Genomic DNA, 288,358 nt, shown 5'->3' on the forward strand with positions numbered 1-288,358 from the left:
ACCCAAGTTGTTATCAGCGCTCAGTTCAGAAGCCCGCATCTCTGATGGTATGGGGTTGCATGAGTGCGTGTGGCATGGGCAGCTTACACATCTGGAAAGGCACCATCAATGCTGAAAGGTATATCCAAGTTCTAGAACAACATATGCTCCCATCCAGACGTCGTCTCTTTCAGGGAAGACCTTGCATTTTCCAACATGACAATGCCAGACCACATACTGCATCAATTACAAAATCATGGCTGCGTAGAAGAAGGCGTAGAAATGGCTTTCACCCATAGAAAACATTTGGTGCATCATAAAGAGGAAGATGCGACAAAGAAGACTTAAGACAGTTGAGCAACTAGAAGCCTGTATTAGACAAGAATGGGACAACATTCCTATTCCTAAACTTGAGCAACTTGTTTCCTCAGTCCCCAGATGTTTGCAGACTCTTATAAAAAGAAGAGGGGATGCCACACAGTGGTAAACATGGCCTTGTCCCAACTTTTTTTGATGCCATGCAATTTAAAATCAACTTATTTTTCCCTTAAAATGATACATTTTCTCAGTTTAAACATTTGATATGTCATCTATGTTGTATTCTGAATAAAATATTGAAATTTGAAACTTCCACATCATTGCATTCTGTTTTTATTCACAATTTGTACAGTGTCCCAACTTTTTTGGAATCGGGTTTGTAGATTTGTGATGCAAAGCAGATTTTTATTAGCATCATTACACATTAAAGAAACATTTTGTATGAATATTCGTATGATTTCATATCAATGTTGAAAACAGTTGTGCTGCTTTTTTTTGTGGAAACCATGATACATTTTTTTTTCCAGGATTCTTTGATTAACAAAATAAAAAAAAGCATTTATTTGAAATGGAAATCTTTTGAACTAGAAATCTTAGAAATGTATTTACTGTCACTTTTGATCAGTTTAATGCATGTTTGCTGAATAAAAGTAACAATTTCTTTCTTTTTTTTTTAATCGACTTAAATCACAAACAAGACTCATTAACAATAACACCCTGGCAAGAGGATATTCTGCTCATGAAGAAAGGCAGGAGAACAATTAGCAATGAAAACTAAATACAATAAATTTAAATTTATATTCTAAACACAGTTAAGATTAATTAAAAATAATCTAGCTGGGTAAATGATATTACTTAGTATAAAAGTATGTTAGTAAAACAATATCTGAAGTTGAATTAACTATGATAGAGTTGTTTTGAAAATAATCTTTGCTTAAAGATAATCGGATAATTTAAAATGGCAGTGATCATCTGCTGTTTCTCATCTCTGGATGACATGACCTTGCCTTCCAGCCGATTGGCTCATTTCTGAAATAGACATTAGCACTAAATTACAAAGTGGAGACTTGTCACTGATTGCTAAAATGTGCCATCTCATCTCCGCTCTGTGTGTCTGTGAGGGTGTGCAGGACATAATTGCCCAGACAGCTGCGAGAGTGAAGAGATCCATGAGCCCCGCATGAGTTATGGACACACTCTACTCCACAGACTTCTCAAAAAAGAACGTCACCGGCTCCAGCTATCCACATTACAAATGATACCATTAGTGCACAGAGGAACGATACATAAAATAAACAGCTCTGCAGAGTGGAAGGCCTTTGAGAGAGCAGATTTAAAACCAGCAGATTATATTGGACAATTGAGGAACAGTTTCATGACCAGTAAAGCAACTATAACACTATAACACCCTAAAGAAACACATTTTGTTATCATATAAATTATCGAATTAATAAAGACGCTGAAACTGCGGCTAAAATCGGTCACTTGTTCACACATTTACTATTTTCACATAGTGCACTATATAGGGGACAGGGAATGATTCAGACAGTGTAAATATGCTTTCCATTGAGGCGAATGAAGTCTGGTTTCACGTTAGTATCATGCGAACTGCCACAGCGCACACACACAGTCTGCTCCGGTCCAGAGACACGACAGCACAGAGGATCACATGCGCGAGTCGGCGCAGACCACAAAACACATCGGTTGAATGCTGTATTTTAAAGCAATAATGGATGAGATTAGGAGGAGAAACGGTTAGAGATTAGGAGGAAACTGTGGCTTTACCAAGCTCAACGGCTCTGGCCAAGCTGTGATATAAACCAAACGCTATTGACTATTTAAAAAAAGGGGAGGAGCTGTTCAATATGTCCCGCCCTGTCTTCCTGTTTCAGTGGAAATGATGTCAACACATTGAATAATGCTGTGCATTTCAATGCACTTCAGTGAGCCTTTAAGAAGAGTAGTTTTGCATCTCTCTGATAACGCTGTTCATCAATACTTTTTCTCCATCATGTCAACTACACGTCCTGATTTTGCCAAGTTAGACTTTGACTTTGCCAAGTTAGACAAGTTCCTGGGTCAACATATTTTGATGATCCTGTAACATTCCTGTCCGAAAATGTAATCCCTACCCCTAAACCCAACCCTACCCATAACTTATCCCTAAAATCATAGGGAAATGGTAGGTGAACAACACTGATGTAGAAGCACCAAACCCTAACCCTAAACTTGACATAAACTGTAAACTTGTCCCTCAAATCTGATTGGTTGATTGGAATGTTGTTCCAGGATCAACAAATATGTTGCACTTGGTGAAATCAGGTTCTGTGGTGTCGTCTCATTTCTCAGACCACCCACTGTCTGTTCACGATCTGTTGTACATTGCATCCAAAAATAGAAATAGCTGGATAAAAATAGCCTGTTCCAATCCGACTGGATAGCTTTAGTCAAACTGTGAAAGCCATTTTTTAATCAATCTACATGGAAACAGAAGTATGGACGCTGAGGTAATGTTTTCACAATTTCAAGTTTGTATCTCACAATTCTGACTTTTTCCTCAGAATTGTGAGATATAAACTCGCAATTGCGATTTATAAAGTAAGAATTGAGCTGAGTTTTCTAATAATTGCGAGTTTATATCTTGCAATTGCAAGTTTATATCACAATTCTGAGAAAAAAAGTCAGAATTTCAAGGAAAAAATATGAAATCTTGCTGACCCCAAACTTTTGAACTGTAGTGTATCTATGATACCAGAAATATATGGTTTACCAATTCATTATAGATCTTTTAGAGCATCAGCATTTTCTTTTTGTTCCTTGATACTTTCTTACAACAGATGCAGGTTCACTAACAGGGAAGTGACCGAAACAGCCTCCATGTCACAGGAAGAGAAAGTGGGACCTCATTCCAGGAACAGATCTCTAGGCTTCCCACCGTTCCTCTTTCCAGACAAGTCCCATCCTGGTCCTCACGGCACAGACTCGAAAGGGGCCCCGGCCTCATCATCTGGCAGTTATCAAAGCAAATTAGAAGAACATATGCTCACAGGCACTGCACTCTGTGTGTAGCCCCTGTTCTCACAACAGCAGAACAAAGCCAGGCCATGGCAGGAAGCTTAAGAAGCACTTATAGGGGGCGCTAGGACTTTGGCCCTCAGAAGGACCTCTTTACCCCCTGGGGGGACAATGAGGCTGTGAAGGCTGGAGATGGAGATTTCCTTCAGAGCTGCCATTCCATCACACACATCTTTATTTCTTTTGACCCAGGAACGCGCATGAAAAACATAACTGACCCAGCAGGCGGAAAAGAACGCTGCAACGCGAGTAAAAATCCTTGAAAGTACTCCACATCCATTAAACATATGGGTCAAATGAGCCATTATGAGGGAAAAGGCTGTCTAACTGAAATAAGCAAGTTGAGCCGTGATCATGGTGGAATCTCATGATAAACATGTTCTTAATGGTGACGTGACATCATCAGCCAAAGGGCTTTTGGAATCAACACCAGAGCTAATTATTCTCAAGTGTTCTGTTAACTAAAAAAGCACATGCTAGCTTAATTTGCTTACTGATTCAAGTCATTATTACAACAGACATGAACCTTTTTATTGCAGGTCAACGAGAATAAAGAGTGTTTTGATGATTTCCTAAATCATTTTAGCTTGGATGGATAAAACAATCTCTGAGCAAAGGTAATGCAAGGCCACATTCTCATTAGATTAAGTCCACATTAAAATGCCATAGTGGTTTTATTGGACAGGTCATAAAAAAAAACTTTAGTAATAGCTATTTTTAGGAGCTCTGGCCTTCCCTTTATAGTTTGTAGGATATTACACTCAGACCATCTAATGCTCATTTTAAGGATTTATTTAATGTCCAGTGATGTGCACGTTGGCGGTGGCTGTTCATCACCATCAGTTGGTGTGTGACAGTTTTATGTACTGTGGGATTGGCCGTGCCATTGCCTTGCCTCCGGTAAGCAGAGAAGGCTATAAACCCCCGCCCACTGGTGACCCAACATCCATATCCTCTCTGATCCCACTGTCTTTTAACTGACACAAAATGAGGGGAGGACTTTGATTGACAGTTAAATGCGGTGATAAAAGAGTTTTCTTTTTAAATTGAGCTTTATTGATTCAACAGCATTTGCAGCGGCACAATCAATAGCATAATATTGATTACCACTAGAAATAATTTCAACTTGTTCCTTCAGCTAACAACCCAGAATTTTTATAATTTTCCCAGAAAAAATAGGTACAGTTTCTATTGTCAATTAACATAGGAATGTATAAATCAGTTCATACAGAAGTCTCTTTGAACCCATGCAGCCTTTTGTTGGTCAGAGTGGCAAATTCGCTTGACCAACTTGAACATGAGCAAAATCTGCATGGGAACTTTTTCAATCTCATGCGAAACTTCCAATCAGATCTACACTATCGCCTCCAGACTGTGCTGTACACGGTGAGGAATTAACTTCTTAAAGCCGAGGTCAACACAGGTCATCAACACAGGTCATTATTCTGACCAAATTCTCGTATGCGGGGCAAAGGGAGGCAGTAGGGAAACCATATTTTGTTCGAAAATAGACAAACAATTATGGAGATTTCCACACTCACACAAAAAAAGCAGCTTTCTGAAGACAAAGAAGCAGGCTATGTTTAATGAGGGTGCTCTTTTATTAACATGCTGGCACACCCAGTGACATCATATGACTGCCGTGGCCAATAAGATTGGCATAATTTCACACATGCTTCAGACACCGGTTTCGCTAAAGCGTTCCCATAGCATCAACAAAATAACGCAGCGGTAAGTTCCCCTCGAAAGGGAACCGGTTTCTATTAGTCAAACACGCACAAATAACTAATAAGTTTAGTTCATAATAAAACGTTTTATTAATGATATACATTGGGTCTAATTTGCTAATTACATGGATTATTTTGAATTTGTACGTACAGGAGAACTTCTCACAAAAATGTCTACCTAATTCTTAAAATATGAGTTTGTTCTTAATCTCGCTCTAATGTTAATTCATTTAAAATATTCTAAATGAGCGACCATGTGCCCAAGGTTAGTAATTTGAATTTTAACACACCCAAACCATCTCTATTTAAGGGCTTCCTTTACAGCCTTTTCGTCACTCTCAGCCAACAGGCTTTCTAAAGATGCTCTCTTGCCTAAAAGTATGCTGAGCAAGTGTGCCATCCTCAAGACCAGCTCAAATACAATCAACACCTTTTATACAGACCCATCAAACACTCTCTGTATATATGCATATCTACATTTTTATACACACAAACCTCACTCAATCTACATCGCACCTTTTCTTGTGTGTACACACGCTAAATGAATGGGGCCCATTCATGACAGTAATATTTTAAACTGTTACCACTTTTTGCATTCTTTGTTACCAAATCTATTTTCCTTAAAAGTACTAAAACAATCATTAATGGAACAGAATCATTCAGAGTTATCAAACCACCAACAGCAGAAACCGGTCACAACTTACCATGATTTAGAAAACTGAGGGATGCGTCAAAATGACATTCTATAGTACTTAATTATCCCACAAATGCTGTCAATTGAGCTCAAATCACACTAAACCTTGAAGTAGTGCCTGGTGGTGGGACTTGTGTTGGAGGAAAGAGACACAGGAAGTGAAAATGGGGATGAGACAGAGAGCTGGAGACATGAGACGCACAGCAGGTGTGACATGAAAGAGACAAGAGAAAGAGATCGGAAGAGAGAGTGAGAACGATGCATTGCAAAAGGAAGACGCTTTCATTACATCCCCTATCATGTGTCCTGATCACTTTCCCAGTCCAACTATCTCTCCCCTAACACAACAAACATATCCCTCTCACTCTCTCTCCTGATTCCCAAACCTGCAAAGCCCATCAGGGCAAGAGGGGAGGGAGCATCCCGCGTTTCTCTCCCCAACTCCCTGTGGCGGAAAAAAGGCTCAACCTCAACAAAAGACAGACAGCTGGTTTTTGGGAGAAGGAGCCGCTTTTTAGATTGGACTGTCTCACCATAAAGATTGGCCGGTAATGAGAACGTCTCTTCATAAAGCCCAGCATATCGTCCCCTGTTGGTTTGTGAATTACTTCCTTTTTTGAGTAATACCTCAACCTGACAGCTAATTATCGCAGGGCATATACCTTACCCTGGTTTTGTGGACCATATCAAGAATTTCACAAGGCACCCAAACCACAGACTTTTTGGAGCCAAATTAGAATGAAAGTATAGTATCATAAATGTCCAGGTTAAAGAAAAGGAAATACATGTGCCAAATACATGTGCCAAGTTCTTAGAAATGAACTCATGTTAGTTTTATGTGCTCTTAAACTTGTACAAATTTTAAGAAGTTTCAATTTATTTTAATAAAAATGTAATTTGGTGAAACATTAAGTAAAAGTAATAACATTTTCTTTACACCTTGAATACATCTGATGCAGGATTTTTTGTTTGGTTTTTTTGTGCTTTTTTTTTTTAAGAAAGTAATGCTTTTATTCAGCAGGGATGCATAAAATTTGCATTCAAAAGTGACAGTAAAGATATTTATAAGCTAACAAAAGATTTCTATTTTAAATAAATGCTGTGGCTATAATGCTGTAAATGAAAAAGTTATTTTAAATTGTGATTATATTTCACAATATAACTGTATTTACTGCATTTTAGATCAAATAAATTAAGGTGAGCAAAAGAGACTTAAAAAAAAACCACAAAAAAAAAACCTGCCAACCACAAACTTTTGAACTGCAATATAGCAGGCTCTCTGTGACATCATATGACATCATCACCTGTGGGATTTCTTCTGCATGTTTCTGAATCTGACTAAATCGCATAACTTTGTTGGATAAAAGTTTTTCAAATATTAATTCATATTTAGTGAAACCTTTTTATGATATAATAATATCATAAAAGGGGTGTATTCTTCCTGGAATCTAATTTTTTTTAAAAAAGAGAGAGAATAAGTCAAAGTATTTAAAGGAATAGTTCACCCATAAATGAAAATGTTGTCATCACTTACTCACCCTCAAGTTGTTCCAAACCTGTATGAGTTTCTTTCTTCTGCTGAACACAAAATAAGATATTTTAAAGCATGTTGGTAACCAAACAGTTGATGGTAGCCATTGACTTCCATAGTAGGAACAAGATTATATGGAAGTCAATGAGGCCCATCAACTGTTTGGTTACCAACATGCTTTAAAATATCTTATTTTGTATTCAACAGAAGAAAGAAACTCATACAGGTTTGGAACAACTTGAGGGTGAATAAGCGATGACAACATTTTCATTTATGGGTGAACTATTCATACAATGACAGGCTTTCTACATCTTCAGAGCTTTCTGTGAGTTCTATGCACACAGATCCTGTGTCAGTCTCCTAACTTCAGTTCCTTCTCACTGATGCAAACCGTCGTAAACAGACACTGTTAATAAGCAGGGTTCCTTTTCCACACAAATCCTATACGCAGTCTGCTTTTCTACTTTGTTTTTAAAAACATCACAAGAATGCTGCTCCGCCCCACAGTGGGATATGTGAGAAAAGGCACCCTGCGCATGTCCCGGTGGGCTTGAATGGGTTCTAGTTCTCTCAGAGAGACTGCTGATGCCTTTTTCAGACGAGGACTTGAGAAACAACATGAGAGGATGCAGCAGAGTGTTTTATCTGCCCCGTCTGCTCTGCTCTGCTCTATCGATACTCAACTCAAGTCATGCAGAAATGCTGCTGGAATCTGTAGAAGAAAATTTATGATTACAACGTGATTTAGAGCTTAATCAGAAACACTAAAAGGACACATGCGTCTAGAGACCGAAACCGCAATGAATTATTTTGTGTGGTGACCGAATGCTATAGTACTGTCCTTACTGTTACCCATCCTGAGCTAAATTTAGATGCAGATGTTCTGCTTTTCAAAGTTCAGTTGGTTTCATATGATAGTGATAAATGTCCCCTGTGATCATGCTCAAATATTGATTCCATCCGTTGTTGCAGAGGAACAGACATTCAATTCTAAGGCTGGATTTGGCTTCCTCTGTTCCTCAGGAGGACAGATCAATCATGTGACCGGTCAAGTGATGTCAGCAGCCTCTGACACTCCTTAACCTTTTTTAGAGAGTTCAGTCATTTAGTAAAATTTTTAATGGTCCCACTTTGAAAGAATGAGCTTTTAATTTTAGGAATGAACACTTAATAAATAAATAAAATGATTAGGTTGGTAAGATGTTTCAAAGAAGTTTCTTATACTCACCAAGGCTGCATTTATTTATTAAAAATACAGTACAAATGGTAATATTGTGATATATTATTATAATTTAAAATAACTGTTTTAAGGTGATAGTTATACGTTACTACATGTACTTACTATAGTAATAACAGTAAATTATGCATAATTGCAAGTAAGACTATGTTTTAGTAACATAATTACATAATTAGGTAAGTAAGACATAATTACAAGTGAAGACATGAAGTGAAAAACTTGTGCTGAAAAGGCTTGGACAGGGTTATTTTTGCGGCTGACCTTATTGCATATGCATTTGTAGGAGCTTCCATTTCAGACGCAAAATTTATGGGAGGTTATTAGTTATGAGAAAATTTAAATGAGTATTTCAATGAATCATGCAAGGTGATTTACTAAGGTTTGCGCTAGTCAATTTACTGGTATTTGCGCCATTATTTACTGCCCCCCCCCAAAAAAAATTCTTAAACCAGACGCTAATTTGCACTGGTCTTGGTAGATTGCGTTGGTCATTATGAAAATGATTCCACTCCCATCGGCGCTTTTTTGAAAATTGTGCTCTCATGTAATTTTGCACTGTTTAGTAAATCTGGCCCTAAATAATTAAGTTTGTGAGGCATAAAAACAAGATCAATAAACGTACGTTTTTAGAGGCAGTTTCATCAAGTGGCCACTCTCTCACACTCACCCCAGGTCAGCAGGATACCCTTATTGTTAAGTCATGTGATTTTTCATGAGGCATTTACGGCTCATGTGATTGGCTCAAAACGTTCTGTGACTATGAGCAAAGATGGTAGATTATAAATCGCATACTTCACCGGCCAATTGAGAAACCGCCATTGAGTAATAGGGATTGTTAAAGGACAGCACTTTTCCTTCAGGGTCAAACCCAAAGCACACCATGATCTGTTTTTTGAAAATGCAGTTAATGAGCTTTGCCAGTATGTTGGGATAATTGTGTGGTTTACCCAAAACTTAAAATCACGAGGTGGCTTTTGTTTGAAGAGTCCTTCATGTCACCTCATTTAAGATAAATACTGATTGCCGGGAGTGTGTTGCTATGATTGTCATCAGCTGTGGGACGTACGCTGCCCTGTTTCTAACAGTTAAAAAAGCCTAGAGGATGACTTGGAGTGTGTCCATCGGTTATTTAGGAGATCACAGGAGAGAGCAGTATGCTTAAGCATTAAATAGTCTACTTTTGAGGAAAAGTGAAAACAGCTGGCAGGCTCTGGATGTCAGCACAAGTAATATGGATGATAGATAAGCCCAAGCTTTAGTGAATAGAGAATACATTTACTCACAGAAGCAGACATGCCGCTCCGTTTGCCCAGTGGGCGAATGGTTTTATGGAGATCATTTGTTATTTCATTAGTATTTTAAAATGACAGTTTAATGACAAAGGTATTGCCGTAATAATCTGCACAGGAAGTGTTATTACCTAAGAGCATTTACATTTCATATCCATTCTGCACGTTCTGCTATCAACTCATGCTATTCTCACCTCTTATATTTAGTTCAATGATGTGATGATATTTTCCTCCCAGATCTACTCAAAGCTACACTAAAAATGCAATTCAAACAGCCAATGATTTGAATACACATCTTACATGATGAACATGATTTCTATTTCTGAATAAAAAATTTTATTGATAATTTTTTATAGGGCTTAATATCAGAAATGTTTAGGCGGTGTAACTGTCCAGAATTGTTATCATAAAGAAAAAAAATATATATATATTTAAAAAGGTTGAAATGCTTGAAAACTAATATTTTGTCATGTTATTGGCATTATTTATTATTTACAGATAAGCAGAGAAGCGTTTTTCAAATATGACTAACATTTGAAATTCACACAGGTGATAGGGACCCTGTGTATCTTTCTCCTGGTGTTTAGTCAGTATCTTTAAATGTCATAAGTTATTGTAACTGTGACTTTAATTGTCTACCGCTTGTAAACCGTTAATGTCTTAAGGACTGTTCCAGGTGCATGTGCAATAATTGTTTATGGTTGAGTATGAAAAACAGTGTTTAAATCTTTTCTAATATAGATCTGTAAAGCTTATTTGGATTTTACAAAATTATCTTTAAAATACAGTATCTTGAAAAGGGGCTGTTTCGATCGATCGATCGATCGATCGATCGATCGATCGATCGATAGATCGATAGATCGATAGATCGATAGATAGATAGATAGACATCCAGAACAGTAATCCCCTAAATGTAAGACCATCCCTTTTGAGTAAGTGTCTCGCTTTATTTACTTTTGTCTCTTTCAAGCAACGACTTTGAGTCCATTGAAAGCAGTGGCCACATGTGTGGTCTGTGTTGTTTCTTTTGTTTCTCAAAATATGCCAGTCACACCGAAGTAAAAAGGAGCAATGTTATGACAGGGTTTGACAGGGGTGGCAGCATCCTGGACTGGGATTGTGCTCTGACTGTTAATAATAGTACAGCCTTCTTTAAAAGCTTGTGTCAGAGTGTTCGGGAAACAATGTGGATGTGTTTAGATACCCAGCAGACAAGCTCCACACAAAAACTCCCATCTCCAAAATGGACTGACCTACCACGTCTATCATAACAACATCAATTTATACGCATGGGAACACAAATTCTGTCTTTTTTCTCTGAAGACGTGAAGTATTTGCAAATTCCTTTTCAGTGTGACCCAAGGACTAGCTCATGACAGGTTTCATCATCAAGTTCTCCTCTAGACTATACAAAGCACCTCACTGGTCCTCAGTGGCATGTTTTCAGCAGGTATCATGAAAGTCAAAAGAAACCGTTATGTGAAAACTCTGAAGTGTGTTAGTAAGTGTGTCTCCAAATGTGCAGTCTCCATGTGTGACGGGACCAGTGACCTTGAAATAGCAGCTTCTGCGATTTCAGTAAGAAAAGCCTGGAGTGGATTTGAATCGGAGTGGATTTGAATCGGAGTGATTATGGAACACTTTATCTGAGTCCCAATTCAGAGGCTGTATCCTTTGAGGGCTGGCATTCGAAGGATGTGGTGCGAAGAAGGCTGACCCAATTGGAAGGTTCTTTCATTTGGTGCCTAAAAATGTGTCCGCCTTTCCCTGGGCTGTGAAGGATATAACTAGTGGATCCTTCGCAGCCTAGCCTATCCCAAGATTCATTGCACACCAGTGACAACAGAGAAAATGCCAGATTACACCCAAATTTAAAAATTGGGTTTCATCTAATTAAACTTTAAAGCAGTTCACATGTTGACTTGCATCTTACCAAGATGCGATGCTATTGACAGTTTATCCTCTTTATTATGTACATAAATGAACCAAGGTGAACACATTTTGTTTTCATACAGTTGAATATAACCTTCAAAAAAGTCCAGTACAATCCTTACTGAAAGACAATAAAAAATAAAATAAAATTGGTGCTACCTGACTAGAGAAAACATAGGAAAAAAGCTGTTGTCTTCCCTTGTGTCAAATAGGTAGGAAAACTTCACGGCCCATAATGAAACTGGGTATGCTGCCGTTCAAGTCCACTCCCACCAGTCTGCTATGGATGCGCTTACCAGAGTCAAATACCGCCCTGCTTCAGTAGGAAATACTTTTTAGCAAACTTTTAGCCATAATGGTGTCGACTTGTATTGTTCCTGGCTGCAAGAATTCAAAGAGTAAACATTTAGCGGGAGTGTGTTACTTTCGGTTTCCAGTGAAGGATCCAGAGCCTTGTAGGCAGTGGCTAAAGGCTGCAAAGAATCGTAAATACGGAGTGAACGGCGCAAAGGAAAATCTGAAAAACCTAAAGTATAATCTGTAGTTTGCATCAAAGCCCTCGAGCTATCAAAAGTCCCCCAGATGACGCATTTTGGGGAACTTTTGCTGAATAGTCCAGCTAACATGGAGAACGAGAAAACATTGTTCATTTAGGACTACATATACTGTACTACTGACACTGTAGCTATACAAAGTGGGTTGAAAATCGGCAAAGTTACACTTAAACAACACTTGGTTTGACCTTTGCAGTCTTGATGCAACCTCTGAATGGGGACACAGCTTTTGAGCAAAGAGGGTAAATCTGTCACGCCGCTCCACTCACATATGCTGGCTTTCAGTCTGTGTTGCTTTGGCTCCTGTTGGAACTATTTTTCTATTGCTATAGAAGAAATAAGCCAATTTTTATGGCCAAATTATGTAGGCTATACCTATTATATACCTCTAGAGGGAGATTTAGAACTTCAAATTAAATAAGACAAAAAAAATTGTGTCTAGAAGAAGCAGACATCGCTAACCTGATCCCCGTACCAGACCCACCCTAGACCAACTCTAATGTTTCCATGTTTATGCACGAGCACATCTGCTTCTCAAAGAACTCTACAGTCAGCCTTTCAAATGTGCAGATGTGAGCTGTGCTCATGAAAGAAAAAGAGAGTTTGGATTAAAGTGTTTTATGTGGAAGTGTGGTCAGTCTCTAGCCCTTCGCGGTGTAAACCTGTCCTTGGCTCTCACGGGTACCTGTGGCTAGAGGAAGAAGGTCAGACTTCAAAAGAGCCTTACAGTTCTGAGCCTTCACCCACTGCTGAGTTTACTGTCCACTCAAATAAATATGTAAAACCTGCATAAATTACTATTTTGCTTTCTTCCAAAAAGACTTTAATGACAGTTCACCCAAACATTAATGTTAAAGCTGCTCTACAGGGCTGTCAATCTCTTTATAATTATATTTTATGATTCATGTCAATTAAATCAAATTAGCTATAGGGTCTGAAGACGTATGCCAATGTGATATTATACATTTCATATATTCAAAAACTTCACTAGTCAATGATTTCAGATATTTCATAATGGTTGCACTGCACATTATACAATGGTAATGACCAGCTATTTCAACCAACATGTTTCTAGAGTGTACCTCCTTTAAAATAGATGGCTAGCAGAATTAATTTCATTCTTAAAAGCTCTTTGATTCTGCCAAGTACAACTTTTGAACTTTGAGTTTCTGCTATTAATCACTACATTTCTATGGCTGAACAAAACCTGAACAAGTTCATTCTAAAACAAAGGACAAACAGGAAGTCTCTCGGAATTTCTCACACTAAATTATACGGCACTCAATACAGCACTTAAGAAGTGCGGATTACATGTTGCTGTCCGCACCGAACTGGACACTTGAAGCGGGCGGTGGGCAGGTGATTTATGGCAGGTAGCTCAGACCTCCCCCTCAAACCTGCTGACGTCTGTTATTACAATGTGATTCATTCTCCCTCCAACAAGCCGACCTGATGATTTTAACAGCCACACTGGGGCAGCCGTCTGAATTGAGGAGCTGAGGGAGGAGGATGGAGATCTGGGATGGGGAGAAGGAGGCGCCCAGAGAAAGGGTCCAGCGTTGGTGATAGGGTGAGACCAAAATAAGTAGTGTGCACTGTAAACGTACATATTATTACCCTCAGCAGACTGCTAGATGACAGTAATCTGAATGATGGTGCCTTAGTACTGTCGTTATATCTTTTTTATTGCGTTAAAGGTGAAGGGTATCATTTTTTTTCAGTTAAAGTACTTTCTTCTACTCAGTATAAAGTGCAGAGACTACAAGTAAACCATTAGTTGATTTACCTAAAAAGCTAAACAAAATGAAAAGGTGAAGATGAAGAAAAATGGGCATTTACTTTTAAATTGTAACAGGACTTTTAAAGGAACCGTATGTAAGATTGTGGCCAAAACTGGTACTGCAATCACTTTCAAATGACTGTAGAGCGGTGTATCCCCTCCCCCTCCCCCCTGACTCGAGGTTGCCAGTTAGGCTGCAGGATCCAGCAGGAACGTCGGCTGATACAAGGAGCTTCCAATGGCAAGTGACGAGTCCTACACAGTACGTTTTTTTTTCGGACTTTGTCACGACGTATTTCGCATTCATAACGAGGGCTTTTAGGTTTCGTAACGTTAGACATTTTTTATCCGACACGTTTGTAGCTGCAGCTGTGGTAACTAGAGCAGAGCTGGCAACCCGGATGCCGAAACACTACTGACTTCGTGATTGGTAGATAGGTGGAGGGTGGAGCTTCAGGCCAAAACACAACATGACAACATCAACATCAGTTGAGGGCTGCAACTTCACTTTTAAATGACAATATCCTGGCCGGACTACTGTTGTCAGTGATATAAGTATTTGAAATGAACATGATTTCTTAATGTCTAGTGACATATCAGGGCCATTTTATGATTAATTGAAATACATTTCTTACATACGGTTCCTTTAACATAACATGTAAGATATAAGTTTAGCATGTGCAGTATGATGATGCATTAATTGTGTGTCAAATGTGTTAAAGCTAGGGTAGACAATGTAGACCAATTTTTGTTATACTGGTTGAAACTCTCTTCACATCCTGATAGCAATCAATAAGAAAAGTGTTCTAAATATATAAAAAAAAATTTTTTTACATAAATCTTCTGTGGAAGTCTCAGGACCAAAACATGTGCGTCCAATCATTGCATTCAGTCCGAATGCAATGATTGGATGTCCTACTGGCCTGTCAACATGTATTTGCATACCTCCACGCACCCTGGTCATGCTGACATCACGTCATCAGCGTGTTCGAGGCTATGCAGAGTTGTAGACAGACAGTCACCGAGTGCCACAAACAAAAAGCCGCCAGCTTTTACAGTTCCTTCTGAACCAAAACAATGAGCTTATGCTGCGCTCACACCATGTCATAACCATAATTACGAGATGGCAACCCGTGACGTTCTACTCTGAGCTGTCAATGCTGAAATGAATTTGCTGTCAGCTGGTAAAAGTAAGAGCTTGTTTACGTTCGATAGTATTGTAATGTTATGTGCTACAAGACATATTAGGTGGCATCATACCGCATTGTACCCTACTTTTATTCAGTAAGGATGCATTCAATTGATTACATGTGGAAGTAAAGACATTTATAATGTTACAAAAGATTCAACTGTTTCAACAAATGGATTTGGCTTCATATTCTTATCAAACTCAAGTGGACCTAGCATGACAGCCTTTCAGTATTTATTCATATCATACACAAGGTGACTTTTTTAAATACACTTCTGGTCCATATATAACTCCCAGTATCTATAGGGAATGACTTATTTTGCTTTCCATTACATGGCAGTATGCCCACAGAGGTTCAACGGGAAACACTTGTCCAGAAGGTGGACAGACAACACAAACATCCTTTTCCGAGGGGGATAGGACAGCCCTTTGGAGTGCTAGAGCTGTGTAATTGATAGTTCCCAGGCATCTGGGAGTATTATGCCTGCAGCTGAACATGCCCTAAAGATAGACGCGGGCCCACTTTTATGCCATTCATGTTTCCACGCATCCACAGAGCAGTGAAAGAGCGCGTCACTGTGTCCCTCTAGCCAGCTCATTACCAGACTACACTTCACATGCTGATATATTAGCTCTTCTTGTACAGCATGCAATCTTACGCTTTCTGTTTAAAATGTACGCTAAAGTGCTAAAAATCTCATCTGAAAGAACAAAAAGTCTTTATGTTAGTACAGTTAAAAGTCATCTAAATAAATAAATAGTTAAAAAGTAAAATATCTTAATGAAATAATATACAATGATATTCTTTTTTTTTTTTGGACAACCTAGAAATCATTGCTGCACATCTGCAACATTACTTATGATGCATATTTTCCTGTGCTGGTCTGCTATTACTCACCTTTAAACGTGAGCCAAATTCATCTAATGAACTTTCATTGCCTTCAGAATGACAAACAAGGAACTAAATAAATCACTCTCTTCAAAACACTGAAAACTAATTCTCATTCAGATTAATATATGACACATATAGCATGTAACAGAACACAGGTGCTATAAATGCTTCAATATTTTTAGATCCAGGATATGGTATTTGATTTCGGGAGCCAAGTTCTCTCTATCTTTGCTCCATGTCTGCATTTGGACTTTTTCTCTCGAAGCACTCATCATCATGCAGTTTTGCAGGAATTAAGCCTAATGGGTTTTCTAGGGGCTGTAAAATAAAAATGCAAGCATATTCTAGCAAAACCACGATTAAATTAGGAACAGATTCATGTTTTTTAGGTTATAGTGCAGGAGAAGTGCACTAATTATGACTCATTATGAGTAAGTAAGTGATTAAACAGCAACTGGGTAAAATAAGTTCTAATTTTGGTATTTTCCACAGCTACTTTGTGTCTTGTATGAGAACAGAAGTGCATATGAATACTGTATGTTATTCTGCCTAATTGACAAAAAAGTTGTCAATCAAACCCTAAAAGTCCATTTCAAATATGCAGCAAGCAAAGCAACATGATAAACAGTCTGTAAAATGTTCAAGCTGTGCAAGAGAAAGAAAAGAAACAGCGGACATTTCTTTTGGTCAAGGTTTGGTGTCGTATAGAGATGACACTGTAGGGCTGAGCATCCGTTTCCCATCTCTTCATCGCTACAGTTATTCACACCTTCCTCAAGGACTTGTCTTCAATGTGTGGCATGAGAGACATGAGAACCTTCAAAGCACAGGGGCGGAGCTAAATGTTCTACTCATTTCCAATGGACACTTTTCAGCCATGCAAGCTCAGCGTCTCATTGGCTGATTCACTCGGATATAATCTTACATAGTGCGTTCCTATAAGACGCTGCCAGCCCATTAAATACCTGCATAACTCTGCTGCTTTTTTAGTGCTTAAATGTTTTGCATAACTTTCTGCAACACATTTTAAACTTGCGGTTTATTTGAAGCATATTAATGAATTATGGCCTGTTATGATTTTTTTTTTATCAAAACTTTCCTCACCTATACATAAAGTTATGTAGGATTTTAAAAAGTCTGCAGCTCATTGGATATTTGAGGTTAAACCTAAAAAATATATATATATATATATATATATACATTTTTTTTTTTTACATATTTATATAAAAATATATTAATATATATATAAAAACAAATATATATATATATATATATATTTTTTTTTTTATATATATATTTTTTTTTTATATATATATATTATATTATATTATATTATATTATATTATATTATATTATATTATATTATATTATATTATATTATATTATATGTTGAACCAAGTAAAATATATCTTTCTAAAGCTACTTTTTTTTTAATATCTATTTGATGGTTTTCTCATTTAACACAATAATGACATTAAATGATCTTTTGGGGGTAATTTCTCAGCCAAATTTGATATGTGATTAATTCAATTAATTAATCAGCACATCATGTAATTAATTAGATTTTTTTTTTAAATGTAATCTCTTGACAGCCTTAATTTCAATTTTAGTTAAAGTTTTCTATCCAATACTTCTATTTTATATTATTTCTGATTTATTTCAATTAACTAAAATGTCTATAGTCTTAAGAATAACAACACTGCTAGCAAATAATAACAATTTCTCAAATTCATGTACACTTTGCTAATAATATAACGTGTACTTGAATTTTTTTATTAAATTCCGAAAATAATGCAAAATAGAATTTTCACTGATGGTCTAAGGTACCGCTGTATATAAGCTACAACTAATTATGACCAATTAAAACAGCACAATGTAGCTCTTCACAAAAAAAGCTCTTGTTGTTGGTGGTATTACAATAACTATGGCTTACCAAGAAAATGTCTTAATGTCATTAAATACTTAATGCTATAAATCAAGATGGATCCAGCTAGTCTAACTAGAACTAGTTTCCCCTGCACACAGTGGTCAGGATCAGGGTGATATCACTGGTCTTCTGTGGTCAGAACTCGTCTCTGACAGAGTCCCATTCTTGGCCGGGACCTTTCATCTCCCTCTTAGTTCTGAGGGTCGCAGGACAGGCCGTATATCATTTCAAAAAGAACAGAAAAGCTTTCAAGTGAGCACGTCCCTGAAAGGCTAGCCAGACTGTAATTATAGTGTGGTGAGGATTTGAGCTTTGAGCTGCACTGAAGATAACTGTGTGACGCGGACGAGTGCCGCTCTGCATCTCTTAAGAGAGAACGAAGAGAGGGAAAACTCATGGGGAACAAATCTCCAGAGGACATAATGGGTTTTGAGGTTAAACCACATAGTACCTCATAGTAAACCACCACAGAGACCATAGAAATAGTGAAGATATGGTAGAAAGCCTCAGAGAAGATCCAAAAGTCTCACACCACCCTGAAAAACAAAAAACAAAAAAACATTTAAACTTGCCACTAGGCCACTAATCAAATTTGAGAGACTGATCATGTGACTTCTTTATGCAAAAGGTCAGCTGTTCTTACTTGGCTGCAGTTCAATTTGTTTTTCACCATTGTTGTGGTGGATTGATGTCTCAAAAGCTGTACAGTCACAAGATTATTTAAAGATCTTCCTTTTTTTCACATCGGGTTATCTTTCATACACTGGCTCTTCTAAAACCGTTTTAACATCTGTCCAACCAGCATGCTGTTTTTAGTGGGAACACCATTTCCAGAATCCGTATATCTGCCTTGGACATTTCAAGGAGGAACACACAAAACGAATCAAATAAACCTGATGCAAACCATATGTTTGGGTTGGGTGATCAGATCACACTCACATCTTTTCCCTATTCAATACACATCATTGCCAATATATACTGAAGTCTTAGGCACGTTAGTATTTTCACCCAAATAAATATGGTTTTAAGCCAGTTATTTATATCTTTTGCAAAGGTTTGTCAGTAGGAAATATCAGTTTACATTTCCAAACATTCTTTTTGCCATTAATTGTAATAATCCAGTGAGATTTGTGCATGCACAAGGAGTCTGACAACAGTTCAGCACAGAGATCTGATCTCTCCATCATCAAGTCTGTCTGTGATTACATGAAGAAACAGAAAAAACTGAGACAGACTAAATCCAGAAGGACTCTTGACGAAACCTACCTGCAAAAGTACAGTTCTGTGAAAAGTATTAGGTAAAAATGCTGTAAAGGGAAGATGCTTTCAAAAATATTTATAACCAAAAACTTTTCACAGAACTGTACTTTTGCAGGTAGGTTTCTTCAAGAGTTCTTCTGGATTTAGTCTGTCACAGTTTTTTCTGTTTCTTCATGTAATCACAGATGGACTCGATGATGGTGAGATCAGATCTCCGTGTGGATCATTGCACTAAAATATCAATTTTAGTAAACAGTTAGTTTTAAACTTGAGTACAAAAATATTGGATCCAAAAATGGGTAACCCTTGATTTTTATGATCCATTTTAAACATTCTGGTGACTATAAGTAACTTTGCAACTACATGTCAACTAACTCTCATTAGAGTATTAGTAGACTGTCTGCTTAATATCTGATAACTCTTTGTTGTGATGGTCCTCCAACAGAAATTCTACAGAAATAGAAATACTACAACTACAACAGAAATACTAACTATAAGTAACTTTGCAAGTATATGTCAACTTATTCAAACACTACCAGTCTACTAATACTCTACTAAAGAGTTAGTAGACATGTACTGTAGGTGCCATGCAATTTGTTACTTATAGTCAACAGAATGTGTTAAAGGGACCATCAAAATAAAGAGAAACCCAAAAATGAAAAGATTCAGATTTGTGCTGAAGATAAGACAGATTAGCTTGAGATAAAGTCAAAGGCTGGTTTTGGTTTAGCATTTTCAGCACACAGAGAAAAGTCCTTGAATTCAGGTCAGTGTAAGCAGTGACCACCTGGAAATGTCACATGTCGTGCGCCGTGCAATGAGGTTGTGGATCTCGTCCTCTACATCTTTAGGTATGCAAAGGCTGCAGAGCTACTTTGGGCCTCCTACAGGGTCGCTGTAGCATAACCCTTCCCTTAACATCCACAAATCACCCTCTTTCTCAAGGACCTGTCATCCACACAGCGCTGAGATAGTCCAACACCAGTTAGTCTTGAGATTGCGTTTGTTTCATTTGGCAGCTTTGTTGGTCGTATACTGTGGATATCCATAACATGTTCTATTGTCTGCATATGAAAGTGCTGCGAGTTATAGTGCAGGAGAACATTACAGCAATTTTCTAAATTACAAAACAGTGGGATCTGAAAGCTTGAGGCCACTGGAAAAATGCTTCTATTTTGCATTCTTCCAAAGTTGAACTGAAGAAATTAACACAAATTAAAAAATGTCTTAGTATTTGCTATGACAGTAGAACTTGAGCTGCATGAGCTCCACAAGTTTATGTAAAACGATGATGATGATGATGATGTTCTCAGCATGATTTGATGGAAGCAAGAAAATCTTACATAGTCTGTACAAAGACTCACATGATTAGTTAGCGATCTAGAAATAGTGCAGAATCTTAAATATGTTGCTTTTTAATTTTATCACAGTAAGTCTTTGTTTCTTTTTAGGATATATATATATATATATATATATCCTAAATCTTTTTTGTTTTTGAACCCCACTGTATATTTTAGGGAAGGTCAGAGGTGCAGGTGAGTCAGTGTCACTCCTGCCGTCACAGGGCTGGAGGAACAAGGCCGCGCTGAAGAGGTCTGTCATTGAGACATGCCCTGTGTTGACCTCTGGGGCACGCAGGGTGACATTCTTGCTCAGGTTAGCACGCTGTGTCAGATTGCAGGACGGTCTGGTGATGGAGGAGTGGACAGGTGTCTTTCTTCCGCAGCTATATTCATAAATCATATCGGGATTGTGCATCATATCAGGAAAAAACATCTGAAAATGATGGAGCCCCGCACATGAAATGCAGACTAATATATATAGAGAGAATAAGAATTCATTCCCTCGTTTTAGTAAATCATGGCCATGTTGAAGTTATTTGTTTCCTCATTTTGATTTAACTAAAAACAAAGGGACAAATTATTAAAACGTGGCCACTTTTGGGAAAACGAGGAAACAAATTATAATATTGTGCACACAATTTACTTAAAACGAGGAACAAATAAGTCAAACGTGCTGATGTACAGTATTAGTAAGTCGTGGGGACAAAAATTAAAGACCAGATACATTTGAACGAAGGTGCTATCAATGTTACTGGAAGAATGTTTGCTCGTAACCTTAAGAAACCTGTTGACTAGATACCAGCTTCACTCCTGTGATCAGCAATTATTTGCCGGGATTACATTTGATCTGATGAACTGATCAGAGATGGAGCTGGTACACCTCTTTTGCCCTTCTCCATCATTATGTGTTCATGGTACAACAAAGCAACAGGTGTGTCGTTTCCATATTCATTTATCTATATATTTAGATAGCCTCCACTGGCTGAATTAAACACACATGGCTTGTGGTGAAGTTCTTCATAGCCATTAAAGGCAACGAGGTGATGCATACCTGAAAGCCTGAGCCACACGGGCCGTCGCCAAGGGTCAAGGATTTGTTTCGGGTTGCTCTGCCAACAGGTCACCACCCCATTATGAGTGTGGCTCCAGAGGTCACTGAACCTGCTTTGCAAACGTGTGCCTGGCCAAAAAAAAAAAAAAAAAAAAAAGTGGAGACGCAATGAATGGAGCTCATGTCACAGCCTTTGTTTCCGTGTCCAGCTCAGATGTAAGAATGCCCCCTGCTGGGTCACAATCAATGACTGTCAGGGGTATTTATCCTGATATTTACATCCACAAACTCCAGTGATAAATGTATCAAAATACTTACATCATCATAACTATTATGAAATAATACATTTACACTACAGAAACACATTTAATACATTATGCTAATAGTGAAAGTCTTGTATACTAACTACGTCTTGACAACTCTGAAACGTCCTGTTTAGGCCCCTTGTTTATTGGCTCGTCACTTTGAAGGACAGTTACCGCAACAACATCACATAACAGTGTTGAATTTCAAAGACATGGCGGCATGCAGGCTGCTCATGTGTGCATCCCTTTGAAGCCCAACACTAGTATCCCATACAAACAATACTGGATAAATATAGAGGCAGGACCATTAGGTATTACGTGGAAAAGCAGAGCGGAACCTCACTACCTTTCACATATAAAACCCACATATAAAAGAACACTGTTCTTTTGAAGTTTCTATTCATCAAAGAATCTTAAAATAATGTATCACCGTTTTCACAAAAATATTTGTAGCTTTTTCTATTCATGGGTTTCATCAGGTCCCTTTCCACAGGTGTATAAAATCAAGCACCTAGATTATGAATGCAGACTGCATTGTGCTTGATTACTACACCTGTGGAAAGGGACCGGATGAAATCCATGAATTGGACATATTGATAATAAATAAGTAGATTCAGCAAGGATGCATTAAATCCATCACAAGTGACATTAAAGACTGTTCTTTTGAACTTTCTATCCATCAAAGAATCCTGAAAAACATGGTTTCCACAAAAATATTAAGCAACTCTGCAGAAGAAAAAAGAAGAAAAATTTAATTGGGGAAAAAAAAAGTAGACATGTACTATGGTAATACTATGGTATTGTTTGTAACTCAAGATGTATTAATATTTGCATATATAAGCCTAAGAATAGGATGAAAGCATCTTGTACAACCTCCCCATGTTACATCTGCTTAATTTGGCTTTTATATAAATGTAGAAACCTGCATTTTCTTTAAAGCTGCTTTGACACGATATATGTATTATGATATATGTATTATGCGCTATACAAATAAATGTGAATTGAATTATCAAATGACAGATAAATTTGCGCCAAAATACTGTAGTCACCTAGTGTTGTTCTTTTTTGAACTTTGTATTCCTCAAAGAATCCTGAAAAAAATGTCTAATGGTTTCTACAGAAATATTAAGTAGCACAACCCTTTCCAAAACTGATAAAAGAAGAAATGTTTCTTGAGCAGCAAATCAGCAAGGATCATGTGACACTGAAGACTAGCATAATGATGATGAAAATTCAACTTTGCCATCACAGGAATAAATTACATTTGACAATATATTTCATATTAATTAAGTCTTGGTGGGCATAAGAAACTCTTCCACAAAGATTAATTGCAGATTCATTTAACACAATCAAACCTCTGCTTCCCTGTCAGTGCTCAGATTCGAATGTTCTACTTCACTTCACTTCTCTCTCATTTCACACAACATAGCAGTGTTTATCTTGGGTAAGCGCTTGGTGTGCAGGGGTACACAGAAAAGGTGAACTAAGCGATTCAGCAGATGGTGAACGCTGTTGCTGGGAAAGGAGTTGCTGCACTTCCAGAAACATCTGTATTTGTGAAGGCAATTCTATATGTTGCTGTCGTAACTTTTCTCTTTTTTCATGATAGACCCCCATTTCGGTTGCGGGTCCTGTTGCCAGCCTGTGATAGCATATCTCTCCGGATCCTCTGATTTATGGGCCAGACTTGTTTTCCAGATGGATGCAAAGCTAGGACGCTGGCCAGATCCAAAGTCTTCTCCAGGTCTGACATATGCTGCATGACACACTCCTCCAGGTACCGAGTGAGTGTTAGAGAAGGGCCTGCACCTCTATGTGTCAAACCACTAAGACAGAAAAGGGACAGTTCACTGTAACTTCTGTCATCATTCACTCACTCGTATGTCTTTCTAAGCCTGTATGACTTTCTTTCTTCGGTGAATCACAAAAGTAGTAACATTAAATGCTTTATATATAATGCATTAAAAAAGCATTTTAATGCATTAATTATTCCTTGAAAAGCACCATATAATGCATTGTACGGTCTCATGAATTATTGTAACCACATTATAATACGTTACGCCTTTAGAACGTATAATGCATTAAAGCACATGAAAAACAACCATTTTTAGATGTAACAAGTGATCTGCAAATAGTATAATGCTCTTAAAGTTTGCAATTTATTTATGAAATATATAATGCATTGTAATGTACATTATGGATACCTTTATAATGCATTATACATAAAGGCTTTAAGTAGTGTTATTCAGAAAAAAAAATTGTGCTTATACAATTTTTAAAAAGTCAGCAGGGTCCTGTTTTGGGCCCCTTTGAATTTCATTGTTTGGACAAAAACAGTTAAAACTTTCTCCTAAATATCTTCTTTTGTGTTCCACAAATAAAAGAAAGTTATCAGCTTTTGCAATGGAGTAAATGTTTTGGCAAATATTTATCTTTATATTGAGAACATTTCTCATAGTAATGACATAACAATGAGAAACTTTCTTATGGCTTAGTAACTCTTTGTAACAGGATGTTAATGGAATGTACAAATATATCCATTTTTGTAACAGTAGGCCATTCAGATGTGATGTTATTAACTGCTGAAATTTGATTGGCTGCTGGTGGCCATGTTGGCCATGTTTTTTTTAAGTATCCGATTTATATTAGATATGTAAGGATGTCCACCACAGAAGATGCATACCAATTTTCAACTTAATGAATCATACAGTCGTGGAGTCAAAATGTTTTTTTAGGTATAGCGCCCCCTATTGGCTGAAACCCCCTACTGAAACTTGATGTGCATCCTCAGATTGTCCTGTGTGTCAAGTTTTGCTACCTTTGGACATTGCATTATAGGCCAAATCATAAAAATGGTTATTGTCTGGCCAATTAACTTTTATCTTTGCAATGGTTTGACAAATCAGAAGTCTCTAGCTGCTGTCTGCCTATTTCAATGAAGATCGGACCAAACGGCCTAAGAGGGGTTAGAAAAAGTATGTTTTGAAGAAAATCCAAAAATTGTATAGGTGGACATGAAATTGGAGATATACGTTTTGTAGGGCCTGACTCATGGATTGGGGGGACTGTTTCTAGCCCTTAGGGTCTCAAAATTACAATCCAAAATGCAAATTGCCTTATTATAGTGCCACCTAGTGTCGCACAGGAGTGTATCTGTGCGCCTGAAAAACGGCGCACAATTGGGACCATCCTGCCGAGTTTGGGGTCTCTACAATTTATGGGGTCTTACCCCTAAATATTGTTACAATACACAGGTACTTTTGAATGTCTGTCAAGGAGACATAATTATTATTATTTTTTTATTTTTTTGGCTACCAAAATGGTGTAGTTATGGCATCTACCAGCAGGGGCTAATTGGATCATGCTAACCCACCAAACCTTGACCACTTGTCTGATATTCTGGTCTGTAATGCATATTTGTCACAATCTAATCCACTCCTGATGAATAAAATCAAGACCTACAAGCTGTTTCACTTATACAAACATTGAAAGACGTCAAATGGTTTGCATCTCACACAGGGGTTGCTAACTGCAAATTGCGCTCAACTTTTGCTGTTACTATATTAAACGGCACATCAGGTGGTACACGAGGAAAGGATTTGTTTCTAGTGTTATAATTCCAAAATAGAAGCTAAATTGGTATGTGTATAATGGTGTGTGACACTTTAGTCGGTCATTAAAATTCATATTTCAGTAAGATAAAATGCATTTAACCACCTAATTCATATTTTCATTAAGTCATACAATTAGTAAATTGTCATCTGCCACCAATTGTTTACTGAAATAGTATTAAAAAAAAATTTAATTTATTATATTATATTGCTGTTGGCAAACCTAGTCATACGATGACAAACTCAAACTTTTCAACCTTATTCTGTAAGTGTGAGGTCATGGAAAAGACCATCTTGAGTATAGATTTTACGCTTTGGAAACAATAAAATAATTTATGCATGGATTTTACTTATAACATCAAGGATGAGTACAATAAAACTCTCAGTTTGTCAGAGGATCATAAACTCAGATCCGACAATGCCAGTTCCGTTCAGCCTTTCGTCGCCAATTAGCCCATGTCACGGAAAACACTATCTTTAGGAAACATGCTGTCATCACCATCCTGTCTATCCCAGCTCCAACAAAAAAGCAGGCACTTATTCAAGCATCTGTGACACTAGAGCTGATTTCACTACCGCTGCCCTTGTTAACAGGGAAGCTGTCTTGTTCATTTCACACACTTCCAATGATCTATGTCTCCCTGTGGGCAGAGTCAAGGGTATTCTTTTAATGCAGAGCAAACATTAAGTGTCAGATAAGTGACAGCTTGCTCTCCACAGAGCAGATACAAACAGAGATGGCTCAAATCCAGTGCTTTATGAGGGGAAATAATGGGACTACATGAAATCCTAATGCAATGTTCACGTCTCCTTCAAAACACATGAACACACACAGCCAGAGCAGAGTCTGCAAAGCGTCATGAGAGACGGCGTTAAATGACCTCATGTCTCAAAGCACATTACATTACAATAATAATGAACGTAGACAACTTAGAGCTCGGACATGTACCGCCTGACTGCTGCAGATTCATTTAGGCGTCTATAATGTTACCAAAGAAACTCATAATTCAGAGTTCGAGGACGTGAACAGCACCGAGTAGAACGTCACGGGTTGTCAACGATAATTATGAGCATAAGCTTGTTGTTTTGGTTCAGGAGGAACTGTAAAAGGTGGCGGCTGTTTGTTTGTGGCACTCGGTGACTGTCTGTCTACAACTCTGCATAGCCTCGAACACACTAATGACGCCAAGTCAAGTCAAGTCAAGTCACCTTTTTTATATAGCGCTTTTTACAATGCAGATTGCATCAAAGCAGCTTGACAGTGATAACATGAAAATAATACAACAAAGTTTGTTTCTAGAAGAAAATTGTGTCATCGTCCACCCTAAGGCAGATCAATAATATTGTTGAATATTAAATGTCCCCAACTAAGCAAGCCAAAAGCCAAGGCAACAGTGGCAAGGAACCAAAACGCCATCAGGTGACAGAATGGAGAAAAAAACCTTGGGAGAACCCAGGCTCAGTCGGGGGGACAGTTCTCCTCTGGCCAACGAGCGAACAGTGTATGATTATGATCCAGGCAGCGTTACAGGTCAGAAGTCAGGTCGTGTCGATGAGGCCTTCACAGGGCTGGTGAGGCTGGTACTTCAGGGATGCGTCATGGATGGGTCCAGGTGCAGGTCCACCATCTGATCTGGATACGGCCGGGATCCAGCTGACTTCAGTAAACTGGGAGGGACTATCATGACTACATTTACATTTACATTTATTCATTTAGCTGACGCTTCTATCCAAAGCGACTTACAATTGCTATATATGTCAGAGGTTGCACGCCTCTGGAGCAACTAGGGGTTAAGTGTCTTGCTCAGGGACACATTGGTGTCTCACAGTGGATTCGAACCCGGGTCTCTCACACCAAAGGCATGTGTCTTATCCATTGCGCCACTACCACCCCACTCCATGACTACGTGATGTCATTGCGAGCAAGGTGCGCGAAGGTATGCAAATACATAGGTTGAACGGCCGGTAGGACATCCTATAATTGCATTCGGATTGAATGCAATGATTGGAGGAAAATATTTTGGCCCTGAGACTCCACAGAAGATATATGTACATTTGTTAATATTTAGAACACTTCTCGATTGCCATCAGGATGTGAAGAGAGTTTCAACCAGTATAACCAGTATAAGTGTTTATGAAAAACATTGCCTTTAACTAACAAAGTTGGACACATGACGTGTTGGTCATTCTGCCCCCATCCACATAAACAGTGATCAGAGCAACCGCTCACAGCCTTTTCACAGATCTGCATCAGTGTGTGTACGTCACCTTAGTTTCGGTTGGAGGACCACAATTAATCACTTTCAATAATGAACAATGCTCTATTGTGTGCTGGTCTGTAAATGAAACTGAAAGAATTATAAAACCGAGGTAAAACATCTATTTTTAGACAGGCCCTGTCAGGGTGGGCGTTTTTGTTGCAGACCTCCCTCTTTTACAGGAACAGGAAATACTGCAGATTGCCTGGGAGTTGATACTCTGCCAACTTTAAATGCCACCTCTAAAAATATCCGGCAGGAATGTTCGGCTTGGCAAAGGGGTAAGGTCGGTGGCCCATGGTTTGTCGCCACTCTGAAGGCCTATTTTGACACGACAGCCCCCTTTGAGTGTAATCTGAAACCCTTCCTCTGTTACCCTCTCTATCTTTCTCTCTCTCTCTTTAAAGCTCTTTCTGCAATGACACTAGACCTTAGAAGGACGGGTTAAACAGAACAGAGCCTATTCACAGCATCCCCAAGGGTGTTCTCGTTTTGTGGATTCTGGTCTGGGAGACGCACCATCGCCTACTTGTCTGAGGCCTAAAAATACCTGTCAAAGGTAGCCATGCTGGAGCTGCGTGATGGGGGTTATTTTGCTGCTGGGTTTTTTAATCGTGCCACTGGCAGGACAGCTTGTTCCTGTTAAGGACTCCTCACAAACAACTTGTGCACTTGTTTTGATATATAAAGTCTTGACGACATCATAAAAAGACTGTGGCCACATATCAACATTAGTCAAGAAAATATTCATAATAAGGTGAACCAAAACTCAAATCAATACAGGCATATGCCTACTGTCTTTATAAAAACCAGAATAATGTCTTAAGCCAGGGACACGCTTAAGGGGGCCGCACACCGGACGCGCAGCTCAGCGCCGTGCCGCGCCACGTCTAGGACAACTCTCACCTGAAAATCCGATAACATCAGCAATTTTCTGATTTCTGTAAATAAATATAAAACTAAATGTATATTGCAGCACAGGGTGAAGTCCGTATATACATTAACAACGATTTGAGACACATAAATGTAAATTTAATATAAAACTATGTAAATGGCGCTCTGTGGCGCGCCAGGATTTTGAACACGGTCCAGAGCCGTTGCTGGGCGCCGCGGACAGACACCGAAAGGCGCCGCCGGTGTGTGTACTCTCATAGAGAATAATGTGTTCGAATTTAAAAGACGTGGCGCTGCGCGGCGCTGAGCTGCGCGTCCGGTGTGCGACCCCCTTTAACAACTGTAAGGCCGATTATGAATGGAATTTAATAAGACTGATCATGCCCAAACGCACCGAGTCAGAGACAATTGAATTCAGTCGGTGTTCACAGTCGGTTTACAATCTGCTCGAGTCGTTGAAAACAGTCTGTAAGTGTGTTCAGTTCAGTCTTAGAATGTTTCAGCTAGTCGTCAAGTGTGTCACCGGCTTTAAACTGGTCACAGTAATCAGGGTTACGCTTCTTACATAATCAGAATATGTCCCAATTCTGATTCAAATCTGAATATTCACAGGTGATCTTTCTAATCTCTATATCAATGTAAAATGTTCTGCATAAATGTACAACTAACAGAGACTTACAAGACCAGGTAAAACTTGACAAAACATCTCAACAACTAAGACAACAAGCTAGCATCAATGGAAACCCAAATGTATGAAACTGAAGCCTCAAGTCTTCCATTTAAAATGTAATCTAAAGAATAAATGTATAATGGGCAATACATTAAAAATAAATAAATTGACAGGTTACCATAATAACTTCTAGAGAGAATAACAAGGTATATATACATAAATCAGTGGCGTATTACTTGGAATAGTGCTAAAATAAGCAAGTAGGGGAAATTAATTCACAATCAAGACACCAAACAGCTATAAGAAAACACAGATGGAAATCATACAAAAATAGCTTTATTTTGCATGGAACACATGCAGGTTGGGTTTTTATGCTCTACCCCACATGTATATTTTGAGAAATCAGATTTCATCACAAATAAACATACTGTCATAACATACTATTGACATTCAGTTTGTAGTATTAAAAGAAAAGAAAATGATTTTCAGCACAATCACATCATTTTGGTCCCTTAAGTAGACAGCATTTTTCAAAAAATCACATTTAATTGAGCATATGCCATACTTCTATGTGAGCGCAATATCATAGAGATGCTGGAGCCGAGGGCCCCTGTAGACCAGGACCAGTCATCACAAGCTCTGTGTTTAGATTGCTGGAACCAGGTGTTTAGACAATTCAGTCTGGCTAAGAGCACGCATGTCACTCTTCCCAGCATACTCCTGGGCCCGTTCAACAGGCAAGGCTTGCTTTATCTCTGAAAATGCCCAAAAAGAGCATGCAGGGCTGTGGAAATGATTTTCAATGTCTCACTGTGGTAACTTAAGGAATCTGCTGCACAATGGGTATTGCAGACTCTTTCTATCCACAGAACAGTGTCCTACAATGGCAGTGGCTGGGCTTTATTAATGAATCAGAACTAGATTTGGCTGTTTTTGCTGTCAAAAACCATCTGCTGTTTTTGCTGTTTTACCATCTAACATTTAACACATACAAAATACATTTCTGGTATAGGCTAGTATGTATTTGTTCATAAGCACGTTCACACAAAATCCTGTAGTTCTCTTTTAAAGAAGCACGTCTGTAAAATGATTGAAAATCAATTACAATAAGTAATCAAATATATGCATGTAAAATGGTGGGCAAGAAAATATTCATGCTAAAAATATAGGCTAGTGGAATATCCTTTTTACCTACAGAGCATCAGAGGTGCACTTATCTTTTAACAATTCACAAAACTCAAACAATAAAATAAATAAATGCATTCACAAGCTCGAACATAACTGTAGAGTATTCTTTTGTTTAAAATTGCTCCTTTTCACTGGAACAAAAAAAAGAGTGTAGCGCTTCTTCTTAGCGAAAGGTTTGGTTAGATCAGCCAAGAGTTCGGAGTTTATATACGATAAGTAATTTTTCAACCCCAAAATGAAAATTCTGTCATCATTTATCTTCGGAACACAAATGAAGATATTTTTTATGAAATCTGAGCGATTTCTGTCTCTCCATTTACAGCTACGCAACTACCACTTTGACGCTTCAAAAAGTTCATAAAAAGATTGTATAACTAATCCATATAAATTGAATGGTTTAGTCCAAAGTTTCTGAAGAAACTCGATCACATTTGATCAGATTGAATTTAGGCTTTTATTCACATGTAAACATTTTGGGTATTTTGGGGATATTTTGGGTGAAAACATAAAATTATTAAATGGCAATTAAATATTAAACTCAGTCTTGCCACGTGTAACTTGTTATTTTTAACACGCTAATTAACACGTATTTTAAACAATGCATATGCTTTAAATGTACATTCAAATACATAAAATATTTTAATATATATTCGTCCCCGAGCAATGCCTGTCCTTGTCAGAGAAAATATAATACAATTCCGCCCCCCACCGGACCACAACAACCAAACAAGTATATTTTAACTCTGATCTAATACTGCCCTCTGTGGAACCAGTTCAGTCTAGCACAGATTTCACAGACACTAAACGCAATTGAAACAGGCCATTATTCGTGTCTGCGGAAGGTTCGTTTTTAAAAAGTGCATATCAGATCGAGTTCATCAGGCGTCAGGAGAGAGTCTATTCATGTGAAAACGAATGAAGATCACCACTCACTCGAGTAGGGACCAGGTGAAGAGACAGATTTATTTTTTTACAGTAAGCATCAATCACCCAGACACCTGCAGCTGTCTGTGACGAATTATTTTTGCATGCTGCTCTCAACTACCTCTTAGATGAGAAATGATGGCTTGATAATGCATTATATCCACATAATGTCCCTTATTTGCCTGTATGCATTTTGCATGGACTGCATAGGGTGCGTTACTGTATTTGATATCTTGGATGTAATGTTTTTTTTTAAATGAGAAGCAGCAGCAGTAGCCTAAAGCCTGCCTCCATCGACAGTACGGTGGTACTGGCTGCTGTAGTTTTTCGCGGTCTCTCTCCGTCTCAAATTTTTTTTTTAAGGAACAGCAGAGAGGCTCGGCGCACAAGGACAGGGAATAGGAATACCAGGAACTCCTTATTTGCGCCTGTCAGAGGACAGATATATTTCGTACATGACGCATTTGTAGAGAACAAACAGGTAAATATTGGCACGATGTATTGTGTTGATAAGCGCGCGATGCGATGCATGCGAATACAGCTCGAGCTCACTGTACACGACGCGCGCGACGATACAACATATAAAAACGAAGCTGAACGCAGCTCGCTTGCAGATGCGATGATAATAACAACGCTTCAGTCGCGTCGCGTCGAAACGCATCACTCGCTTGCGATGTAGATTGGGTGTTTAATCTACATAAATGCAACGAGGTAAAAACAAAATGGGGGTTAGTTAATGTGGGAGGAGCAGGGTTAAAAACCAAGAATATGTATTTGTGCACGACCTAATGTGGTTTGAAAAGAAACATGTCCGGATTTGCATGTGCTTTTGATAGAAAAACAGTGAAGCGATGGCGAGGCCTTTGATAATACGCTTTGAATCGCGGATTCGGCGACGGCCTCTCGATCACGTACCGCATCCCGGATGAATATAATGGTGTTAACGTGCTGTTGCTGGCAGGAGGCGGGTCTTTCATTACATATATTTGTGGCGAAACTTTTCATAGCGGGGAGGAATCGCGCTCTATATTTATAAATCTTCGCTGTTTATCTTAAAACATGCGCTGCGCCTTTAATTTGGGATGGCAGTGCGTGGTCGCTGCAGGCTGTGCCGAGAGAAGAGCCCTTGTCTGTCGACGCCGTAGTTCACAGTCTGCCATTCACAGACCCCGGGTCACATTTAAAAAAAAAAAAAAAAAAGGGTCTAATTTTCGTGCTTTATGATAGATAGAGAGATAGATAGATACTTACCAAATAAATATGACATGAAATATTGATTAGTCTTGAAAATCTGCCTAGCAGCAAGACAAACAGCAATGGTAAAAATTGAATTATTAATATTATTATTATTATTCATCAGGAATCCAAGTTACAGTGTATATGGAGTAGTTAGCTAAACAATTAATAGGGCTGCACAATATTGAAGAAAAATGCGATTTGCGATAGCCTAACCCATTAACTAATGCAATATTCGATATGCTATATGATAAGGCTTAAAGTGTGTAACTTAAATTATATTTAAAATTATCTAACCTACATACTTTTCACTTTTTTTTTTTTTGTCAGAAGAAAGCATCCCTACAACTTCTGGAAGTGAACAGCAGTGTTTTACTGTAGCATAAGTAGTAAGTGTCATTTTAACATCAGTGTAAACCAGGGGGTTTAGGTTTCTGGCTGTCCTGCATTAGGTTTAACAACAGAAACTGAATAATCAAATGTAAACATAAAACACTGTATGAATTAAATATACACTGATTCTTATTAAAGCTACAGAAGTTATTCAGTCAAGAGCAGCGAGTGATTTTCTCTGTCTTTTGTTCATGACCCCAAGTTATTGCAAGCTGCTGCGATTTGCATATCGCATGTACATTTGTGATGTTTCGATATATTGCGCATCCCTAATAATGTACTAATTACTAATGTAACATGTCTTTATTTAATTTAAGCAATGCATGTAATAAGTATTTGTATTTCTTACCTGTTCTTTGCTGTTTTTAACTGTTGGCTTGTGTCCTTTTAGCCTTTCAAGATTTTATTATAATAATAACAAAGTGTTGCACAAAGTATACTTAATTTTTTTAACATGCATAATAAGGTACGTATACAGATGTGAATTTCATCATCAGCATGGTACGTTTTCTAAAGCCCAAAGAGTAAATTTGGGTCTACGTACAGTGCGCGTGATCATCAACATAATATGTGTTTTGTACACATGCAGTCATATTTTCCTACCTGTGCATACTCACGTTTAGCTTACAAATAAACCTTGAATGTTTTTGCTCTAATTCATTTGTTCACAAGGTGGTCACACAGTCCGGGACGTTGTTTCAAAGACGAAAAACAAACAGATGAGATGAAAACAACTAACTAATATAGTTGCAACATCTATAGACGTGCGTGTTTAAACAAGTACAAAGACTGGAGAGAAACAGTGCAGACACTGAACAAGAATGAAACTTTCCACTGTGCATTCGACGATAACCTGTGTTTGTGTACGCAATTAAATAAATACACTTTGAAAGGCAATGTGTTTGGCTGTAGGCATACGCTATATGTTTGCGTCAAAACTGTATACTTTGGCCTTAAATATTCATACCTGTTTTTATTCGCAAAATGTTACCAATTACCCTTTTACTAAAGTCCCACCTTAGTTTCCAACTAAACTTTGAGAATTTGATTTTCTTCGGATATGGCAATGAACAGGATATGATGTCACCCTAAGGCTTCAGGTGAAAGAAACCCAAGCTGTAACTTTTTAACGTGTGTTTGTATTAGATTTATTCTTGTTCTAGTTTAGTCATTAACATGGAAAAGAGAGTGTTTGTGATCATTATCTGTTGAAGCAGATGGAGACTGTCGGGTTCAGTCACATTCAGGATGTTAACGAATGAATCATTTTGTCTTGATTTATCTGTAGGTACTCCATCCAGTGGCACTGTGAGTCAAGAGGAGGTGGGTCTGCTCTGTCACTCACATGATTGATGTTTTGATTACATGTTGCTGAATGGATTGTTTACTTGATCAAAAATGATTATTGAAGAAATGTTTTCATTTTTTCACCACAGCAAAGGCAGGATGTCAGCCAGAGGAGGAAAGAAAAAGATCACCAAGCTGTCTCGGTCTGCCCGAGCAGGAGTCATTTTTCCTGTCGGGAGGATGATGCGTTACTTGCGCACAGGAACCCATAAGTATCGCATTGGCATGGGCGCCCCCGTCTACATGGCAGCTGTCATTGAGTACTTAGCAGGTGGGAATCAAGAAAGCAAGCAGATGCTTTTCTTTCCACCAAAAATATTTTCATTATGAAAAATGTAATTACACTGGCCGTCAAAAGATTGAAAATGGTTCTTATTGCTCTGATGTTTTTGTAGCTGAGATTTTGGAGTTGGCTGGAAATGCAGCAAGAGACAACAAGAAGGGGAGAATCACTCCACGACACATCAAGCTGGCAGTGGCCAATGACGAAGAACTCAACCAGGTAATGAGTTACATGTTAAAATAGACTGAGGGTGGTTAGGGTTAATATTTAGCACAGTCTTGTCCAAAAACAACTCACTTTATCGCTGTAGTCTACCATGGAGGTAGAGCATTAAAAGCAATGAATTTGCCACCTTTGTTTAAAATAGCCCACTTCTATCCCATGTAGGCTAATTAACCGTATACAGCGAAGCAAAATGTTTAAGAGCTGGTTTTGTTCTAATATTTCTAATAATAATAATAGCAATGCCATTATTTTGATGTATTATTGAATAGTTGCTCAGAGGGGTGACTATATCAAATGGTGGAGTTCTGCCTCGCATCCATCCTGAGCTGCTCTCCAAGAAGAGAGGCGGCAAGGTGAAGGTGGAGACTCAGGTGACCGTTCCGGAGAAGAGGGCGAACAGGAAACCCATCAAGAAACCCAGCAAAAAGAGCAAAGGAAAACCAGGCCGCAAACCCAAAGTAAGTGCAGGACATGCATGCGTTGCTCTGGTACCATGTTTGACTCTGAGAATACAACAAATGTTTATTTTTGCAGAAAAGCACAGAGAATGACAAAGAGGCAGATGCCAACACAACCGTGGAAGACGGACCAGGAGAGGGATTTACTATTCTCTCTGCGAAAAGCTTGTTCCTTGGACAAAAGGTGAAAATAGCTTTGCTTATCACACATTATCAAGAATGTCATTTTAAGTTATTTTAACACTTATAGAGCACATTATAAACTCTGTATATGCAAGGTACATTTATGAATATAACTATATAATTAGCATATATAACTTAATTTTTCATGGGCCAATATAAAGCTATTATATGTGATGTCATGCTATCTAAAGATAGTAAATATTTACAAAAAATTATTAGAAATGAATCATTTCAAAATCACTTAATTGGAACAAACTCGACCACCAATCTTAACGGCCAAAGAAAAGGCACCTTAAAATCATCACAATATTTTTTATTCATTTTATATTGGCAGTAAAATCATGCATTGTGAATACATTTCTGCAGAAATTGATGGTAGCAAAGCTAATACCCTGGCGATTTATGGCATAAGGAGTTAACTCTGGTTTCTTTATCAGCTGTCCCTTACAGAGAGTGAAATCAGCAAAATCGGAACGATCAAAGTGGAGGGAATCATCAATCCCACAAACGCAGAGATTGATCTGAAAGAGGGAATCGGTCAGTACACTACAAGATTATTAATATTAGCTATGTTTCCATTCAAAGTTGCGAAATTAACCATTTCCAATACCATGGTGTTCAAGAGAACAAAATCGTCACTTCCTGGGAAATTGGCACAAAATATCTGTAATAAAAATGGAAGTGGCTGCAATCGGGGAAGCCACTGTGGCTCTATTTTCCTACATCATAAATGACTTGCGTCTCAGAGCGCGCTGACGAAATGCAATGAACGCCGTAATGTGATCTTGCCTGATGATTGGGAATGCAGTCATGTGAGATGCTTCGTGGAGGGAATTAAATCAAATCATTCTGATGACAGACTTTGGCTCGGGCATTTCAGAATGATCAAACCAACATTTGAGATTCTGTGCGATTTGATTGGTCCGCTGGGTTAGTCCAGTTATCAAATCACATCCTCTGTTGAGGCAAAGTCACGTGAGCTTTTTTGTTGCGCATTGAGAGATCTATTCAGTAAATGTGTTTCCATTGTAGTTAATGTGCATATGTTTTTAGTGGATACAATTTTTTACCACCTCAATTGAGCGCATACGTTTTTTTTGTTTATCTCGGCGTTTCAGTTCAGCGTTTTTTAATGCGATATCCCAAAATGTGCATAAAAATGAGTGGATGGAAGCAGAGCTATTGAAGTTAGCTAATACAAAAGTGTCAAAGAGGCCTATTTTTGAAATGTGTCAAAAGCTATTAAGTTTTCCTTTGATACAGGTAACGCTCTGGAGAAAGCAGGAGGAAAAGATTTCTTAGAGACCGTCAAGGAGCTGAGAAAAAGCCAGGGTCCTTTGGAGGTTGCATCAGGTTAAACACACACACACACACACACACACACACACACAGCTTGACACAAGCAGACAGAAAGCAGACTCAAATTAGTGTGTGCTCTAGAAATGTTCAAAGGGGCAGGAAATGACCTTGTTAAATATTTTAATACAGAAAAAAGTACAGCTGTCATGGAAAACCTGGAAATATCAGGAATAATACAATGATCATTTACAGGCCTGGAAAAGTCATGGAAATGAGCAGAATCTAAAAAAGTCTACTGAATGTAGTTCTGTAGTACTGAAATATTTAATCAGCTAGATAGGCTTGTTAGTGCTTGTGTAAAGTAAAACTTGTTAACGAGTCAACGTGCAACATTGGATTGTGTGTTGGGGGTCTTTTTGAAGTACTACCTTAATAAGTATCATACAAAGATGAAAAATCAGCCCAAACTGTTTTTGGTCAAAATGTGTTTAAAGGGGTCATGAACTGGCTTTTTATTTATTTTTATAATGTTGTCTGAGGTCAACTTATGACGTTCGCTTGGTTTCTACGTTCAAAAACATCAAAATGAATAAGTAAAAGGCTATTTTCTACCCTGGTTTTGAGCCTAGCTCCTGAAACACTCGGTTTTTATGGGCGAGAAGACTTGGAAGTAAACGCCCACTGCTATGATTTGATAACAGTTTTGTATAATATAATGAGTTTCATGTAATGTGCGAATCGGTGGACGGGGCTAAAGGCCAATTTATACTTCTGCGTCGGGTGCGCGTAGAAGGTACGGCGTAGCATACGCATTGACGTGTACCATACGTCGTACCCTTCGCCGTACCCTGACGCGCACCTCCTCAAAAATGTAACTACGCGTCGCGGCGACGCGGACCGCAAGATCTGTGATTGGTCGGCTGGATAGCATCGCGTTTCCTCCTACGCATTTCCGGAATGATCTTCTGCACTCTGCACCGGCCGCCCGCCATTTTTAAATTCCGAAGATCAGTGAAGAGCCATGGAAATAGACCAAGTGACCGAGAGATTGCTTGAAGAAGTGCGGAAATACAGCCATCTGTATGACTCCTTCAGTCGCCGTTGCTCGTAGAAACCTAAACTCAAAATAGCTGCGAGAAATGTAAACACAGTGGAACTGGAACATTAAAACCCACCCGCGCCAACTAGCGTTTCGGCGGTGTAACTGCAGAGCAACACAGACATTCGCAGAAGTATAAATGCTCACGACGGCGTCGCCTACATGCGTAGCCTACGACGTACACTACGGCGTACACTCGACGCAGAAGTATAAATTGGCCTTAAACAGGCAGTGTTGAAGTAGGCGTTGATCTTCTTCTGCGGAGGCGGTGTTTGATACCCTTTCACGTCATAGATCCCCACTTTGAAAAACCTGTCGTTCGCTGTGCCTGGTGTCAATAAAAGCTTTTATTGGACTAACAAGGAAGTTTTCAGTTCTGAAACTTATAGGATATTCTTATAGTATGATGATGACCTCTTATATGTCAAAAGCTCAAGGAAAATTTTGTTTCTCAGTTCATCACCCCTTTAAAAGTAAAACAAGAAAGAGAGAAAAAAAAAGAGAAAAAAAACCTTTCTGTGTTGTTGTTGTGACTGGAGTATTTCTTATTTCCTCTGCTTTGCAGTGGCTGTGAGTCAAGCCAATGGGATGGCAGCACGTTTCATCATCCATTGTCACGTCCCTCAGTGGGGTTCAGAGAAGTGCGAAGATCAGCTCGAGAAAACGGTCAAGAACTGTTTGTCTGCTGCCGAGGAGAAAAAGCTCAAATCGGTGGCCTTCCCTTCACTACCCGCTGGACGGTGAGCATCAGAATCATGGGGCTTAAAATTACCTTTTCAAAATCAAATGCGTCTACAAGTCATTGAAGATAGTTGCGACTGCGAGTACGCACAGGCTTACAGATCAGTAGTTAACCGAGTTTCGATACGGTTATGACCAGAAATAGTTCCCAGAAAATTTAAATCATCTCACTTTTTTAATTTTTGTTCCCGCAGAAATGGTTTCCCAAAGCAGACAGCAGCCCAGCTAATACTGAAGGCCATTTCAAACCATTTTGTCTCAGCAACCACATCCTCTCTGAAGAACATTTACTTTGTTCTGTTTGACAGCGAGAGCATTGGGATATACCTGCAGGAGATGGCCAAGATGGACACCAAGTGATGTTCGGTCGGGGGTTTGATTTCTTTGAAAGTGTAACAGCCTCGATGCAGCTCTGTTTTTAGCTTTGCTTTGACTGGTTTTGTCGGCCTCGACATTGAGGGAAGGTAAAATGAGTTGAACATGAGCTTTAGCAGAGAGTGCATCCAGGCTAGTAAGAGCGTTCTAAGTGGAGTGTAGTGCAGCTTGGTGAAAGATGTTGTAGGTATATGTTTTTGACAGCAGATTATTTGAAGGTGTTTAAACAAGGATATTTGTGAGTGATGTACTGTACACATTTATGTTTCACTGTTCTCCTTTTAAAGAAAATACATTCATTTAGACTAGATCAACTTAATCTTCATTGTTTGCCATTTTTATCCTTAGACTGAACTTGTTTTTACATTCCATGTTCAGAGATGAACTTTTGAGCGTTGTTTTTGGCTAGATATCAAGTGTGGTTTCTGACAGTTTTGGTTTATCAAAAAAAAAAAGTGTTTCTTGTTCAGCTTTGAAATAAAAAAAAATGTTTTACACCACAGGATGAGCTTCCATTTATATCCAAATAAATGCAATAGTTTGCTCAACATTTACTCAGACAAAACAAGTGTTGGGGGGTAGTAACACATTACAAGTAACGTAATCGGATTACTTTTTTCCAAAGTAACTTGTAAAGTAACGCATTACTTTTAAATTTACAACAAAATATCTGAGTTACTTTTCCCAAAAATAATCGCGTTACCTTGTTTTTCCATTTATTGACTGACAGCTCTCCTGTCCCCATGTTGAGAGACATCGTAAGTGCAGAAGCATTGTGTGCGCTGTGTAAACATGATTATTACTGTTACTCATCTCACAGAAACAGATTCAGTATTCTTCAAAATGAATAAAAACAAACTTAGAATATGATGCAAACCTACAATAATTAAAAATGTTGAATAACACAAATATACTTTATGTATTTAAACTCGCTTCAGTCCAGTGCTTATTCATTGCACTTTTGGTGTGAAAGGGCCTTAAAAAAAAGAAGAAGAGCAAAGGGTAAGGAAAAGTAACTCAAAAGTAATGCAACACATTACTTTCCATTAAAGGTAACTAAGTTACACAATTAGTTACTTTTTGAGGGAGTAATGCAATATCGTAACACACATTACTTTCAAAAGTAACTTTCCCCAACACTGACCTTCCAAATCCAAACCCATAATTTCTTTCTTCAATGAAACACAAAAGATAAACAGCACATCCAAGCAGCAGTTTTGCACAGAACTAATGTGGATGGTGATTTATACAATCAAAATCATAGGAATAGAATGAAGCAAATTGTGAATTGCTGGAAAAAAAACCTTCCCTTTACTGGAACTCTCAAATCTCATTTTCTCTAATGTCTCTCATAAGATCAGATGCACCAGGTGTGACAGTCAACGCCAATAACAATTAGTTCTTGCACATTATGTGAGATGGACTACTTTTGAAAAAAAAGTATTTTCTTTATAGGAGCTTGAATGTATAAATCAACATAAACTTTTATCGAATGGGAAATATTCTGCCAAATATATTTTTTTATTTCATGGACGCTGAAACATAAGGTTAAAGGTCCCATGACATGCTACTTTTTGTAGGCTTTAATATAGTCCTTAGTGGTCCTTAGTACTATCTTAGTGTATCTGAAATCTCTTTCCAAAAATTCAGCCTGGGTGCAGAATTATAGCCACTACAAGCCAGTCCCAGAATGAGCTTCCTTCAGACGGGCCGTTTCGGTGTCTGTAGCTTTAAATACAAATGAGGAGGAGAAAGGCGGCGCAAGGTGGAGGGTGGGTGTGGCCTTGACCATCTTGCGCAACGGTACCATGCATGTTTGTTTATGTTGGATATATTGCAATGGCACGAAGACACGCAGTCGTTCAAGCATTTCAGTTTGACCCAGAATCTGATCCAGATGGAGAAGCAACGGATGAAGAAGTTGCAACTCAACGGCTCCAGCAGGACGTTTCCGAATGGTTAGTTTAAAATATTATGCCTGGACACGGTACTTTATTCGGATAGTTTACAGTCATCATCATGTAACTAACGCGAACCTACTGTTGCCTTTTCATGAGAGATCTGTAACGTCTGTAATTTATCTTATTACAATAACATCAAGCTCTGCGATCTTGAAATGCGGATATCGCGCGCGCCATATAACCAACAGGAAAACGGTTATCAAATAACAAAGAAATGTACAACACTCGCGTTACAGTATGTGTAACTTGATGCTGTATACCTTCACATTAGCGCAAGTAACTGCATAGCAGCCACATTCTACGTGTAAGAAGCTAGGTAACCATAAACAGTAAAGCAACACATTTATATATAATTTGTTGACTTACTTGTCCGACGTTCAGCAAGCCCAGCTCTGTATTGACCATTCGATGTTCATTTGTACATCCAATTATTCAGCAATTATTATGCTTCGCTCGCTCAAAAGCCATAATATCTCTCGTGGACAAACTAAAATCGCGCGCGCGCGTTCTACTTCCTAGCTCATTTTCTCATGGGCGAGAAATATTCTCTGGGCGGGCAAAGCAGAGAAAGGGGAGGTAACATTTATCCTTATAACGTCATAAGGAGGAGATTCAAGATCAGCCCGGTTGAGCTTCCATTTTCTCAAAGGCAGAGAAAAATAGCAAAAGCTCGATAATTTACACCGATTAAATTTTTTAGAAACTTGGGGACCATATACTAGGGGAACTCATATTAATGTTAAAAAACCTCAGAAAGTGGAAATTTCATGTCATGGGACCTTTAAATAAATAATTGGCACACAATAAAAATACTGCCATCACACAATGTAATTCCAAACAGTTTTGTAGACTTTAAATTGATAAAACAAAAGATATTTTTATGTTCCACAAACGACATTTATCAATTATCTGTTCATTCATTTTGGGTGAACTATCTAAAGTGTAACTTTTTCAGCTCGCTTTGTATTATTGTTTGTATGACTTTTGACAGCTCCAGGATTTCGTGAAAACTACAGAAATGTACACACGGATAGTGGGGTCGACAGAGGGTTATTAACAGAACAGTTTTTGTAAGGGTAGGTTTATTACTGAAAATCGTTTTATGTCTAGCATTATGGGAAAAAAATTAACAGTATAGCAAGCAACAGCTTTTTCTTACCTGTACGCAGTGGATTGGGTGGAACTGACAGAACGCCAGTTTCCCCCTCCTTTTGGCCAAAAACACTGTGTTTGTTGTCATCCAGTTTGAAATGTTGATTACAAATACATTGGTTTTTCATATTTTTCCACTGCAGTGTTCTCTGGAAACTTCAATAATACGAATAATTCACTCCTGCTAAACTTTTACTCTTTGATTCTTGCACCCGGGATTGGAACAATACAAATTGACACCATTGTATTACTAAAAGTTTGCTAAAAAGTATTTCTTACTAAATAAGCGCGGATGGACTAGGCTAACGTTACTTGCACTGAGCTTTCCTGACGCACTACCGTTTTGAAATAGAACAACTAATTTATTTCCGGTTATGAATATTTTCCATGTGCTACTCATAGGTGCTACTTACCTAGTTGACTAAACGCAACCTAAAATTGGTGCTAAAAAAAAAAAAAAAAAAAATATATATATATAATAATCTGGACGTTTTCAGAGACAGGAAAAGAGATATTCTGATGATTAGGCTACTGTGTAAAGAATTTTCCAAACTCAACTGAACATTAAGCAGCTGCTGGTAAACGTAAATATACCAGATAGCCTACCTGATGAATACGAACCTTTATTTATTTGCATTAAATTGTGTGTCATTTTTCACTGTCAATAATTTTACTGGATGTAATTTACATGTTTATGGCCAAAATTCTTAATTAATATTCAAAGTAGTTTACTGTCATTCTACTGTATGGTGTGTGTGTGTGTGATACGGCTTAAGAGTAATTAAATATTTAAAGCTGCAGTGCGTAGCTTTTTTGGGTTAAAAATGAAATAAATTTTTGAGCAAGTACATTACCAGCCAGTGTTCAAAACTATCTGCTTGCCTTAGCTCGATTCAAAATGGTAAGCTTGTAATAATGTGTTTAATTCCAGTGGTACTGGTGGATTTCCGCAGGAAATTCGAGCAAGTCTTACTCTTCGCGTCATTACGTCACATCTGTACACATAAAGAAGGTGTCTCGGCTAGTATAGAGCTAGCCGAGCTATATAGAGCTGGTAAGTCCCGCCCCTTCCGCTAATCCCACTGGACCTCTAGGTTGAAAAATCGTCAATGCAAGTGAATGTGAGAAAATAATTATTTTCTGGTCCCGTTTGAATTTTGCCATGAATGTGAACATATGTTGTCTGTGAATTTTTTATATAATTTTTCGTGTGAAGAATGCTACAATTTAGCGGGTAGAAGTTTGATACGGTTAGACTTTGTGTGAGAGCACTTTGTGGACTACAACTCTTCGCTGCTTTCGACGCGTTTCAGACGGGAATCTGAATAAAGAACAGCCCATTTGGTTTGAATGGTGACATTTGGGTACAAAACACACAGGCATCTCGATCTGTCTCCATAGATTATCGCAGCATTAGCACCGTGATTTGACCTTAGACAGTATAAGAAGTGGACAGAGCCATCTCATTGGAACTCAATTGAGACAAGTGAAGCCCATTTTTAGCGATTTTTTAGCACTTCCGTTCCTGACGCGCAGACTCAAACCGTCTCAAACTAAGCTTGATGACGTGAGCAACCTGTCTGACAGATGTAAATCTTCTAGTAGCTGTGCGTGCAAACTGCCAACGTTAATCTTGCAGAGACGGCGAGCTTGAGCAAAGAGTTATTTGGCGTGAGTGAGCAGGAGTAAGTATTCTGATTAATTATTTTGTATAGTATTTATTTTAAAATGTAACGCCAGTACGTCCCCCCGATTGCCCGCGAGCTTCTCCTCCTGTCTGTACGGTAATTTCTCTACGGTGCAACAGAGAGTCGAGTGGTTATGACGCAATCCCTAGCCTATTTTTACAAAAACTGTTTCTACGGGGCCATAATGTAACATAGAAGGTAATGGAGCCCTTTATACATTGTCATGTTTCTTTAGAAATAAATAATGGACAAATGGAGTCTTTAAACGCCTCAGATGTAAAGTTATTCGCTGTCAAAGTGACGCCAAAATGAATGGGAGTCAATGGAATGCTAACGCAAGTGAAGTTCTGCTACAAGATGGCGGCACGCGGCCGGCTTCAACTTCCGGTCGATGGATTACCCGCCTGGATTTGACAAGTGGAGGGAAAATGTGTTATGGGGTGACGTCACATAGGCGACATGTAGTCTTTCTCGTTATGTCTTTTCCACAACTGCTAGCCAAAGAATCATACAATATACTGTCAAACTCGTAACATGAAAAATTATATAAAAAATTCACAGACAACATATGTTCACATTCATGGCACAATTCAAACGGGACCAGAAAATAATTATTTTCTCACGTTCACTTGCATTGACGATTTTTCAACCTAGAGGTCCAGTGGGGTTTTACGGATGGGCGGGACTTATCATCTCTATTGCGTGAGGATGTTGGAGGTGGAGATTTATTGCCTTTTCTCACAGCACTTGATATAATTAAACGTATCAATTTTATGGCGGACCAGAAAGGTTCAAACGGCAATCATCAGTGACAACTGGAGATTCACCCGTTGTAAAATGCAAAAGACTTCGGAGAAAAAAAGAGACTGCAACTGGCCCATGAGAAAACAAGGATAAATACCAGAAGGGCATTAAATGTAGTCACGCAATGCTGATGTTGTTAACATGAACAATTTGAGAACAAAGTATAATTTGCACGGTTTGACGTGATCGTTAGATTTAATCAGCGCGATTTACTGCAATGCTTTTTTCCCCTTAGTTGGACAGAACAAAAGTGGATGTTACTTGTTCAGACAACATTTTCCGGTGAAAATTCTTATGTTGGTCATACTTCCAAAAAGTAGAATGAGAATCTGTGATTGCGAATGACAGTATCCACACCGGCACGGTGATTGACAGACTTGGATTCATCCGCGCCGTGCCGTGCCGAGGTACAACCCACGTAAAGTTGATAATTCCGCAAATAACTGCAATTGCAGATTTCAAACAGAGATGGCGACAAAGAGGAAAAACGGCGGACTGCAGCTTTAAAGGGACTGTAAGAATTTCTCCCATCTAGTGGTGATAATGTATTTTGCATTCCAAAAAAATAGTGCTCTTCAGCGCCTCGCTTTTTCAAATGCGTGTTGCATCTACGGTAGCCATTATGTACCAAAAAGCTATGACAGGATGTTCATCGTCAAATTTATTTAAAGGTCCAATATGTAACAATTTTGTAATAAAATTTCCGGAAATAACTTGCACAGTGTGATATATTTCCTCCAGTTGTGTACTTACAATATCTCAAAAGTCTCCAAAGATTTTTTATTTCAGAGAAATTCCGATTTTAAATAACTGTCTGTCCCGGAAAAGAAATGTCGCCTCTCAGTGACGCAATGTCCGCACTATCCTTTTTTTCCGGTGTGGACCATGTAATATTCCACCACACCGGAATATCACTTGGTCAAATGCGGAAGTGGTGGTTATAGCGTTATAGCAGAGAATGTCTAATAGGAAGAGAATTGGCACTCTCTGGTTACTTCCGGTTTCTGGACTGGCTGCAGTAACGCGTCTCTGTCCATGCGGGGGCGCTCGCAGGCGAGTGCAGAATGAATGGAGGTCTATGGCGCTATATCCATCAAAATCCACTTTTCTCAGGATATAATTTTTTGTCTAGTAATTTGAATGTTGTATTCGAAAGGAGATGCAAAGAAATTACACATTGCTGGGTGTTAGATTTTTTAGAGTCACTTATTTGCTTTAAAAAGTCTTTTAAAGTGTCAATGACGTCACACACATCGTACGACCAGAGATACTGCTTTACGGCAATCCTTCAGTCACTTTGGTGCGTTCGCGCTCTGCACTTTCTTTTCTCTCGAGGCATCGACAACACAGCTGACACAGGTAAACACACGTGCTAGAAGAGTTTTTGTTTTGTTTGTTTCTGGTCCCGCTTCGGATGACACGATGCCATCAAGCGGCATCTCTGGTCGTAATCAGTCCTTCACTGACCAATCAGCGTTCATTAGCAGAATGCTAGCGTGTTATGGGCAACAACAACTCAACTTGTAAGAAATCGAAAGGACATAAGTACTCTTTCATTTCAATTCTTTCAATTTTCGACCTATAACCCATGTTGAACCTGCAAAACCTACAATAAAATCTGAGATTTCTCAACGGCAATCGGGTGAAAGAGACAAATTTAGCCGTATAGCCCCATTAACTCCCATTCAGTCTGCACTCGCCCGCGATCACCTCCAGTGGAATTCTAATGGAACTGCAACCAACCATCTATACAATGGGGCTAATAGGAAGTGCCAAGGCTCTCCGTAGACGGGCTCTGGTTATAGCCAGAGCCATAGAGAGAGAGAGTTGCGACACTCCCATAGACCTCCGTTGTAAATAATGGCGGCGCTTTTAACCGCCTACTTCCGGGATATGAAGATCGGAATAGTTCCAAACACTGTCATTTGGGCGTTGGACACCATTCACTTACATTGCTGCGCGTCGAGTTGTTCCAGAGTTAAGTTGCCGAAATATCGACCTCTTTTGAATTGTCAACTGTCTATATTGTATCAGAGGCCCTTTGCGATGCTTATACTGGTCTTCATTTGTACATGCACAGCGTAATTATTTATATTTTATGTTGGTTGTTTCAACCAATTTTCAAGCACTGCCTGCTAGCTAACGTTAGTTAGCTAGCGCGACTTCGTCAGCTAAGAGTTCGGTAATGAATCGCTACCACCTTTATAGCAACTTTTATTTAATTTAATTTTTTGGGATATACTAACTTTTCATTATGTTATTATTGTCTTGAGTGAAGCGGCTTGTGAGAACAATGCTGGACCTTTAGGATTGTTATGGCCATCACCAGTCCTGTCTGTTTCATGGATCACCTGCCCCTGGTTTTTGTTTTTCTTGTTCACACACACAAGCACACATTTTTGTTGTCTGTCATTGTTTAATAAAAAATATTTTATTTGAAAACCTTCATTTGTATCAGCCATGCTTAAATTCGTTTTTAATCTGTTATAGTTTTGATAATGTGTATGGCCTTAATCTTAAAATAATATTCTTAGTCTTAACATGATTATGTTTCACGTTGTGGTCCTGGGGATGGCCACTTTCATCAGAAGAAGTGAGCTAGCTTCTAAGCGAATTCTGAACGGACCGCCACGGCAGACCTCTTTGCGTGATCACGAAGGTAGGCTAATGGCTGAATCAAAATTTATAAGCAAAATCACGGGAATCAATAGCCTAATACAGCCCAGTTGTGCTAAAATAAATATCATGAGACGTCCATCATCAGATGAATGATATGGAAAAGTTAAGTTAGAGCCGCTAAAGCCAGTGCTACTACCCATGCGAACATGAACACTAAGCTTTTCCCTCCAAAAATATAGCTTAAAACTTATCTCCAAATGCAAAACTGACATTAACAAAATGCAATAATGCAATAACAGCTGAAAAAGTACTTGGGTGTGTGTTTTATTTTATATTTACCGTTCAATAATGCAATCGCTGCTGTCTGTCCCATAGAAGAACATGACAGCCAGCGTACGTTTTGGAACTATTGGGGCTTACATGAACCACGTGACAGCCATAGCGGCGACATCAAAGAGTGTCGCAACTCTCTCTCTCTATGGCTCTGGTTATAGCCATAGACGAGCGGAGTGGAAAGAATATATTGCCAGATATTGCACGAAAAACATTCAAAAACAAAACAAAAAATAATAATCCGAAATAAGTTCAAACCTTGTGTTTTTTTGAAGAAAATGTATATATCACTAGCCTAGCCCTAACATTCAACTTCCCACTTTATTAACTTCCTAAAGTGTCACAATAAATTGAAACACGAGTCCAAAAAGACGTATAATATGTGGATCTGGCAACACGGAGGCTGCACCCGCGCCCTCACTCACAACACGCTCTCAAGCCCCGTTCACTGTTCTAGCTTCTGGCAGCGACATGAATCTTTCTGTCTTTCTTTAACTTTGCTTATTAACAACTTATAAAATCGTCCATCATATGGAGTTGCACAGGCGGAAATCGCGAGGGGGTCGGTAAAAATATCATTAAAAGCATGTGTACAATTTATTACATACTTTATATAGGCCTACATGTTTGTGAAAGTACTAGTAAAACAATACAAATGCAAAATATGATTAGAAACATTTTGAGTCCCCCTCCGTGTGACAAATGGAGGAATAAAACCCGGATAAATATCGGCCAGGGTGTTTTCGAGATGGAGAGAGCTGCGCGACAATCTTGGACTTGAGAGAGAGGTAAGCAAATCAAAAAAATGTTTATTGTACAAGTAACGTAATAGTTACAGTAAAGATGATTTTAATAGATATGAATTACACCACATGCCTGTAATAATATAGCATAACATTTCCCGTTCCTTGCAGTTCATTAATTATGATGCCATAAAATAATACGATCAGACATACAGGTAATACAAAAACGAATAAATTACCTCATCCGTGATCATGATTCATTAATTCCATTTAGATACATCGCTAGATAGTGAAAACGCATTAAAAACGACATCTCCCATCGTCACCTCCTTCATAGCGTCATCAAGCTTCGCCTTTGTTATTGTTGGAAACTGCGCCCGCTTGTGGTGAAAAAAAATATTACATATTGGAGCTTTAAGGCATGTACCGTGCATTTATTTTATTCAAATATTTTAAAAGACTGGACTAAGAGCACCAGCACACAAGCAATTCGTTTTATCAGTCAAATTCATTTATAAATGTAAACTCAACAGATATGAAATATAAGTTAGAGAAAACATGGATAATAAGACGAGCACTGGACTGCTGCAGGTTATGGGGAAATATATTGATTTATTATTCAGAATGCACAGCTGGAAAGAAAATATATTTATATGAACATTTAGGCAAGTTAAAGATAATTCATGTTAACGCAGAGAACATGATTCATTGTTTTAATCAATTGACAGCCATAAAACATAATAATCTGCGTTCTCATGTTTGTAGGTGTGCTGAACGCTGTTACCAGAAACTCCAGAGTTGTAATAAGAAGAAAGCGGAAGCAGTTGTGCAAGCAATACATTTGACCCTGGCAAAGACCTTATATTTGACTTCATTGCAGATTGGTGGAAGTGGCCTTTGACGCAACATGCCCAGTGCATTATGGGTTGAAGTTTCCCCATCTAGTTGGCAAAGAGAAGACAATAGCTTTCTCTCTAGTCAGGTACAGTATCAGCGATTTCAAAAACTATTTCGCCTTTCTACCATATAGGCTGCCAAGTTTTATTGAAAGTGTCACTAAGTAAATGACTGGGTCTCAGCTTGTTAAAAGACTTAAATTAAAAGAAAGCAATGAAATAAAATTGACATGGAAGAGGAACACAGTAACACATGATTAGGATATTTACCATATATTTATTACATTGTAAAAAGTACATTAACTTTTATTCATATATACAGATTATTTTCATTGAGTTACCTGTTGACTACAGAATTAGTTCCTGATGTATCTAAGAATGCAGTACAACAAGTGCACATACAAAAGAAAAGAAAATGTCCGTCTGTCCACAGCCGCCTCTTAGGTTTGTGTTGGTTTCATTGATCTTCTGTCACTGAAGTACAGCAGTGACAATCTACATTAAATTACAGTACAATTCCTTAAAGCACCTACAGTTTCTGTACTGCTCCAAACATACATGCTGAGAGGAGAAACCACGAGTGTCAGGTCATACACTGATCTCTAGATGAACTTGAGCTGTTCTCGGGAGCTCTTGGCTGATGCAAGCGCAGGTGCGGGTCTGAGAACGATTATATTTTTATATTAGTGAATTTAACAGCTCTCTTCTGGCATCAACTTTTTATGAAGCATTCATTAATTCATACAAAACTAAAAGTGGTTGCTAAACTTCCAGAGTCGAGATCACCACAGTAAAGGGATATGGTTGATAGAAAGAATAGCAGAAACGTGTATTTGAAAGAACTGATCAATATCATCATGATCATGGCCAGGAGAAATTCTCGAAAAGGGAAACTTTTAAAGAGCAGAAGTGCCACAGCGATACAGCATAAACCTGAGCAACAAAACTCTCTCTTTAAGACGACTTGCGAATAAAATATACCCATCCAAATAAAATAAAACCTGACATTCAGAGTTCACCTGGTTCATTTAGTTGAAAACATTAGTGACGCGTCTGGAATGTTGTAGAGGTGCACGGTAATGAATTATGTGGCGTCATCAAAACAAGTCTAGTGGGAACAAGCCATATTTTATTGTTATCAAGCAAAATAACTTCTGTAGACTTAAAGGGAAATTTCATCCAAAAATGAACATTCTGTCATCATTTACTCGCCCTCATGTCAAATCAAATCTGTATGACTGACTCTCTTCTGTGGAACAAAAAATACACTTTGAAAAATACAATGGTCCATACAATGGAAAGTCTAAATTTTTTTGTGTTCTGCAGAAGAAAGTAAGTCATACAGGTGTGGAACGTCACAAGGGTGAGTAAATTATGACAGAATGTTCATTTTTGGGTGAATTAACCCTTTAATTTCCCCACTAAGGAACCATGTATGGCAAAAAATAAGTGGCTACTTCTCTGTGACCGTGTTTTCTGGACCGATTTACGGCAAAGCAATGTAAATAAAGTGTAAAAGCCACAATAAGAAACAATATGAATTGTCAAAATAAATTAAGTTTTCTTCATCATACTGTACAGGTTCAATTAGCTTGAGCAGTGTAGTTATTATGGTATCATTAGCTGGACCCAGTGTGCGATACCTCTACCAATCAGCCATTCTGTCATCACTGACTAAATCTCACGAGTAACAACTGAGCACTAGTACATTAAAACCTGCTCTGACAGGTGCAGCTAACCTACCAGACCCCCCTGACTGAAATATATGTAGTCTCATCAATAATGGACTGTCCTCCATGGTGACACCTTCCTGTTTTGAATAAATATGATCATCTATGTAACATCTCTTTACTGAAGGACATTCGAGACCGAGCAGTTTGGGAGTTGCTTTGATGTTTGAAACGAAAGAGAGGCAACCATGCATGTCAATGTCCTCTCATGCGCTCTTCTTCCAGGTCCTGCTGTTACATAATCGAATAGTGTGGGCTACAGATGTGGAGAGTGTTTGCCTGCAGGAGAACAGTGAAATCAGACGCTTCTTCCACTGTGTTTCTCCTTCAAACGGCTTCCGTTTGACGGGCGGGTCAGTCAGCGGAGGGGCGGGGGAGCAGGGGCACAGGTGAGGTAGCCTCTATGAGAGCCGGGTTCAGAATGATTGGCAGGGACATCGGGGGAACGCCCACTTGCAGCGGAGAGGCGAGGGGCTGCAGGATGAGTGGAGACTGGCCGAGAGGGGGCGGGGACACTGGAGGACTCATCTTTGTTGGAGTGGGCATCGGAGGTGTTGAGGGAGGAACTGGAGATGATCTATCTGTTCCTGCACACAGAAAAAGGAAGTTGTGCTTTGAAAATTATCCACACTTTGACCAAGATAAAAAGAAATTAATGCTTTTATTCAGCAAGGATGCATTAAATTGCTTTTAATCAATATTAACTGTAAAGACATTTATAAAGAAACATTATAAATAAAATATTTATAAATAAATAGTGATCTTTTGAACTTTCTATTCATTAAAGTATCATATATTCATTACAGTTTCCACATACACTACCAGAAAAAGCTTGGAATTAAGATTATTTTTTTAATCTTTTTGAAAAGATGTCTCTTCTGCTCACCAAGGCTGCAGTTATTTGGTTAAAAAAAGTAATATTGCAAATAAATTAAAGATCACAACTTTTCTACTTCAGCATATAACCAATAACGCTTACGATCACCGTTGGCACTAGGTGTCTGCATATCCCGAGGCGACGAGGGTCTGCTGGGAATATTTGGCTCTGCAGGGGCAGCTGGCACTGGTGAGGGGACTGGCACAGGGGGAGAGGCTGGAGTAACAGCAACAGGCTGTGGGACGGGCTCCACGGGAACATTACACACTGGTTCTGTACAAAAACCAAAAGGTATCAGTTAACGTGTTATGTGGTTGAACTCAATTAAATGGTAAATGGATATTTGAGTGATCATTGCCTGGGATGACAGCCTGTTTGAAGAGCTCTTCCTTTAGCCGGGGCAGGAAACAGTCAATTCTTTCCCAGGTTATTTCCCACAGGTCAGAGTAGCCTGTACGAGAGTCTGCACTGTGAAAGATCCCTGCTGTGTCCATCACCAACAGCATGTTCTTCAGAGACTCAGGGATCGCCTCCAGCTGTGCACCAAAAGTCAGACACACTCATCAGCGTTCAGGATTTAAGAACTTTTCTGCTGTAAATCTTGTACACCTGAACTAGGGGTGGGCGAAATAGCAAAAATAACATGCCACATTTGTTTCAGGCAGGATCACAATCCACGATCATATCTCAATTATTTTTCATTTTGGTTTTTAAGATTATTTTGCAAGTTACTGAGCAGTACAGCCAAACTAATTTCCTTACTTTTAAATATATAGCCGTACAAGATAACAAAACATAAGGTAATGACGCAAATTACTAACAATAGGACAAATGCAATATAAGATACAAATTAAATAAACTGCTTTAATTTTTTCAGCTACAGTAGGTCTATTTAACTGTAGCATTCAAGCAAAAAAAATGGCTAAATCAAATGTAAAAAATAAAACACTGCATAGTCTTCACTGTACGAATTAAATATACATTGATTCTTATTAAAGCTACAAAAGTTCTTCAGTCAAGAACAGCGATTGATTTTCTCTTGTTCTTGTGTTGTTTGTTTAACATTAAACGTGCTGTAAGCAATCTCTGAAATAAGCTGTTGAAAGTGGAACGGACCAGGAACCACAACACACTTGTAGCCAATCGGCAGTAGGGGGTATACACTCATGATGGGGGAGGAGAGAGAGAGAGCAAGAGGGAGATGGCTGAGAGACATTACAACAGAAGGATTATGATTTTGCTGTTTCAGAGAATCAAGATATGCTGTTGTTGAATTTTAGCTTTAGTAACAGGACAGTCGAGCATCATTGTCTGGAGCTGCTTTTATATATTTGCTTTGTTATACTCTTGTGTACAGTGTTCTATTTCGTTAATCCTTGTTTTTTTGTGCATCATCTTCGCTTTATTTTTTGCGAAGCATTATATTGCTTTGCTTCAGCTATGATAGAGACATCCACTCTTGCATTGCGTGTTTTATGCATTTTGAGTGTGGAGCAATGAAGGGAGGAGTGTGTTTGTTTGGGTTGATTTCAAATATCAACAGTGTTTCTCAGAAATCACTTACTGCACCTTTAGGACACAGACAGCAGCAGGAATATTAGGCTGCTGTAACTTTAAGACAGACAATGTGCAGATCCAATATATTGATACTAGTGGTCGACTTTTTGTAGCTTGTACAATCGAATCCAGCTGTGATATCTTGTGAAGTGTGCATTACTGTCTGCAAGTGACGGTCGGTCCGTGCGAAGTGAGTGAATGCGAACAGAAGATCAGCTTCACAGGAGACGTGATCGAAAAACTTTAAATCCTTCATTTTAAAATAAGCTGATATATAACCAGTTGCCAACTGTGTCATATTCATATCTGTGATATATCCAGTTGCCAACTGTGTCATATTCATATCGTTTTCACTGTGCTGTATGTAAAATTAGCGTTACCTTGTCTTTATTTGAAAAAATATGATTATTTCTCACGAAATTACCAGATTACTGAGTGCCCTGTTAGTGTTTAACTTCTTTTTATTCACATATTCATATATTTCTAAACAATTACTTTGTGAAAAATACTGTAATAGGATTGCAGATTCAAGAAGTTGCCATCTAAAGTATAAAAGCATGTTTATTTTAAAGATTTGTTTTCTAATTTATTTCTAATTTATTAAATATTGATTAAAATAAATATATATATAAATATCGGCCACCCTGCTCTCTAAGATATCGGCATCGGCAATCAAAAAACCAATATCGGTCGACCACTAATTGATACCTATTTTTACTTCGTTAAAACAACCGATTGTGTTTCTGAACCTTGTGTGTATTTGACAGTTTAAGCACAGTAAGATATGAAAGAGATCTTAGTTTAGTACTCACACACTGGCTTTCTGTGCATGCTTTGGTAATGTGCACTCAGAAAAATCTGAACAGAACAGCATGCGTGTAAAATCGTTTGAACTGCCGAGGCTTTAAAATGCATGCAAATAAACTTCCGTGATGACAATGAAATGCAATGTCACATGAGCGTAACCACAATAGAGATAAAAAAACAAAACAGGCTTTGAACTGCATATGATAGAATGCATACTGTGGCACGATATTACCCATCTCTCTGCAAAGGCAGATTGTGGAGATGTTTTAATAATTCCCATCAATATCAGACACCCTTAACCTGAACAAGGAATCATTCACACATAAACGGCCATTATTTATAAAAAAAAAAAAAAATTATTATATTAAATCCCATGTGATGCATTTCTTTCAAGTCAGTACAGGTGATTCTTATGCTCATCTGAGCTCTCACCAGAAGGTCGCTGGAGCCAGCATGCATGTACTTGTCCATGAAGTCTAGAATGGTGAGCCAGAGGGCAGCAAAAGTGGGCAGAGAGAGCAGAGGAGAGAGATGCTGCAGGAACACCTGAGGAGACCAAAAACACTTATCAGAATCACTTCAACAAATGAAAATCAGTATAATCTCCTTTCAATTCATTCAGGTTTAAGTTGGGATTAATGAGCGAAGAAATCCTAGGCCAGACCTTAGAAAGCAGTGTGCAGGCCCTCATCCTGGTCTCTTCCATGCCGCCCACATCAGCTGGACTGATGTTGTCTAGGAGTTTTGTCAGCAGAGGAAACAGGACCTGAATAAAGACAAACATCACCATCTTTTCTCAGTTCTTTTTAGTGAAGGAATTGTTTTCCAAAAATGAAAATGCATGTTAAACTCCTCAACTACAGATACAAACAGAGCTAGTTCACCTTGTTGAAGCAGGACTCCCACTCCACCGCGTCCAGAGTTTGTAGATCGTGCACAAGAAGTGCTCTCTGTAGGTAGGTGAGAGCTTGCATGCGGACTTGTCTCCGTGCATCACAGCACAACCAAGCCATTCCTACAAGGCCAAAATGCATAGGTTATAGCACATCTCTGAACATCCAGTTTCTTTTATACATTCAATAATATTACATCAGATATTACAAGTGAGAGGTTTTACTTATTTTACAACAAAACCGAAATATTGTAAGCATATGTATGAATTTTGATTGACACTGAGGCTTGCAAATATGCTGTTGACCAGTCTCTGACCTTGAAGGAGTGGACACCAGCAGCTGGACCACAGTGTTTGAGAGTCCGCCTCGATCTTTCTGCCAGCATCCTCTAGATGGCGCTGTTCCTCTGCCCAAGAGCTGTAGATGCCGGCTGCTCGCGTGTGCAGTGTATGCATCAGGTCTAACAACTATATGGACAAACAGGTTTTAATAATCACTAAACACTCAGGGAATGTCTGGTCTATTAAATGAATATTTGCTTTCCTTACAGACTCACATTCATCTTATTAATGGGGACAAAATTAATTATTGTTATACAGACATATGGCAGGTAAACACGTGGAAGGAAAATGACAACATGATATTGTTTTTGATGTGCACCATTCAGGTTATGAAGATGGGGAAAGCATGCTGCCCTGGGTAAATATCACAAATAAATGTCTGGGTCATATTTCCATGCAAATATGAGGACAAAAAACAATCTACATTTTGTTTTAAATAAATAAATAAAATAAATATGACTTTTTAAAATGATAATTAAGAGCCTGTTACTATCAATATTTAATCATTTAAAAAACGATCTGTCGTTACTGTGAAAATCAACCTGGTCAGATAATTATTTTTTTTAAACAGTAGTACAACTAATACTACTATGATAATTGGATTTTACAAACGTACTTTATAGATTTAAATAATTCACAATATTTCATGAAAATAATATAAAATAGGCTTGAGTTTCTTTAAGCAAAATATGGAAATATATAATAAATAAAATGCAGTAACAGTAAAAGTAGTGTATATACTTAATTTTTTTATTTTTTTGTTCAATACTTTTAAAGTTTTATTTGAAACTACAGTTCATAATTTTGTCTTTTTTGTATTTTGTCTGAATTTATTACAATTTATTTTTTACTAATGCAATGTGCACTTAATGTAAATCATTATTATTTAACTTTCTAACTAAAGCTGTGCTTAGCATTTTTATTTTAGTTTTTGTGGTATCAAAACTTATTTCAGGAAATGCGAAATTTTACTGGTATTAGTATTATTATTGACAGCTTAATTTTTCTATATTGTAAAAGTTCTGAATCAGAAATGAGGTCAGAAACTAAACAAACCTGAAAGCAAACCATAAATATTTCTAAGTTTAAAATGTGAAATCACATGCCTGTCCTTCACCAAACAAATCTGCAAACATGATGATGGACAGATTTAGGAATTAGGGAAAGGGCTGTTGTACTTACGTCCAGACTAACCTGAAAAGACACCGTGTGGTAACTAGCCGGCACGCCCTCATCTTCTTCATCGTCGCTATGGGAACGGGCGAGCCGCTGACTGGACGGTTTGGCTCTCCGCGATGCGCCATCCTTCTCGCGTGGCTTCTTTCGGAGCCGGCTGGATTTGGAGTCGTATTTGTGGCTCTTTTTCTTCTCGTGGGTGCGGTACCCTGCGGAGGGCGTGGAAACAATCAACAGAGTGACTAACAAGAGAAATCGAATTATGCTTTCAAGCGCACGCCGCCCCATTCTCACGTCCGTCAAGCACGGTAAAAGCCTGTGCCGTTTGATTATGACTGCAAACAAAGCTATGGGAATGAATCACAGGTGCTATTTTCTAGTGAGCTTTTCTCCCATCTTCACACCCTTTTATTTGCTGGTTAGAAGAACCTGTCTCAGACATATCTCGGTCAATTTTGGGATTGCATCGAAAATATTGTGAAATGAAAAGAGAACACAGCAGATATCTACCATATCATTATCACATTGCTTTGCCTATTAGATGTTCAAAACTTAAAACTTTGATCTGCCGCCCTCAAAGTGAGCATGTAAGCCCCTGATGACAGCAGGTATCTTCCCAAATAAACAGAGGACTATAGCTCATGAAAATAACATGCTGATTGGCAGAGCTATAAAGTGCTGAATGAGTCTTGACTAAGCCTACTGTAGATCACAGACCACCCTGGATAGAGGAACTGAGAGGCAGAGTGAAGGATAAATGGAGAGGGCACACAAGACAGTTGAATTGCCCCCGAGTTAAATGACTCACCGGAGGAGCACAGCTCAAGATACAGCACTAAAGAGATTACAGGCACTGACACATCCAATTACAAAGCCACGGAAGTGAAGCAGACATTCTAATCCCTCAAGGAGTCAAACTTCCAAGATGAAGTTTGAATAAAAAGCCCTCCAAAAGGTTTGTTTGGAATGAAACCAATCATAAAATAAAATGTAAATTGTATCGTGGCAGCATTGAATATTTTGTTATTGAGGCAGCATGCAAACTAGAGCAATGGCTATGTGTCATGTGGTTGTGTAAAGATGAGACATCATTTGTTTGTTTTACACAACAAGGGCAGGTTTCAGTGTTGAAGATCGCACAGCATATTCAATAATGAAAGCATGCAAGAAATGCCTTTCACATCACACACATAAGCATTTTTACCCTTTAAAAGGGCAATTACTTCTAACCTTATTAAATGTTTGTCATCTTTTGTCAAATTACAGTTCATAAACTGAACAATGACTTTCTTCTAGAGCTGCTGTACAGCCAAAACAATCTTTGTTGCATTAATTTCCTATCATCAATGTAAAGCTGAAGATGCATTTACACAGACCGTTTGATGCAGCTCAGAGGTGGCAAATTAATTTTCACTGGACTTACAATTGCATAAATAATGCTATGAGATTCACGTTCTAAACATTACATTTCGAATATAAAAAATATGAAATGATGGGTGGGAAATGGATAAATAAATCTGACAGAAGGTGGCAATAAGCCTTAATGAGTGAGTCTTTAAATCATTCTTTCAAAAAATTCATTCAAAATGGCTGATTCATTCAGGAATTAAGCAAGGAACTGTTTTTTATGAATGGTTCATTGAATTATTCACTCAATCCATTTGTTCAAAAACACATTCACAAACATGGACATATATTGGAAAAACAGATCAAATCATATGTTATAAATATAACAAACAAGAACTCAAACGGGCACTTTTTTGCTAGTACCATATTTAGAATTTTGTGGGATTTTTATTAATTTAGGTGGCAACCCCGTTCATTTCCGATCCTGGTTCTTTGCTGTATAAGAGATGCGTACCTCCATTAAGGCTAGCCTCCACAAAGACTCGTATGGCTTTAACACAAAGCTCAAAGTTTTCTGGAGTGACGTGGGCAGCATCGCGGACGATGAAGGACAGCGAATCCACGCACTTGATGAGGGACTTGGTGTCATGGAGACCCACGTCCTGCCCGAGAGTTAAACTGTACTGGTTAATGAGAGGATTGGTCAGGGGCTTTGAAGTTGGGATCACTGTGGCCTTAGATCCATCCAAGTCATCTTTACCAACCTGCCCAAAACAGAAAGAAGTTATATAAGGGGACACGTCTATTCAAAGCAACATTCCTAATTATGTTACATTGACATTAGTGACGGTGGATTTGTCTCAAACAGGCTTCCTGTCTGGGGTATGGTGTGAACACTCACCACTAGCCAGCCCACATCCACATCGGTAGCTGAACGGGGTATTCTGGATTTGCCATGCTCTGTGTAAACCTCAGAGTCAGACGTGTATCCTCGGTCAAGACTAACTTCAGTCTGATGATATGAGCTCAGTTCACTATCTGACTGAGCACCTGGAACAAAAGGATTACACAAGATAAGCCAATCTGGAAATGGACTTCACTCCACTCTCGACTGTGTCTTGAGGTATGTTAACAGATAAAATTGTTGAAAAGGTGGGAATGACTGAATCACCTGTGTCATTGTCTAGGTTGGTGCTGGTGACCTGCATGGCAGCAGGAGGTTTGACCCCAGCCCCGATACACTCCAGAAGGGAAAATAGTGTGTACCAGTCATCAGTGCAGTGGATGTTTGCAGCGTTGGTTTTAAGCAGCTCGTGCAAGCCGTATGCCACCTCTCGACTGACTCTGGACAGGACGTGAGGCTTCATCATCAACAGTAAGCGAAGAGAGAGGAGAACCTATCCAGAGAGAGGGAGGAAACTTGTAATCTACTTTTCAGTTCTGTTAATCAGTGTTGTAACAGCTAACACAACAACAGTTTGTACTTTACGTGTGTGTACCTGTGAGCCAATGTCCTCTCTGCGTAATAAGCGTATAGCAAGTCTGAGCAATCCCACCACTGATCTCTCAACCAAGAAGCAGCTCTCATTAGCATGGACGCACAACTGGTACAGGTGATCCCGTACCGTTTGCCATACACATGATACTCGGTCCCTGCAAACACACAGGCATCTCTCTATAAAAACCTTTTCAACTAGTAATTCTCAATGCGATAATGCAGCGTGATCATACATGCAGTACCTGTTTTCAAGAATAATACGTAGCAGCATTTCTAAACAAAAAGCAGCATCTTCTTCATCATACGTTTCCTCATCAGGGGTCACCGAGATGAGAGCCTGGAAACATTAAAAAATACATAATGAACAAACCCAAGTAATACTGTGAGAAACACACCAAAGAAAATGGTTTCTGTATACACACAGTCTGTAAATGTGGACCTCACCTTCATGAGCTCCTGTAAAGACTCCAACTGCAGAAACTTGCTCTCTGTAATCAGCTTCTCTGGGTCACAGTGCTGACATGAATGTGAAGAAAATTGAAGAAATGTGAGAAAATTCTTTGATTCACGTGTGATAGCATTTTATACATGGAGCAATGAGTCAGACTGACTTCTCCTGCAATGTCTTTTGTAAGCAAAATGTGTTGGCTGTACCTTTATGCAGAGCAGGGCAGCTTGTTTGGCCTCCTGGTTCTCAGTGGATGGGCCTCTGAGCCCAGACTGTTCACTCAATGTTAACCAGCTGACAAAACTCAATACAGCGGACTCACCCCTGACAGAAGTACAGTGGCAGAAAGGAATAGATTAAATTATTGTTGACAAACAAACACTTCCAAGATTTTAACACACCACAAATCATGATATTTCATGGATCACAGTCAATATTATTGCTCTAATAAGAGCTGAATGACCCCCAGCTGGTGTCAATCAATTTGTATTTCACTACGGCATCACACGAAAGTAAGAACGACAGATTTTCACTGACAACACTGTGATAAATATAAAGCTAAATACACGAATATCAAATATTTAACATATCCCAATCGCTGCAGCATCATGGTAGAAACCAGTCTGGTCAAAAGTTACTGTAACAAAACCATGCAATACAGATAATATACATCTTTACATTTATTATGAATGTTTTAGTACCTTGTAGAATCAAATGTTTTACTTGGGTGGTCAAATGTGCATTTAAAAAGTATTCAAATAAACAGTTTTACTTATGTCACATTTCACAAAACAAATGTGCGGATGTTTTCAACAGCAAGCCTGACAAATACTCTGAAGTTCCAAAAAGTGCCTTTATTACTGCACTAGAAGCCAGAGGTACAATAACTAAGTAAACTATATAATAATGATGTAATAACAAACAATACATTATATAATGTAACTGATCATTAGAGTTGACTAAAGTCAATCACTAAAAGCAGCTTGTTTCAACCTGGAAGCGTATATAATAAAACATTAAAAAAAAAAAGCTTAAGTACTTCCAAATATTATCTATAATAATATACCTGTTTGATGGTGTCTCTTCACGCTGTAAGGATATCTTCTCATTAGGGTCTAGAAAGTCCTCAACCTTTTAACAAGAATTAAATATTTTGTCAAATTTACATTCATTCATATAACAAATCTATACAGATCTTCCTTTGAGACAGTAGGTGGCACTATTGCCTGATCTAATAAATATCTAGGAGCAATGTGCCTGCTATATGCAGTTGGTTTCTTCTAAGCAAGAAGTGTTTGTTAGGGAATTTCTAGTGATATGTTGGCAATCCCGTCTTACCTCAACCATGGACTTGGGTAAGAGCTCAGCCCTGAAAAGCTGCAACATTGAGTCCATAATGTTCTTCCATCCTTCTCGTAAAATGTCACCATGATTATGGGACAGGCTGAACACAGTCTTGGCAGCGACTTGAGCCTTCCTGTTACTGCCAAATACGGTGGGCAGGTTCTCTACAGACTAAAGGCACACAAATCCCAATCAGATCTTTTCACTAATGACATAAAGCTGCTGCAGGAATCTGTATGCATCTGGTCAGGGGTGCTTCAAGTCTTACCTCAGAGCTGAGAGTAGTAAACTTGCAGAGCGAAATGATTAAGTTATCAAAGACGTCACTGAAGCCGTAGTGTGCAGAGATCATGGCACATTTCCTGAAAGGAAAAAGGAGAGAGGCATCATAATCAAAATCTAAATTTTTTGCAGAAACACAAACTACTTAGCAATGAGTGCTCTAATAAATTTGAATGATTCAAAGGCTGTGTCCGAAACCTGTCTACCAATCTGCGGGTCTTACCTGAACCCAGTGATGGCCTTCTGAATGATAGTGTCATCCAGGCTCTTGTCAAAAACGTAGGAAAGCGCGGCAATAGTCGGTCCCCAGGTCATAGTGAAGAGGTCGCGGTCGTAACTGCTGCCAGGCACATGCAGGAAAATCCCTTCAGAAGAGGCTCCTCTGTGCAGCAGAACACTCCACACATAGTTCTCCTTCACCAGCCCCGTCTGCTCGTCGGGCATCACAATCTCCTCATTCCTGCAGGACCACATACGTTTATCTCAGCTTATCCCATCTGAGCCATTGTATACATCATTAGCAAGAGCTATTATATCCACACACTTAAAGACCAGAGACATTAGGTTTATAACAGAGATAATAAACATCAGAGCTCAACAATGACCTTTTCAGCTATTTAGCGGTTTCGATTTGTACTTATTTGTGTATGTATATATACACATACATAACATATTTTCACACACACACACACACTCCAAAAGTTACATCGTAAAAAAATCTAAAACAAAATCAAATGAATGCTGTACTTTTGAACCTTCTATTTATCAATGAAAAATCATTGTTTACACAAATTAAGGAGCACAACGGTTTTAAACTGAAAATAATGTTTCTTGAGCACCAAATCACATGCCCTGAAAGTAAGTAGCAGCAAATTAATTATTATTAGTATTATTGGAAATTATACAGCTATAATGTGGCAGCTATAAATTCAAACTGATAAATACACTTTTGCTGGTAAACAATGGCATACTAGGATGTATAATTTTTAACTGATGCGTCTTATTGAAAGTCATTCTCACAAAGTCAGCAATCTCATATACAGTACTGTATGTCAGCCAGACTGATAACTTTACATTAGAGTCAACTTTATATCAGAATTTGCATCAGATAAATGTAATACATAACTGAAAATCAAATGTATAAGTTTGTGAGCCATTTGTCCATTACCGACAAATGTAAGATGTAGTGACTGGATATAAATAGCCTGATATAACAAGTGACTGTTGCGTCCACAGGCCCAAAACTCTCTCACACTGGCTCTGGGTAAGTGGGCCATCCTTAATTTTAAATGTGGTTTTATTTACAAGTTACCAATGAAAACGTATTGTGTAAACGTTTCACCATTTTATATATTTTATATAATTATATTAAAACTGTTCAACAAGTAAAAGGTAATGAAAACTATACATAATCACTAACTTGATGGCATTGTAGATGTCTTCCAGCATGTCTTGATCAAAGTCATTTCCTCCATTCACACCTTTGAGATTCTTCTTGAATTGCTAGACAAATAAAATAAAACAACAAACAGAAGGAGGAAACTGATTAAAATGCCTTCATTCCATCCAATTACAGCGACATCCTCCAACTATCACCTTTCAAATCCAATAATTGGTCTCGGTTTATTACTGCTGGTGTCACTTAATAGGTGTTAGTGTTAAGCAGGCTGGTCTAAGGCCAACCTCAGCTCAAATAAACACACAGACGTCCGCTGCTGAGTGATGGCGTTAGGCCACTGTTTTACTGCATACTTTCTTAATGGCAGGTAAAGCAAGGGAAACCTGAGCTCCCCCCCCGAGAGAGAGAGATGAACAGAAGGAGAAATAAACAGAGGAGTAAACAGAGGGACGGAGGGTCTTTCCAGGACTTCATTTTCCATGGCTGGAGAGTAGACGCACACACGCTAGCTGACACAGAGACAAGACAGCTGGACACGCCGTCTGCCAAAAGCCCAGTCCTGCCTCGTCTCGTGCTGCTCGACTTTCACTCCTCGGCCGTTTATCCCCTCTGTGCTCAGGCTGAATACCTGCTGATTACCATTCCCACTGCTCCTGTATTCCTATACAACACCAGTGCTTTTAGCAGGAAGGTTTGTGTGATCATCTGTTTAATTGGATCTGGTGCTAATGCATGGAAAACTCAAGGTGTCAGTGGTTGCTGAAGTAAAGATGCTACCAGCTGCAGCCACTTATCTTACCAGGGCACATTTCCCGCCAAAAAATAAAAATAAAAATATGAAGAAAGAAATTGTGCAATAAAGAAAGCCTATGTTTTACAAAAAAAATTTTGGACCATGAAAACGTTCGGTACTTATTTCAATACCTACAATGCTACAAATATTCTGCGATTAAAATACACACACAAATATTACCACAACCGTTTAAAAGTTTGGGGCCAAAAGTAAAATTGGTCAAAAGTGACGGTAAAGACATTTATAATAGAATTGAAAGATTTCTGTTAATAAAATAAATGTTCTATATAACTTTCTTTTTAATCATTTATAAAAAATTAAAAAAAAGTTTCCTGAGCAGAAAATCAGCATATTAGAATGATTGCTGCAGGATCATGTGACACTGAAGACATGATGCTAAAAATTCAGCTTTGTAATATTTCACAATATTAGTGTCTTTACTGTATGTCTCATCAAATAAACGTAGCTTTAGTGAGCCTTCTTTCAAAAACAAAAACAGAGAAATCTTACCGACCGCAAACTTTTAAATTGATTTTCAGAATTTTCAGATTTATTTATTTATTTATTTTGCATTATGGTAATGACAATGGGATTTACAACAATGAGTGCAATTGTTTTTTGCATTATGGTAATGATGGGATTTTTTGAATCCATAAATGGAATTAGAGGATATCAGTTTTGGTAGAGCACGACAGATTAAAACGTGGGTTAGAGTGATATACAGTACGACATAAAGTAAAATTTTTACATCCATGCTTCACCTTTAGATACATTCAAGTGTTCTTTCTTCAAATGATGCAAGTAAAGTCATTAACTCTTTCCCCGCCACTTTTTTAAAATCATTTTCACAAAATTTCCATGGCCCTCACAATATTTTGTTGTATGAATATATGAACATGCAATATAATCAAAAGAAAGAACAGAGTGTCTGCTTTAAAAACAAAACAAACAAAAAAAAGTTTTTTTCTAGCTTGATGCATTCTTTATCAACGTAAAAAACAACATTTCATTCTGTAACATTAGGCAGTTTTGATTTATATGATGTTTAATGTTGATGATTGTGTTATTTTACATGTGCATCTGCTTACATATGCTATCGCTTGTTTCTGCCTCTTCTTAGCCTGTTTTGATCAGGAGATTCAGTACTCTTTTAGAATATGTGTATTAGTGCACCCTACCTTACTACAGTGAAAACACGGAAAGCCGTGTCCGTCAATGGTGGGGAAAGAGTTAATATGTACATGTGTGACTGCTGTGGCTTGACATTTGCATTTCATTTGACCTCAAAGCCCCACTAAATTGAGGCCAGTTGTCTGAAGCACATAAAAGTGAGGCATGGCTGCATAACAGTAATCTGCATGTGTGGCAAATCTAGACAGATGGTTTTATAACACACTTACACGCATAACATGTAATACACTTATCTTATACTGTTAAGTCAAAGAGCTGAAACTGATCTCTCAGAGAGAGATTTGCGTGTGTGGCCCTGAACATGTGAATGACTTCTGGATATTCCCATTGGTAACAGGAACATGTGTCGCTCACCTCCAACGTCATGGGGATGTTCTGCTTTCGAACGTTATGGTTGTGCTGATCGGTGTTTAGCATGATGACGGCATAAGCCAGGGCGAAGCCAGCGTCGTTTGTCAGGAAGGGATTACCGTTCACTTTCTGCACACAAGAGAACAAGGCCATTCAATTGACTGCGAGAATAGCATCGTCAACTCACCTAATATGTACGCTCATCTTTACAGGCGCGTTTTGAAGGATCAATCACCACAAGAAAAAATATAAAAGGGCACAGTAATTCTTCCGGGATCTCCTGCCAGTGTAAATGTCAGACACTGACTCCATTCCCGTTTCGATACATTGCTGCATCGGGGAGGGCACAACCCCCATGTCTGTGTGGCATAATCACATGAGCTCATTCGTAGTGATTGAGAATGGTGACTAAGAAAAGAAATTACTACGAATACTTTCCAGGTGACACACAGAGAGCTGCCTTTTACATGCACGTAAGTGAGCGTGTTCGAAATGTTCTCGGATCGCCGAGCTGCTTACTGCAGGGCAGATGGATGTGTCTCACTTCCCAGTGCAACATTTTCCTCTTCCCCGATTACCTGCGTGACTAATGACCCCGTCCTTGATCCCGAGTGAACTGCTGTTCCACTGTCCCTAATTACCTGATGATGGGGCCAGTTGGTGGCCAGGATTGCCTTGGAGTGTGGTAATGGAAGAACTGTAAGAATGCTTGTGTCTGTGACTGCAGCGAACCTACAGCCTATTTAAAGAATATATATATGCGCGTGTAAATATATTCATGTCAGTCCGTGCTTGTGTGTGTGTGGCAGCTGACTTACATGCCAGTTGTCAGTGAAGGTTTCCAAGAGCCGATGAATGACAGGCGCTTCTCCAGGAAGACGGAATGCCTCCAGATACAAGCGGAGCGCCTCGTCTATGCGCAGGCCCTGGAAGCCGAACGTGCTGAGGAAGAGATAGAGATGGCCTTAAAATAACTTTAAGGTATAATTATCTCAGCCTCCATACTGAGTCACTTTGAGCCTGATAGTAACCATTAGTAAGAAGAAAATCTAAAGCTAGAAGACCACATCGGATTTCCAGGCGTTAAGACTTGATTACATGAGTGTCTGAAAAACAAAAAGTTGGTGTCGATGAACGTTAACAGAACAACCAACTCAACTTCTTGAGTTAAGACACTACCAACTCTCTTTAAGACACCAATAACTCTTTTACTTAGAACCATGAAAACATTTTCATGTGAAGTATGCATACTTTTACCTAGTTTTTTACTGCATTTCCCATATTGTCATAATTCTATTATTACAGTACTCTAATACTTTCCTTAGTAAGATTTTTTGTTGTTGTTGTAAGAAATTAATACTTTTTTTAAAATCAAGGATGTATTAAATTGGTCAGAAGTAACAGTAAAGACATTTACATAAATCTGTTTATCATATAAAGTGATCATGTCTCTTCAGAAGACTTGGATTAAATCGCTTGATTCAAATGGATTAATTTTAAGATGTCTTTATGCTTATGATAGTTTTCATAAAATTCAACTAATAACATCCCCAACCGATGTTTTGAGTTGGCAATATGCAGCTAGCCTAACCCTTGCACCAAAAAAGTGCTAAAAAGAAAAGGTTTACTTGACAAAACTGTCCAGCAGGTCGGTGTTCCTGCGGTCGCTGATAAACTCTCCGATCATCTTCTTGTCCAGGCGGGGGTTATCTCTCAGCCACTGGGCCACCTCATTATTATCCATGGGGCTGCTGAGCAGGCCTTTCTCCTGCAGGATCTGAATGCCCTTCTTGGGTTTCTGATTAAATTGCTCTGTACCCGTGATCAGAAGCTATGAAGCAGACACACAAAAAAAAATTCTAAGGTTTTAATATTCACAAATATAAAGAGCAAAGAACTGCAGATGAAAGTATGGTCACCTTCTTCTTGTTCTTGATCTCCAAAAGTTCCTGAGAATTTGGAAGACAGCTGGTGAAACGCTGAGGCTTCTTCGAGTTTTTCTTCTCCGCTGGATTAAGACAAATAAGATTACTCTAAATCATCAAATGTTTACTGCAAATCAATGAGTATGTTGTCCAAGTTGTTTGTTGCATTTCATAGGCAAAACATCAGTTAAGTACCTGTGTCCATCTCCTCCTGGTCCTGTCTGCCAAATCTCATCTTCTCTGCCATCAGATGTCCGCTGGTGGGAGGACAGGCAGCCCTCGTCTCTGACACCACAGCATTCTGCCCATTACAACCTGGTACAGATTTGCCAGCCTCTGTAAGTAGCAAACAAAAGAAGATTTTGCAATTATGAGAAACAATTAAACTCCTTCGTTAACTGCAGTTTACTTAGTTCTCTTCATTTACTACAGCACTTCTGTTAGTGCCCATCCTGGGACTCTTGATTCTGCCCACCTATTGTTGAATCTGTGATTGTATTGACTGAACTGTCTCCTTCTACTGTTGAGGATTCTGATTGGTCCAGCTGTGAAGCACTGTTGAGCACTTTGGCCTGACAATGAGCCTCTGTGCTGTCAATCACTGTCAGCAGGGCTTCAAGTGAGAGGAGATGCGTAGTGTAGAGCTGCCCAGACACTGGAAAGGCATTCTGCAAATATAACACAACATATAATAAACATAACTTCATAATTATTAATGTGAGAAACTATCAGGAATTTCTATTAGAGGTGAATCATCTCCTGTAAAAAATTTAATTAAAAAAAAATAATACTAATAATAAATATAAATAAAAAATACCATGTTGTGCATTTTGCAGAAGAATGTGGTTTAATGCTTGTGAAACATGAGCTTAAAAGTTTTTTGGGAAAAACAAAAATTGTCAACCCAATCATCAATTGATTAGTTAAAATATCAGTATCTGCCTCAAATTATAACTGTTTAACCACTCATAAGAATGTAGCTATAACCTGTGACCACAGAACCATAATACAAACTGAATCATGAAAAAATTAACTGTTACTCTGCTAATTTTCAGATTATTCAAATTTTATTTATTTTTTATAGACTGTTGCAATTAACATTTTGTCAGAACCACTGACTAGTAAATTACATGTTACTTTGATTAGTTGTCTATTCAGAATCGTGGGAAAATTGTGATCTTTTAAACAAAACAAAAACTGTGATTTTCAATTATCCAGAGTCATTCAACTCTAGTAGATTGTGAAATATTAATTTAAGGGTGACAAATACATTTTTGCATATCTAGAGGCATCAAATATTACCCAAGGACTGTTTTCAAACTTTAAATCAATTTCTTTCTCATAAGTTCCTGCTAGAGGGATGTCTAGAGTTAGAGTGCCTCACCTTAGAGAGCAGTTTGGTGAGGTCCTCAAACAGGTTGGAGCTGTAAAAGTCACAGTCATAATTTATATAGAGCTCTGTGACAAAGCTGGGAATTCTCCAGATCTGTACAATGGCCTCCAGGGCCATCTCCTTCATCTCATAGGGCATTTTAGGGTTCTCAGAGGTAATGATGTCCATTAGCTTCTTCAGGTACATCTGTGGAGGCATATAAAGAGTGACACCCTGCATCTGAGATGGCATATATCTCACCACAGAAAGATCATCATTCAGTCACATACCTCAAGCTGGAACTTGAGATGTTCTCGCATGCTTTCAAAGAGAAGAAAGCATACACGTATGGAGGCGGCATACAGATTCATTCGGTCAATACTTAACAACTAGAAAGAGACACATGTAGAACATTTAGTACAGGTGAAAATATCGGAAGAGCTTGTCGTTCTAAACCCCACTTTTAAACCCCGGTGAACGTTTCACACCTGTAATTACAAAGCACTGTGCTTTACCAGCGGTTAATCCAGAGCAGGGATAGCACCACTTTTGCTGTGTTAACCCCATATTGTGGTACATGTGTCCAAACGTGTACAGTGTGAAACAGTGTTAGAATGTAATGGCTAGATGCTTAGAAATACACAGCAAATCATATGCGTGTTGTATAAACAGTAGTCTATGTTTCAGAGTTGGAGGGGGGAAATATAGAAGCTTGTTTCCACCACAGAATTAAACATTTAAAAAATATAATTGTGACTTCTCACAATTGCGAGTTTACAGAATTGCAAGATATAGTCAGAACTGCGTGATATAAAGTTACAATTGCGCGTTATAAGGTCAGAATTGCGTATTCTATAATTGCGTCAGAATATCTCTCATTTCCTACTTTATAACACGCAATTGTGAGTTTATATCTCGCAATTCTGACATCTTTTCTCAGAAATGTGACATATAAACTCGCAAAAAGAATTGACAGCACAGTCAGCAAAATATAATATGAGGATGTGCAATATTAGAGCCTTTATGTAAACGGGTCACATGCTGTGTTCGACTAATCAATGCCAAAGACACTGCAAACATGCAAATAAGAACGTTAACACAGGGTTTTGGAATGTACAGTGTGAAACGACAGCTTATGAATACCCAGGATTCATTGTCAAAAGAGTAAATTGTGAGCAATGTGAAACGTGAAGCAAGATTACCCGGGATTCCATTTACCCAGGATATAGAATGATCCAAGGTTAACTATTTCAAGTGTGAAAAACCCAAGAGAAACCCACAAGTTAGGTTAGAGAAGAACCAAGTTTTACCTGTATGAGGTGTCTACAGAGCTCATCTTTGACCAGACAGAGCAACGACTGGTAGGGGGCGATGTGTGCGGCTTCTAGGGCCACGTTCAACAGCTGGAGGCCCATGTGCATCATCACATCAGAGTTATGGCGGTCATGTGGGTTGGTGAGAGAGATGAGGAACCGGAAGAGCTCTCTCAGACACGGGAGACCATACGGGATTAAAGCAGCACCTGGACAAACATAATGGGACTCCAATCTCACTTCAGGAAGCTTGAGTGTAAAGGCTAGGGCTGGGGGAAAAAATTATTTCACATATGAATCGCGATTCTATCTTCTGCCGATAGGCATTACTTCACAAATTTAAAAAATCGATATTTTAAAGTGTTACATTTCTTAAACTTTGCGGTACTTCTTAAAGTTATTGATATGTTAGAGATATGTTAAAGAGTGCTATTAATCACAATATGCCACTGTGCAAACACACAGCTGAAGCACAAATGCCGCCTATCAGATGCATGCAATCCTGAATTCAGTTCTCTCTCACAGCTTATTGCACTAGAATAGTCAAATACACACACAATTATGTCAAAATGCACATAGTGTGGAGTATTCACGTAAACACAGTCGGTTAGGTCCTACGGGAACATAAGTTGGGAGCAAATGTGTAACAGTATATTAGATCTGTGCATTAGTTCTTAAAGGGACAGCAACCTAATAAACTGTTGCCATCCGTTTCATTTATGTTAATAAAAAAAAAGAAAATAATTTTAAATCACTCACTGTTTTTGGCAATCACTTTTGTATCTTTATTATGAATCAATTTATGTTTAATTCATACAGTGAAGACTATAAAGTGTTTTATTTTTATATTTAATATTCTGTATACTCCTATATTTCTGTAGTATTTCTTAGGGCATGATAAATAAAACTAGGCTGCTATACCTGAAAAACATTTCATTTGTATATTTTTTCTATTGTATTTGTCCTATTGTTAATTTATTTTCCTTTTATTTACCAGTTTTGTATTTGAAAAAGTTTAGATTTTTTGTATCAAGGAATTTTACTTATGTACTAGGTAGTTTTTGGTACTAATTTGTTGCTGCCTTGCTTTATTTACAGAAGACAGCCAGTCATGTTTATAATGATTTCAGTTTTTTGTTGCTTTAAAGCAATCTATTGTATAAAGTGGTATATAAATAAACATGACATGACGTGACTTGACTTGAGCTGGTGCAAACATATCCATAACGCTACGATAAGATGCTTTCTTATCTGTAGTTTTCTCACCTTTGTCATTTTCGTTGTGTTTATTTTGTTATTGAAAAGAAAGCCCACAGCACATTAAAATTCATCTAAACGCTTCTCTCAGTAGCATGGATGGCATAGGGATGTGGGCTAACAGTTCTTTTTACATCCAAATGAAGAACGGGAAAAAAACTTCACCGCGAGGCGCAAGTATATCAGGGCCTTAAAGTAATGAATTTTGGGAAAACTTTCTCTTACCCTCTCTCTGGGTGGACTGCGTGAAGCGCACTCCCCTGGGGTTCACGTAGTCCATGTCGTGAACCGATGCCGAATCAGACTGGTCAGCCAGCAAGTCTCTGTCTTCCAGGACTTCAGGAATGGACTCCACTGAGGCTGACTGGGAACGTTCCACTTCCCTGCCCTCATACTGATGACACCACACACCATACCATACCATCAAGCTCAGAACATATGTACTTGGATAGTTTATTGATGGTTTGAGGGTTACCTGTGATTCTAGTCTGCCTGGCTCTGCGGAGGGTGTCATGGGAGTGGTGGCCGTTGAGCTGCTCTGCTCCAGGTCTGTGAGATCTTCCTTTGAGGTGGTTTTAGAGCCGGCGTCTAAGCCACTGTCAGTGGTGGGGCTGGAGATGGAGGAAGCTGCACTGTCTGAACCAGGAAGGATAGAAGAGCCTCCACTGTGCTGCTCTATGAAGGGAACTCCACCTGAAATAGACATGAAGACAGAGTGACCACACATGATTCTTAACATCAAAGTCATGGCCTAATGGTTAGAGATCCAAAGGGGTTTGATTCTCAATTTCATGACCCTTAAACATTTTGAATCTAATTGGCTTGAAAAAAATATCAATTACAGTTTCAAGCCATTTTAGAGCAATTGATACTTTATAGATTGTCAAATGCAATTTAAAGACTGAAAAATATCAAGAAAATTAAGCTATATATGCTCCGCTCACTTTAACATGTCGGTATACCTGAAAGGTTGTTGGTGAGGGTACTGGACTGGGCTGGATCCATCTGTCCTGAGGGACTGCGCACCATGTGACGAGGGGGGCGGGGAGAACGCTTCTGTTTCTTCCACTTGGACGACTCGCTTATTCCCCCGGCTCTCATCTTCAGCTTCAAAACAAACATGGTCTTGTTAAATCAAGCCAAATGCTCCAGATCACCGCAAAAAGAACAACGCAGGAGGAAAAGACAAAAACAAAATCTCATGATACCTCAAATTATCATTCAAAAATGCCAACACATCAAAAGATGCATAAACACTCATATACAGGGATGTCATTTTTTTAGAAAACCTTCTGGGTCTGTATGTATGCTGAGGTGATTGTGTGTATTGGTATATACATTTACAAAGACAGCAATATTAATCCAATTTACTTGATTCTTATATTTTATTATCTCTATAGGGATGCTTGGGAAGTGAAAGAAATGAAACCATCCTTGTTCCAGTAACAACTGTATTAACATTTATTTGACTATTTTTAACCTAACTTTGACTTTACAGTCACCCAACTTCCACACTCCAAGTAACACAACTGATTTCAACTGAGCGCAGAAAAAGGTTTTTATAGTAAACTAGAACGTTTGCGACTAAATGTCACCATGGTGAACAAAAGTACCATTTTGTATTATTAGCCTGCAGGGTCTTTATCCAGAATTTTTTTTTCCTTCCATTTTTCCATTTCCATTATTTTGAATTGGTAACAAGCAGATGTCAAGAGTTCAAATCCCCCAATCAGAGCTTTTATCTTAAATTAATCTTTTATCTTAAATATTTTCTGCCCAGTGTTTTACTTAATCTTCTCATCCTGGCAACCATGCTCATGTCTGCACTGCAAATAAATAAATAAAAATAAAAATACAAACAGGGGGGGCTGAAACCATGCAAGTTTGAGTTTAACAATCTCTATAACCATATTTTGCTCAAACGAAAGTGTAATACAGCCAGTTTGTGTTCCTTCACGAGGCCGTTTGTGCTATTTGTCTCTAAATAATAATAGTGAACTGTGATAAATCCAAACACAAATCTTTGTGATTGTGGTTGCTGAATAAATGCACTTACATGGTATAGGGAGTCTGACTATTACGTCGATTTCAGTGCAGAATGGGAGTGGGCAGGCACTTAAAAGTTTGCTCACCAGTCACGATTCTCTGATTGATGAGTTCTTTGCCGAATCAAGGGTAATAAAACGATTATTTAAAAATAAGTTGACAATGCACTGATAGCTTCAACAAAACATCAATGGAACCAAACTTCTAGAAAATAATTTACAATTTCCCAACTCTACTTAGAACGGCAGTTCTAGGTGTATTACGAGGCTGCAGCTCGTCTTGTCTTCAACGAGCCCAAGAGGGCCCACGTCACTCCTCTGTTCATCTCTCTGCACTGGCTACCTCTAGCTGCTCGCATCAAGTTCAAGGCACTGACGCTTGCTTACAGAACTATCACAGGCTCAGCTCCCTCCTACTTTCACTCACTCCTACGAGTCTACATCCCTACCAGACACCTACGATCGGTCAACGAGCGACGTCTCGTGGTTCCATCACAGAAAGCCACAAAATCACTTTCCAGAACATTCTCATTCACAGTTCCATGCTGGTGGAACGCTCTCCCCACCCTCATCCGGAATGCAGAATCCCTGACAACATTCAAAAAACAGCTGAAAACCCATCTCTTCCGTGAGCACTTAACCTTATAAAAAAAAAAAAAAAAAAAAAAATCCTTTCCCTTTGAAACATCACTTATCAGGCTTATGCTACTCTGAATAATACCTGAACTTCGTATTTTGAGCACTTCCTGCGTTGTTGTTGCTTTTGCCTCTTTATGATGACTCGCTGAATTTAGTCCTAATTTGTAAGTCGCTTTGGATAAAGGCGTCTGCTAAATGACTAAATGTAAATGTAAATTAAAGGTATAGCGGAGGATCTTTCCAAATTTTAGATAAGACCCGCCCTCTCCACTTTTTGAAAAGTTTGATTGATTCACTAGAATGATTGACAATTAGGAGGACCAATAGTTTAGACTACCCACCAGGAAGTAAAACATCCTCTGCTATACCTTTAATTGCATTAAAATGTATCACAGTGTAACCAGCTAATACTTGTCTCAGCTGGTTCTACTGCCTTAAACGTCCTTCAAAAAAAAAAAAAAAACGTATTCAATGAATTATAACATTAAACCTGGAAGTGTAATACTGTCAAAACATTATCATAGGTTAAATACATGGGGGTTGTACAAGGTTAAAGTGAGTCTGATCGGTGATGATCTCTTCTTCCTTACCTGCACTCGTTTGTTTTTCCATAAGATATTGTAAGCCTCAGGAGAAAAGGGGCAGGCCCCGGGATTAGTGATGGACATGTCTCAAACTCAGAGAGACACACATGACATGGGAGCACATATACAACTACATGCATGGGGTATATGTGGGAGAAACCAACACGCATACCAGTACAACATTCATGCACACACACACTCATTATCAGTAACTCAACAACACCCATTCAGCGACAGTAACCCAATGCATCTCTGAGAGGAAACGGGGGGAGTAGCACCTCAGCATACATTACAAATAAACATGTGTTACTTGAGGAGACTAACCGAGGATAAAGATAATGGGTGCAATGAACAGATCAGGAACACACAGAGCATGCAAAATGGCAGTCAAATAGGATTTCTGGTCTTTAAAGAATTGACAAAAAAGACCCATTCGAATGAATATACATTCAAATATAGAAAGTAACATTCAAATGAAACTATGGAACCAAAATGAAAATATGAAAATAAAGGTCCTGATGTGGTTTCACCTCAGCTCAACTCATTTGCATAAAGTATAAAGCTAGACCTAAACTATGTTACATTGTTTACCCATGACTGTTCATCTAATACTCTGCCTTTAGACTGAGACATCTCTTTAATTTCACTTTCACACACTTGATTGAAGTTTTATTCACAAACCCGATTATTTCCATATTTACAATACACGAGAATCATTATTAACAGGTTTGGCTAAGAATAGATAGAAATAGCTACTTCCTTTTTTGAATGGATGTTTTGGGTTTAGCACAAGTTAAGCTCTGTTGACCGCATCTGTGGCACAATGTTAATTAATCACAGACAATCATTTAGATCAAATTATATAAGTTCTTACAATCATATAAGGTTTACTGCATGTAATAGACTTATAATGGATGCTTATTTGGTCTTGAATAAACATTGCACATAGATTCAAAAGTATAAACTGTTCACTATTCTTGTCTGTGACTAGTAATAGTAAAGTTTTGTTTAGTTTTACAAGCACTTTTGTTTTCAGCTCAGATACTTTTTTGTCTAGAAAAATTAACAGAAGCATTTTAGCTAGTCTCTAGAATGCTTTGCAATATTGTAGATTATTATTACAATTTAAAGTAACTATTTTCTAATTGAATATATTTTAAAATGTAATTTTCAGCTTTGCCATCTTTTACATTTCAAAAGATATTTAAATGGAAAACATTTCTCTGAAAGTGCAACAATATTTTGCAATCTTCCCGTTTTAACTATGTTTTATCAAATAAATCCAATCTTGTTCAATCACATTAAATGCAAATAAATGCAATCAATGTGATTGAACTGATGGAACATGACAAAATGACATGCTGCAGACTTTGTCAAAATAGCTTAAATTGTATTGGACCTGGAATATACATTTAAATCCCTTTAAAAAGACATCATGTTTTGTTGCTATGACAAATGGTCGCTTTAATTCATTAGCGAATCTCCCCACCATGCATTCAAACATAAAGCCATGCGTCCCGGCGTATTTAAATGCACTAGCTACAACTCAATAAAACTGCTGTTTTAATGCATGTAAATGTGCTATACCCTCTCTAAGCCCGTCTGATTGGTGTTTCTAGTCTGCTCTGCATAAATAAAATCCTGTGTGTCCAGAATACAGCCTGGGATCTGCGAGTTGGAACAGGTAAACGGGCAAAAGATGAACTCAACAACAATCAGGTATGAAAAGACAGGAGAAGAGAGTGTCTATGATCCCTGAATAATTGCAATGAACAGGAGCAGAGTTTTTTTTAAATACAGAACCAACTGTGGCTAAAAAACAGTTTACTCTCACTAGATACTATTTTCCATCTCCTGACCTGATGGAAGACACACATACACAGGTATAATAATTATGCAACAGCAACTGACCTCAATTATGGGTATGGAGACATCTACGTAACAAAGCTCAAAGTAAATGAGAAATGAAGGAGGCAGATGGGAAACGGGTGTAAAGGGTCTGGATGGAGAATGGAGATCTGGGGGGATTTTATATTTACCTTCTTCATGTTTGTGCCGACATAACTCTTGGCCTCCTCTTTGAACTGTGGCAATCTGCCCAAAAAACAAATATAAAGGTTTGAGAGTTATTTCCATCCATGCATTTATGGCGACATTTTTATATCAATATTTTGCAGGTGAAGTCTGAACTACTAGTGGCACCAAAACAGAAACGCAGTGGCCCAAGTGGGTGTGACATAATATGGAACCAACAGTAGGAGTTTGGGCCAAGACTACCGAATGACCAATGACAGTTAGCACTTACTTTCACAAATTCGTTTGGTGCAACTAGCTGTGCAGAAATAACACCATTCAGCTTCAAAGCTCAATGCCTTTCTAAAACGCACATGTGTACAAGTCAGGGATTTTCAAACTCCAGGCACACTTAAACTTTGGACCATGAAGTGGTTTCATAATTGATGAATTTTTCAAGATTTTTTTTCAATGACAATTATTTTTGTTTATTGCTGTTAATCTGCTTTGAAAGAAACCATATAGTATAAAGTGCTATATAAATAAAAATGACGAATTAGGGGGATGAAAGGGGGTGCTAAAGGTAAGAGTGTTAAAAAATAGGAAATATATTAAATGTGTTTCAATTTGCTTTCTAATGGATGGAAGATGCTATATGGCAATCATGAGGTTAATCAAAAATAATTATTTTATTTAAAATATTTACAGTATAAATGGGTCATTATTAATGAAATGATATAGATGCCATTATGTTTTAGAAAAGGGGTTACTCGCAAGGGTTTTGTCATGAGCTGCTTTTCCACTTGCGCTTGGTACGGCACAGCACATTTACAAACTGTTCTCGGCCCAGAATTCTCAGCATAGTTGGCTAACCGCGATGAACTGTGCTCGTAAAATGCGTGTATAGTGGCTACCAGTTTCTCGGTCGCTGGCTAAGCTCGAAATTTGAGCGAACTAAACACAAAAATGTTAAGAAATATCTGATCATCTTCCATACCGCAGTCAATATTTACATCTCATATCATCTGCAAACTCTTGAGTTAACAAGGCAACGACTTGTTCTTAGGAGTCACATCTAGTTCCCCAAACTGCAATTTAATTAACACATTTGGAATGATCATTCTGAGAAACCTCTCTAAAACCAAAACAGAGGAGAGGCAATATGTCCGAAGAGTCAGCATTTTTGTTCCCAGGGCGTGACTTTCGACCCCCTGTGCCGATTCATTAGCTGAATTAGATGGATGATGTTCTCGGCCCGAACGCATTGTCTGCATGTGTGCGTGTTGTGTGGACACTGCGGCTTTTCCTCGAGTGAGATGTCAGCGCTCGCACAGGCAGGCTGGGAGAAACGGCTCCTGATGTTAACTCTGCTCCGCGTTAATGGAGTGTTGTCTTGCCGGCTTGATTATGGGATGATCTGTGAGTCCAACAGATTAACATCCCTAATGCTTTCAGCAGGCTGCTTAAGCCTCCTTCTGAGCACTCAATAAGATCCGCTGTTCATTACTCTGGCTCTCTCGACCACACACACACACACACTACATTCACTGCTTATTACCCTTAGGCACACACACTCATTATTAAGGCCTTTCACACCCTCATTGTGAAAGCGACGTGGACAAGAGGGTCTGGGCAATAAGAACGTGCACAATGGGAACAGCAAACTCGGGTTGTGAGATTTTGACAGAGTGTGTGTGTGTGTGCGTGCATCTAAGATTAAAAGGTGTTATCAGCTATAATTAAAAATCAGTAATGAATGCTATACTCATCTGAAGGACGTTTACAGTGCATGAAATTATAAAAACAAACAGAGGATGTTTACATGGTTTTGAAAACCAGATCAAAATGCTGTAATATTATTCATATTTCTCTTTTATGCAAAACATTATCTGTTCCTCTTTGATTGAGATTTTCATGAGACCAAATTTTGTCATTATGTCTTTGTTCCACGTACATACGTATGTGTGTGTGTCCCTAATCTATATGCAGATGGGTAGAGTGAGATGTGCTCTGCGGTCTCATCCTCTCGTCTGTGAGAGATGTGACTGGAAGTCTAATGTGAGTGGATATGCACCTCTGATAAATGCCACCATATAATCATGTTATTGCATTAGAGCAGCAGTGAACTATGACCTGCACAAGACGACTACGGGCTTCCGCTCACAATTGCGCCACAATCATATAACTGCGTGTTAGATATGAACTAGTCAAAACTAAAATTTTAAAGTGCATATTTCTAAATTGCGCATCATACAATGTCCATGTCACAATATGTGCCATTTCAAGTAAATAATGATGTCCGTGAACTATATCTGCACTTAATATTCTTATTATACTTAACATTTTTGACCAAGAACTTTTTGAGTTTTGAAAAACACTTTGGACTTGAATAGTCTTAATACTCTCAATACTTAATAATAATAAATCTGTAGTTTTTTCTATTGATGTATAAATAAATAAATAAAAAATTTAAAGGGGTCAGTAAGATTTTTTTTTGTGTGTGTGTGTGTGTGTGTGTGTGTGTGTGTGTGTGTGTGTGTGTGTGTGTGTGTGTGTGTGTGTGTGTGTGTGTGTGTGTGTGTGAGAGAGTGACAGTAAAGACTTTCACATTATTTACAAAAATATATATTTCCAAAAACGTTCCATCCATCAAAGAATCCTTGAAGTCTGTGTGAACTGGAAGTTGCGAGTGAAACGGAATTACTGAATGGGAAAAAGAAGGATGCGGCTTGTTTTTTTTCCCACTGGGAACTAATTGGATCTAGAAAAGTAGGTGTTCCATTCAGCTCACTGTCAAAGTTCAGAGCAGACTGAGAGTTGGATGGGATATTCTACCCAAGCCGTCAAACTGACGTCATCAGAGAAGGCAGGCCATTCCAGAAGGGAAGTAATTTTCTAATTTTCATTAAAGATTACAAATGATTTTTTTTTTTTTTGTGGATTTTTTACTAGTACCACAAGACTAGTAATGTGTGCTAACAAAGTAAATAGGGTCAATTTTGAACTTATCAAATGGGAAAGGGTTCCCACAAAAAAATTAAGCAGCACAACTTGTCATCATTGATATATTGACAACAAATCAGCATATTAGAATGATTTCTGAAGGATCATGTGACACTGAAGACTGGAATAATGATGCTGAAATTTCAGTGTTGCATCACAGGAAGAAATTACATTTTAAAATATATTAAAATAGAAAATTGTTATTTTAAATTGTAATATTACAGATTTTTCTGTATTTTTGATCAAATAAATGCTAGTGAGCGACTTTTAAGAATATGAAAGAAATCTATTTGGCGCTAAAATTTTGAACCGTTGTGTAAAGAAATAATCACTGAAACGCAGGTACGCATTTCTTTCCCCTTTGCATTCATTGAGGTCCAGAAAGAAGGCACTGCAGCAGCAGATTCTGTGTGGGCCTGGTAATTAGCCATGCTTTACATTGTCAGAGACTGATGCTTTCACCTGTCCCTGTCTGCGTGCGAGGGGGAAGTCGGAAACCCTCCGGAGGTAATTGAGAGAGGCCTGAGAGTGAAATCGGAGCCCGTTACGGAGACAGACCCAGTTCCTGTTGTGTTTGGTCTCAGGTTTGGTTTGATTATGTGAACAGCAAGAACACGACTCAGTTCCTAATCCCCATCTCTACATCGCCTCTTCCATTCTCTCTCTAGTTACCTGGAGAAGAGCAGCTGCACCATGTCCACCAGCGTGTGCTCAGCTGACTTTCTCAGCAGCTCTGTGATGAGAAAAGAGCAAAACCAGAAAAAAACAATAGAGAGAAAGAAAAGGAAATGTTAGTCCAGAGGACAAGAGCAGCACCTCTGGGGCTCAGAGTCCAGACTCTGTTTGGTCAGGATTAGAGCAGGGTTTATCAGTCCTGAGAGCGCAGGAGGCAGATTCACATATTGAGCATTTCAAGAGTTAGGATATACAACAAAATGTAGATTTACAGAAAATGCTTTTATCAAAGCGATTGACAGTGCACCAGTGTTCGGGAAAGTTACTTTTAAAAGTAATGCGTTACAATATTGTGTTAAAAAGGTAAATAATTGAGTTACTTAATTACTTTTTTTGGAAAATTATGCATTACGTTACTTTTGTGTTGTACTTTTCTTCACCTGGGCTGGGCTTATTTGTTTGTTTTTTAATAAAAGAAAGATTTTGGCAAATGTAAAGGCAATTTTACACCAAATGGTTGATTGAATCGGATCATCTAAGGTCAGCAGCAAATACACTGGTTAATAAAGTGAGATTACACACAAAGAATATTTGTATTATTTAATTGCATGTTTGTGTAATATGCATTTGCATTTAAATTTTTATCCATTTTGAGGAATACTGAATCTGTTTTTGTGCAAGTGAGATGAGTAAATGCATGCTCACATTTAGTCAAGAACTACAGAAACAATCATGTTTACACAGCACACACAATGCTTCTGCACTTGATTTCTCACAACATGGGGACATGAGAGGTGTCAGTCAATAAATAAAATAAATAATAAAATAAATAAAATAAATAATTGGGAAAACAAAGTAAATTATTTGGAAAAAGTAACTATTTTGTTAATTTAAATGTAATGCATTACTTTAAAAAAAAAAATGAACCACCAACACCACAGTGCACTTAAAGTATACATTTCTCCCTGGAAATTTCACTTAATTTCACTTACCACTTAATCTCATTTCAAAGCATATTCGGAAACAGGACTGCATGATCTCACAAACGGACTCATTGGTAAGATGGGCTCCAACTGGAGTAAGCAGCAAACTCCTTAAAACCTGGAAAGAATATTAATAAAGACCAAATCTTCTACTGAACATATCTGGATGCATTTTAGACAATTATTTATTATACACTCCTGGATAAAAGTCTGGGGTCAGTAAAAATTTTATTTTTCAAAGAAAGTAATACTTTTATCCAGCAAGGATGCAATAAATGTATCAAATGTGACAGTAAAAACATTTACAATAATAAATAAAACAACAGTTTAATTAAAATGTATTTCTAATTGTAAAAATATTTGTATTAAATTAGCCATTTGTAAACGGCACCAGTTTGTGTGATTGAGAATGTGTTACCTGGAGGATTTTCATCAGTACAACCTCATCACTAGCGGGGTCGGTGCCCACGAATCTCGCATGTGTGACGGCGTCGGCCATGTTCTCGATGCCCTCTGCTGCCCCTTCATGATTGGCATCTGTGGAGGACAGGGACGGCGAAATTTAAAACAAACTAAAAATATCCTAATATATTCCCCCTCACTCTCTCATTAATGCTCCTGATTCTCAGCCAGATAAGTTGTACGTGGGTCATAATGACATGACCATGGTTACATGATTAATCTTACACAATTAACCTGGTCACCAGTTCAGCCCCCACATCGCTATCAACTAACCACGCTCCATGTGAAGAGCGGCAAACAGCCATCCGACATCTAATCACCAGATGTGTGCGCTTTTGTGGACGGCCTGGTAAATTGGCTGTCTAGGCAACGATGTTTTGAAACCCAAGCAGGGCCAGATAGCAGGCTGGAGCCAGGCTGCTTTTCCTTTCCCATCGCCTTTAAAGAGCATTTCATTAACTAATAAGCGCAGGCTGCCTGGGGAGGAAGCCGGGGCTGTGACTGCAGGTAAAGCCTTGACACAAGAGTGCATTCCACTTATTAGCAGGCAAATAACACACAGAGAGAGGGAGAGAGAGACTGAGACACAGGACAGCCTTTACTCTGAACTCTGAGTGAGCACCAGCATGGTTATTAAGGTCTAGAGAAGGGCTTCAAATCGCCAAACTCTTTAATAATAACCCAGTTATTGAATAGACGAGCAATATACTGGTCGAAGAAGAAATCTAAGGATCATCTCTATCCCCATTACGCTAAATGTTGTCACATAGTTGGACATTTATTCCAATCATTTTAACGCTTTACCACCATGTGATATTCAGAAGAAAGATGGAGGAAGAGCTTGTGCGATGCTGAGGCTCCACCAAACCCCGCCTTCTTGTTACTGATACTAATGCTTTCCTATGAAAACCTGTTTCACCACTGCCAAACACAGAGAGAGAAACAACTGGATTAAATGGATTAACTTAGGAACTAATTATAGAACAATGTGCACTTATATTTAATTAAATATACATAAACCACAAATAGGTAGGTGTGTGTGTGTGTGTGTGTGTGTGTGTGTGTGTGTGTGTGTGTGTGTGTGTGTGTGTGTGTGTGTGTGTGTGTGTGTGTGTGTGTGTGTGTGTGTGTGTGTGTGTGTGTGTGTGTGTGTGTGTGAGAGAGAGAGAGACAGATATTCCAATACAAAAAAAAGTTTAATATATTGTTTTCAAATAACTGTTTTCAATTTGATAATTGATAAGTAATGTTTCTTGAGCACCAAACCAGCATATCAGAAAGATTTCTGACATGAAATCACTGACTCATGAAATCAGGATCATGTGAGTGAGACTGGCGTAATAATGCTGAAAATTAAATACGTTTTAAAATATATTCAAATAGAAATAAAAGTAGGTTGTTTTTTTTCCAATTGTAATATTTCACAATATTACTGTTTTTAATGTATTTTGATCAAATGAATGCAGGCTTGCTGTGAATTTTTAATATACATACATAAATTAAAATATTAAAATTTTAACTATATTCACAATAGCGCATGACCTCCTGTAATGTACCTTATTGCTTAATTTGAACACCAGGTATGTGTTACATGACAATTAAAGAGCTCTTTAAAATCAAAGCATTCAAATGCTTTTAAATTAAAAAATGTTCCCAGATTTACATCAAGATCCTTTTATACAAATGACTGTTCAAAGAGTTGGATAACTTGCTGACGTGGCACAATGACTGAGCAACTAAATTTCGAGTGAAAATCTGCGAGTGAACTGAACAGCAATGAAGAGGCAAGCCCATAATAAACAGGACCCCCTTCCAAACAGCCCATCTCCACGGAAACAAGAGCCATAGTCTATTCAGCACAACATCAGAAGTCATCTAAAATACTAATCCTCACTTGGCAAGGTCTACACAGCCGAGCGGGAGAGTCATTGTTGAAATAACTGAAGTCTGGGTGGGGCTGGAGGGTCTTTGTGCATGTGTATGAGAGTATCAAAGAGGTTCAAACAGCTGTCGTGTACTAAAAGGTTAAGTAAAAGTACATTCAGACACCAGGGTGTCCCTTAAGTGAAAGAACTGCTCATTGCAGAAAAGGGTGCGTGCGTTAACCCTGAAACCAGGCGTGCATGGGCGCCGATCTGGCTCTTTCAGCCAAAAAAAAAAAACTGAATAGAATAGAATAGAATAGAATAGAATAGAATAGAATAGAATAGAATAGAATAGAATAGAATAGAATATGTCTACTCCATCTGCACGAAATCCATTTTAGATTGTATCGCATCACATATTGTAACTTGTTTTTAAATGAGTGCCAACTTTTTAACTTAAAACAAGGTACGATCTGAAATGCACATTTCCAAACACTCCACGTACATGGGTTTGTGTGTGCTGGCTGTCATAGCTTTCAGAGGGATAAGTGGCTGTGTAAGTGAGCCTTTGGTTTGAGTACCGGCCTGGGAAAAAGAAGAGTGGGAAAGGGAGAGTGGGAAAAGTGGGATCTGGATATCTGTCAATACGTCCGTCCCCCCGAGCCCACCGACCTCAGGCCTGAGATTGAGGGGAATTAGCCCTCACCAAACAAATTCACAGTGTGTGTGTGAGTGTGTGTGTGTGTGTGTGTGTGTGTGTGTGTGTGTGTGTGTGTGTGTGTGTGTGTGTGTGTGTGTGTGTGTGTGTGTGTGTGGTTACAGGGAGACCCCCCAGTGTGCCGTAAGGACTCAGGTCTCACTGTACACCAATAGAAGTCCTGGTGCATTTGACTGATAAAAATCACATGTTGTGACTCTTGGTGAGCAAAGCTAAAGTGCTCCTCTGCTTAAAAAAACTAAAAGAAAGAAAGAAAAGAAAAAAGTGTTTGGTGTGATCGGTTAGCCTAAAACAAAATTACAAGCAGCAGAGATTGTCCCAACTTCACTGTACTGACATAGGACAGGTGAACGACTAAGAATTCCCTATGGGGATCAAAATAAAGTGTACCAAAGATCACTGCATTTCTGTTTCTGGCCAATAGATGTCAGTATTCTGTCTCTGTACTGAAACGGCAGTGAGTTAAACAGTCACTCTCCAAAAGACCAATAATATTTCTGGGACCAGCATACTCTCTTCTGCCTATTTGTAAAGTTGAACCTTATAAAAAAAAAATATGTCCACTGAAGAGGACATTTGGGTTTTCAAGACTATACAAGAAGACATACTAGGCTTTTCAGACATAACTATTTTGATTGGTTTATTAAAAAAATATATATGTGGTTGGTATATGATGATTTTCAAATTTTGGCTTGAAAATTCACATCTGAAGAATGATTCAAAGCTGCAGAGCAAACAATACAGGTTAAAAGGGGTAAAAACAAAATAATAATATTCCTATGAGATATTCCGTGTGAGTTACTAGTATCATTATTAGGGCCCGAGCACCGATGGTGTGAGGACCCTCTTGGAATTGCTCTGTTTATTATTATTATTCTTCTCCGCATTTAATCACATTTTTGAGGGCCTAAACATGCTCGAAAACTCACGAAACTTTGCACACGCGTCAGAACTGGCGAAAATTTACATCTGATATAGGTTTCAGAATTGGGCGTGGCAAAATGGCTCGATAGCGCCACCTATAAAAGTTCAACGGAGTGCGCCTCCCGCTATGTTCCACGTACGTTTACGAAATTCGGTACATACATGTAAGGACCTAATACCTACAAAAAAGTCTCTTGGAGCGTAGCCCTAAACACAACAGGAAGTCAGCCATTTTCAACTTCCTCTCAGATTTTTGTGCAGTTTTTGCCATTTTCATGCCTCGTACTTTAACGAACTCCTCCTACAGTTTTAATCTGATCATCTTCAAATTTGGTGAGTGTAATCTTAAGGCCTTTGCGACGTTAAATTGCGAAGATCTTGAGTTTTCGTCGAAGGGCGGGTCCTCGGCGGCCTGACAAATTTCGATGTTTCGCCATGAAACAGGAAGTTGCTGAAACTCAGGCATGGAATGTCCAATCTGCGCCAAACTTCACACGTTTGATAAGCGTTCTGTCCTGAACACATGACCATGCTCATATTCAGTTACAGTCATAGCGCCACCTGCTGGCAACAGGAAGTGACATGTTTAACACTGTTGTGAACTCCTGATAACATATAAAAAAGTGCCAGCAAGTGCTAAGCATGCTAACAACATACTAGACACATGCTAAAACATGCTAGCAAACACTTAGCTAATTGCTAAAGCATGCTATTACTGCAATTAAATAGGAATTTGCTGTAACTCAGGCACGGAATGTCCAATCTGCCCCAAACGTCACACGTTTGATAAGAGTCATGGCCTGAACACATCTACATGAGAATATTCAGTTATAGTAATAGCGCCACCTACTGGTAACAGGAAGTGTCATGTTTAACACGTTGATGCCGTTCTAGCAACATGTTAAAAATGCCATTGACTTCTAAACATGCTAGAAACATGTTAAAACATGCTAGCAAAACTTAGCTAAGTGCTAAAGCATGTTAATTCAATGAAACAGGATGTTGTTGTTATTCAAGAAGGCAATGTCCAATCTGCGCCAAACTTCACACTTTTGATAAGCGTTCTGTCCTGAACACATGACCATGCTCATATTCAGTTACAGTCATAGCGCCACCTGCTGGCAACAGGAAGTGACTTGTTAAACACTGTTGTGGACTCCTAATAACATATAAAAAAGTTCCAGCATGTGCTAAACATGCTAACAACATACTAGAAACATGTTAAAACATGCTAGAAAACACTTAGCTTAGTGCTAAAGCATGCTAATACTGCAATTAAATAGGAATTTGCTGAAACACAGGCACGGAATGTCCAGTCTGCCCCAAACGTCACACGTTTGATAAGAGTCATGGCCTGAACACATCTACATGAGAATATTCAGTTATAGTAATAGCGACACCTACTGGTAACAGGAAGTGTCATGTTTAACACGTTGATGCCGTTCTAGCAACATGTTAAAAATGCCATTGACTTCTAAACATGCTAGAAACATGTTAAAACATGCTAGCAAAACTTAGCTAAGTGCTAAAGCATGTTAATTCAATGAAACAGGATGTTGTTGTTACTCAAGAAGGCAATGTCCAATCTGCGCCAAACTTCACTCTTTTGATAAGCGTTCTGTCCTGAACACATGACCATGCTCATATTCAGTTACAGTCATAGCACCACCTGCTGGCAACAGGAAGTGACATGTTAAACACTGTTGTGGACTCCTAATAACATATAAAAAAGTTCCAGCATGTGCTAAACATGCTAACAACATACTAGAAACATGTTAAAACATGCTAGCAAACACTTAGCTTAGTGCTAAAGCATGCTAATACTGCAATTAAATAGGAATTTGCTGTAACACAGGCACGGAATGTCCAGTCTGCCCCAAACTTCACACGTTTGATAAGAGTCATGGCCTGAACACATCTACATGAGAATATTCAGTTATAGTAATAGCGCCACCTACTGGTAACAGGAAGTGTCATGTTTAACACGTTGATGCCGTTCTAGCAACATGTTAAAAATACCATTGACTTCTAAACATGCTAGAAACATGTTAAAACATGCTAGTAATACTAAGCTAAGTGCTAAAGCATGCTAATATAATGAAACAGGATGTTGTTGTTACTCAAGAAGGCAATGTCCAATCTGCGCCAAACTTCACACTTTTGATAAGCGTTCTGTCTTGAACACATGACAATGCTCATATTCAGTTACAGTCAAAGCGCCACCTGCTGGCAACAGGAAGTGACATGTTAAACACTGTTGTGGACTCCTAATAACATATAAAAAAAATGCCAGTAGGTGCTTAACATCCTACCAACATACTAGAAACATGCTAAAACATACTAGTAAACACTATAAGTACTAAACCATACTATTACTACAATTAAATATGAATTTGCTGTAACTCAAACATACAATATCCAATCTGCCCCAAACTTCACATACTTGATAAAAGTCCTGCACTGAACACATCTACAAAGCAATATTCAGATATATAACCCCACCTACTGCCAACAGAAACTGAACTGGTTAACACAGTAATGCAGTACTAACCACATACCTATTGTGTACTAAGCATGCTAAAAACATACTAAACATGCTAGCAACTACTATATACTGTATACCTCCTTAAATGCACATTGCCCAACCATGCTCTGTCTTCCTAAAGCCAACGAGTGACGATGGCACGGGTGCGAGGGCCCTTTCATCGCTGCTTGCAGCTTTAATTGTTTTTTGTTGTGGCATTTACAAGTTTCCTCAAACTCATCAATACAATATTGTAATAATAAATATAATATGTGAATGACAACACACATTGTGCCCATATACAAATATATTAGCAAGAAAATATTATATGTGAACAAACATAAATATTCTGTAATGTCTTTGAGAACATATGTGCATAATTTGCCAGGATTCTGAGCAGAACCAGAAAATCGGAAACATAACACACCTGTCCAAGTCTTTACACTGGCTTCCGGTTACATTTAGAATTGACTTTAAAGCACTATTACTTGTTTATAAATCCCTCAATGGACTAGGACCTCAATAGATTGCCGATATAAACCCAACAGATCACTCAGATCATTAGTAGAAATCAGTTAGAAATACCAAGGGTTCACTCAAAGCACGATGAGTCCGCTTTTAGCCATTACGCCACCCGTAGCTGGAACCAGCTTCCAGAAGAGATCAGATGTGCTCCAACAGTAGACGCATTCAAATCCAGACTCAAAACACATCTGTTTACCAAATAAGCACTGTGCTACTGACATCCAACTTTAGTTTATCCGTGTCCCCTTTTCATTCTTTCTGTTTTAATACACTTTAAATACATTTTAATCAAAGTTCTTATTCTTTGTTTTTATTGTCATTCTTATTTTCTATGCACTTCTATGCACTCAAAAAAAAAAATCCTTTTTATGTAAAGCACTTTGAATTACCATTGTGTATGAAATGTGCTTTATAAACTTGTGCAACTGTTCTGATGCAACTTCACAAGATCAAAAAGGTGCGTGGAAGAAAAGCAACGGAATTTCGGGACAATACCAGCAACACCTGCGAAATGGAGAGATCAAAATAGTCAGCTTGTCTAAAACTAGCCTTGCCTTGCCTAGTTTGGTTCATGTATATTGATTTGAAGTTGAGGAGAAAACATGTATTTCCAACATTTATGATATTAGGTTCACAAAGATATACTAATCAGACAGAAATTGTGACTTAAGTCCCAATGTCCTCTATAGGTGACACTAAAAAACAATTTAAACTAAATAAATAAATAAGTATTAGTCCACACTCCACATTTTTTTTAAATGTGTGTTCTCAGGTGTATGGTTAGACTTCAGCTTCTCACCCATACAAACCATACTATAAAACCATATCTGACATATATGAAGAGTCAGTGATCAATTATAGTCTATTACCAAAATCCAAAGTTAATACCCCTGCATCACAGTGAGTTGGGAATCAATCAGAGCTGTTAATGTAAGACCTATAATGTGTGGCTGTACTGTATGTCTACGGAATGCTAATTGGGAGTAATGATAATGTCACTCTTCATGGCAGATTAGAGCAGTCTGAATGAGCATAACCCATCAGTCAGCACACAGCCTCTCACATACCTAAAGGTCATTTAATCACACACTCATACGAGTGCATTAATATGTCACGCTCGTCAGGAGTGCTCACCTGGGATTAGCACAGCTCTGTGTGTGTGAGAGAGAAAGAGTGTTGAAGCTCTACTGAGAAAGAAAAGAGTTCATTCTGTATGTTACTCAGGAAAAAATTAAGTAAAAAAAAAAGAAAAGAACAAAAACAGACAGCCGAATACATGCTGCAGTGCATTGTATTTTAATTTATACAGTATTCGCTTAACTTAAATAAATATTAGGCCAATAACATAAAAAAAAAAAAAAGAATTAGCATACTAAATTGCTTAAAAAAAAAAAAAAAGACACATATGCAGCCAGGTGTGCTGCTGCTAGTACTGTTAGACAAACTTAAGTATTTTGTACTCCAGGAAAATATGCATGTGCGACTACTAACCCTTATCCTACAAGTAAAGGGGGCCGAGCTTTGGAGATCTACAGCGCAGGTTGCCATAGCAACCATTCCTGATGAGATGCTGGCATCATGGGGGATTGGGAACAAGGGTGCATCTGGGGTGACAGCAGCTCGCAGGGTGTCCAGAATTAGTTTAGTTGATCTGTGTGTCTGTGTCTATTGCATTCCAATAGTGAATGTACTTCTGTTTTTATATACACACATTCAAGTGTGCATTGTTTTTCTAATAACTCAATGGCCAATTATTCCGCTTATACTACGGTTACCACACCTCAAAACATTGTTCAGATGATGCATTTCAAGACATTTGTCAAGTTTTTGTCCTTCACATACACTTGTGTGTAGGACTCCGTTACCTCTGTCGCCTCTAAACGGTGTTCGGCAGCAGCGTCTCTACTAATCTGCTTCAAGAACAGCGCCTTTATTACCTCGCTAGTGAGAAATCCATGTAGCCTTTAAGTTGCTAAACTATTTTACTGATCAAATCGTCAGAGCAAGCGCTGACAACATGTTTCTGTGTGAGAGTGTGTCCATACTGTATATATGTGCGTTTGAGCGGGAGAAAGAGTATGTGCTTTCCGTACATATAAAATGTAATTTTGTGGCAAAAACACGGAAATAATTTGTCATTTTTATCCTATTGTTTTCTATATTTATTTGCTTGGTCAGTGTCGTTGTGGGTTTTGGTTCTTGTTGTTGTAGTCTGTAAGGACCTTTGAAGTATCTGAAATCATTTGGTGAAGTGATATGGAACTGTAATGCGGTCAAGACCTTCCTGGAACCTAGACCTAGCCGTGCGTTTCTGCACACCTTGCACGTCAACCAATCAGATTCAAGCATTCAACAGCCCCGTAGTATGTATGTGTGTGCGTGTGTGTGTGTGCGCGTGTGTGTGTGTGTGTGTGTGTGTGTGTGTGTGTGTGTGTTATATTTAGTGAACTAAAGAATATTATAGAATCTTGATCTTAAAATTGATTTTAAGGCATAATTTTACTTTTGTTTTAGATTTTTTAAAATGCTGAAACTTTGTTTATTTCCAGGTTTAAATTTGATTTTTATTCCTAGAATTAATGTGTAATGTAGAAAATAAATACATACAAAAGATTTACTTCCCAGATATCCACTCAGTACTGTATCATGTTATGGCTTAGAGCACCTGTAACATCAGTAAAACCATCCTTCAGTTTTGCAAACCATGCCGCTGCTTGACAAGTGCTCTCATAGTCGTTTTTTCAAACAACTGACTAGTTATAGGAGAGGGGAGAAAAACTAGAGACGGCTTGTATCTTGAACAGGGTGCTGGTTTCACACTTTGAACCGGCACTAGCAGCATCTGGCCATATTTCCCTAAGGAAAGGACAGTCTGTGCCGATCACAACTTCTGAAAAACAAGCTCTCCTGTGTCAATGAAAAAATAAACTCCATCCATCAAGACTTCTGCTGAGAAGTGCATTCAAAGATGACACTGACCAATTGGGCTGAGATGCAGAACATTAAAAACTACCCTTCAAAAGTTTTGGGTCAGTAAGAATTTTTTTTTTTGAATAAATAAAATAAATCAATACTTTTATTCATCACGGATGAGTTAAATTGATCAAAAGTTACAGTAAAGACATTTATAATGTTAGAAAATATTCTGTTTGAAATAAATGCTGTTCTTTTGAACTTTCTATTCATCAAAGAATTCTGGAAAAAAGTGTACACAACTGTTTTCAACATTTTCAACAAGTTTTTTGAGCAGCAAATCAGCATATTAGAATGATTTCTGAAGAATCATGTGACACTGAAGACTGGAGTAATTTAAATTGTAATAATATTTCACAATTTTACAGTTTTTTTATCAAATAAATGCAGCCTTGGTGAGCAGAAGAGACTTCTTTTAAAAACATTAAAAATCTTTCCGATCTAAAACTTTTGACCGAGAGAGAGAGAGAGAGAGAGAGAGAGATCCATCAAGACTTCTGCTGAGAAGTGCATTCAAAGATGCAACAAAAAAACAAAAAGACCATTAAAGAGATAATTCCACCAAAAATGTATACTTCATCCTCTCACCCTCATGTTGTTCTAAACCAAATATGTTATGAATTTTTTTTTTTTTTTTTTTTTTAATGATGCACATTTTTATGATTAAGTTACAACACATAAATAATAATAATTGTCATTTCTGGTGCTTGACAGCCCTTGGTCACCATTCACTTTCATTGTATGAAGCAGCTGCTGCACTTCTCTTTAGTGTTTCACAGATGAAAGAACATTAGACGGGTTTAGAAGGACAAATTTAAAGACTGCATTTTTATATTCAATTTAATTAAAAACTATTAATTTAAAATGATCAATGTTTGTGTTAATATTTATTGAGGACAAAATACACTACTATTCAAAAGTTTGGGGTCAGTAAGGTTTTTGAAAAAAAGTCTCATGTACTTCACACGAAATGCGTGAATTTTTATTGTAGGCTCACAATATAGGCCTACAATTCGTTCCCATGACTTACTAATTCATTCCCTCGTTTCACTAGATCACCACGTAGATATAATTTGTTCCCTTGTTTTAGTTAGTAAATGAATTCGTTAAATGTGGCCACAATTTACTAAAAACGAGGGGACGAATTAAGTTGTGGAAACGAATTCTTAATTCATGGCCACAATATATTTCTCTGCATGTCATGTGTGGGGCTCCATACTTGTGCTCACCAAGACTGCATTTATTTGATCAAAAATACAGTAAAAACAGTAATATTGTAAATTACTCAAATTTAAAAAAACTGAAACATTTCTTAGAATTAATGTTGAAAATGGCTATGCTGCGAAACATTAAAAATGTATTTACGGTAAATTTAATATATTTCTGCTGAATAAAAATCATACGTAAAAAAAAAAAAATCGTACTGACCCCAAATGTAAGCATTAGTGTATTTATATTAAATGCATTCATATTTCTACATTAACACTTGGATAACCTAAAGAATATGGAAAACATGCTTAATTACATTTGATTTAGCATCTAATATTCTGGAGCAAGAAAAAAAAAAAAAAAGCATAAAAGAGTCGTCTTCTTTTTTTCTCAGGCACAATAAAAACTTACCTATAAGGCCATATGACAAGAACTTGTTGACCGATGTGAGAGCCAGGCCTGTGATCGGTCCAGTTGTGTCCTCTGAGCGGATCACCTCCAGGAAAGGTCTAAGAAACACATTGGGTTCCACATCGGAAAGATCTAGAATTACAAAAGATAAGTCATTAGGTCAGAGGAGAGCAATTCAACCTACTGACAAACACATGATGAATAAGATACTAGTCAGTTACTATTTTCAGCTAGTAGAACAAATTGTTCAATTGCTAAAAATAATTACGTTCTTTATAAATCATTGGCATATACATGACTGAAATTACAAACCTGTGTTGCATACATGTAAAAAAGATGCAACAGGGCAGAAAGGTACAACCAGGGAGCGGGTTAAGAGAGGGCTGTTTCTTATTCACCTTGGCAGAGTGGAGTATCTTATTACAACTCTGTTTCCAAAAGCTCTTGTTTAAAGCAGCTGTGTAGGATGTAGGATTTAGCATTAATGAAAATGACTGAACTCGTTGTGGTGGGAGGACTCTGCTGCTAGCCTGCTGAAGTAACAGCTGCTGGGAAAATTAAAGCCTCTCTCTCATCATTAGGGATGATACCGCTTTTTAGAAACGGAGTAAGAGTAGTACTTTTTTTTTTTTTTCTGTATTTCCCAGTATCGATACATATATTTTTTAGCAATGCTACAATTTTTAGGTAAAGTCAAATTGATGATTTGAGGGTAGAATGCTTAATATTTTCATGAATCAACTCTCACATTAGAGATTTGTTCTGGGTCACCATTACCAAGGATGAACAATGGATGGTGCAGTACATGCAAATACTAAAATGCAAAATAAATACTTTTTCAAATGGGATGAAAAAAAAAACAGGATCTTATGTTGTTGAGAACTTAGATTTAGTTGGTTATCCATGCATCATATTTTTTGAAAACTCGTTAAATTTAAGTATCAAATATCAGGCTTTTGATTAACATTTATTTCTGCATATCTCAAATCACCATTGTATCACATTGCATTACATATTTTTCCCCCACAATAAAAAACTACATTGAAAATGCTTACTTTATTGAGTTTTGAATATAAAGGTATACCATCTTACAAATAAATATTATTGGGAGATATAGAGTGACAACTGTCATAAATATGAGCAACTGCACCAAATTGCATATTTTTGCTCAGTTTGGACCTCTGAATAATTGGACCTATCCTCAAGTATAAGCTCCAATTTTATCCTATATTATTCTATATGAGACATAAAAGCTAGATGCATCAAATGTGAACAAAAAAATGTGAACAAAAAAATGTAAAAAAAAAAAAAAATGTATGCAAACTTTAAGATTAGGTTCAATAAACCATTCAATTTGTACAAACAAATAGACAAGAGAAAGAGCCATTTGGAAAACAAAAACTCACATTACAAACTTCATCATGGTAATATTAATATATGACCATTAATAATGCATTCGTATGTATGCTGCATTGTATTGGTTTTAGCACAAAAACATTACCCCAGTCAAATCCATTACAGATACTACCAGATTATATAGTTGTGCAGACCTCCCGATGCTATACTAAAAGAGCATACAATTTGCTTATATTAAAGTTGAAAAATCAGATGCATTCTACACAGTACGAGTGCGTCCCATACAAAAATTCCTGATGAGAACAGCAGAGGCCAAGAAATAAACGGCCAGTTGCATGATACAAATTTAGGCCTGCAGCTCTGAGTTTATTGATGAGCTTTTATAAGAAATAAGCACCACACATAAAGCCTTAATCTAACAGAGCCAACAAAACACAGCTGCAGCCGAGGATGCAACATACTTCATTATCTTCGCCGAGCTCTTTATTTGTGGATGGGAAAGCACCTCGGGCCAATCCACCCGAGCGCGGGGAACAGCCCCTCTGAGAACGCCGGCGAGAGGGGGGCGAGGGTTACAAAATACAAACCAGGTAAAACAACAATGGAAAAATTAGTGGAGTCACGAAAACCTGCTGCGAGTGTCGAGTCGAGGCGCAGCTTGCCATAGCAATACTGGGCGGATTAGGGTTCCCCCGAACAGCTACTTTGACGCAAAAAAACAACTCGTGACTTCAAAGCCCGAGTCGAGCCTCAGCCAATTTTACAGAGCGCACATATGACTGCTGAGTATTAGCTTGTGATATCTAATACGCCTGCGGCTTGTTTGGAGATAAAATATTAAATCATTTGAAAATTTCCACACTTTGTCTTATCCGCAGCCAGGTTGCTTCTAGACTCTCTTCCAAAAGCAAATCTTCTGTTGCGCAGTTTCTTTGGGGAACTTGATGTTTTCTTTGTATTCTCGTGGGGGAAAAGCTCAGTAATGCTCCATTCCTACAGTGAAAACTCTTTGACGGTGCTGCAGTATCTGATAACAAGGGTCTCAAGTGCTTACCACTTAACCCAAGTTCACGAAAAGCCAAAGAAATTGTGGACGGCAGAAGAATAACAAAAATTACTTTGAAATCAAGTCGAAGAAACAGTCGCGAAGCTTCGAAAACACAGGACCAAACAAACTCTGCCGTTAACGCGTTTCTTCAAACCCAGAAACTTTTAAAGGTGGGCTTAGACTATATTACTTTACAGTGGAAGAGAGAGTCTGGAGTGAGGTGGTGGCGATGAAGGGAGAGGGATCTCAAATGAATCTGTCAATAGAAGCTAATAAAGTCTTCATCAGAAGCTATCACCCCATAAGTGCCACCTTCACTGCAGCTAGTCTCTCAGATTGGAGAACTCAATTGTGTTGTATTGATCCAGCCGGCCATCGGCGGCCCGTCGTACTGCCTCCCCCCACGTGCGCCAATCTTCTTAAATAAAGGCTAAATATGACTCGGTACTTCAGTGCAATCTCCGGGGCCACGCAGGGAAATAAAGAAATTGAGGCGTTGGACCATGATGGTGAGACAATCACACAGTAACCAGGGTGACCTCTGTGTGACATTGGCCAAAATAAAAAAGGGATTAAAGTCGGTCACCCATCCATGTATGCCACGGCTAAGGGTTTTGAGTCTCCAAGTATGTGCGTGTCCTTGGAGAACAAGCTCAGAAAATTGAGAAACGGTACGGCACGGCTCCTAACAATCTCCCTTAAGATTCAATTGTGCCTGTACATAACTAGCAGAGGAGCTGTTAGCAAAAACTGAGGCTATGGCTCATCTCCATGATATTTTACTGCTTCATAATGCACAAATACAGCATTTTCACTGTATTTTAAGTTTTGCAAAATATCCAGTTTTCCCACCGCATTGTAAACTGCACAATGGTCTGTTCTGTTGTAGGTCTAAACTCTGATGAGTGGACCGAGTCTGGTTTAACAGCCGCCTGTGCAGTCGAGTGTGACTGGTACCTCCGCAAATATCCCCGGACCCTGGGGCCCCTGGGAGCACCTAGAGGAGATGCCGCTGCCACACATTACACATGCACATCAATTGGCACTGGTGCAGAAAGAGCTTAAAACAGAGCACAGTTTAAGCGGTTGAGGGTCTGAGCTATAAATGTACATAACAGCAGAGCAATGTCGAGAGCAGTATTAAGAAAGCACATTAAAACTGTGTTACACTGATCCAAATGCATCCTGACGAGCACCAAAGGCAGGTTTTCGAACAGAATTCAGATTCAAAAATATATTTGAAGAAATTACAATTAACCCTATTTTCTAAATGCATGTTATAGATCTAATTAATTCATGTATGTGTTCCTGTTTTTAAAAAGAAAATGTAACTTGTAATGTTTATTCAAAACGTTGCCATTTCCATTTCACTGCAATTTCGTCCTTTGTTTTATGCCGCCCTTTGCTTTTCAGACCCATAATACTATACATAATGAATAAAAGCAAATAAAAATAACTTATCAAACTCTTTGAACTGTTACTGAGGAGAATAAGAGTTTACAGAGTATACAGTTCAGTCAGTGTTTCCTACAAGGCGTTACATTATGTGAATCTGTTTTGAAACACACCAGACTTTTTTTTGGATTTATGCATTTGGCAGACGTGAATAATAGCTAAATATAAGATATTAAAATTGTATTTATCTAAATAACATGACTTGTTTTTAATTGTATTATTTTTAATTCAATTTTATTTATCATTTTAAGGTATATTATCAATCCATCAAGCTCCAAATAAAAGTACTACAGATGACTATAAAAAAAATTATTAAAAAAAGATATTACCACTAAGTTATTTAAAATATAAGCCCTTTTTGTTGATTTAGCACAAATAACTTTTGTGAAATTTGTACCATGATATAAATGTGATAGTGATAGCATTAACATTTTGGTATGCCACCCACCCCTATACAGTATTAGTAGGTGATTACTTTGAATATTCCTCTACACTCACGGGAATTAAAAATAAAAGAGGACGTAACTACAAACACAGAGATCAAAACTATCCAAATAATCCAGTATCCAGTTTCCTAAACTGTTTGAGATTTCCCCCCTGTAGTAAATGTAACTAAAGCATCACTGACAGATCAGAATTCCATAGAAGCAACGTTACACCACACAAACAAGAGGAGGCAATTTTCCAACAGGCTTTATAGACCTGTGTGTGTGTGTGTGTGTGTGTGTGTGTGTGTGTGTGTGTGTGTGTAGGACAGCTATTCAGAGAAGCAAATGATCAGGCTACAGCAGCAGTAATACAAACAGTGACTGACTCTCAGTACTAGACCCGCTGGGCCTTTGTGTTTGTTTAATCTAATCACAAAAGAATGAATAACTTAATTTGTCAGACCGCTGTCTCACATATTTTAGACAATTATACAGGCCAAGTGTCTTCTGTCAGACTGAAAACAGCTATGCTCTTTGCTTTACAAGTAGGGTTGTTTGTTACGGTACTAAAGTTTCAGGGTATTTTTTTAGGGTATAACGTTCACGCGCCGTACAGATATGATTGTGATTGGCTACAATGCTTAAAGGACAAGTTCGGTATTTTACACTTAAAGCCCTGTTTACAGATCGTATCTGATGAAATAGAACGGTTAAGATTAAAACTTGGACACATGCTCCTCTCCCGAGAATTTTAGGTTTATTTCGCTTTTGTGGACCTATTTTGCCAAACGCGTCACACCCGTGATTCTTCCGTTGAGAGCTTGAATAATAGACACTCCAGCCCAGTTGGTGGCGATAATGCACCTTTGCCAATTGCAAGCAAACCACGGGCATTTCATTGAATACACAGAAGAAGCAGAAGAAGAAGCGGCGGAGTAATACCGTAAAGGTGCTGCGGTCTCACAGCACGTCCTATTAAGTCAATGGAGTTGGACAAAAACTACGATAAAACCTGTTGGAATGCATCTTTTTCAGCGATTTTTGAGTGAACATATCAGTGAACACCCCTGACCACTCGGTGAGTTTCACGTCTTTGTAAACGAAAGTTTAATGTGTTTTTAGGACGGAATCTTCCAGTGCATATAGACAACCATTGTGGGGGTGGGGGGGGGGGAAGCGAAATAAACCTAAAATTCTCGGGACAGCAGCATGTGTCCAAATTTTAATCTTAACCGTTCTATTTCATCAGATACGATCTGTAAACAGGGCTTTAAGTGTAAAATACCGAACTTGTCCTTTAATGCAGGGGTTTTCAAACTGGGGGCCGCGGCCCCCTAGGGGGCGCCAGGGGGGCCGCAGCAAGTTGGAAAAAAAATGTGTTAATATGAGTATTGTTATAAAATAACATTTTAATAATTTGTTGCATAGCCTATCTGAACATTATACTTTTAATGCTAATCTTTTAGAGATTAACTGATTGATCGGCTGGTGACCAGAATTGGCCGATTTTCACATGATTTTCAGTCTGACATAATGCCGATTCAAATGCACTCGGGCGCCGCATGATTAACATCGCGCAACATCAGCATCACACGTGCACACAGAACGCACATGTAGGAAACCTTGTGAATTACGGCCGTTTCAGACCGCGAGCGGCGCGTGAGTAGCGCGATTTTTTTTTCGCCGTGCATGTTCATTGAGTGCGTTCACACCGCGAGCAGGAGCAGCGCGTGAGCGTCAAGCAGGAGCGTCGCGTGCTGTGAGCAGTAGTGAAGCGGAGGGTTTCGGCGCCGAGTCTATTTTTGCTGCGCTGCTCACGCTCAATTAAAGTGAAAGCACACTTTTGATGGACAAAATAAATATGATTTCACACAAAAAGTACCAAAAATGCACATGATTTGCATGTATAGTGTTTTAACAAGAACTTCAGTAGGCTTCAAGAAAATGAAGACTCAAAAATATTTATAGAAAATGTACCCATTTAAACTTGTTTTTATTAATCAGTTTGGATAAAACTGGTGTTTTATAAAAAATATATATATAGAAAATAAATATTTGTTTGTGCTGTAAAGTGGTTAGAAAAAATTAAATCAGAATCGGCTAAAATCTGTATTGGCAGGTCAAACTCAATGACAAATCGGAATTGGCCTTGAAAATTGTAATAGGTTCATCTCTATAATCTTTCTGATTGGCTGGTGTCAAACACCATCACATAATCTGATGTTCACCTAGATGTTTAATTTATTTATTTATACATTTGCCATAGTATTGTCGATGGGTTCAATAACACATCCTGCAAAAGGGGGGCCTTGGCCAGAACCTAGTGGTATTTGGGGGGCCTTGTCATGGAAAAGTTTGGGAACCCCTGCTTTAATGCTTATAAAAACACACTGTAAATAGAAACCATTGATGTTCAGAGAGCGCTCAAACAAACACGAACGAGAGCGTTTGAAAGCAACGTCTATCAGCGGGTTCCGAATATACTTGGTATTCTGCACTACTGGTAATGCAGAGATGCTGGTACCATCAACTTTTTATTTTAGTACCGACTGGTACCAGTACATTTAGCAACCCTATTTACAAGAGCATAGTGAATAGGGATAGGCGATATACCGGTAGACACAATTAACCAGTAGAAATTTGTCACCCGATAGAGATTTGGGAGTATAGTCTCTATCGCAGTTATGCTTTCATATAATGTTGCCGTGCTGCACCGTCACGAAAACTTGTGATTTGTATATTACCCATTTAAAAAGTGATTTTAAACTTCTAAAGCGCAATAAGCAGTGAAAGAGAACTCATTTACATATATGCGCGCGTTCGTCTGAGAGATGGTTTCTGAGCATTGTCTCAGAGATTAAGCAAAAATAACTATCATGAACTAAAAACACTCATATCGTGATAAAAGATTTTGTTCATCCCTAATAATGAATGAAACTAATAAGGATTTATCGAACAATTTCACCGTTTCAAAATGTTTGGAAATTGCATAATATATACTCTTTGAATGAAAGAAAGAATAAATGTATGCGCATCAAACCTTCCTGGCCCACTCACTCCATACAGACAAGCGCCAACTGAGACTCAATTGAGACACAGTTCACAAGCTCACAGTGTAAATTACCTCCAAACAAAACGACCCTCAGCCTACAAGGGTTGCGAATGGGGGCGAGCAGGGGAGGTGGGGGGGTGGAGCATCCCGTGACCAAGCCAGCAGCCCAAAACCAAACACTGATGGTTATTGATCTGCTAGTGGAATTAGAGCCGGGTCTTTCCAGTACCCTGCTCTAATGCTGCAAGAGATGGGACGAACTAACAAGGCCAGCACGGCTAAAGCAAACCCAGGGAGACTTCTCATCTCAGGCCCCAACCACAGCCTGATCCATCTACGGGGAGGAGTTTGACGCATGTCAACGCGCTTCTCGCCTGCCGCTCTTTTCTCTCCTGCCTCTTGAAGAAAATTGGCACTTGTCGAAGAGGGCAATTAGGTTGTAACAATGTTATGGAACTCCATACGGTCGTTCAGTACAACCCACAGTGGTGTTTTATAAATGCGCAGAACAATGCTCGCCACAACCTAAACAGGCAATTTGAAAGCCCCAGAGAAATTAAAACTTTTCTAAAAGCTTCCCAAGTAACTCATTGACAATGTTTCCCCTTACAGTGTGATATTAAAGCTGTATTTTAGAATGAAGGGATGAAATATTGTTTGCATTTATAATGCACAGGATCTCAATGTATTTCTGATTTTGCCGTTTGACCCTGGAAAAAATATCTTTAAAAAAAAAAGAAGAAAAAAAGATTAAAAATAAATAAATAAATAAATCTTAAACAACTTCAGTTGATTTGAACTACAATACTATTCAAAAGTTTTGGGTAAGTTTTTTGGGGGATTCATTGTTTTATTCAGCAAAAGATACATTATATATTGATCAAAAGTGACAGTACAAAAGATTTCTATTTCAAATAAATTTAGAGCTTTCTATTCATCAAAGAATCCTTAAAGCTGCAGTCCGTAACTTTGAGTTTAAAATGATCCAAAATAAATTTGAGCAAGTACATAACCAGCCAGTGTTCAAAACTATCTGCTTGCCTTAGCTCGATTCAAAGCGGTAAGCTTGTAATAATGTCGTTAATTCCAGTGGTACTGGTGGATTTCTGTGGGAAATTCGAGCATGTCTTCGCGTCATTACGTCACATCTGTACACATAAAGGAGGAGTCTCGGCTAGTAGGCTATATGTTGGAGGTGGAGATTTATAGCCTTTTCTCACAGCACTTTATATAATTAAACTTATCAATTTGATGGCGGATCCAGAAAGATTCAAATGACAATCATCAGATTAACCCGTTGTAAAATGCAAAAGATTTCGGACTTTGGAGAGGCTACAGAAAAAAAAAAAAAAGAGACTGCAACCGGCCCATGTGGAAACAAGGATAATATCGGCAGGGCATTAAATGTAGTCACGCAATGCTGATGTTGTTAACATTAACAATTTGAGAACAAAGTGTAATTTGCACGGTTCGACGTGATCGTTAGATTTAATCAGCGCGATTTACTGCAATGCTTTTTTCCCCTTAGTTGGACAGAACAAAAGTGGATGTTACTTATTCAGACGACATTTTCCGGTGAAAATTCTTATGTTGGTCATACTTCCAAAAAGTAGAATGTGTGATTGCGAATGACAGTATCCACACCGGCACGGTGACTGACAGCCGCACATTCTCAAAACATTGAATTCATCCGCACTGTGCCGTGCCGAGGCACAACCGACATAAAGTTGATAATTACGCGAATAACTGCAATTGCAGATTTCGAACAGAGATGGCGACAAAGAGGAAAAACCACAGACTGCAGCTTTAACAAATTATATATATAATATATATATATATATATAATATATATATAATATAATATATATATATATATATATATATATATATATATATATATATCAATCAAGGTTTCCATAAAAATATTAAGCAGCACAACTGTTTTTAACATTAATGATAATAAATGTTTCTTGAGCACCAAATCAGCATAATAATACACTAAATAAAGCCTGTAAAAATAGGGCCCAATGCATTGTGGTACTATCAAGGAATTTTTTTCTCATTTTGAATAAATGTTTCACATTGCACTGTCTTGTGTTTTAGGGTTGAAGTAAATGCCAGTAAAATAAACATAATATCCTGGTAGAAAATTAACAGTACATTTTCTGGTTTTCTATGGATTTTTTTTTTCTTACATTGTGTGGTTTCTGAAAGTTCATGTGACACTGAAAACTGGGGTAATATGGCTGCTAAAAATATAACAACACTACTGTTTTACTGTATTTTTTATCAAATAAATCCAGCATTGGTGAGCATTAGACACTTCTTTAAAAAACCTAAAAAAAAACTTTTCAATGAGTACAAGCAAAAAGAGAGGGGAAAAAAGGCATTAGAGAGAGAGAGAGAGAGGGTAGACCATCATAAATAATGTTAATTGTTGTGATGCATCAAGAGGCCTGTTCTTGAAGATCAAAGCTCTTAACATTAGGTAAGGTAATGAGAAGGGGTTCAGGAAAAGTGGTCTTACATTAAAGCACTACTGACCGGGAGCGCAGAGCATGAGGAAGAGTGCGTTTTTTATGTGAGGAATGAGAAAGTGACAGCACAGCACTACCTTCACTGCACAAAGATAAACAACTGGCCTGTTTAGCTAGCCCTCACCCCTAATCCCGGCCTTTTCTTCTCTCTCCTCCACCTCATCACTCTCCCCTGCACTCGAGGGGCAGCCGGGGATTTGTTTGCTGCACCTTGAGGCCGATATTAAAAAAAAAGAAGAAAAAAAAAAGTGCAGAAGAGATTTTGAGTGACAAAGGCAAACAAATAAACAGCAGGGCTAAAGACGACCTTTGACCTGGGGGGCTTCGTTTAAATCACCCTCCAGTCATTTTGAGCAGATTCAAATGCTGTTAGTTTTGACAGAGGTGAAATGCTGCTAGTGTGAGAATGAACTCTACTTTGATTTAAAAGGGGGGGGACTTTTAACTTTGGGTTAAAAGTGGAAAGGTGGGAGTGGAAGCAATGATAAAGAATTTAAGGGTTCTGCAGCAAAACATTTCATTTTTAAATCTAAAAGTGCTGAAAAACAACAACAGTATACTAGTATACAGATACTTTAAGAAACAAATACTTCAATTAGTCAAGAATACATAAAATGGTCAAATGAAAGTAAATACATTTATAAACTTCAAATAAATGCAGTTCTTTTGAACTTTCAATAAAAAAAAAGAAAATATCCATCACCGTTTTTTCCGGATCATGTGACACTACAGACTAAAGTAATTATGCTGAAAATTCAGCTTTGCCCTCACAGGAATATATTTTTTTCATTTTTTTTATATATTTTTTCACAATATTACTGTTTACTGTATTTTTTTATCAAATAATGTAGCCTTGGTGAGTGCAAGAGACTCCTTTCAAAAAAATCTAAGTTAAACTGATAACTTTTTTAAATATTATTTTAATAATTGTAATATTTTTTTTAATATTATTATTACTGGGAAACAACAATAGGCCCCAGTCCAAACATGATGCATTCATAAACCATGACTTCATTAGTACACATTCCCTGCCTAGCCAGCACCTGTTATCCAGCAAATAAAATGTATTTTTTATGCTGCATACTTTGAACAGAAGTCACATTATTCCGGCTGACCACAGCGCGGAGTGGAGCCGGGCAGTGAAGAGCAGGCCGGAGCGTACAGTAATGAGTTTCACAGCTAGCTGTCTTGCTCATGATGGATGGACTTGTGCTCCAAAATACTTTACGCTCAATCACCTTATAAATAACGGATGTTTTATCATGCTGAATTAAAACATTTGAAAGATGGCAAGCATACAGATTCCAGTTCCGCCGTGCGTGTGTGAGTGTGTCTCCACCGAGCGCTTCCTGAGGAATGTGTTGCTGAAGGTTCCTTCCTGGGTTCCATAAGTCTGTGGTGGGAAGTCTTTAGGAAGCATCCCTGTAGCGTTCAGAGTTGATTTACCGCGTGACATGGTGGCAGAATGATGTGGCCATCACAATGTGGCAATAGTTTCAGTTCTGATACATTACATTAATCATGTAAAGCTGCCACAAATTTTACAATGTCACTTTTGCCTGATGTATCTAGACATTTAGATTCTTTTCTTCTGATGCAATTCAGTGTATGACGGTTCAAATTTGGTAACATCCATGTCTCTTAACACTAAGAATACCCTTTCATAAAATCACAGCGCTCCAAACAAAACAAAAATCCTTATAAATACCACTCTGACTTCTATGAACATGAATCACGATTCAATAAGAGAATCAGTTGTGAAACTGAAAGTGGATATTTTTGACTGACTTGAACTGACGCGTGAATCAGACATCACGGCTCGCTGTGTTTGTTGTTGCATGCTCTATGATGTCTGATGAAACCACATATAGACGCACACTAGCTTTCATGACTGCCACCAATGGAACTACATTTGTTGTTTTGTTTGTAGCATTTGCAACCATTTTAGCCAAAAACTGGAGCTCTGAAACATTATCAGACAACAGGAAGGGCTACATGATCACTGTTCATTTAATTACAGAAATTCTTTGCCCAATAATAATTTAAATCCACTCACTCTTGGTTTTCTAATTAAATTCAATCCTTATTCTTTTTATTTAGAAATAGAAAGCTCAGACATCCCCTCAGTGTGTCCTTCAGCCGAGGCAGCCCCAAATTAGCACCTCTATTTAGAGGAAAAACAAACAGCCAATATGAGACCCGCTATTTCCGTCGCATCCTTTGAACGTGTACCCTTGCAGATACCCTCCTGTGTGTCTCGAGTGAGGGTATGGGTGTCCGCAGGGGGTTTGACTGGTGTACAGCATGGGGTTAAGCCTGGGAGAGCGTCAGCTCGGCAGGATAAATCACCACACATGCTCTGGCTCGGAGTTCATTTCACACCACTCCTGATGAACACTATCATCCACAACTGCATGGAAAGAATGAGGGAAGGAGAAAGGGCAGACTGGAAGAGGAAAAAAGAACAAGGGAAAGAAAAAGGAAAAAAGCAAGGTGACGAGAGGGAGAAAGGGGGAAAAAAATCTGGGCCTTATTTGTTTCACCTGCTGTGTTCCTTCAGTTCCACACTAATAGCATTCCCATGGGAGTGTGAGAGCATATCCTGCAACCACGCACTGTAGACTTAGACAACAGTTCACGGCTACTGTGTTAGCAAGACACTGTGAAGCATACTAAAACAAGCCCTGCCTAGACCACGGTTTGAGGTGATATACAAGGGGAGGAACAAAGGTTGAAAGGTGTGCTTCAGTAAAAAATAAAAGGTGTTCAAAAATATGGCAATATTTCATAATCATGATTTATAAAACCATGACTCTCTTATGCTCAACAAGGCTGCATTATTTGATCAGAATACAGTAAAAACAGTGATTTTGTGAAATAGTATAACAATTTTGAATAACTTGTCCATTTTATATTTTAAAATGTTATTTTTTTCTGTGCGTGCAAAGATTCATTCTCAGCATCATTACATTACAGTGTCACATGATCCTTCAGAAATCATTATAATATGCTGATTTGTGATTAAAACAAAATTCAGGATTTATTGATGAACAGGAAGTTCAAAAGAAAAGAATTTATTTGAAATAAAAAGCTTTTGTAACATTGTAGCATTATATAATACATTTTTGATGAATAAATTATTCTTTCTTTTTTTAACGTAAATGACCACAAACTTTCGAATGATAGTATATAAATTTGTGAACTGTTGTTTGCTTTGTGACTAAGCACATATATCCCTAAAACACTGACAAACATTCAGGCTATTTCATTTCTGTTTTGATTGCTTGGTCCTTTGGTTTTGGTTTTTTCACAGGTACATTTGCTAAATCCACTGTACTGTAATAATTAGGGCATGCAAATACTCAAATTATAATTCATCAATAGCAGTTCACAGCTTTCGCACTAATGCCGGGGACACACTTAACGAATAGCTGAAACATTCTGACTGAACTGAACACACTTACAGACTTTTCAACGACTGCAGCAGATTTTAAACAGCAACTGTGAACACAGACTGAACGAAACGGTCTCGGCGCGTTTGGGCATGATCAGTCGTAAGTATCAAGTTACATTCAAATCGGTCTTACAGTCGTTAAGTACGTCCCCAGCTTAAGTAAACAACTGATTTACTTGGTCAATCGGAGTGTTTAAATACATTATGAATAAAAATGGCAACAAGGCCGAAGCAGAGCTCTTCACTGCAGCAGAGTACAGCTGATTAATCTCAAAGGTGCTGAACTCTCTCTCTGCCTCTCACTTTAACAGAAGCCAGCTGTGTTGCTTACTGCAGCCTGTCTTCATACTACCATATGCCAGAGCGCAAGGGAGTCATAGCCGTTCAAACCTAAATTAAAATGTTGTCCTTCCTTACACCTCATGTCTTTTCTTAGTTATTTCCAAACTTTCCTTGACTTCCTTTTTTTGTAGAGTAAAAAGGTACAATAAAAGGGCATTGGGATCATGGCTGTTCCATAAAATACCATAAAACTAGTGTGAACAGACACAAATTGTTGTTGTTATTCACTGAGTTTTACCCTACAGTGAACCATTAAATCGAGAACTGCTGTAAACGGATCACCAAGTTCAATTTCTGAAGCGGATCAACTGAAATCACTGAAAAATAAGACTGATAAAACCTAAAATATAACGAATTTGTATGTTTTAGTTGTTTTCTCTTTTTAGTTTTTTTACATCATTTTTGGGTCACCATAAAGTGTTTTTGGATGGGAAAGAGCTGCATCATATTCTCCACAACAAAAAAATAACAGCATACGGGTTTGAGCAACATGAGGGTGAGTAAATGAGCGAACTGTCCTTTTTGGATGAACTATTCTTGTCAGTATGAAGTCACCTAATGTAACATGGATGCAGTGAAGGCCTCTCTGTCCATTCACACTCAAACTCTGCACACGCTCTTCATTTACATTTACCATTCAGCGAAGCCTTAATCAGTATTAAGTGTCAGACCGGCCAGTATTTATGTGATGCTGTGTTTCCAGCCTCCAAGCATTGACAGCAAATCCTGCGTGTGTGTTTTATAAAGCACGGTGGTTAGATGGGTTGGATTAGGCTCAAGTCACCTAATGACTATATTATGAGCCGGTGCATTAAGGAGGATTAATCTTAATCTGAGCTGTTTCAGTTTGCTGTGTGCGAGCGAGTGAGAGGGCAGAGGACCTAGTGAGGAACAACCCAAACACAGCAGAACAGCATTAATGAAGAGCTCTGGAGGGTCTGAACTGATCAGTCCAGTGTGGACTCCTACAGTATGTGAGAGTTAATGGCTGTGTTTACATATTAGGGGTCTGCGTTGATTAGTCGTGGATTAGAATATTTCAGCTGTGTTTGTTCTATGCACAGCGACTGCAGAAAGAAAACGGCACTGTCTATGATCTGTGTGTAACCTGCAACAGCATATTATATTTGAAATTTTGTAAAAGTTGGAAAAAAAGAGCACTTAGTCTTCACAAAGGATATATAATGAGGCAATAATATTAGGTTCAAATAAAATATCAAAAACAAGTGATCATATGGTTTCATAGAACAACACTGCGTTTACATGGACAGCAGTAATCTAATTATAGACCTTATTCAGAATAAGACAATATTCTGATTAAGGTGTTTACATGAGTTGCTTTTAGTATTTTCCTTTCATGTTCATGTTTTACATGTTATAGAACATTAATGGTACACGCCATTACGTCACCATGCCGGCGTTCCCTCCTTACCAACATACAGTTTTCATACATCTTCGTTATGGTACCATATAGTTTCATTTTTTATTTTACGAAAGCTTAAAGTGCAGTTCATTATTTGTCATGCTATATGTGCAAATAGATGGGGGGGGCAGATACAAATTCTGAAGCCATGCTCTCGTTTGCCATCAAACGGTTAACTGCCGCAAAATCCGGTGAAAACTCCCACATGACTTTAATAGTGTGATTAAGGTGTGTACGTCTATAATGCACTTCGATAATGCGACTAAAATAGAAATACTCCACATGTCTTAATTTGATTTGTGTTTACTTCAAGTATATCAAGTATTTAGCCGGATTAAGGTAATCAGAAATCCCTGTTTACATGGTAGTTTCTTAATCAAAGTATTGTCTTAATATATTGTTGTCCATGTAAACATACTGACAGTTATAAAACATAATATACATAATATAAACAAATCATCTTATCTACATTATGTATTAACAAATTCCTGTAGAGGGCACCAACCCATTCCTGTAGGGTTGTTGTTGTTACACTTTACAGCAGATCAAATCTTCGTTTAATTTTGTCCAAAAGACATTTAATTCAAATGTTTACGTAATCTTTAATATTTGGCCACTTCTTTATGACAGAAATGCTATAGCCACTCTAATTTCTTGAACAAAAATATGCTGACATCAAAACATCGTGATGAACAGTTTGCATATTTAGAAACATATTGATTTATTCTTCTGTGTTGGAGTAGGTTTAGAAATGATGTACCTTACAAATCTGATGCAATGGCGCACATTGCGTTCCGAGATGAATGTTATAAGCAACCCAAACTCACAACATGTACAGAGATGGAGTTGGAGACATGTAAATGGTAACAGATCATGTGGAGCAGCATTTACTGTGAATGGAGCCGCTCTGAGACGGACGCAAGTAACCTACACGCATGTAAATAGAGCGAATATGTTAAACTCGTGGGGCATATATGCCTTTGTGAAGTCACAAAAGCACTATGATATAGTATGGTTTTTAAATGGTTTTAATACATGATGCAGCCTTAACAAACGGTCTAATAATGCGGTTCATGGATTCTCGTCCGTGGAATGCGCCACATACAGTATTTTGCCGGTTACTCGACACGAGTAAATTGCAATCGAGGATTTTTTTAAACAGAGTACTCAAATTAAATATAATCGTGACAGCCCTACACAAAATTAAACAAAACCAAATGAAACATGAAAAAAAAAGAAAAAAAGTAGACAACGATTTTAAACAATATTTTCAATATTTTTATATTGTCGATTAAAAAAAGTTAAGAAGTTAAGTTTTAAAAAGTTGAAAAACTGAAAAAAAGGAATGCCTGTCATTTAAAAAAACAAAACAAAACAAAAAAAACATAATGACTATCCATTGACATTGTAATACTGGGAAAACAAAAGCAAACTGCCAGGAACAATCAGAGTGTAATCATCCACCCAGACCAAAGGAACTAAACTTCTGTTAGTGCCAGTATCTCTCTCCATGGTAACAGCTGGTGACTTTGAACAACACAGGCTCGGGGACCACATTTCTGTGCAGTGATACCACAGGGTCTCCACAGTGGGCAAACATTAAAGCCTATCGGGTGTACTCCCAGTGGGATATTGAAATGCTATGCTGAGAGTGGCGGGCAATGCCCTGCGCAGCTTAGCAGACCAAGGCGACAACTGTCATAAATTACTCCCCTGTGGGTCAGCATGTCTGCAGTACTGTAAGCAGTCTTGAATGGAAAGAGGGGTGATAGACTACAGAGTGATTTCCACAGGCCGGGACTGGCATCAGCTATGCCCAGTTCAACTACCATAGCCCTCAAAACAAACCGCCACGCACAGAGACGCGCACACACACACACACAAAGCTGGGAGAGCCGCTCCGGGGAAGAAAAATTATGGAAGGACTTGAAGACTCGTGCATGGCCTCAACTCCCTCTTAGTTTCCATTCATGGGCTGAGAGTTTGAAGAGCAAAAGCAAAAGTACTCGAGCCAAATTCCCATCCCATCTCAACCTTTTCTAGTGATGTCTAAAGTGCACTTCCCTAGGGCTTGCTGTTTGTCATAAAACATCTCTCAGCACATAATTTACCCCAAACCGGAGAAGCAAAAAAGAAATACAAACACAATTTACAGAAGTGGTGGTGGACCAGAATACTGTAGCCGTTTGCCAGCAGAGCGGTAATTTTAAACCGTCCGGCGTTAAGTGGCTCTTCCACCATACTGTGTGGTAATGTGGGACAGCTGAGCACATGGGCCCCTGGCCAGGGAGTGCATTATCTTTATGAATTCATGACAAAATTCTTCTTAGATAGCAACAGCAAGATAGGTGTTTGTAAACATTCAAGCTCCGTTTTCACATGAGAACATCTCGAACAAATGGAGATCAAGCTGAGACGTCTATGTACTACGCAAGCAATCGGTCATGCTCTCCTAGTCGCAAGCGAACTCTGGCAGTCAACTTGCTTTGCAAAAGCACTACATTATTATTCGTTATTGACCAACACATAGTAAAAATAATAAATACTTTTTTTTTAAAGCCTTAATTTGATACAAATTCTACAGCACACAAGGTTTCCACATTTTTTAAAAACATTTTATATGACATTTGTCTAAAAAAAAAAATGCATTTGAAAAAGTTTGCAACCAGAACACACTCTTTAAAAGGTATCAGAATCCACATGCCAACAATGCTCTGAAGATTTCAGACTAAACTTGACACAATGTTGCTTACATTACAGGCTTTGCTAGGCTTAGTTTATAAGTGCATAATTGAGACCCTCATTCCCTTTCACACTTGTCAACTAGACCAGTTTTTTTAGCCAGTCCCGAGATAAAACGATGACATTGATATGGATTTATTAACCAACAATACAACGACTCCATACAGAATATTTCATAGTTTTTATTTGTTCTTTAGATGAACAAATGTAAAAGAGGACTGTAAATAATTACACCACACTTTAACAAACTATCAAATCCTTGCATTTATCATGTGTTGTTTAGTTTCTTTTGAGCCTTGTGACAGAACACTTTCCCATATATCGAGTTTTTGCAGTCTGTTGCATCTCCATCTCAGCCCGTTCGTTCTGCACACGCAAGGCTGCGCCTATCCAATCCGACTGGCATCACTGCCATGGAATGCTGAAGTCCACATTTTTCCCATTCAGCAAGGAAAAACGGCCTTTCAAAACCAATCAGCTAGAAATGTTGCTTTGTTTTTATTTTCAACTGAACTTCCTGGAACCTATTATGAAGCTGTCAGGGATGTATATTTAGCTATGGCAACAGTGGGCCTCCTCGCCCACTTGCGCCAATGGTCATGTCACCTCTGATAAACAGAAAAACAATTGGCTATCCCCCTTTGTCACCTTAAAAGAAAATGGCCGAAAACGTGCAGGGGAAGAGATGACCAATCATAGGCAGAAGAAGTGGAGATCTGACAAATACTATGGGACTTTTACCATGGGTGATCGGTTCCTCACGATTCTTATTGACATGAGATAAACTAGTCAAGATTAAATCTAACAGTTTGCCCTAACTGAGGGTATTTTGGTCTGGACCAAAATACCCTCAAAATACAAACTTTTATGGAAAATAAAAACAAACATTCAGTCCTGGTTCGCTTAGCGTTCACATTGTCATTTTTAAGACAGAACCTAAAGATACAACCAAAAAAACAACAGGGATTTACGGCATATATTTTGTGACGGAAACACACCAGAGTACGATTGGAAACGGACCACCTTTTCAGGGGTCTTGGTTCGCTTGCATCAGAGTTTGTTTTAATCTAACCAAACTTGCCAAATGTAAACACACCCTAAATGACAATTAAGAGATTCATGCCAAAATGTCAGCGAGTACATAAAAAGATGCAACAGGATGACAGAACCTTAAAGATTGAGTAGTCTGGGCAGTTTTCGACACCGTTCAGTGCACAAATACCCCCAACCCTGCAAAAAGAAGGGTGGTGTTTATTGGCTTGCTATATTGAGAGCAGACCCATATATCTGTGCTGCTGAGTTTGATGGAATCTGTGCATTGAGCCCAGGATTAGCCCAACCTAAACTTGACTAAACAGTAACAAGGCAGCCGACTGGTTCACAAGTTCAGTCCACTGTTCCCTCCCCCACATCACCCCTGAGCCCACTTTAAAGAAAAAAGAAAAAGACAGCGGTGCATGTTCCCAGGTCATAAATTCAGGGTCAAGATTTCATCACTCATAACCACTGCCAGCACTGCCAGTTTAGCAGGAATTTTTACAGTTTAAAACCAACACAGGCTTATGTGCATAACTGGGATGGCTAAAGACTGACCTGCACATACCGGAGCAGCTCAACGGGGGGGTGAGACGTGAAAGAACAGTCATGTCAGTCAAAACACATACTATGAAGCATTTTTACGTGTGCGTTTGGTAGATACGGCTTTCCTAAGTGATTTCAAGGAGTAGGCTATATTGGATCGGTCTAAATTCACTGGGAGCAGATCCATGACCCAACCAGTTGAGCTGGTTAGGTTTAATCTCTAAACTGTAATTTTATACTTTTAACACATTCAATTCATAAAAGGCGATAAATACTAAATGAAAACAAAACGTATTCCGCTACACAAATTCTGAGTATCAGCCGACACCAATCTGATACCAGTGCTGTTTGATCATTGTAGAATATCTATACCTCTGTGTGTGTGGAACTGATGATCACTCTTTTATGTGTACATTATGGCCTAGAGCACAATTTCTTTATTACAGAGAAAAACTAATTAATAAAAGTAAATTATTATAATCTATAACAAATATATCATAAACTATAAAATTACTAATATATTATAGGTGAGTGGATAATTTAGTCTTTTTCAAACTATCATAATACGAAAGGTTCCAATACAGAGCAACACAAATCGCTCATGCACATCCCTGGTACAGAATCAGCAGCTTTAAAACAACATGGCGTCAGAGCATTGAAAACTTCATGGCACAAAAAGAGATATTGTGTACACAACTCTAGCGTATTATATCTATCCAATAGTTGAAGCCTTTTTTCTTCACAGTTTTAAATTCCAGTTACTATGCCTGTTATCCCAATTCATAGTCCTCTCTACTCCAAAGTTGTGATCTAACAGACACCCAGAGTAGGCTACATCTTTTAGAAACAGCAATAAGTTTGAGCAAGATAAAGTCTAGATAAAAGTCTACAGATAATGGTCTATAAACGACTTCATCTTGCTCGAAGTTATTGCTATAAGTTATTATCAAGAGTAATAATGGAAATATTGAATGATTTGGGAGGACGTTTTACCGTGCTGACTGTCATGACAGAACGTGACACACTGTTTAAATGATGAATGGAGAATGACTGACAGCCACCAGAGAGGGAAGAGTTTGTGAACTTTGATTTAACAATGTGAATATTTGTCTGTCCCTCACATTAAGCAATCGAATGGCTTCAGCAAACTTTTATGGTGCTTTATATACATATATACATAGATTGACATCCATCCATGCATCTAAAATCTATAGATGTGGTATTGTATATAATAAATATTACATATCACTCTTCCCTATTTGCAGAATTATGTCCAGATCTTCAAATGCTGTTAAGTCTTTGTCTAAGAGTGGAAGGCTAAATTGCAAAGCTTGGATAGCACCATGCAAGGCAGTAAAAGAAGCATGAGCACGTGGGGAGGGTCGTTGGCACGCCAGTGTACCAGCAGGTCTATTTTGCTTCCAGAGCAGTCAACACCTCCTTGTTGTCCTGGGTTGTTAGCATGTCCCCGGGTCAGCTGTGGGAGCTCTGCCCGAGCCACAGTCTCCTGTCCCTGTCAGCATGACGGCTTTTGTCAAAATTTGGAATCGGCCGGCGCTGATCTGATTCTATTTAAGAAGGGCTCGTCAACAGGTTTAGAAGAATGGCCGCACATGTCACCTCTCTCGATTGAATATTTATGCAGCCACCCCCTCAAACGAATGGCTGACAGTTGTTTAATCATCTGAGAGTGTCTGTTTCTCCCCCGACGGCGACAAGAAAGTTCTGACCCATGTCACCTTTACGACGAGCTCTGCTCTAAACTCAGCTGCTGGCCTAAAATAGGAGCTGGTTTTTAATGCCAGGCCACTTGAATGTTATTGACTTTGCCAGCGTTCTGTTCTTTGCCGACAGTGGGCAGCGGGCATAAGGCCTTTAATCGTACGGTTGAGCTTTGTCACAGCAATTCAATGAAGAGTAATTGAGAGTGATGGGCGTCACTGGACAACTTCCATGGATAGTGATTAATGAAGTGACGGTAACACACAGGCTCATCAAACACGGACTCGGAGATATTCCATACATCTGTTGTACAATATACTCATGTCTTTTTAAAGAAACTCAAGTTGAAAGTAAGAAGAAAAACCCCATCCACTCCCCTTCAGATAAAGAGTGCAGTTATTTTCATTAGGTGAAGAGAGTGAGAAGATGCTTTAAGGAATGAGTGACAGCCACAGCTTGACATAAGAGACTCAGAGGCTCAAAATTTTAGCACGGAAAGCTCCAAACATGTGCAATTTATCCAAACAATCTCTATTGTCTGAGTAGAGATCAATTTTTTCCCCATTCATTTTATCCATAAATATTTGTAATAAATTATTACATAAGAACCACAACATTTGATTCTAAGCAAACCTTTTTATAACATTTAACTATAAGAAAATGTTGAAAATATTGAAATATAATAACGGAAAATGTTTTAAATAACTTTCCAAAGACCCCCCCTCCAGTGCCTTCACGAACCCCACAGGCCCTAAATGAGTTTGTATGTGTACGAAATATATAGGACTCGCTCTTGAACCCGTCCTGGTTGACATGGCGATAACCACAGCATAACCATGTTTTGGTGTCTCATGTCTGTAAATAAGAAACATTGATACCATTTGGGTGTGAGCTATTTTTAATGAGAGAAATATTAGCAACCGGAGACATTAATTTTAGTAAACCAATGTCGAAATGTTTACATTTGTTAAGCTGCTCCTCTCTAGACTACTGGTTATTAACTTTTTTCACACGAGTCCACCCATTGTTAGCAACAATATTCAAAAGTCTTATTGCTTTTCCATTTTTTTATGATTTACAGAATAACAATTTACAGGATAAGGATTGGGGTTAAGAAAGTTACAATTTCTACTGGATAAAACGATTATAAAATAATAATAAAAAAAGTTATACGATTTTATTAATTTACATGTTTTTTTTCTATAGGTTTTTTCCTAGAAATCAGACTTTTAAAATTAGGCTTCCTCATACCAAGGTTTTCTTCACACACACACAAAAAAAATTTGTTTGAGGGGGCGAGTCACAATAAGAAATATCTTGATTTTTAATTAATGTTGTTAATGCTTGTTTTGTCTTATTATAAGTCACCTTGAGGGCCCTTTGGATGTTTGCTAAGGGCCCTCAAGTGGACCCCGGTGTCCTGCTTAAGAACCACTGCTCTATGCCATAATGTACAGATTACAGCTAGACTAATGGGTGGTGAGAGCAAATAGAAGAATTGTATCAAAATCTGTGAATGAGTTGCATGTTCTGTTCAGTTATGTACACACTAAATGTACTGTATTTAATATTTACGCACTTGTCACAATTGTATAATGCGGTTGTCACTCCTCTAAATATCCAAACCAGTACTGTTACAGAATGGGATTACCAACTCAATAGATGAATGACAGACACATTTAGCTGCAGTGTGTATGTGGGCATAGGGTGTTTGATCGGTCCTGAATAACACACATGATTTTCCTGTATCCTCTGCATGCACTTAATCTCTATCCAAATATAGCTTTGGCTTCATGATACAATACTTCAATGATATACAATTCTTCAAGAAATGATGTTTGAATAAAGGAGTAAGAATAAAACAGGGATTCACTCAATTGTGTTTCAAATAAACTGAGTACTATAGGACACATTAAATAATGAATAGTGAAATAAATAAAAATGAATATGAAAGGCCTAGATAAAGTGTAGAAAATAACTGACACAAGATCAACATTCACTATGAAATCTTATCTGCCCATAAAACTATGGCTTTTGCGTGTATGCTGTATATGTGACATTGAGGGAGTGTTTGTCCTGGCATTGACAAGGCAAGAGTGGTTTGAATTTTATTTGCCAATAAGCCTGTCAATCTGTGTGTCTCTGAGTGTGTGTGAGTGTGAGTGTGTGAGAGTGTGTGTGTGTGTGTGTAGAGCAAGGAGCGAAACAAGACAGTTGGACTTGAATGCACACACATACACACACCGATGCCTATTTAATTAGAAATGTGTATTAGAATGTTCGTGGTCACAGGGTCCTTATGGGGCATGAAATAACAAGCAGCTGTGTTCAGGGTGTGTGCGTGTGTGTGGAGAGGTTTATTAGCTCAGTCCATAAAGGCAGTCTGGGATTCGCACAGGGACGCCCTAGGCTTAAGATCTGAACGCCACACAAGCAAGGCGCTGCCTCTGAAATACTAATATTGGCCCTTATTTCTGCAAACCCCCCATCCCAGACCATTCCCCCTCTACCAGGGCTTAGTCTACTGCTGGTCTGCTGTGCGCTTTGATTTCTCCAGCCTAACAGACTTGAAAAAAAGAGAACTCTCTCAACATCATAAGACACTCCATTGTCATTAAAATCCGAGTAACCTCTACTCTTGCTCTAATGTTACAAACCTCAATGAAATCGGACAGTGGTAATCATGCACCTTTCCTCTTTCGGCATTACAGACAATTTTGGTTAGCTTTACGTTGACCAGATTCAAGAATCCAGAAAGCACAATATCTGATATACTTTTTACACCTATCAAAGGGTAATAGCTCCAGTCAGAACCGGAGAGGCTTTCTATTAATTTAGCCAGGCCTACATATGAGCCAGATTTAGTGAGATTCAGTGTGACCGACACCTATAGTTATGCCTCCTGCATGTGACTTGCATCTTTTTCTAGCCTCAGGTATTGATGGGTAAACTCACTGAAAACAGACCACAAAGTATTGCTGACATGACCAAATTAGTTCACCATTTCTTTAAAAAAGACGCCACTGGTAACAAAGAGCCAGAGTCAGCAAAAAATATGAATTTTCTTTTTCTTTGATAATGGGGTGAAACAAAAAAATGGGGTTACAGCTTGGTGCTCAACATTTCTTATTATCAAAGTTGAAAACAGTTGTGCAGCTTATTGTGAAATCTGTGACATTTTTTTCTTCAGTAAACCTTTGTTGAATTTAAAGATCAATAGAACTTAAATCATCATTTATTTTAAATAATATAATCTTAATGTAAAAGTCTTTACTGTCACTTATGATCAATTGAATGTGTCGTTGCACATTAAAAATTAATGAAGTAATTTCTCACTGACCCAAAACTTTTAAACAGTATTATGACGTAGTATCCATTTAAATACCTTTATTTTATTTCCATTACTTTTTTTTTTCTTTTTTTTTTTTTTGCATTACAATAAAGCGAATAGAAGAGCCATTCTTTAATTATGAATATTGTTAAGAGATAATTGAAAAATGCTAGGACAGAGATTTGAAAAGCTAGATTTTCTAGATTTCAATCATTTCTAGATGAATTTAAGATGAATGAGAACCTCTTAATTTGTTTAGAGCAGTCATCTAATTTTAGATTTGACTCAAAGACAACAGACAACAACAACAAACAAATGGTTTAATTCTCTTAGTCTTACATTGGCACCTTACTGGTTTACTAGGATTCAAGAGGATACAAAAGCATTTCTGATGGACATTCTCCGTTATGACAAATAAGCTTTCTCCAAAATGATTGATCAGATGTGAAACCACACTGGCAGGAGACACCAGCAATACAGCTGATAAAAACAACCCATAAAAAAACACAATTGAGCCACCCAGCCTTTGCTAAATTTGACCCGGGCCTCCTGTTGGTTAAACATAGCGACAGTACGATTTGCACATCAAAAACTAGCACATGGCACTTGCAGAAACTGCAGATACCTGGTCATTTTGTAAGTCCTGGAAATGCAGACTGTCCCGTCAACATGTCACCACACAAAGGGTTGCGGGATGAAGGCAGAGGTGTTGAAACGGCCCAAAACCCACCTTAATACCCCTCAGTTTGAGAATGTCTTCGGCTCTCAATGTGGAGTTATTAGGGGCCAGTGCCCTCTCCTTCAGCGGTAACAGAGTGAGCAGGCGTCTAGCACAAGTCTCTCAACCCTGGGCCAATTACCACCTCATAAGAATATGCTTAACAGAACATTAAAGAACCATCCAAAACAGCCGCACAAAACACTCAATCCTTCTGCCAATTACAGATGACATCTCACATTAGGAAGATACAACAGACTGAACTGCAATCTGTGAGTAAAACTGCAGTCTAGTAATGAGAATAAAAATCGTAATGGTCCTAAAAGGGCCGTCATTTTCTTTGAGCAAAATGATGTCTTTCATTTCACTGAAGAAAACTCCCCATCATTCCTCAAAGCCAGTTTGAAGGACATTTTATGCTGCATACAAACAGTGCTTTCAAATCAGCAGAACGCCTGTTTGCATGAGTGTAATATTAATTCAGAAGGCAGAAAGTAATTAAGCAGTCTTGTTTGCTAATCATCATCTGCTGTGCTGATGAGGGATTACTGCAGACCTCACAACAAAAGCTGCCAGTGTAACTTGAGTCAATTTGCATGTCTTCGCCACTCTCTACAGAAGGAGCTTGACTATTTTGAGAGGCTTGAGGACAAATCAATTTTTCTTCGGTGCCATGTAGAACAACAGTATGTTTAGGTGACGGCAGGATCTATCGATGAAGCAGGAAATTAGACAAATGGGCAGACCAAAATGGTTTTGTTGATAAAATGCAACATTTAACTAATTAAATCACTATGATCCTCCAGAGTGGACAGTGTCTTTGCAAATAAAAAGTAGTTGCATGAATCCCATGTAAATACTTTGATTGCATGATCACATCGTTGTTCTTTTTTGTCTATTGCTCTCCAAATACAGCACCACTCAAAAGTTTGGGGTCAGTAACGATTTTACATTTTATGTAAGTCTCTTACACAGTGTTCCAATCAGACGCGATGCAATATTGTGACATGCAATAAATTGTATTTAATGAAAGTTAATCAGAGTTTCTGTCCAGCCACGACGGTGATATGCGACGAGCGACAGCGGATTCTATTTTAGAAACAGTTTCTAATTCTGAAACAAAATACAAATATGACAGTGATAATCTCAGGTACTGATTATTTGCTTTATTTAATGTAAAATTTAACATGAGTTTGAATATCATTTTTGCGTGACCTTTATGGCCATACGGGAATCAACAATGGATAATTCACCTCAGATCATGAAAATAAAGGAAAAAAAAAAACATTCAGAACTGTGAACTCAATGTGAACAACCAAGCATGTTTCAGTCATGTATTTTTAAATGTTAATATTAAAATGGTGCAACATTTATGAACTTGATTCTGTGGTTATATTGGGTGCAGTGGGCTTGCAGAGACTCCACCCACACCTTCTTCTGATTGGCTGTGTTATCTGATTGATTGTGATGCGTTTTGTAGTTGCATCTGGTGAGGACAGACAAACTGCCTGTTGCTGGAATCTTATCACATTGCGTCTGGACACAGTGTTATGCTCATCAAGGTGCATTTATTTAATCACAAATACAATAAAGACTGTATTATTGTGAAACATTATTAGAATAACTGTTTTCTATTTTAATATACTTTACAAATGTAATTTATTCCTGTGATGCAAAGCTGAATTTTCAGCATCATTACTACGTTCATCAGTACTTCAGAAATCATTCTCATTTATCAATGTTGTCCTGGTTAATTAATTAATATATTTTATATATATATATATATATATATATATATATATATATATATATAATAATAATTTCAGGATAAATAAAAAGTTCAAAAGAACAGGATTTGAAAACAAAACAAAATGTAAAAGTATTTTCATTAATTTAATACATCCTTGCTACATAATTTTATTTTTTTTAAAGTTCATACTGACCTGAACATTTTTAAAGGATAGTGTATATGGAGAGATTACTTTTACATCATTTAAAATATGGATAAACTGATATTAAAATTCTAGCTGATAATGATAAGCTGATAATTATTTAATGTTATGGCCTGATAAGCAAGTACACAGTTTTACAGTGTAAAAAATGGATATTCATTTGTTAAAGATTACATGTAAAAGTGTCTAAATTAGTTTTCTAAATTAGTGTTCTAAATCTAAATTAGTGTTTTTAAAGATTAAGTGAAAGTTAGATTAAAAAAAAAATGTGATCATGCATAATTAAATATACATTTTAATCAATTCTGGTAAACTGCACAAAAAAAATATACAAAAAAATAATGACTGACTGACTGACTGACTCACTGACTGAATGTCTTACATTGGCTGATAAGGTACGGTACTGATTAAGGTACTGACACATACTGTGCATAAAATTTATATTGTATAACCAAAACCTCCCAATCATAGATTTTAACCTAAAACACACTGTAAGGAAGCTAGAAAAAGACAGAGGCAGAGTTATTTAATTTAATTTCTCTGGCCCCTATAGTTGTTTTAACCTTTCTACTCACACGCCTTTTAAAGTTTCCTCTTTAAAGCACAAGTTGGTGGGGTTAGATGTTTAGGATGGGGGTGTGAAGCTGCATGGAGTCAGCCGTCTTGTTGTGCTCCATCTTCTTGTCCTCTGTTCCTGTCAACATCACCGCGCCACCAACGACACCTCCAACTCCTCCATGCACACATACCCCTGCCCCGTAAGCCTTTCATAGCACAGCGCATGATTAATAGTTGTGAGCTAGGCCCCTCCGTGCACTCAGCACATTGTTGAGAGGCTCTGAAACAGGACAACAGTTGCATCCCCACCTAACACCGGGCCTAAGCCCTGACTGTCAGTCCTCGGTTAGAGCACTGTTAACTGGCCAGATTTACAGCTACTAACCAGTGCTCGGTTGCTGCTTGGCAAAGAGGAGACAAGCATCCATCATCACAACTTATGGAGCGTTTTATTACAGCGGGACAGAGGCCATGATGAGTGCGCTGCCACCCCGAGTGACACCAGTACAATGCTGTGGGTGTTAAACTTACCACAGGGATGGATGACTTGCATATGAAGCATGTACTGTGGATTTACAGAGCTAAAGTAACACTTCAACACACCTTCGGAAAAGCATCTGCGCGACTTCAAGCAATGCATTTTATTATTCAAGCCCAAGTGCTTTAGCTACAGAAAAGTCTGTTCTACGCAATCGACATTTAATGCAAAGCGCATGCAATAAAATGAAATGGGGGGGGGGGGGGGGGGGTGTCTTTATTACCTTTCTGGACAAGGACAGAATAACGTACATACATTTTCAATGAAGGGACAGAAAGCTCTCGGACTAAATCTAAAATATCTTAAACTGTGTTCCGAAGACAAGTCTTACAGGCTTGGAACGACATGAGGGTGAGTCATTAATGACATCATTTTCATTTTTGGGTGAACCAACCCTTTAAGCATTTGTGAATGTGTAAGAATTTAGATGCAATGTTAGATGCAAATTACTCAGAATTTGCTCATATTTACGAAAGTTTCACGAATAAGGCCTACTGGTCAGATGCAAAGTTATACCATTGCTTAAGCCAATGATCAAGATGATGAAACCGTGTTAGCAATGTTAACACAATGTAAGCACTTTTTGGGGAAATTAACCCCAAGGTTTCTCAATCTATCATAAAGTGGATAATCATAAAAATAAAAATAAATTACTCATGACAATTTAGACTTGTCAACAAATCAAAGAAATTAGCAATGTGCGGTATCATTTACAAGGTTAAAACATAAGCAAGTATTATTTTCTTATCTCTCATTAAGACGAGAAAGGGCAAAGAGGATCCAGGGACAGTTGAGAATTGTTTTGTGATGGAAACCTAGGCCAGCAGATTGGGCGTAATGGAAGAAGGCCTCCCTCCTCAGGGGACAGAAGTTGTAAATTCCTTCAAGAGAACGCTCTCGCTATTCAACAGGTTAGGTTCCTATCTCATCTCTTTGACATTCACATCGGACAGTAACCCTACCTTTAAACATCCAGCTTAGCATTAAAGGTTAATGATAGTAGTTTGGACATTACGCATGTTCCACAAATTGGTGCAATGTCAACACAAGGCAAATATCAAGTCTGCTCTGGTGAACAATTACTGTCAATTTGTCAGATCCAAGACTAAATGTGACAGTCTCTGTCACATCGTTTTAACTAGGTCTGGTTGTTGGAGGACTAGTCAACTAACCAAACACCGTGACCTATCCCTCATGCTGAATTCAGTGAGGCTGAATTCAGTGAGGCTGAATTACTGCTGGGTGTTGTGCTAAAAAAAAAAAAAATTACGTTACCTTATCTTCTCTGAAAAGCGTTCCGCCCATTCAGCTGACATGAAAAACACTTTCATTAAACAAAACAAAGCTATGATGAAATGTTTTCTGTGTTGACAAATCTTGTGCGATGTCCTAACTTCCGGCATAATCACACAACGTGTAGGCCTACAAGTCCGCTAATGACACGTCCGATTCGCGAACTAATGACTCCTTTGAACCGATTCAACCAAAACAATCTTTTAGTTAGACTGTTTGCGGTAAATGCAGTTGGGTTGTCGAGGTCAAAACTCTAAATAAGCTGTGAATCAAATAAACTTACTATAAATAATGTTATGTCATTTTTTACTCTTACACTGAATATTTGGATTTTGTGAAGGTGTGAATCATTTTTGATTAACATTTAATATAATAAAGTTCTGTGTAACAGATTATTAACGGAGATTAATAATTGTTTTAAATCATGTAATCTTTCATCAAAACAAACTTCACCTCCCAATTGCAGTGACATTTCTTCTCTAATGATACGTTTACTGGCGCCAGTGCGGGGAAACCTGTCACTAACATGACATCACAGCAATAGCAAACCACAACCATCCAATGATGCAATCAATTGCCAATGGACAAAACCAAGTCCCATCCTAATTTTTTTTTATTATTCATGAAGTGGTTTCACTCGGATACGAGGAAATATGGAGCATACAGAAAAGCTCAAGCAGAACATGACAATCAATTGAAAAAGCAAAGCATGGTGTAAAGAAATAAAGCGATAAAATGATTTCCTAATCTCTGTCCTGTAAGTCATTACTGTTCTTTCTGTCTGTATTATTCAGTAACTTTAAACCCGAAGTGACTTCCCTGCAGGAGCATTCATCACATTGATGTTGAGAACACACACACACTCTACTTGCTATTTGTTTGCCATCTCAGATGATGTTACCAAGGACATGAGTGGCAGACCCTCATGTTTTTTCCCCTCTCTTCCCTTGAAGGGCAAAGGGAATTTATTTGCTCCATTTGCCATCATAAGTAAACACATTTGCATTTGTGTCGGTCTGATCAAACTTATGACTATGCTCATTTCTGTTTGTTTGACAGATCACATTCTTGCAGATCATGTAGGTATGATATACAAGCACATATTAAATGGCAGAGAGTCCACAGGGCCTTAAAGGAGCAGGATATTCCCACGTGCCCCAGAAGAAACCCTGGTTGGGACGCCAGCACAAGCACAGCTGTTGGCCTGAGACAGCTCACACTTGACCTTGAGCTATAGTTCACTATACATGTGTGTGTTAAGACTGAAACAGAGGACACCAGCAGCCAGTTGCATTAACTGCTTGGACTAGACTTCAAAACTTTTCTAAAGTCAGTTATATAAAAAGGTGGATAAAAAGAATCTGAAAAGATGACCAACAAGCAATTAGCAAAGGGGTAATCAAATAATTAGTTCTGAAGACACATTCTTAAAGTGGCTATGTTTATCCCCTGTCATAAAAACAATATCGCAATGCTAAAAAAAATTGCTTTTTTCTTTAAGCAAACAATAATTTCCTGCTACTGATCCAGTTCATTTTGATTGTCCCAAATTGCTTTGCAACATTGGGGGAAAGCTCACAACCATACAAACAAAAATGACTTAACATGATCTGAGATGTCAAGTATAGTTTCAAATATCCATACATATGGAGACAAGAACTAGCAAATACTGTACTCAAGCCCTGTCAAAGGCATTGCAAATTTCTTAATCAAGAAGACACAGTCAAAGGATTCCTCCACAGCCCATTGTTCAGGAGATGAAGAGATTACAGAAAGTGCCTGAAAAGAACCAGCGATCAAAGTATCACTGTAATGTTTACTACAAAACTCAGTCGACATCCAATCATCGGATGGTGTGGTCTGACCTATTAGAGGAGTTTCTTTAGTACCTGAAAACCAAACGAGAGGAAATGCTAGGGGTAAGTGAGAGAGTTGTCAGTCAAACAAAGCTCTGGAATTGGAGCTACCAGGTGGCGTCTTTAAACCTGTATTTGTATGAATAAAAATGAGAGGATTTAGTCTGTCGGCTTCCTCTACAGACTTGTCAAAAACCTGACCTTTGACGCGAAGGGAGGGGGAAGTGTTGGAGGAAGATTCAAAGCTCTAAAGGACTAAAGCTTGGGCTGACTAGTGTATAAAAAGGGAATACTATGAGAAGGTGAGACATCTTCATTCCAACAGTCGTTTCCTTCCCTCCTCTTTGCCTCAATGGTACGCTATTCGATGTAGAGTGGATATCAAAAACATCCCACAGAATTACCTGACCTCATACTGAATCCTAGTTCTCAATTTGATGTTAAACAGAACACGTTTCATAGCTAGAAAATCTCCCTTACAAAACCAATAGATTCATAGAGAGGTTGTCCACCAAGCTGTCTAAGAGCCATTTGTCACCCCAAGTTGCTTGTTTGTAATTCCAGAGGGATTCCGGATTAACAAGACCATCTGACTGGCTTCTGCTGCCAACAGAGGACTATTGTACTTTACGTTTATTTTATATATTGGCAAAAATGTAAATATTATATATTAAAATAATGGTCCTGGAGGCAATTATAACTATCCATTTTCAATTCAAACTTAAAGCAAAATGCTTTCAACTCTTCTTAAAGAGAACATTCCCATTTCCTCATGTCGCTACAAACCGGTATGACTTTTTCTTCTATGGAAAAAGGCAACCATTGTCATCTTTTCCACAGAATAAAGTTAGTCAGATTTTTGAGTGACATGTCCCTTTAACACATTTTACAACAGCTAAAATAATTCCATATAGGCTAACTTTCCCTCAAATCAAGATAGAAAATGCAAAAGTCTGCAGATTCGGTCTGGGCATGCTTATCAGCAACTAAGCGCAGCTCACTCCAAGAGTCTTGTGCAAATAACACCAGATGAAATAGATCATTGCTGTCACCACCTTCATGCTTGAGATTCCAAGACAAAAGACAAATCGAAAACTCAGCGATGACTTCAGTATGTCAGTCAAAAAAAAAGTAGGGTACTTATGGTATCTATAACAATATGTAACCTAAATATCTGTTGAAATAGGTAAATTTCTATTTAATTTGCTACTTAAAGAATTTTGCCAACATGCAAATCCAATTTTGTGGGGGGCGTTGGACAATATGCAAACTTTTTTTTGTCTTGTTCAGCACATCTGACCTAAAACTGGCCTACCACAAACACTGCTTGAATCAAGTGTTGTGTACATATTAGGTGAGGTAGCTTAAGTACCAACACATGTTTCTGATGTACTAAACTCAGGACTGGAAACTCTTTGTTTCACAAATACGAAAATGGCCTCATTCAAGACGAGAACACTTTTTTGTGGAGGGAGAGACAACACTTCCTTTCCCAGAACAATCTATCTCTCGGGTTGACAAGTCTCCCTGCTATATTTACCCAACCTAAACTGCAGATGATATACTTCCAGCTGCATTCTGCCGCCATACGGCACATGTGCCTGCCAATCAAACGGCTGGTGCAGAGGAAGGAGAATGAAACCTTTATCAAGTCAGTGAAAGTGGCTAGTAAACCTTTGGAGCTAATCCACATTTCCTTTGGCGGTATCTTTTGTTGTTGGCTAAGATAAAATGGCTACAATGTGAATGGAATTATAGGCTTTCATTAAGAAGACAGCTGGGCTATTTAAGAGATACATATATAAATTTAATTCACAGTACACTGAGCCAAAACACTGGCAACAAATTATGACCAGACCCCATTCAACCCATTTTATAATTCTTGAAAAGGCATTGAGCAATATTTGTGCACTTCTCACTAAGTGCTTACGGTTTTAGATCTATTATTAAGAGACAATTAGTAAAACAAGGCAATCACTGAAATAAAGGCTGGTTATTTGCTTACAGCTTTCAAGATTTTTAGTGATCAAAGGATGGGCAAAGGACGAGTGTAGCTATTTCCTCCAGAAATAACTACACTCATTAATTTGCATCCTACAATACGGTTTAAAAGCTTGGGGTGAGAAAGAATTTTTTTTTTTTCTTAAAGAAATTAAGATGTGTATATTCAGCAAGGATGCATTAAATTAACCAACAAACCAGCATACTTGAATGATTTCTGAAGGATCATGTGACACTGAAGACTGGAGTAATGATGATAAATTCAGCTTTGCATCACAGGAATACATTATATTTTAAAATCTATTAAAATAGAAAACTATAACTTTAAATTGTAGTAATATTTCACAATATTACTGTTATTACTGTATTTTTTATCAAATAAATGCAGCCTTGGTGAGCATAACAAATTCTACATACCCCAAACTTTTAAACAGTAGTGTACCTAGGCTTGGAAAACAAGCTAACATCACCCACTTTATTCACTATGAAGTAGGTGAATGAAAGTCAACACTTGCTCAACAACGCAAGAGAACTAACAAGGCCTTCGAGGGGAAGTTTGGTAGATTTCTGCCTGGGTCCAGACACAGCCGCTCCTGTCCATCTCAGAGCAGCAGTATTCTCCAGAGAGAGGACTCCCTGTCCAGGGCTTCAATTACAGAGGCATGACGACATGCAGACAGAGTAGAGAGCTGTTGCACATCTCATCAACTCACACCCCTCCATTAATACACAGAAATTCACTATGATTAATCAGGCTGGCATGCTTAAGCAGGACTTTTAGCAACCAAAGGGAAGTCATGTTAGTCAAGATAGTTTGTGCCCTCTTACCAAAAAGACAGTCTAAAGGGCTTGTTTTAATCGCTCATCACACTCATTAAAGTTACACTAATGTTACTTGAACACAAAAGCTCTTAAGATTCTAGTGTAATTCTGTAAACAAGCCATAGATGTCACTGTTGTGGACATAAGCGAGCACTTTATAGTAACATATATTAGTGGAATTTAAAAGTTATAGGTACTACCGGTGACTTCTTCAATCAGTTTTCAGCTTTTCATGTCATAAGGAGATTATGACTGTTAAATTGCAGCAATTTTCATTTAAGTCTGTAAGTGTTGTAACATAACACCACAACAGAGAAAGAATTTTCATTTCTTTTTGAAGAGGAACAATTGCATAAAAACATAGCATAACATTTACCTTAGCTGTCCTATTCATTAAGAGGTATTTGGATAACTAAATGAACAAACACTGACATAGTTTCCATGGGACCCCAAAAATTATAAGGTGGCATAAAAGCCCAATTATAAGACATTGAGAAAGATAATATTGACTGATTTGAAAAGGCCATGCCTTTTCTCAAAGGAAATTTAGCATACACCTGGTTAAATATGCTTTCGTTCTGTAGCAGGAAAGAAGCACTTTGGCGAATGATAAATGAGTCTGTTTAGTTTGATCCCGTCTGGTGGGATTCAGTCTAGTCTTAAATAAAGGAAACGAAAAAATGGTGCTGGGGCAGAATGCTTGTGTTTAAGACTTGTCAACAAAAATCTGTATTATGAGGATTTAGAGGGAGAAGGGCATTTCAACAGCCACTGTTACAAAATTAAGAGGCTGGATAAACTGCCTACTAAATGACAGAAAACTGTCCAGACACCTTTTTCAGTAACCATCTTAGTTAATTACTCAATCCGGAGTTTGATCAAGTCTAACCTTTTATGTTATTGAGGGTGTCTTTCAAGTGGCTGAAGCTGTTGAGTAGTGGGTCCTGTTCTTCATCCTGTCAAAGAATGAGAAAATCATTTTAGCATTCTAGTTAGCAACTTGGCATATTATGCTTTCACTAACAATATCATTTGATATGTTATTTATATATGGGATGCATTATGTATGGATACCTTATCAGTTATTGACCAATATTAGAGTTTTTTTTATATGATATTCTATATGGGTTGATGCTGGATATTTAACTCTGCATGCAAATTTCTCCTATTATTATTATTATTACTATTGCCAACATTTAACACTCACTTAAACTTCATCTTAGGGTGCTTTCACACTAGCACTTATTTTGGTGTTTACCCGGGTTTGATTGACATTAGAGTTCGGTTCGTTGTCGTCTGGGGTACGGTTTATGTGAACTCTGGTACAGTTTGCTGCTGATATGAACGCAATCGCACTAAATCGCAGAAGTGAACCGATATTAATGACGTATGATTTGATAAAAATGTGTTTGTGTGGTGACTGACGCACTGCAAGCAGAAAGCTGCATATTTTATTTCTGCTCGCCTTCGATTTTCTTTAGAGCATTTGCAGAACATTCGCGGCAGATAGACGCAAGTGCCGTTACATACTGAAGCTTTGGAAACAAAACCAATGGTTCAAAAACAAAAATATTAAACTGAGGTTATGAAACGCTATGCATTTGCATATTGCCGCCTTCTCCTGCATTGTCATTACCAAGCAATGGGATAAACAGCTGCTGATTTGATGATGCAAAATCGCAGTTCATCGGGGGCAGGTGGAGGGGGGGCAGGTGGAGGGGGGGAGCAATCGAACTCGGGTTCGGAACAGGCAATAGAACCAAGTGTGAAAGCACCCTTAAAAAATATTTAACATAACACTGTTAAATGTAATCTTTAGCACATCTCAAAATGAAAATCTAGTTTTCATGCTGTACATTTAAATGGTATGATACAACCAATGCAAAAAAATTCTATATATCCTTATCAACATGTATTCTTTACTTCAATGAGCTCATTGTTTCTGCCTTAAATTAATACATTAAATTACCGTAATACATTGTTAGCTAACAGCGTGATTTGCATATGTACATTTCTGAAATATTTAACTTGGACACAGTCACCTCTGATAACAGATCACAAATTGTAATGTAGACATGCATTTTCTGTAAAGATGCTATGAAACGATATGTATTGTGAAAAGCACTATACAAATAAATGTGAATTGAAATGATGCCTAAACTCACTTTTGGCATTTAAACAACTGATTTATTTTAGACAAAGCTATAGAATTATCTGTTACCAGCTATAACATTAAATTATATATCGCCTTATCAATTTCAGCAATAACTTTACTATCCCAATAACTTAAATATTCAAGAATTTTGAGAAACATATGGCCATTAAATGTGTCCTCATAACAGATTTTATATATTACAAATCACCATAGACAGAGTGACTAGGATCAGTATATGGTCAGGCTAAATATCACTTGAAATATCTCTAATAGTACATCAGGCCCTACATTTCAGATAATTACAATATTCTTCAAATAAATCTAAACTGGATCACTTACCAATGGAGTATGGGTACTCCATCTAGAGTTCCTCTTGATAGCAGAAACAACAACAGAAATCTCCCCTTGAACGATGTATATATTCTTGTCCACCATAGTGAATCTAGAGTGCAATTAGAGATATGCAATTACACACAAGTAATAATCTCAAAAATAAATTTTTTACTGATGTCAAGAGAGAGAGATACACATTATATATGATGATCCTAGTCGGACAGCTCAACTAGACCAGTGATTCTAGACCAGAGCTTAAGCTAGCCGTAATCTCTGTGTAAAGCATCAGACAATGCAGCAGACAGGTAGTATCAGCTCAGACTTCATTATGCCAGATAGTGTCTTGTGGGGGCAAGAAAGGCAGTACAGAAATAACAAAAAATGTAATATGTCTCCAAAAAAAAATAATAATAATAATATTAGAAATCGGACCATACATACAACTTTGGGGATCAAAGAGGCTCTGTATGACCAAGCAAACGTACTTATAGAAACTTCAGAAAGTATTTCCAATAAATCTTTTTTTTTTTTTTTATGCAGAAAGACTTGCAAATGTTCTGGTAGGTTTAAACTTAAACCCATGGTATTATGGGATTCACAACAGAGTGGTGCAGGGATGACGTCAAAACCCGGAAATACTAATTCACCAGTGGTCACCTTCATATAAGTATATAGATAAGAATGTTTGGGATGTGAACGTGTGCAGTTGATGTTGCAGAGCAAAATGTTCAAGTATCGTCAAGTTATGTTCACCACAGACCTTATTTTACTCATAAATTGAAAAACCCCATTTTAGAATCCCATAGGAAAATCTCGAGGGAACCACCGGTGAATTACCCTGAGTTTTGACATCATCCCTGCATCACTCTATAATGACTAGATATAACATAACAGTTTATAACATTTCACATTCGCAAGCCCGAATGATTTTTTGGTCATATGGATAAGAGTTAGATAACATTTGAAACTGTAAAGTGTCTACTTTTATTTGTGTACACTCACAATATCAAAACTTTGTGCTTTTGTAAAATAAAGAAAACTAACAGGGTGCGCTTTCTGCCGTCTCAGTCTACTAGTTGACTTACAAATCTTTAGTCAGGGGCAGCCCTAGTGTGTGTGTGTGTGTGTGTGTGTGTGTGTGTGTGTGTGTGTGTGTGTGTGTGTGTGTGTGTGTGTGTGTGTGTGTGTGTGTGTGTGTGTGTGTGTGTGTGTGTGTGTGTGTGTGTGTATTTGACCGTTCACACACAATAAGCCACGAAAGAGAACTGGCAAACATGAACAGAACTTCACTGATAATACTGTTATACAAAAACTTCTACATGCCTTCTGTCATCTTTTTTTGCAAGTGAAAGACCTCATAGTATGACTCTAAAACTGTCCAGCTTCAGGTCATGGTATAGGCCTACACATCTTTTTGCTATGAAATCTTGACTGATTTTTATGAAGTAAATACAAGAATAACTTCTACATTGTTAATAATATTTCAAGATGAACACTTGACTGAAGCAACTTAGGTTTACTAAATTATCCATACATCATTTTTATTAGAAAAGTCATGTTAAAATGTGAGTATCAAATACTAAGCTTTTGAGGAACATTTGTACATCTCTCAATCATCATTGTATTGCATTGCATTACATTACATGTTTTGCCCCCCACAATAAAACCACAGAGCTTTGATGATAAAACTAAATATTTAAATATTATCTAGTCTGTCAACTGATCTTTGCATTTTATGAAAGAAGTCTTCTATATGGTTATAAAATCTCATTGGTTTTACATTACAAGCTATCAGAATTACAGTCATAAAATTATACAGTCATATAAATATCAGCAACTGCACAAAATTGCATATTTTATCTCAGTTTGGGCCTTTGAATAAAAAAGGGTTCCATAATGAGTTTCATATTCTCTTATATCATACCACATGAGCTACAAAATCCTGATGCATCAAATATGATACTACTTTTACAGGGTTAAAGAGCATTTAAGCTCAATGTCTGTAAACTCAGCTGCATCTACAGTGTAATTACAGAATCCTCCTCTGAACCTATGCATAATGAAGAGAAGTTATGTAACTCTAAAGTCAAATATCTGAGCATAAACATCAACCCAACTAAAGAAGCACAACTTGACTGCTATCTCTTACAAGAGGGCCCGGGTCATTCAGTGATGATGGCCACGTAAGTTCCTAACAACCAGCATCATGATGCTATAGCACATCTTCATGACAGCCATCCGGCACACAGCAATAGATCCGTTCTCTTGAACAGTATAAGTAATAACAGCATCTTATGATAACAAACAGTCTGTCTCACTGCGCTGTACGATGTACAAAGGTTGACGAGGAGTGGGAATTGATTATAGCTGAATTGATCAGTAGGCCAATAAGCTTAGCGAGCTTGCTAGCAAAGCTTGTCAATAGCAAAGTACACCGTGTTAAGCGACCTGCAAATGATCACAATATGATCATATATCTTCCACATATCTTCTATTTCGAGATGCGACTATGAATGAGAAAAACAAAAGACTTATGAATAATCAACAGAGCTATGATGCAGCCAACCAACCTGTCAACAAGCTAGCAATTGGTTTGTCATGCTGACTACTGCTGCTAAACTGCACAAATAAACGTGTGAAATGAGACCTCGTTTTGTTTTATAAGAGCTTGTGTCTCATTCTGAGTGAACGCGTCAGTCAGAAAACAGAAAAACATGAAAACACTGCTGTCGACTCTGTGGCAGCGAATCCAAAATGGCGTTCAGATTCATTTCCACTCGTTTAGCTAACTAGTTTAGCAGGCGGCCAAAAGCGTACAGACAAGTAATAAAGCAGCAATGACTGCGTTGAATAAAGGCTTACATTTTAGACAGTTCCACGTAGAGTTGTCATGCCCTGCTGTTTTTCTGTTAAATCACTAGACAGATATTCTGTCACCGGTAGGTAATGTCCACCACAGGCAAACTTACTGACGTGGAAATGGTGTAGGCGCACACTAACATGATACTTCCTGTCAACTGACAGCTGTTTCAGCCAATGGTCTTCTGACTCTAGGGTCTTACTTCCCGTGTATTTAAAATAGATTATGTCGTTATTTCGAAGCAATCACAAATCATTAGCTTACTTTTAAACGGCTAGTTTTACGTGTTTATATATTTCAAAGCCAATAAAACTGTGTATCATTGTCGTAACATTAATATATTCTCGGGTTCGTGTTTAAAATGGGGCGGCTCTTTGGTGAAATCACATCCGAACAGGGTTGGTTGAATTACACTGATGACGAAACAGCACGACTGACGCGTTCAGTTCATAAACACGGGACAGAAATGAAGAATACACGTCAATACAGAAACTTATGTCAGTGCTGCAAACCAGTTGAGAAGGTATATGAAGGTGTTTGCTAACAGGAATAGCATACACCTAGTGATTAAAATAATTATATGGAATTATGCACAAAAGTTTATATCCACATTCAAGAACTTTGCTCAAGCATATGAAATCTATCCATAATCTATTGTGTATCAAAGAAACATCAGCAGAAATAGGCTATGCAACAAACATAGGCTACATCTTCAGAGTCAAAAAAATATCAGCATTTCTATAATGTCATATAGCCCACAAGGTGCTGAACCATGAAACAGTTATTTCGTTTTTCTTTTTTTTTTTATAATTTTTTATTATGAGGCGTCTGTTCATTAGGCTACGTACATTTGCGTGATAAATAAACATTACGAAAATGCAAAGTAACTTGAGATAGCAGCTTATAGTCGTGGAGTTGCACGCAAAATGACGAAAATTATGGGTCGATTAGTATTAAACCCTCTGAATGTCCTCAAGAGAGAATCATATCTGCACACATCTGCTTTAAATTAGCCTACAACTGATTTAGGCATGGTTTTATTTTATTAAAATACATTTATTTTATTTCTATTTTTATTTAAAGGCTAGGCCTACAGTAGGCTATATTCTTTATTGAAATATAGGCTATAGATTAATACTGTAGGCTATATGGATAGATCGATAGGTAGATAACGCTTAAAAATTCTTAAGGTTCCAAAAGATGGCATGAAGAACCTTTCAGAGAACCAAATTTCTTAGGCCCTATATGTCTTGTAATAATCTGAAGAGGCTTTTCCAATATAAAGAACATTTTGTCCATTTGAAAGGGATTGTTTTAGGTTCTTTATGGAACCATGAATGCCAGCTAAAACCCTTTATTTTAAGAGTGTTTGAGGAAACGTCCTGTGGGGTTGAGAAAAATATTCTATTTAGACAACAGAACTAACTGAATTAACTAATCTATGAATGTTCACGTTTAAATCTAAGGTTTTGGAGAAGCTGTGGAAGGTAGCTCAGGGTGACTGACTGAAGCCTTGATTTACTGTGCGTATGTTTAGCGAGCGCATGTGTGAGAGACTGAAAAAGAGCGTGGGAGAGAGAGAGAGAGAGAGAGAGAGAGAGAGAGAGAGAGAGAGAGAGAGAGAGAGAGAGAGAGAGAGAGAGAGAGAGAGAGAGAGAGAGAGAGTCAAGGGGTGGGCATTCACTCCTGCCGCGGACCTGTCGCACGAGATATTTAGCATAAAGTCAGTTCCCCTCTGCATGGGGATCGAGCCTTCACTCTCCTCTACAAACTTATGACAGGCAACACGAGAGAGAGAAAGGGGAAACTGTCTCTTTTCATTTGCCCAAACTAAGGAACTTTCTACATTACGACTGCATCGTTTCAGAAAAGCAGCGAGCACGCGTTGTACTCAAGAGTTGTACATTTTTCGAGGATTACCTCCACTAGACCGGGATTCATGTGAGTAGATGCATGACAAAAATCACTGTGGTGCTGATGCTCTCGTGCGATGGAGGAGCTGTGGGGATGTTGTCTCCTTCCAGTCTCTCAAAAATATAGGCTAACTTACCTGTCGTGTCAGACTAAATAGATCGCAGCACATTTTGCTGATATGGCATGGTGCTCCAAAGCCGTAGAGATGAAGATCCGTTTTGATCGGCGACTGAGGAGAAACACGGGACGAGCGAGCGTCGTTTATCATCGGGCTGAAGTTGATGTGATGATGTCCGGATGTGCCGAAATGTACAAACCTCAGTAACCTACAACATGTAGGCTACTCTTTAACTTTAAAATATGCAATATCGTGTCAGGTCATAGTGCTTTGTTAATATTATAGCCTACGGTTATATATTGATTTATTCGACAATATTTTAAATAATAACCCTAGATGATTAGAAGCAATTTATTAACTTGATAGCACAATCCCTTCCATTATGAAAAAAATCATAAGTTTCTATGATATCTGCATTCGGGATCATTTTGATTTAAACCCTGTTTTTTTATTTTTTATTATTATTAATTATTTTCAGTTAAACGCTGGCTTGTGGAAGGCTTTAGTTAATGTTTTTAATTAGTTGTATGTTAAACGAAAAGATTATATTGATTGTGAGTTAAGTTAGCCGATTTGTGCCTTCAGCTAAATTTAATTGAAGAATTGGCGGCGGTTAGGAAAACTTTTGTTAGCTTACATCTTTTATAACAATTGTGTTTAACTCGCATTGTAGCCTATTACAAAAACTACAATAGTAATAAAACCTCGATATGTATTGCTGCATATCATTTAACCACGTTTTTACGGGATTGTTATAGGCTATAGCCTATCTATAAGTCAAAATATTAATGCAATATAGCCTTTACAATATGATAGGCATGTGCTCCAAAGCCAAGATACCCGCGCGCACTGAGCTCAGTTATTTCGTATAAAAACGAATAAAAATATTCATATAATATTTTAAAACAGCTCGCTTTATAAAATTGGAATAAAGGAACAATGACATGCAACAATTTCTATTGGCTACATTAGCCTACTAGCTTCAGCCAGTGTTTGGGGGCATTTCTGAAAATGTAAAATAGCCTATAAAAATACTCAAGCAAACGCACCTGTTTATCTAAATTTACATGCGGCCAAATAGTCAAACAAGATTGACCGAAATATTTTTGCCAGTGTATCAAAAAACAAAAATGAATCGGATAGCTCCATTTCGTTTAGCCTATTTATTTAGTCTAAGTTGTATTTTATTACAGTATAGCCTATATTTAAATAGGCCTAGTTCTCTTGTTTATAACGAATGCTTGTTTTTATTTCAACGATTTTTTTTTATTATGATAAATAGCCCTACCCTATAATAGGCTGTCATAGTCTAAATATACAACAAGCGTTCAAAAGTCAATCATAACCGCTAAATATCGTTTAAACAAAATAGCTAATACCTTTAAAAAAACAATCAAAACAGTTCATATGTGTGTGGTTAAACCACACAGGCAGAACAGTGCGTGACGCTTGTGTTTGGTCATATGTCTTCTCATGTTGCTTTCAGTGGGGATATAATACACAAACACAAACAAGCCTGTGTAGGCTACTTCGGCTTCAGCTGCGGCCATATCACTGTAAAAAAAAACTATATGATCAATAAGTTATGACAACATAGCCTATGTTTTTACATTGCTTTAACTCATCAAAATAAGTTACGCAATTTTAACTTTTTTATGTTATACAACATTAAACACATTTTTTAAGCCAGTTTATCCTAATTTAAATGAAAGACTTAAACATCCAAGTTTATATAAAAGCCTAGCCTTTATTTTCTTTACATTTTGCTAACAAACAAATATCAAGAATATTTGTGGATGTGATGTTTCATAATTTCATTACCAAAAACATTAGTAGGCTATCTCAGTCGAATAGCGCGTGCGTAGCGCGTAATGTAATAAACATGCCCGATCTTATAGTGAGTGAGATGAGCATCTCCTACACGGATTTTCGGAGCTGTGCGTGCAGGAAAAGCCGCGCTTTGACATACACAGCCAAATGCAAATGGGTGTTAGGAGGGGAGAAATTAACATCTACAAACATTGGGTAGAAATTCCATCTGCCGCCGGCTCGAGTGGGCCCTTAATAAGTTCTCAGACAGCAAAGTGACACACATCTTAATCAACTCTTAATCCAAGGAATTAATTCTAAACGCGTTTATGAATAATTCCTGAGATAATGCAGCAGCCCGTGGAAATGTATGCTGTCTGCCTCTGTCGAACCAACAGATGGACCCAGCAATCTTCTGAAAAACGAGAGGATTTACCTCTATTATCTCTTCTCTTATTAGATATATATATTTTAATGAGATCGATGTCGTGTATATAAATAAACTGCCTCCTCACTGACAAGAATCCCCTGAGCCATGTCAGTACCAATATCTCAAAGGCACCATACATTTCCCAACAAATGTGTGTGTGCCACCGAAGAGATACACAAAGTTTGAGCCAAACTTTATTTCACAGAAGATCTAGCCTACAAAATAATTATTATTAGTGCATTTTAGCCTTTTAACAATTTGGAAATAAAACCAAACTTTTGAAAAATTGATTATATAGCCTAAGCTATGATAGACAAGGTCAGAAAAGCCAGGTCACTTTCCCATTTGGTCTCCATTTTTTTACATTTAAGAAATCTATCAGCCTTGTTGGCCCACAATCCTTAGAGGCCCCTTGATAGACTTTGAAATGTAATAATGTCACAAGTCCTGGCTGGGATGGGGGGGTTTCATTGACACCTTTCTCTGGATGAAATAACCAGCTTACGTCACCTATAGCATTGGGAACAAAGCTATAGCAAAAGAAACAGCATCTGAGCAGCCTGCCTGACAGATAACCATTTATCATGTTGAAGTATGTTTCTGATTGTAATTCTGCTTTCTCGTGATAGCCTCCCCACAAACCAGCTGCATTTACAAGGCAAGTTACCTCAATTGTTTATTAGATTAAAGATAAAAGTGATTATAGAGAGGATATTATATCTTAAAAATTGACCTTTTGTTTGATCAATAAAGTGGAGTAAGAAAGTAAAAGTGTAGTGCTAGAACATATAGCAAATCGAATCTTGATTAATGAATGAATGCTAATTGGTTAATTTCATTTATAGGCCAAATTACACCAGAGACAGCACAAGACAAAAATATGTAAAATCAAATGGCATGCTGTCCTGTGCACAGTTCAACAAATCATTATGTTTTAACAGGACACCCTGCTTTGTTATCCAAATGTTTTTTTTTCTTTAAGGATGGGTTGTATTGAGTATAGCCTATAGGCCTATAAGCCTAGTTGTTGTTATCTGGTAACAAAACCTAATTAGGGACTCTGAAAAAGGCATCTAAGTAAACAGTGTTTTGGTAGAAAAAGTTCATAATCAGTGATACTAAAATGTTGGTCTGTTATTTATCACCACTGATAATCTCCCCAGAGAAGGGTCTGTCACCTCATGAATACTGATCACTTCCTGAATTTTCACTATTCTTCTAATGGATGGAGGATTCCAAGCCAGCCTTTATTGATTGTACATGAAGAAAGAAAGAAAGAAAGAAAGAAAGAAAGAAAGAAAGAAAGAAAGAAAGAAAGAAAGAAAGAAAGAAAGAAAGAAAGAAAGAAAGAAAAAGATGAATTATGCTCTCCATTTATCATAATCATGAATATATTTAGCAAAAAGTGTATATAACATTCCAGTAACTGATTAAATTAGATTAATCTGGCTGGACCGTAATGAGACGCTATTGTTAATTACTCAATAAGTTCTAATGATGGGAAAGTCGGCCATCACCACCAATTCACGTTTATAAATGCCCGATTTTCAAACTTGTCCGTATACGGAGCTGTCGGGTCTATATGGTGCTGAACTAAGGTCAAAACTTTCCCTAAACCCCTCAGCAAGTTTATGGACATGGATCTGAAAAGTTATTAAGCATATTTCTTATTTTCAAAAACATCACTTAAACCATGGTACACACATCAGGACAATATCACTTAAGGAAGAATGTGGCAATGGTAAACAAGGGCGCTCATTTAGCTTGTTCTTCTTTTGAATAATATTTGTGAAATCAATTAACCTCTAATTTTAAAGAGTATATGATCTTTGTATAGCAAAGTTATATTAGTTGTGTTAATCAAAGTAGGCCCACATTATGTGATCTGTCATGTAAATGCAGTCTTATCATGTTGCATGCGCAGATATCGTTCTAAATTAGTTGTTTAACCATACTTATATTTTCTCGTATATAGTAGACTCTAATTGAATGCAAGTATATTTATTGCCCTTTCATCTCTGTGAAAGCAAGGAGAAAGATCTGCTGAAGTTGCACAAGTCAAGTGTAGTTGTCCGATGCGTTCGTTTATTTACGAATGTTTTGATAACGATGATTTTGGAAACGTAGAAATTTACAAATTACGCGCTCTTTGGAAAAAGGTATGTGACTCATTGGCTAAAAATGTTTTTATATATATTTGCGTAATCTTTAACTGGTAAAATGTTTAACTGGTAAAATGTTTTCCATGAGAAAGGCTATTTGATTGATGTTGGAAAATGAGAAACCTAAGTATGTGTTTTGTGTGAGTTCATCATTACATTGAATATTAACTTAAAACGGCAACAGAAAATAATTCAATCAAGAGAATAGGCTATTTTGGAGTTCTAAGATGTGAAGAAAATATTTTATTTTTATTTTAAGTGTGAATCTCGTTTCATTTACGAGCTTATAGCCTACCAGTCAAACCTCCACACCTCTAACAGTCTATGAATCCTTCAAGAGAGGTGAAACCCAGCAGGAAATAAAGAGAGAAAATCACATGTTGTGTAGCCTGTACTCGTTCAGTTCCGTAAACTCTCCTCGGCGCGCGAGTTTCGGTGCCGTTGGCTTCATCCAGTCACATAACAGATTCCAAAGAGAGTGATTATGTTTCTATATCTCTGGGGTGTTGCTGCTGTTACATAAATAAACGAGATGTTATTTTAGGCTCTATTACGAGGCTGCTATTTAAAGCTTTTGGTTCACGTAATTTTGAACTTTGATTGATCGGTGTCTAGTCCAAAACGTTTTCAGACGTAAAGAGTACAGTCCCGTAAACGGATGAACCCATACCTGACAACTTGGAGATTTGCAACACAAAGCAAATGCGCTGGCTTTTATAACTACATCTCATTTGATATGATGAAACATGCAAATAATGCTTATTGCACATTCGGTCTCATAGCTGTTCTGATTTATTCTAGCAGGGGGGTTATTTATTTAGGTTTAGGCTATGTCTTATTTTGGGGGGTTAGATTTAATTTGGGCATTTTTTTTTCATCTCTGTTTCGCTTGTACTTTTTGCGCAGGAAAATATTATCAAAAGCAATTAACAATAAAAATAGGCCTGGCTATTTAGCGAAAGCATTGACAAAATCATTGTTTAGTTTATAGACCTAATTTAACTTAATTAAAATACTACAACGTTTGTTTAAAATGAATACGGACAGTCTGAGTGTAAAAATATTTTTCATCATTATGTCGTACAGCGTTGAAAAAAATCTTTGTTTCCATCCTTTTAACCCAACATTGCAGTAATTTCTATTCTGTTAAATGGGTTCTTACTAAATTCTTTTCATCATAAATAATATCCAAGGTTGTTGAAACATTGTAATGAACTTATCGTTGCAGGTTGTGACTTTGCCACCAACTTTTAATGCAGCAATTCAACTTTTTGAATTGCTATATTATAAAATTATGAATTGTATCACGTTCATCGTGTATCATTTTGTGTTAACACTTTATTTTAATGTGCCCTTGTTACACGTTATATTTATTATAGTAATAACTACAAATTAGGCATAATTACATGCAACTAACCCTAAACCAAACCCTAATCCCAACCCTACAGTAAGTAGCCTACATGTTGTTAATTATCACTCAATTCTTAAATTTATAATTACACTGTAACGGTGTAACCCACTTTTTTGATATTCCTAAGCGACACTGATCAGTCGTGAAAATAGCCTACTATAGGTCTGTTTAAGGAAATCTAATGATAACAAACATTACAAATGTAAGAATAAAAGGGGATTTGTGTCTTTTATTTCATAATCACAAGTCAGAATTAGATGCGTCCCATGCAGTGAATCTGAGCAAACAATGCAGTATCATGTGTATTAGCTTGAGCTTGTGTCCATGGGGTATCAGCCTTCATGTAAATATGACCCTGTGCTGTTCACAGAGCCTGGCAGTCGAGGTGATGGATTTTAACCTTCTAGCGGACAGTGAGGCCCGAAGCCCGGCACTGTCTCTGTCTGACTCCGGGACTCCTCAGCACGAGCCGGGATGCAAAGGCCAGGACAACAGTGGTCAGTACATGTTCATCAATGCACAAAAATCCATTTTTACCACGCTTACTTCATTTTAAAGTCAAATCTGTTTATATAATAGTATATATAATGTTTTCTGGCAGTCCAAATTCAGTGCATGCTGTAATGCTTACCTATGAACGCGTTCTGTTGGGTAGACCCAGGGTGCGATTTGCCGGGGGGGATGCGTGGGATTTCCCCCTTTCTGGTCAATGTATCCCTGCCTCTGCTTAATTATTTTTATCCCCGGTGGGGATAAATTTATCCCCCCCTCAAAGTGATCAGTGCTACTACACTAGTGGCGAGGCGGATCACAAAACTTATCACGGATCCGTGGTTTGATTAAAATCCTTTTTATTTTAAAATGCGCTACTTTGACTGGCTCCGCAGCCTCTCTGTAACCACCACTCTGCAGACTTGCTCAATGTCCCGCCCACGGCGCTATATGATTGGTTACACCTCACGAGTAATAGCCTATCAACACTTGCGAGACGGTTGCAGGTCTTTTTTTACGCTGCATATGCAGCATATTACTGAAGCGGGAATAAACATCACAATCTGATTATCTGTTTCTATGATGACAAGCAGAGTTAGTGCTGAAGTTGCACATACGGTGTTTTACTCAACTGAGGCTAAGCAAAGGTTTTTTGATTACTCACTCACTCTTGAGTGTCTGGCGTGAGTGATTTCAATGTTAAGTCAATGTAAAGACGCGTTTACGCGCGTCTAGAGGTCCTGCGGCGCGATGCGTGTCGCGCGGCGCGGTAGACGCGAAGCCCGAATGAGGCGAATTGACTTTGTCGGCCCGGCCCGACACATTAACTGTATGTTATGAGCCCGAGCCCAATTTAAACCCAGGGGTGGCGCCAGGGAAGTTGAGATGAAGCAAAGATGAAGTTGACGATCGCCATTTCCGTAGTGAATGCGCATATATGGAGAAATGCATGGATTACATCAGAGTGTTGCCTATTTCTTTTCGTTTTGAATTGTTTCGTTTAAAGACATTTCAAGCGTTCTTTAGATATATTTCTTAATATTCTCTTTGAGGCATACACTTAGTTTCGGTTAATTTATGATGAGATCCGCTCAAGTTATCATGCAGTGCAAGTAACCGCGGCGGCGCCTCTGATTATAGCCTTTGTCTGCTATATTTGCTTCTTATTTATTAAATACACGCAATTCGTTGATGAAAAATTTATTAAAATTAAGATACAATTTATACAGAACGAAATTCACTTTAAAGAAAGGCTTTCTACAAAACAAAACTTAATGAAATAGTCAAAATCATGTCTAACCCACTCCAAGTCTCCCGATATATACTGCACATCCTATCTTACTCGTGCTGCTGTTCACTTTTCATAAATCAACATAGATGGAAAAAAATAACAATAATATTTTAACAAATATGAAACTAAATGAGCTTATTTAATGGCTACAACACATATAGTAGGCCTATACAGACACTCTATTTGTACAAATTGCTGCACATTCATTTACTGCTTCTGAATTTTGCACACATAAGTTGAAAGGCATTTGTTTGTGCATAGTAAAACATATCTGCAACATTTATCAAGTTCACGGATATTGTGCGTGCATTTATTAATTATTATCATAATGAATAATGCAACAAGGACAAATCATGTAAACTGCCTTGTTTGTTTATTCAGAATGAAATGGATCGCAAATGGATCTGAAAGAAGAAACGTAAAAAATAAATAAAATAAAATAAAAATAAAACGTGAAAAATGATGAACACAGAAAATGAACTTTGGATGAACTTTGGATGGCCTAGGAGGAGTAGCCCTAGTAGGCTACAACTCTAATTTAATTCAACAAGGTTTTAGAATATAGAATATTTTTTAAACAAAATAAATATTTTTAAAGATTATTATCCCGGGCCGGTGTGATGCGTGCGAGTGGAGGAGCATGACACGTGACGTGTTGCATTTTGTAACACAAGTGCTGGATCAAGGGCCCGGGTCGGGTCGGGTCAAATTCGGGCTCGGGCAGAGAATCTAAACTCTGATTTATCTGATCCTGTCCATTAGCTTTGATCCATGTACGGCTTTTCAGAATGTCACCAAGTACAAATATTTGTAATAGTATGTAATTTTTCAGCACGAAAACTCTTGTTAGCTAGCTGGGAACAATGAAAAGGGTCCAGAGCAGCAAATGCAGTGAATGAAGTTCTTGTTCTCATGATTTATTTTTATGAATAAAAATGTTTCAAAACATCCCCCCCTCTGTTTTTTTCACAAATCGCACCCTGGGTAGACCTATTTATGACACACTGTGTTCAGGTTGAATTGGGCTAGTAATAACACCTCCGCATCTTTTGGTTGTAGTTTTGAATAATCTTGGGTCATTTGAATCCACCTTTTACAGCCAGTCTTTCTATGTGCACTGTGTAGCTATAGGCTACTGATGATAGTCGCCATTTGAAGGAGAACATCCCGGCTAGCCAGTCACGTGCTGAAGGAACGGAGCATAAATTATTCATTCCTGTGCCTCAAATTTGATATCCAAATGACAGTCAGTAGGCCAATGCGAATAAACCTAAACACCTGCGAAAGAGCAAAAGGGTCTGAAGACGATATGCACATCATTGCACGACAGAAGATTATGTAGGCCTAATCCTAAACAAACTAAGAAAAGGCGTCTATGTATTGTTGCTTAAATTAGCTACAGTTATTAGACTTATCAAGCCTGACGCGTTACAGTTTTACAGTGTCAGCGCGCAGGCAGTTGCAAAAATTAGGTTAGCGTAATGTAACCTAAAAATGCATTAACATTATGAGGAAAGCGATTTTATTGTTTACGTGTTATTTTTTATTTTTTTTTATTTTTTTACAATGTTGAATAGCCATATCCATAGTGGAGATGAAAACTGTCAAACGTGTGTCTGTATTCGCACAGCAATTTAAGTTGTATTCCAATTTCCATCAGCAGATAATAGGCCTAAATATCACTAACCGGAAAAATCGCCCCAGGTTGCTTGGTTATGGAAAGTTAATATTTTTTTGAAATTCAAATCTCATAAAACGGATAGCCAACGTTCCATAATATAGCCTAAATAACGAAGAAGAATTTTTTTAAAAAATTTTTTACCGCCAATGGGAAAATATATAATTTTCCACTTAGGATCAATTCAACAAAAAAAATAAAAAAACACACATTAGCCTATGTTACGCTGTTAAATTATTTATAGACCATGTTGCGGTTTTATTTAGGCCTATTTTTACTCTTTCAGAAGCATTATAGCCTATCGCATTTCTGAAAAGTGCATGCTTTGTAATAAAAAAAAAAGTTAAATCTTCATTAATAGGCTATCTATATATGTATTTATACTGTATTTAATTGAATAGTATGAAAATGTATTATTTGCATTATTATTATTATTATTATTATTATCACCATTAGCTATTGTTTTTAAGGAAAATGTGTTCATTTAAAAACATGGCTACAAACATGAAATTAAAGTCACTCTGAACAACATTGGGGATTAAAAAAATATACTAAATAAGATATGAATTTGACTATATTTAATTTAATGGATTTTTTTTTGTGGTTGGCTACTAGCCTACATATGTTCACAATTACACACATACAAAAATTAACGAATGGTAAAGGTTTAATTTCAGTCAACAGCTTCTGACGGCACTCATAAATGATAAATCCATATCTCGTTGATGGACAAAAATATTTCCGCGATATTATATTCAGACTAAACACCAACCTAATTACAACTGACGATAAATCTATGCATTTAAAGCGTTGACAGTAATACAACACAGCGACTGATGAAAACGAGCGGTATCGGGATCCTCTCTTTATCTTATACACGGCCTATACTTAAACGACACAATGCAAACCCAAATTTCGTTGATTACAATACAATAACTTAATTGAACACTTATTCAATTCATCTTAAATAAAATTATTATAATGTTACTCTCAAGTTTTATTTTGGTGGGACTTGTGTTTAAGGTGCTGTTGTAGAGTTAAAGGGTATCTGTGCACTGACAGATGGCAGCATGATGTCTTATTGGTTTTCCTAGAGGCCCTGGAAAGCTTGCTGATTAGTTAGAACTGCTCCTAGAGAGTTAAGCTCTTGCCAAACAGCCCCAAACCTGCCCTGTCACTAATAGCTGATCCCAGGATTATGTGTCCGGCTAATTTAGCCCTTTCTGTGGGGTCTTCAATTTGCAATTTGCAGAACTCTACACCACAGAGGGAGGATTTTCATCACACATACAAAAACACTTTGGGCCCTGCAGTTTATCTTGATCTTGCTCTCAAGGCAAACACAAACTAAGGCCCTTTGTGTTTAGCACTGTAAACCCGAATAAGTTGGTAATCAGTTGCATCAAAATTTTTAAGATTAAGTAAGCATGATAATTGTGGGACTTAACCGTATATGTATCGGTTTAATTAATGCTTTTGCCTCTGACCCATACAGATACAGAGAAGTCCCATCAGAACCACACAGATGAGTCGAACCCAGAGGACGGCTCTCTAAAGAAAAAACAGCGCCGGCAAAGGACACACTTTACCAGCCAGCAGCTCCAGGAACTCGAAGCCACCTTTCAGAGAAACCGTTATCCTGACATGAGCACACGAGAGGAGATCGCTGTGTGGACCAACCTCACAGAAGCAAGAGTACGGGTACGTGTCCCTGACAAACTAAACCACTGTGGATAGGTAGGGCTCCGTGCAGTGGCGGATTAAGACTCTTTGGTGGAAACAAGAGTGATTCTGACGTCAACCCAACTTTCATTTCCAACCAAAATCCAACGTCTGTCCGACGTCGGATGTTGACGTCAGTCTGAAGTTGGATGTTGACGTCAACCCAACTTTCGGCACTGAAACCTAGAGTGCCCCCCCCCATCCCCCCATAACCCCATAACCACTAAGAATAAATAAATAAAATGTGTTTCATGTGAAAATTTACATTCAGTTATTATTATTATTATTTTACTACTCAAAAGTAATTCATATTAATAAACTTATATGACAACGGAAGGTTACATCAATGTTAGCTCATGTAGAAAAAAATCTTACAAAATCATCAAAACTTATAAAATAATGAAAATAAACTTTAAACAAAACATTTAGGGAATTTAGAACGTTGTGATGAAAGGGTATATATAGGCCTAGGCTAGAAATACGTTTGAGAATGAATCGCTTTTTTTAAAAGAGAAAATAATATTTGCGTGGTGCCCCCCCCCCCTGGACGTGGTTCACTTGCCCAGTTGGCCATATGGTTAATCCGTATATGTCTCTACGGGGTTCAAAAACAATTGTCGATGTAATAATCAAAATGACTGTGAGTGGACACGCTGACTGACAAAGATAAGAAGTCACACTCTTAGAAGAAAAGGTTATAAGGTTCTGTCAGGTGCTTCATATATAGAATCTCTTAGAGATTTCCATCATGGGATCATAGTTATACAGATTTTAATTCATTTAGTTTTTAATCGATTTTTCATTTTAAATTCTACTTACATTAAACAGCTCGTAAACATACTTTATCTGTAGAAAAATTACTTTAGTATAATGCAATCATTTAACACTCTGGTGTTCATTCAACCCAAAGTTTTTATTGTTAATAAAGTTTATTGCTGTTTATTGAAAAATGCACAAAATACTATTTAAATTTTTTATATGAAATATATATTTTCCAAAAAAGGTTTTACTCTAAAACTGTGAGAAAATCACAGCCATAAATCCAAACAACTTGTGTTCCAAATTTTAGGTTAATAACTCATAAAATAAGCTTTCAGTAGGCTAAGATTTTGTTTGGGCGCAATACTCACTAGATGAAATCAGTTTCCCATTAATTTCCAAAGGTGTCATTTTTGACCGTGAGGAGTAAAAGTGTGATTTTTCGGGACCGCCTTTTTGAATCATGTCCATGATTTTTTTAAGTGCCAAAACTTTACCATAATGTTGTACCATTCAGATGAAGTAAAAACACAAAATATAAAACATTTTGGTCAAAAATGTCTGAAGAGCATCAGTGGGTTAAGACATTTCTCCTTATAGTAGATATATAATCTCCTTTATATTATATAAACCTTTTTGGCATAAATGGCTCTTTAAAAATTGAGTCAGGAAACACTTTGAACATTTTATTCTAAGAGTTCACTATTCTGTCACTATGGTGCATTTGGATACTGTGTGAAATGAAAGGGCTTCCTTTTGAACCATGGGACATAAATTATAGTTATGGCCTGGGTTATTCCAGTATTTTCAGGAACACTTAAACACAAGACATCGGCTTTGGTATTGGCTGTGGCATTTTTTCTGTAACCAGAAAACTGCTATATTGCGATCGGTGATGTAACATGAACAATAGTTAGTTAGAAGAATCTAGAAAAGGTTTGTGACCTTCTGTCCCAACAAAAAGCAGAAGTTTGATCGGTGAAGCACACAAAGAGAGCAGGTGGGCTTCCATTCTGATGGATGACAATACAATCGCTAGTCTGGCCTCCTTGTCTGGCGCACATCTAATGGATCAAATTCACGTTGGCCAGAGGAAAGGTCACATAGCATACAGTCTTGGTTGTTATTTTGAAAGAACAACAGAGGTAGAGATACTCCTTTCCTAATGTCTATCAGTGGCCTCCTGAACTGTGCATGTATGTCAGTAATCCCAGCTGGAACCTTGTCACATATTCCGCATGCTTCTGCTGTCATTTTGATTTACGCAATTGATAGAGTATGTGCTCCTAATAAACACACAAACCCTAAATCATGGCCCTGACCTAATGCCAGCTTGACCCAGGATACTTTAAAAATGGACCACCATGACTGTGAAGGTTTCTTCTGCCACTGCTGGTTTTGAAATTGAAATGGAATTGAAATATATTTTATTATCCGCAAGGGGAAATTTGTCTTGCATTTACATTGGCAATACAGTACATTGGATCCATAAACAATAAATGCAACAATACACAATAACAACACAAAATAACCTCTTACATATATATGATCCAGTTCGAAAATGTTTTATTTAATATTTAGTATTTTTAGGGGATTTTATGGTACTAAAATATATTTATGCAGTAGTTTGCAGTAGTTGCAGAAACTTTTTTCGAGCATAGACCTGAAAATGAAATCTCCAACTTAAAATGTCATAAATCTTGAATGCTTTGGAGCACAGATGTAAACTTAAAAAATAATTAACATTTTTATATGAAATGTATGTTCTCCAAAATATGTTTTACTATAAATATTTGTTTCCCATTTATTGAGTCAAAGTGTGACTATTTTCTCAGGACCATTTAACCTTTTCCATGATTTTTGTTTTTGTTCACATAGCATGTGCCAAAACCTTTACCAAGTTTCGTACCATTATATGCATGTATGCCAAAAATATAGAGAAGGAACACACCGATCATTGAACTACATTTGACATTCAGTTATTTTGGAAGGCCTTAAACACCATTGCCAAAGTGTCAGTGGAACATTCACAGAGAAGGGTATTCCCTCTCTCCCAATATAAACTGGTATCATTTACAGTATGCTGGATAAAATATGTAATTAAATATTCCCAGAAAACACAACTACAACACAAGCACAAATCCGCCAGCAATGTACGATCACTGTGAGATTATTTTAGAAATATGTGGAGACAATCCTTCTCAGAAGTGATAAAGTATTAACTTGAGTCATAATCCCCTTGATTACTTGTATTTATCATATTTCTTTAAGTTACTAACTTCAAAAATATGTTATGAGGAAGGCGAAGTAATTTGTCTCTGCTTCTTATGGATGTTACTTTTAAAAGAAATGATTTACATATTGTATATAAAGGACGTTATTTACATTAATAAAACTTGATATTTAAAAGGAGCTCTTGTTTTCTTATTTTCCTTTACTAATTACAGTCAGAACACTTTCACGGGGGAAAAGATCGACAAGAAAACAGCTTTATAATTTCTCAGAGAGCTAAATGAAATATATTCATTTAAATTTTTCACATTAAAACTTTAATCCATCCAATATCCCCTAAAAATAGGATATAAAATTGACTAAATGTGAGGGAAGCTCTTTAATGACATTTCTCACTGGGGAAACTCATAATAAGAGAATAAATTAGTTTAATAAATGAAGCACTTAAATTCTGCCTGGCGGAACTTTTTTATTGTTTAAATCTCACGAGAAGGAGTGTTTAAAAAAAATCTGAATATTAAAGTTCTGTTGAGCTCTTTCCTACATATTTTGTTATGGCATTCAAAGTTACATTTTTGGGTTACACTTTATTTTAAGGTGTCCATGTTACAGTGTAGTGTACATACTGTATACTGTACATTTAAGCACTGAGTAATAATAATGAACTACATGTACTTACTATAGGTTAGGGTAGGATTAGGTTTTGTCTTAGGGTTAGTTGCATGTAATTATGCATAATTTAGTTATTAACACTTTATTTTACAGTGTTTGTTACATGTTACATGTACTTACCATAGTATTAACAGTAAATGGTGCATAATTACATGCAACTAACCCTCAATCAAATCCTAATCCTATACCCTAACCCTATAGTAAATACATGTGGTTGCTTAATATTACTCAGTACTTTAATATATAATTACACTGTAACAATGACACCTTAAAATAAAGTGTAACCCATTGCCATGAATTACACTGACAAACGATGTTCCGACTGTGGACAGTGCTAACTCTTCCTCGTTGTCTTTTACACAGGTGTGGTTTAAAAACCGCCGCGCCAAATGGAGAAAGCGAGAGAGGAACCAGCAAGCCGAGCTGTGTAAGAATGGCTTCGGCGCCCAGTTCAACGGACTCATGCAGCCGTACGAAGACATGTACTCGGGCTATTCATACAACAACTGGGCAACTAAGAGCCTGGCCAGCAGCCCCTTATCAGCCAAAAGCTTTCCTTTCTTTAACTCCATGAATGTAAGCCCGCTGTCCTCCCAGCCAATGTTCTCCCCGCCCAGCTCCATCCCTTCCATGAACATGGCCTCCTCAATGGTGCCCTCGGCGGTGGCAGGGGTGCCGGGCTCAGGCCTCAATAACCTGGGAAACCTGAACAACCTGAACAGCCCCACCCTCAATTCTGCGGCGGTGTCAGCAGCCGCCTGCCCTTATGCCACCACGGCCAGCCCGTACATGTACAGAGACACCTGTAACTCCAGTCTGGCCAGCCTCCGGCTCAAGGCCAAACAGCACGCCAACTTCGCTTACCCGACCGTGCAGAACCCTGTGTCCAACTTAAGCCCCTGCCAGTATGCTGTGGACCGGCCAGTATGAAGTCCCGGCGTCAAGCGCTCGAAAAAACCCCGACCCGAACTTCAAGCCCTTGTCTAGCCAACCCCACATCTGACTCCAAGGCATTATCACCCCGCAATGAACTTGTTATGGTTGCTGAAAGGACAGAATAGGAATAAGCTTCAAGAGGAAAAGAGCCTCACAATGGACCAGGCCTCAAAGAACTCGTGCGAAAACATGTCGAGACTTTGTCGCTGAACCGACCAACTGTTTAAAAGCTTTTGTCCGCTGCATGATTAGAGACAAAAGAGGACCTAAACACTTCCACTGCACTCACGGGAAGACCTTGCAAAAGCGAACAGAATACCTGCTCTCACCATTGGTACTGGCGAGGCGGTGTACATAACGGACTCTGTATTGTATGTGACAAACATATCTTGGAAATGTAGTATTTTAATGATGAGAGGAGCATGTTCCTCACGAGCGGATGTACCTCCTCGCGGAATTTTAATCTTTGTTGTGAATTCCATTCGCCTAAGGTCAGAGGTCAAAGGTTGTTGTAAGATGACAAGACGAAACCTAGCAGTGAGTAGTTTCAGATGAAAAGAAAAAGAGGTACAGAAGAAAAAAAACTCTGAAAATTAGGACTTTTTTTTTAAAGAATTAACTAAAAAGCCATTGAGTAAATAGATTTGTGTGGTGTTCTAAAAAAAATGGAGTCTATGACTGTAATATAATGTATGTAAGAGTGCAGTTGTTATAAAACAAGCTTTTTCTGGTGTAGCCTGCTTTGTCTCATTAAAAATTAAATAAATCATTATTTGTTTTATGAATAACCCATGCTTTGAAAGAAAATACCACTCGCTATCTGAATGATTCGCTCGTGACATTGGCCTGGGGGGAAAACACAAAGTCCTCGACGTGACACCATAGCAACGCAACCTCAGATCCATGGCAACATTATACAACAGAAGTGACAGCGCGGGAGAGTGGGAGACAGAGATATAGATGTTCTTATTGGCCTGTCACTGATCTGTTTGACCTACAGTCTTGGAGGGGCTTCCATCAAGCACCACTCACTATCCTGTAACAGGGGAATTCTTGGTGCAGTGCCTTGTATTTCCGAGGGAATACTGCCAAGATTACGTAAGTGTATGAGAGGAATCCCTCCAGAGAGTCGCAATGGGGTGTATTGCTCGGGTTTACAGCTCTGTCTATATATACAATAATGAATACATATTCTCCTTTATAAAGGGAAATGCATGTGCTGCAAAAATAGACATGCATCATATGAAATACAGGACAAAAACTTTTCTTTGACAAAATTACATTACATAGCGCGCACACACACACACACACACACACACACACACACACACACACACACACACACACACACACACACACACACACACACACACACACACACACACACACAATGTTGGGTTTCCATGTTTTATGTGGACTTTCCACATAACATAATTATTTTTATACTGTACAAAGCCTACTCTAAACCCTACCCCCTAAACCTACCCACCACAGAAAACTCTGTTTTACATTTTCAAAAAACATAATTCTGTATGATTTATAAGTTGTTGGACAAAAAATTTAAATGATCTCTGGTATTGCCATCGAAATGTCCCCACAACGTAGGGAATACCTGAAACACACACACACACACACTTCACTTATGTTAAAAAAATACAGAATATAATATATGGGACAACCACTTTTATTTGTCAGATTTTATTCTTGTCAACTGCCTTTTACTTTCTTTCTTTCTTTGTTTTAACCATGCATTATGTAGCCTACAGTGCGAGTAAAACCAGTTTGGATGCATGCAAGTATGATGTTTAGTGTAATAAAAACAAACAATGCAGTGAAATTAAACAATAGTGAGATAATGATATATAATTACAGCTTTCTGGTATGGTGGATCAGGATTTGGGTGAGGCATCCTATTAAAATGAATCTTCTCACAAAGTAAAAGCAGTGGAGTCTGTCCATGTGAGGTAATGGTGTGAGCTCACACTGATGATCCACGCTCAGCACTCCAAATCAATATCTCACTGGAGGGTAAATATCATCTGGTCCCTTATGTTTACCTCTCAAAACAGATATGGACTGAAAAGAAAACACATTTACAAAGGACTTGACCTGCTATAATCCTGAAACCATATGCTATCAAAATCTGAGAATCCAATGCAAGTTCAAACATAGGTATAATCAGGCCCGGTTTCAGAATCAAATCACTGAGGGTGCTTCTGAAATTTGTGAGGGTTCTCTATAAAGTGCAGTAATGTGTGAGCAACGGCTCCACCATTACAAGAATAGCAATGTAAAGTGAAACATTTAAGATTTATTTACAAGTCGTTACTTTTACAAAAAATTTGAATAGAATTTTATAATAGCCTATAGAATATCGATAGAACATAAAAAAAAAAATTCTGTTAACCTGTCGGCATTTACATTGCTTAATGCGTATCTATCTTGACATAGGGTATTTTTGTCCCGTGATGTGTTTATGACTTAATTATTGCAAGATCATTGATGTCACTTCCGAAAATTTGTCGGTCCTCTAAGCAGCATGAAACACGAAACTTTTATTTAAATTTTAAATGAATTATATAGCCTAGAAATTCCGCTCCCTTTATAATCCCTAAAAAGCCGTCACTTCGCGTTTTGACCATAGAGGTTTTGACCAGTGAGAGGAGCCTGGCTAAATTAAACGCCCCTGATTGGTTCAAGAGATCAACAAACATGTCTGTGATTGGCTACATTGCTCCCCGCAGCAAAAACACATTGTAAATTGAAACATTTGACGTTCTAGTGTAAACACAAAGAGCTTTTGCCAAATCTGTTTCGTCAGTGTTATATTATTACAGTATCTTACGTTTGAGATATTTACAGTAGTCAAAATGTGGATCAAAAAACATGAAATTTATACATGAATTTTGAAAACAATACCCGTTCTTGTCTTAGGACAACTTTGATTAACTTTTTTGATCCACTTCAAATGCTGTATGTATTTATCTCTGTCAGAAAGTGCACAGACTCCATCTTCATCCATTTTTTCAACCAAGCACTGCACCCAAACAATGACTCAAAGAGTGTTGAAGCATGTGGCCTTTATTCAAGCATGACGCCATGCAAAATAGCAGAGACAGCTCAATTACCCTGAAGAGAGACAAAAAACAACAACCACACATTTGGATACTTTCAGATACATTCGGATAGGCATTGTTATATTCTGTATTTGTCTCTTAAGAGTCATTCACACATTTTTCCACAGTTCACTAAATTAAATGATTACCTAACAGATCACACTTCTTTTCAATATTAATTCAGTTTTCTGACGTTATATAATTTTCATAAAAGTAGATAAAGGTGAATAAATGAAGCTTGTGAAAATAGAGTTGGAGGTTTACAAACTGAACACAACTGTTGTCCATCTACATAAAATCAAATACTTTTGTAACTGTGAACTACCATTAAAGAACTACAGGAACAGAAAATCATTAAACTTGTAACACAAAGGCTGACTAATTTTGAAATAATGAAAAGCTTATTATTAACACTTACATAAAGACAGTCAGGATGGTATGGCATTTTATATCAAGAACAGCGGCCCCAATTGGATAATTGCATATACTGTTGGAGGTCGCTGGTTTAATTAGGTTTTGATCATTTTTTCAGTCTGCGGTACAGTGAATTCATGTCATGGGGCATAAGACGAAATTAAAACTTAAAATTGGATAAACGTAATTGAAGCCTGAACAGGTTGCCTTGTTATAATAATTAGTATTGAAAATAAAAACAGACAGACAGATAGACTGAAGAAATGTCATGTCTTTTTATACTATGTTCCAACTGAGGATTAAAAAAATTAAAGTCTGCCAGGCTCACTCTCCAGACTTATTAACAAGACAAATTGATCAAAGACAGACGGAGCCTCTCTTGTCTCAATAATACTTGTTTCATGACCTGTTTGCACGACTTGGCAAATGATAAGTATATTTAATGAACGTTTGAAATCTGGCTGTAATTGTGAAAGTTCATCAATAAAATTTGATATTGAAAATGAGAAAATACTCTCTTCTATTCAATGGAATCTTTCTAAAATGATCTGGTGTATCCTAATGATATCTTTGCATTTATTAAGTAAAATGAAACTATAAACTAAGTATTATGATTTGGAACAGAGATTATTTTACATTCACACTTACAGGGAAACCTATTTGGAAAAGAAGTGCACTTCATACAGTATATTAAAAGTATATTTAAAAAAACTTATACTTGAAGATAATATAATGTTAATTAAATAAATCTCACTTATGTTTACTTAAAGAGTACACTTTCATGACTATGTTTCACACTTTTTATAATATTTTATAATAGTCAAATTAAAAGTTTTACTTTAATGTACATTTGTTTTAATCTTTTGTTGTGCTTTAACTTATTTTGATGTGTTTATAACGTACTAAAGCACATGTAAAGTACTTGAACATTATTTGATATTAATTTTAAAGTTAATATTTTAAATGTACTAATTTGCAACCTGATCATTACAAATGTGTTTAAATACAGAAAATTAGATTCAAGTATATTTTAGTTTACCATAAATTCTTGTCACTACATTGGGCAGTAAACTTTAGCCATATTTCAAGGAAAATTGTGAAATTGCATACACTGTAAAAACAGTGTACAGATATGACAACATGTTTTTACAATTTGCTTTAACTCATCAAAATAAGTTAGGCAATTTTCAACCTTTTTATAAGTTATACAAGATTCAACTTATTATTAAATGTGTGTTTAATGTAATTTAAGTTGAAATGACTTAAACATCCAAGTTGATTGTACTTAATTTAAGGCAGTAACTTTTTTTACGGCCCAAAAAATCTCTAAAGGTCTAAAGTTGATTACATTTAGTATCAATTTAATCAATAATTCATTTTCATTTAATAACAATAGCATTAGCATTCAGTTAACACTAATATATACTGATATATATATTTAAAGTATTGTGCTCTTTTGAAAAATGTAACAATAATACACAACAATGTTCTTTTTTGACAAGGATAGTTCAACCAAAAATTGTGTTCCACAGTCATACATGTTGGAAACGACATGAGGATGATTAAAGATGACAGAATTTTCTTTTCTTTTTTTGTAAACTCTTTAACCCTCACACAATTCTCTCTTACCACTGTATATCATAAATGGATACTGATGCTCAAACCGTATCTCAGACTGTATAAAAAACACCTCGAGACTGATCTTGCTTCCAGCCTAAATTCATTTAGTCTATAAAGCACATCCAAAATATTTTATCCCAAGAAACGACGGTGTTAGCAGGTGCTAATCTGCCATTACATGATTAGTCGCAATTGCTTTTTGTAGCTTATCAGACACAGCTTAGAGAATGGTTACAAAAAAAAAAAAGAAATAGTCTGAGCAACCCCACACACCGAGGCCTGAGGCAGGAGTAAACACACAGACCACACAATGTCTCACACCCTGGGAGGATACCAGCAAAGATCTGTTCCCTCACAATTACTAGCTGTTTCACTCTCCCTCCTGTCCAATCTGAATAGGGAGCATTACTGATGTTTCCATGACGACGACGAAAAACACCTAATAATTTTGCAAAACTCAAGCATGCAACAAAAGAACTGAAAGTTGTCCTGATTCAGCGATTTATCTTGTGTGGATTACACAAACACATGTGGATTACACAAGCATCATTAGCAGCTGAATTACTGATCGAATCACTCCTCTAGATAAGAAAACCTTTCTGCCCTAAAGACCGTGTCTGTGCTGAAGTCCAAACCCCCCACTGTAATACATTAGCAGGATTAAAATTCCAGAGGTAAATCCTGAAGAAGCTGCTATTATCTTGCACTCTTCCCTTTAGCATAAGAGCCCCCCTGTGAAAAAGAAGTGTGCTTAATTGGACTGAATGTGCGCTTAGTATACTTCAAATCTTCAAAGTATATTTTCAAAAAACAGTACTTGCAGTTGCAGATAATATAATATTAATCACATAAAAGGCCATTTGAGAGCACTTAAGAGAGTACGTTTTCAGGACTATGATTCTTAACACACTTCAAGGGATAGTTCACCCTAAAAAAAAAAGAAGAAATTAATTCTGTCATTATTTACTCACCCTCAAGTTGTTCCAAACCTCTATGAGTTTCTGTCGGTAACCAAACCAATTTGTTTTCCATACTATGGAAGTCAATGCGGTCCATCAACTCGTTCTCATCGACATTCTTCAAAATATCTTCTTTTGTGTTCAGCAGAAGAAAGAAACTCATACAGGTTTAGAACAACTTGAGGGTGAGATTTCTTGGGTGAACTATCCCTTTAAGTACACTTTTAAAAATGCACTTTGTAATAATGTCAAAATAAAGTACATTTTAAATCATTATGTATAATAATCTTTTGTCATGTTTTAAAGTAGTACACTTATTTTCATGTCTTGATTAACATATAAAGCACATGTAAAGTACTTGATCATAATTTTAACTGTAGTGTGTTATTCGAAATTCCATTTAAAGTTATTATATTTTAAGTTAATACACTTCATTGTTTCAAATGTATAATTACAATACATAAGCGTCAAAATAAATGACATTAAAGTATATTTTAGTTTATAATAATTGCTTGTCAGTACAGTACAAAGACAGTAGATACTTATGTGGGTATAAAAAGCACTCTAAAGTGTGTATATATATATATATATATATATATATATATATATATATATATATATATATATATATATATATATATATATATATATATATACACACACACACACACACACACACACACACACATATGAGTGACAGCCTAAATACTGGCATATTGTCATCTTCCAAACTAGTAAAATGCCAACATCAAGATCTATTGTGGCTATCCATCCGGTAAAGTCTCTTCAGAGTAGTTGGCCTCACCCATTTGTCCTACAATGCAGCAGACACCTTTCATAAACCAGTACTTGCACAGGCATCTCACAAAGACAAGAATACCTTGAGGGCATTTTCAAATAGGATTATCTTGGGCTTGAGAACCAATTACTAGAAAGCCATTTAGGCATCTCATAGTAGAAATTACAGCCTACGCCTAAATTGTTTTACTTTTGTTTAATAATGTCAGTTTGCTAATAATTAGTGTTATATGCGTGTACACCTTCTTTATGGCACTTACAATAACAAAGACATAATAATTAAGCCATTCATCTTCATTCATTAGGCCTATACCTGATTTAAGCCTGCTGACGTCTAATAAGAATGAGTCCCATGTGCAAGAATTAAAACATTTTATAAACTATGAGTGATAAACTATAATTTGTTTATGAATCACAAGCATCTGGTGTGTATGTTTTTTTAAATTAATTTTTAAAAATACGCAGGAAGTCCAGAGAGATAGCCTATAGAAAGAGAGCACGTGTGCTTAATGCACTCTGCTGCCATCTACTGGTAAGGAGAGTTAATGACACTCTGTCTGTGTGCTTTACTGGTCATTCCTCCAGTCTCCCATATAGAGTTGAGCATGTTGTGAGCGTTTCATATACTAACTTTTCAAATATCTGCAAGTTTGTAATACTGTAATTATAGGAATTATCCAGCAGTTTGACATTGATTGATTCTTTAGAAATAACACTCTTCAACGAACAATGCATTCTCATAAAGTATACATTTTCAAGTAGGCCTACTTATCTACCTATTACTTAGTTTGGTTTTAGTAATATTTTTTTTAAATGTTTTTGAAATAAATATTTTCTGCTATCCAAGGCTGTATATTTTACAAGACTGTATAATACAGTAAAATTAGTAATACTGTGAAATATTATTACAATTTAAAGTAGGCCTATACCTCTTTTATGTAATTTTAACAAAAGTGTTTTATTCAATATCACATCAATATTAGATTTAAAGTTACACAAGAAATGACATTAAAGTTTACTATATACACTCTAAAAACTCCTGGGTTATTTCTTCAACCCATTTTCTGGGTTATTTGTGTTGGGTTAAAATTATGGGTTATTTTTTCAGAGAGTAACCATTTTCTGGGTTATAGGGCTAATATTTTGACCCAATTCATGGGTTGTTTGGGTTTCTGGGTTATTTTTCAAAGAGTAACCCATGTTCTGGGTTATAGGGTTGGCTCTCTCTCTCTCTCTCTCTCTCTCTCTCGCAGTTGTTCTGGAATTTTCTCACAACAGTCGTTTGAAATAACCGTAGCTTCGCGCTCGATCCGTTTTGGCCTGTGCTTCATCGGTGCAACTTCATCTATATTCAAGGTAAGAGAGTATTTTCAGTGTTGATGTAATGTTAACTTTTCTGTGTCCATGTCCCTGTTGCTAGTTTAGTACCATTTGCTAAAAAAAATAAAATAAAAAAATACGTTGCTACGTTTAGACTAGCGTTATTAGCCGTGGTAATTCTGTGGTTGGCATGTAGCCGCGGCTATCACGACAACATCTAGGTCTAGGACAACGTTACTGCTACACTCATTGAGAATAATGTGTTCGAAAGACGCGGCGCTGTGCTTCGCGTCCGGTGTGCGTGAGCGATACCTCGAGTTGTCCTAAACGCGACGCGGCGCTTCTCGTCCGGTGTGCGAGCCCCATAGCTGCGGCTACAGAGCGCCGAGGCAACACAATAGTTGAGTTATGTTTACCAGCTGTGCCGTGCTTATCATATTATACAGTGCTCTACTGGCTGAAGTAGTGAGAGTTAAAGAAGCGGGTCAAGTCTTCAAATTGTTGCTAACCTCTATATTGCTATGTTTTCTCCAGGTCATTTTGAATGGACAGTTTTGTCGCTGATAAGCTAACTGAGTGGCAGCTGTCTGAGCTGACAGAGAATTTTAGAGGTGAGCATTTTACTCTTATTGCCCTTATATCATCTCTCTATACCTACATTTTTTTTTTTTTAAATAAGACTTAAATGTGTCTGTGCAAGATTTTGTGAAAGTCACAACTTCTTCAACAGTGGGGTATGTACAACCCTAAAAGATTATTGTGCCTTGTCTTTAAGCTGTTATACATAAGAATGGGCTGTCATTACACTTTTTATGAAAGAAAATATGTCATTCACACAAAATGGGTAATGTTAATGCTGCAAAAGAACCACATTAGTTAACTAGCAATTTGGGCAAAAAATTTAAATAAAAAAAATGCCACTGCATTACCTTAAAAGTGATTATTTGTTAGCTTGATAATGAAAGAGTGTCTGGTGAGTGGTTCACAATTGTCTCGACTTATTAACAATACTCATGTTGTCTTGTTTTCTGTCTTTCAGATGAAGACATAGATGAGGAGGCATTTCTTCTCTTTGATGAGGACACTATCAAAAATCTTGTCCCCAAAGTTGGCCCCAGGCTTAAATTCCTGAGGCTCTTCTGAGAATTGTTGTTTATTTTTCTATTTTTTATTTCTAATATTGTTATTACAGTGTGACCTAAAATAAATATGAAAATAAACATGTCCAAGTGTGTGTTTTTTCTTATAGATTTTTATTTAATGCAATAAAAATGTAAAAGTGCTTGAAGTGTGTAATATAATGTAAAACAAAGTTTTATTTTCTGAAATAAGGCATACTGGGATAGTGACCCAAGTTAGGTTATTTTTGACCCAACTCCTGGGTTAAAAAGGGACCAACTAATTTTTGGGTTATTTCTACCCAGATGTTGGGTTTTTTAAACCCAACATTTGGGTCAGGTATTTAACCCATAATTTGGGTCAAAAAGCATAACCCAATTTTCTGAGTTGAAATAACCCATAAATTAGTTGGTCCCTTTTTAACCCAGGAGTTGGGTCAAAAATAACCCATTATGGGTTATTTTTGACCCAGGAGTTTTTAGAGTGTACATGCATTAAATTTAATTTCAAAGACAATAGAAGTCATTATGAAATTACATATAAGACCTCCTTAAGTGGGTCTAAAAGCACTCTAAAGTTCAGTTTAAATACAGAATTGGTAACACTTTACAATAAGGTCTCAATTGTTAACATTAGTTAATGTATTAACTAACATGAACTAACAATGAGGAATACATGTCTCACAACATTTATTAATCTTTGTTCATGTTAGTTAATAAAAATCCAGCTGTTCATTGTTTGTTCATGTTAGTTCACACACAGTGCATTCATTAATGTTAACAAATACAACTTTTGATTTTAATAATGTATTAGTAAATGCTGAAAATAACTAAGATTAATAAATGCTGTAGAAGTGTTGTTCATAGTTAGTTCATGTTAACTAACAAGGAAAGCGCTCGGTTGGATAACATTTTGAGAATTTGAGTTTTAGTTGATTTTGCTTGAAGAAACTAAATTGTTCTTTTGTTTCAGAAGTGGCTGCTGGTTTGTCGGAGTAGAAACCCTATGCTGGAATCATTGTTTCAATCCAACAACATTTTTATGATTTCTAGGACATTTCAGCAGACAAACAACTTATCCATGCATTCAATTACAGGCCAACCAGATGGACCCGATTTCTAATCCATGGAAATATTGAAAAAGTTGAAGTTGGAAAACTGGTGGGCGGACACTGCACTCAGACAGCCTATAACATGAGAGCAGATGAAACTCACACGATCTCAATATTTCAGACAAGCCGAAACTAGACATGATCCTCGCAATTACCGAATGTATGGCTGCATGTTGAATGATTAAATCATACCTCCAAATGTTTTGGCAGAAGACGTACATCATATAGTCTTGTGAAGTATTTAGTTCGAGTTAATGGCCTTCCACAGCAGACACCGCTCAGATCGAAACATCTGTCATCAGAGTGGAAATTCACACAGACAGTAAACAGCACATCACACAAGGTCGCAATACCTGTCAATGGCTTCACACGCAGCTTTCACTTGATTAAATAAAGCCTTATTTAATCTAGTCCATTCTATTCTATTTTTTCACCTACTCATTCTTTATTATTATTATATATTTACATAATTGTATATTTACATGTATTCCAGCACTGCTCGCTCTGTTCGTTCTCTCAACTAACTTTATAGTGCATCCTGGCATGCTTTAAAAAAATATATATGATTGTATACTGTATATACACTCTCACTGCCAAAAAAATAAAGTCGCTGTTTGGATTTAAATAGGCAAATTCTTAAGAGTCTTTCACTGAATCATTATTATACCATTTCTTGCATGTTATATGTTTACAGTTCCTCTAACCATAACTGATGGAGTGCGTAGCTTTTCATTTCTTAAACAACCATGTAGGAAGATGTTTCATGGCCATATTCCAGGATGACAATGACAAGATTTATCAGGCTCAAATTGTGAAAGAATGGTTGTGAGGAGCATGAAGAATCATGAACTGGCACCTCTGAGTCCAGATCTTAAATTCATTGAAAGTCTTTGGGATGTGCTGGAGGAGACTTTACAGAGTGCTGGACTCTTGCATTCTCAATACAAAATCTTAAGCAAAAATTGATGCACCTCTTTATGGAAATAACATCACAACATTTTGACTTCTGCAAACCGCATAATTGGACATTACAAAACATTTTCTCCCAAATAGCATTTGCAAAATATTATTTGAGGGTGAGAAGACTTTTGAGAAATTCTGCAATATAATGTATGATACAGGGATGTAAAACAGAACAATTAGAGATCTATTCAATTCTCAACAACACAGTGGAATTTTACTCCTATTAAATGCCATAAGCTTTATTGGCTCTTTAGGAAAGTTCCCTGTACTTTTATAAAGGCTACTGTACCTTATCCCAAACATTACGTATTACACAATGCCATAAATACCAACGATCAAGCACTGTCATGCATATGTGCACGCAACTGGCTGAATCATTTTTAGCAAGATACCAGGACACCAGAGAGTTGTCTACCACTGGTTCAAACAGACAGCAGGTTTCTTTTGAAATCAGCTGGAGGGGGTTAGCGGGTGGGGGTGTTAGTGACATCGCGGCTCAAGTGGCAACATTTGTGCAGTTCCAGCGGGACGGGATCGGAGGCCACAGCTGAATCTGTTCTGTTTGATCCAGTCGATGAGAAAGACTGAAGGAGCCAAAGCTGCATAGCTGAAGCTCTTTAGACGCATGCTGGTTAACTCATGGTGTGAGAAAACAAGACAAATCCCACTGAACCATTCTCTGATCCTTCTTCCTCTTTTCCATTCATCCCTTCATTCTGTTTATCTCCCTCTCCCTGTTATTTTCACTCCACTCCTTTCCCAGGTACCCGAGACAACCATCCGAGAGCCTATAAGCACTTACAGCGACAGCTTCCAAAGCCCCAAAGGTTTTATGTGATACCGCTGCTCTGACAGAGACATGTTTGGGTCCGTAAGTGGGATTTTATCTTGCCCTGAAAAATACAAACCAAGCAGAGGATGTTTGTGAGTTGTTCTATAACAAATGCGAGTGTCCACAGGTCTAATGTTGAGTGGTAGGCAGCAAACTTGAGACAAGGGGGAGGTTGAATTGTGAACTTCAGGGACCACCTGTTGTAGCACAAGACACTGATATGGCTGTGAACGGTTTCTATGGTTTTGATTTGGGCCCAGGCCGAGGGGACGGTGTCTGCTGTGGCCGCTGACAGAGAGACCGTATCTGCAGCTGTCCCTGTTAATTATACTGTTATCCCCGGTTTGGGAGGCGTCCCAATCAAACTGTGGAGTAGATACTGAGCATGACTTCATTGACTCCACGTTCACAGGGAATGATATCTCCCATTTTGCACCCCTCATAAATGCCTTTGGGTGTTATTGCATAATCTAGCTCACACCTATAAACCCTGCTGTTCCCACACTGTCAAAGACTATAGATATAGAAAGACAGTGCACTCATTTTACTATGAATGCGAGAAAGTGCAATATGGAGGAATAAGTCCCACCTTCTATATAAAAGAGCCAATCACCAATTGGTTGCTGCCTTTAGAAGCTCTGTGTTCTGAAGTTTAACTGAGATTCAGATTTCATTGGTGATTTTAAATATGAAATTTAATCGTAAGCTTGGTGAACAGCTTTGGAGAATTTGATGTTTCCTCATTTGCAGGGGATATATTATAAAAATCTGACTTTTTCCGTTTAAGTGCTATAAAAATCGGGTGCCCGGTGCATCTACCAACCCAGAAAACGTGAAGTGACAACCCAGTACTTTGTTTTGGTAAGCCTTTCTCTGCAAGCATGTCACAAAATAAGCCGATCAGATTTCGCTCCCCTTGTGACATGCGAAGGAGATCTCACTATAATATTACCGCCCTTTAATCTGCACGTTTCCACCCACAGCGACGCCATTTTTTTTCCCGCAAGTGACAACAGTATAACCAGTTCCAGAGTCATAGAGAGAGAGAGTTGCGACACTCCCATAGACCTCCGTTGTAAATAATGGCGGCGCTTTTAACCGCCTACTTCCGGGATATGAAGATCGGAATAGTTCCAAACACTGTCATTTGGGCGTTGGACACCATTCACTTACATTGCTGCGCGTCGAGTTGTTCCAGAGTTAAGTTGCCGAAATGTCGACCTCTTTTGAATTGTCAAGTGTCTATATTGTATCAGAGGCCCTTTGCGATGCTTATACTGGTCTTCATTTGTACATGCACAGCGTAATTATTTATATTTTATGTTGGTTGTTTCAACCAATTTTCAAGCACTGCCTGCTAGCTAACGTTAGTTAGCTAGCGCGACTTCGTCAGCTAAGAGTTCGGTAATGAATCGCTACCACCTTTATAGCAACTTTTATTTAATTTAATTTTTTGGGATATACTAACTTTTCATTATGTTATTATTGTCTTGAGTGAAGCGGCTTGTGAGAACAATGCTGGACCTTTAGGATTGTTATGGCCATCACCAGTCCTGTCTGTTTCATGGATCACCTGCCCCTGGTTTTTGTTTTTCTTGTTCACACACACAAGCACACATTTTTGTTGTCTGTTATTGTTTAATAAAAAATATTTTATTTGAAAACCTTCATTTGTATCAGCCATGCTTAAATTCGTTTTTAATCTGTTATAGTTTTGATAATGTGTATGGCTTAATCTTAAAATAATATTCTTAGTCTTAACATGATTATGTTTCACGTTGTGGTCCTGGGGGTGGCCACTTTCATCAGAAGAAGTGAGCTAGCTTCTAAGCGAATTCTGAACGGACCGCCACGGCAGACCTCTTTGCGTGATCACAAAGGTAGGCTAATGGCTAAATCTAAATTTATAAGCAAAATCACGGGAATCAATAGCCTAATACAGCCCAGTTGTGCTAAAATAAATATCATGAGACGTCCATCATCAGATGAATGATATGGAAAAGTTAAGTTAGAGCCGCTAAAGCCAGTGCTACTACCCATGCGAACATGAACACTAAGCTTTTCCCTCCAAAAATATAGCTTAAAACTTATCTCCAAATGCAAAACTGACATTAACAAAATGCAATAATGCAATAACAGCTGAAAAAGTACTTGGGTGTGTGTTTTATTTTATATTTACCGTTCAATAATGCAATCGCTGCTGTCTGTCCCATAGAAGAACATGACAGCCAGCGTACGTTTTGGAACTATTGGGGCTTACATGAACCACGTGACAGCCATAGCGGCGACATCAAAGAGTGTCGCAACTCTCTCTCTCCATGGCTCTGACCAGTTCTAATAGAAAAAGTTTGAACAAAGCATGCAAACTGTTCTGTCATTGGCTGCACAGACCAGCACAGAACACTATTAGACCAAGAAATGTCACAGCTGTCTAATAAAGACCTCAGGGAACTGTGTCAACTTGTGTAAACGTTAAACATGACGGTGCAAGTCGATGAGATGAATCAATGTAACTCCACAACAACTACATGTATCCACTAACCATTCAGAAACGTCCAGGTGCGTCTAAAAGTTGCAACCTATTCCTGAGTCTCTCCGTAAGGCTGCACTCCGCTACTGGTTATTTCTGAGATTTTGGATGAGTGAGATTTTTCAAGTGTTTTGTTACTGCTGGAGTATCTGAAGCTCGTGATCGGCCTCTTCTGAACGGAGGCGGAAGCAGCAGCTCATTTGCATTTAAAGGGACACACACAAAAACGGGTTTTTGTTCACACCCAAAAAGGGGCAAATTTGACAAGCTATAATGATCTGGGGGGATATTTTGAGCTGAAATTTCACAGACGCATTCTGGCGACACCATAGATTTATATTAGGCTACAACATCTTGTGAAAATGGGCATAATATGTCACCTTTAGAGATATGAACTGTACTGAAATAGCCACCAAGTGACATGACTTGCCTTACTTTGACACTGTAAAGCATGGTAAATGACCAATTCCACTTGAGCAGAGAGTGTGCCAATATAGGCACATGAGTATGGAAGCCCATTTCTGCCACATAAAATCATACTTTGGTAAATCATAATTATGACATACTAGGTAAATCATAATTATGACATAAAAATTCAGAATGACATGAAAAGTTCTAATTATGAAAAAAAAAGAGCCTAAATTATGGCACAAACAGTATCATTTATGTCATACTAAGTCATAATTATGAGAAAAAAGTCAAAATTATGAAAAAGGAGATGGAAGCCCTTCAGGTGTTTGTGAACTGGACCTCCATCTCTAAGTCTATTTCTTCTGGGAAATTGCACAACGCCACAATATCTACTGCTTTTTATTTGTTCATCGTGTACAGAATTATATTTGAAGAAAATATTATGGTTCTCCCTAAAAATGGTAAGACCTAAGATGTGATTAACCTTCTACTGCCAAAGATGGGTGTCACCAAACCGGGGGCCTGTACCATGAAGCCGGTTTAGGTGGCTAGCCAGCTATGTTTCAGTTAAGTTTCCGCCAACCCTGGGTTTTAGGTACTATGAAAGTAGCTTGGCTTGAATCGGTGTTCGTTGCCATGGTATCTTACGCTGCACGGCTAACCTGCTCCGGGGCAGGTTATGTTCTGGATTCAAGATCTCAGACTGAAGTTTGACCAATCAGCTGAGAGCAAAGAAACATAGGTGACGTAACTTATTCCCAGTGTCTGTTGCAATGACTTCACCTTTTCTTCCAAATCCTGTGACATCTCAGGGCAAATTGTTTGACGAGCACTTCGTAGAGAAAGAGTTTTTAGCCAGACAAAATCCCCTTGCCTTTCCTGATAGTTGAAAGATACAGATTTTCCGCGGAAGGAATGTCTTATCTTTACGAACTTCTTGAGCCGCACATAAAGAATTTAACACATCGAATTCATGCACTTACTGTACCGCAAATATTGCGTTACGTTTTTTTTTTTGTTGCAAGTGGTACATTCCTGCACGGTGGGTGACGCACAGAAGCTCGGGGAAAACACGGTTTGTCGAACCATTCGTAAGGTGGTCCTCACTCTGCAGGAGTAGCCTACATGAATAGTTTCATTAATAGTGTTCCCCGGACATTTATCGGCCATGTCCATAAAAGAGGGCTTTTATAAAATTGCCGGTAAGATATATTGATAGGGTGGCATCACATGAACACATTTTTTTTTTTTTTTTTAAAAAGCAAATTGCACAAATGTACTATACAATATAATACATGTTAAGAATTATTTAAAATCTTTATTATTATTCTGTTAATCTTATGATAGGATTCCCTAGCTTTCTTAGTAGTACAAATACGTTCTATATTTATGTAAAATTATGTATGTAGCCTATGTGTAATATAGCCTATAGCCTATTTTTATAATAGGCCTATATAAAAAATGTGCATGTATCATTTTTTATATATTATAAAAATAGGCTATAGGCTATATTACACATATAGGCTACACATACATAGGCCTACATAATTTTACATAAATATAGAACGTATTTGTTTAACTTACACATTAACAATCAGCAATCTTTCTCCAACAGTCTTCTCTTGCTTTGGCAGCAGAGACCGTATTGTTTCGAGTTCGAAATACATATTTAAATTCATAATTCTGAATGATTATCTCTTGCTCCTCCGCGGGAAAATAAATCGCTCACGCTCTACTACCCGCGATTGGTTGTTCAGTGTCGACGTCACTCTTTTATGTGCACGCGCGCGTGGAGTAATCATAGCTTGAGGATCAAAGCCTGAGTTGACAGAGAAAGTTGATGAGCTGCATCATGGTACCAATAAAGCCTGATTGCATCGGTTTGGTTTTGTCAACTCAAAACTAATCCTGTAACCCCGAGTTTGTTCAGCTACCTTCATGGTACAGGCCCCAGAGGTGTTCAGAGGGATGACCTGTGAACTGTGTTTGTTTATGTGACCTTTTCACCTCTAGATGGCAGCATGTACTTGATTACTTATACTTAGTCATGTTATGAAGTAATAATACAAGAATCTGTAATAATCAAATGCTTTAAAAAAAAAAAAACCTAAAAAATACAATGTGCTACTAAGTTTCCTGAAATCAATATATTTTTAAACATATATAATAATATGATGTTGTCTGGTATAAGGTCACAAAGTTATCAGAAAGTGGCCTAGGCATTGAACTGTTTTTTGCTTTTAGGTCCCTTATAACATTCATACTTTAGTGTTGTATCTTCATGCACACAACGACGCATGTCTTGTTCTTGAAAATAATAACTAAACCGGTTCTTTGAAACGAACTGTTCGAAAGAACCGATTCTCGGACATGACATGAGTCCCGTCACTATCTGAAAATGTCCTTTTTGACTCTCCGTAGTAACTTTAAGGCTCACGTGATCATAACAACAAAAAATTACCGCGAAAACTGTCTTTGCCTACATTGGAAATTTACTAGCTCAGACTTTATTCTAGAAATATCCACATATTTTTGGTACAAACACATTCATAATGTTCTGCGAAAAATCAGTCGAACTTATAAGAGAACTACATCGGATGGGAGATGGTCAGCTGCCCGCGTTTAATGTAAGTAAAGCGTTTCGTACAGTTTTATAATAGAAAACTGTAACTTAGCTGCCATAGTTTCAGCAGGTAACTTAACGTCAGTAACAGTCGCGATGTCATTAACATGTCAAAGTGGAATCATATCGGTTTGTCCTGGATTTTCCTCAGGAAGACAGTATTCGCCAAGTCCTGGAGGAAATGAAGGCTCTGTATGAACAGAATCAGAGTGATGTGTAAGTCTGTGCTCAGCTCTCACCGTCGACACTAATGCTTTCTGTGTTTGATTAACGTTAGCAAACGACAGGGGCTCCAAATGCAATGCTGTTTTTGTTAACTAAAACCATCCAGAAAAAAATAATTCAGCCAAATATGTTTTATGATTCTAAGACATAAACGGTATTTCATATCAAACGTCATACTAAGGCATAATTGTGAGAGAAAAGTTTATTTTTTTTATATTTTGTCATAATTTTGACTTTTATCTCATAATTGACGTCATAATTTCATATTTTATCAGATAATTATTACTTAAGTATTACTCAAGTATTTAAATGTTGACATAATCATTACATTTTTTGTCAAGACTTAAGACTCTTCATCTCAAGATGACTTTGTAAGTTAGTATGTCATAATATTGACTTTCTCATAATGACTTTTAGCTCATAGATTAGATTTTTTTTAATCATAATTTTGACATCATAATTTGTCTTTTTTTTTTCATTGTTTTTTATTTTATAATTATGACTGTCAATTTTAGAGTTTGTATATTGTAGTTATGATTTTGTATCTCATCATTATGAATTAGTATCTCATACTGCCGACTGTCAAAGCTGTTAAAGTCATTTTCTTATATGAAGTAAAACCGAAACCTTTAGAAAATGAGTATGGTTGCCTTGGCAAAACAAAATACTTTTTCTAATACTGAAAAATAAATGTAAGCTTAATAAATAAAATATATAGTAAATAATAAAAATGAAAAAAGTACATAAAATTACTACAACTTAATAAAAAAAAAATATATATAAAAATAAAACCTTATTCAAAATATTAATAAATACTGTATGATTTGGTCTAAAAAGCCAGTATACTCCATATAAACCTGTTTTTTAAATAGGAATGAGGCAAAGACCGAGGGCAAGAGTGAGCTGATACCAAGCATCAAGTTCCGCCACTGCTGTCTACTGAGGAACCAGCGCTGTATCTCCGCATACCTGTGAGGGATTCACTGTTATCCATCGTCTGGTTCACTCTTCAGAAGTTGGCAAGTGTGATCAAACATGTCTCTCTTTCTTCCCACAGTTATGATCGCCTCCTGCGAATCCGTGCTCTCAGATGGGAGTACGGCAGTGTACTGCCCACAGCCATTAGGTTTCATATGTGTGCTGAAGAGGTGGGCCTGAATTTCTTCTGAGTAACAAATATTAAATGCCACTTGTTTCTTCTTGGTGACTGACATGTTAATTCGAATGCTTCTAAATCAGATGGAGTGGTTCAATCAGTATAAAAAATCCTTGGCGACCTATATGAGATCAATTGGGGGAGAGGAAGGTTTGGACATAACACAGGATATGAAGCCCCCTAAGAGTTTATACATTGAGGTGAGTGCAGTGTTATTTTAGTATCACTTACATAGGCCTGGTTTCACAGACAAGTCTTAAATTAAGCCTTAGTTCAATTAGGACATTTAAGTAGATTTTATAAACATGCATTGGAAGAAAACATTACTGATGTGCACCTTTAGACAAAACAATGGCACTGATATATTTTAAGATATGTCAGTCCAAGTTACTTTCATTTAAAACAGCTCAAACGTGCATTTTAGTCTGGGACTAGGCTTAAGCCTAGAATGTGAAACTGGGGGATAATGTTGTATTCATATTTTAATTTTATAGTTTTAGTAAATTAGCATTTGTAATTTTCTATATTTTTTATTATATTTTTTCATATTAAATATGTATATACAGCTTTTATTGTACTAGTTTTAATTATTTTAGTACAATCAAGTTAAACTAAATTAAAAGTACACCTTCTAGCGGTTAAAAAACAAAACTGTGCATTTTGAGAAAGAACATTGTTTTGGTTGTGATTTGGCACTGTGTGGGTGAATGTGTTTTTCTCATAACTAAAAAAAACAAATCTACAGCTGAATTCTCAATGTAATGGGTAAAAAACATACATATACATAGTATATAGATGTTTTTTTCCCATTACATTAATAATTCAGTGGTGATCTCTTTTTTTAAATATAAGTTCTGGGCCCGTATCCCTAAAGATTCTGAGAATCCTCTCAGAGAGCTCCTAACTTAACCTAAAAATTCCTTGCCAGGAGTTTTAGCTTAGAAGTGATTCCAGAACATTTTCAGTGAACTCTGAGCAAGGAATGGATGGAAAATCCTATCTTAGTGAGGAGGTGTGGTTGACCCCGTTGCTAGGTATGAGTCATCATTTCAAAAGCCGTGATTGGTTGATCCTACACGTTTGATGAAAATGAACTTTTGGTGATAATGAGCAAAGGATGTACCCTCAAATCAATAAACATAATTATACACTCTAATCTTATGCAGACTGTAATTGTAAATAATATTTCACATTCAAGAAAATATCTGGAAAATGAATAGTAAGCTGTAGGGGTTATAGCCTAACATTAGAATCTAAAATATGTGAAAACTTAAGCTCATTACACCCTGTTCAAATAATGATTCATGTCTTATTTGCTCATATTAATATCCTAGCTGGCATATTTTGTACTTTCACTCCCATATGGACCCCATTGAAAACAAGATGGCCTATCTCAAGGGGCTGTCCTTAATGAAGTAGAAATTGCAACGTTACAACTCAGTGTGGTCTTAACGAGGGTAACACGGCTCAGCTTTTATCAATGTCTGTGATTGCTGGCTGGTCTATTTATGAAGGCTTGTTAACAAATATCCTACAAACACAGAAAATGGAGAAAAAAAGGTTTTGTGCAGCTGCTTAGGGGAACTCCTAAGCCACTAAAAGTCCTCTTCCCTGCTCTTAGCAGATCTCGCCTTAGGAGCCCTTTTAAGCGCTAGGAATCTTGAGGAATAGCTTTTATATTAACTGGGATTTTCGTGTCACTTTTAGGGGAAATTCTAAGAAAACGTCATGACTCTGAGAATTTTCTTCGAATTTGGCCGCTAGGAGCCACTTTTTGCACAAAAAATTCTTTAGGGATACGGGCCCTGAAGTATTCATACGTTAAAATTGACATTACAGCAATCAGAATGTGCTTAAAGTAAGTAAAAAATATATAATTATTCTAACATAGGCTTGCTTTCTTTTATGAAAAATAAATGTATTTTGGGACAAAAATGTAATAAAGTAACCGAATGGTTTTTGTGTGTGTGAAATTTACCTATTTACCTAAACACACAGGAACTTTATTAGCACTGATGTATCTGTTCCTTCATATTCAGGTGCGGTGTCTTAAAGACCATGGAGAGTTTGAAATAGATGATGGCACTGTGATTCTGTTGAAGAAAAATAGCCAGGTAACTATTCTTCAGAGCATGGTTAAATCACACTAGAAGGACTGCTTGTTTGTTTATATTGCTTAAGGTGTTTCACCCTTTCTCTCTTCACAGCACTTCTTACCCAGATGGAAATGTGAGCAGCTCATTCGGCAGGGCGTATTAGAGCATGTCATCTCCTAAGAATAAGCAGTTGATTGTGGATACTCGCATCTTTTCTTCACTTTAACAATTGAAATGTTATAAAAGTACATGTGATTGATCCAATCAGAAAGCAACATATATATATACACAGGTAAAACTTTACTTGCTCACATTCCTTGCAGTGGGAAATAGTACATGATGCATTTACAACACAGTGGTGTCACAATTATCTCCCAAAAGTTAGCCAGCTCTTTTAAACAAGGTGTACATCAATTGTAACACTTAGAATAATTTATATCCACGTGGACATTAGTGCATCATGATTGAAAATTGTGCAATTACAATATAGTATTTGTATAGAAAAAAAACAAACAAACTGTACATTGAGTGAATACTGTGATTTTGGTTATAAAATGGGCATTAAAACTGCAGTAAAAAGAATACATCTTATTTTACTATCAAATACTTGAAGCTAACAGATTGGCATGAACGCTTGCGGTTTGTACCCTTCATCACAGTGAACAAATAAAGGAATGTGTAAAGCTTTGTCCTTGACAAATGATCAATTCACTTGCCTCTGAAGAGACTAAAACATGACCTTAAATTAACTTTACGCTTCGTCCTCTTTATATTGTTGAAAACAGCATGATTTAAATACAAAATGCTGTTAGAGTAATTGTAAGACTTTGCATTATTTGTGCTTTTACAAAATTTCGCACCAAAATACAAAAGTGCACTAGAGGGTGGGACTTCACAGTCCAGTACAACAGGTAAAGGCTCGTAATGGAGTGAAACAAGTCTAAGCTGTGAACGATGCTGGGGCGATTTTACGTAGCAGTTTATTAAGGGCGATGACTTTCTCCTCCAGCAGGAAAGACTTCTTCTCTGCGCTCTTCTGCCTCTGCTCGGTCACCTGAAGAGCCTTCATGAGCTGAGAGTTTTCCACATACAGGTCCTTCAGCAGCAGATCTGACTTGGCATTTTTGGCCAGCTATAGGAGGGGAAGTTAGAGAGGGGAGTGTCACTATACAAAATATCAAGCTTTGGAACAGCATACTAATATATTATTTCTGTATAATATAATACTTCTATATACTAATATAAGACTTCCTAGGAAATTGTCACAAAATATCGAATAAAAATGGAAGTTGCTGCAATCGGGGAAGAAAATGTGGCTCTTTTTACTTCCATCATAAATGACTTGCGTCTCAGAGCGAGCAGACGACACGCAATAAACACTCTTGGATATCTTGCGTTCAGATGCTGGTGTTTGGGAATACAATCATGTGAGATGCTTCTTGGAGGGAATTAAACCAAATAATTCTGATGACAGACTTTGGCTCAGGCATTTCAGAATGATCAAACCAACATTGATCTGCTGTGCGATGCGATTGGTCCACTGGTTAGTCTAATTATCCAATCACATCCACTGTTGATGAAAAGTCACATGAGCTTTTTGTTGCACAGAGGGATTTATTAGGTAAATATGTTTCCATCGTAATATGGACGCTGGCTTCTTATCAGATAAAATATCCGCCTTTTATACGCATTTTTAGAATTTATTCACATCTATTATTATTTTGAAGATTAATACCCAAACATATAAACAACATGTATGTGGGGTTATGTGCAATTTTTACTTTTACAAATATTTCACATCCTAAAAATGACAGAAAAGTAGTAAGTATTAAGCAGTATTCAGTAACATGGTTTTAAAGTGCCCCATTATGCCATTTTAAAGTTCCTAATTTTGTTTTGGAGGTCTCCTGCAATAGGTTTACATGAATCCAAGGTCAAAAAAAAACTTTCTCCTCATAATATACATTGCACATCACTTAATTTCTTAAGACTGTAATTACTGACGACTTGTTTCAGGTAATTTCAGAATCGGTTTGTTCTTTCGGGATACAAATATCTCCATTTATAGTGCACATTGATCTTTGCAGATCTTTTACAATCACAAACAGCTATATTACACACTGCATGAAAGGTAATATCTGAAAAATCATAATTGGGGAACTTTAAAGCCACTTGTTTCTGGTTACCTGTTCTTTTAGCTGGTTGACTTTCTCCTGCAGCATCACACGGGTGTTTTTCAGCTTGGCTTCAACTTCATCCATACGCTCCTGCATACTCACCATCAATTTCTCGTATTGCTCCTGTTGTTTGATTTAATAGTTTGTAAATAAAATTACTTGGAATATGAGGTGAAGGTCGAAAAAACAAACGATTCAATGATAAATACAGTTGTGGCCAAAAGTGATGTCTGGCTAAGGAAAATTGACATGTTCACCCATCAAGAATTTGAAAGTGTAGCTGTACCTGCTGAAGGCCCATCTGAATGCCGGCTTGCTTGGCCTGAGAGCGAAGCAGACCCTCTAAATCCTGCGTCCTGAGCTGCTGCTCGGCCAGTTGAGTTTGTAGATGAGCCAACTGCTCCCGGGTGCCAGACCCCACCTGTTCCCTTAGTTCCTGTACCACACGTACATGCTGAGCCTGGACCAGCGACAGAGCGCTCTCTGCCCTCAGTGCCTAAACCACAGTATCAAACGCACAAAAGTGAGACCAAAAACATTCATAAGGAATTCTCAATCAGTGAGAAGGTAGAAAATGATCTCCAAACCTGTTCATTTGCCTCATGTTTAGCAGTCTCTAGCTCTGCTTGTTTGTTTCTCAAAGTGAGGCACTGATGTGTCAGTCTCTGAAGTTCCAGCTCCTGAGTCTGCAGCTGAGCCACCTAAAAATAATAATATTCCAATCAGAATGATTTCTGAAGGATCATGTGACACTGAAGACTGGAATAATGGCTGCTGAAAAATTTGTTACATTTTAAAACATTAAAGTAGAAAAGAGTCATTTTAGTCACAAAAAAATTTGAACTTATTTGTACAAAACGTTTAAACATGAGGATAATTTGAATCCTATACCAGCTGTGCAGCATTTCTGTGCTCAGGGGAAGACAAATGGCTATGAGATTTCACTTCTGAGACACATAGGCTGTGTCCGAAATCACTTATACCTTAAAGGGCACTGATGGGCACTATTTGAGGGGACAGCCATTTGGAGTGTTGTCCGAAACCATAGTGGACATTATTGAGCTCACTCATTAAATCCCACAATGCACTGTATTAACGGGTGTACAACCTATGTACGCTGAACGGCTAGATGATGGCGCCCGCAGCTGAATCTCCACAACTTGTTTCTCTACAATATTTCAGTAAAGACAAAAAGACTGCAGGAATAAAGGAAGCTCCAATTTGTATTTTTTTTGGTGAGTTCGGTGATCCCCTCTGCATTGAATAATGGCCTATAATAGCAATGCATTGTGGGTTTAAAAGTGTGCACTATATGGAATTCACAATTGCGAATCCAGCAAATTCCTGCCGTGCAAACAGTAGAGAATGGTGCCAGCCATTAAAAGTAAAAATGTGTCATGCATATGCATTCCAAATAGTGCACTATAAAATAAATAGGGAGTAAATTTGGACACAGATAATTGCAAATTGAAAAGAATGCACTGCAAAAGCTATTTGTTCTTCCTGACTAACTTTGTTAAGAAGGTCCTCGTTCTGTACTCGCAAGCTCTTGCACTCCTTCTGCAGAACACTGACTGCAGTCTCCTCCTGAATCCTGTGGGTCTGATGTAAATGCTCCTTCTCTTTATGAAGCTGATGTATGCTGTTCTCAAGCTCCTGGACCTTGTGTTACACAACAATATTTAGCAGGTATTCATTTTATTATTACTGAATTAATCCAAACAAGTATAAAGATCATTGTTCACCTTGTCCTGACACTGCTGCAGCATCTTTTGATGTGTGGATTCCTCCTGGATGTGAACATCCTTTTCTTGCCACAGAGTTAGGATCTGGGAGTTGAGCTGCTCTATCTGGGTTTCTGAGTTACGAAGCGATTCCTGAAGCTTTTCCAGCTGCAACAAACACAAAGCAGGCTTTAGCATGTCCAGTATCAGAAAAGTACTTGATGAAAAAGCATCAGCATCTCACCTTCTGGTCTAAGTCTGCTGTTTCCTTCAACAAATGGTCCTTGTCTTGCTCTAGTGCTTGGTTTTTCAGAGTCTGACTAGTCAATGCAGACTCAACCACAGTCAAATGCTGGAGCTGAAAAATAAGAGGAGCTTCAGTGATTCCTGCCAACTTTGACATCATTTATTAATACATCTCCTAAAAAACTAAATCATACCATCTCCTTGGCAGTTTTAAGCTCCCTCTCTAGAAGCTCCTTCTCTTTCTGCCACTGTTCCTGGAGCTTTAGTTTGTCGCTCTCCTGCTGCTGTAGGGTTTCCTGCAGCTGTCTGTAGGACGCAGCTGTCCCATCGTTCTCCTGGCACACCTGTGCTAGCCTGTCAGTCAGCGTCTGCACTGCTCTCTGATCAGAACACAGCCGGGAACTCAGTTCAGCGTTCTCACTGCTAAGCTGAAGGTTTCTCGCACTGAGATCGAGCACCTCTTCTCGACATTTGGAATTCTATGTTGGAGAAGGAAAACAATTGTTAGGAGCAGGAACTGTAATGTTGTGCAATCATTCAGTATTCATAATGTGACATTTATGAGTGAAACAGCATATTTAACAAAAGAGAAATATATGATGGTTTTTATTAAACAAAAATGCAGAAAGTTTTCTGTGATGGGTAGGTTTAATGTAAGGGGATCGAATATACAGTTTGTAAAGTATAAAAACCATTACGTCAATTGAGAGTCCCCACAAAGATAGCAAAACTGAGTTTCATTTTTAATTTAAAGTCAGCCTTTTCTTCTCTATTGTGACGTATATCCAACAGCTTCTCGAAAAAAACAAGTAGGGCGGGACTTGATTTTGTCCCTTGGGAACTGATTGGATGGTTGTGGTTTGCTATTGCTGTGATGTCATGTGAGTGACAGGATGTCCCACCCTCGTGCCAATAAACAGAAAAGAGATGTCGCTGCATGAGGGAAGTTATTTTGATTAAAGATCATGAGGGCACATGAATAAATAAAAAGAACTGTGCACTGATAAATCATTTATAATAAATACTCCATAAAACAAAAAGTCATCATGAAATCAAAATTGACGTTTCTTAAATATCCATGCTACCCTCTTCATGCAATCAATATTTTTCCAAGAACTTCATTGATGCCAATCTTGCCTCTTTTCGTAGCCTCTCCTCGTCATCTCGATTTTTCATATATTCTCTGTCCATCTCTTCAAGTTTCCTCCTTAAAAAAAATAGTGAAGTGAAATTTGTTTTTGTTAAATAAAATGCTAAAATTAAATTTAGATAATTGACAAGTTAAAGTAGACGATTTCTTTACCTCTTTTTGTTGACCTCCTCTTCCAGCGACTTGACATCCTGCTGTAAAACGGCAAGCCTGTCTTTCAGTGCACTGTTTTCAGACGTGACCTCATCAAGTTGAGCCCTACAATTGGACACCAAAATATAGAGATCAGCTCTCCATTACAATCTTACCAGCCTCTGCACTTTTAGGAAGCTTGGTACTGAAAACAATATAATTTCAGGAGTTTTCGTAGCAAGATTTTCAACATGTAAAAAAAAAAGCAGCATAAGTTTAGGGCCACAAACACACAAATGTAATATTAATACAATTAATAGGATGCAAGAACACATTTTCAATCAATAGTGAGTTTTCATGCATGTCAGTGACACATTATCATTCAGTTAGTGAGATGCAGAATGAGGTCTGAAAAATCAAAGCGCATATCTACGGTTAATGATATCTCATTCTGTGAAACATTCAGTCAAACATTCTTGGACAGACACAAAAGTAGTGAGCGGTCAATTCTTGGCATCCGTACGGGAGAATCGACGATTGGATCAATGCAGCAATTGTTAATCTTTTGGTTCTGTTTCGACGGTCATCTACTAGCTGGAGAACCACAAACCTGTGGGGATTGGAGTCCATCTCCAGTTCTAAGGCCATGACAAGTCCCTCCATCTCCAGAAGCTGTTCTTTCATTTGGCACTTCTCGATTTCAAAGGCCTCCTCCATTTGCTGAAGCTCTGCTTGGGAGTCCATCAGCGATTGCTGTAGTTGATTGGTGGTATTGTCGGCCTCCTCTCTCAGAGAGCACAGCTCTCGCTTTTTGTCCTCCAATTGGTTGGTCAAAAGTTGCACCTGACCAGAGAAATGAGTGACGTTTTTAAACAGATTCATCTTCAGCTGAACCTCGTTCCAGAGCAAATCCATCTCTTCGGCTTTGGCTTCAAGCTGACGGTTGAGTTCCAGCATTTGGTTGTCTTTGCTTTGCAGTTCCAGAGCAAAATGATCTCCGTTCTGTTTTAGTTTGGTAGATTCGGCCTCCATTTCAACAATCTGAGAAGAAAGCTGGTCTGCAAGTTGCCGGTAGCTTGAGTTCTCTTGTTCAAGACGCCTTGTTTCTTTTTGCTCTAAGTTCAGACGGGCTTGGAGCTGTTCAACCTTGCCCTGCTCCACAAGAAGAAAGCCTTTAAGGTTTTGCTCCATTGTGTGCATTTGATCCCACTCCTCAGAGAGACTATTAACCTGTGTTTGTAGCTGTTTGAGAACCTCACACTGACCCTTGAGCTCCTCTATGAGTCGATCCCGCTCCATCTCCACAGCATTTAGCTCAGAAGCCTGTCTTGTAAGATCATCATCTCTGGTTTTCAATGCCTCGTGCGTTTTGGCCAAGTTTTCTTGAAGATCCTCAAGTTCTTTCCCTTGTTCTCTTAATTGCATTTGCTGTTCACCAAATGCAGTAGATAGATGACCACTGCTTCCCTGCATTATTTCTATCTCCTTCTGCCAGGTCTCAGATTTGGTCCTGCAGTTTTCCAGCTCTTCTGTCAACTCAGAAATTATGTCAAGAAGCTCCCGTTCCTTCTCTTTTTCTTTTGCAAGTTCCTTTTTTAGATCTTGAGTACTCCTGTCCATTTCTTTCTGCATTTGCTCCTTTTGCTTCAGAAGTTCTTGCTTCTTTTCTCGCTCAGCTTTAAGCTTTTGCTCTAGCTGAGAGAGCTTATTGCAAAGCTTTTGTTCTTTCTCATTTCTAATTTCTGTTTCCTTCTCTTTGGCATGAAGTTCTGAGGTCAAACGCTGAACGAGGGCATCTTGAGCTTTCATGGAAACCGTGTTGTCTTCAAGCTGAACACACATCTCTTCCAGCTTATCTTCTAACTGTCTTTGTAATATGAGCAACTCCTCCTCAGCCCTAGATGCGAGTTTTACCTGAGCTTCCATGAAGTGGATGTGTTCTCCTAGCTTCTTGATTTCTTCCTGGTGTTCCTCCTCCAGTTTCTTTCTTTCCTGTGCCACCCTGCTGCAGATCTGAGCTTGCTCTTCATTCCAGCGCTCGGTGCTGAGGAGACGCTCCCTGCGCGCCTCCTGTTCTTCTCTGCGATGCTGCTCAGACTGCTCCTCTAGACGGCTGCGCTCGAGGTGCAGCTGATGGAGCAGGCTACGCTGAGCCTCGCTGTGTTGTGCCTTCATGTGCAATAACTGCTGCTCTGCCTTCTCCCTGGTAAACAGCAACATGCTAATACATCTATGTCTGAATTCATGGCAATGTCATGGATAACAAGGGAGAAAAAAAAAGAAAGAAAAAAAATTCTACTTTTCCAAAAAAAAAAAAGAGGTTGAACATGCAGTAAAACACAATTCAAGATGTAATTCTTGAATGAAGGTCTATATGAAGCACACATTACATTTTATTGAAAATGCACAAAATAAATAGTAAGTGGTGAATCTCACAAAACCTGTTCTTGTTGAAATAAATTCCCATTATTTTCAATGGTGAATCTCATTCAATTCCTAATTTAAACCATTATTTTTAACATTATCATAAATTATACATTTTTATTGAAATCATTAATACATGTCAACAACAACATGTTTACAATCAAAATATATTTTCTTCACAAAAGTAAAAGATATTTTTGCATTATGGAAATGAAAACGGATGCTGTCGGATGATTGATATATTTTTATGAGCTGTTTATGAGCTGTAGTAAATCAAAAATAATGGTCTTAAAATAGGCAACATTTTATATTTGCAACAAAAAAAAAGGTTTAATTAAATGCATTCTTTTTTTGGGAGGGGGCAAAAAAACATACAAAATAATACCCTGGTTTCTGAATTCTTACTTAAAGACTGACAAGTAATTCAACTTCTAGCTCTGTCCTTTTTCAAATATATACTTCTAATGTCTACAATATATGAGCAGCACCTAATCCTTTACCAGACCATTTGAATATCACTTACCTAACAAGCAGCACCTCCTGGTCCATCTTGAGCTTGAGTTCTGCCTCTAGCTGATCTTTCTCTGAAGTGAGGCGCATCACTATGTTACTGATCTCACGAGCATAGTTCTGCTCCAGTTCTGCCTGTTCCCGTTGAATTCTTCGTTCTTGCTCTTGACCCCAAACTCCTCCTGCAGTCTTACCCCTCAGCTCCGCTTCCAGCTTTTCAACAGCCTGACGCGTTTGCTCTGCTCGCTCTTCCGCCTGAGCCTTCAGGTCCTCCAACTCACTGATCTCCATCTTAAAGCCCTGCGAGATGTCCTTCCTTTCAACCTCCATATTCTGCCGCATCAGCTCCATGCTGCGCTCGTAGAAATTCACCTGTGGACACAAAATTAAGACTATAAATCACTTTCTCTACAGCATGTTAACTGTCAGTGTCCTGGTACTTTTTTTGTCCGTCTTTGGTTTAGAAGCATTTGCATATCCTAACTTTTTCCCCTTCAGCTCTGCCTGTTTGAATCTAAACTGAATCTACTCTAATTTGCAAAGGGTACTTTGGGTAACCTATTTAATATTTCCATGGTTTGCCTGTACCTTAGTCTCCAATTGGATCTTCAAGTCCTGAACCTCTTGCTCGTATCTCTCCTTCATCTGCTCCATGGCCAGTTCTGTCTCAATGCTTACAGAGGGAGCCAAGCTCTCCAAGGAACCCAGGGCTGAAGAGACACACCAAATCAAGCCATGACCCATGAGTATGGATATTTCATTCAGAAAAGATAACTTTGTTTTTATAATTCCTCACCATTCTTGTCAGTGACTTGGAGCGTTTTTCTGACCTGAGGAGATGTACCCTTCTTCATTTCAGGATCATCTGTAGAACAAAACAGATAGGTTTAGATGTTTACTACAGAGGTTAAGCTCGATAGCATGAAAGATGTGTGAGATCTAGATGTTTGTTCACCAGAATCTGATTCAATGGTTAATGCTCTTCGGTTTGACCAGTCATGATCCGACAGGCTGCCTCTGGATCGTCTGGCTCTCCTTCCTGAGCCCTGAGACTTCAACAACTCCAGCTCCGAGCACAACTCGTCATTCCTGTCTTGCAACTCCTGTATTTAGTGGGGCGGAGACACAGAGTCATTTGCACAAGTAAAACTTTTTTTCTGCATTTCCTGAAACAAATCTCCCAAACATATGTAAAGCGGCGGTGAAATGTGTTTTTCTTTGAAAGCATCACCAAATGAAACTGCAAAAATTACAAATGGCTTACTTACAGTTGTCTGCAAATATTTGACAAATTATACACACACAGGTCAAATATATTGTTATTAAAAAATATATATATTTTACATATTAAAATTAACTTGATAAAAGGTTGTTAAAAAGATGGCAGAAAACAAATGCATAATTTAAATAGCAACGTTCCCTCGTTACAGTTTTGTAATCCTATTATAGTATTGTTTTCATAACAGAGTTGTTAAAAACATTGGACAGAGTCAAAATTCTTGTTTCATTTTGTTGACATATTAGTCAAAGGTTTTTATAAAGGGGATTTTGGATATCTCTTTTTGTCGCTCCATAAATAAATAAAAAATACCATCAACAGCCAGAAAAATTATAATAATTTCACCATGTTTTTGGGAATAAAATGTTGTATATGTATAAGATCAAGCAAATGATAAATGAACAAACCCCTCTGTAAAAACCTTCAGAAAATAAATAGAAATAAACCTAAAGTTTGGTGAATTTCAGTGATGCTCTATGCATGAGGGAAAAAAAACATTTATTTTGAGAAAATGGTCCGTAAAAGAAATGCATTGTCCTCTAATCTACCGGTAAAAATACATAAAGTGCAATAAAATAAACACTTGAAAGTGTATTTTGGATGTTTTCTTTGCACTAGTCTAAAACAAATGACATGAAAAGCCAAATAGACCAAAATCTCAAAATTGACCAGTGCAGAAAAAAAAAGTCTTGTCTTAAATAAGAAGCCTCATGGGCCAAGTCTCTACCTTATTGCTAAGCTGTAATTTTTGTGCATTAGTATACACTTGCTACGTTTTTTGAATGGTTCCTAGGTGATTAATTACAAAAGAGCAAAAAGTCACAAGAGCAAAAAAGTAAAAGCACACCACTCCTCACAATTAAAGGCGTCATTTACAGCACCATGGATTATAGGAGCTGGCATAATAACCAAGAAAGGACACTTAAATACAATGCACAATGACAAGGCTGACCTCACCATTCCCTCTAGACAAAATATCCACCAACACACCATCAACACACACAGGAAAGCTCATACCCTGCATTGCTGCTCGTACTCCTTAAAGAGCTCTGAGAAGTGCTCCTCTTGATTCAGCAGTCCTGTGCCATTTGGATCAAGGCCACCGTACTGTTCAATAAAACAAGCATAGATCAATTATCATTATTGTTCTTAAAGAATGAAACTCATGATCTTCAGCATATAGACGTCTCACCCTGTCCTGCAGCAGATGCTCTAGATCCTTCTGTAGTTTCGAGATGGTGCTCTCCGCTTCAGACAGCTTCTCCTTCAGAAGGCTGACCTCCTCCTCCAAACGACTGTTCTCCTGTAACACAGAGCTGGAGTTATTTAACCTGACACCGCACTGACATGCTCAAAGAAACATACACCTCTAACCATGACAGATCACCTCTTCGTTGAGTCGTGTTCTGTAGCCAAGAACAGAATCATTAAGGGAATTAAAGGAGGCATGGTAAGGGAATTGTATTGCAATTTATATATTATATGAATAATGTTATGGTTTATTTAAATATAATTCCCCAACTTGAATATTCAATGGCAAAATACAAAATTGTCGGATGTGTATCTTGGTGAATAAGACTCTTTGTTCCTGCACAATTTTTATTTGTATGTTTCTTCTTTATAAATTTTTTTTTTTACTATAATAGGATTACAAAACAGAATTAAGGAAAAGTTAAAGCAATTAGTTCAAATTAGTTTGTTTTTTTAAATCAAATAAATATTGATTTTATTGCAGAAATGTTGCCTTATTTTCTACTTAACAGTGAGTTTACCACAGTTATGGGAGTTCCTACAAACCCTCTTAACCATAATAAAATCAGTGTAAAGCATTACCTTGAATGGTGTATTGCTTTGCTTAAAAAAATGCTGGCAACTGCTATTTAATCATATTAATTCAACAATGTTTAAATATATATATATTATTTAATAATTATTATTATTAATTATTTATATTAATAATAATAATTGGAATAAACATTTCTTCCATGAAAACTGTAGGCCATTTCTTATTGCAGCCAAACAAAAAAAACAACATGGTGCTTTTGTATAGAAAAATTAACAACAGCTATTAAAGACACTCATAATTCATCAATCAGAATGATTCGTTTTATAAAGTAATATACTACCGTTCAAAAGTTTATTACCGTAAAGGAATTGCTTTCTATGTTAATATATTTTTAATAGCAAAGCTGAATTTTCAGCATCATTACTCCAGTTTACTCCAGTGTCACTTGAGAAGACTCCAGTTAACCTTCAGAAATAATTCTAATATGCTGATTTATTGCTATTTTTGTGGAAGCAGTGATATATATATATATATAGGATTCTTTGATGAATAGAAGGTTCAAAAGAACAGATTTTTTTTTTTTTTTATTGTTATAACCAGGGTTCCCACACCTTAGTTAACTTCAAATTCAAGGACCTTTCAAGGACTTTCCAGGTCCAATACCCTCAATTTCAAGGACTTATGGGGACACATATGTGGTGTTCAACAACAAACGTTGAGGTACCATCGTAGTAGTTTTGTGCGCTTGAATGTCATGGCAACGTAAAGTACCTCACGTGGGAAACACTTTACGTAACGCGTAAATGCGCATAATTAACGTTAATCAAGCAAGCTAGAATGCATAGGCCACAAAGTGTTGGCAAAATAACACAGGAATAATATGAATTTTTTTCCAGAAACCATCTTGCACAAAATAAATTCAAGCACTTTCAAGGACCTGTATCTATGTATGTTTATTTTCAAAAACTTTCCAGGGCCTTGAAATATTTTTTTCAGATCCACAAACTTTCAAGGATTTCAAGGGCCCGTGGGAACCCTGTATAACAGTTTAAACATTTTACTGTCACTTTTGATCAATTGAATGCCTCCTTGCTGAATAAAAGCATTTCTTAGAAAAACAATAGGTTTTAAATGCAACAACCTAACAGAATACTGCTACTTATAATAACAACAACAATAATAGTGACATCAGTGGTTACCTTAGCAGCAGTGCAAATGTCCTCCTGAAGGCTAACATCCTGAGCCTGAAGCAGTTCCAGCTCCTCCCGGAGTCTCTCCCGCTCATTCTCTACCTGCTCTAGAAGAACCTCGCTTTCATACTCAGATTCACTCCTCAGTGCTGTAAGTTTATCCCGGAAGTCCTGCTCCAGGCCCCTGCATCAAAAACAAAACACTGTAGAGCCCTTGCATGTCTCTTTATCAGATTTGATTATATATATATATGGACTAGAGGTCAGCAGCCGTACTTGATTTTAGACTCATTGAGAGACTCCATGGTCGCATGGCGATCATCCACCTCTCTGACCAGCTGTAGGTTGCGGCGGTCAGCCAGTTCCAGGTCCGCCTTGGTTTTGTCCCTCTCCTGGCAGGCCTGCTCTGCCAGGACTCTATAGAGGTAGAACACAAAACCACCACACCATGAGATGATCATCCATTCTGATGCAACATTTGTTACAAGTAACACCTGTTAAGCATGCAGAGATGTTTGGAGAACAAAGTAAAGCCACTTTGTAGTCGTTTCACATACAAGGGTGCTTTCACACTTGGTTCGATTGCCTGATCTGCACCAGAGTTCGATTGCTCCCCCTCCCCCCACTGGATTGTGTTCACATTAAAGACGACGCATAAACATAAACTGTTTATGTTTTCAAAGCATCAGCACATAATGGCACTTGTGTCTGTCTGCCGAAAATGTTCTAAAGAATGTGGGATCCAGCAGAAATTATATACAGTACATTCTCTGCTTCCAGTGCGTCACTAATGCTTGTCAGGAAAGCGAGTGAGACCACACACACACACACACACGTCTGGTTTACGATCTTTGTGGGGACTCTCCATAGACTTAATGGTTTTTATACTGTACAAACTGTATATTCTATCTCCTTACACTAACCCTACCCCTAAACCTACCCATCACACAAAACTTTCTGCATTTTTACATTTCCAAAAAAACTCATTCTGTATGATTTATAAGCTTGTTTACCCATGGGGACCTCAATTTAGGTCCCCACTGTGACACGAGTCCCCATGAGTCTGTGTGCATTCAGGTTGAAGTCCCCACCGGGATAGAAAAACATGAACACACACACACAGTTTTATCGAATCACACGAGATGAAGTACGGTTCATATCAGCAGCGAAGCATACCAGAGTTCACATGAACCATACCCCAGGCCACTCTTTTTAAGCGGACTTGAATACAGGTCACATCCAATTTTGTAAAAAAATCTTTCACATTATCCAGATTAACCAAAGTCTGACGTCAATCGCAAGCTGGTGCACACCAAAAGTGCTAGTGTGAAAGCACAACACATAAAGAATACTGGTGAACACAGTACATTACATGTCCTCCAGGTGGAGACAAACTAAACAGCAAAGACATTCAGGTGAATCTCATGAAGAGGCTTTTTATCCACAAAAAATATTAGGAGTATTAAGATTTCTACATTAGGACGTTATTTTCAGGACAATTCAAGCTCAGTTTACTCCTACACTTTTCAATAGTGAAATACCCTATTCTCATTACTCTGTTACAATAAATTGATTAAATGTTAAACATTACTTCATCATGGTAACGTGTTGGTAACCTCTTTTAATTAGAATGTTTAGTTAAAAAACATTGCAAAACCAAGTTGTTATAGTAATACAGAAAAATGACTTAAAGTAATGAGAATCATTAAAATCATTAAAAACATGTCAATACTAGACATTAATAAGAAATGGTAAAATTGTACTGAAAATGTTACACTGCTAAATAAATAAATGCATAGATCCATAAATACTTTGGTTTTCAGGTGAAATGTGATCTGAACGTTTCGACAGGCTTTATGAGTAAATACAGATCTGATGTGAACAACACTCACTGTAAGTGGTTTATCTCATTTTTGTAGGAGACCAGAGCAGCCTGATGGATGCCGTTTCCACTGACCAGTAACTCATTGTCCAGTGCAAGAGTGAGTTCAGCCAGACACAGTCGCTCCTCCAGAGAGAAGTCCAGAGTCTGTATGCAGGTTCAGAATGAAAAACAATTCATGCCATGATTTATAGAGAAGAAACATATGCAAACATTATTCAGGATTTGTCATTATTCATAGTTTGTCAGTTCATCTATCTTAAACATCTAAGTAATCTATTACCTGGAGAATATCCCTGCTGTTGTGGATGCCCTCCTCCGTCCAGAGGGCGATGACTTTATCTGGGCTTGTGCATCCCGATCCATCATCCAGCCGGGTCAACAGCCTCTGACCCACCGTAGCCGACAGTAAAGAAGGGGAGGTGGAACGCACCAAACGTTCCTCAAGGGCCTGAGAGAGCAGCGGGAACGACATGAGAAAAAAAAAGACAAAACGATCCAGCAAAGTTCAGTATTCAACTGCGAGGAAAACCGCTGAAAGGGATAAAAAAAAAAGAAAAAAAAAAAAAAAAAAGACAAGCTCTCACAGTCCCACCACACAATGCACAATGCTGTCCTTGACATGCCAGAGCTAGAGCCTCAATCATGAACAAAATTATTTCACTGACCACTAATAAACGTCCTTCTGGTGTCGTAACCCTTAAGCTGGCTTAGCCTCATTTTAGCTCCAGCGACCGCCAAATATTCATGCAACTCGGCATTTGTTATCAAGCACTGATCACTGAAGCTGTTTTTCTCCTTAAAGGAAGCCTGATCTTTTAAATCCTACATTTTATTAACCAACAAATCTTGCATCCGAATAAGTGCCTAGCTTGAGTTAAGATATTGTTTTAAATATTTTTGGCTGGTTGTGCTTTCAGTAAAATCACCTCAGAAAGGTCATCACTAAAGGACTCCAAAATGTCTTTATATTCCCATGTAAAAACATTACATGCAGGAAGGAGGCCAGTAGTGCAGTACATCTCCTCAGCTTTGATTGCAAGTTTGGCCATTGCATAACAATACAATCGTGCTTTCCCAGAAACAAAAGAGAAAAAACAGGAGGCTCCACCTTCCCAATTAAGTTAATTGGTTCCAGCCAGTGCAGCCCTCAGTAACTTGGCTTGATGTTGGAGTTTTGAAATGAATCCTATTTGACAGTCAGGAAATAATTTAGCTGCCTCTTGTCTTTGTCAGCCAAGGAAAGCCATGGAAAAATTGGCAGAGGCTTTAGTTGTTGATTCTTTCAGTGACTTTTTCATTTTTTCTAATCAACAGGTGAGAGGAAAATTGGCAGATATGCAAGACTTCTGTACTTTATCTGTAACATGAACCTGCCAGTCTGGCATGCATAAAAAAATTAAGCATTCCATGCATAACAACATCAAATATATGTTACTATCTATCTCAAATAAAGAAACAATCACATATAACTGCTTCTTTCACACATTCACTTCATTTGTAGAGAAACCATGCAGCCACACTCTTGCATACTAGTGTCAGTGTTTGCAGCAGATTGTTTTGCCAAAGCTACAGTATGTTTTTTTTTGGCTACAATCTGCTTTCACCATGACCTTGAAGTGATCCTGACCTTTGAGATGGAGCGCTGTGGTTTGGGCCTGGCAGGGGTGGAGGTAGAGATGGGTGTAATGTGACGCTGTTGTGTGAACAGACCGCTCTGGAACTCACTGAGACTGACTCTCCCATCTTGATCCTTGTCTAGTTTCCTGAAAAGAGCGTCTAACTCCTGTGTACAGACAAACAGATATGGTGTTTAGTGACTCATTTCGTTACTTATTCTACTCTGTATAGAATGTTACATGACCGTACCTCAGACTGTAAGTCCTTGAGACCGATGTGGTCACAGACGAGCGACAGCTCCTCACGGTTAAGCGATCCTCCGGCTCCGACCCCCAGCTCTTCCCATACTGCTCTCACCTGTCCATCTGTCACTTCATGCTGAGGGTTGGATGAGCGCTGAGGACTTTCTGTGCCCTCTTGATTCCAGAGCTTCAACTGACCTTGGGTATATGTAATTCAGAAAGAATTACATTCATGTGCTGATTTACATGTAAAACTGCTCGATTCATTTAAAAGTTACACAATATAGTACCTTGTGCCACAAAATAGTGGTGTGTGGACTCTTTGTTGCTTCCTGTGTCCTCATCTGATTTGAGACTCTGTAAATAAAGAATTGACAGTGTCACCATGAAATCAAAATGTACTATTCTTGTTGTTTTATATGGAATATAGTGGGATTTATTATAAATGATCCATGCACATCATTATTTTTTTGCATTATTTTTAATTGTGGACTTACAATGGCCGCCACTTGCGCGTGATCATGAAGCCCATGAGACCATAGGGCAGAGGTCTTCAACCCTGCTCCTAGAGACCTCATGCTTGTGATTTTCAAGCGATCCTGAAGAGCTTGGCTGCATCCGAAATCACATACTCTCTTGAGTAGGTACTTATTTTGAATAAGAAATTACTTCACGATGGCTAAATAAGTGTGTTCTATGTAGTATGAGCATGTGTAGTGTGAATGTAATCCGGACATACTACATTCGCCATGTTGTCATTATCATGTGACCTACCCGTGTAAGTTACATCGCTTCACTGCCATTCCCAAATCCTATCCAGTGGCCTCATGGGATAGTAAAGTGTCCATCGTATGCACACTTCAGAATCTCGCCAGAAGTAGTAGGCCATCCGGGTACTTTTTGCCTACTCTTTTATGAATACTGTGAATTCGGACATACTTTTGTCACGTACTGTTTTTCGCCTACTATATAGTAGGGAAGTATGCGATTTCGGATGCAGCCCTTGATTAGCTGATTCAGGTGTGTTTGGGTGCTCGCGAGCGCCCCCTTTGCGGTCGATATGCACTCTCAATACACACTACGTTGCAAAAGTGCGGACTTGTAGAAAGACCGCGAGTGTTTAGGGTGCCATTTTGGACAGGTCTTCCAGGTACTCCATTCATAATGTGCACATTATATGTACTATATACTATTTATTTTAATAGTATGCTATTCTGAACATCTCATTTGTAAACTTATGATCACAAAGGGCATAATTAAAGAAGCATATCTTCTTGAATTGAGGTTTTGACTCTTGACTGAATTGTTGTTGAGTGAACGGATGGAGAAAGTTTAGCTGAATGTAGTACTAGTATGGTTCAGTGATCACAAGGAACACAATAGAATCATCATAAGGCATTCCATCCCAGCAGTCATTACTTCTGCAACGCTGGACGGGAACAACTAGCAGACTGAGGATACAAGCACTGAAGTAATGCTGTTCTTCACATCAGTATAGAAACACTGCATCATACTAAAACAGCTTAAACCTTGCTCATACAAAGCCAGCTAAATCTTTCTGTAATGATGCAAAAGCGCTTACATAAGAGATGGTTTGGAGTCGGACCGAGTTATCCAACAGTTCCAACACTGAGAGAGCTTTAAAATCAGCTGACAAAAGACAAATGCAGTGAAATACTAAAATCTCTAAATGTGTCATTGTAAAGGTATTTGCTAACTGGATACTGCCCAGTATACACTGAATACTGTATATTATTGTTTTAATAATATAGAATGCGAAACTGTATGTATTATCCTATGTAACTAAAAAATGGTGGTTGCTGTAAGCTGACTTCATTACAACTATTCATACAAACATTATGAACATTACATTAAATCATATATCTATAATCTATATATAGAGATCAGTGAGCATATCTGTAGTGAAATATAATGAATGAATTTGCAAGTTATTTTAATTTTACATGCTGTATTTCAATTATTTAAAAAGGTGTGATGTACAGAACAGCTTATACACAAGAGTAGAGTTAATTATTCAACTTTCACAAACTTTATGTAATGCAAAAATGTGTAACGCAAAAATTATACCATGTATAAATAGGTGACGAAATTAATAATTTTCATCATTCTGAATTCAGATGTAGTTAATTACTTGGGTTTGTTGTTCACAATATAACTATTCTGGGGGGTTTTAGGCTACTTCTGTGTAATGTTTCTGACTTGTGCGACATGTTGTATTAAAGAATGCCTGACTCGGAGGTACGAGTTTCCCATGTGTACTTAACAGCAGCAAAAGATGTTAAAAACAAAGGATGTCACTTCCACTTCATTTGTCACTGAAAGTGGAAGGTCAGGTTGAGCACTATTGGATGTAGTATTCTGTGCTCTGTAGTATACTGTGCATTGTGGTAAATGTAGTACAGTAGCAATCATCTTGGATATCAAGTCATCTTAGTATTCTATACTGTGCACAGTAGTATACATATGCATACTGCACAACTGGTACAAGTTGTATGATAGATTGTGTAAACTTTTATACAGAAAATGTACGGTGTGCATTTGTGTGCTAGTGCCATCTAGAGGTAGATTAAAGTTTGAAGCAGACAGTCACTGACCTGTAAGATATCTGTGGTTTGATCAATGTATGGCAATGGTCAAATGCAGGATACAAATAGGACACAATACACTGATCGAAATGCTACACAGTTCAGCTTCCAGCAACAAAAGAATAAACCCAGTTAAATATGGGACAAGCCACAATCAGTTACCACCAGCATTACATTTTAAACACCATTACATAACTGTTCACAAACTGTTTTTCAGTGGGAAGGCAGGGAGCAGAAAGTATTGTATTATCTCTCTCTCTCTCAGTCAATTGTAAAGAAAAAGCCACTTCATTGATCTCCGCTAAGAAATTAATTGAGGAACATCACACTTCTTGTCCTCAAGTCATTGTTCACTAAGGAAAGCCTTCAGATATGGAGGTATTTCAGCAAAGGCTACTCTCTAATTGAGGAGCACAACAATTCTCCAACAATCAGAACAAATTAGATCCACCTTGATTACAAATTGATTAATAATGTTTCTGAGTTTCTGCCTGAAAAAAATACAATTGTGTTATATTTTAGTCAATGACGTACTCAAAACTGAATAATTTATGAGGCATGAAAAGGTTTGTGTGCAATATTCATCACAGCCGGTTGAATTATTTACACAAACAAGCAGTGATGTTGCTCACATAAATGTTGTAAAAGAATATATGGATGGGAATCTGAGCTGAGGCCTGTGAATCTGTATTGCAAAAATATTGTGCGTATAAGTTCGAAAAGGAAAATTTCTTCAGATCTACAGAGGTGCTTTCCAACAGATTTGGCAAACACTCCATTGCGTATTTTTGTTTCCATTTAAAACGTGTTTTTGCAGCGGTAAACAATGTAGCCAATCAGAGACATGTTTGTTGATCTTTTGAACGCAGTGGCCAATCAGAAGTGTTTAATTTAGTCAGAATCCACTCACCGCTCAAAACGCCAAAGTTTTTGTTCTGCACGCTCGCAAATCCTCTCGTTAACCAAGTGTAGACACGGTGTAAGTAAGAGATTCATTGTGCAGTGTAGACAGCTTCATTGATTATAATGGAACTTTGTGAGATCGCAATGAACTGAGATAAGCGAAGGCTTTTTAGTGATTATAAAGGGAGCGATCTTTGCACGCTTTCGAGGCTATGTTTCCATTGGATAAAAGTTTTGTTTTTCATGCAGCTAAGAGGACCGACAGCCAATTACACGCTGCATAGTTTCGGAAGTGACATTTGCATTTAAATTTGGGATTCACTCTTGAAAATTCATAATAATCTTTAGCATTTTTTAAGCTAAAAGAATTCAATTTTATGAGATGGCTTAAAGAACTAAACAACTGTTGCAAAGTGTATTAAAGGTACTTTTTACAGCTTTTTACATAGTAGTACTTTTTTGTATTTAAGACACTTTTGTGAAACCTTAAACCTTTTACATAATACTTCAACTGTGCATGTTCATCAGATTACTTATCGAAACATGGTGAGTTGGATCCTCCTGCTACAGAACAACACAGAATCGCTAGTTACAGTGCAAAGAGTTGATTTAAAGAGCATGTAATCTCCCCCATTTATCAAAATAGAAAGTACTGGGTTACATAAAAGGTCTAAATATTTCAAACACTGTTATGAAAAAAATGAGAGAGGAGAGGGAGAAGAAGAGGAGAACAGAGCGGAGAGACAGAGAGAGTAAGAGAGCAAGGGAGGGCTCTGGTATGCAAGTATGCGTTTCTAAAATGAGAGGCACAGTTAGAGGAAGCGCCATGCCAAATTATAGCCAAACCCTTTCCTTGTTGTACTTCACATTATCAGACCACAGCTGATGCTTTGCACCCTGAGCTCCACCCAGACCAAGACCTCTAATCCTGGTTGAACACACTCGACACGTAAAACACATTGAACACACAGGCACTAAAACATCCAGGACCAAATGGAGCCTGGCGGCTGGTGAATAAACACCAAATGCCGGCGGCTGCCAACATAAACTGTACTGATGGACCAGCATGCTTTCATTCTTGGCTAAAGCACTTGATTGTTCAAATCTTCCACAGACTGTGTCCAACTCTCTCAAGAAGTCTCATCCCAAAAAAACACCTTTAGACTAGATTTTTTATCTAATTGAGATGATTCAAGTGGTTTTACTACGTTGCTGCAGTAGCTACGGTGTTCTACCCCTGTGAATAGCATACTTAAAAAAAAACCATATTACGTAAAACCCATACATTTTAAAATGGGACTTTACTTAAGTGGGAACTGAATGTAGTTTTCGGACACTTAATTTGCATGTTATTAACTAAAATGTATTATAATTTAAATTTATAATAAATGCAATTAGTTGAAATTAAGAGTGCTTTTTGACTCACTTAAGTAGGACCAAGTACATCTTCATATGTCATTTTCATAATTATTCATATTGTCTTTGAAATATGGTTCAAGTGTACTGTCCAATGTACTGACAAGCATATACTTTAATGTAATTTCTAGCAAACTTGTATGTCATGTATTTAAATATATTTGTAATTACACATTTGTAATGATGAAGTTGCAATTTAGTACATTTAAAAGATAGTGGGCCCTATTTTAACGATCTGAAACGCAAGTATCAAGCGCGAAACGCAAGTAACTTTGTGGGCGGGTCTTGGGCGCTGTTGCTATTATACCGGCGGGACTCTTGCGCCCGACGCAAATCTAAAATGGGTTGGTCTGAAGTAGCTTCATTATTCAAAGGTGTGGTTTGGGCGTAACGTGAAATAAACCAATCAGAGCGATATCTCACATTCCCTTTAAGAGCAAGCACGCTTGTTCTATAGCGGATTAATATTATAACAGCGGATTTGCCAGGCGCACGCCAGGAGCGGTTCACAGCCGAGGAGACCGACGTTCTCGTCAGGGCCGTAAAACACAGAGAAGTGACATTGGGGATGGACGAAAACACCCAAATTAGCTTCGGTTAAACAGGCGTATAATAATTTGGGTAAATGTGTAAGCTATATTTATGCCTATTTTTTCACATCTTCGTGGACACAACAATGATTTCCCTCATGTGTTAATATTTTTCCTTGTAATAATATATGCTTTTCTAAAAATGAGAACTGCTGCGTCTGTGTGTAGATGAGATAAGCAAAGTGTATGCGCGTTGTGCACACGCTACATTGGTTATGGTCAAGCATGCGCCCTTAAAATAGCATATCACAACAAAAGATAATTAAAACGAAATTATTTAAAATGTACTGTAAAGTAAAACTTGACATTATGTAGAGCTGAGCAAATATGGGCAGAACTCTTTACTGCCCTAGTACTTCAAAAATCCTTTTAAAGGATACATGTGAATTAAACGTGGCACAATGGCCTTCATCATCACAGTATGCCTATGCCTATCTAGTGCAAGGGATTTCCTCAATATGCTGATTGACGACTGTTGGGACACTCCAGGCACAGGATGGTTCTTGGAGAAAGGCTTTAACTCCGCCACTCCGGCACACCAGTGCGTAACCTCATACTATGAGAAAGGCTTTTACGGCCTCTTCTGCACAACAGTACTCTTTTTGTTACAACCAAGTTTTCTTTACAGTATGTTGTTCCATTCTACTGTCTGTATATTTAAACATGTAACTTAATAAATAACTCTGGCTGCTTTAAAGGCTTTGAGAAATTTTCCTTCACTGATGATGTTGAAAGCTAGCCTGGAAATCCAGACCTAAATCTGAAAGATTAATGGTCTGGCATCGACTAATGAAAATCGGCCAGCTCGAGGGGCGGCACCAAGCATGAATTTGAAAATCTCACTGCACGCAATTGGATAACACTATGACCAATCACAACAAGCCCCATACACTTAGCTACCAGCGGAGCTAACTGGTAGATTAGACTCTTGCCGTATCCGGTTGGAAAAACAGCAAAAACGCCCGTTCTTGCAAAGGAACGATTTGAGCGCCGTCTTCTGTTCCTCTTTTAGATAAAAAGCCAAGTCTAACTCGTTCATTGTAGCGGCCAAAGCCATTTCAAAGCAAATTCAACTTGTGCTCTCGCGAGAACTCTGGATTTCCAGGGTAGTTGAAAGCTAAAGTGATTATAACTTTCGTTATCTAAACGTTCTGGTTAAATCCTACGTTTTCCTATCAGTTCTAAGAAAGACCTTTACCTTTAAAGAATAACAACAACTTTATTGGAGTCAGATAAATATTTGAATTATACACGTCATCCTTCAACTGCCTTTTGTTTTCCGATTAAATAGCAGCGTAAGCTTCCAGCCTTACAATTATTACAAATCATTATTATAAATATCTATCTATCTATCTATCTATCTATCTATCTATCTATCTATCTATCTATCTATCTATCTATCTATCTATCTATCTATCTATCTGTTATCAAGTTAACATTATATTATCTTCCAAGTATAGTTTTTATAAAAATATTTTTTTAAAGATTTGAAGTACACTATAATGTGCACATTCAATACAATCAAGAACGCTTCTATTTCACAAGGGTAGGTGGCTGCTTATTTGAACAACTATCAACCCCATCAAAGAACTGTAACAGTAACATCTTAAAGGGATAGTTAATCCAAAAAATCACTTTAAGCGAAGGGACATGTGGTGTGCATGAGCAAGAAAGACATCATCATCCTCCATTCTTTCTAGAACCAAATCAAGATGGATCCAAAATAACTCTTTAAAAACTAAACACATGGAACGAGAGTTCCAGCAGCATAGGTTTGCATTTGCACTGGCTTTCCAGTCTGGCACTGTTGTGCACAAGTAAAATGACTCCAGAAGAAAAAGTACAGACACAGCAGAAACAACAAGCCCCTTTTATAAGTGCTCCTGCTCTTTGAGGGAAAAAAGAGAATGTGAAATGAGCCATGTTTTGATCATGAGCCAAAAGTATCACTAAAGTCTGGTAAAGGTGGGGGCTGCACTATGGGCCTGCACTTGCACATTCCACACCGCCACACTTCCTGTCTGTGAAAAGCAGGTCAGCCCAGATCCATTCACTAGAATCAAACTAATTCAGGTATTTCAATTGACTAACAATACACCACCTCAAGGGCACTGCAGTGTTTATATATAACAAATCTACAGTGTCACATGATCCTTCAGAAATCATTCTAATATGCTGATTTGCAAGACACATTACTTATTATTATCAATGCAGAAAACAGTTGTGCTGCTTAATATTTTTGGAAAAACCGTGATACATTTTTTACAGGATTAAAGAGTTCAAAAGAACAGCATATATTTGAAATAAAAGTATTTTGTAACATTATAAATGTCTTTACTTTTTACTTTTAATTTAATGAATCTTTGCTGAATGAAAAAAAAAAAAAGATCCCAAACGGTAGTGTAGGTATTATGAATTTTACCTCAACACTCTCCAGTGAGGTGGAGCGTCTGAGCTTGGCTCTCCTTACACCGTTTATTTCCACTTTGTCAGTCCCAAACGCTGCTGAATCTTCTGAGTCTGCTGTGAGCTCTAAGTCAGTCTTGTCTGGCCGTGATCGCCGCCCGTACCGCTTGGTTCCTTTCACATATTTAGGCTTCACCTCCTCTGGGACTGCTGGAAGAATAGGAAATGATGCTTAGTTTAGAGCGACAGATAATGAAAGTATGTCAGAAGCAGTCAAAATGAAGAAACAAAATAGTGGTAGATGTAATAGTAGGTCATCTCACATCATTTGTTCATCTATGTCACAAACTTTCTCATAAAATGAAAAATGTGCTTGAAAGGAAATGAAAACCTAAAAGAAACCTCTCCAACATCTGTTTCTCATCACAGCTTTCAGGTTTTACCATTTTCAAAGATAATTTTAGCATTGAGCTCTGAGATTTCACAACTTACATTAATGTACCAGTCTCCCTAATGCATCTATGAAAAAAGACAAATGTTATTCTGGCTTTGGCTTAAAGAAGACCTGCACAAAAAGTTGCAGCATCTGTATAACATATTATTACGCCTCCAGTGAAAGGGACCATAGCAATCAAAAGGCAGGTACCTCAAGGTATGATGTGGTATTATTATGAATGCCAATAATAATTTTGTATTCTTAAACAATGTCTTTAAACCAAATCAATTCAAAGTTGATTAAGAAAGATAAAAACGACACAAAAACATTACCTTAAGTTAAAATAATGATTGCTTTCTCTTCCTGTCTTCTTATATTTGTGTGTTCTATTTTTCAGTGCCACCAACAATTAATATAAGTATAAGAAAGCCACACTTAAAAATGTATAAATGTTTTTCAATTTCAAACCAAGTGGCATTTCCAAACAAATAATGCTAGAGATTTTCTCACATCTAACCTCAATTTTATTTGAACAATTTTTCCAATGATTTTGTTTGTTAAACATGTTTGCTTTTAACCAGTGGTCCTAAAGTCATTTTTAGTGGACGTATGAAGTGTGGTTTAAGTGTCAAAATACTTTCTAAGGCCAATATGCCATAAATTGATCAAAGAACATAACAAAAAGCTGGGATTTGCATGCCTTAAAAAAAAAAAAAAAAAACATAAAACCCCAATTCCCTAAATATAAACTACCATTCAAAATTTTCAGTACGATTTTTTTCTTTTCTTTTATTCAGCAAGGATGCATTAAATAGATCACAAGTTACAGTAAAGACTTGTATATTGTTAGTTGTTACAAAAGATTTCTATTTCAAATAAATGCTGTTGTTTTTTAATTCTATTCATCAAAGAATCCTAAAAAAATTATCACGGTGTCCACAAAAATATTAATCAGCACAATTGTTTTTAAAAAAATTATTGAGCAGCAAATCAGCATGTTAGAATGATTTCTGAAGGATCATGTGACACTGAAGACTGGAGTAATGATGCTGAAAATTCAGCTTTACATCACAGGAATAAATTAAATTTTTAAATACATTTAAAAATAGAGAAGTTACTTTAAATTGTAATATTAATTCTCAATATTATTGTTTTTTACTGTAATTCTGGTCAAATAAATCCAGCCTTGGTGAGCATAAGAAAAAATCAAAAACTCCAAACTTTTGAACGGTGGTGTAACTAACCATAAATATACCCGGCTATTCATTAACAAATACAAATGAGCATTTAGACAAAAAACACGATCCTTCAGTTCCTCTGGGTACAGATATTATACCAGCTATACATCATGTACCATTAATAAACCTTGAGTCCACAAGGTCCAGACATACAATAAATCATGAAGATAAACAGGCCTAAAAGCTTTGATAACCATGTAAAGGTCACTTTCCACTAGAGTACCTGGCTCAAGATAGCTGCTCTCCTCCTCTGAAGTACTGAAGTCCAAAGACCTTGACAGCACAGCCACAAAGCCCTCTTTGAACTCCTCAAAATGTACCTGTAAAAAGAGATTATCTTAACATAATGCAGCGTTAGCACTAGAGACACTGGGATGATCGTGGGGAACTTGTTACCCTGGCATAATTTTGTGTTCCTAGCAGAGTGTCCAGCAGCAAGGGGAGATGGGCATCTAAGCTCAGCTTGTGGCATAAGGCAGTAAGCTCCTCTTTGTCGAGGTAACCTGTCCCGGTGGTGTCACAGCTGTCAAACTCAGCCTTCAACTGGGCCACATAGCGGTTCTGCTCCTCCTCATCCATCCCACCACATACTGCACAGCCAGCAAAGTCTGGGACATGAATGGAGAATTAAAGAAATGAAAAATGTCAAGTTCTGTAATAATTTACATCGTTTACCATGTCGTTCCAAACCCGTAAGACTTTCGTTCGTCATCGAACAAATGAAATGATTTTTTAATCAAATCTGAGCGATTTCCGTTCCTCCATTTACAGCTACGCATCTACCACTTTGACGCTTTAAAAAGTTCATTAAGAGATCGTAAAACGAATGCATAGATCGGTTTAGTAAAAATTAGGGCTGCACGATTAATCGTATTTTAATCGCGATAACGATATCTGCCTTTCTCGATTAATTTTTAAAAATCGCCACGATATTTGCCTGCTTGTTTTTAATCCTGAAAACGCTTTTTTATTAGACATTTGCATTATCTTGCATTGTAAACAATAGCATTGATGTTTGTGGTTGCCAGATCTGAATCAACAAGTAAGTTAGACTATTTTTCTTTGCAGTACGAATTTTCTGAGCGATCTGGATCTGTACTTTGTCTCATTTTCAACCGAAATGTGTTGCTTAGAAGATCTAATGTGAAGACACATCACAAAGCGCTCATTTAACGTTAAATCATGCCATTTGTAACGTTATTGACTTGCTGTCTGAGGAAGTTGTAGTTGGTTAAATGAAGTCTGATGGTTTGAAATTAACACCCGCCAACCCGCCAAATGCGCTGAAAATTTACTTTGGTGGGTATCTCTGTCAAATCACTGGCCAATTTGACATGTTATTATGTTTACTCACTTTGCTGTGGAAATTCGTTTAAACCAAATCTGCTCGGATTTTGCGCAAATACTCGTGCAAAACCGTTAAATGTCTCTTCTCTTTCTCTGTAGTTTCTCAAATGAGAATAATCGTGATTAATTATCGCGATTATAATTTTGAGCAAAATAATCGTGATTATCATTTTAGCCATTATCGTGCAGCCCTAGTAAAAATGTTCTGAAGAGACTCGATCGCTTTATATGATGAAAAGATTGCATTTTATTCAGGCTTTTAATTCACATAGAAACATACATCAACTCGCATATCAGTTGTAGTAAACAGAAGCCCAAGCATGTTCACTTAACATGCGAGAACCAATGAGGTTCATTCTCGTGTAACGCAGCACGTTTGAGCTTCTGCAAGAACCAATGAGGTTTGTTTTCGTGCATCAAGCAGGTTTGTTTGAACTTCTATGTATGTTCGCTGATCAATGTTTATATGTAGATAAAAGACTAAATTAAATCTGTTTGTCCTATAAAGCGATCAAGTTTTTCATATGGATTAGTTTTACAATCTCTTTATGAACTTTTTGAAGCGTTAAAGTGGTAGTTGCGCAAACTGTCAATGGAGGGACCGAAATCTCTTAGATTTGATAAAAAAGATCTTCATTTGTGTTTTGAAAATGAACGGAAGTCTTACGGGTTTGGAACAACACGAGGGTGATGACAGAATGATGACAGAATTTTCATGTTTTATCCCTTTAAAAGTGATAAACAAGGCTAGTGGTCAATTCCTCATTACTGCAGCCTGATGTATGAGCACCACTCTCTATCCTACATAGAAAGTAATTGATTGAATTGATGAAATTCATTGATCTGACAATCTTATCTAGGCAATCTAGAGTTGATGATGCATATGCTAATTTAGGCACAAATAAATATATTCTACAATATCTTCCAAAAGCTTGGGTAGAGTAAGATTTTACCTTTTTTTTTTTTTGTGGAGTAATGGCTGCATAAATTTCAGCTTTGCCATCACAGGAATAAATTACATTTGAAAATATATATAAAACTATGCTATAAATACAGTGATATTTTTAAAGTTTACATTTTGTAGTACATTTCTGAAGCCTAATTTACCATATAAACACATAGGCTTTCTATAGTTACACCATTTTATTGTTTCTTCTGTTATCCTGCTGGTTTTATTGTTTTAAGGTGTCTTTTATTTAGCAAAGAATGTCTTAGTAACTGGCAATAGTGCATTGATACCAATCCAAAGCACTCCACAGTGACAAACACTTTAGTGTTTTAGCCAGTAAGAGATTATTTATCAGTAGTCTCAAGTGACTTCAGATAACAGTGGAGGCCAGAGCAAAGTAACGTTTAGACTTAAAATATCTCATGCTTTAAACTGACTGAATGGAAACCCCTTCAGAATCATAAACACCCCCGAAAGTAAAATCAAAATAGGGTCTTTAGATCCTAATTCCACGTAACTTTTTCACACACAAACTTTTATTAAAGGAGTTTCTTTTTTTTCTTTTTTTCAGACAATTGGTTTTTACTACATTTGAGAATTAACCCTGAAGCCTGCAGGTATCCCACAATGCAGCACGCGGGTTTGGTATACATTCACCATGGGAACGAGGACAAGACTAATGTAAAACAAAAGTATTCTCGATTGCAGTAGCCTACTTTCCATTGTAAACATTCATTTTCAAAGTCTTCGTGACTCGTTATAGATGCGCAGGCGATTACTTAATGAAAAAAATGCGTTAATGTGACATCGGTGAAATTCAAACCATCTTACCGTTGTAACCTCACACCGACTCCGTTCCCGTAAAAATCACTTTATGTCCAGCATCAGTCGCAGTTTCGTCTTAAAACATGTGGTCATAAAGTGAACGACCAAAGACGGAAAGAGACTTTTCTCGTTGAAATAGACATAAGTAACGCATCCAAGAAAAGTGTCCCGGGTAGAAGCACGCTGCCGCCGGACAGACACCCGCGCTCATCCGCCGGAGAGCAGCAGCAGTGCTAGTGCGGGGAGGTACCAATGTTCCTGCGCCTTCAGAGATGCTCCTTTCTGCAGCCCCTGCTGGTCAGGCGGTGGACTCCAATGGGACGAGAGGTCATGCATACACAACCCCCAAATGAATCCCCAGAGACTAAAGGCCCGTTCACTTCAAGAACGATAACTATATAGCGTGATTAGCGTCCACTCCAACGAACGATAACGGTCTGTTTATTATAAGCGCGCGCTGCAGGTTAGTAGCTTTAAGTGCTCGAGCTCTTTAAAGCAGGGTGGATTCTGATTGGCTGTTAATGATTTTGTTTTATTTGATCGTTCATCAGCTGGAAAAAATCGTTCTGAAAGTGATTATTATATGACTATTCATCTTTATATGACTATTATTTTATATTTATAATGATTTTAAAACTATATATATATATAGTATATATAGTATATATATATATATATATATATATCGTTTTCGTCCTTGGTGTGAACGGGCCTTAACTCTGGTGTTGCATTGCTGTGTTGGCATTGCATTCTGGCCATTTGCATTATATTGTGCCTACTGTAAAAGAAAATAAAGTTGAGCACTTTATCCTTTAATACTTTGTTTTTAATAGTTGCTTTAAGTGGGTAGATTAATTTGTCAAATGCACGTTTACATAAGAAAAAGAAACACTTGTTTACATGATCTCTTATCTTCACAGGTCATTTAATTCTAGGACTTTGAGGGTCCACGGCACGCATACACGGCTTTATTAGAGCGCCACCCGTCGGCAGAAACATGGAATGTTGTTCCAAACCTGTGTGAGTTTCTTTCTTCAGTTGAATACAAAAGTGATTTAGAAGAATGTTGATAATCAAACAATTGACGGAAGCCATTAATTTCCACAGTATTTTTTTTTACTATGGAGGTTAATGGCTAACGTCAACTGTCTGGTTACCAACATTCTTTAAAATATCTTATTTTGTGTTCAACAGAAGAAAGAAACATGCAGATTTGGGACAACTTGAGGGTGAGTAAATTATGACAAAATTTTTAGGATTCAGAGGATCAACTTTTTTAAATACATTATTTTTATTAAAAACTTTTTATTATACACTGTTCCAAACGTGTTACGTGTATCACTTTTTTGTTCAGTGCAACACAAAGAGAGATGTTAGGCCTAATACAACAGCCTCAGTCACCCTTTACTTTCATTATATGGTCAAAAATGTGCTAAAGTGAATGGTAACTGAGAGGTTGTCATCTGTATAATATCTGCTTATGTATTTTACAAAACAAGTTTGGGAGAACATAGTAAATGACTGATGACAGACTATTGATGACTAAAGTTTATATTTAACACCACCTGCTGGTGTAAGTGCTCCAAGATCTCTTGCAAAGATATATTTTTAATCATTTAAGGGTTTGTTTATCGAAAAGTTAAATGCCACACTAAATTCTCTAAAACACATTAGGCCTATCATAATATTAGGCCTATCAATATTATTAATTATCAATGTACGTCTTGGACAAGAATGTCCACGTTGTTCAAATCAGTGGCAGTGGGCCAAAGATGGCTCGTGATGACCTTTGGTTTGTTGTATTTTTGCTTTCAACTGTGGAGAATATGGGCTAAATGAAACTGTTCCTTTAAACATGTACGTTTTAATATAGTTGGATGTAATGCAAGTTTACTTTCGGCCCACAGCCTTCAATCAAGTTTTTTGGCCCTTCGAAATCGAAGTAAAAAGTTTAGGCAATCAAAGAAAATCCGTGCTTGTTGTCATCGTGAGTCAGCTAAACTGGTGACCTTTCACTGTAATATGAAGTGTTTTGACGAATCATCTGTGAGTAAGTGACAATGATAGCTGCATTCCGAGAAAACTTCGGTTAAAACATTATCTGCTATCTGTTTTAAAGGTTGTCAGAATGTTACGGGTGTAAAATAACTTCAGCCTTCATCAGTAAAGTAGCTGTATCAGACGAAGACGATAAACATTGGCTATGATACAACGCAATCAGAAAACTCCCGCCCACCGCATACATTCAACCGCTACCATTGGATATAATACAGCTGTACAAGTAAAGAGCTGAAGACGTTTCCGTGTGGAAGAAGAGAAAACAGAGCCTTCACAAGAAGAGAATACAGAGCTTCCACAAGCCTCCACATATCAAATACTGGTAAGAATGGCAAGTTCTGTTCACAAAAGGTATTTACGTTGCATGCAAAGGTTTGTGTTTGAGCTTTTTTGTTATTATACAGTGCTAAGTCGCAGGCAAACCTTATTTATATGAACATAGATATCGATGTTGCAGACCACTTTGTGTTAAAAACCTTTCTCATCAGTTCTTAATGATAGCATGTGAATGTATTGTATCCATTACAATACATTTTGGTTAAGTTTTAAAATAAGTAAATCTCTATAAAATGGAAAGGATCTGCACATACCTGAATTGAAGTCGTTTGAGCATTTGACTATTTAAACTACTGATGGGTAATTGAACAAATAACATTGAAAATATGTCTTTGAAACCTTTTCAGAAAATCAACTAAACCCTATTGTCATATAAATATGTTCACAAATAATATAAATATATATTATAATATATAATATATATATATATATATATATATATAGGATATGTGTGTGTGTGTGTGTGTGTGTGTGTGTGTGTGTGTGTGTGTGTGTTTGTACACTGCTGTTCAAAAGTTTGAGGTCTGTAAGATTTTTTCTAAGAAATTAGCACTATTGATATTTATTAAGCAATGATGCATGAAATTGGTCAAAAGTGACTGTAACAAAATGTATAATGTTACAAGCTGCACAACTGTTTTCAACATTGATAAGAAATATTTCCTGAGGAGCAGATCACAATATTAGAATGATTTCTGAAAAATCATGTAACACTGAAGAGTTAAAAAAAACGTTTTAATGAAAGTGTGTGTGTATGTATAAATGTATATCATTACTTCAGAAGAATAAAACAAAATTTCGATTATAATTTGAAACATTATCATAGTGTTTTTTTTGTTTTTTTTTCTCTCCTCAGTAGTAAAGCATTATGGGTGGGCAGGTGTCCATTGACGAGAATGTTCATGTGGTGATTGTCGGTGGTGGTTTTGGTGGCATTGCAGCTGCTCAACACCTTAAACATCATGGGGTGCCCTTCATACTTATTGACATCCTGGATGCGTTTCATCACAACGTTGCATCGCTGCGTGCCTCGGTTCAACCTGGTATGCAAAAATCTGAGTCTGAATGCAAGAAAACAAACAGCAAGATTGATCAAATAATGCAGTTTATTTTTTTATATGTTATTGTAGGTTTTGCGAAGCAGACGTTCATACCATACAAAGAGACATTTGGAGTGAATTTCCTCCAAGGCCGTGTCATACGTATAGACACCGAAACGCTGACAGTTGTGCTTGACAATGGAAAGGTAAGTGATATTGCAATGTTACAGCAGACGAAAACAAAGTATGAGAAAATGTCATTATACAGTATGTGCCAATATAAATCTACAGGAAGTACGGTATTCACACCTCATTCTGTGCACTGGAACGAGCGGAGATTTCCCAGGCAAACACAATTCTGTGGACACCTACCAAGCAGCCATTCAGAAGTATGAGGACTTTGTCAAATTGGTGAGTTTTCTTATTTGGCATGTTTATATATGTGATATAATCTTAAATGGCAATACAGACTGAATTGTGAAAAAGTTTTTATTTATTTGCATTTTTTTCCAATGTTACAGATCCAGTCAACAAACACAGTTGTTGTTGTTGGTGGCGGAACCACCGGTGTTGAAATGGCTGCTGAGATCAGGACAGAATTTCCTGACAAGAAGGTAGAGCTTTGACTTCTCACCCAAACAGACTTTGCGATCTTATTCTGAAGCATGAGCTTAAAGTGCCCCTATTATGCTATTTTAAAGGTTCCTGCATTTTTTGGAGGTCTCCTACAATAGGTTTGCATGCATCCAAGGTCAAAAAACACTTTAATTTTCTTATAATGTAGATTGCACATAGCCTCATTTCTCAAAGAGTCTAAAAAGAAAGGTTCAGTCTCTCTAAATCCCTTCTTTCCGAGAGCCTACTCTGCTCTGATTGGTCAGATGGCCCAGTCTAATGTGATTGGTCTATAGCTTACAGTGGGTGACGGAAACAAAACACCCATTACCATATCTGAATTTCAGCTCTGGAACTTCCTCAGCGCTTGATACACAGTGACACGAACAGTAACGATGGTGTCGATTTTCTTCCGCATTAATTCCAGTGCGAGCCCTCATCCTTTTGAAGTGCATGCAAAGTAGATTTGCTCTCGCAGCCCTGAAAATAGCATCTTCTTGACTTATCGACAACACAAACCAAACTCTTCCAGCCTCAGGGGCTGTTTACACGACACCGTTTTCAACTAAAAACGTAAAACTTTTTATGCGTTTTGGCTGTTTGTTTACATGACAACAGCGTTTTGGGTGCCTGAAAACACTAACTTTTAAAAACGGGATATTTCACCACTGGAAAGATGAATGTGTATTTAAATTAAGTAATTTATGTAGTAGAAATGTGAAATTATTTTAGAAGTTGGTGCCTTCTAGACTGAGAAAAGCCAGAATTATAATTTTTTGGCTCATGTGGATGAAAGACAACAACTCCCAGAATGCACTTGCTTCGCTGCCCTATGAGGCCACTCCCAAGCCACGCCTACCGGTTACAGAGGGCCGTATCGCAATAAATTATACAACTAGGCTACTAGTTGACTTGAAACTGAAAAGACGCCGTTTTATCGTGAGATCCCACCCATGCGGAACTAAAACGATCTCTGTGTAAACAGCAAAAACTCGAATCTCTGAATACAATGACGTCATGCACATGCGTATTACGTGTTCAGTCTACAGTGTTTCATCGCCATCTAATGGCCTGGCCACAGAAACAGGGGTTTTTAGTCGTTTTCGCGGATCTGTGTTTACATTCACAAACAGCTATATTACACACTGCATGAAAGGTTATATTCGAAAAAGCATAATGGGGCACTTTAAGGGACACAAGGTGTTTTGTGTTATATAATGCTAACCGTCTTCTATCACACATATTTCATCTAGGTGATTCTGATTCACCCGCGTGAGGAGGTGGCTGATCCTGAACTATTGCCTAGTGTGAAAGAACAGGCCAAGCAGGTGCTGCTGGAAAAAGGGGTGGACCTGTTGCTAGGTAATTATCTCACATGACATTGTTGTTTTGCATCTCTGCCTCTGCCATCTTGCATCTTTATTTTTCTTCTGAAGGAAACACAGTGCAAAATATCAATGGAGAGACCCAGTGTTGATGATACAGATATTGATGTGATCTGACTTATATAAAATGTTTGGTAACACTTTAGTTTAGGGTCCAATTCTAACTATTAACTAGTTGCTTATATGCATGCATATTACTAGGGTATTGGCTGTTTATTAGTACTTATAAAGCACATATTAATGCCTTATTCGGCATGAGCATACTCTACATCCCTTAATCCACCCAATACCTAAACTTAACAACTACTTACTAACTATTAATAAGCAGTAATAAGGAGTTTATTTAGTCAAAAGTCGTAGTTAATAGTTAGTTAATAGTGAGAATTGGACCCTAAACTAAAGTGTGACCAAATGTTTTTTCTTAACATTTACTTACATGCATTGTCAGAGCTATATTCCGTTAACTCGATGGAAAACAACTGACTCACACTTGACGCTTGCTGTATTTCAAAACATGAGCAACAAAAAACACTGGCTAATATTAGACTGCTTTCAGCATGATTGTTATTATTTGGCAAATGCACTCGATTGTGAATAGTACTATTCTACTTCAGTATTAATATATTACTGTAATAATATAGTTGTGGGTTTTTTTCTTAGGAAAAGCTTTAAGATAATAGGTAAGATTATAAAGTAATTTCAACTCAAATCAATATTTCATGTCCGCCTATTCATGTGTTTCACAAGTGGCCATATAATAAGGCTGGGCATGGGGCGGAGGGGACTGTTATCACCCTGAAGGTGTTTATTGTACATTGTCTGGGTTTCTGTGGGTCTTTATTGGCCCTTAAATTAAAGGTATAGTTCACCTGAAAATGAAATTTCTGTCATAATTTACTCACCCTCTAGTTGTTCCAAATCTGTATGAGTTTCTTTCTTCTGTTGAATATAAAAGAAGATATTTTGAAGAATATGGGTAGCCAAAAAGTTGATGGGCCCCATTGAAAAATACTATGGAAGTCAATGGAGCCCATTAAATGTTTGGTTACAGACTTTCTTCAAAATATCTTCTTTTGTGTTCAGCAGAAGAAAGAAACTCATACAGGTTTGGAACAACTTGTGGGTGAGTAAATGATGACAGAATTTTCATTTTTGGACGAACAAACCCTTTAAGACCTTACAAATGTCTTGCATCAGAACAGAAAGGTTTAAATTCATAACGTCATGGCATTAAATGTATTGCGAAACATTTATATCTTCCTCAGTATTTTTGTCCTGTTTTCCAAAAGAAATATCTAAACATCTTTAAATCAAGATACATTTACTTGAGATGCAAATGTTAAATGTCTTGAAAAATGTAACAAAATGAAGTGAGTTTATTCTTAAAACAAGATAAAATATCCATCAATGAGTTATCAACTTCCCTTTGAATGAAGTAGATTTTTCTGAGACCGTTGGCAGATATTTGATCTTGTTTTAATCAGAAACACTTCATTTTGATCAATTTCACACAAAACAAGACTTTTTTTTTTTTTACTTTAATTTTGTTATTTTGTATCTCCAGTAAATACATCTTGATTTAAGAATCGTTAGACATTTGCACTGGAAAAAAGACAAAAATACTGTGGAAGAACATCACTCTTTTGCAGTGTGATCAGAAGGTACAGTAATAGTTATTTCCATATTCTAGTGGGTTTTTTTTTTTGTCAAATGAATCCCTTATGTGTTTTCTATATGGGGAGATTACCTTTTCAGGAAAAGGAAATACAAATTTTTACAAACTGGAACTATGTAAAATATGGAAACTTCCGCACTATGCAGGTTGTAGACTGTTTTCTTCTCTATTTCCCTGTGCACCTGACTGCAGGTCAAAAAGTGTCAAACCTTGATGAGCTGGAATTTAATGTGTGTCGGAGAGGCATGGTGGTCAAGACCAATAAGAACGAGCAGGTCACCGCCGATCTTGTCATCTGCTGCACAGGAAATAAGATCAACTCTGAAGCATACAGGTCCAGTCTGAGTAAGTGCTTTTTGCATGTAATAATTGAGCTAATAGTTGCTTGTGATTGTTGAGATAATTTGGAGATTCATCCCCTGTATGGTTTTATTTCTCAGACAAATTTCTTAAGACAAAGTTTTTTTTAAAGAAATTCTAGAAAATAAAGATTTCTTCCTCTATGGTCCATTAAATTTTCTTTTATTAAATATATTAAAATATATGCAAATGAACTACACATTTCTACAGGTGGCATTTAAACATGATTTTAAAAATAATGTATTCTAATGTTTTTGGAATACCCCATATTTTGTGTGCATGATGGGTAATTCATATAGAAAGTTAATGTATTATTAAAAACTATACTTAAACTATATGCGAATATGAATTCTGCACCCTCAAAATTTGATTGATGCATAACCCTGGTTGGGATTGCGTAGTTGTTATATGTATGATATGCAAACATTTTTAATATACTCCGATTGTATTTGTCTGAAAGAAAAATGTCATGTACACCTAGGATGGCTTGAGGGTGAGTAAATCATGGGGTAATTAAAATGTTTGGGTGAACTATCCCTTTAATGGCAGTTTTGCACGCAATTCTCAAAACTCCCACAAGATGGTGCCATTTACATTTAATCCGATGTAACAAAACCAATACCCGATTATGGGGAAAAAAAATGTATATCGGTAAAACCAATTATCGGTCGGTCAGTCTAAGTCACTGAATAGATATTGTTTTTGGGATTTATTTTATTAAAAACGAGTGCTTTTCAAACCCTAGCTAGGATTGCGTACTTGTGCAGTTGCTAATCGTAGAAAATGTTTAATGTATGATATGCAAAATGTTATATCACTCAGTTCTTTGTTGACTTTTAGTAACATGCCGTCATATAACCTCATTTAATTGGCTGATTTTTCATCATCTCTCTCTCTCTGTTTATGTTTTATTTGTGTTCTTATTTCAGGCGCATCTCTGACAGAGAATGGTGCTCTGAAGGTGAACAAGCACTTGCAAGTAGAAGGCTTTAGCAACGTGTATGGTGTGGGTGACTGTACCAATGTCAATGAACCCAAGTTGGCGTATCATGCTGGACTTCATGCTGGAGTAGCTGCCACCAATATCATCAATAGTCTGTCAGGAAAACCATTAACCTCATACCACACAGGTAACAACCATAAGCCAATGATTTCTCTTCAGCTGTCTTTTGTGAGCTCACTTTTAAAAAGTTAATTTCTCACAGTTCTTTTACAATGCATACAATTCAGACTGCTTTCTCAATGAGTTGTTTATTATTATTATTATTATTATTTATCAATTTATGTCCAATATCCTGTTCCCAATCAGGAAATGTGACTATGCTGATTGCTATGGGTAAGGATGCTGGAGTAGGCCAGTTTAATGGCTATAAACTACCTCGCTTTCTGGTCACCAAGGGTAAGAGCCAAGGCTTGCTGCTGTGGAAGAGCTGGAGAGAAATGGGGCAAAAAGCCCCTAATTAACACCAAGTTAACTGTATACACTAAAATATGTATGAACTATGGTCCCACATGGTTAGAAGGAGGCTTTATATTGTAAAAATAACCAACATAATGTATACTTATACTTGTATAACATCTTATATTGTTTGTAATACTTTTGAGAACAATCAAAAAACATTGTTTTATATATTTATACATTTGTTAAAGAAATAAATCCATTTACATTCACAATACAGTTTGCTCTCATATCTTCCTGCATTTAGCATGTGTTTGATGAACTGCTCCACTAGAGGGCAATGAAACAATATGAATCAAATCATTGGATCCTGGTCAACAATCAAGATGCTGAGTCACTGAATAGATTTTTTTTTTTTTTTTTTTAAAGCTTATGCATTTCAAAAACAGTCCAAAACTGCACAACCCAGTTTTCTTTAAATTATTTATGCACAGTTAATGCCTTTGCCAATGTGGTTCGAGTGATTCAAACAGTGAAGTAAATCAAATTAGCCACAATTTTTGAAGAAATTGTTAAAACTTGTCAGCTGAGGGTTGTGAAAGTGCAGTGTGTGACTTCTGCTCCTCTTAACTGCACCTGAATGAATTGCTGTCTGTTTGATTCAACGACTCGCTACATAGTTGTCACATGACCTCAGCACGTCATCATGTGTTTGCATGGTGACTGGGAAGGCTGTTGGCATTTGGTGTTCATGAAACTCTTGAATTATTATCCTGAACCCAAGGTATTGTGTTTTTTATGTCAGGTTACACATCTTTGCACGTTGGCCTTGGATACAAGTGGTCTTTAAATGGCAATACTGCCGTAAATTCCAACTTTGTGAAGTCACGACCCACAGTTTGTGTTGAGTCTGGGTCACACAGGCACTGATTCAATTCAGAGGTTGTTTAGAGGCTGTAGTTTTGTGGCATTCAGCCACTATCCTGTGGGATGTTGCTCTACCCACTGTTCATCTTTGTTAATGCAGTTCATGTTTGTCATCTGTTGTCCATATTGCAGATTTCTGTCCCTCCACTGAAAGTCCATTCACCCAAAACTTAAAGTTCATAAAGACATTGTGAAAGCAATCCATAAGAATCAAGCAGCATAATCCAAGTCTTCTGAAGAGACACAATCACTTTATACTATAAACAGATTTTTTTAAAGACTTTTATTAACTTGAAAACGTTGATGTTTTCATCTTTTAGCTTTTATTTAGACTGACACCATAGCACTTCTGTGCTAATACTTTTCAAGATGTATTGGTGGTTATTTGCTTTGAGGCTTTTTATGAGAGTTATGATATCATTCAATTGATAGAGCCTTCAATGTATCTGCACTAAGCTACACTGTATAAATGAATCATTAAATGAAAGGCTTAATTATTAAATAGAGGCAGCAGCATGTTTCATTTCTAACAAGTGTCCACACAAATGGTCTGACGCCACAATCTCCCTGATGATTTTTTTTGTTTTTGTTATACAACTTTGCACTGATGTGACTCACATTAGAAAACTAAGATTAAAAATGTATAATGAGATGCAAGAGAGCCAGTTGAATGCTTGGTGTGGTGGGACTGGGATTATTGCAGTTATAAGGCTCAAAAAACATTGCAAAATAGCATTAGGGAAAAGCATAATGTCTTGTCTCTGGTCAGTCAAAAAGCAATGAATGATATTAGGAGACAGACAATTGAATTATTTTACTGTGAAGGGAGACAGGTATAAATGCATTCATCAATCCTCATCAAATAAATCTGATGTTTGGATGAGTAAGCAGAGTCAGAATGTCCACTGCGTTCCTTCTGGCTTTGTCTTTATTTTATTCATTCCCAGACAGAATTAATCTGACAAACTCTATCTACAAGAATCAAATTGTCAAGACAAGTTCCTCATATCATATCGACACCTGTGAAAAAAAAAAAAAATTTAGTGACATATGACTTAAAGAAGTCGTTATGATTTTTATGACATCGTTATGACCTCTCTCCAGAACACATGAGCTCATCTTGTGGCTAAAGTTACAGTGAACAACATATCGCATAACCTCGAGCATCCTGGGTTTCCCCCAGGCAAACCTCTATCTGCCCTCCCCTCACCAATTCAATTAGCTCTTAAATTAATTATGATCAGCTAATTTACAACGCTGTATTAATCATTAGCTTCACTTTTCTCTCTACACTAATATTTTCAGTTGTACTCAGGTTTAATGCAAACCATCAAATTAAATGTTTCCAATGGTATGTCAGGGAGCGAGTAATGAATGGCCTTATTGTGCTCAGTTAAATAGCTATATGTTGTTTTACACAATGTACATCACTATATTCTAGTGTACATTTGGAATTACCTTAAGAAAACCCTCATTAACAAGATTAAATTGTTTGTGATTTAACAATTTCCCTCTCTCCGGCTCTAATTTCCAAAACAAACCAAGTATTTCAAGCATGCTAACCTTGTCCTCAAAGTTCATGGGAAAAGAGTCAACAGTGGATTGATTCAACTTTTTTTTTTTTACTTAATCGTTAATTCTGTCAGTGCAGTCACAGGACAGTAACGGTATATTTCTGTCAGTAATTTGGTCAGAACATTTTTATACCCACACATATTTATTGGGGGATTTAGGGGCTGTTTACACAACTTCGTTTTCAAGTAAAAACGGAAAACTTTTTGTGTTTTGGCCGCTCATTTACACAATTTAGTGGCAATGAAAACAAAAACTTTTGAAAACGGGTTTCACAATGCAAGTTTTTGAAAACGATACTGTTATTGCTGTGTGTAAACTACAAAAACGCGAATCTGTGAAAACAGTGACGGCATGCACATTGCGTGTTTTGTGTTTAATGGTGTTTTGTGCGTGCTCCCACAACATGGCTTCTTACCTATCGGCTAGCGAAACGGAAGTCTAACACATTTGAAGGAAGTACGTCATCGTATTTACTTCCGCGTTGCAAAATAAGGTGATAGGCATGTGCATTTGGCTCAACTGCACTGTAGTAAAAGAATGCGTATGTGCGCAGGCGAGTAGTCTTTCTTTACAAAGTGACATCAATAACTACTTGTCTGGCTTACATAATACCAACGCTATCTCACTCGTACAAGTGATTTGTCTAAACCTCATCGATGGGTAGGTTTGGCGGTGGGCCCATCTCTGCTTCAAGGTTGGATGTGTTGAGCGTTCAGAGACGCTCTTCTGCAGACCTCGCTTTATAACGAGTGTTTGTTCGAGTTTTGACTTTCTATCAGCTGATACCAGTCTGGCCATTCTCCTCTGACCTCTGGCATCAACAAGCCCACAGAACAGCCGCTTACTGGATATTTTCTTTTTTTTCCTGACCATTCTCTGTAAACCCTAAAGATGGTTGTGCGTGAAAATCCCAGTAGGTTAGATCAGCAGGTTCTGACTATTTCACATAAAAAGTGGATCACGGTGGGTATTAGAACCAGGTGAAGCACTGTCAACTATAGTGCAGCGCAAAGTAGTTGAGTACTTTTGGTCTCAAAATATCTCACAAATGGATGTTGCATGCAGCCCATCAGTATGCATACTCTCAGTACTTCCAACAAAAGTTGCAGATTCTGCAAAAACGTGCAAAGTCTTCCAAATGCAGCAATGGAGTATCAGTTTCATACAGAAACAGCAGCAGTATTTTTAGATGATGCACTGGAAATGTAGAGAACTGAGTCTGAATGGGAAAAACTATATGCCAAATAATGTAAAACAAATGAATAGATTAGGAAAAGGTACAAAACAAAATACTAAATAAGATCATTTGTCTTTGTGATTTTTTTTAATACTTGCTCCACCTCTGAAATGACTTTCAGCTGATTGAACATTTTCAGGCCCTTCCTTTCAATCACCTGTTTTCAATACAGTAAAACATCCCGTTTTTATAGTCCAATTACTTCCTGATGTACTTAAGATTTAAACATGTAATAATCGTGTTAATGTGATAATCATGATGTTAATCATGTGATGTCTATAACTCGTCCTTTATGCCGGATTTAATTGAACCAGAAATAGGGTTCCCTTTCAGTACGGTACGTCCGACTACGTCTCCGTTTCCTCCTTCAGGGAACGAGGGTTACATACGTAACCGAGACGTTACATGTTGACATAGAGTTGATGTAGAGGAACATCACCAACTACAAATCACCATCCCCCCCATCTGTGGAGAATCAACAACTGGCTGACACTCTCAATGCATTCTATTGCAGGTTTGAGAATCCCAGACTCACACCTCACACCCGCTCTGATGTGCACTTCACACATCCACCATCACCTCCTGCAACCCCTCTCCTCCCCCCTTCTGATCCAACCTGAGCTTAAGGTCTGTGTGGAGGACGTGAGCCGAGTCTTCAAAAAACAGAAGACTAGGAAAGCTTCAGGCCCAGACGGCATCTCATCTGCTTGTCTAAAAGCCTGCGCTGACCAACTGGCCCCAGTCTTCACGCAGATCTTCAACAGATCATTGGAGCAGTGTGAAGTTCCCTGCTGCTTCAAACGCTCCACTATCATTCCGGTTCCCAAAAAAACTAAAATCACTGGACTTAATGACTACAGACCTGTCGCTCTCACGTCTGTGGTCATGAAGTCGTTTGAAAGACTGGTGTTGGCCTATCTGAAGGACATCACTGGACCCCTGCTGGATCCCTTTCAGTTTGCTTACAGAGCAAACAGGTCTGTGGATGATGCAGTCAACATGGGACTGCACTATATCCTGCAACATCTTGACAGACCTGGGACTTATGCACGGATCTTATTTGTGGACTTCAGTTCGGCCTTCAATACCATCATCCCTGATCTTCTCACAGCCAAACTGACTCAGCTCTCCATGCCATCCTCAATCTGTCAGTGGATCTCCAGCTTCCTGACGGACCGGCAGCAGCGAGTGAGACTGGGGAAGCTCACATCCAGGACCCTCACCATCAGCACTGGCGCCCCCCAAGGGTGCGTTCTCTCCCCACTGCTCTTCTCCCTGTACACTAATGACTGCACTTCTAAAGACCCCTCTGTCAAGCTCCTGAAATTTGCAGACGACACCACCGTCATCGGTCTCATCCAAAATGGTGACGAGTCTGCTTACAGACTGGGGGTTGAACAGCTGGCTGTCTGGTGCAGCTATACAACCTTGAGCTGAACACGCTCAAAACAGTGGAGATGATTGTGGACTTCAGGAGAAAATCCCCAGCACTCCCCCCTCTCACCATCATGAACAGCACTGTGGAAGCAGTGGAGTCATTCAGGTTCCTGGGCTCTACCATCTCTCAGGACCTGAAGTGGGCAAATCACATTGACTCCATTGTGAAAAAGGCCCAGCAGAGACTGTACTTCCTTCGCCAGCTGAAGAAGTTCAATCTGCCACAGGAGCTGCTGATCCAGTTCTACTCAGCCGTCATTGAGTCTGTTTTAAGCACTTCCATCACTGTCTGGTTTGGTTCAGTTACCAAATCGGACATCAGGAGACTACAACGGACAGTCCGGACTGCAGAGAGGATTATTGGTGCCCCCCTGCCAACCCTCCAGGACCTGTACTCTTCCAGAGTGAGGAAGAGAGCAGGTAAAATCATCACAGACTCCACTCACCCTGGACACCCCCTGTTTGAACTGTTACCGTCAGGACGGCGACACAGATCACTGGCCACAAGAACATCCAGGCACAGGAACAGTTTATTTCCACAGGCCATTTCCCTTCTGAACACTTAACATGCCCCCCAAGGCATATGCCTGTAAGTGCAATACTCTCACTGTCTAGTGCAATATTCTGTAACTCAGGTGATATTTATATTTATATTTATATTTTTCATACTACTCAAAATACTGTAAATATGTTCATAATCTGTAACATGCACTAGACTCCCACTGTCTAGTGCAATATTCTGTAACTCAGGTGATATTTATATTTATATTTATATTTTTCATACTACTCAAAATACTGTAAATATGTTCATAATCTGTAACATGCACTAGACTCCCACTGTCTAGTGTAATATTCTCTAACTCAGGTGATATTTATATTTATATTATTCATACTACTCAAAATACTGTAAATATGTTCATAATCTGTAAATGTTTATTCGGATTAAACCCAACTGTGACCCTACTTTTTTACTTTTATACAATTTTGTTTTTATATATATATATATATTTTATTCTTAGAATTTGTATTACTATGTTTCTTGTTGTATTTGTATTTGTATATGTATATGTATATGTGCACTGGAAGCTTCAGTACCAAGAAAAATTCCTTGTGGGTGCAAGCACACTTGGCAATAAAGCTCTTTCTGATTCTGATTCTGATTCTGATTCTGACAGCATGTTATACCGGTATATCAGAGGTAGTCAACCCTGGAGAGCAACCTTCCTGCAGACTTCACTTCCAACCCTGCTTTAACACACCTGCCTGTATCATTTTCAAGTAACCCTGAACACCCTGATTAGCTGGTTCAACTATGTTTCATTGGGGTTGGAGCTGAACTCTGCAGGATGGTAGCTCTCCAGAAGAAGGATTGGCTTGGTTACGGGAACATGTTTCAAACTACCATGCTCTTAAAATGATTTTCCACATCATATCCTTTGTGGGGAAAAAAAAAGTAGTGCACTTAATTTTATTGAATGTGGACTTGTAGTGTACTACTTCAAATTTTAAAAATATATTTTTAATAACCTCTACTTGCAGATAAGATAATATAATATTAATGAAATGAAATAAAAGGCCACTTAAGCGTAGTTAAAGAGAGTACAGTTCCATTACAAATTTAAACTCTGGACTTTTGATAGTAGGCCTAGAATATCAAGTCTACTAAGGGAGGTATAGAGCTTTTTCACATTTGGCTCCTAAACTCTGGAATAGAATTCTTGATAAAGTACGTAGACCAGACACACTCTCTCTCTGTTTAAATCTACATTAAAGACACACCTCTATAGCCAAGCATTCACATAATGCTTCTCATAAACTTCTACTACAATCATTATTTGATGTACTGTAACAGTACCAAATAGGTACACATGATCATCTTTTGCCTAAAATGTTATGAACAGCAGCTACGTCCCTGTTTCTACCTCATGATGCTCATCCTGGAGTAACTACAGGTTGCGTCAGCTCCATATTAGAATCTTAAAGGTATATTAGTATATTTTGAACAGTGTTGGGGAAGTTACTTTTAAAAGTAATGCATTACAATTTTGTGTTGCTCCCTAAAAAACTAAATAATCGCATTACTCAGTTGCATTTTATGGTAAGAAAATGTTATATTTTTGCTTTTGTGTTATTTTTTCTCATCTGGGATGGGTCTGCTGGTTTGTTTTTTACAGTTTTTTTCAATTGGTGACGATCGGTCAATACTGAAGCCACATCACAGCTCAAACTAACTTTTCAGATATGCTTCCATTCTGAATTGCAGAAGAATAGGACACAGGAGAAGAAAATTCAACACCTTTACTTCAGAAATAAAAACAGAAAATGAAACAAACATGATGTTTATCTAAAGTTCTTTTTGCTTATTAGTATGGTTGAATTGGATCATCGAAGGTAAGCAAGAAAGACACTGGTTAATAAAGTGAGATTAAATACATGATGTATATTTGTGTTCTTTAACCTATTTAATTATTTCAGGTTTGTGTAATGTTCTGAGTTTGCATTTCACTGCTTTTATTCATTTTGAGGAATACTGATTCTGTTTTTGTTCAAGTGAAATTAGCATGCTCACGTTAGTCTAGAACTACAATAACCGTCATGTTTACACAACGCCTCAGCACTCGATTTGTCTCAACATGCGGACAGAAGAGGTGTCAGTCAATAAATTGGAAAACAAAGTAACTTGCGTAACTTATTTGAAAATTAACTTACGATATTTTCTTGTAAATTTAAAAGTAATGAGTTACTTTACTAGTTAGCTACTTGAAAAAAGTAATCTGATTACATAACACAATACTTGTAATGCGTTACCCCCAACACTGCATTTGAAAGGGTACAACCCGGAGTGACAGCTTTTGTATAGTGCAAGGTAGACATTTCCCTCACAGTCTCGTTTACATTCTCGTCAGATTAAATATGGCGTCTCCCCTTTATGAAGTCCATTGAGCCAAAGCAACAGGTTGCTCCAGAATCACTGTCTCTGTAAACGGTGGAGTGTTATTTGCATTAAAAGCATCTACTTATCAGCAAAAACCTACAACAGTCTTTTGATTCCTACCGTATTCAAACTTTTCACTCTATGAGCGGAAGGTCAGTACATGGCACTGAATTTGTGGCAGCAAATGCATGATAATATATAAATAAATCATTTAGAGGATTAATTAACTTTTCAATATTCACAGAATATGTGGTGCATAATGGCTGAAGATGCATGTCTCTGTGCGCTTGGCAGACGAAGTGTAGGCAAGGAGGGTGGCAGGGCACATTCTGTTTTTTCAAGTGCCTAAATTGATTTCGGTGTGGAGTTTCTTGGGCAGCAGCCAGTGGCTAATGCAGTATCATCCTGCCACTCCCTGTCTCAGATGCAGACACATAAAGAGAAATGGACATTTGTGCCGAATATGAAACACAGAGATCCTTCTGTTTACAAGACGCTAAGGCAAAACTATCCGAATCAAGAGTGCATACATGCACACATAGCAGGGAATATATGTCTATACTACTCCAAACTTCAAACCATGTTTTATTTGCCATACACAAGATTTTACGGATAATTTTGATCAAAATCTTTCAGAAATGTATCACGTCGCCAGCAATCTTATTTATTAGATCATCAAATAATAATCACATTAAAAGGGCTATATGTGAGAATTTTCATGTATTAATTGCTTTTTGTATAGCCAATGTGTGAATAACTTGTACCGAAACTTAAAAAACATGACCTCCCCCGACTTCCTTGTCAATAAAAGCCTGTAAAATGATTTTAATGTAAAAGACTCGTGCTACGTCCGAAATCGCATACTTCCCTACTATATAGTTTGTGAAAATACAGTGCACCAACAGAGCAGTATATCCGAACACATATAGTATTCGAAAAACAGAAGGCAAAAAATCTCCGGATGATCTACTACTTCCGGCGAGATTCTAAAGTGCGCATTCGATGGACACTTTACTATCCCATGAGCACACGGGAGAGGATTTATGAATGGAGGTGAAGTGACGTAACTGACGCTGGTAGGTCACATGATAATGACAACATGGCGGATGTAGTACGTCCAGATTACATTCAACTATTGAGATCTCTGACTTCTGATGGCAGACTTTGCTATCTTAGCCAATTTCAACACAGTTTGAGACAGTTTGAGGTATGCACTAATCTCCCTCAATTGGAATGAATCCAATCTGATTTCTGATTCTGAATATTCTTTTTACTAAGCCCTAAACGTTGCAATCCGATTCACATGTTCGTTTACATGTGCATGCGTATTACCCAGTCACCACGTTCTGAACCGGAGAAAGGCAACGTGATAATGTCCCGGAGCATATATGTCAAAAGAGCTTTTTAGCAAATATATAGTAAATATTCAGTCTCTTCCAATGACCAGTTCGTCAGACATGAGAAGTAAATAAACATACTCACATTTTTAAGATGTAAAATGTATGTTAACAAATGCATCTTACCACTACGCATGTGTGCAAGGTATTTTTTAATCTGACTGAGAAAATAGTCGGATTCAAGCATTTACATAATAAATTTTTTTCTTTAGATTGGATTATTTCAGGTCTAAACCACCCCTTTCAATCCAATCGAAATTTCATTTGGATCGAGCTCAATTAGATTGATTGAGGTGCTTTCAGTCAGACTGAGCAATCAATCTGATTCCTAAGAGTTTATTTCAATGCACGTAAATGTAGCTATTATTGAGATCTTTTCTGAAAGTCTAGAGGAGACGCATTTGAGATTATTAGGTTACTCAGGGGAAAAAAATCGGAGAAACAGGAGGCTGCGGCAATGTCAAATATAACTGCCGAAGAAAAACTAAAGATGAAGATACTGAAGAGCTCTTATTTGTGATTTTTCTGTCCCATGAGGTGAAAAAAATCCTAATTCTTTTAACTGTTTTGATTTAGATCCACAAAGGCCATAAATTACGACTACTGTTGTCTGAGTGTGGCAATCCGGCGCGCTGAACTGGTCTCAGGTTGACGTCACAGTCTGGTACCTTTCTGAGATCATTTTTTTATTCTTAGACATGAAATGATAAATAATTTAGCCATTGTCTTAGTGGCCGTGCAGAGTCGTAGAGTCGTGCAGAAACAAGGGAAGACATTCCCACAAACACGTCTCACAACACTGTATCAGACAAAACTAACATCATACATATCAAGTTTGTCATCAGACAGCTCAGGTAAACAGCTGCTCTTAAACACAGTCACCTGACAAAGAGCGTCCTCAGTTCCCCTTCTGTCACCCATCACACATGAAAACATGTACTGTGTGGTGTCAAATCCAATTACGCATCTCTGCCGCATGTCTATAAAGCTGGAATGTTTTTCTTGTGGGGTGAACCAATAAGCCGGTGGACGGTCCAGAGCGTCTCTGCAGTGACTGGTCAAAGTGATCATGAGGGTGGAGTGGGATGCTTAGAAGGAGGGATTTGTGTTGTTTAGGACAGCCCCCCCGTCCCAAGTCAGCCATACCCCTTTAATCGTTTTAGCGTGTTAGAGAGTGTGCAGCTTCACTCCTGAGACAAACTTGTGTGGATGGAGCAAGACATCTTTCTCCGTCCATCCCTCGCATACCAAGTCAGACTGACTTTGTTATCATTCACCGACTCTTTATTTTGTCCTTGTATCTGGAGTGACTGACTGAGAGGAAAAAAGAAGCAGGTTCTTTAGACTCGGAGGAAGAGAGTGAGGCTGCCCGAAACAGGACATCACCAGATCCCAGATCAAGATCCGCAGAAGACAGCCATCATGTGTGACTGTTTTCACCTGGCATTTCCCAACTGGCATGCGTCAGCCACGGGTGGGCATCACTCTTTATTTTGCTCTGTCTCTTTAGCTGTTCTTCTCTCTCTCTCGCTCTGTCTCATTCTGCCTGCTCTGTGCTATTTTTATCTCCGCACTCAGCACCTCTGGTGGCAGGACAATATAATGTTGCAGTTGGACTATGCATGTGTGTGTTAGTGGGACACAAGTGCTGAGCTTGTTTACAAGCATCACTGCATTTCTCTGCTGAGATGACGCTGCACTGTGTGTGATCTGGGTGTGTCTGCAGTAAAGGGGGCGTGGCTATGTGGCCGTGGGTGTGTCAACAGAGTTATGCAGTATTTTATCAACAGCATCTGCAGTGTGTTTGTTTACAATATTGAGCATGATTTCAGAGCGTTTAAGAATTGCTGAATTTGGATTGTGTTCTTTACAAGGGCGTACAAAAGCTTGAGGTCTTACTTTTGTGTATTTTTACAGTAATATTGGAATTTTTTTTTTAAAAGGTGCCCAGTTTTATTTGAATGTGTATATATATATATATGCATACATACACACACAAACACACATCCAGTATATTTATATTTAAATTCATAGATACATTTTTTATTATACAATCTTTTATTCTTAGGAAAGAATTTTATATATTCTGTTAATTTTTAGAATTGTATATACTTAGATAATATATACTTTTATTTAATAAAATTATATGTATAATAGTATATATATATATAATTAATAATATATATTCAATTATATATATATATATATATATATATATATGTATATATATATATATAATTACATATATATTATTAATTATATATATATTATACATTCATTATAATAAAATAAAATTAGATAAATTAAGTATAAACAATTCTAAAATAAATAGAATAGGCTATATCAAATTCACGAGCAATCAGGGATATACACACACACACACACACACACACACACACACACACACACACACACACACACACACACACACACACACACACACACACACACACACACACACACACACACACACACACACACACAAACACATTGTGGTGTCTTGGACTTAGGAGAGACTTTGGCATTTGTACATTTTATGTACCTTTTTTGTCTTATGTTTTAACACTCTTTGGTTGTGTCATTCTATGTTACAGTAACTGCACTTATTGGCTTTGTTATAAAGACTTTGAAATCCAATTAGCCTGTTAACCAAAACGCTCTAAGTCATTTGGTCAACATGTCTTATCCAGTTCAACTAGCAGATTTATCTGTAGTTTTTTTCTTTGACCTTCAGTTGAACTTCAAGCTCTGGAAACATACAAACAGACCCTTAAAGTAACCTAAATAAGACAACAGCTGCATTTTAGTGATCTTACAGGGTGCAGTGAGCAACCAATACATCTCACAATTCAACAGCTGCATGACAGCTTAATTACTAGATATATAACCAAACCAAGAATGTTTTTGTGCTTGAGTTTTATACGGATATGATTTTGCAATGTTATATTCATTCTAGAGCTTTTGAATGATGTTGAATGTTTGTGAGATTGCATTAACACACAATCTGTGCTATCTGAGAAAATGACTGAATTAAGATCACACTAAGATGAGTACATTGCAAGGATATCATGTCAGTATACTTAAAAGGTCAATTATTCTATACAGCTGTAGCAAAATTTAGTTTTCACCTAAATAAAGTCTGTCCTATGACAGATGGGTTTGGCTCCATGCTCAGATTCTCAAAGTGTGAAAATTGATATAAGATAAATCAAAATTCAATAAAAAAAAACTTCTGTTTTGACTTGACTGTACATATTGAATTAGTGCATTCATTGGCCAGCTGCTATATGCACAATGTACACTAAAAAAGGCCAATGCTACAATAATAACCTGTTTAGTGTACTGTTGGTTACCTTATAAAGTGAAACAAAAATCTATATTTAACAAGACATTACATACTCAGTGCCACAGATTTAGATATTAGTAGAAATTTTAAAGTAAAAAAAAAAAAAAAAAACACATTTATAGAGAAGCTCTTCAAACATTAGTGGATCAGCAGTCCATAAAATACGCACTGGAGTCCACTCCTAAAATAAGTAATAACTATCAGCATCTCACTAATGTCCTCCTGCTAATGAATAAATTATGAGTTTGAGAGTGTTTGCATTTTTTATGGTTTGTGTGATCGGCAGAACATTGAAATTGAACATAAACGAAATAAATTGAGAGAAGGTTTTGTATATCTGGACTGATAATATGAGAATATAATAATGACTTTGTGTTGTTTTTTTTTGTGTTTTGTGAGATATTTATTGGAAAATTCTGTCATCATTTATTCAACTTCATGCCATTCCAAACCTGTATGATTCAATATATTGAATCAAGTTAATATGTTCCATTCAACATTGACTTTCATTATATGGAGGAAAAAACTTTTGAATATGTCTTATTTATTAAACATACAGGTTTGTAATGACATGAGGGTGAGTAAGTGATGACAGAATTTATTTCTGGAAGAACTCTTATCTTTAACCCATCCATTCTAAAGCCATTATCTCATTGGCACATAAATGTATCAATTAATGTTCCTGATTGATTGGAAACATGAGGTAAACTGGTCCCATGTTCTCTTAATATGGAAGAAAATCCAATTCTGTTTTCAGTTTATTTTCCCTCTCCGGCCCTAAAATTAAATTATATTTTGAATACAAACAAGTCTTTCCCACTTGACTGAAAGAGGCTTGTGTAGGATGTTATGAGCATAAGCCAGAATTGATGTTCCTTCTCCCTGTAACTTGCTGAGAAGCTAATTAACCATATTAGTGAGCCGGAGGAGCAGAGCTCTGGGCCCATATGGCCACAGCAGCAGAAAACAACCTCTAATGCCTGTAATCTTGGTCATGGGTGATGTGCAAACATACAGGATCAGTAGTTGGGAAAGTCCATGGTTTGTACAGCTAATCTTGTTGTAATTTTAATACTACATGTATTCACAATACTTGTTTCAGTTAAGGAGGTCCGTAAAAGTTTTGGACCGTTGGACTTAATATTGCATTTTTAAATGATTCATCATGCATATAATAAGTACTTTACTCATACTAAATACTTCACCTAAATATGAAAATTTATTATTTACTCACCTGTTGCTCCAAACCTATCTGTTGTTATTATTACGGTGAAACATAAGAGAATTTTTCAAGAAATTTCATGTAGCTCTTTTCCATACAACCACATTTCACAGCGACCATCTCTATCATGCTCAAAAGGTTCTATGGAAGCTTTATACGTCACAGAATAAAAAAATACAATTCTTTCTTTATAACTCACAATTGGGAATTTACATCTTGCAATTCTTACTTGAAAACTCGCCATTGCAGGTTTATATCTCACAATTCTGAGAAAAAAGTCAGAAATGCAATTCTGACTTTATCTCTCAGAATTGTGAGATATAAACTCACAATTGTGTGTTATTATGGTCAAATTGTGATATAAAGTCTGAATTCTGAAAAATGAAATTTCAATTCCCGCAATTTTAAAGGGTTAGTTCACCCAAAAATGAAAATTCTGTCAGTAATTAATTACTCACCCTCATGTTGTTCCAACGCCGTAAGACTTTCGTTCATCTTCGGAACACAAATTAAAATATTTTTGATGAAATCTGAGAGCTGGCTCACTCCTTCATAGGCTGCTATGTAATTGATATCTGCCATCCCAGGAAAGTTACTAAAGACATCGTTAAAATAGTCCAAGTGACTACAGTGGCTCAACCATAAGTTCAACCATCAAGTGACGAGAATACTTTTTGTGTGCAAAAAACAACAAAAATAACGACTTCCTCTGTGTGGGCCTCTGACGTGAGTTGACGAGAGCGCCACGACACATGCGCGAGAACTGGGAAGATAACGTAGATGGGTCTCGATGTAGTGTTTAAAATGGTTCTAAAGTGTATGGCAAGCCGTTTTAGCTTAAATTGTACCCAGCGTTACTCGTCGTAATTGCATTTTTACTAGTAAGAATTCAATTAGAGAGCTCTACAATTCAATTCTTACTAGTAGCAATTACAATTAGAGAGCTCTCCAATTCAATTACTACTAGTAAGAATTACAATTACAGAGCTCTATAATTCAATTATTACTAGTAAGAATTACAGTTACAGAGCTCTCTAATTCAGTTCTTACTAGTAACAATTCCAATTAGAGAGCTCTACAAATGAATTTTTACAAGTCATATGTCTCCATTGACTTCCATTCATTTTTAATTACGGAGCTGTACAATTGAATTGTTACTAGTAAGAATTACAATTAGAGAGCTCTACAATTGAATTGTTACTAGTAAGAATGCAATTGCAGAGCTCTTTAATTCAATTCTTACTAGTAACAATTTAAATAGAGAGCTCTCTAATCCAATTATTACTAGTAACAATTCCAATTAGAGAGCTCTCTAATTCAGTTGTTACTAGTAAGAATGTAATTGCAGAGCTCTTTAGTTCAATTACAGAGCTCTGCAATTATACATATCTTTAATTCATATTTTTACTAGTAAAAATTCAATTAGAGAGCTCTGTAATTGCATTCTTACTAGTAAGAATTTAATTAGAGAGCTCTCTAATTGTAATTGTTACTAGTAATAATTGAATTAGAGAGCTCTCTAATTGTAATTCTTACTAGTAACAATTCAATTGTAGAGCTCTCTAATTGTAATTCTTACTAGTAACAATTCAATTGTAGAGCTCTCTAATTGTAATTCTTACTAGTAACAATTCAATTGTAGAGCTCCGTAATTAAAAATGAATGGAAGTCAATGGAGACATACGACTAGTAAAAATTCATTTGTAGAGCTCTCTAATTGTAATTGTTACTAGTAAGAATTGAATTAGAGAGCTCTGTAAATGTAATTCTTACTAGTAATAATTGAATTAGAGAGCTCTATAATTGTAATTCTTACTAGTAATAATTGAATTGGAGAGCTCTCTAATTGTAATTGCTACTAGTAAGAATTGAATTGTAGAGCTCTCTTATTGAATTCTTACTAGTAAAAATGCAATTACGACGAGTAACGCTGGGTACAATTTAAGCTAAAACGGCTTGCCATAAAAGTGTGCATTTCCTGGATGTCCGAATCGTGAGAAACCAATGAGAAAACGTAAAAGTGCCTTACCAATGCTGCAAAATGAATGGCTTACCTTTCACACTTTCCCATCAAATGATCGTGGGCGTCATCTTCTCAGTTCTCGCGCATGTGTCGTGATGCTCTCGTGAACTCACTCAGAGGCCCACACAGAAGAAAATAAATAGTTGAATAAAGTCGTTATTTTTGTTTGTTTTTGCGCACAAAAAGTATTCTCGTCGCTTGATAAACTTAAAGTTGAGCCACTGTAGTCACTTGGACTATTTTAACGATGTCTTTACTAAATTTTCTAGGCCAGCAGATGCAATTACCTAGCAGCCTATGGAGGAGTGAGCCAGCTCTCAGATTTCATCAAAAATATCTTAATTTGTGTTCCGAAGATGAACGAAAGTCTTATGGGTTTGGGACAACATGAGGGTGAGTAATTACTGACAGAATTTAAATTTTTGTGTGAACTAACCCTTTAAGTTTTCAACTCGCAGTTGGGAATTTACATATTTTCCTTATCTTTATCAGTAGTATTACAGGATTTCCTATAGTCGTACAAATTATATACTGTTAAATAGTTTGGCTTGGTCACTTGCATAAAACACATTCTCATCACTTTTAGAGCAGCACCCAATGAGCAAATATTTGATTAGGGAGTAACTACGGTATGAATTTGCTAACTTTGAATTTCTCAGACAGTTCAATTCAATAGCACTCATGTCCAGATCAGTTAAAGACAAAATATTTATTGAGAGAGAGAGAGAGAGAGAGAGAGAGAGAGGGGCATACTGTCATTATGAGATTGACAGCTTGCTTCTCATTGAGTAAACTGATCCATTCTTTAAGCTCTTATTGTTTATTTATTCATTGTGTGACTAAAAGCACAATGCAATATCCCTAAACTGCACGAGATCTTGTCTTCATTCTGCATTCACATCCCACTGTACACAAATGCCATAACTATATTCCTTCAACTCAAATTTAAACATAACAAACATTCATCGGAGAACAGAGGGACATAAACACCCTCATTACAATTCTTTGCTTAGAAAAATCACTTAAAATCTCAAGACCTCACATTTGTGAACGTGTGCAAGCAGTGCAACACATTCACATGTTTGTTCTTCAGCACAATAGCATTAGCAGGAGCTTGAACCACAGCCCTGAAACAGGGTGGTGTCATACCTGTAAAAAAAGGGCAGGGCCCTTCATCTTCTCTACTAAAACTATACCCACAGATGGTTCTGTCAGTTCTTGCTGTGCTCTAGGTGAATTACTATCTGGAATATAGTAAAACATATATTCCACCAAGTAAACCACAGATCAGGTAGGTACAAACCTAATATTATTAACATTTAATGTTTACCTGGCATTTGTCAGAGTCATTCAAATGCAGCAAACATGATGTTTTAGAAATACATTTTTTTTTAATTTTTTTATTTTATTTAGCAAGATAAGGCTATTTTGATGTTGGCACATGGATTATTTTTAGTGTTTGTACATCAAGATATGTCAGTAACATAAAAAAAAGCATGTTAAAGGCAATACGGTGTGATTAGTACAGTATGTTACCTGAACCTTCAGTCACAAGCTTAAACTGATTTCACAACACCAACAGCAGAGCTCACATATTTATTTGTAATCCAAATGGAAACATATTTCTGAAGCATAAGAGCCCAGGAATGATTTCAACACATTTTAGTGTTGATTTGCATTTTAAATAACTTATATTATACATACTGTACAAACTGTATTAATGATGGACAATGGCCTTTATGTATTGTATTCATAATTGTTACATACAGTACCACCTTTTATTTTTGTAATTTCATCTGAATATCAACATTTGTGAGATTAAGTCTGCCGAAACAGTTTTGAGGTTAGGGTTAGTGAAAATAGAGATCTATTTCATTTGAATTAGGCTATGTTGAATATAAGATTTTTTGTGTTTATTTGTTAATGGGGATTTGTGAACACATTAATGTTTTTAGATTTGTGGAGTAAAATTTATAATTTCTATTCTTAGAATTGGAACAGAAGGCCCCAAGTGGCATGTTGTTACTAGTGTTATTATTTTTAAATGTAATAATTATTGTAATCAACTAGGTTATTATTCAGTATTTCCATGAATTAGATGTACATTTCAGACATCTTTTATTTAATTAAAATCTATAGATTAGTTGAGTGAAATCATTAAATTTGCATTCATAGTGTTGCTATTATGAAATATATTGGTAAGACTTTATGTTATGTTTATGTTACATGTAGTTTCCATAGTAATTACTATAAATTCTGGACAAGGGCACCTTAAAGTGTAACCCATATCTTCAATTAAATTATGGGCAAGTAAATATTCATATGCCTGTATAAGTCATAGTATAATTCTACTTTTCAGATAAATATTTTACTGGGATGTGGGATTCTGCTTTGTCTGTCATCGGTTATTCAATTATTATCAGCTAAATTGTCAAAATAAAATTTTAAATAAAATAGTTTATTTAGTATTTTACATTAATGACACCTTACCCCTCTTTTAATATTTTGTGCTATATAACTTCGAAATAAGCAAATGTTTTTTTTTTTTTTTTTTTTTCTATTATAACTTATTGGCTTATGCATCATCATCCTGCACATGCTAAACTTATATCTATGTTACAATTTAACAGTAAGTTGCCAATCTTTCCCAACCTGACACGGTTGGGGAACCTGAAAACAGTCAGGGAAAAGGAACACAAAAGACACAAAGGCCTGTTGTTTTAAAATAGTTCCATTCACTGCGCTGGTTTTGGGCAGATATTATAAAGCTGAAACTGAACAAAACATCTTAAGCCTGCTTAACTACAATAGCAGCAAGAATAAAAAATTTGTTGAGACTTGACATGACATATCGAACATCAAAACCACAGATATGTCGTTCATCTGCTTGTTCATCATAAATGTTAAACCAAAACCTCAATGCAATCATCCCTGATCTCTCCTATACACATCGGTTTACTTAAACCATTGGTTTTGCCAATATCATTGATTGGACGAACACAATATGTAACCTGTTAAATTAATGGCTTCTCTTGTTTTGCATATCACTTGGGCTTATTTATTTCTCACTGTACCATTCAGTTATTATGAAAGGGAGTGCTAAGCAGAGTAGGGTGCTTTACCTGGTTAAACTGGCTTTAAAGAGCCTAATTGTGGTTAATAACAATTTAATAAAACTTAAAAGCGTAATTTTGTTTTTAATTTTTGAGATAAGGGTGTGTTATGTAACCTGTCAATGTTGGCATCTGCCTAATGACAGAATGACAGTTTAAAACCGTTGATTTGGATTGTTCACATCAACAAAAGATATGGTAAGATTTTTCTCCTCCCTTTAATAAGTCTATTAATAAACTGTGCATATTAGTCATTTGCATTTAGCATTTTCCCCCCATCTGTTTATACATTGATGCATTCCCAAGTTCAGTGTCTGATTATTAGAAACTGTGAAAAGATATGAACAATCTGCTAGTCATAGTATTCATGTGCTACATGGCATACATGCACATACATAAATCTCCATTGTGCTTTAATGCCATCTAGACCTGATGCCTGGATAAGTGCTTGTTGTAAAGTGCAGGTTAATGGCCTGCGCAGAGTGAGACTCATGGAAAATGTTTATGTACCTTAACGGTCTTTTTATTTTAAGTGCATTGTGTTTTGGGAAACTGGAAATGAAGGCCTTTCTCAGAAGAAAGGAGGTCATGAGGGTATTCTTGCTGCTGGTATAAGCAATATTTAAACAGTCTATTGTATAATATTGTTGAATACATACAACAATTAAAAAAATGTTGTATGTAAAATTATGTTTTTATTTATTTTATTTTATCATTATTTTTCTAACAATATCACATTTGCAGATATTTATAACAATATTAGTTTCACTGCTCTTTTTTTGGATCTATCGAAATCCATGTTTCTATGCTGACCTTATTGCTGGCAGTGTAAGCCAACTCCTTCAGATCAATAGAGTGCCTCACTTTACAGGAAGCAACAGAAGCAGGTAGACTATCTGGATCCTGTGGGAATATCTACCAGGAAATCTCGCATATAAAATCTTGCTTTAGACTTGCCTTGCAATTCTGCAGATACAAAAGTTTTGGTCCATCAAATAAATCCCTCATTGACTCTCCAATCAGTAAAAACTGATTAAGGTATAGATGGTACTGATGACCAGCAGGCTTTTGGCATTAAGGACGGATTCTTTCAATTTCAGTCATGTGTGCAGAAGCATAACAAGTGCTTATAATGCATTGTTTCATCACAACAGGTGAAGGGCGAAGGCTGAAGGGACCAGAACCAGAAACAGATGATGATTTAGTGAGTATCACTCAAGTACATCAGATTCAGCAAACATACACGTGTTATTTTATCTCTCTATTTTAAACTGGTTGATTGTTTGAACAATCTTTAATTGGTATCTTTAATGTAACAAGGCATGTGAGGAGCCTGAAGTTTTAGAGGAGGAAAGACCTCGTCCTCAGGGTTCCTCTCCTGTTGAGGAATTCCCCACCACAGAAAAATACGAAAAACAGGTGACTGCTATTTCATACTATGTATGATAACCCAAATTCAGAATTTCATAATGCTGTATTTGATCTAACTATTACACTATAGATTACATGTAGGGTTGGGTATCGTGTCATTTTTAGCGATTCCGATTCCGATTCTGCTTATCGAATCCGGTTCTTATCGATTCTTGTGTCCGATTCCAAAAATTTTTGGAGGGAGAAAAAAGGGCAAATACTTGAAGAATAAATATTTCTACCTTTAATTCTTGCCAATTTTAAGCAATAACCAATAAAATGGCTAAAGTGAAAGGAGTCTCTTCATATAAAGGTGTTGATTACATTATTACTCCAGTAGGTGGCAAAAATCGACTGTTTTTTTCATTGAATTATTTATTCAAGAAGACTCAAATTATTTGTTAAAAAACGGTGAATCATTAATTAATTAAACAAGTATTTATGAGACACTGAATTAATTAGTGTTTGAATTAATTATTCAAACGAGTTTTTAAAAATTTGACTATTAGACTAAACATGTTATTCTGAGTAGTTGTCTGATGTATGTAATCGTGATCTCCATTTTAAACAAAACAAAAATTATTTTAAGCCACATAGATTCCTGAATTAGCGACCGTTCACATATCGCGTCTAAAAATGCATGGAAAAGCACGGCCGCGCCGCTTTCTCCTTCTTTCCACAAGCGCTTGCGCTCCCGTGGCGTCTGACGTTGCTATGCAACCATGAACTGCGCTCTCCATGATGACGACGAGGAAGTATCAGCAAAGGATTAATTGATTTATAGCCCTTGCATTGGCTTTACTAGGCTACTAGATATATTTATGGAGATGAGAAATAAAAACCTGCCCTGTTCAGCTATGATCAGCTGTTCGGCCGAGTTTGCGATGTTACAGAAAGGTCGGTTGTTTTTTGTCACATGACCTGCGCACCGCTTGCGGCATTCTGAAAAGTTGAGATGTTTTCCTCTCACCGAGGCATAGGCGCGCCTGCAAAAATGTCGCGCCCACGTCGCTTCTACATTGGAAATAACGAATTTGCAACTGTCCCAAAGTCAGGAATCGATAAGAGGAATCGTAATGCGTGCGTCTTATCGAATACCCGGTTTTTGGAAATTTGTTACCGGTTCTAAAATGGAACCGGTTCTCGATACACCCAACCCTAATTACATACTAACTTTTTTTGCCAGGCTGAAGGTGACTTCTATGACTCACCCACCAAGAGTTCTAAAAAAAGCAAAAGGATTGGTTTTGGCTCACTGTTTGACAAGCGTTCCTCTGCCAAGATGAATCAAACAGAGGTCAGACATGCCTAAATTTCTCTCTAGTGCAAAATACAGATGATTGGAAATGCAAATAATGAAAATGATGAACAGATTTCTAAATGACTATGCCTTTTGTTTCAGGACATGCAAAATGATCAGTCAGAAATTATAGTGAAAACTGAAAAAGAAGTCTGTGCTAAGGGTTTGGTTGTAAGTGGAGGGGGAAAGGATGGCATCTTCATCAAGGAAGTAAAACCAGAGTCACCTGCCTCAAAGAATCTAAGTGTGAAAGAAGGTGAGATGTCATATAGCACATTACAGAATATTTCTGAGGCTAGAATACAGCTAATTTAGTTTTTCCTCCATCTTTTCACTTGCATCCTCATTTGTGTCCTTCCATCTGGCCTTTCAGGTGATCAGATTCTTAGTGCTACAGTATACTTTGATAATGTGTCATATGAAGACGCCCTCCAGATTCTTGAGCATGCTCAACCATATAAAGTGGCATTCTGTCTAAAACGCAAACCACCTCCAAGAACCCAGGAAGATGCTGAGACAATGAGGCCAGATATAACCATTGTAATTATCATACTGCCCATTATATTTAATTACAGATTACTACAAAGCTTCTTTAGAGATTTCATTGATCATTGCTTCATCAATGTTTACAGGGTGAGGAGGCTGAACGAGAAGAGGAAGGAGGACCAGAAATGAGAGGTCGAAGAAAGATGAAAAAACAACAGGATCGCATCTCTTGGCCCAAATTCCCCACCTTCAGCAAAGGTCGCAGGGCAAATTTTAAGAGATCTCACAGCACATCAGAAGCAGAAGAACAGAGAAAGTTAGAGATAAGTCCTCCAACAAGTGACACAGAATCTCCCATTAAGTCTCCATTAAAATCCCCAGATGAAAAAGAGAAGAAAAAGACACACAAAATGAAACTTAAGACGAGGATGGCAGACTGCAGGAGCAAGTCTGTTGAAGAAACCCAAGAAAATGAAGAGGTGCCAACAACAGACAATATGGTCTTGGACAACCAAATTATTATGAATATAGCCGTAGAGCAAGTGCCAGGGACTAATTTGTTAGAGAGCCCTAAAATCTTGAATGAAGCTAAAAGTACTGACTCAACTAAAACAAGGAATGAATATACATCCCCGACTTTGCCAGCGACTGAATCGCTACATAAGGTTGAGCTCATCAGTTTGGACACTACTTTAAAGACTACTGATATTACAGTTGCTTTTGGAGAGGATGACAAAGAAAGGAGAGCGAGATCAGAACTGAAGGTTAGCATTCCAGGAAAGGATAAATATGAAACAGAAACAGAGAGCCAATTAAAATCCTCCACAAGTGGGATGCGAACTTCAGATACATCAGCATTCGACAATATTATGGACAGTCCTAATGTGATATCACAAACTGAAGCAGTTGGACATCAGGTTGATTCTGATAGCAAACCAATAAATGAAGAGATTGTAGAAAAGACCCAAAAGTCAGGAGAAATGGACATGGATATAACTAAAGTTGATGTTTCTCTTGACATGCCAGATGTAGGACCAATAAGCAAATCACCAAGAATTGGCAGTGACAAGGAAAAGAAAGAAAGAAACATCCTAGAAACAGAAAGTTACGGGATTCGAACCAGGGGACCAATGGCAGACATAGCCGCATCAAAGAGCTCTTTTGCAAACACGGTAAACAGACTAGAATTTACATCATCAGACACTTTCACTTTTGAGATTCAAACAAAACAAGATGTGTCCTCAACGGTCATGGACACAAAGAAACCAATCACTTCAACACCAGTTATATCCCAGCCAAAATCACATGCTCTGGAAGTGGACAAAAGTGGGAAGAGTACTAAGGTTGCTGACACCGAAATAACAAAAGAGTCAAATTTTAAACTACCTAAGATGGATCTCTCTGAATTCAACCACGAAGACTCAATAACTATAAGGCAAAGAGACCCAAACAAAGTGCCTCTCCTGAAACGAGAGGAAATTGAGATTCCTGGCATGGAGGACAAAGGATCAAAAACTAAGTTTAAGTCTCCTAGAATTAAAGAACAAAAAATTGAGAAGATAATAAACATCTCAAAAGCAGAAAAACCCCAAGCAGTGTTTAATGTTGAGGATGTAAAGGAAGCAGTATCAAAATTCCCTGCCTTTAAATTACCTGAGAGAGACATCACAGGAGTCCTTGTACAAAGAGAGATCACAATAAAATCAGACAAGACTGGCATGACACCTAAAGGATCACCTAGTAAACTTTCAAGCATGAGCACAGAAATAAACATTAATATACCTGACACAATGGATACAGAAGAACAGAGACTTTCTCCTGTTGCTTCAAAGGATCAAGGCATCTTATTACCTAAAAGTGAACAATTTCATCTTTATGAAACAAGTGTAACCGAGAGCAAAACAGACCAAACAAAAATTAAGCCAGCAGACCACAAACCCAAATCTGGCAAAATGTTAGTGAGGGATACGACAGGTACTTCACCAGATGTAAAATTCAAACTTCCAAAGCGTGAAGACATTGAAATACCCGGAATGGAAGCCATTGAACAATCAGTTCAATTACTAAAAATCAAAGTAGCCAAAGATACAGACACACAAGATGAGGCTGTGAAAGACTATACTGATACTGATATCAAAGCTGACAGAAAAGGACATGAAAAGAAATCAAGGAAAGCAAAGATATCTATGCCTAGTTTTGGGATCAAGACACCTGACATTCGCTTCCCAGGTATCGCGATTGAATTACCAAAAAAGGATACTTCATCTAAAAGTGATCGTGATGCAATCAAGGAGATGAAAACTGAAGCAAAAATATCTATTGATGAAGACCATGCAGCCATCAAAAAAACTTCTGAAGAAGCAAGCTTAGAAAAATATAAAAAAGGTGAAAGTTGTGCACCTGAGCATGAAACTAAAAAAGCACATGATATAGAGGGCGATCAAATGCTCCATCATGATGTTTGCACTGGCATTAAGGAAACCTCAAAACAAGACGCTGAAGGAGAACTGAAGGCTGAAATCAAAAGCAAAGACACAGATTCCTCTCCACATAAAAAGAAGATGCCTAAATTCAAAATGCCCAAAATTGGAGGGAAATCAATGAAAGGAACAACTGAAGTGACTACAAAAGAGGATGCTACAGTGGAAGAAGATTACATAATAGAGATTGCATTAAATTATGAGAAAAGAACATCTGAGACTGATCCCAAAGCATATAGTTCAGAAACAGACAAAAATTTGAATAAATTAAAAATGCCAAGCATTGATGTTTCTGTTCCAAAAATAAAAATCCCCAAGACAGAGGGAAAATCAAAGCAGGAGGAAACTGGGCTCTTAACACCTGAAAAGGTTGGGAAAGTTGACAAGAAGGTTGAGGCTGCAGAGGATACTCGAGAAGAGAGTGGACTTAAACTGATCAATTTTGGTGTCTCATTGCCAAAAGAGAAAACAGAAGAAGCTGGTCTGTTAACAGAGGAATCTAAAAAATCTATCATAAAGGTTAGTGGAAAAACTGAAGTGGAGCCATCTGAACTACCACAAGCTGAAATAAAAGAAACAGAGTCTAAAATGAAGAAAAGGAAAATATCATTTCCCAAATTTGGATTCTCTAAATCAGAGACAAAAGTATCTGATGCTGACATAACTCTTCCAACTGCACAGGGCTCTTTACAAGGTGCAGATGAGATTGAACTAGATGTTGAAAGTAAGACCACAGATGTAGAAGCTGAGTCCAAGGATTCAACAGATTCTCACACAAAATTTAGACTTCCCACTATTAAACTTCCCAAATTTGGAGTTTCATTTCCAAAGACAACCGATGCTGGGGCTGATATTCAAATGCCTGAAGTCAGCACAGATGAAACTACAAAGGATGTTAAATTGCCAGAAGCTAAATTATCTGTAGAATCTGACAAAAAAGGCCTGGAGATGACTCTCAGTGTATCCAAACCTGAAGTTGACTTGTCTCTACCTGAGGGAAAAACAGAAATCAAAGGTATTTCTATTACAAAAGTTGATGATTTTCAGAAAAAAGAAATAAAATCATCTAAAGATATTTCATTTTCTAAACCAGAGGTTGATCCTAGTCTGAATGACCGTGATATTGAAGAAATTCCAGCTGTTGAGTTTTCAAAACCAGACATCAAAGCTGCAGACATTGATGTCAGTCTTCCGCAGGTTGATTTATCCATTCCAGAAGTTTCTTTGGATTTAAAAGAGACGGATATGAATTTCGCAATTTCAAAGGATGATGCGGAACATAAAGATCTAACAACTGGTGGTACACCAGTAAAGTTTAAACTCCCCTCTATCAACTTACCAAAATTTGGTGGGAAATCATCCAAGGTAGTGAAAGACATGCCCTTTGTAGATATAGATATTGAAGAACCTGATGTTAGCCTTCCAGAAACACAAATAAGCATGAAACTCAAAGATGGTGCCCCATCAGGTGATGTCAAGGATTTTTTTGTGACAACAAAAGGTCAATGTGTTAGTGTAGACAAGGAGGTGACAGTTACACTGCCAGAATATGGCATTAGCCTTCCAAAGGTTGAAGCCTGTAAGCCAGCTGATAGTATTGACAAAGAAGAATTTGGTGTCTTATTTCCAAAACCAACAGATGCAGTCTTTGACAATCAAATGCCTGAAGTCACCACAGATGAACCCACCATGGAAATAAAAGTGCCAGAAGCCAAACTGACTGGAGAACTGCCATCATTACCTGAAATGAAAACCCCACAAATTATTCCCAGTGTTTCAAAACCTGAAGTGGATGTATCTACACCAGAGGTAGAAAAGGGTTTTGATGCACACTTTGAAAAGGAAAAAGAAAAGATATTGTCTCCAATCCGTGCATTTTCTAAACCAGAGGTTAACGTGAGCCTTGTAGGTCATGGTCTTGATCAAGAAGCAACTGTAGAAGATTCGAAAGTGCAAGCCGAGAAACTTGAGATGGGAGTCAAAGTTCCTTCAGGTACAGTAGATGTAGTCATCCCAGAGGCTAAAGAAAAAGAAAAACTTAAAAAACGTACAATTTCATTTCCAAAATTTGGCTTTTCCAAATCGGACACTAAGATCCCTGATGCTAACACCAGTCTTCAAAAAGAAGGAGTATCTGTGCCAGACACTGAGATCAAAGAGACTGAGGTGACGATTCCTGCTCCAGAGGTTGAAGTCCAGTTGAAAAACAAAAGTGCTTCTGGTTCTCCATCTAAATTCAAGCTTCCAACAATTTCTCTCCCTAAATATGACATTTCCATGTCAAAGACTGGAGAAGAATCTATTGCAAAAGCTGGTGATGATGCACAGTCAGAAATAAAGGCAACATCAACAGTTGCATCACAAGATAAAGATATAGAACCATCAAAATCAATTGAAACCCTGCCAGTAGATGCTGAAATTAAGATTCAAGACACCGATCCTGGAGGTCAAGGGAGTAGATTTATGATGCCCAAATTTGAATTTTCATTTCCAAAGCTAAAGGGACCAGAATTTAAAAAGGGCACATCAAGAACAGATGTAGAAAAAACAGAGGCTACACTGAAACATGACATTGAGAGTGCTGAGGAAAAAGCAGAAATACCTGAGGCTTCTTTGAAAATGGAGGTAACAATGAAAAAGCCAAAAGAGCCAAGCTCAGAGCATGCATTTTCTAAACAAGACATTAAAGGTCCAGAGATTAATGCTGAGAGAGGTGATAAATCAATGGCAGTTGGTGAAGTGGATGTGAATCTTGAGTCTGACTCAAAAGATGATTCAACCACTGGAGGGTCACCATTCAAATTCAAACTTCCTTCTTTCAAGCTACCCAAATTCGGAAGTTCATCTTCCAAAGTAAAATCTGAAATTACAGATTTGAGGGGTGAGGAAATTACTTTGGAGGCTGAAGATATATTTACATCAGTAGAAACGTCAGATGTAAAAATTGACTTTAATGTGCCCAGTCAAGAGCTGAAGAAACCCTCAATCAGTGTTGATCAGCCAAAGCTAGATACTGGAGATCAATACACCCTGTCACTTACAGAGGCCATAACATCAAAGGCAGAAGTTGATATTTCTTTACCAGACACAAAACTCGGGGAACTGTCAGCTGGAGCTGAAGTACCACAAGCTAAAACAGAAAGCAAAAAAGATCAAGAAGTTGATTTAAAAGACCCAGGTATAAAAATGAAAAGAACAGGCTTTTCATTTCCTAAATTCGGATTTTCTAAACCTGATTTCAAGACCCCAGAGACTGATGTCAATCTTGCACAAGTTGATACATCTGAACCAGAAGGTGATGTGAAAATAAAAGAACAAAGTATGAATATAACAGTGTTAGATTTTGAGGCTCAGCAAAAAGATATGACAACTGTTGGTGCCACAACAACATTTAAACTCCCCTCAATCAACTTCCCAAAGACTGGAGGACAGGCTATAAAGGAAGAGAAAACTATGCCAGATGTAGATATAGCTGTTAAAGAACCTGAAATGAGCGGTCCATATACGCAAATAAAAATATCAGGTGAAGCCCCATCAGCTGATATAAAGGGACCTCATCTAGCCACAGAGGGTCAATCTGTAAGTGTGGACTTAAAGGTTGAAGATGCTGAACTTGGAGGACAGGGGGGAAAGCTGAAGATGCCAAAGTTTGGTATTGACCTTCCTAAAGTAAAAGGGTCTGATTTAAGTGCATCAAAGACAGAGGATATAGCTGAAGTACAAACAGAAAAAACAGAGATAACAACCAAGGGGAAAATTCAACCACCAGAACATGATTTTAAAGGCCTAAATGTACAGATAAAGACATTACCTGAATTTGGGGTTTCAAAAGCAGAAATAAAAGCCCCTGAGGTTGATGTAAGTATCCAAAAAACTGATATCCCCATATCAGAAGGCAGTATGGGCCTAGAAGAAGCAAATATGGACATTGAAGTGTCAATGGAGCCTGATCAAAAGGGTTCAACATTTTTTGGATCTCCAACAAAGTTTAAACTCCCTTCATTCAGCTTCCCGAAATTTGGTGTTAAATCACAAAAAGGAGCATTAGACATTAATGTAACTGATTCAGAACTAGAGGGAACAAATATAAAAAGTGATATTTCTAAACCTGATGTCAAACTAGAAGTACAGCCACCCAAAAATGAATCTGAAGTTGAAAAGAGTGCAGACATGCCTGAGGTTGATCCCAAAGGACTGCAAGTAAAAGCGAAGAGACCAAGTTTTTCATTTCCTAAGTTTGGATTTTCCAAACCAAACACTGCAACTCCAGAAGTTGATGTCAGTGTAGAAAAGGTTGAAGTATCCATACCAGAGGGTAATGTACCTGTAAAAGAACAAACAGCAGAAGTTACATTTCCGGGAAGGGAAGCTGAACAGAAAGATCTAACAATTGTTAGTTCCCCAACCAAATATAAACTGCCAGAAGTTAACCTTCCAAAATTTGGAGTCAAAAGTTCAAAAGGTACAGCAAGTTTACCATCAGCAAATAAGGACATTAAAGGAATAGGAATTACTGCTCATGAACCAGATATCAAGGTGTCAGGAAAAATACCAAAAATTGAAACTGATGTTCATCTAGCAGAAGGTAAGGTAATACTACCCCAACCTGATGTTGACGTTCAAGACATATCCATTGAAGGCGAGGCAGATATACCTGAAGCTGACTTGAAAGGGCTTGATGTGAAATTGAAGAAGCCAAGTTTTTCACTTCCAAAATTTGGTTTTTCAAAGCCAGATATTAAGGGGCATGATGTTGATTATTCCAGTCAACCAAAGGCACATATGTCTATGCAAGAGGGCAACATACCTGTTAAAGATCAAGATGCAGAAATTACCTTCACTGATGAAATGAAAAAACAAGAAGATCCAACTCATACAAAATTTAACCTGCCCTCAATCAACCTCCCAAAGTTTGGAATCAAATATCCAAAGTCCACATCTGATATACCAGCAGCTGAAGTAGATATCAAAAAACCTGAAATCAGTTTCTCTGAAACAATAGAGGTACAAACCACTGACACAGAATCAAACATGGATATTAAGGGGCCTACTGTTAATGTGGACATTAAGGTCAAAGAGATGGACATTGATGGGACAGGGAGTAAGTTCAAGATGCCAAAATTTGGAATTGGTAAGCCAAAAGTAAAGGAGATAGAAACAAAGGGTAAAGAGATAAACACAGAGATTGGCTTGCTATGTGAAGAAAAAGTTAATGTACAACAGCCTGATGTTGCAGTTCAAAATGTGACCATTGAGGGGGAAACAGATAAAGTTGATGTTGATTCCAAAGGGCTGAAAGTGAAACTTCCCAAATTGGGATTTTCAAAACAAGATCTTAAGGCTCCTGAAGTTGATGTGAGTCTACCCAAACCTGACATGGGCACATCACTGGGAAATGTTGACTTTCCAGAGCAATCTGTTGATATAAAATTACCAGAAGAACAACCTGATCTGAAAAAGGACACTTTTAGCTCTCCAACAAGATTTAAACTTCCAACAATCAATTTCCCCAAATTTGGAACCAAAACATCAAAGGACACAGTGGACATTCCTACGGCAAATGTGGACATCGATGAAGTTAGCCTTCCTGATAAGACGTTTAACATGTCAGGAGAAGTAACAAGTGTTGACATGAAAGAGCCAACAGTAAATGTTGAAGATCCATCCACAGAGATGAACATTAAAAGTAAATTTAAGCTTCCAAAATTTGGTATTGCTCTCCCAACAACTAAAGGTCCTGACAGTGACCAAGGGCTCAAGAAAGCTCTAACAAAAACAGAAGTGAAAATGTCAGGAGATGTGCTAACTACAGACAAGAAAGAGCTAAAGTTACCCAAAGGAATAGTGGAAGTGGATATGCAAGCCAGTGAAATGACAACAGACATTTCACTACAGGGCACTGCAGAAATGGGAGAAAGTGAGAGAGATGGCAAAACTGAATTAACAAGTCCACAATTTGGCTCTCCAACAAAATTCAAACTCCCAGAAATAAAATTACCCAAATTTGGATTTTCTGCTCCAAAGGTCACTAGTGAAGTACCTGATTCTGACATCAAGGAAATTAAAGTTAGTTCAGTGGATTATGAGATAGACACATCAAAAGTGGACCAATCAGATGACATCAAATGCAAAACTGCAGAGATTGAAACCCCATCTATTGATATGACCATAAAAGCAAAAGAGATTAATCAAGAGGGACAGGAAACTCAGTTTAAACTTCCAAAATTTGGGATTTCATTACCCAAAGTAAAAGGTCCTGAGGTGATAGTTACTGCAAAAGAAGTAAAAACAGGAACACCTGAAATTGGGATCACTGACCCAGAAATTAAAATTGCAACAGATGATACAAGTCTCCCAAAAGTAGCCATGGCTTTAGAGGGAAGTTCCAGCCTTGAAAAAACAGAGGTAGAGACAGAGTTGAAAGATGATACCATTGTTGTTTCAGGTTCTCCAAGTAAATTCAAAATGCCTGCTTTTAAAATGCCAAGATTTGGAATTTCAGCTAAAAAAACATCTGATGCAAAAGGAAAAGAGGCAGAAGTAGATGTTCCAGACACTAAAACTGATCTAAATATTAAAGACAAGCCTTTACAAGTAGAAGTCTCCAAAGATATACACAGAGAGAGTGAAAATAAAGAAACCACTGAACAGCCACCAGAGGTTGTTGTAAAAAAAACGGAGGGTGACAAAGGCTCCCCGAGTAAATTCAAACTTCCTACTATGAAAATGCCAAAGTTTAGCATTTCAAAAACAAAATCTCAGGATGGAGAAGATGACACTACCATAAATGCTAATGCCCCAGACACCAAAACACAACCAAAAGATGATTCACAAGGGGCTGGAAAGTCACCCAGATTTACAATGCCTAGACTTGAGGATGTTCTCAGTGGCTTTGAGGTTGAATTTAATGTTCCAACAATAGAGGAAAAAGAAGAACAAATGGACAAACCATCTGTTAAGCAAGATCAGGAGGCTGGAGAAAAAGCTGAGGAAGTAGCAGAACATAAGGACATAGGAGCGCAGGAGAAATCAAAGTTTAAATTTAAATTTCCAAAATTAGGATTCAGCCAGTCCTCAGATGAAAGTGATAAGTTAGTCGACGCCAAGATTGAAGAAAGTGAAAAACATCTGGAAGCTTCAGTGGATCAGAAATCAGCTGTTAGCAAAGAACAAGCAAAACCTGAAAAAGGAGGCTGGTTCAAGTTCTCATTTTCTTCTCCAACTAAAACTGCAAAATCTGACGAGAAGGAACAAATAATCCAACCACCTGCAGAGGCAGAGAAGTCTGATGATGTAGCGAAAGAATCCAGCAAGGCACACGAGGAACCTGAGAAGAGCTTGTTCAGCGAGGCTGTGGAGGACAACATCAGCCCAACATTATCACTAAGGTCATCTGAAGCTTTTGCAGATATAAGTTCCACAGTAACCACTGAAAATGTTGGCCTGTCACAGACCTCTCCTACAAAAGTTAAAGTGAAATATGCTGAACCAACTGCCACTATTGGGGTCAAAGATGTTCAAACTAATGTTGTAACTTCCACAGCCAGATGTGAACTGATATCAATGGAGCCTCACCAGCCAGAAAAAGTCAACATCCCATTCTCATCAGATATGTCCTCAGCCTCAGTGGACACTCTGAAACAGATGTCAGGGGAAATTCATGTCATCACATCGAACATTCAAGCTATACCAGACACACAGCAAGCTGCAATCTTTACTAATTTAGACGCCCATGGAATTCACACCTCACCATTACAAGTAACACTAGGCTCAGACTCAGTGTTGACAGTAGAGGAAACCAGAGTGCAAAGTGGGAAGCAAACATTGGTGGAAAAGCATGTTGTGAAAGAAACATTGCATGATGACAAAGAGACAATAATTGTGACACAGAGAACACGTGTATTTGAAGGAGACTCTGCAGAACCCATTTTTGATGATACGGCTTCCTCGATTCGAAGGCTGAGAGACACGGTACACACTGAGAAAATGAGGTTTTTTGACAGTGTAGCAACAGCTGAAGAGGTCACAACAGTGAGCTATGAAACATCTCTAAGACATATGGATTCCTCTACAGATGAGAATGAGGGGAAATGAACATGATATATGGCTGAGTTTATTTTATGCTTTTGAATGTATGTTTCAGTGTTCTCTTATATAATCATACAAGCCAGCTGAATTGTAATGCTAACTGAGTAAAATTACACTTACTTATGAACATATCACAGTATTGTATTGTTTAGCAAGTGAAGATTTTAAGCTTAAACTTCTTAAGACAAAAAAAAAAAAACTATATCCACTGGACGAATTATGTATGTACAATGAATAATAGGAAAAATATTATTATATTATAATTTGATGTGTGGGTTATCAGTGCACTTTACTGTAAAACTGTTATCTTGGGAAAATTGTTTACAGTGCAAACTCAGTAATATTCAAGCAAACAACATTTAAATAGATATATTCACAAATAAAATAATTATAAAGTTGGTGTAGCTTTTAAAGACTGTTGACAGTATCACATATTGAGGCATTTGTTTCTTTGAGGTTATCTATTTTGAGAAAACTATAAAATTGCATATAAAATCTGTGTTTCTGCAGCCTTGACAATAAATGAAAACAATTATGTAAATGTTTTATTTGTCTATCCATTATCTTTGTTAGCTTAAGACAAAAGCATTTGATGGAATCAATAGATTTGCAAAATATACTGTACAATGCACATTTTCAAAATACAATAATTTTCTCAATAAGCAATGACTTTTCTTTTAACATGTATTGTCAAAGAAATCAAATTAATGTTGTAAGAGAAACACTTAACCTAGTCACTGCAAAAGAAATAAAAAAGTGAAAATATGTTCCACGTCTCTGATTTAGTGTGTGAAGACTAAAAAAAAAACACATTTGAGCAGACTGAGCGATAGATCACCTTGCCTTTACCATTTTTGATAGCAAATGTTGATCCCTAGTATCACTAATTGATTTTGAAATAAAATAATTTACGATCAATATAAGTGTAAAGCCAAGTAACAGAGTTAGAATAATGCAGAGACAAGTAAAAAAGGCTGATACATACATCTGTTGACATTTTGAATAATATCGCAGCCAACTTTCTCATTAACTTTTTAAAGTTCATTAACTATAAGAGCGGACATGAACTCGGTTCTCAGATAAAGCCAAGTATGGTCGCAAGTTCTGTCGTTACAACACAATTCAATGGATCATGTGACTGTAGTTGGCTAAAGATACTTTTAAGGAAACGCAACCCAGGTTTATTGTCTGATAATTAGACAATAATAAGCCTATATTATAATCCTAAACAGGGCCAGATCAACACAATCATTAAGACTTTGCCACCTCTTTGGGCAGCGTCACTCAGGGAAGCTGCAGATTTACCAATTTTACTACTGTATGTGTTAAATAAACTAGGGTTTCAGTAAGCCTACTGTGCTCCAAACTGTACCCCGTACCCAAAGCAAAATTAACTGAGAAAACCTTCTCTGACTTTGTCTGAAAATCTTCAGCTGTCTCTGTAAACCTCTGAATGGATGCATGGTGAGTGAATCACTCGTTTGAGTCGATTCTTTTCAATTTATTTGTCAAACATGTTACCAACGGTCTGGTTTGAGATTCAGTCTGATTCTGAAAGCTCACTCTAAATAGTTTAGAGTGGTTTCTCACTCAGTTAATGTAAATATGACAGTTGTGCAGGGGAAAAAAATACCCAAGTGTTCACTAAATAGATAACGCGTTGATTTGAAAAACTTCAAATATTATCAAGTTGGATTGGTACTGCAAAAAATTTTAAGAAATGTTTGGTAACATTCATGCTTCTTTTCACAGCTTGCCTTTAGCCAACTAATCAGAGTTTTACACAAAATCTATGAAAAGTACACTTTGAAACAAATAATACTTCTACTTGTTTAAAATGAATCAGCCTGCATAAAAACATGTTTACTATACTGTATTTCAGATTCTGGTGTGCTGTTTCTACTTGGCTGCTATACCATATTAAAGGTGGCCTACCTACACTACACTATACCCTGTGGCCCTCTAGCGGTTAAAAACACGCATGAACTTTGTTTTGGTTGTGCTCCGGCTTTGCGTGACTGTGCGGATGAATATGGTTATTCTACTGCTGATAAAACATTCACTACTACGCATCAGAGATATAACCAATTTAGATGAAAAAGGATATCAAGCTGACTAGCTGAAGACGTTACTGTAGCTTTACATCGGCTATTAATATACGGCAGGCCTACTTCCTTGAAAATAAATCCCAGCACAGCGCTACAAGTTACAACAACCTTAATGAAATGACCCTTCACAATAGATAATGCACAATTAATTCTAGAGAGCTACGGCAATTTATCTGTTCAATAAAATACCTTACTTGCTTGTTGAGTTATAAAAACACTAGATCTCCGCGTAGCTTTTACAACATTTCAAATCCCTCAGTGCCATCTCTGAAAAGCCAAGCCAAAGCTACTGTTGATTTTTTGCCACCAGACTCTCCACTGTTCTGCGTTTTTTGGGGTTTTTTTTAAACAAGTGATTCCCCGGACGGAGGTTGGAGATTTAATGTTCCATGTCTAACTTTATCGCTCGTTGTGAGAACTGGTAGGCTACACTCCCACAACACCACACTCCTCAAAGTAGCTCAAGCAACTTTTCTTTACTGATATGAGAAGACATGCACAGGTGACGTACAGTAGGCCCTATACGCTTTCCAGCGAAAACCATCCTGAGAGATCTAAAATATCAACAAAAACAACAACAACAACAAAAAAGGTCTAAAATATCAACACTTAGGCTTACCATTGTGAATCAGGGTAAGACAAAAACACTTTTGGAAGACTAATTATTAAAATTTAGCAAATTTTTTACAAAAAAAGTTGTATAATGTAGCCTATATTTTGCAGCAATGTTGTGCATGTGTGCATTTACTTTAAATTGAATTGCGACTGCGAGATACACCTGTATCATGCTCTGTAAAATTTCGACTGTTGCATCAACATCAGGTACCTAGGCTATTTTAAAAAATCATTTCAGTTGAATTCATTTTGAATTTCAATTTGAGGGGGAAAAAAGAAAGAAAAAAGATGAAAGGGTTAAACAGCCTAAAAGAATGACTGCCTACTCTATTGCCACTGCGTGATATACAGTAGGCTGTGTTCTCCTGTTGAGGCGATGCCCTGAAATTAAATTTGTGTGCATTCTTGTGGTTGCTTAGATATTGGAATTGCACCAGCATTTGGTCTTTACTACTTTTTTAAATGAAACGCAATAAAGCAAAAGTCAGCCTGTTAGTAGTAGTTAAAGGATAGACTTAGTGTCCTAATATAAGAATAATTTGTAATTTGTTTAACAATATTAGGCTATATTGACACTCCTTCCTTTTTTTCGTCTGCATTGCCATTTAAGCTAGAAATGATTAAAATACATAGATGTTGATAAACATTTTTTTCCCCTAAACACAGCATTTTAATAAAACTGGAACTTAAACTGAAAAACAATATTGTAATATTCAAAAAGGTAATAACCTTGCTATAAGGGGAATTTATTGCTTGACTGATTGATTGATTGATTGATACGGACAGCAGGCTGGGGATTAAGAGGACTGATAGAAAGACACCCTAATAGTAAGTGCATTGCAAATATATATATATATATATATATATATATATATATATATATATATATATATATATATATATATATATATATATATAAATCATTATATTTTTAGTGTAATAATCAGATAGTAATAAGAAGTGTGCAAAATGTGAAAAAAACAATTAAAACGACATATATATGGAGTTTGTATATGTACTGTGGACTGTGGTCGAGCCAGAGAAGCAATAATACATTCAATAATACAGTAACTGACGCTGGTTTGATTTTTAAAACTCATTAAAGTTTAAAAGGCTAGGGAAAAACTGAATAGGAAATAGGCCTATACCACGGTGGAAAAAGTGGACAGGCAGTCACTATTGTGTCCTGTTAAAGGAACCTGAACCAAATATGAACAAAAAAAGTCACTGTTTACATGGAATATGAGCGTAAACAAACACGCAAACAGCAGGCCTATAATTAGACCTCAGTGGGGAAAAATGTCATGCTGTGTAACGATTTCTGTCAGCAGCAGGGGGCATCAGCGATCCATAACCCACAACGTCAGAAATTAGTTATCAACAATGTCAATCTTCCTTCAACCAGACAAGCACTCAAATATATTAAAGAACACTAAAGCTAGTATTAACCAGTAACATGAGGTACAAGAATCTTTCAGAGAAAGTTTATTTTTTATTATTTTTTACCCCGTTTCTTCTAATAATCTGGTACTGTAGTGCAAGTCACTAAACTCACCCAAACACTTGCGTAATAATCATCATCTGGATTCAGAGATCCTGAAAATTACATGAAAAAACAAGCTTTGATGACGATGTGGATGCGTGCTTCTCGTAACCAATCGTACAGCGATTCATGTTGCATGTATGCAGCTCTCAACATGTAAATGAATGACGTTGGTAGGATGAGCACAAGCACTGTGACAGCATTCAACAGTAACTTTCCGCTCGAACTGGACGGACTGATGTGAACGGAAGCTGTGAGAGAGATTTTAACGGGAGGATATCTCAATATAATACAATTTCTTACACTTCAAGAAAGAGGAGGGGACAAAATAAAGGTAGGCTATTTGACATAAAATGGTGGTACATTGCACATTTAAAATAAAGTGTTAAAAAGAAACCTTAGAGAAGGTATTCCGTCTCAGGAAACCACATTGCTAAAAAACTTAAAGGTTCATCAGCATATTTATATAATTTGTGTCTACATCTTTTTAATTGCTTATTCAAATATCTGCTGTATATTGATGAATAGCCTATATTTATATTCAGCCTATATATTCCTTTGACTAAATTAAATCTGGTCCCTTTTTATGATTTTGTAAGCTATTGCAATTTTTCTTAAAACCACATTTGCCTTTCGATAGAGTTGCATATTAGAATTGTTTCATATTGTTTCATATTACTAGTCCATTATAAGGGAGCTCTTTGTGTCCCTAAATGTATTAAAAAAATTTGAAATAATGACTTTAACAATGAAATTATGACTTTTAACTATAAGCCTATGTGTTGTATTTTGCCATGTTCAGAAAACACATTACTAAAATTCATTAACCTTTTTTTCTTAGTTTTTTCTTTCTTTTTTTCTTCTTCTTTGTTTCTAACTTCTTGTTGTAATAGTTATTGCATCATATTTCTTGTTGTAAAAAGTTATTGCATCTAGCTCCTCATAAATCAATAATTTTTACAATGATGTAAAAAAAACACAAAAAAAACCTCTGACATAATGACATCATCTCGATGACATGAACTCAATGACGGGGAGATGATCTTAAATAATCAACCCTGTCACCATGGTTTTGTAGGCTATAGTAAACAACTGATTATTAAAAGTTTCACCAAACTTAAGGTCATGACCTTGAACACTAAGCTAGTTATGGCTAAATTAACTATAAAATGGTCGATTCTGATTGTTTATGTATTTCAAAGCATAGCTATTTGGCAAAAAACAAACAAAAAAAAACAAACAATTATATTAGAAGAAAAAGGCACCCATCTTGTGAAATAACCATAAAATCGAAATCTGTGATTGGTAATTAAATGCTGACATTAGAATGTTGAATGTGTGGTTCACAGTTAATTCTATTAGAGCGCTACAAAAAAAAAAAAAATCCCACAAAATTTTCCTCACCTGTTTGATATGTTAGATATATTACAATGTTTCTTGATCAATCAATTCACTGTATACCTTTTCAAATCCAGGAAGCTTTTATTTTCCTTCATGTTTATAATCTATCAAAATATTAATCATAAAATAGTTGCTCTCAGTGAACTCACAAAAGGCCTAGACATGATTTGGCATGTATGGTGACGTCTGTGCTTGCAATCCAAAAATCATCTGCCAGCCAGAGGCCTTTGAAACTTTATTAATATGATATCAATGCAATTTATTGTAAATTCCACCCTTGCTTATGGGCATTAATACTAGCACGCATGCATTCATGTGTACACACAAAGAAACCCATAGACCTCACACATCAATGTTAAAATTAGACCATATTATTGTCTGCTTTAAAAGCCTTGAGTTGAGCTGCCTCAATATTCGCCTTAAGCAAAGCCACAATTAAGGGACAGTTCTAAGTAGAGTATCTGTCAGTGTTATTCTAATTACACCACAATAAAACACTGCATTCAACAGCCTCGCAATTCTTTGAAAAATAAACAATAATCAAACAATTAGACCCAGCATGCTCCTAATATTGGTTCCCTGGTAACATATTTTCTAACATTCCACAGAAATCTGTTTATTTTTCTCATCTAGAAGCTTAGGAAAATACAGGTATAGCAACTAATAAAGCCCATTACCACACTCATTGTGATAGTTCACCCAGAACTTCCCCATAACCCACAACAGGTTCCCCTTTTTTCTCTTTAGGCTGTTGGTACTGAATATTACTTAGCTTTGCATTGACACTGAAACGGACCATATTGAAGTACTGACAGCATCTAAATGATTTATGTATCAGTAACTTTACAGACTTACAAATGAATACAATTCCTTTTTTTTATCTTATACTGAATTCATGGAATTAATTGGTTGATTCTGTTGCATTTATGATAAATTAAATTATTTCAATCACGTTTTACTCATTTATAAATGTTTTTGACTTCTGATGCAAACTCATCTCAAAGAATGACAATGTTAAACAAAAAAAACAACAACATAAAATCAATAAAATTTCTGTAATTGTTTAACCATTACTTTGTGTAATATTTATTTTGTTTGTTGTAGGACACGAAAGGCATTTTATCAACATGCTGTGAATCAAACAAAGACTATAAAATGCACTGAAAACGCAACATAAAATAATCATGAAAATAATACATATTCTATGCTCTAATTTAAATCTTCAGAATCCATGTGAGGAACAGACCCAAATTCAAGCCTTTATTCAAGGATCTTTATCTCCATCTTCAGTTGCAGCTGTAAATGTGTCAAACACTGCACTTGTTACAAATTATAAATAATTAACAAATTATATAATTATATATTTATATACTATTATAGTATTTATGAAGTATTTATTAATATTTTGAATTAGCTTTTATTTTAATATTTTCAGTTTTCATTTGAATTAATTTTTGTTATGTGCTTTTGTCATTTGTATTACTTTATATATATATATATATATATATATATATATTTCTATTTAGCTTGAATTGATTTTTATTTCAGTTTTAGTAATTTAGTACTTCACCTTTAACTTATTTTAAATTAGTTGCCAAAGCAACATTTCTACTGAATGTTGACACTGTGGGAACGCTTCCATGTAACTGGTCTCTGAAGCATGACTGAAATCACGCCAATTTCTATTGGCTGACGGTAGTCGTATGACGTAAGATGGTGTGCCATATGATTATAAAAGAGCACCTGCATTAGACATCATCAGCCACTTTGTCTTCAGAAAGTGCTACAGTATATGTGAAATCATTTGTCTTAATTATTGGCCCTGTCCCGAATGGAACCTCAAGCCCTCGTGATCTTCCTGCACCAGAGGTCAGATACCACTTTCAGACCATATGGCAGTGTGGCAACTTCTGCCAAATGTGTCTCCTTGGGTTCTGCGAACCATGGAGGAGTTTACAGGATCCAGCGGGGTGCAGAGCAGGCTCTGTTGTTGGAGCATGAAGTACAGTCTCTTTTGTTGAAAGAGGCTATAGAAAAGAAATAGAAATAGAAATAGAAGAGAATATATTCCTCTTCCTGAGAGAAAGTCGGGCTTCTACAGCCGGTACTTCTTAGTTCGAAAGAAGGATCTGCGTCATCTAAACCGTACTCTACAGACTTACAGGTTCAAAATGTTAACACTCAAGCTCATCGTATCTCAAATCAGATCCAAGGACTTGTCACAATAGATCTAAGTAATACATTTAGATCATATCCATCTAAATGCCCATCTAAATTTCACATATCCATCCTCAGGTTTGGTTTTGGGGGGTGAAACTTACCAATATCAGGTTCTACCTTTCGGCCCAGCCTTGCACGTTTGTCCCCTGCACATACAGAGCCTTTTTTCATGGCCATAGGCAAGATCAGGGCCAAGCCGTCAATGTCAGACAGTTCCAGAGTCTCTTGGGACTCAGCTGCGTCAAACATCATACCTTTGGGCCTTTTGAACATGAGACCATTGCAGCGGTGGCTCAAGACCAAGGGATTTTCCCCAGGGGGCAACTCTTTTTGCATCATCAGGGTTACACACAGATACTTACGTACCCTAGTGATGTGGAAGAAACCTTGGTTCTTGGCCCAAGGTCCTGTGTTGAGGGCATTGTGTCATCGCAAAATACTAACAACAGATGCTTCCCTCACAAGCTGGGATGCGATCCTAGATGGCCGCTCTGCTCAGGGTCTGTGGAGAGGTCACCATCTTTCATGGCACATAAACTGCCTGGAGATGAGGGCTGTATTTCTGGTTCTGAAATACTTCTCCCAGACCTCAGAGGCTACCATGTTCTTGTCCGATCAGACAACACATCAGTAGTCCCATACATAAATCACTAGGGTGGTATGCGTTCATGCCCTATTTCCAGACTGGCGTGCCAGATCCTGCTCTGGACCCAGACCACATACCTGGGTACCTGAATCAGGGAGCAGAAATCCTGTCGAGGCAGGTGGAGTCGATCTGGTAGAGGTTCGGCAGAGTAGAGGTAGACCTGTTTGCTTCAGAGAATTTGACACACTGTCCGCTCTGGTTCGCCCACACACCTCCAGCACCCTTGAGGCTGGATGCCTTGGTAAAGACATGGGCGAGGCTATGTTTGTACGATTTACTCTTCCTCAGTGACACGTTCTGTGGATCTTCATGCTTTTTCAATCTGCAGAACAGGAGACCAGGAGAGGCTTAATCTTGTATGCCCTGTTTGGGTCTCAGCAGCTGTCCAGAGCACGCAACAGGGGCTATGCGGATTACAAGCAATGTGTTGTACAACGGATTGTGCGGGCTATCTTTCAGGCCTATAGGGTGCGTGGAATACCTTCACCCCTAGGCATCAGAGCCCACACTACTAGGGATGTGGCCTCTTCAAAGGCATTACTGTACTATTCAGACGCAGCATACTATTCCCTTGAAAGGAAACATCTTGGGTTAGACTGTAACCCATGTTCCCTGTTCCCTACCTCATGCCTGAATGTCTTCCTTCGGCCAATCAAAAGCTGATGATGTCAAATGCAAGTGTACTTTTATAGTCTAATGGCGCTCCATCTTACGTCATATGACTACCACCGGCCAATAGAATTGGCGCTGTTTCACACATGCTTCAGAGACCAGTCACATGGAAGCGTTCCCAAAGCGTCAGCATTTAGATGCAGCATCTCGTTCCATATTAAGGGAACAGAGGTTACAGTCATAACCCAAGATGTTTTTCATCTAATATTTCTAAATTTTATTTCAGCTTTATTTCAATTACCGTAAATTATTTATAATAGTTTTATGTTCAGTTAATGATAACAATATTAGGTACTGCCTTAGCCTGAGCAATTTGTTTTATTTGGTTTTCATTGTCAAAATAACGTGATTAGTTTTTATAGGTCTTTGTGCTATCCAGCCTTTAACTGCTGAATAATTGAACAGGATTTGTGAGTGTGCATGTGAGTGGGTGTACTAGTCTGTTCACAGTTTTGTTATCCTTCAGCATTCGACTATGACTTTTGTCTGTTCAACAAACTGCAAACAGGCATGAGTCCGCCATCAATCTGAATGAAAAGGATGGAGGATAATATTTCTTATTTTTACCACGCTTCGTATTTGCATACACACCTGCAGACACCCTGTCACACTGAAGTCAAAGCCTGGAACAAAGAATAGCTGGGGTGTTTGGTTGTGTGCATGCTGTTAAAACCATGTCAGTTTGAAAGGGACAGGAAGGATTTTTTTAGGGATTACAGACTGAACAAACATGCAAATGCTGCAACTGACATGTTGGAGCATGGTTTTCTTTTTTTCTTCTTTTTTCTAGTATCTTTTTTATTAAATGAATAGTTCACACACAATTAAAATTGTGTTATTATTTACTCACCTGCTTCTACCCTGTGTTTTTTGTTTTTGATTTATTTTCTTCTGTGAATCACAAAATCATATGTTTGGCTGAATATCCAAGTGGCTATTTTCCATACAACAAAAGTGGATGGTATACTGCCAAGCTCTAACAAAAATAAATAAATAAATACATTTCTCTATAAAAGCAGTTCCATATGTGCTAAATATTACAAGTAATCTGAAGCCATACAAACACTTATAGTATGAGCCATATGGTTTAATAATGTTTCATTGGTTATTCATTGTATTGCATTAATAATATTCTCTTCACTTGTGTTCAATTCAAAAAGGACATTTTTAATGCCAAACGCCATTGGTTTTTCCATGTCATATGATTAAGATCTCCTTTTGTGTTCAATTGAAGAAGAAAAAAAGACAGGATTGAAATGACATTTCAAAATGATCATTTTGGGGTGAACTAATCCTTCACTGTTGCTCAGCAAAGGTTATGTATTGGTGTGTTAGTGTTATAATCTGAAAGTTTTGTTCTTATTACGATACACAGTTTTAAACAACATACACTACTGTTCAAAAGTCTGGGGAATGCTGAAAGAAAATGCATAATGGCTTCCAGAAAAAAAAATATTAACTGTTTTCAACATTGGTAATACTAAGAAACATTTCTTGAGCAGCAAATCATCATAATTAGAATGATTTCTGAAGGATCATGCGACTCTGAAGACTGGAGTAATGATTCTGAAAATTCTGATTTTCCATCACAGGAATAAATTACATTTTGAAAAATATTCAAATATATTTATTTTTTGATTGCCATAGATGTCACATATTGTCTGTTTTTGGGTTCCCTGAGTTTAGTTTCTCTTGCCTGTTTTGAGTCCATGTGTCCTTGGTTGCTCTGGTTACCTATTAGTTGATTGATCTGTTCCAACTGTGCCTTATTTTACCCCTCATTAACTTGTGTATTTATACTCCCCTGTTTTGTTCAGTTGTTTGTCTGTTTGTCTTCAGTTTTATGTGGTTTTCTCTTCTCCTGTGTTCTTCAAGTGTCTCTGAGTGTTGTTACTTTCTATTAATAAAAGTACTGCTTGAAAATGTACTGTATTCTCTACTCTCCCTGTGTGAACCATGTACTGTCTTTAGATACTTAATCTTCCTTGTTTTCTTCGTCAGCAGGCATTTGTTTGTATTATACAGAAATGACCAAAAAAAGATATAGGATACTATATAGTTTATATAAATATAGGCTAATTTATGATTCATTTTCTTATTAGAATGACAGATATAATGAACAACCCAGAACACAGTAGAGAAGACTTCACTATGAGTGACACCGGAGAGCAAGGCGTTTCCTTTCAGGTTGGTGTCTCATCTAAGTCTTTTCATTGGTCATTTCATCCCAAGTTGATCAGTTCCTTCAATGTCATCTGATCTCTCAATTAAACTTTAAGATTCTGTGAATACTGTGTAAAGATAATTGTCATCATTTTCTCAACTTCATGTCGTTCAAACCCTTATGACCTTCTTGCATTTTTAAAGAACAATCTGCATGCTCTTTTCATATAATGAAAGGGCCATTGAAATATTCAATATCATACAATAGCTTTGTGTGATAAATAGCCTGGAATTTAAGAAATTATTGGCATAAATACTGTCCTGTTCAGATAACACAAAGTTATAGTATGGACACGTTTATGGTGTCATTTTGTTGCTTGACAAGCCCTGGTCCGCTTTCACTTTCATTATATGAAAAAAATCAAGATATTCTTTAAAAACTCCCTTTTGTGTTCCATGGAAAAAAGAAAGTCATAAAGGTATGGAACAAAATGCAAGTGATTAAATGATGACAGCATTTTCCATATAGGTGAGCTGTTTCTTTATGTCGATAAACATAAGTGGCGCATTCAACATCTACTTTATCTCAAAGATAAAACATCTATTTTCAGATTTTTCCAGACACAAAGGAACGCCATCCCAAGCTGTCCAAGCGCTTGCCCTCCATCGTGGTGGAGCCCACAGAGGGAGAGGTGGAGAGCGGAGAGTTACGTTGGCCCCCGGATGACCTGAGAACCGCAGACCCTTCCAGCCATACACACACACCCTCTGAAGAGATCACACCGATGTCCGCTTCACAAACCCAGATTTCACACAGCCAGAGTGCAGGTGTGTAAGACAATAATTAAGGATTTTGTTTTGTTATTAACATTGAGCCACATTACTAGTACAATGTTCTAAAGGGGAACAACAAAATATATGCTTATACTGTATGTGTTTCAGTTTAGAGAAGTTCATTTATAAATGACTGTGTGCATTTCCCCATCTCAGATGAAGTCAAGTGCAGCAGCCTGGAAACATCAGGGGCAGCTGAGCGTAACTGAAATTTATTAAAAACACTGTCGCAAGTCTGTCATTATCACAAGTCTCAGTTCTCACACAAGTTTCACACAAACACAGCTGAAAACCAACACTGGCAGGCAGGTGTGAATAAGATCAGAGCTCACAGTGCTATATCTGAGCACCCTTTATAACACATGCATGGCTTTAAAAAGACTTTTTCAAAGTCTTTTGTACTTTTCAAAATGGCTTTAAATTGCTTTCAGATTTGAAGGCCTAGTTTTGGATCTTTTTCTGATGCGGAAATGATGAAAGTGCTGCATAAAAGCATCTTCAACATTTTTATATATGTGACCCTGGATCACAAAACCAGTCACAAGTCGCACGGGTATATTTGTGGCAATAGCCAAAAATACATTTTATGGGTCAAAACTATCGATTTTTCTTTTATGCCTAAAATCATAAGGATATTAAGTAAAGATCATGTTCCATGAAGATATTTTGTAAATTTCCTACCGTAAATATATAAAACATTTCTTTTCGTGAGTGAATGCAGCACAATCGCGAACATAAATGGACAACTTTAAAGGCGATTTTCTCAATGTTTTGTTTGCATCCCCAGATTCCAGATTTTCAATAGTTCAAATAAAATGTCAAATATTGTCCTATCCTAACAAACCATACACCAATGGAAAGCTTTATTCAGCTTTCGGATGATGTATAAATCTCACCCATGTGACTGGTTCTGTGGTCCAGGGTCACATATGTCTGAGAATATACTGAAATAAGTGTCAATTGGATGCCACAACATTTTATTTTATTTTATGAGCCCCGTTAAGTTGATAAATTTTGATGTAAAAAATAATGTTCTATATGAACTGTTCCTGGATCTTAAGTAAACTGTATAGTCAGCTGGCCAACACTGCATTATCATTTAGCTTTAATGACCAGCTGATTGTATTATTCCACTTAATCAATGGCTATACTTACCAAATAAATGGATGTAAAATATTGATTTGAAATAATTTTATTAGGTGAGATGAAAACTCACAGAGAGATTACAAAATTATGAGAGATAAAATAAACACAGCGATGTACAACTGATCAATTGTTTAATAGTGAATATACAGAAATATTTGACCACAGAAATGTGTAATTTACTCATCAGAATCAATTATATAAGAGATATATATATAATAAGCACAACATACACGACGGTTTGGGATACTTTGCGTATATCCATGTCAAATCTAGAGCAAGATATGATTTGATTTGTTGTTATGCCTTTCACTTTGATGTATCCCAGAAGCCCATATATATATTCAAAACGATTGCAGTGACCAATGTGAATCTCATATTCATGTGAACATAATTCATTACACACTCAATGGCTGAAAACTTGATGTGAGGAGACTCCATCCTCTCTCAACACCATCTGGCTGAGGCTTGTGAGGAATGACTGCTGCTGAACTTCAAACATGTCTGCCTGTCAATCATCCTGTGGACAAGGACATGCTTATGTCTCCAAGCCCTGTCTGACTTTCAGCAGACTTGAAATTATTAGAGGTTTTTGTGCACATACACAATATTTTCAAAGGACAATAGCTGGAGCTAGAGACCAACACTGGACTAAATACAGAGACATCCTACAACTTCTGACAAATTCTGACTTTAATTAGTTGTGTTTGCTAAGACAAGCATGGCTATTACTATTTTCTTTCTTAGAGTTAGGAATTTAAACAGAAACCTGTACTTAAGTATTATACCTTGGTATATAACTCACTCTGAACAGTTTGTACTACAGGCATGAATGACACTTCAATTCATGCTGGGAAATACTGGGAAGGCCAACTCCAATATTGTGACTGGCAGTTAGTAACTAGTTATGCTTTGGCAAATCTGTGTCTTATTTTTATGGTCTCATTTGTATGTTTTTGTACAATCTGCTTACACCCCAGTGATGTTATGTTTAGGGGTGGACCTTCAAGCTTACTTTTTTCCCCCAAAAATTATGTTTTCATTGAAAATCGCCACCTCGTAAATTAGGTTGTGATTGGGTTGGTATTGCACATACAGGCATGAGTCACTGTATGTGTATCACTGTATCACATTTTTTTACCCCCCCAAAAAAATAAAAAAATAAATAGATTAACAGCAATAGTTCAGATATTAATATTGATATTTTAGTGATGTGATTCTAAACCATTCACTTCATGATATACATTGCGCTCCTTATATTTTCTTGATTTTTAAATCCCCATGTGAAACTGCCTTGATGTGTATCTCTGTTTATATATTGAAATCACATTTTGTCTACTGTACTATAATCATAATACCATAACTAAATGCTTATGTTTGCTTTGAAAACCCTCCATCACTATCATATATGATGTGTCTCCATCAAGATTTTTTTTAAATCTTTTTTATTGGCATGCATTGAAAGTTGTGACTTTTTAATAAATATTGGAAATTACACAATTAACCAGAAAATACATATTCTGGAGAGAAAAAACCTGATCAGATTTTTATTATTTTTTATTTTAATATTTTATGTGATCTAAATTTCCTTCATTCTAGATAAAATTTTGTGGTAAAAATAAACTGATATTTTGATATAACACTTGCTCTTAATATGTACTCATATTTTTGTTTGTTTGTTTGGTAAGTTAATAAAGACTAATATTAAATAACTGCTGAGTTTGTGTTCTTCATCTATTAAACTGTTCTCCTATGTTTAGACAACATAATCTGCCTTAATATTTACATAATTTAGCTCAGATTAATATTTTCCTATAAACTACCATTAGATGTAGATTATGTGCAGTGTTTTGTGCAGTTTTTAATACACACAGCAAGTTCTCTTTGCTCAAAATCCCCATTATACCCAAAATGGCAAGGAATAATGGGGATATTGTTTTGGCGGAGCATTTTCATCTGATCCTGATGAAACACAAGGACACAACAACCTCCACCACCCTAACTCCACCTCCATTGTTATAGCCTTTTAATTAACTAGCATATGTAGTCTGGTGGGAACTAAGAGCTCAAGTCTTCTCCTTGAGCTCTTGCTGACAGCAAGCCAAATCTATTTACCTTTATCACTCTCAAGAAGTATATTGTAACGGTTTTATCATATTCTCTTCTGTTTTGGCCATGTTTCATTGTGTTTTAGTTCTGTGCCTGTTTGCCTGTGACCCAGTTTCCTAGTGTGTGCCAGTTTGTTCCCTTGATTTGATTATCCCGTTCACCTGTTGCCCAATTAATTAGCTCTTTTGTTCCTCTGTGTATTTAAGTCCCGCCTTCATTCAGCTCTCTGTTCGGTGTTGTCTGTTTAATGGTTGTTATTCTGTTTCCCACAGTGTTTCAGTAAGATTGTTAGATAAAAGACTATTTCCTAGTATTCTCCTTCATTGTACACTTCCTTTTAAGAGCCCACCCGTAACAAATATGACAATGTGAACATTTTAAAAATCGATTTTATTACATGGGGTAATAACATTCACAGATATTCACACACTATTTTCTATTTTCTTTCTTTTCTCTATTTCTCTATTTTTTGTCTTTTTTTCTTCTTTAAAAAATAGCAGGCCTTATTGAAAAGTTATTGAAATGATTTCATATGTAACTGGTTCCCTGAGAAGAGAACGAGACGCTGTGTCAGTTACTAAGCCACAGAGAGAGTGGGTCATATAAATTACCTAGTCCATCTGTAAAGCTCTTTTAAACCTATATGCTGATAGTTGCTATTTGCTGCTGGTCTGTGAAATCTCTCCCAGCTCTTTAATTCCTTAGCCTGGAAGCTAATAGTGATACAGTCTCCTTCCTAGCAGACCTTTGGGGAAACAGGATTATTTGCTTTAACCTCCAAATGATACTGTTCTGGAGGGGGTGACAGGTGAGAGAGTGGAATGCAAATGGCAATGCAGACCATCTTCAGCTCTCTCAACACCAACGCTTCGGTGCTCATCATCGCTCATCTCTGCTCAACCTAGCCACTACGCCTCTACATAAATCCCCAGGAGTGCTGGTCCAACCCCCACTACTCCCCTGGGAAGCACCATGTAACTGTCTAACTGTCACCACTAACTGTTAGGCAAAACAGGCAAGAGAGTGGATCGCAATCAGACCTGCAAATTAAAATGTCCTCTTTAAGGTCCTGATTAGGCCCACTCTGGGCATGCTGTCTTGACCCCGACTCCTCGGAGGGGGAGTGCAGGGTGCCACGCTCACCTTCTGACCCTCTGCCAGGAACTATTCCCAGGCCGCGGATCAGAGGGGTTGACGGACCCTGGACACGGCGAGGGATGAACCTCGAATGCCCCAGACTGAACTTCTAAACTTTTGCCTCTCTAAACCTCTCGACTACCAAATCAACGACAGTAACAAAGAGGCCAGAAAGCAACATCGGGGCATCAAAGAGAAAAGTTTTATCCTTCTCCTTTATCCCCAATAAGTTCAGCCATTATCCCCAATAAGTTCATCCATGCAACGTTAGCAGCCATTGATTAGCCGATGGCACAAAGCATCTGCTTTGTGGAATGGAGGGCAAGATCTGTGGGTTCCAAGACTGCCTCAGGTGCCAATACCTCACACTGAACCGGGTGATCATTAAGAAGGTAAGCCTGGTACGCCTGAAACACCGCCATGGTGTGTAGAGCCTTGCCCACCAGCATGGTGAACCGGTAACTATGCGAGCAGAATACAGTTTCTTCCACAAACTCGTTATGGAGAATGGGAAGAAATTGAAGGCTCATGAAGGGTTGATGACCTGCTTTTTTTTTTTTACAGATAGAGAACCTCTTAAAGACAAAGAAGCTGATCACTTCTATGGTCATGCCGACATGCTGAGTGACATCACGTGACTGCCTCGGCCAATAAAATTGGCACATTTTCACACTTGCTTCAGACAAAAGCTTACACGCTAAAGGCATTCCCATAGTGTCAGTAACTGACGCACAGTTAAGTTCCCCCGATAACAGAATCTAAATATTCCAAGCTTTTGACCGATAGTGTATGTATGCACACTAGTATACATGTAAACAGCAGAACCTGCAGTTAATAATATTTTAATGCAAATGTTAAACATGGGTAAAAATGATTACCTTATAAATGAAAAAAAATTAATAACTAGTTTTGGAAAACACATTGCAATAATAATGCAAGAAAATCATGGCATGTCTTGTGCAATATTGGGGCAAGTATGGTCTCAGATTTTTAAAAAGTCCTCTGTGGAGGAAAAAAGTTAAGTAGGCCTTCATGAGGAGCTTTTTGTTGCTATGTGAACTGCAAATACAATAAATAAACAGATTTATAAGTAAAACAGATTTAGTTTAAGCATTTAAATAGGCCTAAGTAAAACAGATTTAATAAAACATGGGTCAAATTACAACATAGTGCAAAATACATACAGACAACAAGGCATATGCAGGAGGAGCACTTTAGAAGGCATTGGTATTTTAAGTGAAATCACAATCGTTCCAGAAATAAGATGACTATGAATGAGTGAGTTGAGAATGAGACTGATTAAAGTGTCCTTGTTTTTAACAGCATTGGGATCTAAACAGAAAGAGTGCACAAACAGATTAAGTTGTCCACAGAGCTCAATGACCTTTCTGTGATTAACGTGACCCTGATGACTCGAGTTCAGTCTACAGCATGTGACGGGCATCGCTTGCCCACTGATCCAAAAATCCCCTAACAACCATGACATGCACTCTACTTTCACGGATTTTTGTCGTGCATGTCAGTATTAATGTCACTGTAAAAAAACAAAACATTTCACTTGCCATGCTAAGTATCTGAATGGAAACTCGACCTGTTTATTTTATGAATTTAAGTCCTGAATAAAGTGACCCTTACTGACACATGAGTACACCATTTCTAGATTTGCATTGCCCGTCCTTTGTTAATGTCATTGTTTTCCTTTTTATCTCTTTTCCACTTCAGTCAAAACCCCTCTGTGCTTGCGCTGGGTAACTATGGAGATGGTTCAATGTAGGGGTTTGGTTACATCAGACATGGATAGTGGCACTTGACCTAGTTCAGCAGGAGCCTGATTAGCAACACAGCTATCGGCTGCATGCTTCTCATCATCATCATCATCATCATTATTATAGCAGCAGTCCCAATCTTACATCTTTGTTTGTTTATGCCATTTGGTGAGATATAGCCTTTTCTACTCTTTTATATTATTTCAAGGATATAAATGCATCAAATCTCTGCTCAAAGGTGTGCCGCTCATTGAACAGTCTGCCGTAGTGAACGGTACTCTAGTAAAGTTTCGCTTTCTAGTTAAAAAAAAGTCATTGCTTTTATCTTCCCCTCACTTTGTCTCTGCTGGCTCCAAACTGCTGATTTCAAATACAGCCAGGTGAGATGGCAAAGAAGGAAACACCTCCATCTACACACATGCACAAACACACACACTGATTTCCATGTTTTACGGGGACTCTCCATATGTAAGGATTTTTATACTGTGTAAACTGTATATTCTGTCCCTCTACCCTACCCCTAAACCTACCCATCACAGGAAGCTTTCTGCATTTTTAGATGTTCAAAAAACTTAATTTTGTATGATTTATAAGCTGTTTTTCTCACGGGGACCAACAAGTTTTCCCCACAAGGTCAAAATGTACTGGTATATTACTATCCTTTTGGGGATATTTGGTTCCCATAACCTAGCACGCACACACACACACACACACACACACACACACACACACACACACACACACACACACACACACACACACACACACACACACACACACACACACACACACACACACACACACACACACACACAGAGAGAGATATAATTTTTACCTGCTGCAGTCAACAGAATTAAAGGAGCAAGTCACCCAAAAATAATGTCATAATTTTCTCAGTATAATATTCATCAGGGTGTTTTGTTTCATTTTCTGTTTAGTTCATGTTTATTGCATTGTTTTAGTACTGTATCATTCACCATCTATTTACGAGTATTAGATGAATTCGGATTCATCATCATTTTCTGCTTTACTTCCGGTATTAATATGGTGGTTATTAGCAGATTTTTAGGCACAACGCAGATTTGGGTACTTCAAATAGATCAGTAATAAAATAATATCACTTAATGAAATATATGGCTATATGTTAAGTAAAACATACAGGCACCAATATGCCATGTTTTATGGTGAATTTAGGAGCAGATTAAAATTGTATTGGTTATTCACTAATAATAGTACTCTCTAGCCTGAAAACTGCTTTCATTGGATCATCGAGTAATTGAGTTGAAGCAAAAAGATCTGACTCATTTGTTCACAAATACTCATGGAAGAGATCTAGAGCAGACATCAATATTTCCTTTTTTGGGTGAACTATCCCTTTAAATACACTTTTAATAGGTCAATGTGTCACATTTATATTGCTAAAAATAACACTCAGTAATGAGCATTCTTATTATCTCTTTGATTAGTTTTCATTTAACACAGTTGAATAGTGAGTCAATGTGCGTTTTTACTTATTGTATAGTTAACCCAAAGATAATAATTATATTGTTTTCTTTTATGTTCTTTGTGCATCTCTTTCTTTCTCAGATTAATACTAAAGTTTTTTTTCCCCCACCATTAACTTGGCAGACCTGCTAAATGTCATCTCAATCAAATTCCCACTAAAGTCATCCATTAATCGTGGACACATGCTATTAAAGATGATTGTGTGTGTTTGTACTTGTGTGTGTATTCATGTGTGTGCATTTATTTTTTCTTGCTAGCAAAACAGTGATTTTCATTCAAGAATGTGTGTGCATGTACAGTAGTATGTTTAATAAGTAAACATGTCTAAATCTTCTTTATAAGACTCATACATAGCATTGAATAGATTTAATTATTAATTGAAAAGGAAATATTTTTTTCTATCAGGAGAAAACTTGCAGTTTTCCTTTCTCTGTATTCACAGTTTATTGTCACATGACTAGCGTTGAGACCTGGAGACCAAAAAATCCATAGAACTGCAGCACAGGCCTTTCAGTTAATAATATGTTTCAACTCATGAATATAGGAATCTGGAATATCTAAATATTCTGGGTTCAGCTGCTTGCCTGTGCATATCATGTTATATTTATAACATGTATACTGAATTTGGTGTTTTAATATTACTGTCTTAGTACTTAGTAGTACAAACCTGCATGTTTATAGCTATAGTGGGGAACGGATGGAAGCCTTGTTTTGCCCTCAAGCTGGCGTTCCTATAACACCACAATTAATCTAAGAATTGATCTAACAGAACTCTGTTTGGTCTTTCTCTTTTCTGTAGATCACTGAAGAGAAAGTTTCCTAAACGTCATCCTTTTGATGATCTCTTGACCTCACTACAGCTCTATTTCCGTGTGACAGTGTGTGTCTGCTTATGCTTATTTGTGTAGTCTGTTACACCTACTCAGGCAGGTTTGGCTCAGGTGACAGATGGATCATGAAGAGCTTGTCACTTGTCTGTCAGTGCTTGTTTGTGAAGACAGCTTTCATGAGAACTCTATTATAAGCCCTTCAGTGAACTGAGGGTGAGGCTTAGGTCAGCTTACACAATGACAAAAAGATCAGCAGTGTTAGTCCATTTGGTGCCTCCCCTTTTTAATTTAGCGTTTTGAGAGCATTTAGGCATATTCAACATCCAAACAACATTCTCTACGTTATTTATACTTCTACATGAAAGGGATCCAGCCAGACAGCACATAAAAACTCAACTTAGTATATACCGCCCCTCCGGGTATCTCAATATCATGAAGTGTGAATCTGCCTGGTTTGGATCAACACATCTTATCTGGTTATTATTGATTTTTAAAACTACACCAAGATAAAACAGAATTAAATGAGTCGCACTGGGATTTGAGGGCTACACTTTTGCCTTTGTTGCCGATTCTGTTTGTTCTTACCCATAATGCTGTTCAGCTCTCAGTGGTGACTCTCAGTCGCGCTCTTTCTCTCTCAGAAACTGACAGCACATTGAGTGAAACAAGCTCGTTTTTGATTTCATCCCTTAGACAAGAGCACATTTGAGCGAGACAGCACGTCTGTAATGGAGGGAGAAAGAAAGAGAAAAAGGTTGTTTCATGGTCAACAAATGCAGGATTACATGCAAGAAAATAATTTCATTCATCCCTGTTCATGTCAGCCTTGGTTGTTTGTGAAATTTCCCTTTAGTCCTTTGTTTTGCGTCTGGCTGTCGACCTATTATGTATGCAAAGCTGTGCATTTGCATCAACAAAATTAGCTTCTTGCAAGTTTCCCTGTGTGTCTGAGGCAGACGTTTGTTGGTTAAGTTAGTCATGACATTTCTCTTTTGCGAGACAGAAAAGAAGCAAAATACAGTGTCTCCGCAGCCACAATGCAGACACTGCTTTTTGTTTGACAGGTCTTTACAAGGTCAACAATTAACGAACAAAACAAGTAGACGCTATAAAGACTTCAAGGTAGGAGCCACGAGAGATGGCGTTAATTAACTCATGTCTCAAAGCACATAACATTACAATAATAATGAGCGTAAATAACTTTCAGAGCTCTTACTTGTACCACCTGACTGCTGCAGATTCATTTCGGAGTTGAAAGTGTTTATTTAGAAACGCAAAAAAATTTGTGTGAGGATGTGAACAGCTTGGGGTAGAACATCACGGGTTGCCATCTCATATGGTTATGACATGGCGTGAACGCAGCATAAGCTTGTTGTTTTGGTTCAGGAGGAACTGTAAAAGGTAGCTGCTGTTTGTTTGCGGTGGTCGAGACTGGCTGTCTACGCCATAGGCATTTATACAGTACATAGATGCCTCATTATTGGCAGTTTCAATAAGCCATACTACGTAAGCTGTCCGCCATATTGGAACGTCAAAGTCGGTCCGTGAACATTCGAGAGAAAGTTGGCTGAGCGTCTGCAACCGGAGTTAGATGCATGTATGAATATCTATATCTGCAATAGACTTCAGCAGATGATTTTGAATACAACAAGACGAAGCCGTCAGCTAACACAACATTAATTAGTTTCCATAGTAAAAGTAAAAACATTACAAGTACCATTGTAAAAATGTGTAATATTGAGTTAATACATGTGTTTTTACCAACACATTCTCACCTGTGAAAAGTTATCCCATTTCTTCGGGAATTTAAACCTCGGCAGTTTCACAACATTGATTCTTACTGTGAGTGAACGCTGAACGTTGCAAGATGGCGGGCGCGCCAACGTGTCTGGAGTAGTTGAACGTGACATCTACTCATACATATCTATGGTCTACGCCTCATGGAACACACTGATGACGTGTGATGTCTGCACAAGCAGGGTGCGCAGACGGATGGAAATACATAAGTTGACAGGTAGACATATCATTGCATTTAGACCAAAAATTGCCTACCTTTTTACAGAGATAATAAATACAGACTGTATATACTCAATTAGTGTCTAGATACTGCACAAATGTTGTGCAAAAAATAACCCAGACAGCAACATAGTGTTGGCCCAGATTGGGCCTGCATCTGGGCCACGTGGAATCCACATGTACCAGATGTGGGCCGAATCTGGGCCGACAATATGTTGCTGTGTGGGTTGGGAAACAGGTTAAAGCAGAAGGTTGTTTGCTGAAATGAAGAAGCGTAATAGTGTAAGGCAAGCAAATAGAACATAATAGTGTGTATAGACATCCCTGAGCATAAGATATTTAAAAATATGTGATATGCTCAGGATACAAAGCACACTCTAGTTCCAAAAGTTTCTGAAACTACGAACTGATGAACAGATGACTGGCAGTGTTACAGCAGAATACAGATTTCTTTTGAAGTGTAATGTTGCTGTTTCTAGAAGCGAGAATAGAAAACTAGGGCAGTCCTCTCTTAGTGAAGCAATAATCAGCATTTGGACCAGTACTCAGCCCTCATCGTCACCCATTAAATGTTGAATTAAAAAAATGTAAGACAAAATAGATTTTTACATGGAGAAAATCTGAGTGGTGCTTACCTGTGTAAAAGTGGTTGCTATGGTGTTCTGGGGTGGTTGCTATGGTGAATGTTATGTATGGTGCAAGTTATGCAGAAAAGTTTAGGGGATGGTTAGAGATCCCTGAAAAATCCCTGATTCTGTGCAGTTTAATAGTAATCAAAACTCTTTGTCTGAGAAGAAACTGAACCAATATAATGTGTGAGAAATATGTATAAGTTGTAACTGAGAGAAGGAGAGAACTTTACATCTCTTTCCAAATATATGTCCACCTTTCTCAACCCTGTTCTGGCTTTAGGTTTGCATGCGTCTTTTTGGTAACACTTTATTTTAAGGTGATGTAGTTACACATTACTACATGTACTTACTATAGTAATAACAATAAATTATGCATAATTTTGCAACTAACCCTAAACCAAACCCTAACCGTAACTCTATAGTAAGTACACGTAGTTAATTAATATTACTTATTTGAATAAGTACTATGTAACTACATCACCTTAAAGTGGTTAAGCTATATATATATATATATATATATATATATAGCTTTAAAGGTGGTATCAGTGATTTCAGGCCCAAAAATATTTTTATCACATTCATCTAATCTTTTCTAACGATCCGCTAGCTGCCCACCCCATAAGCATGCCGTCAAAAAAACGCATCTCTGTAGGCAGCCTAGGCTCTGAGATCTGCACACAAAAACAAATGGTTTAGCCAAACACTCAAAACCAAAACAAATAGTGTTCCAACCAATCACCGACAGGGGGAGGGTGCTGTGAGGTTTTGAGCCAGCTTTTTCTTCAGCTCTGACTTCGCGTGCAGCCGTGCACGAGCACAAAACCTCACAGCACCCTCCCCCTGTCAGTGATTGGTTGGAACACTATTTGTTTTGGTTTTGAGTGTTTGGCTAAACCATTTGTTTTTGTGTGCAGATCTCAGAGCCTAGGCTGCCTACAGAGACGCGTTTTTTTGACGGCATGCTTATGGGGCGGGCAGCTAGCGGATCGTTAGGAAAGATTAGATGAATGTGATAAAAATATTTTTGGGCCTGAAATCACTGATACCACCTTTAAGATCAGATTTTCTGTCCAATCAAATGCTCTCTAGAATCTAAAGCGTCCCGCCCTCTGCATTATAAATACTTAAGCTGCTGCTGCTAAAATCGGTCACTTGTTCACACTTTTACTATTTTCTACATGGTGAATGGCACATAGTGCACTATATAGGGCATAGGGAATGATTCAGACAGTATAAATATGCTTTCCATTGGAGCGAATGAAGTCTGGTTTCACGTTAGTATCACACCACAGCGCACATACTGTCTGCTCCGGTCCAGAGACACGATAGCACGATATAGGGTAAACCACAAAACATATCGTACCCATCTGCACAGAATGCTGTATTATAAAGTGATAATGGGGAGATTAGAAGGAGAAACGGTTAGAGATTAGGAGGAAACTGTGGCTTTACTGCTATTGGCTATTTTAAAAATTGTAGGAGCTGTTCGAAATGTCCCGCCCCGTCTTCCTGTTTTGGTGGAAATTACGTCAACACATGCTGCATGTTCCAAGGCACTTCAGTGGGCCTTTAAAATAAAGTGTAACCGTCTTTTCCCCCATCCACTCAATGTCCTCAATATCCTGCAACTTTAATGTTAGCCTCGTTAACCCTCCAATGACCAAGAGTGATATAAAGTGTGTCTGGGCAACCTCATCATGCTTTCATTAAACCTGATAGCATTTATCATGACTGATGTGTTGATTACATGCATGTTTGCGATGCATCTTAGCATAACAACTGCTCCGAACGATAAGGTAAGGCAGGGTAAGAGAGAGAGCTAGAAAACTTCTGACATAGGAAATGCTGTAATGAGCTAAATATAATACTTATAGAGCACCAGAGACCATGCAACACTGACATGTATTTACACACACACACACACACACACACACACACACACACACACACACACACACACACACGCACGCACGCACGCACGCACGCACGCACGCACGCACACACACTTGAGTCTAACACACATATTCACAATGACATGACACCCAGGGAGTCATCTGCTGCCTCTGGTTTCTGTATACAAATCAGCCAGAAGATATTTGAATAAGCAGTATCCTCTTTGAAGAGAGGGGAAAAAAGTAAATATTCAGACCTGTGAACACGTTAATAGGGCAAGTTGAAGAAAAAGAGGGATTATGGATTTGTAGGAAGTGAAGAGATGCTTATGTGGAGGTGAGAGAATGTGAGCAAAGTGTCATTTATGATGAAAAGGACTTATGGATGAGCCAGAGACCCATGGCATTCAATCTCTGAACTACAAATATCTTCAAAAATCCCCTCCCATTTCATCACATCTAACTCTACAGACTGTAGATAAGATTGTAATCCTCAGGACATCTGGACACAAGCCAGTCTGTCCTGAAATAACACACTCTCTCATGCAGGCACACAACTATACACTATTTGCATCATGCATGTGGAAAGATATATTATACTTTTACCTGGTCATTATACAACTACAGACAGCAATTGAAAAAATCCTTTCAATGACATACTGTAGTTACAGAGGAAAATTATTTTTATCTTCATGTTTTGTTCACTGAACAGAAAATCTATTAGGCTCAGGCGAAAAATAGGTTTAAAATTTGCATTAAACAAGAGAAGGGAGATTAACTAAATATGACTAACCAACCAATAGCAATTTTTTTCCCAAGAGCTGGGTCCACCTGGAGTAAATATTGTGCAGCACACAATCTGTTTTGTCTGACATTATGTTTTACACATCACATTTTCATGATTGATATCACAGTAGATAAACAGTCCATCAAGTCTCTTTTTGAATGATTACACAATATGAGATAATGCAAATTGTTTGTTTATAGTTTAATGTCTCCCTCTATTGGCAAGTATAAGGACAAACAACCAAAACATACACCAAATTCGGGCTGCACAAAAAAAAAACTTTATACATTTCAGCAGAGTTATTGCACTTTCCTGTAAGTACAAATCAAGAGAATGTCAACTCATACACAGAGTTTATTTGACCTCATAGTTTCCTGATTTATTAATTTACATGAACACACTCTCAGCATTATGAAAACTGGTAAAACCATTAAAAAGCTTCTCTCAGAAGCTAAAAAAAAAGGTAATAATACAGTAATTCCAGATTATGTTAATGTTTTTAAACATTAAACAAAAAAGCACAGAGGTTGTACATTTATTCAGCAACTGCAATCGCAAACCACATAGTTGAGATTCATATTTGGATTTATTACAATTCATTCCCGATAAAGTTAGCATGCAGATTTAGCATTGCAGCAAACAGCACATGCAGCCTTGGGAAGGAACACAGACTGGATGTATTACACTTTCATTTCAGCAGAATATGGTAATGGAGATTAATAAACTCTAACATAATGGTTTGTCTGTGTTTTCAGATCATGAGTGTTTTTTTGGCAGCTCAGAGAGCGCGCATGTGATTAATCATGCAACCCTACACCAGATAAACTAACAATACCTGCTGTATTCTAACAATAAAATGTACTGTACAGGTTTTGAACAAAATGATCAAAGGTAATGCAATTGAAGGTCCAGAATGCCAAAAGTAATCTCACTGTAAAAGATAAAAGTGTGTTACTTTGTGAAAATACATTAATTCAAATTAAACACAAAATATTTTATATTCTGTTATCTGATCATTTAGTGCATCATAGAATGTATTGCACATCTACAAATATTGTATTTCAGGAAAGTACCTCAATGTCAGTGAAGAAGGAGTGATCTTGATTTGTGTTCCCAGCATCCCGTTTAAGCACAGTAAACTGATTAATAGCATTGTGCTTCTCCAAGCTAAAACTGTTGTCTCGGAAGTACAGAACAGCTGACAACTGCTTCTTGCTAAAGACGAGAACAGACAGTAAGGGAGAATTAAGTGAGTGGTTCCATGTAATCAGACAAGTGAACAAAACAATGTATTGTTTTAAAATAGTAGCATATGCAAAGTTATTATAACACTTACCTGATGTCTGGGTAATTAGTAACTAATGGAATTAACAGATCTTTTATCTTTCTCTCATTTTCCATTCCGATAATGTCACTAAGGTAATCTCCCAACGGATACAGCCAGTTTAAGGATGATCCCTGTGTACAGAATAATATTGTCAGTGCATGAAAAATCCATTTGTATATTCCACATTATTTAATGCTAGACTGGATCTTACCATGTCCTCAAATAGTTTCTTGAGTTCATTCCATTGTTCTCTCAGTTTTGCAGCAGCATCTTCGCTCTTGTTTTTTTTGCATGAATACTTTTTCTTCATCAGCTGGGATACATATTCTCTGGCTACATAATAGTGCACATCATTCACGAAAACCTGCAAATACAGACACTGTGTTAAAAGTGGTGCTCTGAAGCCATTAGAGAGAATATCTGAGTAGATGACATGGACTCACTTGAGCTGATGGAGCTCTCATAGATTTACAGAGCCCACGATAATTATCTATTCTGTAAGTAACTTCTTTAAAATCTCCATTTGTTTTCAGCCATTTTTTTGTCATCATACCATCCATGTAAGGCTTTGGGGAAAATTGCATTGTAGTTAGTAATATTGTAATCTTCAACTATAAAAAATGATGTGTAATATGCTCTTGACTAGGTATAATTTTAGATTATGAGGAATTTAAAACGACAAGTTGGGTATATTTGATATGTATATATCTGCGGTAGGCCCACCTTGATATCAGTTTTGAAATGTTTTATCATGGTCTGGCTAAGTCTTTGAATCAGTCCATCCACGTCTTTCTCCAGCTGCTCCATCTGAGCTGAAAAGTTCTCCCTATAAAACTGCAGATTCTCTCTGTAATAAAAGCCATGACAAAAAAATAAAAGAAATGCATGTCTCAAAGGACTGACACAGGGACAGGGACTCACAGAAGTTTGAGATTAAACAGATTTCTGTCATATCAACTCTCAGAGTGTTTGCATTGGTAATGGAATATTGATTAATATTGTGTACATAAAGATATGGTGGAATCCGGCTTGTCCTGTATGGTCTGCTTGCGCGCTTTAACCTCACGCACGAGCAGATCCGTTTGCGCTCTGGAGACGCGACGCGTTCAGTCTTTCTCTTTCCGCTTGCAAAGTCCGTCATGTAAATAGCGAATCCACCTTGGCGCGAGCGCAACTGGCTTTTAAAGGGAATGGCTCTGGTTGGTTTATTTCACATCCAAAACAAACCCATTGCTCATTAGGAGAATAGGGACAACCCTTTTAGACCATGCGCCGCGCGCCGACCATTTTTCCCGTCGTTAAACTAGCAAAAGTGGATTCGGACACGCCTTAAGTGCATTTGGCCTTGAGCTTTAGACCATGCGCTTAGATCGTTAAAATAGGGTCCAAAGTCTCTGAAGGTTAAGTATGTGAGCTCATTGGCTACTGATACAGCAGGAACCAATCAGCATGAAAAAAGAATATGTTAGGATTATGTTATGTTTTACTTTTCTAACTTTTCATTGTACATAACACCCCTGGACTGGACACAGCACACTTGTGAAAAAAGAAGTGTACTTGATTATACTTTTACTTTTACTATAGTAATTTTCACTTCTAGTGTACTTCAAATCTTAAAAGTATATATATATATATAAAAAAAAACATACTAGCAGATAATATATTAATAAAATAAAAGACCACTTAAGTGTACTTAAAGTGAGTACACTTACATGATTGTTTCTTAACACACTTAAGTACACTTTTAAAAGTGCACTTTGAAATAATGACAGTTTTATTTCAAAGTTCATCTTAGATCATTATGTTTAATAATCATGTTTTAATTTTGTAATGCTAAGTACACTTATTTTGATATGTTGGCCAACATACAACAAAAACAATTTGCCTCAAGGAGGACAATAAAGTAACTTGAACTTGAACTTGAACAGCACATTTAAAATACTTGATTATAATTTTAAGTCTAGTGTGTTATTCAATATTAAAATAATAATTCTGAAATTGCATATTAAGATTTACTTAAGTCATATACTTAAGTGGGTCAAAAACACTCTAAAGTTCAAAAGTTTAATATCTATTTAAACTATGATACATTTGCATTTAATTTCCATTAACATGCAATGAAGTGTCTGAAAACATTACATTCAGTTCACACTTAAGTATATTCTTTTAAAATATATTATTTCCATAATAAGTAGGCTACTCTTTTTCACAAGGGCAGTGTTCCTTTCATGATGGACTTACTTGAGTGAATTAAAGCAGTTGATGTAGCTGATGTGATATTCTATCCATAGACAGCAGTCCAGTAGGTCAGAGGTCAACAGAGAGCGGGTGTGTTGCAAAAACTCTTCTTCGAATCTAAAAGAGAAGGAAACTGTCAGAGAAGAAAAGATACAGAAATGACCTCAAGTTAATCTATAATAATACTGTGACTCAAACCTTGTATGAAATGGATTTAGCTCCTCTAAGCAAAAGCGCACCGCTGACTTCCCCAGATTCTCATCGATCTTCTCGAGATTCTCAGCATAACTCGCTATCAGCTAACAAGACAAATCCAGAGGTGAAAATTAAATAAATAAAAATTAAATAAATAAATAATAATAATAATAAAAGTTTTGGATCTCCCTCTATAGTGACAAGTTTAAGTCCTGACCTGGCAGATGGCCATGTAGGTTTTTGAAGTGAGGAATTCATCATCCGTTCTATCAGGAGATTTCTTCATTGTCCACACTTCTTTTTCAGTTATGATAATCTTCTCCAGTGCAGATTTAAAGTCATCCTGATATCAAATATGGTATCAGAGTAAAACAATGTAAACAAATTCTAAATAGGCAATGTGGTGTATTTGCTAAAAGGTACACTATGTACATTTTCCATTCAAAATAAAACAAAATTTAAATAATGAGTCAATACATCATAAATCCTTCTTCCAAAACGTGTTTTTGTCTTACCCTGATTCACTAAGGTAAGCCTAAAATAAGTGTTTATATTTTAGACCTGTCCGGAGGGTTTTCACGAGAAATTGTGTAAATACGTCACTTGCCCATGTGTGTCTCGTCATATTCGTAAATAGAGAAAAGTTGCTTCGGCTACTTAGACGTGTGTATGGTGTGGGAGTGTCGTAGGTTGTCGCAATGAGCGAAAAAGTTTGACATAGAGCAGCTAAATCTCGAACCTACGAGGTATCACCCGTTTTACATTTTATTTTGAAGAAAGTCTTGTGGCAAAAAGAGAATGCGACAGTGCTCGTAATAAAACGAGAATCAACATTGGCTTGGCTTTTGGAGGTGGCGAGAACTGAGGGTGACGTGTGTGTTAATGGGTAAAGCTACAGTCATGTCCTCAGCTAGTGAGATCCTTTCCATCTAAATTGGTTCTCTTAAGCCAGGGGTGTCCAAACTCGGTCCTGGAGGGCCACTGTCCTGCAGAGTTTAGCTCTAGCCTGCCTCAACACACCTTCCTGGAAGTTTCTAGAATGCCTAAGACCTTGATTATCTGGTTCAGGTGTGTTTAATTGGGGTTGGAGCTAAACTCTGCAGGACAGTGGCCCTCCAGGAGCAGGATTGGACATCCCTGTCTTAAGCCTAATAGTGAATGTTTTATGAGCAGTAGGATCCTTCTTTTTTTTTGTAATGAGAAATAAACATATTCATCCGCACAGTAACGCAGAGCCGAAGCACAACCAAAACAATAATGTTCCGCTACTTGCATTAGTCCATGCTTGCATTTTTTTTAACTGGCCCAAAGGTTACATAGTGTACCTTTAACCTAGAATGCCAAAACTCTTTCCTTGCAGTAGCTCACCTTTTGGCAATGACAGTAAGAGGTCTTTATATTATTTAGCAAGTCTTCTTCCACTATAAGAATTCTCTGCTTGTCTCTCAGATCACTGTGGAACACCAATGAGATCCCATTTAATTTAAACTGAATTATGCAATGAAGTGCCATTTAGACATTTGTGTGATGTGTTTTAAAAAGCTCACCTGGGGTAGTGATGAATAATGAAATCTAGAAGAGCGTAGTAATCTTTCAGCTCTGTCACCTTTTCCAGAAGTCTCTTTAAATGCTCTCCTACAGCCTCATGATGGCAGGACACATAGGTTTCAAACACTTCAAAGTCTGCTGGATATAAGCTCTGAAGTTCAGTCTTCACTCTCTCCAAATCCTCCACCACAGCTTTACCCAGAAGCCCCAGATGCACTACCAACCAGGAAGCGTTCTGCTCGCGGCTGTCCAGGTGAACTTTCTTCAGAGCGTCTCGAACCCCGTCTCGTACCGCATCCCTCCATGCTTCCCTCCATCCCGGCATCGCTCCTGGTTCTCCCTGTCTCTTCTCTTCCGCCAGGATAATTTGTGCAACATACACCAGTTGCTCTTTATTGCATGAGGGCAGAGCACTGGAGTTGCGTACAATGACAGAGATTTTGTTCCTTAGAGTCTCAAATAGATTATTGACATCTCTCTCTTTATTAACTTGATTTGTGGGAGGAGCTCCTTCGCCCAGAGCTTTCAGATCATTCTGGAGCTCCAGGCTCATGGAGAGCAGGTTCAGATAGGCCTCCTTCAGCATATCTGTTTGTATATAATCTGTGATCTGCAAAACTGTTGTGAAAACAGCGGCAATGAGAAAGAGTGTTGCTATGAATAATATCATATAGAGCACTATGCATTACTTGTGCCTTCATTACCACCACAACAAATGGACTAGATCTTTACCTGTGCATGGCTTTAGAGGGATCTTTGTGTCGTTGATTTCAAATTTCTTCTTTTTGCTTTTTCTGATCGTGGAAAACCTGCGAAAGATCTCTTTCACTGTGCAAACATAGAAAATATTATAAAATCTATACTGCACAAAATCAACAATAATTTTTTTCTTCTAAAAATGAGAGATATTAAAACAATACACAATATTACAATTACACAGCATTATTCTCCTCCCTTCTCAACCATTGAATATCAAAAGGAAACTTAAAAGTGTAACAAATTACTATCAGCAAACAATAAATAACCCCAAAAGCTCAGATGAATCATTTAGCAGCAATATTATGGATGTGTTAATAGGCTACTGTATAATATATGTAAGCATGTAACATCATTGATGGTGATTGATATTTCAAAGTGCTTTCCCTTATTTTGACATGAATGTTGTATATCTCAGCTTTAGACGTAATCCAGAAAAACACAGCTGATAGGGATTAGAAATGAAAAAGGAGATAAAACAAAAAGCATTAATGTTAATGTTTTTAAAGCATTATGTGTTTTCTTAATAGGATTTTTAGTTTGCATTTTCCCTGTTTTTGTTCCTGTTTCCTGTCTTGTGTGCCATTTTTGTAGTCCTTTGTAGTTTTTCTGGCTGATTCTGTGATCATTCCCAGGTGTGTCTTGTTTGCGTATTACCCCCCTCTACTATTTAAACCCCAGTGTTTCTTGTTGAGTCTTGTCCTACCTACACAAATGTATGTTTAGTGCTGCTCATTATGTTCCCTTGTTCTCAGGTCTCTGTTGTGGTTTTGTTATTGTATTTTGTTACTATTTGCATATGGATTCAGCTTTCCCTTGTTTTTGTTTTGTTTTTGTGTTAACCCATCAAGACAATGATCAATTATTCGTAAAATTATTTGCAATATGTACAATATTGTACATACTGTACAATCACCTGCACTTTTACAAACTGTTCCTTGTATTTTGCATAATACATACAACAATTTCCACTGGCCCAGCTGTGTGGCAATAAAACATTTGCTACTTGATTATTTATTCAATTCTATTAAATTTCATGCAACTAACATTGATATACTTACCAGAAGTGGGAGATTTTGCCATTGTTTATCCAAATGGCTATTAAACAATCCTGTATGATACATGACAAAAGAAAAGTTAGAATATCTCATGAAAGTAATATATTATGCAACATCAGCCGTTCAAGGCATTTTAATATGGTGCTTTATCTTATAAGATTATCAGAGATTTTATAATGTCATTCACTCATAGGAAAACAATATGAAATTTTCCACCTGCAAAAAAACAAACACTCTTCCTAGATACTAACCCAGTGATTAACAAGACTTTCAAAAGACGAATTATGAAAAATATAGTAGGCTACATAGTGAATAGAAGAATTATGATAGCCAGTAAACATGAAAACCATAAATGAAAAATTAGGGTTGTCAGTTCTTTTAAATGGTAACAGAAATCACAAATGCTATCTCTTAATCACACTGACAAATGATCAAAATAATTTTAGTGTCGTCTCTAAAGAAAGCACAAAAAATGACAAGTAAATAATGTGTAGCTCTTACCTGAAACCTTTTCACGGAATATCCGTCCCTTTCTTCTCAGAGGAGCTTTACAAGCCAGGGAACATACTTTCACTTTCACGTATACTTGAAAGGACACGCATACACCTATGAAAACCAGTATAGCCTACAGCTTTTATCAGTGGAAGATTGTTCTTTGGAATATCTAACATGAACATCTGCATTTGATCTCATTGAGAGGGAGTAAAAGGCAACGGATCAAGCAAAAACATGCAGCCAAAAATCAATCTAACATTAATGTTTAAATATCCATTTAGTTACAAATTAACAGAAAGAGACATAAACAGTTTCCATGTAGATGCAATATATTCGCTTCTGATTGGTCAATACAACTTCCCAGTTTGCTAAAACTCAAGATGAAGCAGATTGCAACTTGAATATATAGGCTACCATTTATAAAAAGCAAAATGGCACATGCCTTGCTGTATTGTGATTATGCTATATTTTGCTCATAAAGGAAACAGACGATGCTTTGCATACCACTGTATTATTTTCCTCAGTAGTAGGCACAATTGTATTTCCATAGATTATGGGAATCTGAAAGTGATGTGTAATCATTTTACAAAAACTCTCAAGTCAGTGAATACAGTGATTCCTCTGGCAAAATCGTTTTATCTGAGCACTTTTGAATCTGACGCTAGTTCCTGTATCAGCTCACGCGGGCTCTCAATAATTAACAATGCACCTATTCAGTGACGTTTCAAGGTGAATCCCAGCTAGAAATCTTTTGAGAGAACCAGGGTTTTTCGCAGCTCTACTCGTGTCCTATTTACGGGAAATGTATTACTTAAGTTTTGTTGTTGAACCTGTCGGTGCAGTGCGTTTGCCAGCTGTTTGTTTGTTTTAGTCAACACTATTTAACAGAAAAAGATCATTGGACTTGGCAGTGGCACACTTTGATAAGAAACTCGGATCTAAGGTGAGTTCGTTTCCCAATGCGATGTTTACGAACATACTTATACATTCATATAAAGTGATAGCCTAACGGTCACGTTTGTATTTAAGCGTGTTTTTAGTAGGCTACTGATCTTTAAAATGCATATCTTCCGCGACCTTTAATCGCTGATATCTCGTAGGTAGGCTACCTGTAGCTGTGCCAATAACAGACATAAGTGTCATCAAATATTCAAACTGATGTTACATTAATGTAATGAATCATTTTAACGAGAATCCATTGAGATAATGCCGAGCTGTGGTCCGTGAAACAAACTGAAACGGTCGATAAGTTTAGAAAGAAAGCGCCGTCTGTATTTTCGCTCTCTGACACTGATCACTGACAGTGGTGTTGATTTTGATATTATAAAGGAGACATTTCTTCCTTACTCAGAGATGATTTCTAAGAACCTGTCATCTTTTGGTGTAAGAAACATACGACATGCGCCCATTAAGCTACATTGAGAATTGTTAGCCTATATAGCATAATAATTTAAAGTTGGACAGGGTGAGATATATATATATATATATATATATATATATATATATATATATATATATATATATATATAGGCTATACTGTTAAATTGGGGAGCATATCAAATCATTTAAAGTTATCAGTTTATTATTAACTTATACACCAGTAAAATTATTTAAATGGCAATGGAGTGCATTGTATAATAGCCTACAGTGTTTACAGTTGTGCAGTGTAATGAAATTTAGCCTACTTCAGAATCTAGTGTCGAAAATGAAGGCAGGAATGAAGATGAAAGACATTTTAAATATTATTTAGATATTTAGAAATAAAAAACCACTAGTGACGTTTTATTTCAGTCACAATTTAATGTTTTAAAAAATGAGCATGGACAGGAAAATGAAGTCTCCCAATTAGACAATACATGTTACGCACTTAACCAGCATTGCCTTAAAAAATCTGGGCTTTGAATGTTCTTTCTTCCCAATATTTGTGTATTGCTTGTTTTTGCTTTTAACTAAGGTAAGAGGCATCCTAAGCTTTCCATAAAAGTGTAATGTCAGGTTAAGAGTGTCCTATTATTCACCCTATGTGTGGTTAATCTTTTAACTTTGGGACCTGTATTACTATTGTGATTATTTGAAATTAGTGAATTATATATGTGACCCTGGACCACAAAAGCAGTCACATTGGTAAATTTTTTGAAATTGAGATTTATACATCAGTTGAAAGCTGAATAAATAAGCTTTCCATTGACGTATGGTTTGTTATGATAGGACAGTATGTGGCCGAGATACAACTATTTGAAAATCTGGAATTTGGGGGTGGAAAAAAATCGAAACATTGAGAAAAATCGCCTTTAAAGTTGTCCCTTATGTTTGCGATTGTGCTGCATTCACTCACAAAAATAAATGTTTTATATATTTACGGTATGAAATTTACTAAATATCTTCATGGAACATGATCTTTACTTAATATCCTAATGATTTTTGGCAAAAAAGGAAAATCGATGATTTTGACCCATACAATGTATTGTTGGCTATTGCCACAAATATACCTGTGTGACAAGTGACTGGTTTTGTGATCCAGGGTCACATATGAGCTCATGTCTTTCTGTTGTTATGACAACATGTATGCCTTCTACATGATTCCAATCCAGTGAAAAAAAAAAAGTCATGTTGTCAGTAAACAAAAAAAAATCATGATGTACCTGCTGATAGATTTAACTGTTCATTCTCACACTCGGCTCCAGTGGTCAACTCTATCAAACCTTGCATTGTTTTTTGGCACGATATTTCAACATTTCTTTGAAGTTCTTGATATATTTTCTTCAAGCTTGATCCGACTGACGCATGGTAAAATGGCAGAAACTGGAAAAGAAGAAGTAGACGGGGGAAATGAGGTTAATGACCCACCAGAATGGGGTGAGGACTCAACAAAGGGTATGAAAAATGATGGAAAACAGTTGGAAAGTCCGGTCAAGGAGAAGAGTCTTGGACTTATGAAGACGTTCAGAGCGAGTTTGAAAGCAGTCAGTCCTATGACATTGAAAAACAAAAGGTCAGAGAACACAGACAGCGACCAAAGCCAAATCTCAAATTCTCCGTCCTCTCCAAGTAAGTGTATCCATAATGTGATGAAAAAGTGTTGTTGTTTTTTAGTGACAATGTCTTCCCAAGGTCAAAGTTATAAGAGGAAAAGCAGAATATATGGTACTTACAGAGTACTGTAAACAGTGCTGGTTTAACTTAACTACTGGTAGGCAAAAGCAGCATTGTCTATAGTAGATCCTAATCATAAGGAACCATGTTAGCCTGTTAACTTGTATAACAGATAGTTGCATATAAGGGTTTTTTATTTACTTTGGATTTGCTAAAACTCCTTGCATGTTTCTCTTTTTCAGGCTTGAGCAGAGGATCTGCCACACAATCTTCATTTCAGAGTCCCAAGGCAGAAAAAGCTTCTCTTTCCAGAACTAAGTCAGGTGATTGGTCTTTGCACGTCACTAGATTCACCTCTAGACAAGTGAAATATGTCATTACAGGATGTGTTGATAGTAAATGTAACAAAAAATGCAGAAAGGCTTATTACATTATACCTTTTGGGAGATCTAGCCTTTACAATTATGTTTATTCCTAAAATTAATAAAAGTCACAAGAACAAAAAATATGTCCTCCTGATCTTTATATCCTGTTTGTTCTAGCGTTAAGTTTTTTTAATATACATAAGGTACAGAAAGACATTGTAAGTGTACATTTGAGATATTAGATGATCATATGTTTTCTTTGAACTATACATTTTATTAATTAAAAGGGTCAAATTTGGGGGAAAATCATCTTTCATATTACATGGTCATGTTTTTTTTGTTTGTTTGAGAACATTTGCTCAATTGAATGTTACACATAATGACATGAATCATCTCCAGTAACTGTTCATTTTATTCTCAGATTCTGCAGTTGGAATAACAGGTACATTGGCAAAGAGGGGCGCATCGTTCAGGCAGAGTTTGGGTCTGAGTTCTAAAAAACACAAACAGGAACCACTTCAACCTGTCACAGAGGCCATTTTATCTGAAGAGCAGAGATCGGATAGTGTGAAGAGCATAGACAGAGTGTTGGAGCTCAGAGACACCTATACTCTGCCTGAGATACCACATGTGCCTCTGTCAGGTGAGTGTTTATCACACAAGTATTGTGTGTCCCATCTCTAGGTAGTTGACAAAGAATTTTTCAATATCATGGCTTTAGACATTGTGACTGGTTAGCATGTTTTTTATACCATTTACTTTTAGGTCTTGTTTTACTAAATGTATATTTCATTTGCTAAAATATAGTAGGTCAAAAAAAGTTACACTGTATGGGGGCTGGGGGCTACCCTTACAGTATGTTGTCTGGGTTCCTGTGAATTCAAGCAATGAATCTTCATTGATAAGAGTTCAGTTCATGTTCAGTCATGAATCTTGAACTGATAAGAGGTCAAAAACAACAACAAAAAAGATATTCACAATATCTTATATGGTGAATAGCCTGTCACACTACTTTTGAAAAGTTTGGGATACTTTTTTGAAAAAATACTCAACATGGACACATTAAATTGATCAAAAGTGACCACAACGACATTTATAATGTTACAAAAGTTTTTTGTTTAAAATAAAAGCTGTTCTTCTAAAACAGCTGGTTTTTCCACGAACATATAAAGCAGCACACCTGTTTTCAACATTGATAACAATAAAAAATGTTTCTTGAGCAGCAAATCAGCATATTAAAATGCTTTCTGAAGGATCATGTGACACTGAAGACTGGAGTAACGATCATCAGAGGAATAAATTACATTTTAAAATATATTAGAAAATATTTCACAATTTTACTGTTTTTAATGTATTTTTGTTCAAATAAATGCAGCCTTAGCATAAGAGACTTCTTTCAAAGATATTAAAAAATCTTACTCACCACAGACTTTTGAATTGTAGTGTATACTTGTTTGTCATTTTAATGGAAAAACAACAACATTAGTATATGGCACAGGTGAGTGCTGTGACTAGATGTTTTATTTGTTCTTTTGTAAACCTGTCTTAAAGAGGACTCAATGAATGTTATTATATATATATATATATATATATATATATATATATATTCATCTGTAAAGTACTTCACATATGGCAACATTTCCCTGACCACATCATAAGATTATAATCAGAATCCTTTCAATTGCTAATCTATGGTAAACAGAGCATGATTGGGACATTTTTGGAAAGCATGAGCTAATCATGTTTAGATCTAGACAGAGGATCATTCCTGATTGAAATATAATAGCTGTTGATGCAAGTGTGTTAGCTCCTGTATTATGACACAACTCATGCAGTCGTCCGTTTACTAATATTTTGCTTTTTCCCTCCTCTATTCTCCCTCTGTACTGTGTTATTTGCTGCAGTAATGGAGATTAACAAACTGATAGAGACGGAAGCTTTAGAGGATGCCTATGTGAATCTACTGTCTCTAAGTTTGGAGCTACAGCGTGAGCATCAAGCTCAAGATCAAGAAGACTGTCCCATCGAACTAGTCCATAAAGAGAAAGACCTCAGTTTGCTCTATGGCACACTAAGAAAAAAAATGTCTATCATTGTACGCAACTCCAGTACTCTGCCCTCATGCAATAAAGAACAGCTGGTGTATGTTGCACAAATTATCCTGGAGGAAGAGAAGAGACAGGGAGAACCAGGAGCGATGCCGGGATGGAGGGAAGCATGGAGGGATGCGGTACGAGACGGGGTTCGAGACGCTCTGAAGAAAGTTCACCTGGACAGCCGCGAGCAGAACGCTTCCTGGTTGGCAGTGCATCTGGGGCTTCTGGGTAAAGCTGTAGTGGAGGATTTGGAGAGAGTGAAGACTGAACTTTTGAGCTCATATCCAGCAGACTTTAAAGTGTTTGAAACCTATGTGTCCTGCCATCATGAGGCTTTAGGAGAGCATTTAAAGAGACTTCTGGAAAAGGTGACAGAGCTGAAAGATTACTACGCTCTTCTAGATTTCATTATTCATCGCTACCCAAGGTAGGTATTTCTACCATTAGATTTTGTTTTGTCGTTATTGTTATTTAAGTCATGCTGTTCCAATCCTGTATTAATTACTCTTTTGATACACAAAAGTAAAAAAATAAAATAAAGAATATCCTGGCCATTTGTTCCATATAATGAAAGTGAATGGGGAACTCAAGTCTGGAAAGGACAAAAATGCACCATATATGTATCATAAAAGTACACTACCATTCAAAACTTTGGGTTCAGTAGCATTTATTTATGTTTTTGAAAGAAGTCTCTTAAGCTCAACAAGGCTGCATTTATGTAATATTACAATTTAAAATAACTGTTTTTTTTATTCTAATATATTTTAAAATGTAATTTTTCCTTGTGATGAAAAAGATTATTTTTAATCATCCTTACTCCAGTCTTCAGTGTCTCAGAAATCATGCTGATTTGCTGCTTAAAAACATTTCTTATTATCATCAATGATGTGCTGGACTGCAGAACACGAAATCCAGGGGAGGTCCAATCTGGATCCAACTCCTCCCACCTTACATATACCTAAACCTACCCATCTCCACCCCCTGATCCCTAAACCCACCCCTAAACCTACCAATCTCCACCCCTTAGATCTGGATCCAACTCCGCCCCCTGGATCTCGTGTTCTGCAGTGAGGTGCTACTGAAAGAATGGCATTTATTTGAAATAGATATCTTTTGTATAACATTATAAATGCCTTTACTGTCACATTGCTGATGGGTCCTTGCTGATGATTAATTTCTTTCAGAAGAAAAAAAAAATCTTACTGATAATAAAACCTTTGAACAGTAGTGTATATTAAAGGTCTGTAGGTCAAAGGTCAAATTCTGAAGCTGTGCAATACATTTTTATGACAATTTTTAGTCATTGTTCACTGGAACACCATATCCGAATTGACATCAGTGGCATTTAATCAAAGAATCATGATGTCATTGATGTCAAACCTGATGTGGATTCACATTAGCCAATCAAAAGACTGATGTACTGCGTAGGCTCTTCATTTGATCTTTCAGAGCTCCAAACATCCACTTCACAAATCGCTAAAGGTCTAGTGGTCTCAATGTGTTTTTAATGACACCAAAACTTCAGTTTGATAAATAGCTCATTGTGATTTATTCCAGTCCTCTTCAGACCTTATATGGATACTCATGTGTGTACCAGTTGCTGAGATTCATTGTAAAGTTGGTTTCACAACCATACATTTAAAGGATGTGCCTTTAAGAGTTGAGAGTCACGTGTACTATGACAGATTATGAGAGTTATGATTATAGATGTGACTGTACTATTACTTCAAGGGTTATCAAGGGATATAACTGTAACTAAAACTGTATTTAACTGCTGTTTCCATAGTGAGAAGATAATGGGAAGCTGCTCTCTGCAGCCAGAGCTGAAGGAAGATCAGAGAGTGCTTCCGCTGGACAAAGACTTCCTTAACCTGATTAAAGTTAAATACTGCAGTCGTTTACAGGTAGCATACAAGCACATCTGTCATCTCAGATAACGCTAGTAGCAGCTAATAGTCTGAATTCAGTGTCCACTCCTGTGCTTTTAACAGGATGACATGAGAACATCACTTGACAGAATTATTCAGTTGGAGAATGAGGAAATGTGGACAGAAAAGAGGAAACCAAACATTGATGAGGGAATCTACCGCTCACACATTGACATGGACATCTGGACGGTGAGCCTGCACTTTCATAAGTAGTTCACCTTCCCTCAGATTTAAATGGAAGTCAAATTATGGCAGTAATAATTATTAATAGGAAGTCCTGATTTCCCATTTAAATGGCCACAGTCACAGTGAAATGTGTTTACCAATAGAGGGCAGTATAGGACCTTTTTCTTAACTTATAGTGGCCCCAAAACTAATTCAAACAGTTGAGCTACACTTAAAAATGTATTAGTGATATTACACACCAAGTGGCATTTATTTTAAAGAAAGATATCACAATCACACTTTGCTAGTAAATAATTTCACACAAAGAACTTTGTTCAGTTTTAAGTGATAAAAAATAGGTATAGTTATGAAAAAAAAACAAAAAACATTTTGACACTTAAATGTTAGTGAAACAAGTTCATAGTTAAAGGGATAAATCCAAATTTTCATCCAAAAATTTTAATTCTGTTAATTTAAATAAAATCTGTTAATGTATTGAGCAAGTGAATCTCTTCATATGTCTTGGATTAAACTGCTCAATTCATATGGGTTCATTTTACGGTGCCTTTTTAACCTTTTTGGATCTTCTAAGTTTTGGTTACCTGTACTTTCAGTGGAGGGACAGAAAAACATTAAACTTATAAGGTCTTGTATGTTTGGAACAACATGAGGGTGAGTCAATAATGTCAGCATTTAGCATTTTGAGTAATGTGCTAAACTATGCTACATATTATATGTTATAATATATATTGTTCTATAATTATATAATTATAAATTCTAGCATCATTTGTTTGCAAATGCCACTTGGTTTAAAAAAAAAAAAAATTCCTAGTTCGGTGACATTCAGACATTTTTAAGTGGTTTAAGTGTCCAAATGTTTTTGGGCTCACTGTAATTATAAAACAGCACAAGGAAAAAAAAAAACATTTATGTTTTCTTTCCCAGAATATTAAAGGGCATGTACAAGGATCCAGAAGAATTGATGTGAACCTTGAGCAGAAGGTTGTCCGATCCTGTTTGGAGGAACTGAAGACCTTTCCAAAAAGGTTTGTGATAAAGAACTAACATGCTAACTGAAAGTACATTTTGAAAGTAAGCTCTGAAAGCTTCTGTAGTCTATATTCTATGTGCAGAGAAACTGATTTTAAAAAAATGTCACTTAATATCGTTATATCTTTATTTGCTGATTTGCCAGTTATTATTGGATTAAAAAAGGTTACCATAGTGTCATACTGTGTTAACTCACCCAGAAATCCCTGACTGAAATGTAGATTTAAAAAAAAAAATTAGCCAGAATACAGGGGGTTAAAATGACTATAGAAAGATGGCAGCATCGGTAGGTCTATTAGTTAAATTGGGAAACAGCACTTTTTATGTTGTGTTGAATTTTTTGCCTGAAGTTTGCATGCAAACTTTGGGCAAAAATAAAAAAAAAGTGTTTTTTCCTAATTTTGAACTGTCACCATTGGCATATAAAGAAACAAAGATTGCTAAAGTCAACACATTTAACTAATAGACCTACCAATCTCTGTGTAAAAATAATGATGCTGTCACCATTGTATAGTCATTTTTACCCCCCTGTAATCTGGCTCCAAATCTCCAAATTCTCTTTCTATTCATGTGGCTTTCTCATAGACTTGATTAAAACCACATCCCATTAAATGCATTTCCATATTTAACACATTCCCTCAATGATAACTGACAAGTTATCTTAGATTAAAAAAAATATTTCTATTTCTCGGGATCACTGACTTCCGTTATTTGTCTCTGAAGGTTTGAGTCAGCGTTTGTTGAGTGGAGCAGTCCTCTGTCTAACTCATCTCTCTGGGCAGAGTATCACATCAGCTACATCAACAGCTTTAGTGCCCTAAAGTAGGTCATTTACACAACATACAACCCAAAAGTACATTTTCATTTTCATTGAAACAATTTTTACACACGTGTTTGAGAGGAGTAGAAATAATATATAACTTTATAAGTCTAGTTTCAAATGTAATATTATCTCTTCAGAAAGATTATGTGAATACAAAGCCAAGGGGTGGAGAAAGCTATTCGTTTACTTTCACATTCATCTCAATGGCAGAATGTTCATTCCAACTTTTGATCTTTGCCTGTCATCACTCAGTTCAGAAACCAACTGTTTTTAAGACAAAGAAGAAGCCTTAAGTGCCATTAAGCCATGAAAAAAAAAATGTAACACATAACAGAATCACGTGATTTCCAGGAATTCATGCTGCATAGAGGCAGTCAGGGAGCTGGCGGAAGTCCCTGACACTGGGGAATGTTAAATGTGATGGAAACCCCTAGATGTGTGTGGCTAAAACTTAAACCACTAAAAGTCATTTTAGTTCTAACTAAAAAAAGATATAAAATTAAGAGATTTTAGATAGAAATTAGTTATTGATGATTTCTTAAATATTATAAAACAGAAAATACTGTATCAAGGTGTTCATTATTATGACCTAAATTCATCCTCTTGTGTGCTTTGTTGTTAGCTGAAAAGGCAACCAGAATCCCTTAAGTTTGGAGAAAGATTATAAATTTATAAAAAATGATAAGCTGTAACCCAATCCGTTTGTCAAATGGTCAAAAGTTTGGGGTCAGTAAGTTTTTTTATTATAAATAAATACTTGTATTTAGCAAGGATGCATGAAATTGATCAAAAGTGACAGTAAAGGCTTTTTAACAAAACACATTTTTTTTTCAACACTTTTTACTACCTTGGCCACACCAGTTTCAACAGACAGGATAAAAATATGTGAGATGTATGGGGCTATTTGGGCAGCGGTATCTCAAAAACCGAGGAGATAACCCATCTAACCCAGGTCCCTTAGAGCAGTCTAACTGTAATAGCTTTTTTTCCATCTCCCCTACCTCAACCTTCCGTAAGGAAAATGAGTTTGGCAATGCTCCAAGTTTATTGTAGAATGATTTCGCCCTATCAATATTAAAAAACCCATAGGAAGGTTGAAGATTTGAGACCTACGGAAGCCATGAACCGCAACGTAAAAAAAAAAAAAAAAAAAATAAATAAAAAAAATAAATAAATAAATAAGTACGAAAAAAAAAAAAAAAAATACAAAAAAAAAAAAAAATGCTATCATTTCGAGATTAAAGTCGAAATGTTTCGAGATTAAAGTCGAAATGTTTCGAGATTAAAGTCGAAATCTTTCGAGATTAAAGTCGAAATCTTTCGAGATTAAAGTCGAAATGTTTGCTTGCCGTTATTTCACATTGCCGCACAGGCATTCATGCGTGTGCGTGTGTGTAAATACATGCGCTTGTGAAGTCGAACTGCCGTCTATAATAGACACCGTGTACGTTCTGGATACATTTTAAGTGCATCATTCTGTATCCAATCATTTGGCCGGATCCCGTGATTTCCTCAAATATAATAACCACTGGTGGTTGAGGAAAGATTCCCTGAAATGATTGTAAAGCGCTTTTAAGTGTAGGCCTACAGTAGACATATGAAAGCGCTATATAAATGCCTCATTCATGCATTCATTCATTCATTCATAAAGCTGGATATCTTGATCCAGTCTGACAGTATATTTTATAAAGTCCTATAGCCTAATGTCATGTTGGTAGACCTGTAGAATATCCCTTTGTTGAAAGCCCAGATAAAAGTAAAAAGCTATTATTTTGTGTAGATCCAGTTTACACACACACACACACACACACACGCACGCACACGCATGAATGCCTGTGCGGCAATGTGAAATAACGGCAAGCATACACACAACTTCTACGGAAGACTTTATTCTCGAAAGATTTCGACTTTAATCTCGAAAGATTTCGACTTTAATCTCGAAACATTTCGACTTTAATCTCGAAACATTTCGACTTTAATCTCGAAACATTTCGACTTTAATCTCGAAACATTTCGACTTTAATCTCGAAACATTTCGACTTTAATCTCGAAACATTTCGACTTTAATCTCGAAATGATAGCATTTTTTTTTTTACATAATTTTTTTTTTTTTTTTTGTAATTTTTTTTTTTTTTGTAATTTTTTTTTTTTTTTACGTTGCGGTTCAGGGCTTCCGTAGAGACCAGCTGTTCTGCTATAGAAGTGATATAAATATTAATTTAATTAGCAACCTCTTTCTTATTGAAATTTAGGACACCCTTAATTGTTAGTCCTGTGCTTCTTGGTTTCATAGTATTTGTCTTAGCAGCCCCCAATTCCTTCTCTGGGGTCCTTCGGGTCCAAATGGACCCGAAGCGTTTAAATAATTTTTTTTTAAAAATCATAGCTTCATCGGAATGGTCCGATATTTGGTGACTTTGTTGGTACTTGGTATATGAACACCCAAAAAATTTGGGGACAGGATTTGAATAGTCTAAGTGGTTGTAAAAAAAATAGTCACACTCAGGACCTTCGGGTCCAAATGGACCCGCCATAGGAAATGAATGGGAAATTGGCAAAAATGTGAAAATGCAGAGTTTTTTTGTGCGTACAATCTACAAATCAGCCACGATCCAGAAAAAAAGCACACAACAGTAAAGGGGTGAATCTATAAAACTTCAAGAGTGCAAAACAGACACATCCACAAACACACACACACAAACACACTTTTATACACATACACACTAATAAATTCAGATTACAAAAATCTGTTTTGAATTTTTAAAAATCACAGCTTCATCGGACTGTTACGAAACTAGGTGACTTTTATGGTATTAGGTATGTGAACACACAAAAATATTGAGGTCATGATCCATGCATGCTAAGTGGTCGTCACACTTCTGCTCT

The 288,358-nt window shown here is 37.4% G+C and overlaps 10 protein-coding genes and 4 long non-coding RNA genes across 26 annotated transcripts in view; 9 read left to right on the forward strand and 5 right to left on the reverse strand.

Annotated features, from left to right (window-relative positions):
• The first annotated feature begins 31,924 nt into the window (after positions 1-31,924).
• macroh2a2 (macroH2A.2 histone) lies at positions 31,925-39,764 on the forward strand. Of its 4 annotated transcripts, none has more exons than XM_082154086.1 (11): positions 31,925-32,109; positions 33,195-33,253; positions 34,546-34,580; positions 34,694-34,875; positions 35,000-35,106; positions 35,382-35,570; positions 35,647-35,754; positions 36,191-36,290; positions 37,017-37,106; positions 38,717-38,891; positions 39,087-39,764. In XM_082154086.1, the coding sequence occupies exons 4-11, from the start codon at positions 34,704-34,706 to the stop codon at positions 39,250-39,252; spliced, it is 1,107 nt and encodes a 368-aa protein (XP_082010212.1). In that variant the 5' UTR covers positions 31,925-32,109; positions 33,195-33,253; positions 34,546-34,580; positions 34,694-34,703; the 3' UTR covers positions 39,253-39,764. The 4 variants fall into 4 exon arrangements, with proteins under 4 accessions (XP_082010212.1, XP_082010213.1, XP_082010215.1 ...); XM_082154087.1 differs by having other exon boundaries at positions 33,198-33,253; XM_082154088.1 differs by lacking the exon at positions 31,925-32,109 and adding an exon at positions 32,157-32,339.
• LOC309486703 lies at positions 39,623-43,339 on the reverse strand. Its single transcript, XR_014201652.1, has 2 exons — positions 42,388-43,339; positions 39,623-40,243 (listed from the first exon to the last, which is right to left on the reverse strand). It is a non-coding gene; the product is annotated as an uncharacterized lncRNA (long non-coding RNA).
• A 6,381-nt stretch (positions 43,340-49,720) lies between these two features.
• gbf1 (golgi brefeldin A resistant guanine nucleotide exchange factor 1) lies at positions 49,721-132,626 on the reverse strand. Of its 5 annotated transcripts, XM_082153271.1 has the most exons (41): positions 132,477-132,626; positions 129,621-129,723; positions 128,016-128,082; positions 92,918-93,049; positions 81,725-81,843; positions 81,316-81,424; positions 80,321-80,381; positions 76,672-76,726; positions 76,220-76,300; positions 72,327-72,471; positions 71,840-72,057; positions 71,590-71,758; positions 70,105-70,316; positions 69,085-69,183; positions 68,807-69,001; positions 67,898-68,090; positions 67,618-67,758; positions 67,417-67,505; positions 67,126-67,328; positions 66,316-66,439; positions 65,501-65,626; positions 63,184-63,266; positions 61,987-62,223; positions 61,750-61,843; positions 61,476-61,652; positions 61,204-61,268; positions 60,344-60,461; positions 60,134-60,205; positions 59,932-60,026; positions 59,691-59,844; positions 59,363-59,588; positions 59,093-59,241; positions 58,706-58,955; positions 56,851-57,053; positions 55,644-55,794; positions 55,319-55,449; positions 55,099-55,200; positions 54,867-54,980; positions 52,429-52,606; positions 52,173-52,343; positions 49,721-51,780 (listed from the first exon to the last, which is right to left on the reverse strand). In XM_082153271.1, exons 2-41 carry the CDS (start codon positions 129,714-129,716, stop codon positions 51,548-51,550), a joined length of 5,637 nt encoding a protein of 1,878 aa, XP_082009397.1. In that variant the 5' UTR covers positions 129,717-129,723; positions 132,477-132,626; the 3' UTR covers positions 49,721-51,547. The 5 variants fall into 5 exon arrangements, with proteins under 5 accessions (XP_082009397.1, XP_082009396.1, XP_082009395.1 ...); XM_082153270.1 differs by lacking the exon at positions 76,220-76,300; XM_082153269.1 differs by lacking the exon at positions 76,220-76,300 and having other exon boundaries at positions 70,105-70,376.
• Positions 132,627-134,187: 1,561 nt separating this feature from the next.
• pitx3 (paired-like homeodomain 3) lies at positions 134,188-150,874 on the forward strand. Its single transcript, XM_082153192.1, has 4 exons — positions 134,188-134,415; positions 140,689-140,815; positions 145,275-145,480; positions 149,528-150,874. The coding sequence occupies exons 2-4, from the start codon at positions 140,707-140,709 to the stop codon at positions 150,092-150,094; spliced, it is 882 nt and encodes a 293-aa protein (XP_082009318.1). The 5' UTR covers positions 134,188-134,415; positions 140,689-140,706; the 3' UTR covers positions 150,095-150,874.
• Positions 150,875-158,691: 7,817 nt separating this feature from the next.
• On the forward strand, positions 158,692-159,551 carry LOC309487301. Its single transcript, XR_014201819.1, has 2 exons — positions 158,692-158,938; positions 159,367-159,551. It is a non-coding gene; the product is annotated as an uncharacterized lncRNA (long non-coding RNA).
• An 8,184-nt stretch (positions 159,552-167,735) lies between these two features.
• gins1 (GINS complex subunit 1 (Psf1 homolog)) lies at positions 167,736-172,080 on the forward strand. The gene is made up of 7 exons (XM_082153505.1): positions 167,736-167,920; positions 168,068-168,132; positions 169,014-169,112; positions 169,199-169,289; positions 169,381-169,497; positions 171,337-171,411; positions 171,505-172,080. Exons 1-7 carry the CDS (start codon positions 167,846-167,848, stop codon positions 171,571-171,573), a joined length of 591 nt encoding a protein of 196 aa, XP_082009631.1. The 5' UTR covers positions 167,736-167,845; the 3' UTR covers positions 171,574-172,080.
• On the reverse strand, positions 171,677-200,915 carry ninl (ninein-like). 3 transcript variants are annotated; one of them, XM_082153277.1, is made up of 28 exons: positions 200,478-200,915; positions 197,747-197,958; positions 197,574-197,670; positions 195,693-195,883; positions 188,046-188,112; positions 187,763-187,953; positions 187,524-187,679; positions 186,177-186,344; positions 185,904-186,040; positions 184,288-184,428; positions 184,021-184,195; positions 182,228-182,338; positions 182,053-182,142; positions 180,712-180,859; positions 180,553-180,621; positions 180,345-180,466; positions 179,770-180,128; positions 177,433-179,025; positions 176,844-176,948; positions 176,678-176,747; positions 175,735-176,019; positions 175,539-175,652; positions 175,316-175,462; positions 175,083-175,232; positions 174,158-174,271; positions 173,857-174,066; positions 173,580-173,693; positions 171,677-172,525 (listed from the first exon to the last, which is right to left on the reverse strand). In XM_082153277.1, exons 2-28 carry the CDS (start codon positions 197,927-197,929, stop codon positions 172,334-172,336), a joined length of 5,499 nt encoding a protein of 1,832 aa, XP_082009403.1. In that variant the 5' UTR covers positions 197,930-197,958; positions 200,478-200,915; the 3' UTR covers positions 171,677-172,333. The 3 variants fall into 3 exon arrangements, with proteins under 3 accessions (XP_082009403.1, XP_082009402.1, XP_082009404.1); XM_082153276.1 differs by having other exon boundaries at positions 195,693-195,886; positions 200,478-200,914; XM_082153278.1 differs by lacking the exon at positions 177,433-179,025 and having other exon boundaries at positions 195,693-195,886; positions 200,478-200,900.
• LOC309486285 lies at positions 188,125-188,994 on the forward strand. Its single transcript, XR_014201451.1, has 2 exons — positions 188,125-188,574; positions 188,620-188,994. It is a non-coding gene; the product is annotated as an uncharacterized lncRNA (long non-coding RNA).
• Positions 200,916-202,711: 1,796 nt separating the features above from the next.
• aifm2 (AIF family member 2) lies at positions 202,712-209,614 on the forward strand. 2 transcript variants are annotated; one of them, XM_082153918.1, is made up of 9 exons: positions 202,712-202,851; positions 203,722-203,908; positions 203,996-204,111; positions 204,197-204,316; positions 204,427-204,519; positions 205,774-205,882; positions 207,773-207,925; positions 208,870-209,070; positions 209,250-209,614. In XM_082153918.1, the coding sequence occupies exons 2-9, from the start codon at positions 203,734-203,736 to the stop codon at positions 209,402-209,404; spliced, it is 1,122 nt and encodes a 373-aa protein (XP_082010044.1). In that variant the 5' UTR covers positions 202,712-202,851; positions 203,722-203,733; the 3' UTR covers positions 209,405-209,614. The 2 variants fall into 2 exon arrangements, with proteins under 2 accessions (XP_082010044.1, XP_082010045.1); XM_082153919.1 differs by having other exon boundaries at positions 202,714-202,851; positions 203,725-203,908.
• Positions 209,560-244,952, reverse strand: LOC309486578. Its single transcript, XR_014201605.1, has 2 exons — positions 244,618-244,952; positions 209,560-211,286 (listed from the first exon to the last, which is right to left on the reverse strand). It is a non-coding gene; the product is annotated as an uncharacterized lncRNA (long non-coding RNA).
• Positions 220,020-242,977, forward strand: LOC309486414 (uncharacterized protein). Its single transcript, XM_082153714.1, has 7 exons — positions 220,020-220,321; positions 229,706-229,755; positions 229,872-229,970; positions 231,148-231,258; positions 231,364-231,517; positions 231,635-231,801; positions 231,894-242,977. The coding sequence occupies exons 1-7, from the start codon at positions 220,270-220,272 to the stop codon at positions 242,319-242,321; spliced, it is 11,061 nt and encodes a 3,686-aa protein (XP_082009840.1). The 5' UTR covers positions 220,020-220,269; the 3' UTR covers positions 242,322-242,977.
• Positions 244,953-246,758: 1,806 nt separating the features above from the next.
• LOC309486577 (protein LBH) lies at positions 246,759-255,492 on the forward strand. The gene is made up of 4 exons (XM_082153920.1): positions 246,759-246,915; positions 253,623-253,707; positions 254,295-254,511; positions 254,674-255,492. The coding sequence occupies exons 2-4, from the start codon at positions 253,624-253,626 to the stop codon at positions 254,724-254,726; spliced, it is 354 nt and encodes a 117-aa protein (XP_082010046.1). The 5' UTR covers positions 246,759-246,915; position 253,623; the 3' UTR covers positions 254,727-255,492.
• Positions 255,493-268,517: 13,025 nt separating this feature from the next.
• LOC309486574 (exocyst complex component 3) lies at positions 268,518-276,128 on the reverse strand. The gene is made up of 14 exons (XM_082153917.1): positions 275,959-276,128; positions 275,461-275,510; positions 274,376-274,471; positions 273,643-274,261; positions 273,464-273,548; positions 272,313-272,438; positions 272,099-272,199; positions 271,904-272,017; positions 270,386-270,509; positions 270,106-270,228; positions 269,874-270,026; positions 269,672-269,793; positions 269,409-269,550; positions 268,518-269,266 (listed from the first exon to the last, which is right to left on the reverse strand). The coding sequence occupies exons 2-14, from the start codon at positions 275,480-275,482 to the stop codon at positions 269,264-269,266; spliced, it is 1,830 nt and encodes a 609-aa protein (XP_082010043.1). The 5' UTR covers positions 275,483-275,510; positions 275,959-276,128; the 3' UTR covers positions 268,518-269,263.
• A 573-nt stretch (positions 276,129-276,701) lies between these two features.
• The window catches only part of exoc3l4 (exocyst complex component 3-like 4), a 16,995-nt gene continuing 5,338 nt past the window's right edge, over positions 276,702-288,358 (forward strand). The window contains exons 1-9 of one of the 3 annotated variants that reach the window (XM_082153915.1): positions 276,702-276,895; positions 278,720-279,000; positions 279,288-279,368; positions 279,832-280,053; positions 281,315-281,933; positions 283,293-283,410; positions 283,498-283,623; positions 284,545-284,645; positions 285,373-285,471. In XM_082153915.1, coding sequence (XP_082010041.1) covers positions 278,745-279,000; positions 279,288-279,368; positions 279,832-280,053; positions 281,315-281,933; positions 283,293-283,410; positions 283,498-283,623; positions 284,545-284,645; positions 285,373-285,471 — 1,622 coding nt within the window. In that variant the 5' untranslated portion in view covers positions 276,702-276,895; positions 278,720-278,744. Of the gene's footprint in view, positions 276,896-278,027; positions 279,001-279,287; positions 279,369-279,831; positions 280,054-281,314; positions 281,934-283,292; positions 283,411-283,497; positions 283,624-284,544; positions 284,646-285,372; positions 285,472-288,358 lie in introns of those variants that run through there. The other 2 variants (XM_082153916.1, XM_082153914.1) reach the window with 2 other exon arrangements.

The sequence above is a fragment of the Leuciscus leuciscus genome (genome assembly GCF_965113295.1).
Source record: "Leuciscus leuciscus genome assembly, chromosome: 22".
Taxonomy (NCBI): Eukaryota; Metazoa; Chordata; class Actinopteri; order Cypriniformes; family Leuciscidae; genus Leuciscus; species Leuciscus leuciscus.

Excerpts from the sequence above, each read along its gene's own strand:
- gins1 (XM_082153505.1), top strand. The coding sequence starts at position 167,846 with ATGTTCTGCGAAAAATCAGTCGAACTTATAAGAGAACTACATCGGATG. Across the intron at positions 168,133-169,013 it reads GAACAGAATCAGAGTGATGT|GAATGAGGCAAAGACCGAGG; the intron begins GTAAGTCTGTGC and ends TTTTTTAAATAG. Across the intron at positions 169,113-169,198 it reads CGCTGTATCTCCGCATACCT|TTATGATCGCCTCCTGCGAA; the intron begins GTGAGGGATTCA and ends TTCTTCCCACAG.
- aifm2 (XM_082153918.1), top strand. The coding sequence starts at position 203,734 with ATGGGTGGGCAGGTGTCCATTGACGAGAATGTTCATGTGGTGATTGTC. Across the intron at positions 203,909-203,995 it reads GCGTGCCTCGGTTCAACCTG|GTTTTGCGAAGCAGACGTTC; the intron begins GTATGCAAAAAT and ends ATGTTATTGTAG. Across the intron at positions 207,926-208,869 it reads AGCATACAGGTCCAGTCTGA|GCGCATCTCTGACAGAGAAT; the intron begins GTAAGTGCTTTT and ends TTCTTATTTCAG.
- LOC309486414 (XM_082153714.1), top strand. The coding sequence starts at position 220,270 with ATGTGTGACTGTTTTCACCTGGCATTTCCCAACTGGCATGCGTCAGCC. Across the intron at positions 231,518-231,634 it reads GAATCTAAGTGTGAAAGAAG|GTGATCAGATTCTTAGTGCT; the intron begins GTGAGATGTCAT and ends CTGGCCTTTCAG. Across the intron at positions 231,802-231,893 it reads TGAGGCCAGATATAACCATT|GGTGAGGAGGCTGAACGAGA; the intron begins GTAATTATCATA and ends CAATGTTTACAG.
- macroh2a2 (XM_082154086.1), top strand. The coding sequence starts at position 34,704 with ATGTCAGCCAGAGGAGGAAAGAAAAAGATCACCAAGCTGTCTCGGTCT. Across the intron at positions 35,755-36,190 it reads GCTTGTTCCTTGGACAAAAG|CTGTCCCTTACAGAGAGTGA; the intron begins GTGAAAATAGCT and ends TTTCTTTATCAG. Across the intron at positions 38,892-39,086 it reads CCTTCACTACCCGCTGGACG|AAATGGTTTCCCAAAGCAGA; the intron begins GTGAGCATCAGA and ends TTGTTCCCGCAG.
- ninl (XM_082153276.1), bottom strand. The coding sequence starts at position 197,929 with ATGGATGAGGAGGAGCAGAACCGCTATGTGGCCCAGTTGAAGGCTGAG. Across the intron at positions 180,129-180,344 it reads AGATCCAATTGGAGACTAAG|GTGAATTTCTACGAGCGCAG; the intron begins GTACAGGCAAAC and ends TTGTGTCCACAG. Across the intron at positions 176,748-176,843 it reads GAGGAGGTCAACAAAAAGAG|GAGGAAACTTGAAGAGATGG; the intron begins GTAAAGAAATCG and ends ATTTTTTTTAAG.
- LOC309486577 (XM_082153920.1), top strand. The coding sequence starts at position 253,624 with ATGACAGATATAATGAACAACCCAGAACACAGTAGAGAAGACTTCACT. Across the intron at positions 253,708-254,294 it reads AGCAAGGCGTTTCCTTTCAG|ATTTTTCCAGACACAAAGGA; the intron begins GTTGGTGTCTCA and ends ATCTATTTTCAG. Across the intron at positions 254,512-254,673 it reads TTCACACAGCCAGAGTGCAG|ATGAAGTCAAGTGCAGCAGC; the intron begins GTGTGTAAGACA and ends TCCCCATCTCAG.
- LOC309486574 (XM_082153917.1), bottom strand. The coding sequence starts at position 275,482 with ATGGCAAAATCTCCCACTTCTG. Across the intron at positions 273,549-273,642 it reads ATTATTCATCACTACCCCAG|TGATCTGAGAGACAAGCAGA; the intron begins GTGAGCTTTTTA and ends GGTGTTCCACAG. Across the intron at positions 270,510-271,903 it reads AACTGCTTTAATTCACTCAA|AGAGAATCTGCAGTTTTATA; the intron begins GTAAGTCCATCA and ends CTTTTATTACAG.
- pitx3 (XM_082153192.1), top strand. The coding sequence starts at position 140,707 with ATGGATTTTAACCTTCTAGCGGACAGTGAGGCCCGAAGCCCGGCACTG. Across the intron at positions 140,816-145,274 it reads CAAAGGCCAGGACAACAGTG|ATACAGAGAAGTCCCATCAG; the intron begins GTCAGTACATGT and ends TGACCCATACAG. Across the intron at positions 145,481-149,527 it reads TCACAGAAGCAAGAGTACGG|GTGTGGTTTAAAAACCGCCG; the intron begins GTACGTGTCCCT and ends TCTTTTACACAG.
- gbf1 (XM_082153267.1), bottom strand. The coding sequence starts at position 129,716 with ATGGTGGACAAGAATATATACATCGTTCAAGGGGAGATTTCTGTTGTT. Across the intron at positions 68,091-68,806 it reads TCACCAAACTGCTCTCTAAG|AATGCCTTTCCAGTGTCTGG; the intron begins GTGAGGCACTCT and ends TTATATTTGCAG. Across the intron at positions 58,956-59,092 it reads TGGATGTGGGCTGGCTAGTG|GTTGGTAAAGATGACTTGGA; the intron begins GTGAGTGTTCAC and ends TGTTTTGGGCAG.